General features: G+C 38.6%; 3 protein-coding genes, 4 non-coding genes and 3 pseudogenes across 11 annotated transcripts in view; 3 read left to right on the top strand and 7 right to left on the bottom strand.

Moving 5' to 3' along the window:
• Positions 1–20,093: 20,093 nt before the first annotated feature.
• LOC120234584 lies at positions 20,094–20,159 on the bottom strand. Its single transcript, XR_005529139.1, has one exon. It is a non-coding gene; the product is annotated as a small nucleolar RNA SNORD58 (small nucleolar RNA).
• An 8,412-nt stretch (positions 20,160–28,571) lies between these two features.
• Positions 28,572–144,694, top strand: DIPK1A (divergent protein kinase domain 1A). The gene is made up of 5 exons (XM_039236431.1): positions 28,572–28,682; positions 110,260–110,394; positions 136,302–136,409; positions 140,698–140,874; positions 142,696–144,694. Exons 1-5 carry the CDS (start codon positions 28,629–28,631, stop codon positions 143,506–143,508), a joined length of 1,287 nt encoding a protein of 428 aa, XP_039092362.1. The 5' UTR covers positions 28,572–28,628; the 3' UTR covers positions 143,509–144,694.
• LOC120234552 lies at positions 49,277–50,149 on the bottom strand (annotated as a pseudogene).
• LOC120234543 lies at positions 72,066–72,331 on the bottom strand (annotated as a pseudogene).
• Positions 97,868–97,952, top strand: TRNAQ-UUG. Its single transcript has one exon. It is a non-coding gene; the product is annotated as a tRNA-Gln (tRNA).
• A 252-nt stretch (positions 144,695–144,946) lies between the features above and the next one.
• RPL5 (ribosomal protein L5) lies at positions 144,947–156,209 on the bottom strand. The gene is made up of 10 exons (XM_039236467.1): positions 156,099–156,209; positions 155,456–155,540; positions 154,038–154,147; positions 153,002–153,071; positions 152,802–152,917; positions 151,496–151,630; positions 149,775–149,977; positions 148,465–148,642; positions 145,559–145,647; positions 144,947–145,111 (listed from the first exon to the last, which is right to left on the bottom strand). The coding sequence occupies exons 1-10, from the start codon at positions 156,207–156,209 to the stop codon at positions 145,012–145,014; spliced, it is 1,197 nt and encodes a 398-aa protein (XP_039092398.1). The 3' UTR covers positions 144,947–145,011.
• LOC120234580 lies at positions 145,323–145,460 on the bottom strand. The gene has a single exon (XR_005529135.1). It is a non-coding gene; the product is annotated as a small nucleolar RNA SNORA66 (small nucleolar RNA).
• LOC120234583 lies at positions 148,713–148,808 on the bottom strand. Its single transcript, XR_005529138.1, has one exon. It is a non-coding gene; the product is annotated as a small nucleolar RNA SNORD21 (small nucleolar RNA).
• Positions 156,210–179,597: 23,388 nt separating the features above from the next.
• On the bottom strand, positions 179,598–195,460 carry LOC120234555 (annotated as a pseudogene).
• EVI5 (ecotropic viral integration site 5) overlaps positions 194,865–213,370 on the top strand; it is a 233,517-nt gene continuing 215,011 nt past the window's right edge. Inside the window, exon 1 of one of the 5 annotated variants that reach the window (XM_039236435.1) lies at positions 194,865–195,140. The gene's annotated coding sequence lies outside the window, so the exon portion shown is untranslated. Of the gene's footprint in view, positions 195,141–209,960; positions 210,041–213,370 lie in introns of those variants that run through there. The other 4 variants (XM_039236438.1, XM_039236433.1, XM_039236436.1 and 1 more) reach the window with 4 other exon arrangements.

The following is a 213,370-nucleotide window of genomic DNA, read 5'->3' as shown; positions in this document are numbered from 1 at the left end:
AAAAAAAAAAAAAAAGAAATAATCTTTTCTCCAAGCAATAAAGGTGATGGCAGAAAAACAATGACTAATTAATCAGAATAAATGTGGTTGAGAAAAGCTATTTCATAAAGTAAAAGCCAGGAAGTAAAGAGAAACCCAGGCAAAGATTTAGTAATAAATAATAAAAATGATCAAGGGACTGACATTAAAGGAAATAAGTGGAGATGATAAATGAGTCCTGACTCAGGAAAAACACTCAATGATTTCAGCTGTGGAGATAATCCCATGATATATAGATAGAACTGCTGGATGATGGGCACCTGGGGACAGCAAGAAAGTATGCACTATAAAACAGGCGCCTTGACAAACTGGCGTCCCTCTAGCTTTCCCATGCAGAATCTCAGTCCAGGCACAGGACGTAGGAATCACCAGGCTAAGCTTGCTAATATCCTTGTACCCATCCGGCTTCTTCCAGAATGTCTGATATTTGGAATAACTAGACCAATATGCACCTCCTCTCTTCCACAAAAATTCCAGGGCTCTTCTTAAGCCCCTATTTCTGCTGCAGTCCTGGAAAAAAAAAAAAAAAAAAAAAAGCAAGCATCTAGCCAGCTAGATACATACAGCAGTATAAAGAAATTATGCAAAATCTGAGTGGATCTATGATTGCCTCATAGAGGGTCATGGATTTTGGTTTGCCTCAGGCTTCATGCCACCTAAACTGATTGAAATCCATGGTATACTTCTCTAGGCAGCCAGCCTAGCTTCCCAGAATCCACAGGCTAAGGAAGGAGTCAGGACTGGCCTGTTCCAGATTATGGCAGAGGTCACAGGCCCGCCCAATTAGAGCCTTTGCCCTCAGGACTGACCTAAAGCCAACTCACTAACCGAAGTATTTGCTTTTTCATGGTACTGAAGACAGAAAAGATTAGAGGATCATGTCAGTAACAATCTAAGGTTAATTTCCTGCCTATTCAGTGATCTGTTTGTTCAGTAATCTTACTTCTTTATCAGGCAATATATATTTTTTATTGTTTATTTATTTTGAGAGAGACAGAGTGTGTGTGTGTGTGTGTGTGTGTGTGTGTGTGTGCGTGCGCGCGTGCGCGCGCGCTACTGGTCCTTGCGCACAGAAGAGGAGCAGAGGTAGAGGAAGATAGAGAATTCTAAACAGGCTCTGTCAGTGTTGTCAGTGAGGAGCCTGACAAGGGGCTCAGTTTCACAACTGTGAGATCATGACCTGAGCTAAAATCAAGAGTTGGTTGCTTAACTGACTGAACCACTCAGGCACCCCTTTATCAGGCAGTATTAATGGTGAGGCCAGGAGTGGGAGTGAACAAGAGAGGAGAGTGGTAGGAAGCAGTTGAGAAGGAAGATGCTACAGCCATTAAATCTCTTGCTCCTTACCAATTTCCTCTGAATAAATGTGATCTCCATTCCTCCAGAAAAATTAAGGTCCTGTTTGCATGAGCACCCATGTTTCACAGGGTTGAATCATTCTTCTTATGGGCCCATCAAGGTTTACAAGGGCTTAGATACTCCCCAGCTGAGAGCAACCCTAAATGCTACAGTGACACTTTGATCATGAGCCTCTCAGAAGCCTTGGTGAAAAGAAACCAGATCCCCCTTCTACATTCCATCTTGCTGGATATTCTGGTTTTTCCATCCTTATATTGGCCCTGCAGGAGAGAGTTCCGCTCTGAGCTGCAGTTAACAGCCAAAGTCCTGCTTTTCTACCTCATTCCTGCTATTCCATTTCCCAGGAGCAGCCCCTTCATTAATTTGGAATAGATTCCTTGGAGGACACAACCCCAAAAACACAGCCTTACTTTTTTTTTTCCCTACTATAAAATAAGTTCTTAGATCAGAAGCAATCGTGTTTGGTATACCATGCTGGTAGATGAGACATTAACTAAGTACATGTATAATATTTCTGGAAGATATATGACGGACAGGAAAGATTATCCAGAATAAATTTCTATTACAATGAGGACAAATTACCAAATTCTTTAGTAAAAAAATAAATAGAAGGGGAGGGTAGAGAACAATGTAGTAAGTCTGCCCACCAGGTGGCAGTCTCTTCTTGCTAAGTGTAGTGCATAATGGAGTGCTCAGGGGAGGTGAAATTGAGGGCTCAAGGTCAGGCTGACATTCAGCAGAGGCAGTAGCCAGATAGGCTTTGTCGAAAGGAACCTCATATTGAGTCCACGAATAATCTTCATCACTGACAACATTAATCTATCAGTCTATACTGTGCAAGTCCAGAAGTGTTTGGGGAAAGAAGCTGAAAGTCACAGAGTGAATAATCTCGTCCGTCTGATTATTCAGATCATCCTTGATGGGCATTCAGAAGGATCACAAATATTCTCACATTCTGAGATCATTCCAAGATACTCCTTCATCTTTCCTAAACCTCCAGCTACCAATCCCCTGATGTTTTGTTCTTCCTTACAAGTGTCTAAACATCTGACCAAATCCTTAGCCACTGCCTTTGAATTAATATAGATCTATATTTCAGTCCATCTCTCTTTCTTGACAAACCAGCCATTAGATGTACTGGTCAAAGTTATGCCTACTGGGAGGATTTTCATCCCTCACTGTGTTTTTAGGACATACCTAATTTGGACTCTTCTAGCAATTTTGAGTGGTAACATCATATCGTGGAAAACTAGCTGTAATCCAGGCTTGAATTTCTTCTTTCTTTGTCAATTGATCATAGAGAATTTTCCATAGGGATATAGGTGTGGACTGAGTGTGAAAGGAGGAAGTACACTGTGAGTGAGAGATACCTGCTCATGCAACTTACCTGGGTCTCAGAAGTTACTTAAACCTGATTTTACATATGCCATTTCCCCTTGATGATGGAATGCTAGGCTTACCACATTTATGGTAACCTCCCCAAAATGAAAGACAAATGACAGCATCTTTCACTCCCACCATAAAGAAAGAAGCACAAAGCCCCAGAAGTCTCTTAGGATTCTGGAAACAATATATTGCTCCCTTAGGAATATTGCTCCTACCCATATAATGGATGACACGGAATGCTGTCATCTTTGAGGGGGCTCGGAGCAAGGAAGGGCAATCTAACATGTCCAAAATGTAGTGCAGTCAGAACTGCCACTTGGGTCATACGATCCAGCAGGCTCTATAGTGATGGAGATGTCCATGGTGGCAAAAAATATAGTAAGGGGCATATGGAGAACTCCATTGGGAGAATCGCAAGGCTGGCCCCTGAAGTTCTGGAGAAAGTTACTGCTATCCATAGCAGAAAATTATATTGAATTTGAACCGCTGAAAAACAGTTCTTGGCAAGTTACGGAGGACAAGTTACATTGGTAGAGGCAGAATGCTTGAGTAGGGAGCATCAAATGACTCATGCACACAGAACTTTCCATTATAAGCTATGTTTTGTCAATACAACCAAGTCAAAAAATTGGATGGGCCCAGTATCGATTCTCCATAGGATGGAAATGGTATATCCAGGATCTAGTTCAAGCAGGACTAGAGGGCATAAGTAAGCTGTATAACCAAATAGGTCAGAACTTCATGTCATTTATCATAGTTGCATTAACTTCCCTCCCATGGTTTGTACTATGGCCTTGCAAAGTGTCCCATATGACCAGTCAAAATGGAGAGAAAAGCCCAAGATTGGCTTATAGATGGGTCAACTCATTAAGTGCATTAAATAGATCAGCCATTTCAAAATGGATTCTGGCCATATTCAGAGGTGGTCCTAGAAGACAGTGGAGATAGTGAAGAGGGAAAATCTTTCAGAAGGACAGAACTAGGAACAGAGTGCCTCGTCATCTGCTTTGGTGGAAAGAAAAATGGCCTGAGTTAAGAAACAGATTCCTGGGGCGCCTGGGTGGCTTAGTCGGTTAAGCGTCCGACTTTCGCTTGGGTCATGATCTCGCGGTTCATGGGTTCGAGCCCCGCGTCAGGCTCTGTGCTGACAGCCAGCTCGGAGCCTGGAGCCTGGAGCCTGTTTCAGTCTGTGACTCCCTCTCTCTCTGACCCTCCCCCTGCTCACGCTGTCTCTCTCTCTCCTAGAAATAAACAAAACATTTTAAAAAAAAGAAAAAAAAAAAAAAAGAAACAGATTCCTGTCTGGTTGGAGGCCTGGAGCAAAAGGGACTGGAAGACCAGAGACAAAGGTCTACTCAGAGGAGTGTGTATAGAAATGTGGGAGTAGGCACAAAGTGTAAAGCGTTTTGCATTACATGTTTTTTTTCTTTTTTTGAGTTTTAGACTTAAGATTTTATTTTATTTTATTTTATTTTATTTTATTTATTTTTTTTTTTTGAGTTTTAGACTTAAGATTTTGCATTACATGTTAACACCCATCAGAAAGCGTCCACAAGATACTAAACAACAAAGTAGACAAAATGGCTCAGCCAATTGATATTAATCAGATCTCAGCATCACCAGTCCCAGAGCTCACATGACGGTCACGTAAGTGGAATGGCCACGTGGCCAAGATGGAGGCTACATATGTGCCCAACAGCATGGACTCATATTTAGCAAGGCCAGTCTAGTTACCTCTGTGTCTGAATCTCTAACTTCTCAACAACAGAGATCAACATTATGCCCCCAAGGTAGCATTATTTTTCAAGGAGGTCATCTGGGACATTGGAATTTTCCTATTCTGAAAGGCTAATGGTTCTTTTATGAAGATAATACCTATTCCAGATAGAAGTTTGCCTTTCCTAAGAGAGTCTCAGCCAGGAGCTTATAAAATGCTTTATTCACAGGTATGGAATCCCACACAGCATAATATCTGACCAAGAGACCTGCTTTAGAGCAAAGGTGCAGGAATGGACCTATGGACTATGGGTCTAATTGATCATATCACATATGAGATACAGGCAGGTTCCAAAACATGCCAAAATGGCAACTGAAGTACCAACTTTGTCTGCCTGCGTGTCTATATTTATTCATCAGAGTAACATACCCAAAATGCTAACAGTGATTATTTCTCTATGGTAATTTTTATCTTATTTTTACTTACCCATATTTTCTATAGTTTCTAAATGTGTTAGTGTTAAATTCAAGGGAAAAACGTGAAGAAAACTCTTTCATTGCTTCAGAAAATAGCCCTCTAACTTCTGAGCTCCAGAATCTTTGCCTTTTCTCTCTTGAACTTTCTAAAACCTTTGTGGCTCTTTTATCACCATAAAAATCTTCTGGTGCTTTCAGAACCACTTCTTACAACAGAAATCTGCATCGCGGAAACATCTGTCTCCCGCTGTCCTGGACTCTCTGAATCTGTCATTGTTCTTCTATCAGGGTTCTGAGTGCTTCTTGTAGAATCTGGCAAAGAAGTTTACTTGGTACTTTCTGAGCTCTAGAAGACTGCTAGTATTTATCTCAAATCCCAGAAACTCCTATTCCACAGTGAATCTGTTTTAGCTACTGCTGCATAACAAATTACTCCAAAATTAGCTGCTAAAGCAGTATTTATTATCTCACAGTTCCCAAAGGTCAGATCCAGGAACAGCTTAGCAGGGTGGATCTGGTAGGATCTCTTATGATGTTGCAATGTCACCTAGGGCTGCCGTTATGTCAAGTCTTGGATGATGCCAAGGATTTGTTCCAAGATGACTCACTCACATGGCTATTGGTTCAGTTCTTCATTGGCACATGGCAATTGTTTTCCCCTGAACGAGCAATCCAAGAGAGAGTAACCTAGACAGAAGCTACAATTGCAATGTCTTATAGCCTAGTCTTGGAATTAACACATCAATTATGTCATATTCAGTTTGTTAGAAGCAATTCAGTGTGTCTAGCCCATACTTAAAGGAAGGGAAGACTCTTGTAGAGGGTAGCAAAGAATTTGGGGACATATTTTAAAACCACAGAATCCAACTTAGGAAAGACTTCCAGATGTAGCAGGATCCACCCATTCTATTAGTTTCCTCTGACGCTTAAGACTGTCTCCAGGGAGACACTGTCTCCAGTGTCAAATTGCTGAGTTCAAACATAGCTGTGTAGTCAGAAACCTATACACCACATACATTTATTATCTTCCTGAGCTGTAGAAGCCATCACTTACTCCTTCTCTTGAGTACATGTGGATAACCCTGGGGTGTCATTAGATCCTTGAATTTTAAAAAAGCACCCTTAAATTACCAACCATGCTGTTATTTTCCTTAAACTCCAGAAATGTGTTGAGATTTGAGGTCACAAAATACAAAGAAAAGCCATGGAATATAAAAAGGATAGTATTTTCACTCAGGAAGAGCCACTAATTTATTCTTTGTTCAATGAATAAATGAAAAATAAAAATCAGTTTACAAAAGTATTCAGCAGTAGCATATGAAATGGGATATTTGGAATCTGTAGGCCTGAAAAGTTTGGAAGGAAAGATTTGGATTCAGTGATCAGTGAAAGTTTGATGAAGAGTTGATTACTATTAAACTAAGTCTGTTTCCAGGTATCATTGGATATAGGAACTAGGCTATTCTTCTGCCAGAAACAACAACAACAACAACAACAACAAGCAGACAAAATGCTTTTGAAACTTAAAAAATTACCTTAAGAAACTAGAAAAAGAAGAGCAAATTAAGTCCAGAATAAACAGAAGGTAAATAATGAAGATAAAACAGAAATAAAATAGAAAACGATAGAGAAAAATCAATGAAACCAAAAGTTGTTTGTTTAAGACAATCAATAACATTAATAAACTAATCATTGCTAGCCAGGTTGGTCAAGAAAAAGAAAGAGAATATGCAAATTAACAATATCAGGAATGAAATTAGTGACATCACTAAAGATTCTAGAGCTATTAAAAAGAAAATAAGGGGATATGAATAACTTTGTACTATAAATCCAACAGCTTAGACAAAATGGACAAATTCCTTGAGCACAGGGCACCTGGGTGGCTCAGTCTGTTAAGCGTCAGACTTCAGCTCAGGTCATGATCTTAGTCTGTGAGTTTGAGCCCTGCGTGGGGCGTTGAGCTGTCATAACAGCTCAGAGGCTGGAGCTTGCTTCAGATTCTGTATTTTCCTTTCTCTCTGCTCCTTCCCACTCATGGTCTGTCTCTCTCTCTCTCAAGAAATAAATAAACATTAAAAAAATTTCTTGAAGGATGCAAACTACTAAAATTTACTCAGGAAGAAAAAAGCAACAGAGCCCTATATCTTTTAAAGAATTCAATTTGTAGTTAAAAACCTTCCTACCAAGAAAACTCCACACCCAGATTGCTTCACTGGCAAATTATAGCTAACATAGAAGGAAAAAATAACACCAATTCTGTATAAACTTTCTCAGAAAATTGAAAAGTAGGGAGTTCTTCTCAACTCATTCTATAAGGCTAATATTATCCTGATACCCAAACCAAAGCCATTGTAAGAAAAGAAAACTTTAGACTAATGCCCTTTGTGAACATAGAGCAAAAATTCTAAAAATATTTTTACCAAGTAAAATCCAACAATATATAAATGGGATAACACATTATAGCCAAATAGGATTCATTCTAGGAATGCAAAGGTAGTTTAACATTTGAAAAACCAATCAATGCAATTTATCATATTAATGAACAGAAAAAGAAAAGCTATAAGATCACCTCAATATATGGAGGAAAAACATGGACCAAAATCAGCATTCATTGCCAATAAAAACTCTTAAACTAAAATTAGAAGGGAACTTCCTTAACTTGATAATGGTATATATTAAAAACCTATAGCTAACATCAAACTTGATGGTGAAAGATAGAATGCTTTCCACCTAAAATTAGAAACAAACCAATGAAATTCATTCTCACTTTCAACATTGTACTAGAGGTTCTAACCAGAGCAGTAAAATAAAGAAGAGAAATAAAACACATCCAGATCAGAACGAGTACAATTATCTTTATTCACAGATGAAAAATTATCTATGTAAAAAATCTGATAGAATCTCCAAAAGTCTACTAGAATAAATAAATGAGCTTAGCAAGGTCTCAGCACACAATATTAACCTACAAAAATCTATTGTATTTCTGTATATTTCCAACAAGTTGGAATTGAAATTTTAAAACACTATTTATAACAGTATCAAAAATATGAAATACTTAGAGATTAATCTGACATAAGATGTCAAAGGCTTGTATACTGAAAACTATAAAATGTTATTGAAAGAAACAGTAAATATATTGAAAGCCATACCTTGTACATGAATCAAAAGACTCAGTATTGTTCAGATGTCACTTCTCCCCAATTTGTTCTCTAGATTCAATGCAATTCCAATGAAAATCCCAGTCAACTTTTTCTTAGAAAATTGATAAGCTGACTCTAAAATTCATGTGGAAATGCAAACATATCTTAATAGTCAAAACAATTTTGAAAAAAGAAAAAAAAGAACAAAGTTGGAGAGTAAACACTACCTGAATTCAAGACTTCTTATAAAGTTACACTATTCAAGACTACGTGATATTGGTATAAAGATAGACAAAGAAATCAATACAATAGAGACTTTGAGAAAAAGACCCATATATTATGGACAACTGATTTTCAACAAACGTATGAAGTTAAGTTCAGTGAAAAAATGAGTCTTTTCAACAAATGGTGTTGGAATAACTGTATATCCAGATACAAACCAATGAACTTAAATCTACACCTCATACCTCCCTCTCTCTCTGCCCCTCCCACTTGCTCTCTCTCTCTCTCTCTCCAAAATAAATAAACATTTTAAAAAAAAGGGGCAGGGGGCACCTGGGTGGCCCAGTTGGTTAAGCATCCGACTCTAGCTCAGGTCATGATCTCATGGTTTGTGAGTTTAAGCCTTACTTCAGGCTCTGTGCTGACAGCTAAGAGTCTGGAGCCTGCTTGGGATTCTGTGTCTTCCTCTCTCTCTGCCCCTCCCCCTCTCGCACTCTGTCTCTGTCTCTCTCCAAAATAAATAAACATTAAAAAAAACATATCTCATGCTGTATGCAAAATTAACTCAAAATGTACCATGCCTAGATACAAACCTAAAAATATTATCCTTCTGAAAAAAACAGTATAAAATGTTTGTGATCTTTGGTTAGATAGAGATTTCTAAGATACAATACCAAAAGCATAATCCAGAAAAGAAAGTTGATAAATTGGACTTCATCAAAATTAAAAACTTCCGCTCTTCAAAAGATATTATGTAGGAAATGAAAAGGCAAGTCACTGACTAGGAGAAACTCTATAAGAAGACAAACAATCCAATAAAAAATGAGCAAAATATTTTAATATCTTCACCAAGGAAGATATATAGATGGTAAATAAGCACAGGAAAAGATGTTCAATATTATTAGTCATTAGGGAAATGCAGATTAAAATGATACATCCCACTATGCAGCCATTATAATGAAAAAATAGATAATATGAAGTATTGGCAATGATGTGGAAAAACTGAAACTTCATACTCTGCCAAAGGGAATATAAGACAATATCAACTGGTTTGGAAGTCTTGTAAGCAGTTAAATATACACTTATCACATGAACCAGCCAAACTCCTAGGTATTTGCCCAAGAGGAAAGTCAACATAAGTGTATACAAATACTTGTACATGAGTGTTCACAGCAGATTTATTTGTTATAGCCAAAAAGTTGGAAGCAACCCAGATGTTAATGGATGAATGTGTAAACAAACTGTGATGTAGCCATACAATGGTGTACTACTCAGAATAAAACACAATGAGCTATTGATACATACAAAAACAGGAATGAATCTCAAAATAGTTATGGTAAGTGAAAGAATTCTGACTAAAATAAAATAAAATAAAATAAAGTGTGTACATACTGTGTTATTAAAACTCTAGACAATGCAAAGTAATCTACAGTGATAGAAAATAGATTAGTAGTTACCTGGGTAGGGAGTACCTAGGGAGGAGGTCCAGAGGTACATGAAACTTGTATAAGTGATGCATACATTCTTTATTTTGACTGTGGTGATTGCTTCACAGGTGTCTACATACATCAAAACTTACAAATTGTACATTTCAAATATATACAGTTTACTGTATATCACTTAACACCTCAATAAAGGTATCTAAAATTTGTAAAAGTGACAAGGACTTGAAGGAAGTGAGGAAGTTAGTCTTAAGCATAGCTAATGTGAGGTTTTAAAAAAATTATTAACCAGGAACGTCTGGATGGCTCAGTCAGTTGAGTGTCAGACTCTTGCTTTCAGCTCTGGTTGTGATCAGAGGGTTGTGAGATTGAGCCCCCCGTTTGGGCTCTGCCCTGAGCATGGAACCTGCATGAGATTGTCTCTCTCTCTCCCTCTGCCCCTCTCCCCACTCATGCAAGCTCTCCTTAAAATTTAAAAGAAAAAAAATGTTTAATCACAATGAGACACAAACGAAAGGATACCAAGAGAGTTGTGAAAGAGGTTTGTTTTGTTTTGTTGCAGGTGAGGAGTATGTGTCTGTGTGTGTGCATGTGTGATATTTTGTAATTCCACCAGTCAATGCCCTGATACTAACCACACTATCTTTGCCTGTCCACCTGAAGGTGAGCTTGCTCAATGATCTACATGGGACTGGGTCCCAGAGTAAGTTCTGCTCGCTAGCCAATGAGCATCAACAGGAAGGATATCCTTTCCCTCTGCCAAACCCCTGGAAAACTAAGCAGACAAATGTTCCCAAACAGGAAGATGTTCCAAATGATTTCTAGTACTTTCCTCAGAGCAAAAGTTATGAACCCATGGTAATGGCCAATCTTGGCCTTTTACTTGAGACCTTGAGGGACTGACAGGATTCTCTTCAGTCTTTAGTAGAAACACAAAAAACAAACATTGCTTTTTATACTAAGAAGCTTAAAGCAAGGTTTTTATGGATGCTTCATAAATTTTCCTTTATTGCAGAGATGAGTCCTATCTTCTTGGAAGGACCATACAGATCTTGGTGTACCTTAAGAATAATAGACAATAGTTACAGCCTGTTCATCTTACCTCCTTTCCATGAAAAGACAGAGAGACAGACAGAGACAGACAGAGACAAAGAAAGATAATCATTATATAAGAGTATTAGGAGCATCAGGATCCTCTCTACCTCCCCCAGGCATTTTCTCAAGATTATACATGGACAAAGGTCTGGAAGTAAACACAAGAAACCATCCATGGTTACCCAGGGGCAGTTAGAATAGAGAAGATGAGGGTAGGAAAGCTTTCTGTGTCTTTTGGATTATTTCACAAATGTTTACACTCTTGGAATTAAAGCTCTTTTTAAAAAATTATTCCTGGGGCGCCTGGGTGGCTTAGTCGGTTAAGCGTCCGACTTTCACTTAGGTCATGATCTCGCGGTTCGTGGGTTCGAGCCCCGCGTTGGGCTCTGTGCTGACTGCCAGCTCAGAGCCTGGAACCTGTTTCAGTCTGTGACTCCCTCTCTCTCTGACCCTCCCCTGCTCACGCTCTCTCTCTCCTAGAAATAAATAAAACATTAAAAAAAATTTTTAAAAACTATTCCTGCTGTGAATTATTACTGTATGCCTGTTAGGTGTGTATGTTGAAATGGACCCAAAAATGTAATCCGAGGAAAAATCTTTGCCCTGCGTTTTCTAGTTCTACCTCCATGCAAAAGTTTGGTGGCTTTCTATTTTAGCATACTGGTTAGATGCTTCCCTTTCATAAAGGGTATTAATTCTATGTTGATTATGCTTAATTATACTGTAGAACTTCTATACTTTAGATTCTTTTTTTAGTATTTATTTAATTTGTGGGAGAGAGCGAGAGCGAGACAGAGAGAGAGAGAGAGGGAGAGAAAATCCCAAGCAGGTGCTATGGTGCTATGAGGTCAGTGAAGAGCACAATGTGGGGCTCGAACTCATGAACCATGAGATCATGACCTGAGCTGAAATCAAGAGTCGGACACTTAACTGACTGAGCCACCCAGGTGCCCCTAGATTCTTCTTTGAAAAAAAAAAAAAATCTGGTGTTGAATTATTAGCAAAAGTTTTGCTGTAAAAATCATGTCCAGGGAGAATGGCCAATGGGAATGGATTCCTTCTCTAGACACTTTTGTGTCAGGTTTGGAGATAGATCGTTGGAGAGAGATCTTGGGTCACATAGTCTCAACACCTGTGTCCCTTTTCTGTCCTATATTTTGTCATTCTGCCTTGGGAGTACACTGAGAAGTGTTTTAAGAAACAACCACATTACATCTATCATTGTATATATGGTAGGATTGTTATTGAGAACATTATCTAGACATCACAACAATATAGAAAAAGCTGTTTCTTCCTGAGCATCTGGTCCTCTTTTATCTTTGCTATTTACAGTGTAAATTTTGCAGTAGCTTTGTTTCCCTTGACCGCTATGCAACTCTAAGCCAAATTTGTGTGCTTCTTAGTGCCTTTACAGAAGTTCAGGGATGAATTTCAGTGCCTGGATGTTATATATTATACGCTAGTATATATTGCATTACACTAATTAAAATTTTTTTCGTTTTTATTTATTTTTGAGAGAGAAAGAAAGAGAGAGAGGGAGAGAGAAGGAATGGGGAAGGGCAGAGAGAGAGAGAGGGAGACACATAATCCAAGGCAGGCTCCAGGCTCTGAGCTGTCAGCACAGAACCTGATACAGGGCTCAAACTCACAAACTGCAAGATCATGACCTGAGCTGAAGTCAAACGCTTAACCAGCCAGGTGCCCCTATTTTTCTGTCTTTAAAAAAAAATTTTTTTTACACTTATTTATTTTTGAGAGACAGAGTAAGACAGAGTGTGAGCAGGGGAGGGGCGAAGAGAGAAGGAGACAGAATCCGAAGCAGGCTCCAGGCTCTGAGTTGTCAGCACAGAGCCTAACGTGGGGCTTGAACCCACAAACTGTGAGATCATGACGTGAGCTGAAGTTGGACGCTTAACTGACGGAGCCACTCAGGTGCCCCTTGCCTTTTTTTTTTTTTTTAATGTTTTATTTATTCTTCAGAGAGAGAGCATGCGCAAGCAGGGGAGGGACAGAGAGAAGGGATAGCGTATCAAAGTGGGCTTTCTGCTGTCAGCATAGATCTAGGGCTCAAACTCATGGCCCGTGAGATCAAGACCTGAGCTGAAGTCGGATGCTCGATCAACTGAGCCACCCAGACACCTCAGTATTTTTCTACTTTTTGACTTTCTCTTTGTCCCTTTTCCTCATTTATGTTAATACATTTTTATTGCTATATTTTACGTATTTCTATAAATGATTCCAAAGCTTCTCCCCCTCTTTTTTTTTTTTGAATAAAGAGTAGTAAGGGATCCACTTTCACTTTGGAATATGAATTTGCTAAACCTCTCATGATTCAAACTAGGATTCCAAAGTCTTCAACAAGGCTTCTGATTATACCATATTAATACTAATGTCCCCACCATTAACATCAGACCCTGTTGTCACAACTCTAGAGTGACCATGAGAGTCACAGACCCCTCTATGAAGTCAACATCGTCTAGATCAAGCTATCATGTTTTGGTTACTGGAAAAAAAAGTCATAAGACTTAAGCTCCAGACTCAGCTAATTTATTTATTTTTCAAAATATTTATTACTAGTTTACTATGTCACAGGCATGTGGTTTAGTTCTATAGATACAATGGTAAACAAAAAACAGACATGGGCTCTGCCCTCAAAGAGTTTATAATCTAAAAGTGAAGAAAAGACATTAACCATATAACCCCACAATGTATTTACAGGTCATGAACAGGCTTTGGGAACATGTGATGTGGGATCAGAACCTGTCTCCGGAGTCAGGGAAGACTTGTCTGAATTGATAACTAGTAGTTCGGGGAGAGGAGAAGAAAAGGCTAGAACCATTTGGGGAAGCGAGAACAGCATTTGCAAAAGCCATGTGGCGGGATGGAGCAGAGTGCAATGGAGGAACTGCAAGAGCCCTGTGGCTAAATGCAGATATTTGAGGGACAGTGGTGCTAGCTAAGGCTACAGGAGTGCAAGCGGAACCTACTAAACCACTGAACTGTTTCAAATAATGACTAACTGCGTGAGCTATGATAAGTGATCCAACTTTTCTAAGCCTGTTTTCCTGGCTATAGAACACTGATCTTTTGTTTTTTTTATATTTATTTAATTTGAGGAAGGGGGGGATGAGTGGGGGAGACACACACACACACACAGAGAGAGAGAGAGAGAGAGAGAGAGAGAGAGAGAGAATCCCAAGCAGACTCCATGATGTCAGCACAGAGCCACAAACTGTGAGATTATGATCTTAGCTGAGATCATGAGTCCGTCACTTAACTGACTGAGCCCCGTAGGGACCCCAAGAACACTGCTCTTTAATCACACAGTGATGCTGAGCTACCTACCAAGCTACTGTTAAAGTTACAAGGGGAGTTAAGCTAAACTTTCTCTAGAACCAGCGTACTGGCAATTTTCATTTACCCAAGGGAAAAGCCATTTACTTTATGGAAAAAAGTTAAAAAAAAAAAAGGCCCTTAAGGAGTTTTTTGTTTTGTTTTGTTTTTTGTCTTTTAATCAAATTACGCACAGTGAAAAAACAGTCTCACATGTAAATAGTCTTGTGACCATAGCCAAGAGGAAACTGTCTGCCCCACCCCTCTGGTACCAAGGCTTTTACTTAACGGTTTTGTTAATGTCCACAGAAAACTTACAACATGTAAGACACTTTCAGCTATGTTATTTTGTTTAATTCACACAGGATGCCTATGACTTAAGTATCATTTTTAATCTTTTAGAGATAAGAAAACTAGTAACCAGAGAAATTAGAGAACTTACTCAAAAATATATAGCTGGAAAATTATGGAGCTGGAATTCAAACTCAGGTAGTCTGATCCAAATCCACAAAAATATCCCTCACCACAGGGACCTCAATAAGACTGGATGTGGTCCAGAGATGCCTGTCAGACCTTGCAGTGACAATGAGGAGGGAAAGGAAAAACTGGACCCACCAGTCCTCATTCCATTCACCTGATGTAAAAGAAATCTTATCTTCTGAGGAAATGCCCTCAACTTCTGCTATCAATCCCCATCAGGTAAGGCATGACCAGAAAGTCATTTATCTGTCAAAGCAGTTCCCCTGCCCCTTATCTGCAGGGAATGTGTTCCAAGAGCCCTAGGGGATACCAGGGATAGTACCAAACCCTATATATACTATGTTTTTTCCTATACACACCCACCCATGGTAAAGTTTAATATATATTCGGTATAGTAACATATTAATGATAATAATAAAAAAGAACAATTATAACAATATACTGTCATAAAGGTTATGTGAATATGGTGTCTCTCTCTCAAAATATTTTATTATACTGTATTCATCCTGCTTCTTGTGATGTTGTAAGATGCTTAAATGTCTACGTGATGAGATGAAGTGAGGTGAATGACATAGGCATTGTGATGTAGTGTTAGGCTACTACTGACCTTGTGAGCATGTGTCAGAAAGAGGTCCATCTGCTTCTGGCTCGCGGTTGACTGTGGGTAACTGAAACTGTGGGAAGCAAAACTGCAGATGAGGGAGGACTGGTCCCCCAGCTTAAAAGAAGGAAATGAAATAGATAAACTCTTCTGCCAATAAAGATAAAAGATTCTGTTCTCCAGTCGGCCTTGACAGGGAGTGGGTTCTGTAAGACCTCTACTTTATAAAAAGAAGTTAAATGTCACCAGACGTTCATATCTGTAGAACTTGGCTAACATTCTGTAAAGAAGGAGAATATAACATGGTACCAGCTGTCAATACTTCTGTTTTAATAAGAAAACTACCTTCGAAATAAAATCAGGCCCACACTGGGATGGAATAGGATGTCCCAGACACGAGTTCTAACTTGGTGCATAATTATTAAGAAGCAAGCTCTCCAATCCTGCTGAGTCAATGGACAGGATCTATTTTCAGTTCTCAACTTGTCCTGAGATGCTGTAAGTCCCTTGCCAAGACTTGAATCAGTGCAGCATCTGTGAGAACCAATTAAGAACGCCACATCACCTAGGAAGAGAGCAACAGAGTGCTGTGAATTCTTATTTAGATAAAAGTGTCCGAAAGTGAAGAAAATTAGCCACCTCTCTAGTCATGCAGTCAAATCTTTTGTTAACAAAGGGGGAAAAAAAAAAAAGGAGGACCTGCTCTCTGGTCGGCTCAATTCCATAGTCCCTCAGCAACTAGATTTCCTCTTTCCTACTTCTCCTGACAGTGTCAAGTTGGATACCATTTGGCCTGAGAATCAAGGTTTCCTTGTAGACGTCTCTGCCTGGGTGCTTGACTCTGTCATCTCTTGCAGAGGCTGCACTCTCTCTCACCTCCCGATCACCTGTTTGCTCACTGGGTTCCTAACCATCTGCCTGTTTTTTAACATTCTTGGTCATTTAATGTATTCTTTTGGGATTTCTGGTCAATTTGGTGCCCTTGCCTGATTTCTGGAACATTCTGAATTCTGCCTGTATTTGGTTCTTGAGTACTGATTTTTCCTGTTCTTTGGATTTTGTGTACTTCTTTACTTCTGTTTTTCCATGCCTATCACCCACTGCCTAGCAGATATCCACTTCCAACTTCCCTTACCTGCTTGATTTTCTAAAAACCTGCTTTTACAAAGTGCCACCATTGTTCACAATTCTAGAATTGACATTTTTAGAGTTTTAGGTGGAGCAATCAAAAGGAAATACCCTTTTGGAAAGAGGAAATGCAAGATTGGAATACAGAGTTGCTAGCTTTCTTTAGATATGAATCTTCAGGAAAACAATAATAGGGAACATAAAGTTAAAAAAATCTGAATTCAAAGAAATATGTTTATTATTGGTAATACAGGCAATAAAATAAAAATCATCTAAGAAGAATGTAAAATATAAACCATGATAGATCATTAATTCTTAATAATATTCTATTTTTCATATCAAGAAAATGTTCCTTTGAACTAAGTGCTTTTAGTTTATTAACAGATTTTTTAATATGTGTATTTAGATATGTTTTAATGTGTAAGTATCTTAACATTTACAGACACTTATAATAGAGAGTACACTTTTAGTGTACCAAATTTGAAATGTGTTTAATTTCAAATCTAACTGAACTGTGCTATTTTCATAGGGATATACAGGCTCCTTTGGAAAAGTTTAGTTTTAGGTTGTAGGAATTTAAGAGTTAATTCTTTTTTTTTAAAAAAGCTCTTTAATGCTTATTTATTCTGAGAGAGAGAGAGAAAGCAGGGTAGGGGCAGAGAGAGAGGGAGAGAGAGATCGAATCTCAAGCAGGCTCCATACTGCCGCCATGGAGTCCAATGTGGGGCTCAAACTCCTGAACCACAAGATCATGACCTGAGCTGAAATCAAGAGTCAGATGCTTAACTAATTGAACAACCCAGGTGTCTCTAAAAGAGTTAATTCCTAAGTTACACATACAGCAAGCTATTCCATACCATCAATATATTTTTCTTTTCTTTTTTTTAACATTTAGTTATTTCTTTTAAGAGCTAGGGCACAAGTGGGAAAGGGAGAGAGAGACAGAGAGAAAGGAAGGAGAGAGAGAGAATCCTAAGCAGGCTCCACAGTGTCAGTGCAGAGCCCAGTGCTGGGCTTAACCCCACCAACTGCGAGATTACGACCCGAGGCAAAGTCAGATGCTTAACTGACTGAGCCACCCAGGTAGTCCTCAATATATATTTCTTATAAATAAATGGGCAACTCACTCCTGTCCCTTCAAAAATAATAAATTATGTGACTCTAGAATTTTATTTTACAGTTGGAATTTTCCTTAGAATCAGAAAAAACCAAATCCAGGCATTTCTATATTTTCCAGAATAGTATAACCTTTGTTTTATTTTAAAGTGAACAGAACAAAGCAGCAGAAATATGTAGGAAGTCAGACATACTGTGGTAGAATTCTGGCTGTGCACCTTCATAGAATGACCTTGGGCAAACTACCCAACCTTTCCTTACCTGAGAAAGATTTTAAACCGATTCCAGCTCCACAGTCTATGATCCAGGGCCAAGTCATCCTTGCACTGGTTTCACCTTGATAATATCCTAGACTTTAGCTCTCTTCATGTGTTCCTACCCTTATAATTAAATCTTTGCCTTGGTCTCTATTCCACAACTTATCTTCCAGTTGCCTGTCCAGCACAGCTGTCACCTCTAGGTTTGGAGCCATGCACTTTACACAGGTCGTAATTAGAGAACCTGACACTCTTTGGATAGACCTTCCAGTTACCAACTCCAGTCTGCTGGTCTGAATCCCAGAGAACTATCTCCCTCTGACCTATTTGATTTTGTGTCAATTTGACTCTGTGTCAACTTGACTGTGTGTTCAACTGCTGCCTTGGGCCACCCACTGACAACTGCTTTTATGAACTATGACCTGATACCTTGAAATATTTTGAGCACTTGTTAACATGTCAGTAACCCCGAGTTCCAATCCTATCCCAGTGGTTATGTTCAAGACTGGTTCTCTTCCCTTTTCTGGTATTAGTAGGCCAAACCTAACCTACTTCCAAGGTACCAGATATGTGATTCTATATGGTATGAACCTATAGCATCCAGAAGTTGTTAAGCTGTGTTCGTTATAAACTGTTTAACAAGACAGGGACATAGGTGACAGAGTTTAAAAAGATCCCTTTTTGGGCACATGTACCCCAATGTTCATAGCAGCATTTTCAACAACAGCCAAATCATGGAAAGAGCCTAAATGTCCATCAACTGACAAATGGATCAAGAAGATGTGGTTTATATATACAATGGAATACTACATGGCAATGAGAAAGAATGAAATCTGGCCATTTGTAGCAACGTGGATGGAACTCGAGGGTGTTACGCTAAATGAAATAAGTCAGGCAGAGAAGGACAGATACCATGTTTTCACTCATATGTGGAACAGGAGAAACTTAAAAGAGGACCATGGGGGAGGGGAAGGGGAAAAATAGTTAAGGACAGGGAGAGAGGCAAACCATAAGAGACTCTTAAATACTGAGAACAAACTGAGTGTTGATGGGGCAGGGAGAGGGGAAAGGGGGTGATGGGCATGGAGGAGGGCACTTGTTGGGATGAGCACTGGGTGTTATATGGAAACCAACTTGACAATAAACTGTAAAAGAAAAAAAATAAAAATAAAAAGATCCCTACTGATGTAACAATGGTCAAAATTTTTACAAGAGTTGGTATTTAAAGGGACTAATTTTGTTTACTAAGAAAATTAAGTTGTGTGGAAAAGTTCATTCGCCTAAAACTCAAAACTGAATTTTTACTTAAAGCTTTTTGGGAAGGTTTGTTAAAGATGTGGCTCTCTGTGAATTTGTTGAATAAGAAATTTCACAGGAATTTATCTATTTACCCAGTTATGCTTTTGAAGTAAAAAACTCCTTTTATTGATTTTTTTCACTGAGAAAAAGTGATTGCACATGGCTTTCCAGCATGGCATTTTAGACATGGATGTGTGTGGATTAACTGAGGACTTTATAACATATAGCCTCATTTAATCGTTACATGGGTTTATTAACCTACTACTAAAGATAAAACTGAGGCATGGAGATTTTAAGTAACTTGCCCAAGAAGATCACATAGCTAGAAAGTAGTGGAACCAGACAAACAGAATCTGTCTCCATTTTTAACCTGTTTTTAGCTCCTAATAACTACACGGAAATAAGAAACACTGAAAAAAAAAGAGGAAAAAAAAAAAAACCAACCCTCGGGAAAAGATAAGGAATATGCTCCACGAGAAGTCTGAACCCTTATTACATTTTCTGAATTGGTTGGTTCTGACTGGATTTTACTGGGAGTAATCAGTGAGGAAACATCTGGGTCTCCTAAGGTCTTTGCTGTCATCTGAGAGAATTGGATGTTTCCTGGATTTGGATGGTTATTCCTGTGCTCAAGAGAACTGGGAAATATTTCGGGCTGGTCTTCAGAAGGAAGACAACACTACAAATTACCCTAAAAAACAGCCCTCTGGTAGTGTGCTACCAGGTCACCTCTTGCTGCATTAAGTATGCAGTTTTCCCCTTCTGTAAAGCGCATGGCATATCTTTATTCGCAAAATAGGGAAACCAGATTGTGGAATGCACTTGAGTGTTATGACTTTGACAGTTATTCTTTAGGAGATTCTGTAGGAGACCCTGAGACCATTGCAGAGGCTGAAAAAATTCTCAATTTCAGGATAAGTGAGTGTCCTGCTGAAGACCATAACCTACCATAATAAAGCAAACTCTTCAATAACTTCCAAGAGACAAGTTTTCTTTTTCAGCAGCTGCTCAGAGAATAGTTATTTTCATGATTAATCTGAAAGTGTCCTAAGAAATGCCATCATTGCAGCCACGTGACAAGTTTTATATGATAATTTCGGACATGCTTGCTATGGTCATTATGAATTCTCAATATAAGTCTTTGACTACCATGTTTTCTTTCTTTTTTTTTTTTTAATTTTTAATGTTTTTTATTTATTTCTAGGAGAGAGAGAGAGAGATAGCGTGAGCAGGGGAGGGTCAGAGAGAGAGGGAGTCACAGACTGAAACAGGCTCCAGGCTCTGAGCTGGCAGTCAGCACAGAGCCCGACGCGGGGCTCGAGCCCACGAACCGCGAGATCATGACCTAAGTGAAAGTCAGATGCTTAACCGACTAAGCCACCCAGGCGTCCATACCATGTTTTCATTGGGGGGATTTCAATTTTCAGAATTAGAGTGTTATGCCTCAATTCAGACAAAATCCTAGCACCAAATTATTATAGGCTGTTCCTTTTCTTAAGGAACTATTCCAAAAAAAACACAAGATTTCTTCAGAGAATTTACCAATAAGAATAAGAAGTGGAATATAGACTGTTATTCACAATTCTGTTTCAGATCTTGAATGTCACTTTTAAGTTAAAACTTCTTTAAAACCTATTCTATTTATGTATTTTTTGTCCTCCTGGACAGCTAATTTATTCATTGACTCTCAGCAAAACTTTCCATATACCAGGTACTATACTAGGTATTAAGGACATAATAATGAATTAGAATTTACTGTCAAATTCTAATCATTTTTTTTTAAAGCATTCTATATTAAAAAACCAGATATACAAAATGCTGGCTCTACGTCCTATTAAATTTCTTGTGTTCTATACTCATAACTAACATTTGGGACACAATAGATTGGTAATATTTGATAGTGGTATTGATGGACAATTCGAGAATCATCATAGTTTTTAAAATCAATGTCCCATTTGCCTTTTCACAGAAGACAAATGTATGCCCTGTCTTTCATTTTAGCCTGCCTTTCTTTTCTTCCTTCCTTTCTTTCTTTTAAGTTTTTTTTAAATTTTAATGCCCTTTCTCTCATTTTAGTCTTATGTTCTCTCGACTAAATCACAACAGACTTCATTCTTCCTGGGGTGCAAATTCAGTTACCACCTTGCCTTACCTAGAATTCCAGTGCATGGTGGTGACTGAATTTGTACCCCAGGAATCAGTGTAAATAAATAAGTAATTGGTCTGTCCTGTTCTCTGGGGAATCTCACATAAAACAGGGGTTGTTTTTAATTGAATCTCTAATTCAGAGCCTAATCTGCCTTCCATTTTCTCTACTCATCCTTTTCCTGCTTCCCATTTTGAAGTTTCAAAGAAATTCCTGATTGTGTCTACTTTCCCAAATCACTCACAAAGAGGTTAACTCAGAGGTCACAAAGTCAGATGCCTACAGGGCCCAGCCTTGGAAGAGAAATAAGTGCTGGGGGCTGAAGCAGCAATATTAGGGAGTGAGGGGGAGTCTGTGGCAAACCGCAGAGCATCAGCCCAGATAAGAGGAGGGTGCTGTACTCAGCGTCAGCTCCTTGTTGACTGAATAATGAAATGCTTGGTTAGCTGATCATCCAATTTTCACAAGGGTCAGAAATCTGTATCTTTATGTAACATGTGTCAATCTGTAAATATGGGACCACTCAAACAAAACATGCCTCCCCAGGGCTGCCATTTGCAAACTTGGGTCTCACTGGTATTGAATTCAAAGAACTAAAAGCATTGTAAGTTTCTGAAATGTCCTTGAAGAATGTAAGGTGAGTTTGCAACCCAACCTCAACCTCAAGAGAAAAGGAAAAGGAAAATTTCTTAACAGGATTGTGGTTTGATATTTGTCTAATTTGTGTATTTTCATTAATCAGTACGTTGTCATTCTACAGTTTTAAAAATGTAATAAAGTAATCCATCTTTTATACAAGAAAAGGGGGGAGGGATGAGGATGAAATACATATTCAATTTAAAAGCCTATATTGAATTTTGTTTTTATTTATATGAAGGAAAACTGGCACTGGAAGAATACATTAAAAATTAATGAGTGATTATATTTGTAGGGTAGGGACAAGGAAGAAAGGCATGAATGTGGGATTAAGACTTCTCAATCTATACTTTTTATTTATGAAACAGGTGAGAGTATATTAAAAAATAAAAAATGTAAAATGAAAGTAAACGGCATTAACATGCCAACTTATTTTTTATTGCAGGGAAGTATGACAAGTTGAAAAATAAATTAGAATGCATAAAAATATATAACAGGACAGGGCCACCTGACTGGTTCAATGGGAAGAGTCTGTGACTCTTTTTTTTTTTAATTTTTGTTAATGTTTTATTTATTTATGAGAGAGAGAGAGAGAAACAGCATGAGTAGGGAAGGGTCAGAGAGAGAGGGAGACACATAATCATAAACAGACTCCAGGCTTTGAGCTAGCTATCAGCACAGAGCCTGACGCAGGGCTTGAACCCACAAACCATGAGATCATGACCTGAGCCGAAGTTGGACGCTTAACTGACTGAGCCACCCAGGTACCCCAAGAGTATGTGACTCTTAATCTCAGGGTCATGATTTTGAGCCTCATGTTGGGTCTGGATATTACTTAAATAAATAAAACATATATATATGTGTGTGTGTATATATATATATATATATATATATTACAGGACAAAATTCTATAAGGGAAATGGAATTATAAATGGGAAATAAGAAGAAAAGGGAACAATGTTACAATTAGGATAGCTAAAGAGACAATTTTTAAATTTACTCTTTAAATGGTATTAAATTGCTATGGTATTTACAGTCCTTTGAACACACTTAAAACTTGTGTGACCATCTTACTTTTAAATGTAACATTGAAATTGTTTCCTTTACAATTGTTTTACTTGATGATAAAAATTTTAGACACTGATATAAAAATAGGAAAAGGGATAGATGTATTTTTCAAAATTCTTTTGAGAGTATATAAACCAAAAGGTTAAAGACTACTGAAAGTTCAAGATTATTTTCCTATACAGCTGATCATTGAACTACATGGGGGTTTAGGGATACCAACTCCCCCACTGTGTCAAAGATCTGTGCATAACTTTTGACTTGTCAAAAACTTAATAGCCTACGACTGACCAGAAGCCTTACCAATAACATAAATACTTGATTAACACATATTTTGTGTGTTATATGTATTATATGCTATATCCTTACAGTAAACTAAGGTAAGGAAAAGAAAATATTAAGAAAATTGTAAGAAAGAGAAAGTACATTTACAGTACTACACTGCCAAAAACGTGCATATGAGGGATCAGCCAAATTCAAACCCATGTTGTTCAAAGGTCCCTTATACTTGAACTACTGGAGTCACTCCTTTGTCCATGGAAGGCCAAAGTTTGTTACATGATGAAAAATTAGCACCTCATAACACTATCATATGGATTCATTTTGGGTTAGCTAGCTTTTACTTATAAAAACAGAAAACTTTTAAGTTCCATAAGAATGAGTGCCAGGTAAACAGATAAATTTAGATATCTGTAAGATAGGTCTAACATACAAAATCAAGAATTTGTGGTGCTACTGTAATGACAGTGCAAAGGAGGGCCCAATCAAGAGGCAGTTTCCTACTCAAATTTGCCATAGGCCAACTTGCTTGAGTCCATCTAGGAACACATAGAAGTAGGCTTAAAACAAAAGTATGGAGCGCCAAGCTGGCTCAGTAGGTTAAGCGTCTGACTCTTGATTTCGACTCAGGTTATGATCTCACCATTGGGAGACTGAATTCTTCATAGGGACTCTGCTGTCAGCACAGGGCTTGCTTGGGATTCTCTCACCCTCTCTCTCTTTCTGCCTCTCCCCTGCACTCTTTCTCTCAAAATAAATAAATAAACATTTGGGAGAAAAAACTCCAAACAACCAAAAGTACAAGTCCAGTGGTATGAGAGCTCATAAACCCACTTATAATGATGTTCCCAGAGGGGACCCTGGGGAATTACTCTACCCGCGTATTTCTCTCTCAGGCTCCTAGAACATGTGATCACAAGCAAACAACCCAAGTTTGAAATGAAAATGATCTAAACTAATTTTCCCCTTTCAAATAAGAAAATATTAACCACACTTAATATTTGTTGACTCTAAATAAAACTGAGTAATCCTTTCTTCTCATTTCGTTCAACTTTTGTCCTTGCTACCCCTGTTTATATCCCTCACCAGGAAAAAATTCCAGTCTCCCAAATCACCCTTTATCTTTCAACCACTCGCCTACTCAGGCTTCTTAATACCAGCTATTTTGAACCCTTTTCCTATCATTTACCAATTTCTGAGACTCCTTCACTGTATCCTTTGGAATTTATGGTCCATCATCAGTAAAATTCTCTGTATTCTCAGTCTCCTCTCTGAATAGTTCCGTTATCTGTTCTAAAGCAAGCCTGGCTCACCCCCCTGTGGATGCAAATTTTCTCTACAACCTTTCCTAGGACCTCATATCACTGGAGTTGGAGGTAGGATAGGAATCTTCCTTGCTCTTCCTTGCTTCTTTCAGGCTGTTCTTCCTCTCTCCTTCCTAACTTCTCTCCATCCCCAGTATTTGTTTTAAGTTTATTTATTTATTCTGAGAGAGAGAGAGAGAGAGAGAGAGAGAGAGAGAGAATCCCAAGCAGATTCTGCACTGCCAGCTCAGAGCCCCACGGAGGGCTCACTCTCATGAACCAAGAGATCATGACCTGAGAGTTGGACGCCCAAGTGACTGAGCCATGCAGGTGTCCCTGTTTTGTTTTTAATTCGTGTCTTCTGATGTTGTCACTCTTCTCATTGCGGTACTCTCCTATTAACTCATATATTACTCCACCTTATGTTTCAAGGACTTTATCTTTTGGCTACTGGCATCTTCTCCAGTAATTAGCACCTTTCCTAATTCTAAGTCGTGTTGTTTTCAATATACATAGATCATCCTTATGACACTCTTTTTGACTCTTCCAATGACACTGTATTCCACACCCTTTAGGCATTTGCTGCCATTGTTGCATTCCACTCTAGACTTCATTACTTCTCCATAATCTTGTTTTCGTGCATCCCACTCTAATTCCCATGTTGCTGGGGTCACTCTGCAGAAGTAGGACGTACTCCTCCACCTCAAATTTGGTTTGGATGTCGAGACCGATGATGCCACACACCATGTACCAAGAGAGTATGAAAAGTTTTATGGTGCACAGTTGGTGGAGTGTGTGGCTCTTGGTCTCAGGCTTGTGAGTTTGAGCCCCATGTTGGGTGTAGAGGCTATTTTAAAATAAAATCTTTAAAAAAATGTTTTATTACTCACAGATAGAAGCTTTCTGTGGAGAACTGGGCAGGCTCCTAGGCTGGTACAAATATAGCCTAAGGGAGTAGAGAAAAGAGACTGTCTTAGGACTTTTGTGGTGATTGACTGGTAGGACCAGGGTGAAGGTTCTATCAAGTGGGCTGGGGCTTGTATGGTTTGAACTTTCTGCTATCATCAAATGAGCCATCTTATCAATTTTCCCCATATGTTGGCTGCAAGGAAAAGAGAGGAGGTGGGGCTTGAAAGCTGTCAGTGAATATAAAATGGAGTCTGACTCTTTATTATACATCCATCTTTCCAGATTGTTCTCTGTCATTCAGACTCCTACAGGGCCTCAAAAAACTTGCAATTCATTGATCCTACAATATTTTCTCTATCCTTAATCTCTATATATCAATTCTTCCCCCATATTAAACTCCATGGAAAATTATAATCACTCCCTTACTTATATTCTCAGATTCCTTGCTCCTCCCTTGGTAAAACCTGATTAAATAAAATTTTAACTCTACTCTGAGCCTGTGTCCTTGCAGCCAATTATTGGCTGCAAAAAAAACCAAAACCAAAACCAAACCAAACCAAACCACTATCACACTGACTTATGTCAGTTAAATTCATGACCATGATCTCAAGTGGGTCCTTGAAGGCACTCAGTAAGCATATGATTTTTCTCCCTAGTCCATTCATCTTCCCATTCTCCTAGATAACTACACACCTTCTCTTCTTTCCTCAAACCTCTGTTACTCTTCTGCACCTCCCTCTGACCTTACCTCCTTTATGTCTGAGAAAATTCAATTGATCAGAGGAGAAATCCACAGATTCCCTCCACCTCTCTTATCCACCTGCTTGCCTGTTCCCATAGAAGAACCTGTGCTCCTGTCTCCAGAAGATCCTCTCACTTGTGTGCTAGATTCCAAACTCTTTCCCTCTCAGTGACACTGCTGCAGCAACTCTCTCTTCTTGACCCTACATTAATTTTTCTTCTTCCGGATCTTTTCCAGGTAATTCTTATCAAAAATAAGTACTTTTAATTTGTTGGTCAATCTGCTTTTGACTCCACTTCCACCACCAGTTACTGCCCATTTTGGGGCTCCTGTTTGCAAAAGAACTTCTCAAAAGAATTGTATTAGATCTTTCTAATTCCTCTCTTCCCATTTTTTCTTAAACCCACACAGATCAAAGTCTCTCCCACTGCCCCACTGAATTGTTACCAATAGCCTCTATGGTACTAAATCCAAAGGTTAGTTCTCGGTCCTTACATATAAGCATTCACTCCTGCTTGATACAGTATCCTCACTTGCCTTCCAGGCACCTCTCTCTGGGTTCTCCTCTTTCACTGGCTTCTCCTTCTCAGTCTCCTTTGATAGCTTCATCCTTGGTTCTCTCCTACTTACACTCACTCTCTTGGCAACCTTGTCCAGGCTCATGGTTGTAAATATCATTTAAATGTTGATATCTCAGATATCTCTAGCTTGAGCCACTATCTTTAACCCCAGAGTCATATATACAACTGCCTACTCAAGACTTCACTTGGATTTCTAATAGATTTCAAATGTCACATGTCTGAAATTGAATGCATGACCCTTCTTCTCAAACCTATACTACCTGTAGTTCTCATCTCCATTGTTTTCTTTTTCATATTCCCATCAACTTTATTACCCTATTTGATTTTACATTTATTTATTATTATTGCCTGTTATCCCCACCCTCAAAATGTAATATTCACAAGGGTTGAGAGTTTTGTCTGTTTTGTTCAGGTTTATAACCCAATCAACTAGAACAATGTCTGGGTGCTCAATTAATATTTACTGGATGAATGAATGAATTAAACCTGTAGCGTCTATTCTTAGTTAACTCAGAATTTACTGTTTTCTTAACCCAGACTGAAAATCAATGAAAAATGGGTTTATCTGCCAGCAATAACATCCTACCCTGGTTTAAAACTCTTGTCTCTACCTGCGTTCGGGGAGGGGCAGGCACGAAGTTTTTTGTTTTATTTTCCAGAAATGCAAAGCTCCAGAACAAGGTTTAGGTAAAAACCACAGAGAGTAAAGGTTTGCTTCTGGAGAAAAAACTCGGCAGAGCAACAGGCCAGAAAGAGTTCAGCCTACCTAAACTTTATTGGCCTCACGTGAAAAGGTGGTAGGCGGGGTAAAAAGAAGCAAAAACGCATTTTCCTTCATTACAAGTCTCTCGGATCAACAGCTGTTCTCCTACTAGGGTGGCTCTTTTTTCCCTTATTTGGACTTCACTGTCAAAAGAAAGACACCACACCCTCCGTTATGTAGGCTACACTGAGTAGTAGCTGTGCCACGTCCCAGGTCTTCTATCTTCAGGACTGCATTTAATTCAGTAATATTTTTCTTTACGTTCTTTTGAGACAGGGTTCCTGGGTGGGGCCAGGAAAACTCTTAAGATGTTTGAAAACAATACAAACTTTTAAAAAGTCAGACGTTTTAGAAAGTACATTAAAAAAAAGTTTAAGGCCGTTAAGAGGCGAAATGGCTTGGGGGTAGGGAAGGACGCTCAGTTCAGTGGAAAGGGGCCCCGTCCGCGTTCGCGCCTGCGACCAGCGCAGAGCCCAGTCCTCGCGGGCTGCGCCCCTAGGCCTTACCCGCTGCAGCAGACGCCCCCTGCCCCGGCCGCACCCGCCACTGAGCGCGAGGGAGAATGAGCCCGTCCCCACGGAAGGAACCCCAAGCTTCCCTTAAATTTCCATGCAGCCCGCCCAGACACTTCTCGACTGAAGGAGCGAACTTCTGTCCTGCCAGGAGGGGTGGCGGGAGGCGCGGCGCGCACGTCGCTGCGAGCCGGGAGCCGGCTGCCCCTGGCCGGGCCCGCCCCTCCCCGCGTGGAGCGTGCGACACCCGGGCTTCCGCGGCGCCCTCTGCCTCCTCCGCACGCCTCCCCTTTAAGCGCGAGGCGCAGTTGGATTTATGTCGGCCGAGGCGAGGCGCGACTCCCCTTTATGGCGGAGTCGGCGGCAGCGGCTCTGAAGACCGCGGCGGCGGGGCGAGCAGAGCAGGAGGCAGAGCCTCCGGCCGCCGGCCGCCGTCACCGCCGCGGGGCCGGGGGGAGCGCGGCGCTCGCCGCCGCGGGGGCGGAGGAGTGGGCGGGCCCGGGCGGGCTGGGGGCGTGGAGGCCGGGGAAGGCGGGGAGCCGGGTCTCCAGCGCTCGGGTCCGCCTCTGACTGCGGCGCGGCGGGGCGATGTGTGATTACCATGGCGAGGAGTCTCTGTCCGGGGGCCTGGCTAAGGAAACCCTATTACCTCCAGGTAGGCCGGCGGCGAGCCCGCCGGGCGCCCGCCCTCGCCGCGCGGGACTCGCCCGCCTCCCTCCTCCCTCATTGGGTCGGCGCCCGCCCGAAACCCGCTGCCCCCTGCCGTCCGGCACCTGGCGGCGCGCCCTCCCCGGCCGCCCTGGCGCCGCAGCCCCCACGGCGGCGCTGCCCGCGCTCCCCACAGCTGCCCCGGCGCCTCTCGCGCCCTGGCCGCGGGGCTCCGGGGCCGCCGTCGCCCCGCCCGGACTCGCCCTGGTGCCCCTCGCATTCTGAGAGCCCCGAGACGTGACCTGGGTGCGACCCTACCCCCCTAGCAGTTGAGGATCGGCAGCCTGGGCTCGGGACGTGCCGCCGGCTTCTCCCCGGTCCCGTGCTCTCCTCCTCCTCCCGTGTGGGCCCCGCAGGTCGGCTTTTCAAGACTCTATGTCTTCGGTCTGTGGTGGGAAAGGTGGTGTGTCATTCCACCATATTTTAGAAAATTATGGCAATTTGTCACGTCACTGTTTCCCCAAATCCCCGAGAAGCGACGTGTGCCTGGTGCTGAGCCCCGTGGTTCGGTCTTTCCATCCCACCCGTGATTTAAATGGGAGGTAGGGCTCGGAAGCCCAAATGAGACGGATGGGTGTTTGCTTTCTAAAAGGAAAGGGGACAGTGCCGGGTGCCGATCTCAAATACCCCAGCAATGCAAACGTAATTCTCAGTCATGTCATGTGTACTGTTCGCGTGTTAATCTTTCATGATTTCCCGTTCCACCCTCTGTGCCGCTGCCAGTCTGTGTCTTCAAACCCTACTACTGCCTTCGTGTGCAGTTGGTCACCAGGGGGACCTAGTAGACATCGTGAGTAGCTGAGCGCAAATCCATCACCCCAGTGGAAAAACAACTACAAATCAATGCCTCGCGTGGGTCCGCAGCGTTGTCTGCATTCAGAGGACAGTATTCCTTTTACCGTTTACATTAAAAGGCTTAAGGTATTGATAAATTATTTGGGGACAGGAATTCATGCTCAGCTGGCGCTTTTACAAATTATCCTAAAAGTTGAGAAGAAACCATTGTGGAGCAAGTAAGTCTTTCATTCTCGTTTGGAAATCGCATATGTAAATCGTTACCCTGCAGTGAATGATGTACTGCGAATTGGAAGCATGATTTGACACCCCACGACTTGAAGGGTGTAGGAGTAAAACTGAACTCCCTGAGTCCTTGTAGCAGCTCCACCAGTAGTAATTATGCTTGAATAACAGTGGAGCAACCCAGTGTAGAATTCAACCTAGGCCATATTACCTCTTTGTAACCCTTTGTATGAACAAAAGAATCTTTCCGGATTCTCTCCCCAAAATAAGTTTATTGGGATTTTTAAAATGTGTTTTTTTTTTTTTTACTAAAACTATCTAGCTACTTATATTTAATTTTTGAGATTTTGCGGCAGACTTTATTTTAGACTTTAATTAGTTTGTCTCAAAATGTTCTCCATAAATATGGCTGTGACATTTTTTTGGCACCATACCTCAAGAGCTTTCAGATTGGCTGAATTAAGATTAGTTTTGCAAATAGTTATGGTTCCATTAATGGCAAACATTGGGTATTTCTGCCTTTCTGGATGTGCACAACATTATCACTAAAATAAGGTAAACTTGGATTTTAAGCATTTCAAAAGGATTTAGGGATATAGTGGTATTTTAGTAGGCTACTTCTTTTTTTAAAAATTTTTTAATAGTTTATTTATTTTTGAGACAGAGAAAGACAGAGCATGAGCGAGGGAGGTGCAGAGAAAGAGGGAGACACAGAATCTGAAACAGGCTCTAGGCCCACACCTTCCAGCACAGAATCTGATGCAGGGCTCGAACCCAAGAACCGTGAAGTCATGACCTGAGCCAAAGTCGGATGCTTAACCGACTGAGCCACGTAGGCGCCCCAAAAATTTTTAAATGTTTATTTATTCTTGAGAGAGAGGGAGAGACGGCATATAAAGGGCGGAAGGAGAGAGAGAGGGACACACAGTATACCAAGCAGGCTCCAGACTCTGAGCGGTCAGCGCAGAGCTGGATGCTGGGCTTGAACTCACAAACTGTGAGATCGTCACTTGAGCTGAAGCTGGCCACTTAACTGGCTGAGCCACCTAGGCGCCCCAGTAGGATACTTCTATATAAAAAATGATTAACAAGAAAATTATTGATTCCAGTATTGTATTTGAGATAAATAAATTTAAAACTTGGGAACCCAGGGGACTGGTGTTTTAAACAATGTCTTCGTATTAGTATTTATTGTCTTTATGAATTTTCTTGTTCGTTTTCCGTCACTATGCTCTTTCAGTTTAACCAGTTAAAAAAAAAGGCCTTCACATTACTCAAGTGTCATACTTTTTTTCTGTTCCCTGTTGTCTAAATGCTTCATCTTCTGGTTTTTAGAATTCCTTTACCACTAGGTGCTTCAACCTTGAAATTGTTTTGGGCAAAGTCAGAATATTTCCAACTGAGACTATTATACAGCTACTCAGTTTCTTAGCCCCTGAAGATTGAATTAATATATACAGTACTCCTTTTCCTTTTTTATTGTTTTATTTTTCCTGAGAATAAAATCATGTTCCTTTAGGAACAGCATGAGGCATGAGAACAGAGCTGAGCTTTGTTCATTTGTGCTTCTGGTTCATCATGACCTTGAAAAAATCTTCCTAACTTTTTAGTTCCATAGTTTCCATATCATGAAGTGGAGCTTGTGGTTAACTGAGTATATCACATAGATATAGTGAGGATGATGTAGATGAAGTTAAATATGTTTTGTGACATTTTTGCTACATTTTAAATAGAAAAGCGTGTGAATTTAAATAGTAAATACATACAGGTAGATATGTTGAATTCCTTCATCTAAAGATTCCTGGATTTCTACACCACCCTCCACTTTTATTTATTGAACATTTATTGATAATTGATCTAGGTGTATAATATGACTTATTGTATTGACTTAGTCATTTACTTAATATTTGTTGGAGGCCTGTCACATTCCCAGAAACTCTGTGAGATGGAAGCAGTTCTACTGGAGCTAAGCAAAAGTCTTTTTGGTCCTTATGGAACGTAAAGTCTAGTTAGGGAGACAAACATTAAATTAAATAATCTCAGAAATACATAATGACAATAGTAAGTGCAATGAAGGAAAAGTGAAGAAGCAAAAGACAACTCGAGAGGAAGAGAACAGATTCTTTAAAAAATTTTTTTTCATGTTTATTTATTTTTGAGAGAGAGAGAGCGAGAGAGAACGAGGTGGGGAGAGGCAGAGAGAGAGGGAGACACAGAATCTGAAGCAAGCAAGCTCCCGGCTCTGAGCTGTGAGCACAGTCAGCCGGACGCTTAACTGACTGAGCCACCTAAGTGCCCCTAGTTTCTTTCTCTTTTAAAACTATTTTACTATGGAAGTTTTTATACATACACAAAGCAGAAAAGAATAACGTACTCTCACCGACCTATCACCTGCCCTCAACTTTGATCAGTATTTTGTTTCATTTCTCTTCCCAATGTCCTCCTTCAAACTAAAATGGTTTTTTTAAAGTTATTATTAAAAAAATTTTAATTCTAGTATAGTTAACATACAGTATTATATTAGTTCCAGGCATACAATATAGTGATTCAACAATTCCATGTATTACTCTGTGCTCAGCATGGTAAGTGTACCCTTAATCCCCTTCACCGATTTCACCCATCCTCCCCGCACCCCCAACTTCCCCTCTGGTAACCATTAGTTTGTTCTCTGTAGTTTTTATAGTCTCTCTGGTTTTTGGATGGGCTCTTTTTTCCTTTGTTCATTTGTTTTGTTTCTTAAATTCCACATATGGGTCAAATCATATGGTATTTGTTTTTCTCTGACTCACCTCTTTTACTTCGCATTACACTCTTTAGCTCCATCTATGTTGTTTCAAATGTCATTCTTTATTATGGCTGAGTAATATTCTATTATATATATATTGGATTTCAGAGATGGAGGGGAGAGATGAAGGGCCAGCAAGAAGAGAGGGAAGTTGCAGAGACCAGCTTTATATAGTTGTAATTTTACGATTTGTCTTTAATTAGATGAAGTTAAAAAAAAGTTATGTTCTGAGGTGTTCAGGCCTTAGGGCTTGCAAGTTCTTTTCATCCTACAATTTACAGGGAAAATTTTTTAGGCAGTTGACTTAAGTTTTTTTATTAAAAAAATTTTTTTTAAGTTTATTTATTTTGAGAGAGAGAGAAAGAGAAAGCAGGGGAGGGGCAGGGAGGGCGGGGGAGAGAATCCCAAATAGGCTCTGCACTGCCAGCGTGGAGCCTGACTTGGGGCTCAAACCCAGTAACTGTGAGATCATGACCTGAGCTGAAATCAAGAGTCAGATGCCTACCTGACTGAGCCACTCCGGTGCTACCCACCAATGCCAACTTTTTGGTGCAGGGAGTACTTCTTCCAGAGAAGTGGTGAAGGCACACTTTGTGGGGCATCTCTGTGAGCAAGGAGGGCATGACCTGCCTGAAATAGATAGCCAATGAACATTTATCTGAGCAGCATGGCAAGGCATCATTCTCAGCGTAGTAACTTATAGGTCCATCCTTTCCAGCTATTCTGTTGAAACCTTACCTGAGAAATAGCATGTTCTGGACCGGCTAAATGTTGTGGCACATTGAACAGAGTAGAGTCGTGCATCTGAGATCGGAAACTGTGGGTGTATTAACCTGTTTAGACCATTTTTAGGCAGTGTTTTTCTTCCACACACCGTTATGATGATTCTACTTTTGGCCCACTGGATGTGGTGACCCAGAATGACACCTGCATTTGTCTGTTTTTAGCAGCGTGTTTTCTACAAATTAGAAGCTACTTTATTTAGAGTGTACTCAAGTCTGGGTGGGACTGATAACACAGCCCTATAATTCCTTGGTTTTAGTTTAGGATACCTTCTTCCTTCTCACTATCATTAAGTCCTGGAAGATAGAAAGTTAAGACAATTTAGAGCAATTTTCTATATTTAGATTATACACGTTTTCCCATTCTAGTCATTCTGTCTGCATGCCCTGTTGCATTTTAAAGGCTGCTGCAACTCTAATGGAATTTGAAGTTTGAGATATGTGGGTGCTTCTAAAGGTTTTCAAGCCCTTTAGATTTCAAAACTCTTAAATTTCTTAAAAATGACTAACAGTTCCTATATGTGTTCTGTAGGGCTGTCATGAAGGAATGGATAAATATCATGTTCTAATTAAGGTGTGGGCACTTGTTTAACATTTCTGGCACCAGGCTCTTTGGCTTATATTAGTATTATCTTTCAAAAATGACTGCTGTTGGGACGCCTGGGTGGCTTAGTCGGTTAAGCGTCCGACTTTCGCTTAGGTCATGATCTCACGGTTTGTGGGTTCGAGCCCCACGTCGGGCCCTGTGTTGACTGCCAGCTCAGAGCCTGGAGCCTGTTTCAGAGTCTGTGACTCCTTCTCTCTCTGACCCCCCCCCCCCCCCCCGCTCACACTGTCTCTCTCTCTCCTAGAAATAAATAAAACATTAAAAAAAAAATGACTGCTGTTGAGGTGTCTGGGTGGCTCAGTTGGTTGAGTGTCCAGCTTCAGATCAGGTCATGATCTCATGGTTCATGAGTTCAAACTCCTCATTGCACATACTACTGTCAGTGCAGACCTGCTTCAGATCCTCTGTGTCCTTCTCTCTCTGCCCCTTCCCCGCTCACACTCTCAAAAATAAAAATAAACATTAAAAAAAGTAACTGGTGTAGATGGTTTGGTTCTTTATAACTTAGTGTGGCTATTGTATGGTATTTAGTGCCAGATGGGGTTACTGACTAGATTAACTGGTACTAAGTGATGATATTATCAAGTATGGTACTTAGAGTAAAATGGCTTCTTGCCTGTTTTCAGCCTCCAGGATTATTATAAATCTACGGATAATTAGAGCAGGTGGTGGTTCCCTATTCCCCAAAGACTATAGGTGGTGTGGTTCTCATCAAGTTTGTTAGACCTGCTGTTCAAAGCTAAATTTTTTACTTTGCCTGAAATGAAATCCCTAAATCTCTGATTAGCTTCCTGAGACTGGTGAGTATATTGAGAGCATATGCATCCCATAATGTCTTAAATTCAAGCATGAAATTATAATGCAACCATTTGATATTACCATTAGTTGCTTTTCTAACCCTGTTACAAACGCAAAGAAATGGTGATTTCTCAGGCATATTGCATTCTTACTGTACTTTCAGGCTGTAGCATATAGTAATAGTATTTGTTTCTTCATTGCCATCTTCCCAGTGTCCCTCCATTTTCATTTTGATGGATTATAGAGTTGTTTTATATTCTCTGTAGTTTTTCCGTCCTTCCTTCCTTCCTTCCTTCCTTCCTTCCTTCTGCAGTTAGGTACTTTTAATGTTTTCATTTCTTAAAGTTGCTTCTAAAAACAATGCTGTACCGTTCTGTTAAATATCATCTTTTTATATCATTTGGTTGAAAAGCTAAATGTCTCACATTCTTAACATATTTCTATACATTCAAATATTTTCTTTTTTTAACTTTTTAAAATATTTTTATATATTTCTGAGAGAGACAGCATGAGCAGGGGAGGGAAAGAGAGAGAGGGAGATACAGAATCTGAAGCAGGCTCCAGGCTCTGAGCTGTCAGCACAGAGCCTGACATGGGGCTTGAACCCATGAACCATGAGATCATGACCTGAGCCGAAGTCGGACGCCTAACCAACTGAGACACCCAGGCCGCCCTCAAATATTTTTGATTAATTTTCCCTTAAAAATCTTAATCTACAAAGTATATGAGTTTAGAAAACCTATGATATTGTAAAGTGAACGTATTTGGGGGGAAAAAGCCCCCAAAATATTAGTGGGTGAATTTTTCTTTAGAAATAAGTAGTTTTTTTTAAGAGTTTTTTTTTTACAGTTTTAAAAATGTTTATTTATTTTTGAGAGAGAGAGAGAGAGACAGACAAAGCATGAGCGGGGAGGGGCAGAGAGAAAGGGAGACAGAATCCAAAGTAGGCTCCAGGCTCCAAACTGTTAGCACAGAGCCTAGTGTGGGGCTTGAACCCACAAACTGCAAGAGCCTGACCTGAGCCAAAATCGGACGCTCAGCTGACTGAACCAACCCGACGCACCAGAAATAAGTAGTTCTTTTTGTGGTTGGGATGAATTGATTATTTAATGAAATAATTATCTTTTTTTTAGATGTTACCATGGTACTGTGGTTATTTTCTTTCTTTTCTTTTGTTTTTTATTGTGACCCCAAACACATAACATGGAATTCACCATCTTACCATTTTTTTTAAGTTCATTTATTTTGACATAGAGAGTGAGAAAGTGAGGGAGGGGCAGAGAGAGAGGGGGAAAGAGAGAATCCCAAGCAGGCCTGGCACTGTCAGTACAGAACCTGGCGTGAGGCTTGATCTCATGAATGGTAAGATCATGACCTGAGTCAAAAATCAAGAGTCAGACGCTTAACTGACTGAGCCACCTGGGTTCCCCCACTATCTTGCCATTTTTAAGTGTATGGTACAGTAGTGTTAATATATGCACATTGTTGGCAACAGCTCTCTGGAACTTTTTTATCTTGTAAAACTGAAACTCTGTATTAAACATCTCCCCATTTCCCCTTCCCTGACAGTTTGGTAACCACATTCTAATTTTGTTTTTGTGAGTTTGACTTCTTTAGATACCCCATATAAGTAGAATCATGCAGTACTTGTTTTATGACTGGCTTATTTCACTTAGCATAATGTCCTCAAGATTCACCCACCTTGTAGCTTACGACAAGATTTCTTCTTTTTAAAGGCTGAATAATATTCTACCGCATGTGTATACCACACTTTCTTTCTCCATTCATTAGTCAGTGGACATTTAGGTTGCTCCCACATCTTGGCTATTGTGAATAATGCTGCAGTGAACATGGAAATTATAATATTTCTTTGAGATCCTGCTTGCAGTTATTTTGTATATATACCCAGAAGTGAGATTGCTAATCATAGGGTAATTCTATTTTTAATTTTTTGAGGAAACGCCATACTGATTTTTATTGTGACTATACTATTTAAATTCCCACCAACAATGCACAAGTTTTCCACATCCTCATCAGCACTGGTTATTTTCTGTTTTTCTGATAGTGGCCATCCTAACGGGTGTGAGGTAGTATCTCATTGTGGTTTTGATTTGCAATTCCCTGATGATGAGTGATGTTGAGCATCTTTTCATGTGCTTTTTGGCTATTTTTTATATCTTTTTTGGAAAAAGTTCCTTCTTGATTTGTTGTTTCAGATTGATGCTTTTTCAACAGGGTTATGGATTATTATAAACAGAGTTCCCTTTCTGTCCTAAGAACTGAGTAATCATATCTGAGGATATTCTTGCAAGAAAGACTTATAACATGCTAACAACCTTCTGAGTTAATTACTACATCCATTTCAGACATACATGGTGTCAGAGTCACAGACTGACAGATCCTAGAGCTGGGACCGTAAGTTTTACTGCCTGCCCCCAATTGCTTGTAATTAGAGCTTCTTATTTATTTTAAATTTGAAATATTCATCAATATGCCAACCTCTGTACCATTGATTGGCTCTAGGATTTTGGTGTTTTGTTTTAATTAAAAAATTTTTAATGTTTATTTACTTTTGAGGGAGAGACAGAGCGAGAGCAGGGGAGGAGTAGAGAGAGGGAGACACAGAATCTAAAGCAGTTTCCAGGCTCTGAGCTGTCAGCACAGAGCCTGACATGGGACTTGAACTTACAGACTGCAAGCTCATGACCTGAGCTGAAATCAGATGCTTAACTGACTGAGCCACCCAGGGGCCCTGTATCTAGGATTTTGAATAAAACGTGCTAAAGGATTTTTTTGAGATAATGGGGAAATTTGAAAATGGAGTATATGTTGGATGGTATTATTGTATCATTGTTATCATTGTTAAATTGTGTTACATAGGAGAGTGTCTTTATTTTTAGAAGGTATAAACTGAAGTACTTAGTGTAAAAAAATATCATAATGTTTATAATTTACTTTTAAATAGTTCAGGAAAATACGTTTGTATGTACATATATAAAGAGCAGAGTTTCTTAACCTTGGCACTATTGACATTTGGGGCTGGATACTTGTGGTGTGGGGCTTTGTTTTGTAGGATGTTTAGCAGCATCCCTGGCCTCTACCCATTAGATATCAGCAGCACCCCCCAGTAGTAACAATCAGAATGTCTCCAGACATTGCCACATGTCCTCTCAGAGGGAAAATTGTTCCTAGTTGAGGACCACTGATACAGAGAAAAAGAAAGCAGAAGTAGAGATAGTTATGTATGTTTAGAGACAATGAGAAAGGAAGCAAATTTAGAACAATGTTAGCAACTGATGAATATAGGTATAAGGGTATTTTTTGTGCTATTCTTTTAAATTTTCTATAGATTTAAGGATTTTCAAAATGAAAAGTTGGAGGAAAATAAATTAGACTGGGTTTCATAATAACTGTTATTGGTAATGTATGAACTCTGTCCAAAGTTACACAAAAGGTCAAGAAAATGGGATTGGATAGAGCACATTTGAAGTCAGCAAATTAAAGAAAGTGTGTTAGTCTTCAGTGGTCCTGGAATAAATTACCACAAATTGAGCAGCTTAATACAACACCTATTTGTTGTACCCTTATCTCATAGTTCTGTAGGTTAGAAGTCTGAGTACAGTTTGGCCCGGTTTGTTATCTGCTCCAGGTTTTAAAGGTTGACATCAAGGTGTCATTAGGGTTGACTTTCTTTCTGGAGGTCTGGGACTAAATTGACTTCTGGACTCTTTTAGGTTGTTGTTAGAATTCAATTCCATACTGTTGTAGGACTGAGGTGTTCATTTCCTTGCTGGTTGTTGGCTGGGGTTGTTTTCAACTTCTGGAGGCCACCTACATTCCTTGGTTCATGGCTTCCTTTCTCCATCTTCAAAGCCTGTGAGAGTGGTAGAGCCCACTGCATGCTTCAAATCTCTCTGATTTCCTCTCTGCCTCATTACTCTGGCTCTTCTGTTCTGTTGTTAAGGGGTCACTTGATTACATTGGCTATATCCAGATAACCAAAGGTATCTCTGCCTTAAAGTCAGCTGATTAGTAACATTAATTCCAACTGCACAGTCTCTTCATAGCAGTACCTAGATTAGTGTTTGATTCAATAGTGTTTGATTCAATCCCAAGGGGATGGGAATCTTGGGAGACATCGTTAGAATTCTGCCTACCAGAAAAACAATACAACCGAATTCTGACAATTAAAAAAAATCAGTAATTTCCTAAAATATTTTATTTATGTATTTCCCATTACTATTAAGTTTAAAGATGTTGTCATAGAATAGATTTTATAAGAGAGTTGTATTTTTTTAAGTTTATATTTTTTAGTAATCTCTACACTCAACATGGGACTTGAACTCATGACCCTGAGATCAAGAGTCACATGCTCTTCTGACTGAGCCAGCCAGGGACCCCAAGAGAATTGTATTTATTGTTCCAGCAACTATTAAGGGAGGAGTCATGGATATTTATTAAAGGAAAGAAGATACAAATACCTGCTGTGTGAAAATATTTGTTTTTACAGTAGATACTGGTCTTAAAACTTTTATACAATTATACAAACTAAAGTAGGAGCACAAAAATTTCACTTTATGAACTCTAAGAAAACTTTCTTTAAAATGTAATTTATGGGTTCCCTTGAGTTTATTCTTAAAAAAAAAAAAATGTAACTTATGGAGCACCTGGGTTTCTCAGTCAGTGAAGCGTCAGACTCTTGCTTTTGACTCTGGTCATGATCTCAGGGTCATCCAGCCCTGTGTTGTGTAGGTTCTGCACTGGGTGTGGAGCCTGCTTAAGATTCTCTTTCTCCCTCTCCCCCCACCACCCCGCGCATGCTCTCTCCCTCTCTCTCAAAAATAAAAAAGTAACTTATTTCTCTTTCTTACTAATAGTTAATTAAAGTTGTTCTTAACCCCGTAAAGCGTGTAACACTTGGTTTTGTTTTAATGTATCAGCTAACAACATTTTCAATCACACCTGATCTAGTAAAACTAAATTTGTCCCCAGTGAATGCAGAGCCTATTTATTACCCTGGTCTTATCCTTTGCCCTGAGCATATACTCAGGTTGTGCAAAATGATAGAATGTACATATTTTCCCATGTATTCCACAATATTCTGTAACCACTCTAAGATACTGTAGCCCACACTAAGTATACTCTCCTATCTCTCTTGGCATTCCTGTTCTTTACTTTCACCACCACCCTCATCTTATCGTCATAATTGAGGCCTTTGTCACACCCATGTCTTCCTGTCTATCCACCCCCTCCTTTCCCTATTCAGTCAGGATGCCAAGATATGTCATTTACCATCTGCTCATTTACCGTCTCCTTGTTGCTCTGACCTTCATTCATTTCTGGATACTCCTGCCCTTTCCTTTCACTTTCTTTGGTTCTTTGCTCCCCACTGTCCCTAAGACTCCAGCCTTCTACTTCTCATTTTGTATAGTCTCTATTGGTAATTGCAGCTCTTCACATGGATTCCACTACAACCCAAATATTAACGGGTCTCAACTGTATATCACCAGCCCAGACCTCTTGCCCAGAACTTTAGATTTGCACTTCCAGATGCTTATTTGATATCTATCTTTAGATGGCACTTAATATTTAACATGTCCTAATCTAAACTCCCCCCCCCTCAAAACTTGCTTCTTTCCCTTTCAGTTAGTGATACTTTCCAGTTACTCAAGAGCATTTACCCAATGATTAGTAATGGTGAGTACCTTTTCATGTATTTATTTGCCATCTGTCTCCTGCTGGTACCATGATTCTATCTTTCTGTCTTGTTAGGCCCATTGTAATAGCCTCTAGAATGGCCTTCCTGCCTCATTTCACCCCTTTTAGGTCCATCTTCCACATTGCTTCCAGAGTATTCTTCCCCCAAATGCAAATCTGATCTAGTCTCCCTCCCTGCTGATCAAATCCTTTAATGGCTTTCTACTGCCTTCAGGAGACTATGCAGAGTTCTGAGCATGGCCCTCCATTTCTGGTCCCTTCCTGTCTTGCCATTTCATTCCTGCCACCACCACCTTATGCACTGTTTAAGGCTCTAGCAATCCTGAAAAACTCCAGCTTACCAACACACCATGTTCATGTGTCAGCCTGTCTGCCCCCACTTTTCTGCTTTGCTCTAGGAAGCCCTTCCCCTTTCCCTGCTTTCCTCTCTACCTGGTTTATTCTTAGTTTTCTACTTGCCCTTCAGGTTTCAACGCAAAGAGGAAGTGACCTTTTAACACTCCTTCCCTAACACCCCCACACAATATTACTGTGCTTCTTCTGTGCTCCAGACTGTGTGTGCATGATATTTTGCACATACTTTGCTTATAACCTTGATGATACTGGTTTGTCATCAGTTGCTTTTGTAGCTTTCTTTGGTTCCAGACCTTGATTTCCTTGAGAGCCAAGATGTCAGTTGCCCTCCTGTATCCTCTGTGCCTAGCCAAGACTAGATGCTCAGTAAATATTTGTTGGATGAATCAGCATAAACACTAGCAGAGATAGTTTTATGGGGCTGATTACATGAATTTTTTGTATAAAAGAAAACGTAAAATAACATAGATGTAAAATAATAAAGATAATATAGATGAGCTTATGATGCAAATTATCATTCTCCCCTTCTACTTCTTATCCCCAGCTTTACTCCTAAAAGGTAGCCTCTTTGAACCACTTACCTTTTTGGATTCCTGGTGGATATACCTCTAACTTCTAGAGCTCTATATCTGAAAGGAACTATACACATCCTAGGAGGTTCTTTATTCTCACATAACTTTTTTGTATCTTAAGATATTTATTTTTGTCAGAATAGCTAGTGATGTTCTGTTTCTGTTTTATTACTACAGTAGGCATTCCCATCCATAAAAAAAGTCTATTCACAATTATTCAGATATACTTTTAACATCTTTTTGTGTAAGTCATAATAGGTATGTAACAGATTAATATAGTCATAAATTTATATAGAACATTTGTAAGTAGATATGTAAGTGTTAGGGATTTGTGTCCTAAGATATTTTCCTGTATAAATATAATACAATCAAAAAGATTATTTCCTCTGTGTAACAGACTTTTATCTGTTTTTTAATCAACTTTAGATAATACCTATTGATTTTCCATTTTAAAAAATGAGTGTTCAGCTTTCTTACACTATAGTCCTCCCATTCTCTCTTCTAGTGCTTGATACAGCAGTAGTGTTATTAATTTTACTTCCTCTGCTGTCTAACTTAGTGACTTTACACACTGGCTGATTTCTCATTTCATCCACTTTTGACAGTCTTTGTTGACTCCCCCATTTGCAAAAGGGGGCATTAGAACACATGCTTCTTTTTCCATTTGTTTTTCTCACTTCCTGTTAGCGACATTTCCATATTGTCAAAGTTGATAACTTTTATATTTTGTCCTATTACCAAGGACAACCAAGTATTCATATAAGTTGAATCTAAAAGATGAAAACTATAAATAGTATCATACTGTTATGACCTGTTAATTATTCCCATAAAGGAAAATCTCCCTTATGAACCTGAGACCCATTGACTGCAGCATGAAGTTACTTTCTCCTTGTCAGAAAAGCAGTAGGATTAACAGTCAAAGACAAATCCTTCTTGTTATTAAGCAAATTACTGCAAGGATTTGCCCTTTTCCAAAATCTAAACTGTATTTCTGCCAGTGGGGAAGAGAACATGTGATGTTTGCACATTCCCTATAAAGACTTTCTTTTTGCTTAGAAATCATACTTGCTTGCTTTTTTAAAGTTTATTTATTTATTTATTTTTGAGAGAGAGAAAGAGATTGCGAGCATGCAAGTGATAGAGGAACAGAGAGAGAGGGAGAGAAAGAATCCCAAGAAGGCTCTGTGCTGATAGAACTATGAACCACGAGATCATGACCAGAATCAAAAGTTGAATGCTTAACTGACTGAGCCACCCAGGTGCCCCTTGCTTGCTTTTTAATTTTCCTGTTAAAGAATAATTCAAAAGCCTAGCCTTTGAGGTCTGTATTAAAGTAATAGAGTTATGATTTGTGATTACTATGGGCCACAGTTTCTTCCCTAAATAGTTAATATACCTTATTTTTCTGGATAACTATCTGCTCAGCTGTGGGGAGCAGATATTTCTTCTAATATCTGCCCTCAAATCCAAGGGAACTGAGCTAGTTCTGGAGTGCCGGACCATTTGAATAATGAACAACTGTCACCTTTAGGGAGGGTCAGAGAGAGCGGGAGGTACAGAATCTGAAACAGGCTCCAGGTTCTGAGCTGACTGTCAGCACAGAGCCCGACGCAGGGCTCAAACCCATGAACTGTGAGAGCATGACCTAAGCTGAAGTCAGACGCTTAACCGACTGAGCCACCCAGGCGCCCCACCTTTAGGGAGAATATTAAAGATAAAAATTGCTTATCATTTGGTGCCATGTATATAGAAAATAAGAGCAAAACACTTTTGACCAGTATTTCTTTTAGGGTCCTGAAATTTATGTCTTGAGACCAAATGTATCAAAGTTAGTTCTGACCTAAGATGAAGGGCATCTCTATTTTTAGTATCCCCTAAAATATGATTCTATAAATATTTAGCATAGAGCCAATTTGCATGCTAGGATTACATTTTCTTCTCTCAAAGCCCAGAGTAATGAGCTCTGGACTCTCAAGTTTCTATGATCAATAACAACCAGACCCTTTTCTCTTGTACTCGATTAATTCCTTATTAAGCTTGCTTCTTATTTGAAATGTAGCTTTTTTTCCCAGAGAGTTTCTAGTTGTATTTCTTCTTCAAATTATTTTTGTTTTTGGTCTAATAATATGCCTTTTCATGACCTCTCTTCTTATATACAGTCAGTTATATTTTCTATTCTGTGGCATCCCCCTTTGTAACCAAATGCTTTTCTAGGCTACTGGACAGCTGTGTTAAAAGAATCTACCTCTACTCTTCTCCTCAGTTGGAATCACTGTTTTCAGGATCCTGTCTTCTACAGGATCCCCTTTTACTGTCCTGATTTTGCCATCATTTTACTGGAGTGTATCCTGAAATAAGTTCTTTAGAAAGGATGTGGGAAAAAAAATCTTCTGAGTCATGTCTAAAACTATCTATATTGTACCTTAGAACTTGTTTGTAGTTGGGTTCGGTGTAGAATTCAGGGCTGAAAATAATTTCCTTTAGAAAAATGTAAAGGCATGATTCCATTGTTTTCTAACATCCTCTGTTGCTGACAAGAAGCCAGGTTTTTTTTGTCAGTCCTTTCTGTGTGACCTTTGTTCCTTGTTCAGGGTCTCTTTTTTATACTTGTTTTGAAATTCCATGAGGAAATGTATAGATGTAGGTCTTTTATCAGTTAGTTGTATTGAGCACTCACTGAGCCTTTCCAGTCTTAAGACTTGGGTCTTTCTTCAGCTCTGAGGAGTTCTCTTATTTGTTTAATGTTTTCCCCTCTCTTTTTTCTGTTCCCTCTTTCTAGGGCTCTTATTAGTCAAATGTTGTACCTGTTGGATTGGCTCTTTATGTCTTATAGTTTCTTCATTATTTCCATATTTTTATCCATACGCTCTCGTTCTCTGTTTCTCAATTTTGTTTTCTAGATCATCTCTTGATTTGTTTTCATTTTCTTTTTTTTTAAATATTTTTATTTATTTCTAGGAGAGAGAGAGAGAGAGAGAGAGAGAGAGAGAGAGAGCGTGAGCAGGGGAGGGTCAGAGACAGAGGGAGATTGAGACTCTGAAATAGGCTCCAGGCTCTGAGCTGGCAGTCAGCACAGGGCCCGACGCGGGGCTCGAACCCACTAACCGCGAGATCATGACCCAAGTGAAAGTCAGACGCTTAACCGACTAAGCCACCCAGGCGCCCCTGTTTTCATTTTCTAATCACTCTTTAAATACTAAGAATTTTAGGGATGTTTGGGTGGCTCAGTCAGTTGAGCGTCTGACTTCAGCTCAGTTTGGGAACTTGTGGTTCCTGAGTTCAGGCCCTACGTCGGGGTCTCTGCTGTCAGTCTGTCAGTGTGGAGCCTGCTTTGGATTCTCTGTCTCCGTCTCCTTCTGCCCCTTCCCTGCTCTCTCTCTCTCTCTCTCAAAAATAAATAAACATTAAAAAATTAAAAAATACATTCTAAGAATTTTAAATTTAATTTAAAAGAGTTCTGCCAAGTTCTTTGTTCCTTTCTTGTGGTTTCCAATTCTTCATATGTTTTTCTTAGTTCTTTCTGATGTTGCTGAATTTCCTCATATACCTGGTAATCCTTGGTTGTCTGTTCATATTTTAAGAAAGAAGGGCTGAGGAACCGGTATGGATTTTCTATGCCATTTTATTATTAATTTTTTAATGTTTATTTTTGAGAGAGGGAGAGAGAGGGAGAGAGAGAGAGAGAGAGAGAGAGAAACAGAGCACAAGCGGGGGAGGGACAGAGAGAGAGACAGCAATACAGAATCTGAAGCAGGCTCCAGAATCAGAGTTGTCAGCACGGAGCCAAATACTGGGCTTGAAATCACAAACCGTGAGAATATGACCTGAACCGAAGTCAGATGCTTAACCAACTGAGCCACCCAGGCACCCCATTTTCTGTGCCATTTTATTTTTTAGTTTTTTATTAAAATTTTTTTTAACATTTATTTATTTTTGAGAGACAGAGAGAGACAGAGTGTGAGCAGGGGAAGGGCAGAGAGTGAAGGAGACACAGAATCTGAAGCAGGCTCCAGGCTCTGACCTGACAGCACAGAGCCTGATATGGGGCCCAAACCCACAAACTGTGAGATCATGACTTGAGTCGAAGTCAGACGCTCAACCAACCGAGCCACCCAGGTGCCCCTTTTATGCTATTTTAAACGTTGATTTCTTTTCCTCCTAGACCTATGTATTACCTATGTGCATGGCTGACTGAGTCCTCTGTGGACGGCAAGATGCCTTGACTGGCCTGCTTGCTCTAGGCCTGTGCTTGTGCTAGAGGAGTGCTCTACTGTGGGCAGACTGTACCCCCCTAGATGCCTTTAGTTTCCTCAGGTCATTTGTTCTTTCAGCTATCTGGCTTTTCGACCAAGGATTAATGCCAGGCTGCCTGTGATCTGTGTGGGGGTGGGGGCAGCAGATATGGATGCCAACCAGCACAGTTCCAAGTACAGACCTTCAATTACTCCCACTGTCTTCAGCCCCGTGTCTCCCTTCTCTCCTCCCTTGTACCTGCTGGCCTGGAGCCCAGAGCCATCAGGTGTTCCAGGGTAGATTGGCTTTCTAGATTCCTCCTAGCATTCCAACAAGCATTTTGGCTTCCAGCTCCTCTTAGGTTGCCTTGTGGCTGTGGCTTTTGCTGGCTGTCTCATCCATCAACACAATTCCATCTGCTTTTTGAATTCTAGAAATTTTGTCGTATCTTTCATCCACTGGTGAGCCCCTTAACTCCTCTTTCCTTTTGCGTTTATAGGTGTATTGCTTCTTTTGTCCCCCTTATTTGAGTGTGGTTTTGTAAGCTGTAAGTAGTAAACACACATCCTCAATCTACCATCTTGAACTAAAAGTCCTGATGCGAATTTTAAACTACTTTTCTTATGAATATTTACCTAACCTGTTTGTCTTAATGGCTGTAATTCTATTTAAGCATTACATAATTTATAAATTATTTCAATAAAGACAAGAGAATAAAAGTAAATAACTTCAGAAGAATAAAGATATAATGGCACAGTTTTTTCAGAAAATCTTGTATAATAGCAACAGCCTATTTAGTAAAAAAGAGAAAAAAAACGACTCAAAGATTAGAGTCTTAAAATTATCATCAATTTTGTGCCTGATTTCTATAAGCTGTAATTAACAAGGATATTACGTGCTCTGTATCAGGTAAGCACTGAACTTGTAGCAGTGACATGATAGATCTCTGTTCTCATAAAATTCACATGTTGCTTCTAGAATTTTTGGGAGTTGTTTTGGCACTGATGAATAAAGAATAAATGAATTTTTAAAAATAAACAAGCAACACTGGGTGTTATATGGAAACCAACTTGACAATAAACTATTTAAGAAAAAAAATTAAAAATAAACAAGCAACAAAACCATTGGGCAGGTTTGTGCACAATGCAATAATTATAATAGGTTATGTGATAATGAGGATCAGGACATCTATTTGACCAGCTGGTTGGAGAACCTTCTTGTGGAGGGGATGGTTATCTGCGATCTGACTAAAGAGCAGGAGAGAGGCAGGCAAAATCTGTGATCTTGGCATTACTGTCAGAGAGCATATCCTTTCCTCTTAATCAGTGTTACCTACCCTTTGGTTTTGATCGTACCTCTGTCCTATAAAGATTTTTATATTAATGTAATGAATTGCTTAAACATTTCATCAGCTTTTAAATAGCACTTTGGTGAAATAAAAGACTCCTGAGATAATTTATTCCCTTAGGCAGAGAAGGGATAAATAAGCCTTTTTATTCTGTGATAGCAGAATGGTTTGGTAATTTTAAAGGCTTTAATTATTATGCTTTAAGCAACAACTTAATTTGCTTCAGTCTGATTCTTAGCTTTTAAGTGGGGTTCTTCCTTTGCTATATCGTGTTGCTATTTTTGGTGCTTATCATTTTGCTCTTACAGTTTCTCTCTTCAAAAAGCATTTACTGCTCACTTCCATGGAGTCCCTGTGCTGGTGCTGATACTGTGGGCTGCAGATGCACATTCACTTTTATCTTTAAATTGCGTACACTTTTCAAGGAGTATGGGGCTTAGTTTAAGGGAGCCAATCTGTAGGTCTTTACATTCTCCACGTACTTTTCCTAACATTGTTCTTCCCGAGAATGTGCTTCTGATGGAGGTGCAGGGACTGCTCTCCCCCTTCTCTTTCACTGTTGCCCTTCTCACACAATTACAAAAGAAAGGCATATTCTCTAGCTCATATCTCAGAAAGGTCCCCAGATGTAAAAACACCGGGCACCAAAGGGCAATGGAAAATACTGGTATCTGTGTGAAGATAGTGTATGAGTAAGTAACACTGTCTCAAGTAATGATGGATAACAGTTCCTTTTGCAATTCAAATAATTTCCAATATTTTGCTCTTACAGAACTGAGAGAAAGCCTGATTGATTTGTTTGCTAGTTAACTAATGGGCCATTAAGTATATTTTTGATGGTAGGTTACTGTTATTTTTTTTTACGTTGTTAAAAAATTTTTGAAGCATTGAGAAATGATTGCTCAAATAAGACATCCATTCCTCTCCCCTCATTTATGTGAAACAGGTTTCTCACCATTTAACGTTATGAAAATTAAAAGTAGGGATAGAATTTTTGTTGAGCCCTATTTTATCCTGACAATAAATAATACTCACTACATGGAAACATGAGCTAATTGAAGAAGATAAATCTTACCCATCTCTTTTTTTATTTTTTATTTTATTCACTTATTTTTTATGAGTTCAGGATTATATATATTATGATTTGCCTTGTTATAATACATTTATGGCTTTATGGTAAAAATAACTCAGGGACATATGGAATTCAAGCTAATTTGTGTAACTGCCACAAGAAAAAAAAAGCATTAAATGCGTTTCTGAAATAAGTATTTTCTTTTTAAAAAAATTTTAAAGTTTATTTATTTTGAGACAGAGAGAGCGAGTTCAGGGGAGAGACAAAGAGAGAAGGAGAGAGAGAATCTCAAGCAGGCTCCATGCTGTCAGCACAGAGCCTGATGCGGGACTTGAACACATGAACCGTGAGATCATGACCTGAGCCAAAACCAGGAGTCCGATGTTTAACCGAGTGAGCCACCCAGGCCCCTATGAAGTAAGTATTCTCATTTAATTTCAGAATCTCAAGAACTCATTAGACATTGGTCTTGTTTAAAAACAGTTTACTTATGGGCACCTGGGTGGCTCAGTTGGTTAAGCGTCTGACTCTTGGTATTGGCTCAGGTTGTGATCTCAAAATGTGTGGGATCAAGCGCTGCATCTGTGGGACCCTGTGCTGACAACAGGGAGCCTGCTTGGATTCTCCATCTCCCTTTCTTTCTGCCCCTCCACAATTCATGCACGTGCACTCTCTCAAAATAAATAAACTTAAAAAACAAAACTTAAACACTGAGCTAAGTAAATAACTTTCTTGAAAGGTTCAAACACAATTGATATAGAAAATGCTCTTCCTCAGAAAAAAAAAGAAAAGAAAATGCTTTCCCTCTAATCTCAATCTTACATGAATGGATGAGGTGAAAGGGAAAAGGTAGATAATTTCTTTAGCAGCCTATATGGTTAAATCCATCAACCACATTAAACTAGAATCCCATATTGACCCCATTAAAAAGAACTGGGCAAATATCAAAAGTTATTCATTTCATGAACCAGAAGACAATTTTAGGGTTATGATAAGTAAAATATTTTTGAAACACTTCAAGTAATCTAGAGGAATCATTTCTTAATTGTAAGAAATATAACAGAAAGTAAAAGACTAAACTGATGTTCAATCCTCTTTGAACAAAAGAAATGAAAAATAATGGTTGATTAGTTAAGCTTTGTGCTCTAACTAAACTAATTACAGTGATTTTAAATGGCAACAGCCTATTTGGGTGGCTTGACCGTTCTGAATACTTTTGCAATGATTTTTTCAAAACTCAAAGACACTAAAGTTAGACCGTCATGCAATGTTCATTATATGCATCCTGCATGTTTTTGCTAATCCTGTAGCTAAAGACCTTGTTCCCATCAGTCTCAGTGCATGTAACTGGCAGCTGACTATGTAAATTTTGAAACTACTGTCTGGTAATTCTCACTGATGGCGGTCTGGTATTCATTTTCTGCAACTTCTACAATCTTTTTCAATTCTTTTGCTATTTGCACCTCATTAGACACTGTTAGGGAATCTTGTATATCTTTATGACTCGCTAACTGAACATTAACATCTTCGTAATAATGAAACTGAATTTCAAGATGCCAACCACTTAAGTGGTTGAAGGAATGATGGTAAATTTCCAGTCTGACCTCTGATACCATTCCAAAGTTTTTTGCTTGAAATTGATGGCTTTCTATACGTGCAATAATGATTTACTGTCCATCTTTTTTTTTTTTTTCCATATATAGTGCAGACCCCATTTGGATAATGTTCTTTTACGTAAACTCAAAGAGTAGTTTCTACTGAAGTTCTCTGTGACTCAACTGCATTTTCTGCTTCATGTAGTCTTAGATCAGTTGTTTCCTTTCTTAAAGTGATCAAATTTGAAAAAGATTTTGGTTTTGGGATCCAAAAACTTTGCATTTCCCAAGTTGCCATGTTGTTATCAATTCCTGATCTTTATAATCAGTTTTTATTGGAGTAAACTGGTCCAAGTTATATACAGTGCAAATGCGTGAGCTGTTCCTTCCCTGAGAAAATCATCATTGTTAAGCAGTAACTGAGCATCATTAAACACCTCATTAAATTCTCCAGGAGGGGCATGAATAATGAATTTTGCTGCTGAACATACCTTCTCCTCATTAGACAACTACTTCTCCAGATCTGCCATTTTCCTTCTGGTGACATACTGTGGTGGGTGCGGTGGCAACAACCACCTGACTTCCCCTCACACCCATCTCTTTAATAAAGTGTTACTATGTTTAAGAATCTTTAGGGGCGCCTGGGTGGCTCAGTCGGTTAAGCATCTGACTTTGGCTCAGGTCATGATCTCACATTCGTGGGTTTGAGCCCCATGTCGGGCTCTGCTGACAGCTCAGAGCCTGGAGCCTGCTTTGGATTCTGAATGTCTCTGACTCTCTGCCCCTACTCCCCTCATGCTCTGTCTCTCTCTGTCTCAAAAATAAATAAAACATTAAAAAAATTTTTTTAAAAAGAATCTTTAAAATAAAAATTTGCAGTATATTTATATTTTAATTAATTGGTTAGTAATAATAATTGTAAAGAAAATTCAAACCAGAAGAAATTGTTTTAACACTTGAAGTCTTTTATTACAAAAAATAAAGAGAAATTTATTTTCAATTCATGGGTAGATTTTTGTTGAGGAAAAATAATAACTATGTCCAGTAAAAAACTTTCAAACATAAAATATATTACATTAGAAATAATTTGTGTGAGGGGCAGTTGGGTGGCTCAGTTGGTTAACTGCACAACTCTTAATTTCAGCTCAAGTCATTATTTCACGTTTTCATATTAGCCCCATATTGGGCTCTGTGCTAATAACCCAGAACCTGCTTAGGATTCTCTCTCTTGTTCTCTTCTCCCCACCCTCAAAAATAAATAAATAAACTTAAAAGAAATCAATATTTACAATATGTTAGAAGTTACTCCTTTGCAACTGCTTAAACTTATGGTGAAAGATTTTAAGTGTCAAGTTAAGAATGTGCCTAGGGATGTATAGTTTTCAAAATTTTCTTGGGGGTCTGCAAATAAAAAAGCAAGATTTCAATTACCCCCATTGATGAAGGGTCTTCATTCCAAAAGTGTATTTTTTAATTAATCAATCTATCTATATGTCTATTTATTTATTATTTTATTATTTTAAGTGGGTTCTACACCCAGTGCAGAGCCCAGTATAGGACTTGAACTCACAACCTCAAGATCAAGACCTGAGCTGAGATCAAGAGTTGGACACTTAACTGACCAAGCCACTCAGGTGCCCCACAAAAATTTATTTTCAAAGAAATCAAATTCTTAATTGCCAGAGGTAGTTGAATATTAAAGAACCTGGGAGCTGTCAGTTAAGGGTAGGATTAAAAAGGAAGAAGTATTGTACTGTATTTAGATGCTGTCATTGGGCTTTAATGCCTGTTGTTTTAATCAGTATAAATGTGTTCACCTGCTGTGTTCTAAACAGGCAAGCAAAGAAAAGGGAAGGGAGGTAGAGAAGGGTTAGATTTTTAGCAGTCTGTGTTAGGGAGGGCAGAGTGACAAAGGATAGTCCCCTCCAATTACCCTAATAGGTCTACATTAGGTTTACCTTTAGATAATACATGATTTCAGACTTCCTTTTCCTACCCCCCAAAAGGAAAATCTTTATGCTTGATGATCTCCCAGTTTTAAGTAGGGGGTTAAGCCTTTCGCTGTTAGCTGACTTAACTAATATATACCAGTACTTTGGGATTAGTCAACATTATAGTGTAAATTAAATTCAGTCATTTGATATAGGTAAATTACATCTGATCATTTTTCTAGTTGATAGAAAAGTGGACTGTGAAGGAAAAGCATATCATGGAGTACAAAGAGGGAGTTTGAGAAGGTGGGGAAGCAGAGAATTTTGCTTTGAAAGCTACACATAGAAGCAGAAAGTGAGGTATTTTGGTCTTGCTAATGCATTGCTTGACATGATTTATGAATGTTTTCGTTAATATTTAAAAATACTTCTGACTGCTTTATTAAGGAATTTGTGTCTCTGAGGATTAGTTAACCTAAAATAGATCCCATTAAGTCAGATTAATATAAAAGTGGCCCATAGCTAAATCTACCAAATAAATTTAAAAGTCATTATGTTGTGTAGATTTACCTCCCCAAAGGGATAGAAATTAACCATCTAAAATGATAGTTTTGGGTTATAAATGTCTTATATAGCAAGCATTTTTGTTGAAGTGGTTTTGAACTTAAAGAAAAGTAGAAAGAATTCTAATGTTATGTTAAGAGGAGTAATACGCTTTAGAAAGAGATTTCAGGCATGTGATTTTCCTTGTATCAAGCTCCTTTGTCTTTCTTAGCCTTACTTTCTTCATTTACTGGTGAGATGATAATGATCGTTGATAGGAGAATTTTTTCTTGCCTCTCTTCTAACAGTATTTTTAGTAGTAAATGAGGAATTCTTTAGCTTCCTCATAAAATGTGATAATATCCCAAAATTAGAAACTTTTTAAAACATATTATGGCCATTTATGTCATATGCTTGCCTACTTCAGAGCTTTTTGAAGTCAGACTAGTGATGTGGTCAGTTTGTCCTTTCAAACTGTATTTCTCATGGCATATGTTCATGACCGTCTTGGAGAAATCAATGTATTTTTTCTCATTGAGACCTGTTAACATATCTATTACATAAAGATTTCTCAAAATTCATATACCAGTAATTTTAAAATTTTGTCATATTGAATATAGAAAATGTCATTATTTTGTGTGACGATAAACAAATGCTTTAACAAACTACAAAGTCACACAAATTTCTTTTCACTTTCAATTTTAAAAATGACATACTTATGTTACCTAATGTAAAAATATTCCCCTAATATTTTTATAGAACTTTGAATAAGAAAACAATTTACATTTTTACTTGAGGAAAGAGCCTAGAAATAGGAGATATAAATCCAATACTATCTATATTTACTAAGGAGAGCTGCATGTGATTTTTGTCTTCCTTTATCTATAAACACTTTCAAGAGGCAAGTAGTACATGTATGTCTAGGGACATGAAGGGATGCCCTTCAGGTAAAGGAGTGGGTAAGCTTAGATTCACATGTTGGGTCACCTACAGAGAGAAATGGTGAGGATTATAGCATCATCAGGAGGCTGCTTCACTTCTAGGTGTTGGGAGAGGTTAAAGTGGGGAGTAGCCATAGTTCATGATTTAAGATTATGACTTAACGTGGGGGTGCCAGGGTGGCTCAGTCGGTGGGTGGCTACTTCACCTCAGGTCATGATCTCACAGTCCATGAGCTGAAGCCTCGCATCGGGCTCTGTGCTAATAGCTCAGAGCCTGGAGCCTGCTTCGGATTCTGTGTCTCCCTGTCTCTCTCTGCCCTTCCCCTGCTCACATTCTGTCTCTCTCTCTTAAAAATAAATAACCATTTAAAAAAAAGATTATGACTCCGTATGAAAAACTCTAATATAGTCGTTAAGTATACAGTTCTATAATACTGGCAAGTATGTTTTTACTTCTATTATAAAGAATGGCATTTAAGTTTTAAATAATCTTTATATTGAATTGTTTGAAAGTAGACTTTGAAATTCCTTATAAATGAAGGATGATGGAACTACTCCCAGGTCAAGGTGTGATTTTTAACCCTGAAATGAAACTTTGACACAAACTGACAGTTATTTTAAAGTTTAGGGTTTTACAAAGAAGAATGAGTAAAAGTGCTTATTTCCTCTTAGGTACCATATCTGTAACTTGGAAAGGCATCTGCTAAGTAATACTTTTCTGAACAGAGAACTATCTGATTCAAAGATCAGAAGCTAAGCTAAAGATCAGTAGTCTTGTCAATCATGTTTATTCTGCCAACCTAAACTTTATTAAAGTTTTACTAGCATCCATATTAAATAATCAATACTTGTCAGCATAATTTAAAATAATAACATTCTCTAGAAGAAGATTTAGAGAAAAGCATACACCTATAAACAATCAAGAACCTTTTAACTAATCTTCATTTTTGGTGAAATTGCTTAGTCTTTCCCTGCTTCTTTCATTATGGCCTAAGTAGGAATACTCACTGTGACTTGTCTCATTTGAGACCAGTCTGCTGAGACTTCTGTTGAGTTTCCCATTTAGTCAGTTGTTAAAAGCTTTCAAACAATAGACAATCCTAAAATTTGTATAGAATCACTAAAGACCCTGAATAGCCAAAGCAGTCTTGAAAAAGAAAAGCGAAGCATCAAAATCCTGGACTTCAAGTTATATTGCAAAACTGTAGTGATGAAAACAGTATGGTACTGGTACAAAAACAGACATTTATATCAATGGAGCAGAATAGAAAATCCAGATATAAACCCACACTTATAAGGTCAATTAATCTTTGACACACAGGGAAGAATATGCAGTAGGAAAAATAGTCTCTTCAATAAATGGTGCTGGGAAAACTGGACAGCAACATGCAAAAGAATGAAACTGGACCACTTTTTTAAAACCAATACAAAAAAATAAATTCAAAATGGGTGGAAGACCTAAATGTGAGACCTGAAGCCATAAAAATCCTAGAAGAGGCCACAGGCAGTAATTTCTCTGATTTTGGCCATAGCAACTTTTTTCTAGATTGGTCCCCTGAGGAAAGAAAACAAAAGCAAAATTGAACTACTGGGACTACTTCAAAGTACAAAGCTTCTGCATGGTGTAGGAAACAATTGACAAAGCCAAAAGGTAAACTACGAATGGAAGAACATATTTGCAAATGACATACCCAATGAAGGGTTAGTATCCAAAATATATAAAGAATGTATACAACTCAACACCAAAACAATAATTCAATTTAAAATGGGCAGAAGATGCGAACAGACATTTCTACAAAGAAGACAGAGATGGCCCACAGACACGTGCAAAGATGCTCTTTATCACTTACCAGAGAAATGCAAATCAAAACTACAATGAAGTATCACCCCACACCTGTTAGTACAGCCAAAATAAGAAACACAAGCAACGGGTATTGGTAAGGGTGTGGAGAAAAAGGAGCTCTTTTGCACTGTTGGTAGGAATACACCAGCCCAGCTGCTGTAGAAAACAGTATGGAGGTTCCCAAAAAAGTTAAAAATAGAGCTATCCTATGATCCAGCAATTTCACTACTGGGCATTTACCCAAAAAATAAAAAAACCCCACTAATTCAAAGGGATATATGCATCTGATGTTTATAGCAGCATTATCAACAATAGCCAAACTATGGAAAGAGCCCAAATACCCAGAGTATAATGCTAAACAAAATAAGAGAAAGACAAATGCCCTATGATTTTACTCATATATGGAATTTAAGAAACAAAACAAATGAGCAAAGGAACAAAAGAGAGAGAGAGAGAAATAAACCAAGAAAGAGACTCTTAACTATAGAAAACAAACTGATGGTTGCCAGTGGGGAGGTAGGTAGGAAGATGATGGGGACTGAGGAGTGCACTTGTGATGAGCATTGGACGGTGTATGGAAATGCTGAATCACTATATTGTACACCTGAAACTAATATAACCTTATATGTTAACTTAGGAATTAAAATTAAAAAATCTTTTTTAAAAATCTGTCAAACCTTTTTATTGTACATCTTCTGGTGGCATGGAGTTTCTATCTTAACACACAACTTTTACTTCCTCTATGAGTTTTTATTTAAAGACTCAGTCCAGTCCCTCTATGAGTCTTCATTTTAAAAATGGAGAAAGGGGTGGCATGGGGTTGGAGCATGGTCTGTTCGTATATAGCCTTCTAAAGTGATTAGGCAGAAGACAAAGAAGATTAACATCACCCCATGCTGTAAAGCCCCAGGTATGACAACGAAGCAGGGATAAAATGGTGGTTAAGAGCATCAGCTTGAGAGTTAGACATGCCAAGATTCAGGATTCTATCATGTTTGTGCTATTTCCCTTTGGACAACATACTTAGCCTAATTTTCCTTAACTGTACAATTATGAAGATGATACAATTATTTCATAGAATTAGGAGAATGAGATGAAATAATGTATGTAGTGCACTTTGTTCTGTGCATATATTTCATAATAATGATAAGGAGAAGGTTAAGAAAATCTTTTTTTTCTTTATTTTAATTTTTATTTATATTGAGTGAGTGAGAGTGCACACAGGGGAGCGGGGGGGGGGGGGGGGGAGAGAGAGAGAGAGAGAATGAGAATCCTAAGCAGCCTTCATGCTATCAGTGCAGAACATGGGGCTCTGTCTCACAAACCGTGAGATCACGACTTCAGCTGAAATCAAGAATCAAACACTTAATCAACTGAGCCTCCCAGTACCCCCAGAAAATCATTGTTTTCTATCACCTTTTTAATTTTTTCACGTCGGAAAAGGGCAAATTCCCTAACCTAGACTGTTACTAGATCTCTAATTCTGTGAAGCTCTGAGTTTGCTAAAAGTTAATCTGCAATTAGCTTAAAATCAGTTCAGCTCTTAGCCCTTACAGTGTATTTTGGCATTTATTCAAGAGCAGTGGATTTTTTTATGAGAAAAGTCAGAACCTCAGTACAAAATAGCAAGAAAAAGTACTGCTTAATAGCTTTTTATTGAAGTATAAATAGGTAAGGAGAAGTGCATATTTGATCAAGAAATAGAACCTTGCCAGCACTCTAAAAGCCCCCTGTATGTTCTTTCTGTCACCTCTACCCCCTGCAATGGTAACCACTATCCTGATTTCTAATATTTATTTATTTTTAAGAGAGAGAGAGAGAGAAGGAGGAAGAGGAGGGGCAGAAAGAGGGAGACATAGAATCTGAAGCAGGCTCCAGGCTCCGAGCTGTTAGCACAGATCCGGACATGGGGCCTGAAATCACAAACTGTGAGATCATGACCTGAGCTGAAATTGGCCACTTATCTGAGCCACCCAGGCACCCCACACTATCCTGACTTCTAATGGAAGAGATTAGTTTTGTCTGTTACTGTTTTGTTTTTAAATATATAAATACTGGCTTCTTTTGCTTAGCACGATATTTGTGACATTCATCCATATTGTCACAGGTAATTCACTCTCATTGCTGTGTAGTAGTCTTTGTGTGAACATACTCCAAATTATTTATTTATCCACTCTGTTGTTAATGGATGTTTGGTTTGTTTCCAGTTTTTAGCTATTACAAATCTGGAAGCTGTGGACATTTTAGTACCTGTCTTTTGGTGAACATATGTAAGCATTTCTGTTGAACTGGAATTGTTGGGTCATAGATATGCCTACATTCAGTTTTAACAAATAATCAGTTTTCCAAAATATTGTAGCACCAACAGTGTATCAGTGTTCCACACATTGCTATGTGCATATCCTCATTAATACATGGTATTGTACATCTTCTTCACTTTAGATGTTCTGATGTGTGTAGAATCATACAATTTGCATTTTCCTGATGACTAGTGAAGTTGGACATCTTTTCACATTTATTGCCATTTGGATAGCCTCTTTTGTAAAGTCATACATGTTCAAGTCTTTCGTTCACGTTTCTGTTGTGTGGTCTATATTTTTCTTAGTGATTCACAAAAATTCTCTATGTAAAATCTTTATGAGTCATTTTTCAGGTATATTATTATTATATCTTCTTCCCCTTTTGTGGGTTGTCATTTTGTTCTCTTGATGTCTCTTGAGGAACATAAATTCTTACTGTAATAAAATTTATCAGTTTTTTCTTTTGTGGTTAGAGTTTTTTATGTCCTATGAGGATTCAAATACTTCAAATACTCTAAAGTCACAAAGATATTTTATGTTTTTCTCTGAGCTTTATTGTCTTATCTTTCACACTTAAAATTGTAGCCCATTAGGAATCAATCTTTGCAAATGGTGTAATGAAAGGTTAAGACATTTCCTTCCTAACTGGATAGTCAGATGACCTTTGGTGAGATATTTCAGAAAGCAGCATGAATATTTTGGTGATGGTTGGGTCATTCACTGCTAGAATGAGTTCCAATCCTAGCCTAAAAGGAGACTGAAGGAGCATTTTAAGATCTATTTTTCTTTCCTGATTTGGTGTTTGGTCTCTAGCACAGTAAAGCAGGTATGGATTTTTATTGAAATTCTCATAGGCTGAAAGTCATGTCTGATAGAGTTAGGTAGAGGTATAGTATGCTGTTAACTGTGAAGTAATACTTGCAAATTATTTACCATTGGTTAGTCACCAGTTAATGTACTGTAAGGAAGTTGGAGTGATTGGAGAAAAGATGTTGATCTGATAATATCTAGCTTTGGATTTTATATGAAAGATTTAAAAAAAGAAACTCAGTAATAATATTGCCTTACATTTATAGAACAGTTTATAGATACTTTCATTTACACTATTTCATTTTGATCCTTATGGTAACTAGCCTTGCAAAGTTTTCAAGTTGGATATATTGTTCCAGTTAAGCGGAGGGGAAAGCCCAGAAATTCAGATCAGTTAATTTAGCCTGGTAAATAATTTGATAAAACTTGTAACTCCGTAGTCTTATTGTTCTGATCCAACCTTTTTTACAACACCGCTCTAGGCAAATTGAACCAGAGATACAGACAGCCTAAGATATGATTTATTCTCTCAAAGAGATATAAAGCTTCAGTGTTTAATCAAAACAAAAGTATTTTAGGTTTGACAAATGAGCTGGACCTTGGAAGGGTTTCAGCTCAAAGAGTTTAATAATCTCACATTTTCCTCTTCTTTTTACAACCATCAGTTGGATTAACTCTTTATGATGCCTTAATCCCTTTTTCTGGCACCTTATAAATGAACTTTGTGTTTGATGTCTGTTAGCAAATAGACAAATAGGACCTAAATGCAATTAAACTGGATATAAAAAAAAACTGGTTAGAACTTAATTTTACAAGTATAATTCAGGGGCACCTGGGTGGTTTAGTTGCTTAAGCTTCGACTCTTGACTTCACCTCTTACAGTTCAAGGCGCAATCGGGGTCCAGATAACAGCATGGAACCTGCTTGGTATTCTTTCCCTCTTCCTCTGCCCCTTCCCTGCATGCTCTCTCTCTCTCAAAATAAATAAACTTTAAAAAAATGTATAACTCAAAGGTTAGGAAATTTTGCATGATCTACTCAATTGTAAACTCCTGGAAGCTGGTGGTTGCAGGGACTATGTTTATACTTTGCAGTTTTCCCTAGGGTAGCTAACAGTAAATTGCATATAATGAACTTTTGTAGTCTGTATCAACTAACAATTGTCTCAAGTGGAAAAATGAAGGTAAAAGTTGTTTCTATTAATTGCAGATTGAAGGGAAAAAAAAAAGGTCTAAATGACCTGTTCATCAAAATGCTTAAACATAAATCATCCATAATGTTAAACATAAACATGTAGAACAGCATTCAGTAAAGATCAGGGTTCTTCATATCTGATACAGGTACATGGTACTTGCTATGGGGTTCTGGCAAGAATAAACAGCGCCCTGAGCTTCTTTTAGGTTCTTCTTTGTTCCCTTTCAGAAAGACTAGACCTAGGTTTTAAAAACTTTCTACTTGGTGAAATGAATGCAGAAAGATGTGATCTAAATCACCATAAATTCAGCCGTCTACTACAGTTTTCTCCAGATAGTGTCCTTCTCTCTGACTCAATGCAGAGCCAAATCTACTGCTTTATAATAGTAGAGATACTCTGTTTTTTAACTTGTTAACCAAGAATGGATTGATGGGTTTATTTCTTTGCTCTGTTATTTGAATGTTATAATATAATAAGGATTAGATAAAGGTCTTATCCTCAAGTCACCTGGAATTGTATTTTAAATGATGGAATAAATTAATTCCTAAATATAGCAATCCTGATCCAACTTGCTTGTTTTATAGCTAAGGAAGAAACAAGGCTTAAGTCACATACCCAGTCAGTAGCAAAGCTAAGATTTAATTCCTAGACTTAAGGGATCTTTCCAAGTTTAAAGATACAGAATTTCTTAGATGTGTTTTAATAGTTTGTAATTCAGTTCTAACCCCATTTTACCTTGGTGACCCTGGAACTTAAAATACACAGTCCTTTTAAAAACTGTTATGTACAGGATCACAAAATGAAAGTATATTGTCATTTGTACCAAAATATTGATTCAGAAAGAGTCTGTGACATTCAAGTGTTTGAAATTAAATAAAAAGAGTTTAAGATACAAGCAACATGGTATTTTAAATATTATTTAGAAAGGTGGTATGGCCAGGACACATGGGTGGCTCAGATGGTTAAGCGTCCTACTTCAGCTCAGGTCATGATCTCATGGTTCATGAGTTCGAGCCCCACATCAGGATTGCGCTGACAGCTCAGAGCCTGGAGCCTACTTCCAATTCTGTGTCTCCCTCTCTCTCTGCCCCTCCCCTGCCCGCAGTCTGTGTCTCTCTCTCAAAAATAAATAAAAATTTAAAAAATTTTAAAAAGAAAGAAAGAAAGGTTGTATGGCATAATAGAAAGTTTGAAAGATTATTGAACTGGGAGTCTCAAGACCTGGATTTTGTAATGTCACCAACTAGCTGTGTGATTTTGGATGACTTTTCCCTAGTCTTCTGTTTGCTTGTCCATACAATAAGGAATGAGGGCTAGAATTGTAACTGTCTGAAATAACTTTCATTATTGCAGAATGTGAGAAGTTAGGCAGAGCAAGTTTGTTGTCAGAAGTCTTTGGACATGAAAATGATCTGTGCATAATATTCTTTATCTTGACACTAGTAAGTAACCACAGACCAGCCAACCAGCAATCAATCTCCATCTGTAGAGCAGCCACTGTTGTCCATGTATAGAAGTCTGGAGAAGAGCCAAATTTTATTTTTGCCAGAAACACTCTTGGCAAGTCTGTGTCCCTAGAGATGTCTGTTTTAATTTTGTGGTGCAGTGCATGGTTTAGTGAAAAAGAAAGAGTGCTGGGCTATTTCATTCTAACTACTCTCAGAGACAGCTTATGTTCATTTGTTTCCATACTATCTATGTTTCAAGATGTTTTGAGGGTGGAGGTGAGCCAAAATGATGAAATGAGGAAGGTGAGAAACCTTCCACAGTATATGCTGACACTGGAAGTAATTACCTCTATAGTGATGTGTGTGTTTACATATACTGAAAACTTATGATATATGGATATAGTATTAAATGTCTTGCAAATTTGTCATTTGACTTTCTCATGCTAATTTTTTAAATTGTTTTAAATTTAAATTGTTTTTTTAAACTTTTATTTGTGGCATATTCCACGGATATTTCAAAACTATCCCATTATCTTGCCTTCTGGAAATAGAGATAAAAGTATTTGAATTTGAATACATTTGTCACTGATTTTTATTCATTTATAAAGATCCCACTTAACAACTGGATTTAAAATTTATTTGCTTGAGAAAGTTTGTGACCGAAATTTATTTATTTATTTATTTTTGTATTTAAAAATAAACCCTTTTATTTATTTATTTTTTTACAAATAGTTTATTGTCAAATTAGTTTCCACGTAACACTCAGTGCTCATCCCCAAAGTGCCCTCCTCCATGCCCATCCCCCCCCCCCCACTGTGACCGAAATTTAAATGCTGAAAATTAAATATCAATTTCTTAGGCTATGGGAATAAATCTAGTCGAAGTTGCATTTATAGATCTTACTCGCCTTAACAACAGGGCTACATCCTGATCAACCCATAGTAAGTTGACAGTGCATTTAACACACCTAACTTCATAGCTTACCATGGCCTACCTTAAACATGCTCAGAACACGTACATTAGCCTACGGTTGGACAAAATCATCTGCCATAAAGCCTGTTTTATAATACAGTATTGAATAGCTCATGTAATTTACTGAATACTGTACTAAAAGTGAAAAACATTGGTTTTATGGGTACAGAATGGATGTCAGTATCAGTTGTTTACCCTTGTGTTTGGGTGGCTAATTGGGAGCTGAGGCTGCCACTGTCCAGCATCACAAGAGCGAATAGTAGCCTGGGATATTACTAGCCTTGGAAGAGCTCAACATTCACAATTTGGATTGCAGTTTCTACTGAATGTATGTCACTTTCACACCATTGTAAAGTCGAACCATCGACATCGGAGACCATCTGTAGTTAAAATGTCATTGTATGGCACCAATGATCTTCATTCTTCGTTTTCTGAATTTTTTCAGTCTTTCAGATACCTTTTATATGTACATATATTTTACTATTTATTTATTTTTGAGAGAGAAAGAGACAGACAAAGTGTGAGCAGGGGAGGGGCAGAGAGAAAGGGAGATACAGAATCGGAAGGAAGCTCCAGACCCCTAGCTGTTGGCACAGAGCCCAAAGTGGGGATGGAACTCGTGAACCACAAGATCATGACCTGGGCTGAAGTTCGACACTTAGCCGACTGAGCCACCCAAACACCCCAGTCTTTCAGAGACCTTTAACACCCTTCTCCTAACTTCCATATCCACTTATTAACAAATCCTAATAATTTCATTTTTCTAATGTCTCTGAGATTTCACTGTTCATCTGACTGCATTTCACCTGTCCTGCATTGCTGCAACAATGTCCTAAGTAAGTTCCCTGCCCTCCGTATTCCCTCTCATGTTAGTAAACTCAAATCCAGAACAGTCTTTAAACATCAGCTTTACTAGGCTCTGTTTAGAAATCTCAAGACTTCTTAGTTTAGTTCTCTATGGTCAAGCATTTAAAGCCCCTCTACATATAATACTTTCTCTTCCAAATGAATTAATTCAGCAAATAATTTTTTGAGCATCTATGTGGGAGACACTGTGCAAAGGTAAAAAAAGAAAAAGCTTCTTGCAGATGTATGAAATCAGTGTTAATGTTAACATCTCCAGGATTTTTTTTTTCCCATTTAGAAACTAGTTCTACTTCATTCCATTCTACTTAAGCTGTTCTTGGCTAAGGTAATCTGTGATCTCCTTATTGCCAGAGTCATCAGGCAGTTTTCCATTATAATTGTTTACTTTTTTATGCCATTGGGTACTGTTGACCAAGCCTGCTTTCTTGATACTTTTTCCTTCCTCAGTTTCTAGGTGTAGAAACTATTCACATTTTCTAGTTCTTCTTGAAACTTTTATTTTAAATTAAAAGATTTACGGGGAGGGGGAGCGGGCATGGGTAGCTCAGTCATTTAAGTGTCCAACTCTTGATTTTAGTTAAGGTCATGATCTCACAGTTCATGAGGTTGAGCCTTGTGTTCCACTCTGCTGTGAGCATGGCATCCACTTGGGATTCTCTCTGTCCCTCTCTCTGTGCCCCTCCTCCATTTGTGCATATGCATGCTCTCTCTATCAAAATAAATAAGTAAACATTAAAAAAAATTTTTTTTAACTAATCTCTACTCCCAATGTGGAGCTTGAACTCACAACCCCGAGATCAAGAGTCACAGGCACTTGTGACTGAGCCAGCCAGGTGCCCCAGAACTTTTTTTTTTTTAAGGAACAAAGTTTCATTTTGTTAATCTTTACTTTAGGCTATTTTCTATTTTAATATTTTCTGTATTCTTCCTTTCCTTCTATGAAGTTCTTGTTTTTCTAAATGTTTTTTGTTTTGTTGTTGTTTTTCTGTTTTTATTTCTAACTTCTTGAGATCTATGTTTGGCTATTTTTTAAAAAAAATAGACTTCATTTTTATAGCAGTTTTAGATCCATAGTGAAATTGATTGAAAAGTAGAGGTCTTTTATAAACCCCACACACGTACAGTCTCCTCCACTACTAATGCTCCCCACCAGAGTAATGCATTTGTTAAATTGATGATCCTACACTGATACTTCATTATTGCCCAAAGTCTTTAGTTTGTGTTAGCGTTCATTCTTGGTGTTGTACATTGTATGGGTTTGGACAAATGTGTAATGATATATATTCACTATTATGGTATCATATAGAATAGTTTCACTGCCTTGAAAATCCTCTGTGCTCCACCCATTCATTCCTCCCACCCCATAGCCTGGGGTTACCAGTGTTCTTTTTACTACTGTCTCCATAGTTTTGCCTTTTCCCAGAATGTCATACAGGTGAAATTAATCAGAGTGGTTTCTTTCATTTAATGAGATGCATTTAAGGTCCCTCCATGGCTCTCAATAGCTCTATAGCTATTTTCTTTTTAAAACTGAATAATATTATTTTATTTATCCACTCATGAAATGAAGGATGTCTTGATTGCCTCCAAATTTTGGCAGCTCTGAGTAAAGCTGCTATATAAACATAATATACAGGGTTTTGTGTGGACATAAGTTTTCAGTTAATTTGGACAAATACCAAGGAGCATTACTGCTGGATTATATAGTTAGAGTAAGTTTCATTTTGTAAGAAACTGCTGAAATGTTTTTCAGAGTGTGCCATTTTGCATTCCCATCAACAATATGAGAGTTCTGATTGATATGCATCCTCACCTGTTTTTGGTATTGTCAGTGTTTTGAATTTTAGCCATTCTAATAAATGCATAGTCGTGTCTCATTGTTCTAATTTGCAATTTCCTAATAGTGTATGACGTGGAACATCTTTTCACATATTTATTTGCCATTTGTATATCTTCTTTGGTGAGGTGTCTTCAGATCTTTTGACTCTGATTTCAAAATTCTTTTCTGACATGTGCCTTTAAGGCTATAGATTCTCTGTTGTTGCTTATTTGTATGATTTGAACCCTTTGCATTTTGTTGAGACAAAATTTATACCTTAGCACTAAAAAAAGTTCCATGTGTGCTGAAAATAATAATGTATGTGGCAGTGTTGGGTGAAATGTTCTATATTAGGTCAAGTTTCCTGCTCATGTTGTCATATTGTTCAAATCTTTTCCAGTCTTACTAATTTTCTTTGTTTACATATATTCCCAATTTTTGAGAGAGGTATTCAAATCTCACTGTCATTGTGAATTTTCCAGTTTCCCCTTATAGTTCTGTAATTTTTGTTTTATGTGTCTTGAGATTGTACAATTGGAACCTGATAATCTAAAAGTGCTATATTTCAGAGCGCTGGGGTGGTTCAGTTGGTTAAGCAGCTGACTTCGGCCCAGGTCATGATCTCATGGTTCGTGGATTTGAGCACCAACGTCTGGCTATGTGCTGACTGTTCAGAGCCTTGAGCCTGCTTCAGATTCTGTGTTTCCCTCTTTCTCTGCCCCCTCTCCCCTCGCTCACTCTCTCTCAAAATTAAACATTAAAAAAGGGGTGCCTGGGTATCTCAGTCTGTTAAGTGTCTGACTTCGGCTCAGGTCATGATCTCACAGTCTGTGGGTTCAAGCCCTGTGTCGGGCTCTGTGCTGACAGCTCAGAACCTGGAGCCTGCTTCAGATTCTGTATCTCCCTCTCTCTCTGCCCCTCTCCCACTTCCTCTCTGTCTCTGTCTTTCAAAATAAAATAAAGACATAAAAAATTTTTAAAAATATAAAATAAACATTAAAAAAATTAAATATGCTATATTTCATGATGATTTCTCATTTTACCATTAGGATGTATCCCTTGAAGTCTGTTTTGGCTGGTAGTAGTATAGTTATATTATTACCTATAGTACCAGCTTTCAGTTTGTATTTGATCAGTGTTAACTTTTTCCATTCTTTTACTTTCAGCATTTTTGTATTCTTTTTTTTTTTTGAGATAAATGAAATCATTTTAATAATATAATAAACATTAGATAGTCAACTATTTTGTGTATAATACATTGTTGTAATCCCTATTGAGCAGATAATATTCTTTTAAATTTGTGGATTTTCCATGGCAAATATTTTCATAGTTTTGAGGGTTTTTTGGTGCAGGGAATGACATGGCTGGTGAAACATATTATACATGTTTTAGGACTACCTACAAAGACCAAATCTAGACAAACACTATTTGACAGGCTGGGGACACAGTAACTTTCCAATTTTGTACAGAAAACAATGGGTTGCAATAGATTATGCATGGGAAAACATCTACATTATAAAGCATCCTATATTCTGTTATACACTTTTTACTTAGAGTGAATAATGCATCAAATTCCTTTTGACACCATCAATTTTTAAAATATCCAAAAACTATACCATACTTCTTGTTAGTAATGAAATGTAGGAGCCCTTTGAAAAACTTTTACGCCACATAAATTTGAAGGCTTTGCCAAATATTTTCAGTGAGAAAATAAAGATGATACCATCATGCCGCTAAAACTTCAATTAGCAGCTGTGTGCAGTGCTTTTGTAGACACTTTGATTATTTTAATAGTCATACACAATTTAGATCACAAGCCAAAAGTATACTTTTGAAAATACCAAGTTGAATTTTTTATGCATTGAAAAAATTTTTTTATGTTTCTTTTTATTATTGAGACAGAGAGAAACAGAGCATGAGCAGTGGAGGGGCAGAGGAGAGAGAGGGAGAGAGAATCTGAAACAGGCTCCAGGCTCTAAGCTGTCAGCACAGAGCCTGATGCGGGGCTCAAACCTGTGAGATCATGACCTGAGCTGAAGTAGGATGCTTAACCGACTGAGCCACCCCGGCGCCCCGATACATTTTTTTTTTTTTAAGATACATAGAGGGAGAGAGAGAGAAGAGAGAGAGAGATTGTATTCTTAAATTAGATGTGAGTCTTATGAATAGCACATCATTAGATTATGTTTTGTTTTTATCTGTGAGAATCTTTGTTTTGTTTTTTTTTTTTTACAAATAGTTTATTGTCAAATTAGTTTCCACATAACACTCAGTGCTCATCCCCAAAGTGCCCTCCTCCATGCCCATCCCCCCCTCCCCCCCACATCCATCAGTCCTCAGTTTTTGTCAGTATTCAAGAGTCTCTCATGGTTTGCCTCTCTCCCTTTCCCCCACCATTTCCGCCCTTCTTCTCCCCCTTGTTCCTCCGTCAAGTTCCTCCTAATCCTCCTATACGTGCAAACATATGATATTTGACCTTCTCTGCCTGACTTATTTCGCTCAGCATAACACCCTCAAGGTCCATCCATGTTGCTACACATGGCCAGATTTCATTGTTTCTCATTGCCATGTAGTATTCCATGGTATAGATAAACCACATCTTCTTGATCCATTCATCTGTTGATGGACACTTAGGCTCTTTCCATGTTTTAGCTATTGTGGAGAGTGCTGCTATGAACATTGGGGTACATGTGCTCCTATGCCTCAGCATTTCTGTATCCCTTGGGTAAATTCCTAGCAGTGCTATTGCTGGGTCATAAGGGAGTTCTATTGTTAGTTTCCTGAGGAACCTCCACACTGTTTTCCAGAGGGGCTGTACCAGTTTACATTCCCACCAACAGTGTAGGAGGGTGCCCGTTTCTCCACATCCTCGCCAGCATCTAGAGTTCTCTGATTTGCTCATTTTAGCCACTCTGACTGGCGTGAGGTGGTATCTCAGTGTGGTTTTGATTTGTATTTCCCTGATGAGGAGGGATGCTGAGCATCGTTTCATGTGTCTGTTGGCCATCTGGATGTCCTCTTTGGAGAAGTGTCTGTTCATGTCTTCTGCCCATTTCTTCACTGGGTTGTTTGTTTTTCGGGCGTGTAGTTTGGTGAGTTCCTTATAGATTCTGGATATTAACCCTTTGTCTGATATGTCATTTGCAACTATCTTTTCCCATTCCGTTGGTTGCCTATTAATTTTCTGGGTTGTTTCCTTGGCTGTGCAGAAGCTTTTAATCTTTATGAGGTCCCAACAGTTTATTTTTGCTCTTGAGAATCTTTGTTTTTTTAACAGCATTTTGTTCATTCATATTTTATGTTGATCTATTTGAGTTTGAATCTACTATCTTGTTTTGCCTCCCTTAATTTATGTAATGCTGGCTGGTTCCCTTCACACATTTCTGAATATTTATTTGGGTGTGGGGTGGTGCTGTTTTCACTACTTAAATGCTCATGGTCTCCAGGATTTTATTATTTGCCTTATATTTATCTTTATTTACTTGCCCTCTCTGACTTTATTCATACTCATAATTTCAACTACAATTTATTTGCTGAGCTCTAAACTTCAATATTCAAATGCCTCCTGGACTTCACCACTTGGAAATCCTGTCACCACCCCAGATTCATCATATCCAAAACCATATTTACCTTCTTTTACTCTAAAACTGATTCACTTTTATATTTCCCGGATTGGTAAATATCACTACCTTTTCTCTTTCAGTATATCCTTATCTCTGCTCTTTGCATATTCAGTCTCCAGATCTTAGAGCCATCTCCTTTCTGTTCCCAAAGCCACTGCCTTATTTTAGGTCTTTATCATAATTTGCCTAGTTCATTACAATAGTCATCTTAATGGCCCCTGCTGCATTTATTCTTACGTCACTACATTTTACTTTCCGTTGCTTTCAGAATGAACTTGAAGCATTTAAACAGAAGAATGACATTAGATTTACATCTTAGATATATATGTCTGAAAAATTTCTGGTGAATATGGTAGACAGTTATTTAAGAAATCTAATGTCTTTTCATCTCTAGTAGATTCTCTAGAGCAATGACTTTTTAAAAAATGCTTATTTAGGGGCGCCTGGGTGGCTCAGTTGGTTAAGCGTCTGACTTCGGCTCAGGTCATGATCTCACGGTTTGTGGGTTTGAGCCCTGCATTGGGCTTTGTGCTCACAGCTAGCTCAGAGCCCAGAGGCTGTTTCAGATTCTGTGTCTTCCTCTCTCTCTCTGACCCTCCCCTGCTCATGCTGTCTCTCTCTCTCTCTCTCAGAAATAAACAAAACATTAAAAAATAAAATGCTTATTTATTCTGAGAGAGAAAGATTGTGAGCAGGGGAGGGGCTGAGAGAGAGGGAGAGAGAATCCCAAGTGGAATTTGCACTGTCAGCACAGAGCCCAGTATGGGGCTCAGTCCCATGAACTGTGAGATCATGACCTGCACTGAAACCAAGAGTCAAATGCTTATCTGACTGGTCCACCCAGGTGCCCCCTGAATGATTCTTTTAATATACTGTTGAATTTGATTTGCTATTATATTGTTGAGAATATTTGCATATATGTTCCTCAGGGATATTGGCCTCTAATTCTCTTTATAATTGAGACAATGACTCTCAGGAGTCTTTGTCTGGTTTGGGAATCAAAGCATTGCTGGCCTCATAGAATGAGTTTGGAAGTTTTCCATTTCTTTTTTGGAACAGTAGGAGAATAGGTATTAATTCCTGCTTAAATGTTTGGTAGAATTCTCCTGGGAAGCCATCACCTGTACTTTTGTTTGTTGGGAGATTTTTGACTACTGATTGAAATTTTTTTGCTGGTTATTAAGTCTGTTCAAGTTTTCTATTTCTTTCTGTTTCAGTTTTGGTAGTTTATATGTTTCTAGGAATTTATCCATTTCTTCCAGATTGCTCAATTTATTGGCATATAATTTTTCATAATATTCTCTTATAATTGTATTTCTGTGGTGCTGGTTGTGATCTCTCCTTGTCATTCATGATTTTATTTTATTTGGGTGCTTTCTCTTTTCTTTTTGAAAAGTCTGGCTAAGGGGTTTATCAGTTTCGTTAATTATTTCAAAGAACCAGCTCCTGGTTCCATTGATCTGTACTGGTGTTTTTGTTTCTATTTCACTTATTTCTGCTCTAATCTTTGTTATTTCCTTTCTTCTGCTGGCCTTAAGCTTTATTTGTTGTTCTTTGTCTAGCTCCTTTAGGTGTAAGGTTAGAATGTGTATTTGAGATTTCTCTTGCTTCATGAGGTAATTCTGTGTTGCTGTATACTTCTCTCTTATGGCTGATTTTGCTGCATCCCAAAGGTTTTGGACCACTGTATTTTTATTTTCAGTTTTTTCCATGTATTTTTAAATTTCTTTTTAAATTTCCTGGTTGACCCATGCATTCTTTAGTATGAATTCTTCAGCCTCCATTTTGTGGTCTTCCAAAATTTTTTCTTGTGGTTGACTTCAAGTTTCATAGTTTTGTAGTCAGAAAATAAGCATGGTATGATCTCAGTCTTTCTGTACTTGTTGAGGCCTGATTTGTGACCTTGTATGTGATTTTTTCTTGGGAATACCCTATGTGCACTGGAAAAGAATATACATTCCACTGCTTTAGGATGAAATGTTTTGAATGTATCTGTTAAGTCCATCTGGTCCAGTCTGTCATTCAAAGTTGTTGTTTTCTTACTGGTTATCTGCTTAGGTGATCAGTCCATTGCTGTAAGTGGGGTGTTAAAGTCCCCTACTATTATTGTAGTACTATCAATGAGTTCCTTTATGTTTGTTATTGTTGTATATATTTGGGTGCTCCCAGCTAAGGACATAAATATTTATTTTTTTAAAAATATTTTATTTATTTCTGAGAGAGAGACATCATGAACAAGGGAGGGTCAGAGAGAGAGGTAGATACAGAATCTGAAAAAGGCTCCAAGCTCTGAGCTAGCTTTCAGCACAGAGCCCAACGGGGGGCTCGAACCCATGAACTGTGAGATCATGACCTGAGCCAAAGTGAGACGCTCAACTGACTGAGCCACTCAGGTGCCCCAGGGGCATAAATATTTAAAATTGTTAGATCTTCTTGTTGGGTAGACCCCTTTATTATGATATAGTACCCTTCTTCCTATTTTGTTACAGTGTTTGGTTTAAAATCTATTTTTTCTGATGTAAGTATTGCTACTCCAGCTTTCTTTTAATATCCATTTGCATGATAAATGGTTTTCATCCCCTCACTTTTTTTAATGTTTTTTTATTAATTAAAAAAAAATTTTTTTTTTTCTAGGAGAGAGAGAGGGAGAGACAGCGTGAGCAGGGGAGGGTCAGAGAGAGAGGGAGTCACAGACTCTGAAAGAGGCTCCAGGCTCTGAGCTGGCAGTCAGCACAGAGCCCGACGCGGGGCTCAAACCCACGAACCGCGAGATCATGACCTAAGCGAAAGTCAGACGCTTAACCGACTAAGCCACCCAGGCGCCCTGTTGTTTTATTTATTTTTGAGAGTCAGAGAGAGAGACAGCATGAGCAGGGGAGGGTCAGAGAGAGAGGGAGTCACAGACTGAAACAGGCTCCAGGCTCTGAGCTGGCAGTCAGCACAGAGCCCGACGCGGGGCTCAAACCCACGAACCGCGAGATCATGACCTAAGCGAAAGTCAGACGCTTAACCGACTAAGCCACCCAGGCGCCCTGTTGTTTTATTTATTTTTGAGAGTCAGAGAGAGAGACAGCATGAGCAGGGGAGGGTCAGAGAGAGAGAGAGAGAGAGACAGAATCCGAAGACAGGCTCTAGGCTCTGAGCTAGCTGTCAGCACAGAGCCTGATGTGGGGCTTGAACCCACGAACTGTGAGATCATGACCTGAGCTGAAGTCAGACGTTTAACTGACTGAGCCACCCAGGCTTCCCTCCATCCCCTCATTTTTAATCTGCAGGTGTCTTTATGTCTAAAACAAGTCTCTTGTAGGCAGCTTATAGAATGGTCTTGTTTTATTATTTTTTTTAAACTATATCTAGCTTTATTAAAGATACTTTTCACAAATAATCCTGGTATTTCAGGCAGGACATAGGCAGATAATCATTAACAGTATACAACAACTTTCAAATTCCCTTCTTCAGTGGACTACCAAAATCTGAAAGCTACTATAAAACCCAGTGAAGTCTTTATTGGCTGCCCTGAATACAGAAAGTTTAGAGTAAGGATTGACATTCACATTTAGCATGTTGCTTAACAACTTTTCATAAGCCATCCCTGACTTTCAGGAAATGAAATGAAAATGGCAGAGTTATCAGTCTAAAGATCCAATAGCTAACTAAAAAGGGAACCCTTTTGAGGGATGCATTATCAATGGTGACACTATAAAGTCCAAGTTGCCTGACATACTGGGAACCATTTCTTGGGGTCGGGTTCTAACAGGTCTCTGGGTTTAAGGGAGTCAAGTCTATGTTGAAGGCAGAAAGGGAGAAGAGGACATAAAATATGAATTTTAGTTTTTCCATACCACAAGGTGATTGTGTCAAGGTGGCTAATGTGTGTCAACATCAAGGAATCCCTCCGCCTGGGAACCACAAGGAAGTTTCTCAAAACTAGAATGGGAAGGTGTTTTTCCCTTTGTATCAGTCTAGCTTTGGAGATACTCTATTAGTGAGACGGATACCCTTCCCTCAAAACAACAATGAAGTGTACTGGATGCTAACAATACAGCTTTAAAAAAAGTAAAACAAAATTCTGCATTTTTATACAATTTGATAAAAAATAGTATTTCATACTCTACAGTCACCAGAAATACACAGTTATCAAAAGTGCACACACTTCACTTGGCGTCTCCAGCACCTTCAACTTTCTGTGTCTGCTCTGGCATCTCCATTTTCTCAGGGTTATTCACATCCTTGCCAACATCAGCTTTCTTCTTTTTCCCTTTGGGTACCTTCCCTCTCTTCTTTGCAGGGGTCATTTTAGGCTTGGGCTCTGGCTTTGAGGAGCAGGTTTAGCAGATAACCATGCAGATCTTCTCTGTAGCTCATCCTTCACCTTGGTTTTATCTCCTTTAGCATCTCCTTCAGCCTTTCTCTTGGGCATGGTGGTGACAGTGGCAGGATGTGGGCACTAGGCGTGGGGATGCAGAGGCACACAGGCTTTGGCCGGTCTGTTTGTTGTTCTCGCCTCTTCTGCTTCCTAGATTAGTCTTGTTTTCTTATCCATTCTGACACCCTGTGTCTTTTGATTGGAGCATTTAGTCCATTTACATTCAGACTAATTATTTATAGATATGAATTCAGTGCCATTTTATTAGTCATTTTGTTGTTGTTTCTGGAGATTTCCTCTGTTTTCTAGTCTTTGTTGCTTTTGGTCTTTCTTTACCACTCACAGAATCCCTTTTAATATTTCTTGCAGGGCTGGGTTAGTGGTCATGAGCTCCTTTAGTTTTGTTTGGGAAACTCTTTGTCTCTCCTATTCTTGCTGCATATTTTTCCCATTCAGCACATTGAGTATATCATGCCACTCCCATCTTGCCTGCCAAATTTCTATGGAGAGATCTGGTGCTAACCCTATTTTTTTTTAATGTTTTTTTATTTATTTCTAGGAGAGAGAGAGAGAGACAGCATGAGCAGGGGAGGGTCAGAGAGAGAGGGAGTCACAGACTGAAACAGGCTCCAGGCTCTGAGCTGGCAGTCAGCACAGAGCCCGACGCGGGGCTCGAACCCACGAACCGTGAGATCATGACCTAAGCGAAAGTCGGACGCTTAACCGACTAAGCCACCCAGGCACTCCTGGTGCTAACCTTATTTGTCTTCCCTTGTAAGTTAGGGACTTCTTTTGTCTTGTTGCTTTTAGGATTTTTCTTTATGATATGTCTTGGTATTGGCCTGCTTTTGTTGATTTTGATGGGAATTCTCTGTACCTCCTGGATTTGGATGTCTGTTTCTTTCCCCAGATTAGGGACATTTTCAGCTATAATTTCCTCAAATGAACTTTATGCCCCCTTTTCCCTCTCTTCTTCTTATAGGACTCCTATGATATGAATGTTACTATGCTTTATGAGTTCCTTAAGTCTACATTGATTATCTAATATTTTTCTTTCCTTCTTCTTCTAGGCTTCATTATTTTCCATAATTTTATCTTCTATATCACATATCAGTTCCTCTCTTCTTCTATCTTGTGGTCATTACATCTAGTTGGTTTTCAATACTAGTTATTGCATTTTTCATTTTGGCCTGACTAGTTTTTAGGTCTTTTATCTCTGTAGTAAGGGATTCCTGGGTGTCTTCCATACTTTTGTCAAGCCTATCCTTATGATTGGCACTTTAAATTCTGGATCAGGCATATTATTTATATCTGCTTCGATTAGATCTTTGGTCATGATCTTTTCTTGTTCTTTCTTTGGGGATTAATTCTTCCATCTTGCATTTTGTCTAGATCTCTGTTTTCTTCTCTGTTTTTGGAAAGCCTGTTTCCTCTCCTGATAGTAATGGCTTTATGAAGAAGAGGTTGTATTCTGTCCAGGGCCTGGCACTTCAGGAAGTGTCTCTGGTGTATGTTGTATGTACTCTGCTGCTATGTTTTGGCTGCTCTTTCCCTCAGGTCAGTTTTCTGCAGAGTTTCTCCTTGCCTTCAGTGGGGAGTGTTTGGACCTTGGTTAGAGTGTGGCAAGTTCTAACCAGGTGTGCTCTAGTCTGCTTATTAAATGAGTTCTGGTGCTATTTCCACTAGAATTAAAGCTTTGCAGAAGGCTGTGGTTAGTAGACATGGTGTGTGCAGGATGTTTGTGCTGCTCTTCTGGGGAAGAGGTCCACTGTGCTGGTTCTTAGGCACACTGGCCTGAAAGAAGCAGCACCTGCAAAGTGCAGGGGGGTGAAGCTTGGTATATATAAGCTGTTTATGGCCACTTGGTACTGTGCTTCTTATTGAAGGTAGTTTTTGCTGAGGGGTAGGGGAGAGAAATGGCACCATCCCCCTTCCTCATCCCCTGAGAGGGGAGTTCGTGCTCCCTACTGTCCAAGAAGCCCTCCCAAGAGAATGAACTGTCTCCTCTCATGGGTGCCGGGTGTCCCTCAGATCCCTGCCTTCATCCTGTCTGTACTGGCTGTCTGCCTGCCTGGCAGCACAGCACATCTTGGGCTCTATCCCAGTCAGGCTGGCTGAGTTTTAAAACTCCAAACTTTAGGGACTTCATGTGGTGGGGACCCTCACTGGTCTCTGGAGAAGGATCTTACCAACCTGGAACTGATATCCCAGAAGGACAGTCGCACCAAAACACAGGGGCATGGTGTTTGGAGTAAAGCACAGCCAAGAACCAGTGTCCAGGTTAGCTGCCCTCAGCAGGGGTCTCTGAACCTATGCTGAGGAGCAGGAGAGAGAAATGGTGACCGCTGTCTCTTTTGGCTCTTTTTTCTCCAGGGGGAAAAGCAATACCATCTCTCCCAGATGTGTTCCAAGAAGGGGGAATGATCTCTCTCATTGTGTCCCAGGGGATCCTCAGCCATCTGCCCTGGAGCTATCTGCCCTCCTCCACAGAAACACTGCAGTGCCTTCCAGGCTCCACACCAGCCATGACTCTAAAGTTCCAGTCTTTGAGCTGTGTTGGTTGTAAAAACTCACGAAAATCAGCCCTCTTATTTTCCCACTCGATAGCTTTGCAAAAAGTGTTTCCCTGTGGGCTCCCCTTTCTATTTCTCGCTCTCTCCTCTCTGCTCTCTGTGTGACCAGGGCTCCCTCTTCTTCACAGCACCCACCATCCATTTCTCCCCCAATCCATGCTTTAGCACCTTCTACCTTCCATGATGTGACCTCTTCTCTCCCTCTAGTTTTGCAGTTTGTTCCCTTAGTCCTCAGATCAACTTCTTGGGTATTCAGGATGATTTGATATTTATCTAGTTGTGGCTGAGGGAGGGGGCAAGCTGAAGGTCCTCTTACTGCTCCATCATCTTAGCTCCACCTCCTAGGATTTAGAACACTTTCAGAACAAATGAAGGGGAACATCATTATGAAAATTAAAGGATGAACAACTTTGAAAAGCATTTAGTATAAGATCTATAAGAAATTTTAAAACATATCTGTTATCCTTTGTTGATGCAGGAAGACCTGGCCTGTATTGAATTGAAGCATAAAAGCACAAGAAATGAGAGGGCTGAGATGAAAAGGGGGCAGTAAGGATGGCTAGGTATAGGTACACTGAACATACAGTAGCAGAATTAAAATACAAATTGGAGGGGCGCCTGGGTGGCTTAGTCGGTTAAGCGTCCGACTTTCGCTTAGGTCATGATCTCGCAGTTCATGGGTTCGAGCCCCGCGTCGGGCTCTGTGCTGACTGCCAGCTCAGAGCCTGGAGCCTGTTTCAGTCTGTGACTCCCTCTCTCTCTGACCCTCCCCTGCTCACGCTGTCTCTCTGTCTCTCTCCTAGAGATAAATAAAACATTAAAAAAAAATTAAAAAAATAATAACATAAAATACAAATTGGAGACAGTAAAAGGTAGAATTCACACTGAAGTCTGCTGAAGCAATGATGTAGAAAACACATTTGAGAAATGTTCTGGGAACATAGGGAAGAATAAAAGATGAAAACTGTGGAAGAGATGGTAGCTATGGATGATATCAGAAGTCAGAAGGTGAGCCAGTGTTCAGGAGAGAAGACCGACTACAGTGTGGTGCCTAGCTGCATGTTGTTTCATTCACGAAGGTGACAGACATTCCTGTATGCCAGGCAGGGTTCAAAACTATGCCGACATTTCACATAACCTCTTGAAGAAAAAAAAAATTTAGTTGATTGAAAAACAAATAAAAATGAAGAACTTAAGAACAGAATATATGCTATGAAAGGCCTGGCAGAGTTCCTAAAGGACTGCCAGGAAACAGAGTCCACACAGGTTCTTAGTACAAGCCTCATCCTAGCAAACCACACAGATGGAATGGAGCACACTGATGAATCTGAAAGAATGTGTATCTTGTGGAATCTGGATCAAACTTAAAAGCAAACAGTTTCCTCATGAGTTGTTATTCCCACTGGACAAAATTGTATAATTGGGCACAAACAATTCATCTGGAAAATCCTCTCCCTCAGGCACTGTTTACTACACGACCAAAAGTTCGAATAAGCAATATTACAGTACAGTAATTAAAGAAAAAGTAGGCTTCTCAGAAAAAAAGACCGAAAGGAATTACTTCAAAGTGTTAAATGATTACTACAAAACTATGATTTTTTAATCTTCTGCTTTTTTTATTTTTCAGCTTTTGAAATGAGCATGTATTATTTTCAGTGAAAAAAAAAAAAAACCTAAATAAAACTTGATGAAATGCTATTACTAAGCAAGGAAAAAAAAGGGCACAAAATAGTGGAAAAAGAGAGAGCCAAACACCAGATTTCATTAAACAGTTAAATGAGAGAATATAAATATTATCCAAAATACAGTGTTAGCTAAAACAACATAAAAAGAGACATTTAAAATATTAACCTTTTTCAGTCTTCAAACTTCTTTAATTTTAAAAGTAGACCATAAGACAAATGCGACATCTTAATACCCTTGTGCAATGGCTTCCAACCTGAGGTGAACAATAAGAGGGCATTCTGATTACCTTTAGGTGTGATGGATTTCCAGGTAATAGGAGAGTCAAGAGGTTGAGATCCAAATTCCTGGTCTTGCCTTCTACCTTTTGTAAATGACTTCCTTGTGCTTCTTAGCAACTACCCTGATTTGACACTTGAAAATGGAGGCAGGATGAAACCATTAGCCACACTCACACCTAATAGACACCATCTCTACCTAGTAGTAGCCTACCAGGTCACCCCTGCTTCTAAGATATCTGAAGATACAAGCAGGAGCCTAGTATCTTGCTGGCTCTGGACAGCTCCACATATTCATTCCCTGCCTTCCAACACTGGGCCACACAAGGTAATTAACGCCAAGCATTTTTGTTGGGAGTCTTTTCTGCTCCAGGAGGAATCGTTAACAGCTCACCTCTTGCCTGAAGACTCCTCGGAGAGTTCTCTGTATATGCTACTTCTGACTTGGGAAATCTTTCCAGACACCTCCCCTAACCTCAGCTGCCAGAATCTTGTAGGCCTTTCACTTTGGATCCAGTTCTTGCCCACCGCCCAGCCCTAAGGAATTATCTTGCTCCAGACTGTTCTTACTCCTGAGACCACCTGCCTGAGACTTTACACAACAGCCACTGTCCTGCCTGAGTCTGGTTCCTGGGTTGCCACTCTCCTGCTATCCTCAAGGGCATTTAGAATGTAGCACATTGTCTTATTATCATTTTTTTTAACTCTCTTCCACCAAACTCTCCTACTTAGTAAGCCTGTATATGCCACCTTATTTTACTTCAGATATTTTAACAAGTACATTTTCTGTAAATATCCTCTGGATGTGGTCTGATATATTCATCTTTGCTTTCTACTTTCATTCCCTCCTTTTCTGGGAAATCTTTCATGATTTTTCTATCTTCAGTGTGTTTCTATAGCACTTGAAATGAAAACAATTGCTTTCTCAACACAGTGCAAACTCTTTGTGGGCTGGGATGGTGGCTCATACTTTTCTCATGCAATATAGGACAAAGCAACCTGGGATTTAAAATAATAATAATAAAGTGTCTGTAACAGCAGCAAGTAAATATTTCTCTGACTTTACATTAGCCTCTCAACTGTGGAAACTCTGGTTTCCTCCAAACTCTTTCCCAGCTAGGTCAGAGTCACCAGGGATACCTCAAATCTGCCTTGGAATACAGTTTTCTGGGATACTTCGTGGGTAGCCATTTCCTCCAGTCTGGATCCCTGAATGTTTTTCTTTCTACGACCACATCCCACACCTCTTTCCTTCCTCTTACACTCTGGCTACTTTGGTAAAATCTTCTGCCACCCACAGGCTCTGATGTACAATGTCCTTTGAGATCCAGTTCTCTTTCGTTCTTCCTCTGATCCAGTTGAAGACACAGTATTGCCTGCCTTTCCAACACCAACTCACTGTCCTTACCATAGCTTATGTTCTAGGATTCAGTTCCCCTTAGAATGAGTGATTTCCCAGGAGAATACTTGATCCATAGAGCAACTAGTCCCCTTCATGGACACCCATCAACCAAACATATTAAGGCATGCCTTGATCATCTAAGAGCCCAGGGACCCTTTTCTTTAGGAAGTTTTTCCCAAATACCCCCTCTCCCCACCACCATCACCTCTAGCTAGATAATGTACATCTCTTCCTTATACCCTTGTATTCTGAACATGTCCTGGATATAGGTGTTATCATGCTACATGGTGATTATCTTTTTATGAACCTAATTTCCCATCTCAGCTATGAGCCCTTTCAGAGAGAGAATCATGTCTCATGCATATTTATTTAAGTTTATTTATTTATTTCTCTGAGAGAAAGAATGCAGGTGGGGAAGAGGCAGAAAGAAAGAGAGAATCCGAAGCTGGCTCCGTACAGCAGAGCTTGACAGGAGGCTCGAACTCCCAAAACTGTGAGATCACGATCTGAGCCAAGTCAGACACTTAACCAACTGAGCCACCCAAGGTAGGCCATCCAAGTGCCTACCTTAGTTCTTAGCACTAAGATTCCATAGAATCTCAAGCTGGGCTCCCAGTGTGCTTGTGTGCACCACAATTGATCTCGCTGAAACAATACCTTGTTTTTATTAATGGCAGTTTTTCCTTTAAGAATTTCATGCCAAGTGGTTTATTTTTTCTTTTTAAGATTTATGTCAAAAATTTCTCAAGCATTTGGTGAGTACTGTATGTCCTAAGACATGCCCTACTCCCTGGAGATATAGAGATAAGTGAGACATGGTTCCTGCTCAGAGGAGGTCACAGAAACTTCCTTGGGTTTCCTGGCCTCCATTTCTCCACTCTTTCCTCCCATCCTGCCTTACCTAGATAAATTTTTACCAAGCCTGGAATTGTGTCTAATGGAATAAATACAGGTAGTAGGTTAATTACAATACAGTACACTCAATGCAAAAGTAGAAGTTTTGTTCCAGGTATAGATATAGAACAGGAGAAAGTGTCATGCAGGTTTTACGGTAGACATGGAGAATCCTAGAGGAAATGGCTTCTGAGTGGGCTATAAAGGATGGACAGATAATCCAGATGCTTGGTACGTGAAGGGTACGCCTGAGAGAAGAAAACATGTGAAAGCCCTAGAGATGTGAAATAGCACCTGTGTGTTTCAGAAACATTATACTCTGGTATCTCTGCAGCTGAAGTTCAGTAGAGTAGAGATGGATGGACTGTGCCGGGAGATGAAGCAAGGCTAATAGGCAATGTTTTCTGGGCTGTGATCTTTAATGTTTAAGCAACTGTTTAGTTAAGAGAATGGTAGAATCCAGGATAGCTGGTGGTATTAATAATCCAAGTGTAAAGCCATATACTGCTATTCTCCATCCTCTTCTCTCAGAATTAATAAGTAAGGTTTTGTGATCACCTAGCTTCATTTTAGTGGTCATTGTATTGGTAGATAAAAGTGAAAAGAAGACATTCCCTGGAGTTTACAGTCTTGTGGACACAAAACATTCTCAGACAAACAGTTTAGAGCACTTACCAAGCAATGTACAGAACAGTGCAAACTAAATTTGTAAGCACAATAGGTCAGCACAATCTTGACATTGGGTTATAGGAATGATTAGGAAAGTGTGGAGTTATAAAGAGGCAGCCTGATTTTTGATGTAAGAAAAACAGTTTCCATCAGAGCTAGCTGCAAAATTGAGGAATGGACTTGTAAATTAGAAACTATTTAAGGTTCTATAGTCTGTAGTCAAGAACTGGCCTTCTAAGTTAGACCAACAAACATTCATCTTTGAGCTTTATTGTGTAAGCAGGAGACAAATGTATTTTTTCTGTATATTTTCCATTAATTTTATTTTTATGTACTTCTACATACTCAGTTTGCTTAAGAGATTGCTTATTGCTTATTTGAAGGGGATCCCTGTGTTTCTGCCAAGCCCCTCAGTCTAGACTGCACTGAGATATTCTTACGCTCTTTTCAATTTCTTTATTCTCAAAAATATACCACTTCTGCTTTTTTCCTTGTGGGATGTATTTTAAAATTTTTTAAAATGTATTATTTATTTATTTCAGAGAGAGAGAGGACGGACAACGTGAGCAGGGGTGGGTCAGAGAGAGACGGAGATACAGAATCTGAAATAGGCTCCAGGCTGTCAGCACAGAGCCCTACACAGGGCTTAAACCCATGAACTGTGAGATCATGACCTGAGCCGAAGTCTGATGCTTAACCGACTGAGACACCCAGGCGCCCCTTTTGTGGGATGTATAAACCCCACCTCCTTTCCTTGTCCCACTGGTCCTCACCTCCTACAGCCCTCTCCTTGGAAATTCTTTCCTTCCATGGAGGTAGTATGGACTTCTGTCAGGCCGTAGGGGTTCCATGTGGGCCATCTTAGAGCCTCTGATCATTAAATCACATTTCACACTTATGTAAACTCAAATTCAGGAGGTGACATGTTTTATCATCAATCCTCCAGGGAACCTTTCCCTTTCTATTTGTATCTTTTATAAATTATTTGACAATGAGCATTTACTATTTTTATAACTAAAAAGTAAAAGTGATTCCATTGTGAAAATGAAATTTAGGGGCGCCTGGGTGGCTCAGTCAGTTAAGCGTCCGACTTCAGCTCAGGTCATGATCTCACGGTTCATGGGTTCACGCCCTGTGTCAGGCTCTGTGAGGACAGCTAGCTCAGAGCCTGAAGCCTGTTTCAGATTCTGTGTCTCCGTCTCTCTCTGACCCTCCCCTCTGACCCTCATGCTCGCTCGCTCTCTCTCTCTCAGAAATAAATAAACATTAAAAAAGAAAATGAAATTTAATAGTAGAAGTACCATTTCATGTTTGTTAAATTAACGTTTCTGTCTATATCTACAAACACACATACACAGTGCAAAATAGTGTTGAAAAACTGATGTTAGTTTAGGGCCTCCTGGGTGGCTCAACTGGTTAAGCGTCTAACTTCAGCTCAGGTCATGATCTCATAGCTTGTGAGTTTGAGCCCCATGTCAGGCTCTGTGCTGACAGCTCAGAGCCTGGAGCCTGCTTCAGATCCTGTGTCCCGCCCTCTCTGCCCCTCCCCTGCTTGTACTCTCTTTCTCTCTCTGTCTCTCTGTCTCTCCTTCAAAAATAAATATTAAAAAAAATTTTTTTAAAAGAGGGGAAAAATTCAAACTAGTTTAGAAAGCAAGAGCTATAAAAATGTTCATACTGTATGACCCAGAATCTCTACTGCTAAGGAAAAACTTAAAGAAATAATTCAAAAGAAGGGAAATATAAAAGTCTATATACAGCTTGTCTACATACAGAAAAATTGAGGAAAGACTATTTTAAAGTTGATATAAGGAGAAGAGTTAGGAAAATAATGATGCATCAACTGGATAAAATATTATTACAACACTGAAAATGATTATTATAAAAAATCATGTTAACAACATGGCATGTTTACAGTATAATGAGGAAGGGAATGCAAAATTATATACACACTGATTATATCTGTGTATAAAATGAATTACATGTGGATGACTAGAAGGAAAACAGAATACTGAAAACAGCTGTTGTTCCAGTGTGGTATGATGGGTGAATGTTAAAATTTTATTGACTGTCTCTTCAAATTTTCCCATTTTTATTTATTGAAAAGTTTAAGATTGTCGACTAGTGCAGATTATTGTTGTTCTGGGACTTCTGCAGGAAAAAGAAGGAAGGATCCTGGAATTTGAGCCCCTTTCCTCTTTCTTTCTTGGCCAGAGTTTTATTCCCTAGGAAAGAAGGAAACCTCTACTTCCCTAGAAATTATAAAAAGGGACATTTTTATGGGGCACCTGACTGGTTCAGTTGGTAGAGCATGTGACTTTTGATCTCATTTCAAGCCCCATGTTGGGTGTAGGATTACTTAAAAATAAAATAAAATCTTTAAAATAAAGGAACATTCTCAGGACATCTATTGGAAAGCCTCCCAGGGAAGATCATAGGCTTCATATTTACAAATCTTTAAGAAAAATTAGAAAATCGTTATGGTTGATTCATATTCATATTACTAAAGATGTATCAAATACAATCATTTTTTTCCAAAGCTGATAATTTCTAATAGCTACTTTGTTGGGATAAAAGTCATAACACTATAAAACTCACCCTTTTTAAACACATAACCAGTGTTGGCTGGTATAATTACAGATTTGTACAATCATCACTATTTTTTAAAGATTTTATTTTAATTCCAGTTAGTTAACATACAGTGGCCCAGTTTCATTTCAAGTGTACACTATAGTGATTCAACAACTCCATACATCACCCAGTGCTCATCATGACAAGTGCACTCCTTAATAATGCCATCACCTGTTTAACTCATCCCCGTCACCCATCTCCCCTCTAGTAACCATCAGTTCTCTATAATAAGAGTCAGTTTCTTAGTTTCTCTCTCTCTTTCTCCCTCTCTCTCCCTCCCTCCCCCCTTCTCCTCTCTCCCTCTCCCCCCACTTTTTCCCCTTTGTTTGTTATATTTTTTAAAATTCCACATATCAGTGAAATTAAGGTGTATTTGTCTTTCTCTGTCTGACTTATTTCACTTAGCATTATACTTTCTAGCTCCATCCATGTCATTGCAAATGGCAAGATTTCATTCTTTTTATGATTATATATTTATATTAATATTACATTTATATATATATATATTTTTTTCCATCCCCTTGTCTTCCTTATCCATTCATCAATCAATGGCTGGACACTTGGGTTGCTTCCATACTCTGGCTATTGTAAATAATGCTGTTTGAAATATAAGGGTGCATGTATTCCTTTGAAATAGTGTTTTTGTATGGGGGGCCGTAAATAACCAGTAGTAGGATTGCTGAATTGTAGGCTAGTTCTATTTTAACCTTTTTGAGGAACCTTCATACTGTTTTCCAGAGTGGCTGCACCAGTTTGCATTTCCCCCAACAGTGCAGAAGTATTCGTTTTTCTCCACATCCTTGCCAACACCTGTTGTTTCTTGTGTTTTTTTTATTTTAGCCATTCTGGCAGGTGTGAGGTGATACCTCATTGTAGTTTTCATTTGCATTTCCCTGGTGGTAAGTGATGATGAACATCTTTTCATGTGTCTGTTGGCTGTCTGGAGGTCTTCTTTGGAAAAGTGTTTATTCATGTTTTCTGCCCACTTATTAATTGGATTATTTGGGGTTTGTGTGTGTGTTTATTTTTTGGTGTTGAGTTATATAATTTTTGTTTCTCTCTCTTTCTCTCTCTCTCTCTCCCCCCCTCTCTCCTTCCTTCCTTGCTCCTCCCTTCCTCCCTCCATCCTTCCCTCCCTCACATCCATCCTTCCTTCCTTCCTTCCTTCCTTCCTTCCTTCCTTCCTTCCTTCCTTCCTTCCTTCCTTCCTTCCAAGTAAGCTCCATTCCCATTGTGGAGCTAGAACTCATCACCTTGAGAGCAAGAGTCACATGCTGCACCTACTAAGCCAGCCAGGCTGTGCCCAGAGTTATATAAGTTCTTTATATATTTTGTATAGTAACCCTTTATTTGATATGTCATTTGCAGGTATCTTCTCCCATTCTGTAGGCTGCCTTTTGGTTTTGTTGATTGTTTCCTTTGCTGTGCATAAGCTTTTTATTTTGGTGTATTCCCAATAGTTCATTTTTACTTTTGTTTCCCTTGCCTCGGGAGACATACCTAGAAAAAAGTTGCTACAGCCAATGTCAGAGAGTTACTGCCTATGATCTTTTCTAGGATTTTTATAGTTTCAGATCTCATATTTAGGACTTTCATCCATTTTGAATTTATTTTTGTGTATGGTGTAAGAAAGTGGTCCAGTTTCATTCTTTTACATGTTGCTGTCTAGTTTTCCTGCACCATTTATTTAAGAAACTGTCTTTTTCCCATTGGATATTCTTTCCTGCTTTGTTGAAGATTAATTGACCATATAGCTTTGGGTTCATTCCTGGGCTTTATATTCTGTTCTGTTGATCTGTGTGTCTGTTTTTGTGCCATTACCATACTGTTTTTCATCACTACAACTTTGTCATATAACTTGAAGTCCAGGATTGTGATCCTTCTAGCTTTGCTTTTCTTTTTAAGGACTGCTTTGGCTATTCAGGGTCTCTTGTGGTTGCATACAAATTTCAGAATTGTTTGTTCTAGTTCTGTGAAAAATGCTTTTGCATTAAATGTATAGATTGTTTTGGATAGTATAGACATTTGAACAATATTTGCTCTTCCAATCCATGAGCATGGAATGTCTTTTCATTTCTTTCTGATGTCTTTAATTACTTTCATCATTGTTTTATAATTTTTGGAGTATAGGTCTTTCACCTTTTTGGTTAAGTTTGTTTCTAGGCATCTTACAGGTTTTGGTGCAATTGTAAATGGGATTGCTTTTTGTTGCTGTTGTTGGTAACTTTTTTTAATGTTTATTTATTTTGAGAGAGAGAGAGACAGACAGAGTGTCAGTAGGGGAGGAGCAGAGAGAGATGGAGACACAGAATCCAAAGCAGGCTCCAGGCTCTGAGCTGTCAGCACAGAGCCCAACATGGGGCTTGAACTCACGAACCACGAAATCATGACCTGAGCTGAAGTTGACCGCTCAAACAACTGAGCCACCCAGGCACCCTGGGATTGCTTTCTTAATTTCTCTTTCTGCTGCTTCATTATTGGTGTATAGAAATACAACAGATTTCTGTACATTGATTTTGTATCCTGTGACTTTACTGATTTCTTTTATCCGTTCCAGCAGTTTTTGCTGGAATTGTCTCAGGTTTTCTATGTGTAGTATCATGTCATCTGCAAATAGTGAAAGTTTTGCTTCTTCCTTACAGTTTGGATGTCTTGTATTTCTTGATGTTGTCCAATTGCTGTGGCCAGGACTTCCAGTACTATGTTGAATAAAAGCAACTGTCACTATTATCTATTTTTAACCTATTTTTTAGGAGTACCTATTAGCAGCCACACCCCATTCTTCCCTCCTGCCAGCCCCTGGCAACCACTAATTATTCCTTTTTTAAAAATTGTATTTATTTATTGTGAGAGAGAGAGAGAGAGAGAATGCTCACATGCGTAGGAATGGGGTAGAGGCAGAGAGCAAGAGGGAGAGAGAGACTCCCAAGCATACTCCGTGCTGTCAGCACAGATTATTTGGTTAGCTTTGTCTATAACTGTTTCCCCCTAAATTTAATATGAATCATCTGGGAGCTTTTAAAATGCATATTCTCAGGCTTGTTCACTAAGGATTCTGATTCATTAGGTCTGGGGGTAGATCTTGGTAACCAGCATTTTAAAAATTATATCAGGGGTGGGGCGCCTGGGTGGCTCAGTCAGTTGAGCGTCCACTTCGGCTTAGGTCATGATCTCACAGTTCGTGGGTTCGAGCCCCGTGTCGGGCTCTGTGCTGACAGCTTAGAGCCTGGAGCCTGTTTCAGATTCTGTGTCCCTCTCTCACTCTGCTCCTTCCCTGCTCATTCTCTGTCGCTCTCACTCTCTCAAGGATAAATAAACATTAAAAAATTAAAAAAAAAATTACATCAGGGGTACATGGGTGGCTCAGTCAGTTGAGTGTCCAACTTTGGTTCAGGTCTTGATCTCACTGTTTGTGAGTTCAAACCCTACATTGCATTCACTGCTGTCAGCGCAGAGTCCACTTCAGATCTTGTGTCCTGCCTCTCTCTCTCTGCCCCTTCCCTACTCACGCTCTTTCTCAAAAGTAAATAAACATTTTTTGCACGTATAGGTGGATTAGGGGGAACTTAAAGGAGGACCATGGGGGAGAAGAAGGGGAAAATAGTTGGGGAGAGGGAGGGAGGCAAACCATGAGAGACTCTTGAATGCTGAGAACAAACTGAGGGCTGATGGGGATAGGGGAGAGAGGAAGAGGGGTGATGGGCGTGGAAGAGGGCACTTGTGGGGATGAGCACTGGGTGTTATATGAAACCAACTTGACAATAAACTATTAAAAAGAGTAAATAAACATTTTTAAAAAACTAAAGAATAAAAATTACGTCAGCTGATTCTGATTCAAGAGATCAGTGGGCTGCACTTTGAGAAAGACTGAATTCTAGTTTTATGGTAAATAAATAGGAGCACTTTAAATTCTTTTGTGGCATAGAGAATTTGTGGTTAGGTGAGAATTTTAAGGGCAAATTACTGATAAAATTTTTCAAATACACACATGTCAAAAATAGAATGTTGAACCAGACTGAGTTATATACTTTCTCTAAATCAATAAGAACTTTGAAAAGAAAGGAGCCTGTCCTTGATTCTTATTCATATTGAGGAAGTCCTGCCTGACCATTTAAAAAAAAAAATATTTATTTATTTTGAGAGGGAGAGAATCTGCACCGAAAGCACAGAACCCAAAACTGGGCTTGATCCCACAAACCGTGAGATGGGGCATTGATTCCACAAACTGTAAGATCATGACCTGAGCCGAAATAAAAGAGTCAGATGCTTTTTGTTTTAAAATTTTTTAATGTTTATTTATTGGAGGGAGGGGCAGTAAGAGAGGGAGACACAGACTCCAAAGCAGGCTCCAGGCTCCGAGCTGTCAGCACAGAGCCCGACACGGGGCCCAAACTCATGAACCATGAGATCATGACCTGGGCCAAAGTTGGACACTTAACTAACTGAGCCACCCAGGTGCCCCAAGAGTCAGATGCTTTTTTTTTTTTTTAATTTTTTTTTTTTTTTTTTTTGAGAGAGAGAGACAGCGTGAGCAGGGGAGGGTCAGAGAGAGAGGGAGTCACAGACTGAAACAGGCTCCAGGCTCTGAGCTGGCAGTCAGCACAGAGCCCGATGCGGGGCTCGAACCCACGAATCGCGAGATCATGACCTAAGCGAAAGTCGGAGCTTAACCGACTAAGCCACCCAGGCACCCCCCAAGAGTCAGATGCTTAACTGACTAAGTCACTGAGGAGCCCCTTCCTGACCACTTGTAATTTGTTTTTGCAAAGAGGACAAAGACTTCTGTTTAAGTTACAAAGACTGCACAAAGGAAATGCTTTTCCAGGTTGAGGAATGTTTGAACTCACAACCCCCAAATCAAAAGCTGCATGCCCTTAGCAAGTGAGATGCCCCTAGATCCTTAGTTTTTGTAAATAAAGATTTTTACCCCTAATCCTAGTATAGGCATACCTCAGAGACATTGTGGGTTTGATTCTAGGCCAGTGCAATAAAGTGAATGTCATAATAACGTGAGTCAAATGAAGTTTTTGGTTTCCTAGTGCATATAAAAGTTATGTTTACACTATACCATACTCTATTAACTGTCAGTGGCAGTATGTATAAAAAAAAAACAATGCACATACCTAAACCAATGCACCTGGGAGGTTCAGTCAGTTAAGCGTCTGACTCTTGATTTTGGCTCAGGTCATGATCCCAGGGTTGTGGGATGAGCTCCGCACTGAGCATGGAGACTGCTTGAGTTCTCTCCCTCCCTGTACCTCTGTCCCTCCCTGCTTTGTGCACGTGCTCTTTCTCTCTCTCTCAAAAATAAGTAAATAAATAAATGAAGAAATGAATGAATGAATGAATGAGAAAGAAAGAAAGAAAGAAAGAAAGAAAGAAAGAAAGAAAGAAAGAAAAGAAAGAAAGAAAGAGAAAGAAAGAAAGAATGTCATTGCTGAAAAATACTAACCATCACCTGAACTTTCGACAACTCATAATCTTTTGCTGGTGGAAGGTCTTTCCTTGATGTTGATGGCTGCTGAGTTATCAGGTCAGTGGTTGCTGAAGGTTGGGATGGCTGTGGCAATTTCTTAAAATAACACAGCAAAGAAGTTTACTGCACCAACGGACTTTCCCTTTCACAATTTCTTTGTAGCATGTGGTGCTGTTTGCTAGCATTTTACCCACAGTAGAGCTTCTTTCACAATCAGAGTCAGTCCTCTCAAATCCTGCCACTGCTTTATCAACTAAATTGATGTAATATTTAAGTCCTCTGTTGTCATTTCAACAGTCTTCACAGCATCTTCACCAGAAGTAGATTCCATCTCAAGAAACCAGTTTCTTTGCTCATCCATAAGAAGCAACTCTTTACTTGTGAACATGAGATTGCAGCCATGCAGTCACATCTTTGGGCTCCACTTCTAATTCTAGTTCTTTGCTATCTCTGTCATATTTGCAGTTACTTCTTCCACTGAAGTCCGAAACCCCTCCAAATCATCCATGAGGGCTGGCTAGAATCAGCTTCCTCCAAACTCCTGTCCATGTTAATATTTTGACCTCTTCCTATGAATAATGAATGTTCTTAACAGCATCTAGAATGGTGAATCCTTTCCAGAAGGTTTTCAGTTGACATTGCCCAGATCCATCAGAGGTATCACTATCTATGGCAACTATAGCCTTATGAAACGTATTTCTTATATAAGACTTGAAAGTTGACATCACTTCTTGACCCATGGGCTGTAAAATGGATGTTGTGTTAGTAGTCATGAGAACAACATTAATTGCATTGTACGTCTCCATCAGAGCTGGGTGACCAAGTGCATTGCCAATGAGCAGTAATATTTTGAAAGGAAACTTTTTTTCTGAGCAATAGTTTTCAATAGTAGGCTTAAAATATTTAGTAAGCCATGTTGTACATAGATGTTTTGTTGTTCCATTTATAGAGCACAGTCCGTGTAGATTTAGGAATAATTCTTAAAGTTGCTAGGATTTTCGAAATGGTAAATGAGTATTGGCTTCAACTTCAAGTCATAAGCTCAATTAACTCCTAATAAGAGAATCAGCCTGTCCTTTGAAACTTTGAAGCCAAGTATTGACTTTTCTTCTCTAGCTATGAAAGTCCTAGATACCATCTTTCTGCTAAGTCTATATTAAAAATCTGTTGAATATAGCTACCTTCATGAATTATCTTAACTAGATCTTCTGGATACCTTGCAGCAGTTGATGGATACCTTGCAGCAGTTGAATGTTCAGAAAGTAAATGCTTTACCTTGCATTTTTCTGTTATAAAGACAGCTTCTTACTTAAACCTTATGAACAAATCTTTGCTGGCTTCCACCTTTTCTCCTGCAGCATCCTCACTTCTCTCAGCCTTCACAGACTCGAAGAGAGTTAGGCCTTGCTCCGGATTAGGTTTTGACTTAAAGGAATGTTGTGGCTGGTTTGATCTTCCATCCAGACCACTAAAACTTTCTCCATACCAAAAATAAGGCTGTTTTGCTTTCTTATCATCTGTGTGTTCACTGGAGTAGCACTTTTAATTTCCTTCAAGAACTTTTCCTTGGCATTCATAACATGGTTAATTCAGATTAATCATTTCTAGCTTTTGATTTAAAGTGAGAGATGTGCAACTCTTCCCTTCACTTGAATACTTAGAGCCCCTTGTAAGTTATTAATTGGCCTAATTTCAATACCATTGTGTCACAGGGAACAAGGAGGTCCTGGGAGAGAGTGAAAGGGGAATGGCTGCTCTGTGGAGGAGTCAGAACACACAACATTTATTGATTAAGTTTACCATTTTATGTGGGAGCAGTTTATGGTTCCCTAGAACAATTACAAAGATCATTGATCATAGATCACCATAACAGATGTAATAATAATACTAAAGTATAAAATATTGTGAGAATTACCAAAATGTGACACCAAAGCACAAAGTGAGCAAATTCTGTTGGAAAGTGGTACCTACAGGGGCACCTGGGTGGCTCAGTCGGTTAATGTCTGACTCTTGATTTCTGCTCAAGTCACCATCCCAGGGTGATGGAGCGAGCCCTATGTCGGCCTCTGTACTGAGCATGGAGCCTGCTTGAGATTCTCTCTGTCTCTCCCTCAGCCCCTTTCCCCTGCTTCCACATACTCTCACTCTCTGTCTCTAAAATTTAAAAAAAAAAATTTTTTTAATGCAGCCAATAGACTTGTTCCACACAAGGTTGCCACAAACCTTCCATTTGTAACAAACACAGTATCTGCCAAGTACAATAAAGTGAAGCATGATGAAATGAAATATGCCTGAAGTCAAGTCATTTAAAAAGATGTTGTTATTGAAAAACAGATGCAAAGGAATTGTCCTCTTCTGCCTTTTGGGATGTGTAGGTGGCACCTTATTAAAATCTAAGTGACCTCTGTACCACCTTAAGCAGATAATCAGGGCACCTTTACTTGGAGATTCTTTAGACCTATGTTGTTCTCATGCCTACTAACACAACATCTGTTCTACAGCCCATGGATCAAGAAGTAATGTCAACTTTCGAGTCTTCTTATATAAGAAATACATTTCATAAGGCTATATTTGCCATAGGTAGTGATACCTCTGATGGATCTGAGCAACACCAACTGAAAACCTTCTGGAAAGGATCCACCATTCTGGGTGTATGCTTTGAGGTAGTGACTTGTCCTGTGGAAGCCTGTAGGCAGGAGTAAAAGAAGGTCACCCTGTCCCTTTCTCTCAAGTGTATGCAAAGTAGAACAGTATATCCCTGCAGAGAAACCTCTGCATATCCACCCTCCTTTTGACCCTGGATCTGACTCTGGTGCAGGGGTGGAGTCAGAGAGCCAGCCCTGGACCTTGTGGCTTTTAATGTGTGTACTTTTGTGGGCATGTCACTGGTCTGTATCTTTGTACCTTACAGCACAAAGCACATGGATAGCACTGTATGTTTTATGTACTTTATTTAGTAAAAACAAGAAAATAGATATGGTAATGGAAGACACTGATTTCCAGATGATGGTTTCCTCTGAAGATGAAGGGAAAGATGGAGAATGTAAGGGGAGGGTTTAGGTCTCATTGTAACATGTTCTTTCTTCTTGGAAGGGAGTTTTAAGTTAGTATGGCAAACTGTTGACCTCTGTTTACACTTAGTGGCAGATATAGAGCTGCCTCTATATTATTTTCTCTAACTTTCTATATAGACATCTTTTTCCATATGTGCCAAATGTTTTATAATTTCAGAGAAATTAGAAATCATCTAATAGGCAGATCTTTTTTCCCACAGGTCCTATCTCCATGCTTTAATAAAACCACCTATTTGCACTGAAAAGAAAGAAAGAAAGAAAGAAAGAAAGAAAGAAAGAAAGAAAGAAAGAAAGAAAGAAATCATCTGAGAAAATAGAGAAAGAGAAGACAGAGAAAACAGAAATCATCTGATAAAACTATTCCAACTCCCTACCCTCAGATACACACATGTGCACCCATCCTTTCCTTCTTCCCTCTGGGTAAAGGGGAGCCGGTGTTGCTTCATCTCTACTCTATATCCCCTCCCTTATAACCGTCTCAGGAACCTTGTGCTGTTTATCTGTCAGTACCTTACTCTCTTTAGCCAGTCCCTTTCTACTGACTTCCTTTCAATATTTACATATGTGCTGGTTTCTCTTAGCTTTAAAAAACTTCTGCCTCAAGCCCAACTAATGTCCATGTCTATATCCTCTGGATAATCAAACTTCTCTCTCTCTCTTTTTTTTTTTTTTGCTTTATATTTGCTTTTTTTCTTAAATAGTTTATTGTTAAGTTGGTTTCCATATAATACCTAGTGCTCATCCCCACAAGTGCCCTCCCCCATGCCCATCACCCCCCTTCTCCCCCCACCCCTCATCAGCCCTCAGTTTGTTCTCAGCATTCAAGAGTCTCTCATGGTTTGTCTCCCTCCCTCTCCCCAACTATTTGTTCCCCTTCTCCTCCCCCATGGTCCTCCTTTAAGTTCCTCCTAATCCACCTGTATGTGCAAACATATGGTAGCTGTCCTTCTCTGCCTGACTTATTTCACTTAGCATAACACCCTCGAGTTCCATCCATGGTGCTACACATGGCCCGATTTCATTCTTTCTCATTGCCATGTAGTATTCCATTGTATAGATAAACCACATCTTCTTGATCCATTCGTCAGTTGATGGACACTTAGGCTCTTTCCATGTTTTGGTTATTGTGGAGAGTGCTGCTATGAACATTGGGGTACATGTGCCCCTATACTCAGTGCTCCTGTATCCCTTGGGTAAATTCCTAGCAGTGCTATTGCTGGGTCATAGGGGAGTGTTAATTTTTTGAGGAACCTCCACACTGTTTTCCAGAGGGGCTGCACCAGTTTACATTCCCACCAACAGTGTAGGAGGGTGCCTGTTTCTCCACATCCTCACCAGCATCTATAGTCTCCTGATTTTAGCCACTCTGACTGGCGTGAGGTGGTATCTCAGTGTGGTTTTGATTTCTATTTCCCTGATGATGAGAGACACTGAGCATTGTTTCGTGTGTCTGTTGGCCATCTGGATGTCCTCTTTGGAGAAGTGATGGAATGGAAAAAGATAGTTGCAAATGACATATCAGATAAAGGGCTAGTGCCCAAAATCTATAAGGAACTCACCAAACTCCACACTGGAAAAACAAATAATCCAGTGAAGAAATGAGCAGAAGACATGATCAAACTTCTCTTAAGAGCTATCTACATGGTTGTTTTTAATTTTCACACTTCCTGTGCTTCACCTCACTCCAGTCTGGCCCCTCTCCCATGAAGTTGCTTTTGTCAAGGTCAACACTGGCCTCTGTGTCACTAAGTCCAATGAATACTTTACAGTGCCCAGCTTTCTTGCCTCTCAACCACATTTGCCACCGTTGACTGCTCTCTGCATATTGAAATCCTCTTTCCATGATTTCCACATTACAATATTCTTCTGGTTTTCTTCCAATCAATCTGCTCCTGCATGTTCACTGTTATAGCTTGTCCTTTTTCACCCAGAGATTAACTAGTGAAGATTCTCTGGGCTCAGTCCTAAACTCTTTTCTCACTCTGAGTTTTTTCTCTAAGTGATAGCAGCTTGCCCTGGTTTTTATAACTTTTTCCCTGTGTCTCTCCTGAGCCTTCCCCGTGACTCCAGACCCCTGCCTATAGCTCTGACCTATGTTTTCTCAGCCATAGATCTCTATCTCCAGCTGCCTCCTAAATGTCACTTGCATGACTCATAGGCATTTTAGTCTCAACATTTGCAAAACCTAACTTCTTAGTTTATCCTTCCCCTAATATTTTTGTCCTCCATTATTCCCAGCTTTAGGAAATGGCACCACAACCTATCTAGGTGCTCAAGCCACAAACCTGGGAGTTCTTGATTTCTGCCTCACCATCACTCCCACATTCATTTAAACATGAAATCCTGTTAATTCTTTTTCCTATCTTTCAGACCCTTCTCTTTTCCTATTTTTCATGGCCACAACTCCATTGTAGTTGCCTTCTGATTTCTTTCTTGACTCTATAAGAGATAGACATTTTTCAGTATTTTAGAACTTGATATATTTATCTTTAAAATTTTCTTATTTAAGTATAATTTACATATGACAGAATCCTCAGATGTTAAGTTGTACAGTTTGATCAGCTTTGGCAAGTGCATTTACCTAATGTAACCTCCATCCCTGTTAAAATACAGAGCATTTCTATCTCCCTAGAAATTTCCCTGGTGACCCTTCCCAATCAGTCACCCATCAAAGCAGCCACTGATCTGATTTAATTTTTAAAAATACTTTAGGGGCACCTAGGTGGCTCAGTCCAACTTCGGTTCAGGTCATGATCTCACGGTTCATGGGTTCAAGCCCTGCGTCAGGCTCTGTGCTGACAACTAGCTCAGAGCCTGGAGGCTGTTTCTCCCTCTCTCTCTCTTCTGTGTCTCCCTCTCTCTCTGACCCTCCCCTGCTCACACTGTCTCTATCTCTCAGAAATAAATAAAACATTAACACTTTTTGATTAAAAATTTTTTAATTGTATTTTTAAAATTTGTAAACATTTTTAAAAATTTTTAAATGTTTATTTATTCTTGATAGCGACAGAGCATGAGTGGGGGAGGGGCAGAGAGAGAGGGAGACACAGAATCCAAAGTAGGCTTAAAGCACTGAGCTGTTAGCACAGAGCCCAATGCTGGGCTTGAAGTCATGAACCATGATATCATGACCTGAACAAAGTCAGATGCTTAACCGACTGAGCCACCCAGATGCCTCTAAGTGTATTTTTTTAAAGTTTATTTATATTGAGAGAGAGAGAGAGAGAGAGCCAGTGAGCACAAGAGGGGGAGGGACAGAGAGAAGGAGAGACCAAGTCAGAATCCCAAGCAGGTCCCACACTGTCAGTGCAGAGACTAAAGCAGTGCTTGAACTCACGAACCGTGAGATCATAACCTGAGCTGAGATCAAAAGTCAGATGCTTAACCGACTGAGCCACATAACACCAGGTGCCCCTAAGTGTATCTTTTTTTAAAGACAAATACCCCAGAATAAACACAAAAAGATGCTCTAAACCTTAAAAATAATTTATTGGTAGTCTTGACGTGGAGCTATTCTAATATACAGAACCTGTGGCAGGTGGTGATTAATTTTAGCTATCCTGTTTTGTAAGCTATAAAAGTTTTACTATTACGTTCAATATAAATGGGTAGGAAAATAATGGCCAATTTTCTATCTAAACTACCCATTTAGTATGATTAGAAATATTCTAAACTAACCTTTTAACTTAATAATTTCAATAATATTCTAATTATGCACACACACATATATGTGTAAATACACTAACACACATGCACATAACACACACTTTACATTTTTTGTTGTTTTTGTTTTTTAATGTTTTATTTATTTTTGAGAGAGAGACAGTGTGAGCAGGGGAGGGTCAGAGAGAGACAGAGATATGGAATCTGAAACACGCTCCAGGCTCTGAGCTAGCTGTCAGCCCAGAGCCCAACGCGGGGCTCGAACCCACGAACTGTGAGATCATGACCTGAGCTGAAGTCAGATGCTTAACCGACTGAGCCACCCAGGCACCCCAACACTTTTGAAATATTTAGAGCTCTAAGGAGATGGGGAAAGTGAGTCCAGAAAAAATTTAAATTATATCAATATCAATTGAGAATCCTTTATGCATGCGTGTATATAAAGCAATACAAATAATGGTTATTTTTATTTATCTCACAAAGAATTCTACATTTTTTACTGAGACAAGATCTCCAGAGAGTTCCAAATCTCCCAAAAATGTAAAAAAAACTTGTAGCATTTATAGGCTATACAACATCTTTTTATTTCTCTTATTTTATTTTCCCAGTTAATTTGTTTAAATCATACTAGCAAACTAAAAATAGAGATAAGAACATTTAAATTCCTTTGTCATTTACTTGCATATTAAACATTTAAAGAAGCTAGCAGAGCCAGGAAACTGGCCTCTTTTGTTTAGTCACAGAGTAGGTACACTGGAGGCAGCCATAATGTGAGCTTGCCTATACAGGTCCATCACGGGACACATTTCTAATTCAGAGGGACCATCTTTAAAAGTAAGAGGTAGCTTAAGCTCCTCCATACAGACAACTCAGCCCTTTTTCTTTCATAGTTAGACTGGTTTGGGGTCATTAGATTCTGGATGGAGACCTATGGCATAGTGAGAAGAGCAAGAGTGCTCGATCTGACACTTACTTGGGTGAAATGAACACTACCAGGTCCCAGGGATGGTGCCTTTTTTCACTAGTCCCCACAGTTAACATTGTGCGTTTCTATTGGGAATTTTTTTGAGCATATGTCCCTGATATATGTGTCACTGTATTAATATTACTTATATTAGTATACTTCCATGAATAGGAAGTTTTAAGTATATTTTTTTCATCCATGAGTTTAATTTTCACATCTGCATTTTATAGATGAAGACACTAAAGCTCAGGGAAGTTTAACTTGCCCAAGGACACATAATTTACTGAGTGGTATTTGGCAAATCCCAAACCATTTGGGGCCTCAGTTATAAAATTACAGATTCCAGCTATGTGATCTGCAAGGCTTCTTCTAGCTCTGAACAACCTGTGCTTCTGTGCTGACACTAACACTCACCCAACTGAGACATAATCTCAGTTTAATATTTCTAAGCAGATAAGGCCTTATTATGGTCCATATATTAATAACCAAGAATTTTAGGAATTAGTGGGTTGTGGAAGAGAAACTGAATATCTAAAATAGTGTCAAGTTAGCTTGATCTTTGGTATAATTTTAAAAATCCACTGGCATTTTTGTGTTTAGAGGATATGTTGCATATTTTAGAGATTGGTAGCACTAGTCACTACAAACATAATTTATAAGATACCCATTATCTTAAGCACCATTGGTAATTCTATCACTGTATATTCATGAGGATTTTCTGGTAATTACTTTTCAACATTTACCCCTCCAGCAAAGTAAAGCCTATTATTTCTCTAAGTACTTGTGTGAGCTACCAGTGTGGTAGGTGCCTCACTTAACACAATGCCAGCAAAAACATTCTCACATAGAAGCTGTTTCAGTGCATTTTCTTTTTAAGTCAGCTCCTTTTCTTGTACAGAAATTGCTATGATCAAAATCACTGTCATTTGCCTTTGAAGCATTTTCTATAGGTTTCACTTCGGTTTTTTTTAGCTTTCTCTGCAATTGAAGAGAGAAATAGGAAGACAATTTTAGATTAGCACCTGTCTGAGAAATTCCAAACTTAGAGATGGCCATCTGGTTTGCATGATTCGTAATATTTTATAAATAGAATCTTACCATTCCAAACAGACTTTTAGCTTACTCTAAAATAATACTTAATTTAAAAACTGCTTCAACTGTCAACATTTTACTATCAAAACTGAAAACGGGATAGCTAGATGTTGGTGATGTTCACACCAAGAAGGAATGCTTCTGTAACCACTTTGTCCTCTGATACAGACAGTGGAAGGTCATATTCCTCATTCATTGGACTCATATAACCTGAAGGCCCATCTTATATTCCTCTGTGCTTCTAATTATTCTTTAGAATAATTTACTTAAGTCAAAGCATTTAACCACATTAGCTACCCCAGTAGCTCTTAAGATATCTGAATTTAACTGAGGTCATCCTTAACTTGGGGTACTTAATTTTTAAAAAATTTTTTGTTTATTGTTTAATATATTTTTGATGTTTATTATTATTGAGAGACAGAGAGGGACAGAGCATAAGCATAGAAGGCTCAGAGAGATGGGGAGACAGAATCTGAAGCGGGCTCCGAGCTTGTCAGCACAGCTTGACAGCACATCGAGCTTGAGCCCAATGCAGGGCTCAAACCCACAAACTGTGAGATCATGACCTGAGCCGAAATCAGACACTTAACCAACTGACCCACCTAGGCACCCCTGTTTATTTGTTTTTGAGAGTGAGAGACAGAGTGCGAGCAGAAGAAGGGCAGAGAGAGAGGGAGACAGAATCTGAAGCAGGCTCCAGGCTCTGAGCTGTCAGCACAGAGCCTGATGCTGGGCTCAAACTGATGAACTGCGAGATCATAACTGGAGCCAAAGTTGGACGCTTAATCAACTGAGCCACCCAGGCGCCCCAATTTGGGGTACTTTAAAATTAGACTAGTTTTTGCCACAACTAATGCTAAAGATTCAGAGAGTATGGAAAAAGTATCAAGGCCATTGTCAAAGAAATGAAATTAAAACTGTAATTTGCATATAAAATTGGATATGAGGGGGAAGGTAAAATAAGTGCATTTGAAAAAAAAACAGTGAATGTTAATTGTTGTAAGCCCTTTGGAAAGCATTGTAACAGTATGTACCATAAACCTTTTAAAACTACATCCCCTTTGAAATTCTACTAACTGAAATCTCTCTTGAAGAAACAGTCAAATACCCTGGCAAGTATTTGCATATTTAATACAATATGCAATAGAGTAAAGTGAGGACAGACTCTAAAACCAGGTTGCCTCATGGAGTGCCTGGGTGGCTCAGTCGGTTAAGCATCTGACTTTGGCTCAGGTCATAATTTCATGATTCGTGGGTTCGAGTCCCACTTCAGGCTCTGTGCTGACAGCTAGCTCAGAGCCTGGAGCCTGTCTTTGGATTCTGTATCTCCCTCTCTCTCTGACCCTTCCCTGCTTGCGCTATCTCTCTCTGACTCTCAAAAATAAATAAAAAACATTAAAATTAAAAAAAAAAAACAGGTTGCCTCAAGTCAAATCCTGGTTGTCCTACTTACTACTATTACAGTCTTGCTTTAACCTCTATTTTCCTCAGTTTCTCTGTCCGTAAAAAGAATAGTCCTCCACTCATAAGAGTTTTTGTACGGAGAGAATAATAATTCCCTCCAGTATTGATTAGCTACCACAACAGTGCTAATAACAAATTACCCCAAAACTTAGTGACATCTAGTGAGCATGTAATGAGTATCAGTAACATCTAATGAGTCATACATCTGCAGGTCAGCTGGTGTTCAGCTTTTCTGGGCTGCCCTTCATTCCAGGCCATGAGATTGCTTCAGGTTGCCTGCAATGTGACTTAATCTCCTGGGATCAGTGGACTACCAGGGACCTATTTTTCTCCTGATAGTGTCTAAAATATAAGAATGCAAGTCCAATTATGTCCAATTATTTGCATCATATCTACTAACAAACATTGGCCAAAGTAAGTCACATGGCCAAGCCCAACATCAGTAAGGCAGGGAAAGTGGGGCAGGGGGAGGGAATGAATATTTACAATTCAAAGGTTGACATACTATTTCTATAAAGAGCCAGATAGTAAATATTTCTGGCTTTGCTGGCCATACAGCCTCTGTTACAACCACTCAACTGTGCTATTATGGCATGAAAGCAGCCTTAGACAGTAAATCAATGAGTGGAGTGGCTGTGTTCCAATAAAACTGTATTTACAAAAACAGGTGGCAGAGTGGATTTGGCTCATGGGTCATAGTTTTCTGATCCCTAACCAATTTATCACATCAGATCTTAGAGTTTTTATAAAGACTAAGGAAATTAATATATTGAAAGTGCTTGTAACAGTTCCTGGTAGAGTATCACTAATAAATATTGGCTCTCATTAATAGTGTTATTATTATTATAGCACAATATTTAAAATAATAAAAAATGTCCAACAATAGATACAGGGTTAAATAAATTAGGGCACACCCATATTATTAAAGGTTATACATTCATTTACATATCATATTTTATAAATATCAAGACTAATGACTTAGGGGCATGTTTGTAATATATTAAATGAAAAAAAAAGAGACAACTGATATTTAACATATAACCCCAATTTTTGGGGCGCCTGGGTGGCTCAGTCAGTTAAGTGTCTGACTTCAGCTCAGGTCATGATCTCACGGTTTGTGGGTTTGAGCCCCACGTCGGGCTCTGTGTTGACAGCTAGCTCAGAGCCTGGAGCCTGTTTCAGAGTCTGTGTCTCCCTCTCTCTCTGACCCTCCTCTGCTCACGCTGTCTCTCTCTCTCTCTCTCTCTCTCTCTCTCTTTCTCTCACTTTCTCTCTCTCTCAGAAATGAATAAAACATTAAAAAAATTTTTTTTAAATCCCAATTTTATTTTTCTTAAAAGATATGTATTTTTTATACATACATGGAAAACAATTAGGAAAGGAATATACCAAATTGGATCATTTATTTTTCTTTTTTGTTATTTTTATCAAGATATAATTGATCTATAACATGGTATTAGTTTTAAGTGTACAACATAATGATTTGATATATGTATATATTGCAAAATTATCACCACAGTGTGTTTACTTAACATCTACCACCACACAGTTATAATTTTTTTCTTGTGATAAGAACTTTTAATTAATTTTAAAATTTTATTTTAAATTCCAGTAAAATTAACATACAGTGCTGTATTAGTTTCAGGTGTACAATACAGTGATTCAACAATTCCGTATATCACCTACAGCTTGAAACAAGTGCATTCTTTAATCCCCATCATGTGATAAGGACTTTTATGTCTATTCTCAGCAACTTTCAGATATACAATACGGTGTTACTGACTACATTCTCCAGGCTGTACATTACATCCCTATGACTTACTTATCTTATAACTGAAATTATATAATTCTGTATTGTCCATTTTTTCCCTCTGCTGGGCATGTACTGTTTCCTGGTATTAAAATTCTTTTATGACAAAAAAAATAGAATCTGGGTCCACTGAGGACTCTTCTTACTCTGATGTAGTTACTGGTTTTTTTAATGTTTATTTTTATTTTTGAGAGAGCACAAGTGGGAGAGGGGCAGAGAGAGAAAGACAGAGGAACTGAAGCAGACTCTGCCCTGACAAGCTGACAGCAGCAAGCCCCATGTGGGGCCCAAACTCACAAACCACAAGATCATGACGTGAGCTGAAGTTGGATGATCAGCCAGCTGAGCCACTCAGGTGCCCTTGATGTAGTTACTATGTCGGCTACTTTTTTTTAATGTTTTAAATGTTTTTTTTATTTAGTTTTTTTTTAATATTTTTATTTATTTCTAGGAGAGAGAGAGAGAGACAGTGTGAGCAGGGGAGGGTCAGAGAGAGAGGGAGTCACAGACTGAAACAGGCTCCAGGCTCTAAGCTGGCAGTCAGCACAGAGCCCGACGCGGGGCTCGAACCCATGAACCGCGAGAGCATGACCTAAGCGAAAGTCGGACGCTTAACTGACTAAGCCACCCAGGCGCCCCTTTTTTATTTAGTTTTGACAGAGAGAGACAGAGCGTAAGCAGGGGAGGGCTAGAGAGAGACATGGAAGCACAGAATCTGAAGCAGGCTCCAGGCTCTGAGTTGTCAGCACAGATCACAGCTTGGGGCTCAAACTCGTGAACCGCAATGTTATGAGCTGAGCCAAAGTTGGCCGCTTAACCGACCGAGCCACTCAGGTGCCCCATGTCAGTTACATTTTAATTGCTTAGCAAATTAAGAGTTTACCCTCAGAGATGTCTGATTAGAATGGATTGTGTGGGGACACCTGGGTGGCTCAGTCGGTTGAGCATCTGACTTCAGCTCAGGTCATGGTCTTGTGGTTTGTGGGTTTGAGCCCTACACCAGGCTTTGTGCTGACACTGTAGAGTCTGCTTCAGATTCTCTGTCTCCCTCTCTCTTTCTCTCTGCCCCTCCCCCACTTATTCTCTCTCTCAATAATAAAAAACAAAACACTTAAAAAAAAAAAAGAATTGACTATGTGGACACTTTCAACCTCTTGTATTTTTAACTTAAAGAAAAGTTATTCTGCTCTAGGGCTACTAGAAAATGATGACAGGGTACCAACCAATGGGAAGAGAATCCTGACATAGCCCCTCAGGTCATAGGAACAGTAGTTCCTTTCAGACCACATTCCCTGAGCAGCCACGGTCCTTTCAGTGATTAAAGGCAGAATACTGTTGTACAGAGGTGGACAACAGCATCCCTGCTCTGGCCACCCCAGTGTTTGGACATACATAAATGCTTTTCTTATGTATCAAAGGGAGGTTATTTCAATATTTAATTGCCACTGCGCCGAGAAGTCCCATAAATAAATACAGGGAAAGGAAGCTAGAGAACTCAGTAGCCTCTTTCATCAATATCATAGAATATTAATTAAAATTAATCTTTTTAAGAATCCTTTACAACAATCAAGTTTCACCTAAATTATAATTAGTTAGCCTCTAGATACTCCCAAGATTTAAACTGGGTTGAAAATTGGGTTGTACAACCTTAGGAAGAACTATCCTAGATAAAATTTGCCCTAGAATGTGCTTTAGAATCTGAACTGTAAAGAGACTGTGCTTTTTTTAATCTTCAAGTTTCAGTAGAACCTAGCTAACCTTTATTTTAAGTGAATTGTTCGTGAATTTAAGTGCCAAGTAGGATTCCCATGTAAGATTTGCTTGTGACCACTGTATGCTTCAGTAAGCTTGAGACCCAATATGGTGCCTTAGACCTACTAAAAGAGAAAAATGGACACCTAATTTTCCCATTCTAGGTGCCAGAATCTTAACTGAAATAATAAAGTAATGGGAATCTTATATTGAAACTTAACCTATAACCATATCTCAAGTAGTTCTTTAACTGGGGACTTTGTATATATAAGATAAAGGCTTATTAATAATTTTTGAGCTCATGATATGGAATGAAAACTGTATTCATTCAGTCAATTTAAACAATTAAATATATACAACTACACACACTATTAATGGATTTATTAACTCTAACATCCAGTTCTTCCCCACTAAGGAAGAAAGAAGAACCCTTAATCAGAATGGCCAAAAGAATTGTCTCTCTTCTGGCCAGGACCCCCACATTGCTTTTCTCCTTACCCCTAGACCCTTGTTTGTTGTTCCAGCCATTTCAACTAAGGAGTTGGACACGTCTAACCCTGTCTGGCCTCTTTCACATGCTTTCATCCCTGATCACAAATGCATGAAAAACTTGAGGGGCACTGACCAGCTGATTCAGTCAACCCTCAGAACCATGAGAGATGTAAATTACTGTTGTAAGCCATTAAGTTTTGGAATAGTTTGTTACATAGCAACAGAAAATTAGAACACTTAGCTTTCTTAACCCCTGTCTTTCTGCAGGGGTTTGTTGAAGAACCCCATGACTGAGTTCATTTGCTGTTGCAAATGCTAATATTTCTCTTATGTAGAGTGCTAATGGAGGCTACACTTCCTTCCCATATGCTCTGTAAAATGCTGACTGCCTACTTGTTCATAAAAAACAGTCAAGAGACTTCTAGATCCTAGAGATATACTTTTGCTGATTAAAAAAGTAATATATTCATTATAGAAAATCTGCATAATAGAGAAAAAAATAAAAATCACTCATGATTCCACTGTTGTGAAACCAGGCTGGATTGCTGCCGGAAAAACCAAGTGGCACTTGGAGATCTTGGTGGATCAGAGTTTTATTTTATACAGTGGGCTCAGAGGAGATCCTTCTCCAGAGTTCTGAGACCCAAGCACAAGCATGAGGGACAATTTATCATCTGTTACTTCCTCATTCCGCATTAGTAGTAATTTGGGGCCCACAGCAAGCAGGGCAGGAAGAAGAATCTGGAAGAAGAGTCTCTAAGCTAGCGACTAGAGCTTATGTTAGTCCTGTTGGCCATCTTATGGTGCATAACTTTACTTATGTTCCCAACACCACTACTCTTGACATTTTGAGATAACTACTCTTGACGTTCTGGTTTATTTCCTTGCAGTTTAGACAGTCTATTGGCGGATTTTTCTCTCTCTCTTTTTGAAATTTTTAAATGTTTGTTTATTTTTGAGAAAGAGAGAGACAGAGCACAAGCTGGAGGGTGGAGAGAGAGGGAGACACAGAATCCAAAGCAGGCTCTAGGCTCTGAGCTGTCAGCATGGAGCCCGATGCCGGGCTCAAACTCACGAGCTGTGAGATCATGGCCTGAGCCAAAGTCAGATGCTTAACCGACTGAGCCACCCAGGCGTGCCTCTCTCTCTCCCTCTCTCTCTCTCCCTCTCTCCCTCTCCCCCCTCTCTCTCTCTCTCTCTCTCTCTCCCTCTCTCTCCCTCTCTCTCTCTCCCTCTCTCTCTCTCCCTCTCTCTCTCTCCCTCTCTCTCTTTTTAAAGCAGAATTGGGAACATACATTTTGTTTTGAAAACTGATTTTTTCTATTTACTGTGTCATGAGCATTTTCCCTTACTTTGACACTTCTTTGAAATTTCATCAAAACTAGTCACAGACTTAAGGATCACTCCATGTAATTAATTCACCAGGTGTTCTGCATTTTTGATGCTGTCAGCCTGTAAGCATAAAAAATAGGGACCAGCATTCAGAGAAAAATGTGAAAATTATCTGTTCCTTTTTGTAATTTTATTTATACAAAAAAAAAATCAAAACAGAGAATATGCTCAGGCAAATAAAACTCTTAGAATTGAGATCAGAGAAGACCTAGGATTCTTCCTTTAGATATGAAAATTCACCTCTTAAAAGATGAAGAATGCTAAAAAAAAAACTCTGACCACTAGACTAATACTGCTGTTTGACAAGGAATTCTCTAAAGTTTTGTCCTAAAAAGCATTTTCATGCTCGAGACAAGCTGGAAAGCATGGACATTTTTAGAACCTTTCTTTTCACTATTTTTAACTTCTAAAAACTCAAGGTTTTCCTTGTTTGGAGTGACATAAAACATTTTTTTAATGTTTCTTTGAGAATCATAGCTGTTTTTGACATTTGTAAGAGCACTAGGATAGTTTACATTTGGTACATTTAGACCTTAGTGGTTTTCCAGTGGCCCTGCAGCTAGTAGTGAGACACCCATTTAATAAAGGTATAGGAGCAATTCCAAATAAAGTTAGCCTGCATGTGTTGTGGTGTATAGTTAACTATTTACCCTATTAAATTGTTTCTTCATATTTCTGTTCTTTTGGTAGCTAGCCTATTTTTCAAAAGTGTTTTTAATATGAATAGAATATATTTGAAGAAAGGATAAAAGTTATGACTGGGGATACTTATCCATAATTTTTAACCCTAGTTTTTTCAGCCAAATTAGTACTAAATACACAGTAAAAGTTAGTCAGCTATAAAGTTATCAATATAACAAGAAGGAAGAAAATCTTTTGGAAGATTATTTCAGGGTAACTGGTAATTGAAAAACTTGAATAAAAAGACAAACACACATCTCTCGGCTTTTTCTTTGAAATGGTGAATGATAAAATGATTGTTATTTGAGTTTGTGCAAGTCATAACCTTATCAATTTGTTATGTTTTCTGAGTGTTCAAGTCCACTAAATATGTTAACTAAATATTTGTGGGTAAAAGTAAATATATATTATTTTCCCCTGCTTTTCAAAATTAAGAACATCTGTGTAGGGACTATTCAGGGGTAAAGCTTTATATAGTTATATATTTACAAAAGACATTAAGTATGAAAAAAATAAGTAATGGAAGTAGTCTTAAATTTTAATGTGTTTCCCACTTCATGCCTATTTTTAAGACATTGTAAAACTATTTAAACAAGATCAGAGGAGCACCTGGGTGGCTCAGTGGGTTAAATGTCTAACTCTTGATTTCCTCTCAGGTCATGATCTTGCAATAATGGATGGATCCCCGTGTCAGGCCCTGCACTGACAGCACAGGAGCCTGCTTGGGATTCTCTCTGCCTCTTTCTCTGCCCCTCTGCTCCTCATGCTCTCTCTCTCAAAACAAACAAACAAACAAACAAACTTTTCTAAAAAATAATAAAGACTTGGCTTTGAAATTATAAAAAAAACTCAAAGATTTTCAGATTTCTTTTGAAATAAAAAGTTATCACAATGAAATAAAACAATATAGAAAAGAAGAAAAAGCGTCACTATTCTTTAGAGTGGAATTGGTAAGGAAAGTTTGTTTCATTATTTATAGATTTGCCATCTCCAGTGATTTTTCTCTCATACACTACTAATAATTTAGTCATAAAGAACTTCTTTTATTTCCACAAAGATGCTATATTTTTCTAACTAGTAGTAGTTGTAGTTGATGTCTTAAAGACTATTTGAATATAAAATGACAGTGTAATCCAAATTTGATTCTTTCCGTTTTTGTTCTCATTTTATAATATAGCCGTAATGCAAGGTTTCTCAACCTTAGCACTATTGACATTTGGGGTCATATAATTCCTTGTTGTAGGAGGCTCTTCTGTGCACTGTAGGATGGTTAGCAGCATCTCTGGCCTTTTACCTGCATGATTCTAGTAATACTCCCCAGCCTGGAAACAAACAGTGTTACCAGGCATTGCCAGGTGCCCCCAGGGAGCAAAAGTGACTCCATTTGAGAACCACTGCCATAGTGTATTTACTAAAATTCTTATCATGCTTTCCAGGAGCATAATTTGGAATAAAGCAGTGTACCATTAGTAGCTAGACACAAAATCAGAACAGAAAACTACTATTTTGGATAGCATAAATAAAAAGATCAGAAACAATAAGTACATTTCTTAATCAAAGATTGGATTGTCTGGGTAATTGGTACAGAACAGACTACTGGAAACATTTTAGTGATTACCACACAGGGAAATAAAATTAGTTAAAAGCTAGAGAAGTCTTTTATGGCTGTTTCTCTTCAATCATTATTTTACAATGTGAAGCAGCAGGATCTGCAGATATTAAAGGACACATGAAGGTCTTTGTAACTATTTTGTGTTACCCCCACATCACAGTGATTTTCCATGGTGTGCTGGAATAAAACTGTCTCACTCCTTTTGTCATTATGTCTACAACAGGTGATGCCCAGTGCCCTGCTGGGAACGTCATTAATCTAACTTCCTCTCCAGAATCTTTGGCATTCGCTATCATGACAAGGACTCAGCAGGCAAGGCAGTTCACAGGGTGTTTTTCAGTTTAAACATATGCCAGAGAAAAATTTTAAAATCTAGCTATTTGAGAGATATAGAAAAACAAAATGATTTCACATTTTACTAAATTGAATATGCAAGAGGGAGAGGTATACAAACGCCTTAGTTGCCTACATATATTAAGTTTACTATGCATTTGAAAGCATCTTACATTAGCTTTACTGAACATTTGTACAAAACTTGAATAAATTATTGTTAAGGGCAGTTAACATCACTAGACTCCTTGAGATGGGGTCAAGAAGAAGGTAAGACAGGACCAAAGCCTGAGTGCTGGGAAAGACCCTACTCACTAGGTCTGTGTTCTTTTCCTTTACTCTCTGACTTACACCCACTGCAGGGCAAGGCAAGGAGAGGAAAAAGGAAATAGTACATCTTAATCTTATTTTAAAATCCTGCTTCAGGGCAGAGCAGCGGGGTAGCTCAGTCAGATGAATATCTGACTCTTCATTTCAGCCCAGGTCATAATCCCAGGGTCATAGGATGAAGCCCCGAGTTGAGCTCAGCTCTGAGCATAGAGCTCGCTTGAGATTCATTCTCTCTCTCTCACTCTGTCCCTCTGTCCTGCCCCCCTGTTCGTGTGCATGCTCTCTCTCTAAAAAAACTTAAGTAAATAAATAAATAAATCCTGCCTCAAAAAAAAAAAAAAAATCCTGTGAAATGTTAATATTAGATTGGACTTCCAAAAGTAAAATCATGCCATGCTGTGGCACTTCAGGTGACCCTCTGAACTATTTATAGGGGTGCTTGGATGGTAATTTATTAAAAATTTTTTTCCTTAAATAGTTTATTGTCAAGTTGGTTTACATATAACACCCAGTGCTCATCCCCACAAGTGCTCTCCTCCATGCCCATCACCCCCCTTCCCCTCTTCCCCATACCCCCTCAGCCCTCAGTTTGTTCTCAGCATTCAAATGTTTCTTATGGTTTGCCTCCCTCCTTCTCCCCAACTATTTTTCCCCTTCTTCTCCTGCTTCATCTTCCATTAAGTTCCTCCTAATCCTCCTATACGTGCAAACATATGGTATTTGTCCTTCTCTGCCTGACGTATTTTGCTCAGCATAACACCCTCTAGTTCCATCCATGTTGCTACAAATGACCAGATTTCATTCTTTCTCATTGTCATGTAGTATTCCATTGTATAAATATACCACCTCATGCCAGTACAGCCCTTCTGGAAAACGGTATGGAGGTTCCTCAAAAAAGTAACAATAGAACTCCCCTAGGACCCAGCAGTAGCACTACTAGGAATTTACCCAAGGGATACAGGAGTGCTGATGCATAGGGGCACATGTACCCCAATGTTCATAGCAGCACTCTCGACAATAGCCAAAACATGGAAAGAACCTAAGTGTCCATTAACTGATAAATGGATTTAAAAAAATTTTTAACGTTCATTTATTTTTGAGAGGAAGACAGAGACAGAGTGCAAGCAGGGAGGGCAAGGAGCAGAGAGAGAGAGGGAAACGCAGAACCTGAAGCAGGCTCCAGGCTCTGAGCTGTCAGCACAGAGCCTGACAGGGGGCTGAAACCCATGAACCATGAGATCATGACCTGATCTGAAGTTGGATAGGGAACCCACTGAGCCACCCAGCCGCCCCTATAGGGTAGATCTATAATTTGTTCTTATAACTGGAGATGTTCTTAAAATGCCTAACACAATAACAATAATAGACATAATAGATAACCAGTAAATAGTGGCTGGCTGGATGAATATATGGAAAGGAAGCTTGGTGTAGAAGTATGCCTTATTGTATAGTATAAAACATTTTTACATCAGTAGAAAAAGACATACACAGAAGAAGGCATGCATCCATCACCCAGCTTGAAAATTATCAACTCATGGCCAGTCTTGTTTCAAATATATTGCACCTACTTTTTCCTTCTCTATTGTTTTCAAGCAAATTCCGAATATATCATTTCATTCATAAATATTTCGATGTTTGTCTCTAAAAGATTAGGGCTCTTTTAAAATTACATTATCATGCCTGAAAAATTAAAACAATTTCTTAATAGCATCCTGTCAGTTTTGAGGTATCCTTTAAGTCTTCAAATTTTCAAGTGTCTCATAAATGCCTTTTTTTACAGATGTTTGGTTGAATCAGGACTCAAAAAAGATCCATAGACTGTGATTATTTGATATATTTCTTAAATGTTTTTTAATATTCAGATTTCCCCATCTTCTTCATATTTTCTCCCTGGTAATTTATTTTTTGAAGTACTGGGTTGTTTGTACTGCAGCGTTTTCCATAGCCTGAAGTTTGGTGATTGTATCCTAATAGTGTCATTTACTGAGTCTCCCCTATATTCTTCTGTCTCCTGTATTTTCTGTAAACTGGTAGTTGGAGCTAAAGACTTAATCAGATTCAGATTAATTTTTTTTTTTGTTTGTTTTTGCAAGTCCAAAAAGAAGATGGTGGCCAAATCAGAGAACATTCTTGACTTTTTGCTCAGTGCTTTGCAAAATGATTTAGCTAACGTTTGTCAAGTGTTTTCTATGTGCCTAACAATGTGCTTATGTTCTATAGACATTGTCATTTAATTGTATTTAAGCTTAATAAGACTAGGGCATATCCATTTCTGTCTAATGACTAGATTTCTTTAAGAGGGCTAAGGAATCTTAAATGCCTTTCGAACAAACCCCTCAGTGTATACCCAATTGTCATTTATGTGATTTAATTTAGAATTCTGTCTGAAATTTCTTTTTACTGGATTCATTTAGAGCTATACAAAAATAGCTTGCTTTAAAGGCATTTTTTATATTTTAATAATAAAGCTTGAAGACCTGTCACTTCACTGTGAATTTGTTGTGCTCAAGCTTTTTGGTACTGGAATTCACCATCTGTTAATCTCACAGAAAAGATAGATATCTAAACCACAAATAAGGCCAACAGAATTCAGTATTTCCTGAATCTCTTTTTCTTTTGCACTCATTGTCTTCTGCAGGTGCACTTAGGTCTCTTTCATCTTTCTCTGCTTTCTTTGCACTGCTCACAGTGCTCACAGTATCCTACTGTTACCCAGGGTGAGAAATTGGCTGGTGATTGCAAAAAGAAAAGTAGCTTTTCATTGTTTGTTTACAGATCTTTAGTTTATTCTGCTCGGTTATCTCCATACTTCCCAAATTTACCATTTATAAAACCAGACTATTGGAGAGCCAAACTCAATAAGTCATTGTCAAAGTATCTTGACCAACTGACACTTTTGAAGATTAAACTGTCTGATATGTGGTTGATGGAAAAAAGGCCGTAACTGGCCTGAGTTGCAATTAGATAGCAGAGAACTAGAAACAAAACAATGCAAAGAGGGTCCCATTGTGCAGCTTTACAAGCTGACATGCAAAGAGTGATTTATTCTTTATATATTTTAACCCTCCTTCTCCAGTCATTTCTCCTTTAAGAGTTGTAACAATATTCTCCTCAAGTTTCCATAATATCTATTAGGTGAAGCATTTGATTGGTTGAATGGAAAGAACATAAAGTCTTGGTAAATATGAGAGAAATAGGAGTGAATGAAAAGGAAGTTTAATTTCTTATTTTGGTTGCACTTCGCTATGACGCATTAGACATATAGCCAAATTCTCTGTCTTTATTTCTTTAAAACAAAATTATTTTTATACTGATTATTCATAAAGAACCTTAAGATTCCTATTTGAAATAGTCTCCTGTGAGCTCATAGTGTATATAGGAATTGTGTCTCTCTACCTGATCTTACAGGGTGCCCAGGGTAGCATAGTGCACGTGCTCCTGCTTCCTAAGTGGCTTTCGATGCTGGTGGTATTTGAAAGGTTATACATTTTAAAGGGTATTTTGTTCCCTTTTTCCTTGGCAGGACCAAGGAACTTCCTTTTCTGAGACCAGTGCTGTTTGTACTCAGTGAAAGTACACTTTGTTCTAGGAGAATTGCCATGTGAAAGCCTAGAATATATATTGAGTTCTTCCAAGAAAGGGGGGAAAAATCATGTTCTAGGACAGTGAATGCTGACTTGGTACTGAATGAATGATTGTTATATGCTCTTTTACTCACAGGCTCGCTTTTCATATGTGCGGATGAAATACCTTTTCTTTTCCTGGTTGGTGGTTTTTGTTGGAAGCTGGATTATATATGTGCAATACTCTACCTATACAGAGCTATGCAGAGGAAAGGACTGTAAGAAAATAATAGTAAGTATTTTTAAATTTCCTACTATTTAGAAAAACCATAATAGGTTATATTAATAATATATTTAATACATACTTACTAATAATTATTTTCAAAAGGTAAAAGTTAATCTGGCCTTAGAGTTGTGTTGAACCTTAGTTTTTTGATGTGGCCAAGTAAGTAGGAGTGTTCTGCACCTTGAAAAATCTAAAATTCAGAAAGTTAAATGTATAATACAGATTAGTGTGAGAGCATCCTCATTACAGAAGAGGATTCTTTTTAAAATATACTATAAGTTTAGTTTAATCAGGTAAGTTTTTAAATGTTTATAGAGTATAAAAGTATTATTTACCTTTGTGGAACACATCTTTTGAATAAATGGAGTCATTCTCAAATACTGAAAATGTATCTGAAAAGCATATAGTTTATTTAGTATTCAGTTTCTGTCCTAATGATTGGATAGGTCTTAGGAAAATTGCTCTACCAGTCTAAGGTGTCTAGTGGCAATTATTGACTACATGTTTGAGGATAAGTTAATTTTAGCCCTTGTTTTCTGCTAGTATCTTCTGATATAAATAATATTAAACCACTGCATCTGAGAATTATATTTTTAATAATAATGATTGTTAGGATCCCAATTATTATAACTTATTAATGATTCTATAGTTATTGAGTGGTTACTCCTTACCCAGGCCCATGGTGCTAGGTATATGCATATAGCAGGGAACAAGCTATCATGACCTTAAGAACCTTAGTCTAGCAGGGAAGATGCTGAATATAGTCAGAGAGGATAATTATTACAGTTGTAAGTGTTATAGGACCATAAGACAGGGAGGCCTGAAGCTTTCCAAAGTTCTAAGGAAATGAAATCAGTTTAACTCTAGGCTTTCTCAATCAAGATAAACAAAAAAATGTATATATATATTTCCCAGGAGTATTACAGCCTCTTAAATAGGCAAGGGAGGAATCACTAATATAATATGCAGAGAAATGAATTAGTAAAGATGGTGTCCCAAGTCAAGTTCAAAGATGTCCATCTTATAGTCCATTTGAATTGGCCATTCCAGATCCTTGAGGAATTTTAAGATCAGAGGAACCTCTGGGCCGGGCAATGTACTGCATACTGGTCAGTAATACTTAAAATAATACCATGAAAGCCTCCCAAAGCTCATTTTACAAATAAATATGTACACCTGAAACTAACATAGCATTGTATGTCAACTATACTTTAATTATGTGTGTGTGTGTGTGTGTGTGTGTGTGTGTGTGTGTATGAATAAGAGAGAGAAGCATTTGCTTGTGATGTGGAGCCAGAATTTGGTCCTAATTCTGCCTTTATATTAAGTTCAGACTCTTGGTGCTACCTTATGTTAGAAAAGACTGACAAAATTATAGCTAAATAAAGCTAAGGGGGAAAAAATCCCATAAACCTACCTATTCACCTTCCAATGAAGAAGAAAGAAGCAGGAGTTATATAATCAGATTATAATAACATAAAATACCAAAACTAGGGGCACCTAGGTGGCTCAGTTGGTTGAGCATCCAGCTCTTGATCTTGGCTCAGGTCATGGTCTCGTGGGTTCATGGGATTGAGCCCCAAGTCAGGCTCTGCACTGATAGCGTGGAACCTGCTTGGAATTCTTTCTCTCCCTCTCTCTGTTTCTGCCCCCACCCCCAATTGCATGCACTCATTTGCTCTCTCTCTCAAAATAAATAAAGAAACTTAAAAAAATAACCAAAACTATTTGAAAGTTTATTTTCCCTTTTTCTCGGGCACTTTTCTCAAACTAGGTACCTTGGGGCACATTAAAAGATATCCCATGAATAAAAACTTTTTGCTGTCAGATATATTTGAAAACAGTGGGTTAAACAAAAATAAATAGCTGACTTTACTGAGGACTTCTCAAAATGTTAAATATACTAATATGCACTGTGTGTCCACAGAAAAAGCAAATATACTTGATTAGGAAAAAATCCATCCCACCACAACCCTCCCAGGAAGACCTATTAACTTCATCTGGTGGTGTTGGAAATACTGTATTAAGAGATTAAAACAAAATGAAATAGATATGGCTTTATTGTCTATTAATACAATAACATCCAAACTATAAGACATATGCTGATGCATATTATGTTATGAGTGAATTATAGTTGTATTTTTAATTATTTTATTTATGATTTTTAATATTTTATTATTGAAGTTTTTTATGATTTTTCCTTTAATTTTAGAAGAATTCTAGCATAATTTAATAATTCTAATATAGTAATAATTCTAGCATAATTTAATGGTTATCTTATTAAAATTTGAATAAGATAAAACATAATAATGAAAACATTTTCTGAGCCTAAAACATATCTTTTCCCTAAAGCTAGCTTAAAAAATTGTAGTTTCTCTGCACAATTTGGGAATTATGTCCTTAAAACATACCAAAACTGGTAGTATTAAGATCAGTAATACTAAAATAGTACTAATATTTTAATTGAATAAGAATTATTCAATTGTATGAATTGAATAAGATATTGTATGATTAAATAATAAAAATTTATTTAATAAGAACTGTATGATTAAAACCAAAAAGCAAGCAGAAAAAATATTTTTTAAGTATACATTAAAGCTTCAAATAGCTAACAAGATAGTGAGGAGTTACTTGGTCAAGATCTGGGAAAGGATGGTGAACCTAGATTTTACTTTATTTGCCTGGGGTATATAACCTTAAATACAGTTTGTGGGGACTAGGAAGATACAAATCTAGTTCAGATCCTACCAAGGATGGGACCGTGGTATACCATGGTGTGGGCTGATACCCCAAACAGCTGAAGCACAGCAGTAAAGATGAACTAAAAGAACCTAGAGATGTGAGCTGACTTTTGTAGCCTCTTTTTCCCTTGGGGGTGTTGCTGATACTAGGCATGAGCAGGGGACTGAGAAACAGGACTGTATACTGGGAGAGAGCTGCTTCTGGGGACAAGAAACTAGCAAGCTTTTGTAGAAAACTAAGAGCCTCAAGCATACAGCCAGTTATCCTGTTGGGATATTTGCCAAATCCTAGGGTTTTACAGAATGGGAGGCTAAACATCTCATTGGAAAGCCTTTGAAAAGCAGAGCAGACATTTTGGCAGTCACACAAGATACTGTCTAGAGTTATGAACCTACCCTTGGGGGGAAACCCCAGTGAATTCCCAGGCTCTCTGTTAAAAACCCCAGAGGGCTGTGATACGTTCTTGGAATGGAGATCAGCCAAAAATAGCTTGAGCTTTACTAGAGCTGCAGCCTAGCCTCCATTCAGCACAGTCCCTGATTGGGTTAAGATGATCAGCTATCATTATATCTTTCTATCTAAGGGAAGGGAAACCCTCTCTGAAAGCATTATGTAAAGAATTACAAGACACGGTAAAAGACAATGTGACATAATAAAAAACCAAGAGATGTACATGAACAATAGAATCAGATCCATAGATGATCCAGATATTGGAATCATCAAAAAAGGATTTTAAAATAACTGTGTTATTTTTTTATTTTATTTTTTTTTATAACTGTGTTATTTTAACACGCCAGTGTTCATAGCAGCATTATTCATAACAGACAAAAGATGGAAACCACTCTGATATCCATTAATAGATGAATATATAAACAAAATACATGGAATATTATCCAACCTTTAAAAAGAATACTACATGGGTAAACCTCAGAAACATTATGCTAAGTGATATAAGACAGACACAAAAGGGCAAATATTATATTAATTCCACTTGTATGAGGTACCTAGAATAACAATTTTATATAAATTGGGAGAATGGTAAAAAGAGTTAAAATGTTTAAGATTCTTATCATATGGCAGAGTAGGGTAAAAGTGTCAATTAGTCTATTAATATCAATTAATTAATAAAATATCACTCAGTTAACTTTAGACTTTGTTGGGGTATCTGGGTGGATCGGTTGTTTAAGCATTGGACTTTGGCTCAGGTCATGATCTCACAGTTTGTGAGTTCGAGCCTTACATCAGGCTCCCTGCTGTCAGCACAGAGCCCGCTTTAGATCCTCTGTCCCCCTGTCTCTGTCACTCCCCAACTCATGCCCACTCTCTTTCAACAATAAGTAAACCTTAAAAAAAAAACAAAAAACAAAAAACAACTTTAGGGGCGTCTAGATGGCTCAGTCGGTTAAGCATTTGACTCTTGATTTTGGCTCAGGTCATGATCTGATGATTTGTGAGTTCGAGCCCCACATTGAGCTCTGTGCTAATAATGATTCTCTCTCTCTCTCTCTTTCTCTCTCTGCCCCTCCCCTTCTCTCTCTCTCTTTCTCTAAAAATAAGTAAACTAAAAATTTTTTAAAACTTTAGACTTTGTTGATTGAAATATGCATATTGTTATTTCTAGGATAATAGCCTCTGGAATTGAAAAAGAGTGTCATTTCCAAACTAATAAGGAAAAGTGGAATAATAAAAGAATACTCAATTCTAAAGAAAGCATGAAAGTAAAGAAGATGAAACATATAGACAGTAGAAGTACAAAATACATAACAAGATGATAGATGTCACAAATTGAATTCCCTGGGAAACAGATTCAGAGACTGAGATTTGCCTAAAGGGTATTTATTGGGATGGGCTCTTGAGATTAACATCTGTGGGGGAGGGAGGAAACAGGATAGACCAGAGAAATTAAACTGCAGTACAATGGTAACAAAGACCTCAGTGGATTCTACAGGGTCCAGGCATTTATACCCTATCACTGACCATTCATTGGATACAGTTTTCTACCCTCTTCCACCCTCCCTTAAGGGAGGGGACATGACCTTGCATAAGGCTGTATTCTAAGGCTGAGGACAAGTCCCAAAGAAAGATTCAGCTGAGAGCTGTTGACTACTTATATGCCTAACAGCTAAGGGAATGAGTGCTCTAGTTCTGGACAAGATATCAGTGGCTTACCATAGCATTGGCTGTAGTATATTTAAACCCAAATATATTGGTAATTACATTAAATGTCAGTAGACCAAATGCTTCATTTAAAAGGTAAAGATTGTCACACTCTACTAAAATTTAAAAAACAGGCGTGCTTGAGTGGCTCAGTCAGTTGAGTGTCTGACTTTTGATTTTGGCTCAGGTCATGATCCCAGGGTCATGGGATTGAACCCCACACTGGGCTCCACACTGCTTAATATTCTCTCTCTCTCTGCCCCTCCCCCTCACTCATACACTGTCTCTCAAAAACAAACTGTTATGCCCAGATCGCGATCTCCCCAAAATCCCAAGACCACCAAGGAGTCCAAGTCACGTATGCAAAAGCAAAGGGCTTTATTACGGTCTTAAGCTCCGACTCCCAGACTTCACCAGTGTATGGATCTGTGCTGAGAGCCCCGAACAAGGGCAGAATAGGGTTTTTATGGGGTTTGAGACGGGGGAGTTACAGAAGTTGTGACCTGGGAACAGTGATCCAATCATAATTATTCAACATCATTGACAGCGGGTTTGACCATACACATTGTCTAGAGTATTCGTTACTTTTGGCGGGATCCAATTACAACATTTAGAGTACCTTTAAATTCAACCAATCACAGAGCGAGCCTAGGATCTTGTTCTGAGACTAACAGGTTAACTTTAACATTAGGTAACAGTGTCCTCTCTATAGTTTCTATCTACAGGCCTCTCCCTTAACAATGTGGAGGGTGGTCACTGGCCTTTCTGGATCGGGTGTTGCAAGGGTGGTTACTCCTGCCTTGGGCAATGTGTAACTACCTGGTAGTTTCGGAAAAGCCGAAACTCAGGCCTTCTAGTTTAGAGGGGAAACTTAAAGCCTGTCATGGAGTGTTTGGTTTAGACGTTTAGACTTGTGGCCTTACAAAACAACCATATTTACAAGAGAAACATCTAAAATATAAAGATGCAGATGGAGTGAAAGAAAAAGAATAGGAAAAACATTCATGCAAATATGCAAATTATAAAAAGGGGGGATGTTTAGGGGCGCCTGGGTGGCTTAGTCGGTTAAGCGTCCGGCCTTCGCTTAGGTCATGATCTTGTGGTTCGTGGGTTCGAGCCCCGCGTCGGGCTCTGTGCTGACTGCCAGCTCGGAGCCTGGAGCCTGTTTCAGTCTGTGACTCCCTCTCTCTCTCTGACCCTCCCCTGCTCACGCTGTCTCTCTCGTAGAAATAAATAAAACATTAAAAAAAAAAAGTGGGGGATGTTTAAAGGAAAAACCATAGCTATATATATTTACATAAATTTCATATAATACCTCTTTTTTAGAGTCTAAATTAGCCCTTACTGGCTTAAAATGTAATACTTTTTAAATTTGTTTCTTCTGTGTTTTAGTTTTACAATATCTGCATACATAATTGTCTGGCCTTTTCACAACCTTTGGCAATATCCACACATACTTTTTTTGGTCCTGGTAATTCCTGTTTTGAAATGTAGAGTCTAAACTGATTGTCTCTCTCCCTCTGTATTATTGCATAGACTGTTCTATTTAAATGGACTGAACTGACCTAGAGTATAAGAGGCTGATTTTCAATTTGAATATAAAAATACAAGACTGCATTATCTCGAAACCACATTTAGCAAAAACATGCTTTCCAAAAGATTTGTAGTATATAAACTCTGAACAGATTTTACTCCAAAATCTTCAATTTCATCTTTGTGAACTAAGGAAGATTATAAAGAAATAGAGAGTGCTCTCGTTCTGGACAGAAGGTCCCAAAGACGTCCTACAAATATTACTTGCTGAAGTTTAACCATGTGGGTTCTTTCCTTCTTTTTGTAATTTGACAGTTTGACTTTTAACTTTTTTCTAGTTATTTTTTCCTGTTTTTAATCATTTAATACTTATATTCAAGGTAATTATTATCACATAGCAATAATATAAAAAGTACAATCCAATTTAGAAGAAGTTATCAGTTACAAATATTTTTTGAACACCTGCTATATGTCAGTCATTATTTTAGGTGTGGTGATATAGGGTAGGCAAGATATAGAGTTCAGGTCTTAAGGAGCTTCCATTCTTATTATGGAATATGTATAATAAAAGCAAAAATGCACAATGACTTTAGGGACTAAGAAGTGTAATAACAAAGGATATATTAGCAATATTTTTTAGAGAATGGGTAGGGCATGCTACCTTAACCAGGGTATCTGGGAAAGTCTTCCCTGAGAAGATGGCATTTTGATTAGAACTTGATGAGAAGGAAGCAGTTATATGAATACCTGGGCACAACACATTTAAGGAGAAAGGACTATAAGTGCAAATGCCCAGGAGGGAGCAAGCTTGGGAAATATGGTTGATTTCATGAGTATTTATGAAAAGTCTGCCTTATTACTTTAGTCATTTCATGTACATTTTATTTACTTTTTATTTGTTTTTTAATATTTATTTTTGGGGAGAGCACAAGTAGGGGAGGGGCAGAGAGAGGAGGATCTGAAGTGGGCTCTCTGTCGACAAGCTGACAGCAGTGGGCCCAATGTGGGGCTCAAACTCACAAAACTGAGATCATGACCTGAGTTGAAGTCAGATGCTCAGCCAGCTGGGCCATTCAGGTGCCCCTAATCATTTCATGTACATTTAAAAATATTGGATATTGATGGTACAGTTCTTCAAGTATGGGAAACTTCTTGATTATAAGTAGCTCAACCATATCATGTTAGTCTCTTGGAGAAAATACTAGGCTGGGGTCAAAGCACCAGACTTCACCTTTGTTGTGGTGTACTGTATGACTTCGAGTAAGTGACTTCATTTCATTAACTTGCTATTAAATTCATTCATTTTACAGATGGGAAAACTACCCCTGCCTTGCCCTACCCACATCACAGATTTTATGGACATAAAGTAGAATTGAACCAGTTATGATGGCTTTCTATTTCTGAATGATACTGTAACATGTCTGTTGAGTATAGAGAAGGTTCCCAAGTCTTTGCCTTGATTCCATTTGACGTGGGGCAAATACCTTAATATTTGATATTGCTGTAACTATAACATTGTAATTCAGAAGCTTCTCCAGAAGATTGCTTTGGCTATCCCATTCAGAGCATTGCCTCCAGGCTGAGATCACTGTTTAGGAGTTAGATATCATAGGTGATCAATAGAGTGTGATAAGAAGTTTACTTATGTTTAAAAATCATGGTCTATCTTGTCCTGCATAGCTTTCTTCTTCTCTGTATATCTCTTTTTCCCTGTCTCTCTCCATTTGTGTGTGAGAGGTCATACCTATTGTAGTGGTTAACAGCATGAGCATCGGAATAAATAAATGAGCTTCAGGCTTGAGTTCTAGCTTTGCCATTTCCTAGCTAGATAGCTTTGTCTTAACCTCATAAAGTGGGGATTAATGATCCTATTGTCTCATCAGGTGGTTTTGAGGATAAAATGAGTTTATGTATTGAAAGGCTTAACACTGTGCCTGGTACTCAGTAAATCATCATTATTGTTTTCTCCAGTTTATGCCTTTGAATCTGGGAAGATAAGACACACACACACACACACACACACACACACACACACACTATATGATCAGTTATGTCAATCAAGGTTCAAACAGAGAAGCAGAACCCATAAGAAATATATGTTAAGGGGCACCTGGGTGGCTCAGTCAGTTGAGTGTCTGTCTCCTGATTTTAGCTCAGGTCCTGATCCCAGGGTCATGGGATCCAGCCCTGTGTGGGGCTCCATGCTGAATGTGGAGCCTGCTTAAGATTTTCTGTATCTCTCTCTCTCTCTGTAAAAGAAAAAAAAAATTTTTGAAGGTTTAGGGGTGGCTGGGTGGCTCCATTGGTTAAGCCTCGGACTTCAGCTCAGGTCGTGATCTCACAGTTCCTAGGTTTGAGTCCCACATTAGGCTCTCTGAAACTCTGTCCTTATCTCTCTCTGCTCCTGCTCCACTCTTTCTCTCTTGCTCTCTCCCTCTCAAAATAAATAAATAAACTTTTAAAAAAGTTATCACAAGAACAAGAATGTTTAACTGTGTTTGGTAATGGATGGTAACTAGAATCACTGTGGTGGCTATTTCACAGTATATGCAAATCCCAAATCATTATGTTGTACACATTAAACTAAGATAATGTTATATGTCAGTTATATCTCGATTTTTTTAAAAAAGAGATTTATTACAAGGAATGGGCTTACCCAGTTGTGGGAGCTGGTTAGACGAGGCCAACATCCACAGGGTAGACTGTCAGAACATCTTGGGCATGGACTGAAGTTGCTGTCCACTGACAGCATTTCTTCCTCATCAGGGAAGCCTCAGTAATTCTCTAAAGGCCTTTCAGTTAATTGAATCAGGCCCACCCAGATTACCTGGTATAACCTCTTTTAAAAGCAATTGATCACAGGCTTCAATTATGTTCACAAAACTACCTTCACAGCAACACCTGGATTATTGTTTACTTCATTAACTGGGGACTATAGCCTAGCCACGTTGATACATCCAAAGACCATCAGACTGGATTAAAATGATTTAGTTCGGAGGCCCCTGGCTGGCTCAGTTGGTGGAGTGTGTGACTCTTGATCCCATTGTCATGAGTTCAAGCCCCACACTGGGTGTAGACGTTACTTAAATAATTAAATATTTTAAGAAAAAAAATTAAAAAATAAAATTATTTAGTTTGTATCAGAAATAGTTGCACTACACAGATTTAAAGAAAGAGGCTTAAGTGAACACAGATCACTAGGTAGAATAGTAGAAAAAGGCTTCATAGAGGATGTAGAAACTTCTGTAGGCCTTCTAGAATAGAAAGAATTGGGTAGGTTCTTGAGGAATGTCTTTCTCTTTTTAATTACAAATGAGGTTTGCTTTAGCACTTTTATCCCAGAGCAACTTGCTGATTAACATTAGATCTGAGAATTCCCAAAACCATGCATTAGTAGCCACTGAACCACAGCCTTGGTTGTTGAGCCATTTGGCTGCCCATAAATTAATGTATCTTCCTCTTTTGTCTTTTTATAGTAAATTTAAAAACTGAACCTAGAATGTGGAACAAATCAGATATGTATTTCATATAAATTATATACTATGTATGAATTAGTCTAATTTAGTAATCAAGTATATTTCTCATAATTTCAGCATTGGAAATCACTATAGAACTTTAGTATTATTTATCTGAGATGTTTTCTCTAATCAATGGATAATTTTGATTAAAAGGTGTTATAAAGTTAATGGGATTCTTATCTATCTAAGCTTCCAGGAAGCTAGGAGCTAAAACTGGAATTAATTTCCCATATCATATATTGATTCGCAATTTGATTTAAGGTTTCTTGTGTTCCAGTTTTTAATAACAGTATGATACTATCCATTGTCACATCCATTATTTAGAACTTGATTCCAGTGAAAAGCATAACAGGCCTTTAAATAATAGGCTTTTAAAACTTTGAGAAGGAAATTCAGTGGGGGAGGGAGGGGCTACTGGGGGAAGCCAAGGTTAAGTTGTGGATGTTGTAAGCACTGGGAACTGTGTTCTGCTCTTCTTTGTTTAAAGGCAGCTCTCTCTGAAACTGAGGGCAACCACTAACTAACCCTAATTAGATGCTCTTGGAAGGATCTATTTTTTCCAGTTGTCTTTTCTTCTTTTATCCACCAAGCTAATTAGAATATGTTGTATAGTTTATTGTACATTTCTCTGATTATAGAAATCACTAATTCACTCATTATATCAGCAAGTTCTATTTGGTGCCCAATCATAAAGGAATTTTGCACTGTTTTTGTAGTTTCTGGGTTCTTTAAAAAAGAAAAAAAAGACTGGGGCGCCTGGGTCGCTTAGTCGGTTAAGCGTCCAGCTTTCGCTTAGGTCATGATCTCGCGGTTCGTGGGTTCGAGCCCCGCGTCGGGCTCTATGCTGACTGCCAGCTCAGAGCCTGGAGCCTGTTTCCCTCTCTCTCTGACCCTCCCCTGCTCACGCTGTCTCTCTCTCTCTCTCCTAGAAATAAATAAAACATTAAAAAAAATTTTTTTTAATAAAAAAGAAAGAAAAGAGTAGGGAGAGGGAGAGAAATTTTCCTTCTATACAATTTTCAGGACAACACTGTTTAATATTGGTATTTCTGGCGTATTCCTCAATGGTTGAGAGTGTTTATTTTGAGGTTCTATCTGGATAATGAGGAATCACTCACTGACATTCTGGTGAACTTTTGTGAGTATTACATGAATACATGCTTTAAAGTGGAAGCAATAAAAGATGAAAGAGCCCCTAAATTTTATTATAGTCTCTTTAAAGACCTAATATCCTGAGATAATGATTTGTTGCTTAAAACTACCTTAACATATATGAAAGGATATTTAGAACCATGTTTTTAATTAGATAGTAATACATACCGATTTCGTTTAGCTTTGCATTTGCTTAGGATCAATTATTATATGACTCTAGGGGTTCATCCTCTGTTTTTAAAATATATGGAGTGTGGGGCGCCTGGGTGGCTTAGTCGGTTAAGCGTCCGGCTTTCGCTTAGGTCATGATCTCGCGGTTCGTGGGTTTGAGCCCCGCGTCTGGCTCTGTGCTGGCTGCCAGCTAGGAGCCTGGAGCCTATTTCAGAGTCTGTGTCTCCCTCTCTCTCTGACCCTCCCCTGCTCACGCTGTCTCTCTCTGTCTCCTAGAAATAAATAAAAATATTTAAAAAATAAAATAAAATAAAATAAAATAAAATAAAATAAAATAAAATAAATGGAATGAATCCACTTGGAACATACTGTTTTCAGAGTACAAGTGTAATTTTTTTCCTTTTAAGAAAAGTAGAATTTTCTTTTATGCCAACTTGAATTAGATTACCAATCTCTTCCTGGTAAATTTACAGAAAAATATTTGCTAAACAAGTGTATTTCAAATCTTAACAAACATAAGCCCTATTCTAAGGATAATGTTACTGGTTAGATTAGCATTTCTGGTGACCTTCATGTGTTATTCTGCACTGTCTTATATCATGTGATGGTCACTGTAATCCTGAAACAGGTGGTATTGTTACCATTAGCATGATTCCTAAGAAGCAATCAAGAGAAAGGGTTAAAGCCAGTTTAGAGGAAACAAGCCAGTAGGGCATCTGGCTGGCTCAGTTGGTAGAGCAAGCTACTCTTGATCTCAGGGTTGTGAGTTCAATACCCATGTTGGGTGTAGAGATTACTTAAAAATAAAAAACTTCTAGAAGAAACAAACCAGCAATAAACACCATGTTATTTTAGTTACATGCTTACCAATACTTGATAGAACTGGGAGATACAGAGATAAGACATGTCCCCTCCCTTAAGATGCTTACAGACTACTAGAGGATATGGAAAAATAAACAAGAAGCACATAATTGAGACTGGGAGTCGAGTTGCTAAATTTAGCAAAGCAGACAAACATAAAAACAGGACACCCAGTTACATTTGAATTTAAGTTAAAAATGAGTTTCTTTTTTGAATATAAGTATATCCCAACTATTGCCAATAAGCAACTAATATTTTTTCAATATAAGTAAGTCCCATGTGATATTGTACTGGGCAGTCAGAGAACATCCCAGAAGACTCTCTGGAAGAGGTTGTATCTTAGCTGAATTTTGAAGAATCAAGCTTTTCAAGAAGGAGAAGGCATGTGCACGGCTACCTTCAGATAGGAAACAGTGCTACATTCCAGGAACCACCTGGCTACTAGAGCAGAGACTATGGGGAGCAATTTGTAGAGGTCACAACAGCAGAGTCAAAATCATAAAAGACCATTTACGTCCTGTTAAGGAGTTTGCCTTCCATCCTCAGGGCAGTACAAAGTCAGCAGAAGTTTTTAAGCAGGGAAGTAAGTGGTCAGATTTATGTTTCAGAAAAATTTCACCAATTGTGGTAGAGAGGGTGGATTGGATAGGAGATGTCACAGGAAGGGAGACCAGTTTTATGGTTGTTATAGTAATCCAGGTACAAGGCAGTCAGGACTTAAACCATGGCAGTAGTGGTAGAAATGGAGGGGGAAAATCATTTCACAAAAGATATTAAAGAAATAATTTGATTGCTAGCACTTGATGATCAATTGAGTGTGCAGGGGATGAGGAAAAAGGAGAAGTTTAGGGCAACTCACTGTTTCTTCCTTCAGATGCATGGGTGATGGCTCTCTTCAGTGAGGTGGGGAATAAAGAAAGCTTAGGTTTGGAGAAGAGGAAATAAGTGTTGACAACAAGTACAGACTACTGTTTCTACAAACGGTGCTGGGAAATCAGTCAGTTTTGGTTTAAATTTTTTAAAATTGTGGTGAAGTATACAGAACATAACATTTGCCATATTTTTAAATGTGTATTTATTTATTTTGAGGGGGGGAGGGGCAGAGAGAGGGACAGAGAAAACCCTAAGCAGAGCCCAACTCCAGGCTCCATCTCACAAACTGTGAGATCATGACCTGAGCTGAAATTGAGAGTCGGACGTTTAACTGAGCCACCCAGGTGCCCCTAACATTTACCATCTTAGTCTCTGGGTTTTTTTTTCCAGTTTATTATTACCTTTTTTCAGCTTTATTGATGTATAATTGACAAAATTATAAGATTTTTAAGGGTACAGTGTAATGATTTGATATATATACCTTCAGAAAGCATACCCTCGAGTCAATTAACACCTCCATTATTTCACATATTTACCTTTTCTGAGGGGATGAAAACATTTAAGTCCTACTCTCAACAAATTTCATTTATACAACACAGCATTATCAACTACAGCCACCATGTTATACATTAGATCCTCAGACCTTATTCATCTTCTAACTGAACATTTGTACCCTTTTACCAACCTCTCCTTATTTCCCACACCCTCCAGCCCATGGTAACCACTTTTCTACTCTGTTTCTATGATCTTGACTTTTTAAAAAAATGTTTATTTTGAGAGAGAGGCTGAGTAGGGGAGGGGCAAAAATAGAGGGAGAGAGAATCCCAAGCAGACCCCTTGCTGTCAGCACAGAGCCCGACCCAGGGCTGGATATCACAAACTGTAAGATCATGACCTGAGCTGAAATCAAGAGTTGGATGCTCAACTGACTAAGCCACTCAGGTACTCTGACTCTTTTTTAAATTCCACATACAAAGGATACCATACAGTATTTGTCTTTCTCTGTCTGGCTTTTTTATTTCACTTAGCATAATGCCCTCCAAATTCATCCATGTTGTCACAATGGACAGAATTTCCATATTTTTTAAAGGCTGAATAATATTTCATTTTGTGTGTGTGTCTGTGTATATGAATAAAGAAAATGTGGTATGTGTGTATATATATATATATATATACACACATATATGTGTGTATACCTGTGTGTATATCATACACCACACACACACACATTTTCTTTAAATATCCATCATTGGACACTTAGGGGTTTCATTTTTTTAAGTAAGATCTACACCCAACGTGGTGCTTGAACTTATGATGCTGAGATCAAGAGTCATGTGCTCTACAGACTGAGCCAGCCAGGGGCCCCACTTAGGTTGTTTCTGTACTCTGGCTGTTGTGAATAGTGCTGCAATGAACATGAGCAGATATCTCTTTGAGACGATGATTTCATTTCCTTTGTATATATACCCAGAAGTCAGATTGCTGGATCATAATGGTAGTTCTATTTTTAATTTCTTACAAAGCCTCCATACTGATTTTCACAGTGCACTGTAACCATCTTTAAGTGTCCAGTTCAGTAGTGTCAAGTGTCAAGTATAGTCATGGTTGTGCAACCAGTGTCCGTAAACATTTCCATCTTGCAGAGCTAAAACTCTATATTTTAAACAAGAACTTCCCATTTTCCCTCCTCCCCAACCCCTGGCAACCACCATTATACTCACCATTTCCAGGAGTGTGTCTACTTTAGACACCTCATAAAAGTGGAATCACACAGTACTTGTCTTTTTCTGCCTGGCTTATTTTACTTCGTATAATATCCTTAGTATTCATTCATCTGTAGCATGTTTCAGAGTTTCCTTACTTTTTAAGGTTGAATAATATTCTGTTGTACGTATATACAATGATTTATTTATCCATTCATCCATCAGTGGGCCCTCAGTTTGCTTCTACCTTTTGGTTGAGGAATTGTTTTAAATTGGCCTTATTCAGTTTGGTTATGCACACTCCTTAGATTCTGTTTTGAAAGATAAGGGTAGCTACTGAAAATGTTGGCTGCAGGTGAGTATTAACTATTCCTGCACAACCATATTAATAGATTATAATGAAATGATTTCTGCTACACATATAGGCATTTATTCAGCACATTTTTATTGGTAAGCAGTCACAAAACCTTTCATATAATCAGTCTGTAAATTTATTAAAGTTTAATTCTGCCCTTTTCAGTGTTATGTCAATTTGCATGAAAGATTTACTCAAGGCAGAAGCAATGATGCTCCAGACAAGCTTCTGTTACCCTTATAATTAGCATCAGGCAACTAGAAATTCTGAGCTGGTGGTTCTTAAAATGTGGTCTCTTTGACCAGCAGCATTAGTATTACTTGAAAACTTGCTGCAAATGCAGATTTTCAGCTTCACCTAAAACCAAATGAGTCAGACAGAAACTGACACTGAGGTCCATTTTTCTGTGTCTTAATATGACCTTCAGGAAATCTGAAGCTCCCTAAAGTTGGAGAATCTCTTGTAAAAACTGTTAACTCCAAGTACCTCCCCAAAGATAAAGGTTATAGCTTCAACTGGTTCTTCTACCCCCATTATGAAAAGATAAGGAATATTTCATATTTTAGCCAATCCACATATTTTAAATGCCTTCAATTTCACTGACGATAGTCCATTTCTAACATCCACTGTAATATATAACAAGCTAAAAATTTCACCCATATGACTCTAATTTGCTAATTAACGAAATCCCAGAAATGGATCAATCTTACTCAACATGTGGACAATAGAAGCATGTGTTGCCTTGGAGTATGTGCTTCCTAATTACCTGATTGGGATTGTTGTGGAACCCCTGTACCTTCCTGGACTAAAAGCACAAAAATATCATACTGTGTATGCTGATGAATTTTAAAGTACATAACAGACATTGTAACGGAAAGGAAAGAAAGAGCAGAGAGGGTTCTTGTGTGTGTGTGTGTGCATGTGTGTGTACATGTAGGGAGAGGAAAAGTGTGTGATGTGCACAATTAGTGGCTGAGAGAAAGAATTCAGGAAGAAGGAAAAGGAGAGAGGCTGGAGATACAGCAAGAGTACAGAGAATGGTGAAGGTTAAGAACAGCTGATGTAGAGAATTGGAGAGCGCGCTGAAATTTTCTCTTAACCAGGCACTGTTAACAACCAGAGCCCAACTCTGCTGTTTTGTCCTAAGGAGAAATTGTAAGATTGTCTAAAATACATTTTAGAACATGGATCTTAGAAAATGATTTAAGACCTAGTAATTATACATCTATTTATTATCACCCCTTGAGGTACAGTTTCCACATTTCATGAAATTATTCCTTCAGCACCAATGGGTTTTATAAAATTTAGCTGAAGAGTGCCATCTTCTGGTACTACCAGGTATGTGCAAGCAAAGGCAGAGTGTGTGAGAGAATCATCGTAGTAATAAAATCTTAGGACTGAAAAAACCTTTAATGTTTTGTGCTGAGTATCCTGTTGTGAAGTTGACCTCCTTTATAATCTATGTCTTTTTAGTTAGGAGATCAGATTGCTGACAGTGATTATAGGTTATGTGTATGGCCATGCCTGAAAAACAAACAAAACAGTATGTGGCCAACCATCCTTTTCATACAAGCATGTGGGAAATTTGCTTTTGGTTTGTGATAGAAGCCACAAGTTGAAGAGCCTGTTCTCTGTGACTACCTCTTTGATGAAGGGTTGGCTTGAGGCCTTTGCTCAAAACAAGAATCTAATTCTTGTAGCTGAATGTCAGACTTGTTTTCACTGCTTAACAGTTTACCAATAAGATAACTTACTCTTTTTTAAAAATGTTGAATGGATTATAGAAAAGTATTAATTTTATCTTCAGCGAAGTTTTGATATCAAAACCATTATTTTTTTTTTATCATGGTTATATATACACATATATTTATATTTGAGAGAGAGACAGTACAAGCCGAGGAGGGACAGAAGAGAGATGGAAACAGAATCTGAAGCAGGTTCCAGGCTCTGAGCTGTCAGCACAGAGACCAATGCAGAGCTTGAACCCACAAACTATGAGATCATGACCTGAGCAAAGTCTGACGCTTAACTAATTGAGCTACCCAGGTGCCCCTTATCATGGTTATTTAGTAAACATTTACTGAACATTTAAAATACTAAACTCTGGGGGCGCCTGAGTAGCTCAGTTGGTTAAGTGTCAACTTTGGCTCAGGTCATGATCTCACAGTTTGTGGGTTCGAGCCCCGCATTGGGCTCTGTGCTGACAGCTCAGAGCTGGAGCCTGCTTCGGATTCTATATCTCCCTGTCTCTCTGCCCCTCCCCTGCTCACACTCTGTTTCTCTCTGTCTCTCAAAAATAAAAAAATGTTAAAAATAATTTTTTTAAATAGTGAACTCCGTTCTGTATGCTAGAGAGAAAGGGGAGGTTCAAAGATTAATATGACTTTGTCTCTGCCTTTGAATCATCTTACTTTCCATTAGGGAGACTATCATGAGCATAAATGATGCCAGATCTGGAAATATAAAGAAAGAAGGGAGGAAGAATATAGTATCAGGAAGGAAATATACAGTCTTAAGATTATTCATTGTCAGATGGGTTTTATGGAAAGGGTCACATTGAAGTGTTGACCTGGAACAGGTTATGAATAGAGTGTTCTTTAAGATTCCGGAGCCAAAGATCAGGACATTTGATCTTTTAAGTCCTTTAAGTTCTGTTCCAGAAGCCCTTCATAACAGAATGTGCTATTTCTGCATAAAAACCCAGAACATAGTTCATTTATTCATTCATTCAGCAAGTGCTTTTTATACACATGTGATTATGTGTCAGGTATTGTGCAAAGTCATAAGGAAACAAAGATGGAAGTTCTCGCCCTACTTTGAGTTACTTGTGCAGAGGGAATGAATGTGACCATAGCCCTTTGGCAGGAACGCCGTGGATGGGCATCTGACCCAGCCATTATTATATCTGCTCTATGTGTTCCTCTCCAAGATTAAGTCATTCTGGTTCTTTTACCTCAATGGCTAATTAAAAGCACAGACTCTGGAGGCAGACTACCTAGCTTCAGATTCTAGCACCACCACTAACCTGCTCCGCAAATTCCTTATCCTCTGTTACCTTCTTTCTTTATCAATAAAATGTAGATAAATGATGGTAACATCTATTTTATAGGGAGGTTGTGAAGATTGAAGTTATACACGGAAAGCTGTTAGAATAATGCTGGCATATAGGAAACAATATGCAAAAACCCATGGAGCTACCATCTACCTAAAAAACCTTTTGCCATATTTGCTTCATTTTTAAAAGGAAAAAGTATCACAGGTACAATTGAAACTCTTTATCCTTCCTAATATTTTCCTTCTTCCTCCCTATGGGTAATCACCATCTTGAATTTACTTTGAGTCCTTACCGTCATGTTCCATACTTTCACTATATGTGTATGGGGACATAAACAATAGATAGTATTGCTTTGCATGTTTCTAAACTCTTTTAAGAGAGTGAGAGAAAGCATGAGTGAGGGAGAAAGGCAGAGGGAGAGAGAGACAGACAGAGAGAGACAGAGAGACAGAGACAGAGAATCTTAAGCAGGCTCATGCTCAGCGCAGAGCCCAATGCAGGGCTCGATTCCACGACCCTGGGATCATGACCTGAGCCAAAATTAAGAGTTGGATGCTCCACCAACTGAGCCACTCAGGTGCCCTGAATGTTTCCAAACTTTAATTAATGATACTGAACTGCACATATCATTTTGTAACTTTTTTCACTTGACGTTATGTTTTCAACATTTTTCCATGTTGATCTATATATCCCAAGTTCTTTCATTTTAATTACTATATAGTATTTCATTTATGAATACACCTCATTTTATTCAGCCATTCTCCTCTTGATGGACATTTGTGTTGTTACCCATTTTCCACTTAGAAATAGTACTACATCCTAAATGGCACCTTGAGGTCCTCCTAGACTATACTTTGAGCTGAGACTTTTGCAGGGAAAGATTTTTCATTATGGATTCAATTTTTTAATGTTTACCAATCTTATTCAGATATTCTGTTTCTTCTTGCATCTTTTCCATTATTTCTATTTTTCTAGAAAAACTGTTCATTTCAAATGTATTGCCATAGTATTATTTATATTGTTCACTATCCTTACCCTTTTCTTTCCTTATAATCTTTATTTGTGCCTCCTCTTTTTTCATAATCAGTCTTAAAGGTTTATTTCCTTTGCTAAAGTTTCAGAGAACTAGTTTTTGCTATTATTGATTTTTTATTTTTTATTAACTTTTGCTTTTTTTCCTTCTACTTCTTTTAGAGGTTTAGTCTGTTATTGTTGGGGTCTTTTTAAGCCTCCTTAGTTGAATGCTTCCTATTTATATTCAGTTTCTTGTTTTCTTCATCATTGCATTAAAGCTGTAAATTTCCCTCTAAGAACTGCTTTAGCTGCATCGTACAAGTTTTAGTATGTATACTTTTGTTGTTGTTCATTCTAAATATTCTGTATTTCCACTGGGATTTCTTTCTTTAATCCATAAAATAGTTACAAATGTGCTTTTTAGTTTCCAAACGTGTCTGTTTATGTTTACATTATTTTTGTTGTTGATTTCTTATATCTTTGTGCAGAGGATGTGGTCTATGTGATTTAAATTAATTAAAAACTCTAACCTGTACCCAGAGGAGGTTTTGCTGCAGCTCCTGAATAAGTCCTCAGAACTCCCACCACCTTTGCCTCAGTGAAGACACATGTCAGTGAAATTGCTGGCCATCTGCTACAAGAAGAGATAGCAGACAGATGGTTCTGCATTCCCTAAAAATCCCCAGAGGTTGACTCGGGGAAGGAAGTATTGAGCATCTCCCATGTGATCCTCCCCAAACATGGGTCTAGGAACTAGATTGCTCTGCTCCTCCTGTGAAAGGAAAACTTCATCTTCTTGGTTACAGCCAGGTCTGCAGGAGAAAGCAGGCATGATGGAGGCTTATCCAGGAGCTTCTCTGGTAGTGACAGCCGAGGGGCAGTAGCCCCCAGGTGTTGGCACTTAACTCTATACATGGGCAGGGCGCTCCATCTCTGGCAGGGCTTGTCCTTATCCTCTCAGCAAACCGTAGAAAGTGTTGGTTGGGGGTACCGGGGGCAAGGCTGAGGAACCTTTGCTGGCCTCTTCAAAAGTTGAGTACTTACCGGATTCAACTGTGCTTTGGCTATTTCCTTGGGATCAATGAAAACTTTAAGTCCCCAAAATGAAAGATTCGAGAAATTATCCTCAGTCCCTATCCCACACAAGACAAGCCCAGGGTTGGCCCTCTAATAGGTTGCATGATCCCAAGAATCAGAGCTGGACAAGATTGATCTGTGAGCAGCATCATGTCATCAGACTGAGGGAACCAGACAGACAAGGAGAATTCTGAGAATGAACTGTCAAAACATAATTGCAGAAACCAGAAAAGAACAAGAGATCTAAACCAGAGATTGGGAAATGAAGGTCAGAGGAATACTTGCAACTATAGGAATATACCATAGCCTTTTATTGTTATTTTATAGTGGTTAATTCCTTCTTTCTGCTTTCTTTGGATTAATTTTTTCTAATTTCTAGAATTTTTAATTCATTTGTTTTGTTCTTTGCTATTTCTTAGCGTAATTAACACTTTGCCTTCTACTCCAAATGGTTCTTTTGTTTTTTTTAAATAATTTTTAAATGTTTATTTATTTTTGGGAGACAGAGTGTGAGTAGGGGAGGGGCAGAGAGAGAGGAAGACACAGAATCTGAAGCAGGCTCCAGGCTCTGAGCTGTCAGCACAGATCCCAACGCAGGGCTCGAACTCATGAACCGTGAGATCATGACCTGAACCAAAGTTGGCACTTAACCAACTGAGCCACTTAGGCGCCCCTCCAAATGGTTCTTTGATTTTCTCATTCATTTTATTTTTAGTTTCTGATTTAAAAAAAAATATTATTGTTAATTTCAAGACACTTAAAATATCAATTTGAACTTTCTCTTTGATTCTCAAGAGAGAATTAAAAGAACATTTAGGGGCACATGGGTAGCTCAGGTGGTTAGCATCTGACTCTTGGTTTCAGCTCATTCTGTTTCTCCCATTTCTCTGCCCCTTCCCACGCCCCTCTCTCTTTCTTAAAATAAATAAAAAAATTTTTAAAATAAAATAAGGAACATTTAGTTATGTGTGGATAGATGTTTTATTAACTTCAAGTTTTATCATACTGTGATTGGAGAATACTGTTTCTGCCATTTCTACTATGTGGAATGTATTAAGGTTTTCATCTAATTTTGTTTTTTTAACTATTTATTATTTATTTTGAGAAAGAGAGAGCGTGAGCAGGGTAGAGACAGAGATAGAGAAGCAGAGGGAGAAAGAATCCCAAGGAAGCTCCACACTGTTAGCAGACCCCAACTCAGGGCTCAATCTCACCAACCATGAGATCATGACCTGAGTGGAAACCAAGAGTCGGGCCCTTAACCAACTAAGCCACCCAGGCACCCCTTGATCTAATTTTGTAAATGTTCCATGAGCATTTGAAAAGTCTGTTCTCAAAGCAATTAGATCTACTTTGTTAGTCAGGCTTTCTAGTTCTTCCTTATCCTTTTTTCATAAACCTGTCATGGACTAAGAAAAGTCAGTTAGGCTCCCCTAATGTCTTTCTGTTTATTTCTTTTTCTATTTCTTACAGATTTTGCATAATGAATTTTAATACTTTATTTGCCTTCTATAAACTAATGACTGTAACATCTTCATTGTGGATTGTATGTTTGATCACTATAAAAGAGACCCCTTTTATTGGCCTTATTGAATTCTTTCTTAACCTCTAACTTCTACCTTGTCTGGTATAAGATTGTGGTTTAATTATGTTTTCCTTGCATTTTCCTGTATGCTTGTATTATCTTTTATTTTCAACTTTTTTGACACTGGTTTCTTAAGACATTTTTATTTCAGTAGATGAGATTGTCCTGTTGACATTTATAGATATGATTTAGTTTTGTATCACATTTTATGACCTACTTCTGTTTTTAGGGATTCATTTGGTTTGTATCTTTCTCTAGATGGTGGTGTATATTTCTTTGTTTCATGCATGTTCTTTCTGATAATTTAGAAAGGTTTGTGTTCTGTTTTTAAGTCTTCTAGAGTTCAGCATTATGTTATAACTTTTAAAAACATACTTTAGCCTCTATTTTTTTTTTAAGTTTATTTGAGAGAGAGAGAGAGTGCACACACATAGGTGCATGTGAACAGCAGAGAGGCAGAGAGAGGGAGAGAGAGAACCCCAAGCAGGCTCCATGCTGTCAGTGCCAACCCCAGTGCAGGGCTTGATCCCATAAACTGTGAGATCATGACCTGAGCCAAAATCGAGAGTTGGACGCTTAACTGACTAAGCCACTGAAGAGCCCCTATCCTCTATTACTTTAGACCAGATCTACTTCTTACAAGCAGTGACATAATTTCATTCATCTCACCTCCTTTACTCCACCTAATTTTAATCAATACATTATTGTTATTAGTTCTTCTAGTGATCATTGGTATACTTTTGAATATACTTCTGACTCTGTTATTTGATTTATAAGTTGTAAATGTTATCTTTGACCTTGAATATTAAAGGTAAAGAAATCAACATTCTTTTGCCACTTTCTATCTTCCTACATCTTCCCTTCTTGGTTTTTCTTAATTTTATTACTTTTACTGGTATACTTTGTAATATTAACATTCTGAATAACATATAATAGTTATTAAGGGAATGAACTCTGGAACCAGACTGCTTAGATTGGAATCTTAGCTTTATCATTTTTAGGTGTATGACCTTGAGCAGGTTGCTTAACAGATACTTATTTCTGTTTCCTTGTTTTTACAATGGATGTAACAGTAGATTCAACCTCACTTTCATGATAATGAATGAAAGTATAGCACTAAAACAGTGCCTCACACATAACGAGCATCTAGTAATTATCAGATATTATATTATTATGAAGTAGATTCCCAGTGTTGTTTTCATCCCAGTCCTATATTTCAAATGGCTTCCATCTTCAGGTTCTCTGTTCATCTCTTGGTTGCATAAAATTCATTCTCTAGTAGTTAAGAGACACAAATGGCAGGGGCACCTGGGTGGCCTATTTGGTTAGGTGTCCAACTCTTGATTTCGGCTCAGGTCATGATCTTGTGGTTCATAGGTTCAAGCCCTGCATTGGGCTCCCATGGAACCTGCTTTGGATTTTCTCTCTCCCTCTCTCTCTGCCCCTCCTCTACTCTCTCTTTCTTTCTCTCTCTCTGAAAATAAATAAATAAACCTTAAAAAAAGAGAGACACTAATGGGAGTTATACTTTCTAAACCCTTATGTTCAAAAACATTTGATGCCTTTTACTTGAAGTTTAGCTATGTAAAATAATAGTACCTACTACTGAGCACTTATTAAAACCACAAGTAATCTGCATTTATTATTATATCATTTTACCTCATAATAATGCTATAATTTTTTTAAATTTTTATTTTTTTAAGTAAGCTCTATGCCCATTGTGGGGCTTGAAAGCACAACCATGAGATCAAAAGTTGCATGCTCTACAGACTGAGCCAGCCAGGTACTCCGTAAGTCAAGTATTACTTATATTATTCATATCCCCTTTCACAAATGAAAAATTGGGATCCAGGCAAGTCACACTTCCTTTCTCAGACTTTGCTGGCCTTGAACCATTATCTAACATTGATGTCGCTGTGGAGAAATCTGAGGCCAATCTCACTTATTTCCCTTTAAAGATGCCTTGATCTTTTTGCCTGAATGCTCAAAGGATTATTTATTTTTGAAGTCTAGTAAAATTCAGTGGGATATGTCACAAGGGTCATTCTGTGTCAGCTTTCTTGGGACATTGTGTGTACTTTCAATCTGTGAAGTGTGCTTTCTCTTATATTAAGTTGCCTTGAATTCTACTTTGAATATTTTTTCTTTTCCACCTGTTCCGTTCTCCCTCAGGTGGACATGCTGGATATCCTTTATCTTCCTGTGTCTGTAATCTTGCCTCAAATTCTTTTTAGTTCTTTTTAAATTTCCACTTCCTTTTTCTCACTTTTCTTAACCTAGCCCTCGTTTAAGTCTGTGTTGTTATCCTTGTCTGCCGTCTTCTTCCACTCCCATTTATAATATGGCTTTAATTTCTAGGATCTTTTCCTTTTCTTCCTTCCTAAGTTCTGCTAACTTATTTCACATTTCCTTCTGTTGTCTCATCATCATTTCTGCTTTGAGGTCTTTTTCTTTTTTTAACTTTCATTAAGCCCTTTGAATTCTTAGCATTATGCTTGGTCTGTTTCATGGCAACATTTTTCTAGAAAATTTATTTTTATAATATTTCTTTTTCTTTCTCTTCCTCCTTTTCTTGTAAGAGATTTGCTGTATAGATCTTGGTTTCCTTGGTTATTGCTAATTACTAAATGAAAAGAGTTCTTCTTCAACCAGTTATTTACAAGAAGCAACTGGAGCACTGAACTGTGTTAGTTGTGAGGCTGCTATGGCCCAATGTGTGTGTGTGTGTGTGTGTGTGTGTGTGTGTGTGTGAAAGAGAGAGAAAAGGAGAAACATAGAGACAAAAATATTCACATAGATTGGTTTAGCTAGTGGTATCTCCCCAGCAGATGCTCATAATATAGTCTTCCTCAACCCATTTCATTAATAGATTGCTTCCAACATAGATAACATTTTAAGGAATTTATCATTCAGCACTGCCTTGTCCTACTATTTCATGACGGCAAATAGAGTCCTTGAAAGTTCCCACGGGGGCGCCTGAATGGCTTAGTCGGTTAAGCGTCCGACTTTTGCTTAGGTCATGATCTCGTGGTTCTTGGGTTCGAGCCCTGCGTCGGGCTCTTTGCTGACTGCCAGCTCAGAGCCTGGAGCCTTTTTCAGAGTCTGTATCTCCCTCTCTCTCTGACCCTCCCCTGCTCATGCTGTCTCTCTCTCTCTCTCTCTCTCCTAGAAATTAAAAATTAAAAAATATTAAAAAAAAAAGTTCCCATGGCTTGTGCTCCCTTAAACCTTCATTGTAAATCAGGGTGATGGTTCTGCCCCTCAGGTGTACCATCTGTTTGGTTTATGCCAACTATGAGAAGTAAAATCATAGCAGGTACTTAATCTCAACATACTCTGGACTCTGGTGTAATTTTCACTGACTTTGGTAGGCCATCTTTATTAATTGTGCCTGAGGGTTACCTTGGTACCTTATCTTATCAAATATGGAGTTTGTGTTTATTTTCCTAATTTTTTTCGGGGGGGGGTGATCTCAAGGAGGACAAGATGACATCATGAGCTGATTTTATTTTCTTATTGTAAAATATTTTGGCATTTTATCTTATTTTTAAATACTTATGTATTTTGAGGAGTGGGGAGGGGCAGGGGGACAGAGAGAGAAAGAGAGAGAAGGAGAGAGGAAGAGAGAGAGAGAGAGAGAGAGAGAGAGAGAATGCCAAGCAGGCTCCATGCTGCCAACACACAGCCCAATGCAGGGCTCAAACTCACAAACTATGACCTGAGCCAAAGTCAAGAGTTGGATGCTTAACTGACTGAGCCACCCAGGTGCCCCATAAGATATTTTGGTATTTTAATTTTTTATTTGAAAGTTAAAGCCATTTTTTAAGAGTGCCTCTAATCTTAGAGCATGTACCATACCACCTCAGAGCCGGTTAAGTGAGAAAAATAGCTTCCAATTTTTTGCACAACATAGTCCCAACAAGATCTCTCATCATCATATAGCTAGTAAGAACAGAGCTTGGATTCAAATCCATATTTGTCCAAATCCAGAGCCTGAGTTCTTTTCATCATAGAATTTCATCTTAAAAAATATAGATATCTCTTTACAGTGTCTTTACTATGTTTTTTCTTATAAACATTTTTCTATTAACTACTCTTTTTGTTTCCTGATTTTTAGTGTGACAAGTACAAGACTGGAGTCATTGATGGGCCTGCATGTAATAGCCTTTGTGTTACAGAGACTCTTTACTTTGGGAAATGCTTATCCACCAAGCCCAACAATCAGGTATGGACATTATGAATAAACATTCCAGAATGATAGTGTACTCTACTTTTACCTTAAACTAAAGTATTATAAGGAATTCTTGAACCAAAGCTTTAGGAAATTTTATAGACTTTAACTTTGTATGCTTTGAGTCACTCATCTAACAGATATTTATTAGTCCTTTATTCCCAGTATATTCCAGACACTGTTTAGTTGTTAGGAATACAGTGGTAATTGAGATAGATAAGATTACTTCCCTTATGGATTTTATATTAATTAATAGCAACTGATTCTGGGATATGGGATTAGGGAAATGGAAACAGAGGAGTTTGCCTTTTATCTTTTTTGTGTAGTATGACTTGAAAAAATGTACTTCTAGCTATAAATGCTTACATTAAGAAATCAGAAATATCTCAAATCAACAATTTAACTTTACAACTTAAGTTACTTGACAAAGAACGAACTAAGCCCAAAGCCAGCAGAAAAAAATAAATAATACAGATTACAGGACAGATAAATGAAATGGAGAATAGAAAAACAATAGAGAAAAATCAATGAAACCAAAAGTTACTTCTTGGAAAATATCAACAAAACTGACAAACCTTTAGCCAGATGGCCTAAGAGAAGGCTCAGATTACTAATATCAAGAATGAAGTGGGGATATTACTACTGACTCTATAGAAATAAAAAGGATTAAATGAGTACTATAAATAATTGTACACCAACAAGTTAGATAACCTAGATGAAATGGACAAATTCCTAGGAATAAAAAACCTACCAAGAAATAGAAAATCTGAATAGACCTATAACTAGGAAGGAGATTGAATTAGTAATCAAAAGTCTCCCAACAAGAAAAGCCCTGACCCTGTTGCCCTCACTGGTGAATTCTACCAAACATTTGAATCTTTCCCGGCCTTTTCCAAAAAATTGAAAAGGAGGAAATACTCCTTAACTCATTCTGTGCGGCCAGCATTACGCTGATACCAAAGACAGATTAAGACACTACAGAAAATCTGCAGACCTTGTGATTATTAATGGAAAATCTGCAACAAAATACTACCCAACAAAACGAATGTGTTAAAAAGACCATACACTGTGACCAAATGGGATTTATTCCTGGAATGCAAGGGTGGTTCAACATCTAAATTCAATCAATTTAATGCACTAGATTAACGGAATGAAGGGAAAAAACCACAGGATCATCTCAGTTGATACAGGAAAAAAGTATTTGACGAAATTCAGTACCCTTTCATGATAAAAACACTCAACAAAGCAGGAATTAGAAGACAACTACAATATAATAAAATCTGTCTATGAAAAACCCACAACTAATTTCATATCAATGGTGAAAGTCTGAAAGCTTTTCCTTTAAATTGAGGAACAAGGCAAGTATGCCCACTGTTAGAACTTGTATTCAAAATAGTACTAGAAGTTCTAGCCAAATCAATTAGAATGGGAAGAGAAATTTTAAAAGGCATCCAAATTAGAATAGAAAAAGTAAAATTATCTTTGTATGCAGATGACATGACCTTTCATATAAAAATAACTTTGGAGGAGGGGGCACCTGTGTGGCTCATTTGGTTAAGCAGTCAACTTCGGCTCAGGTCATGATCTCGCAGTTCGTGAGTTGGAGCCCCATGTCAGGCTCTGGGCTCAGAGCCTGGAGCCTGCTTCAGATTCTGTATCTCCCTCTCTCTCTGCCCTCCCCTGCTCATGCTCTGTCTCTTTGTCTCTCAAAAATAAATAAATGTTAAAAAATTAAAAAAAAAAAACTTTTTTGCAAAAAAAACTTTTATATAGAAAAAAATTGCTAAGCTAATGAATGAACTCAGCAACGTAGCAAGAAACAAAGTCAACACGTAAAAACTAATTGTATTTCTTCTATACACGAACAGTGAACAATCTGCAAAGGAAATTAAGAAAACCATTCCATTTACAATAGCATCAAAAAGAATAAAGCACCAAAAAAAAAAAAAAAAAAGAATAAAGCACCTAAGAAGTAACTTAACCAAAGAGGTAAAGGACTTGTACAATGAAAACTTCAAAGCATTGCTGAAAAAATTAAAGACATAAACAAATGGAAACATATCCCATGTTCATGAATTGAAAGACTTAGTATTGTTAATCTCTGTCAAAATCCTGATGACATTTTTTGCAGAAATAGAAAAACCCAAAAAATTAAAAAGGAATCTCAAAGAACCCCAAATAGCAAAACAATCTTGAAAAAGGAACTACAGAGCTGGAAGACTCATACTTCCTGATTTCAAAACTTACTATATAAAGAGGTGCCTGGGTGGCTCAGTTGGTTAAGTGTCCAGCTTTGGCTCAGGGCATGATCTCAGAGTTCATGAGTTTCAAGCCCTGTGTCAGGCTCTCTGCTGTCTGCACAGAGCCTGCTTCAAGTCCTCTCTCTGTCCCTTCCCACTCACTCACTCACTCACTCACTCTCAAAAAATTAAAAAACATTAAAAAAAAAACCTTACTACATAGCTACAGTAATCAATACAGTGTTTACTGGAATAAAGATAGGCAATCAGTAGAGTAGAGAGCCCAGAAATAAGCCCAACATATTTGATCAAGTGATTTTTGAGAGGAGTGCTATGACCATTCAATAGAGAAAGGAGTCTTTTCAACAAATGGTGCTGGGAAAACTGGATATCCACATGCAAAAGAATGAAGTTGGACCCTTACCTAATGCCATATGCAAAAATTAAGTCAAAACAGATTAAAGACTAAAATGTAAGAACTGAAACAATAAAACTCTTAGGAAAAAATATAGGGCAGGTGTGCCTGGGTAACTCAGTCTATTAAGTGTCCAACCCTTGATTTCACGTCGTCATGATCTCGTAATTCTTGAGTTTGGCCCTGTGTTGGGCTCTGCACTGACAGCACAGAGCCTGCTTGGGATTCTCTCTTCCTCTCTCTCCATCCTCCCCCCTACTCAAAAGTGGATAAATAAACATTAAAAAAAATTTAAATATAGACCAAAAGCTTCATGACATTGAATTTGGCAATGATTTCTTGGCTCTGACACGAAAGGCACAGACAACAAAACAAAAAGAGACAAATTGTACTTCATGAAAACTTAATTTTTTTGTGCATCAAAAGAATATCAATTGAGTAAAAAGCAAATTCAAAGAATGAGAGAAAATATTTGAAAATCATATATCTGATAAGGGGTTAATATCCAGAATATATAGAGAACTTCTAAAACTCAACAACAAATACAACCATATTTAAAATGTACAAAGGACTTGAATAGGCACTTCTCAAAACAAAAACAAAAACAAAAACAAAAAGAAGATATACAAATGGCCAGTAAGTACATGAAACAATGCTCAACACCGCTTGATCTTAGGGAAATGCAAATCAAAATCACAATGAGATATCACTTCACACCCATTAGTATGGCTACTCCCCCAAAAATGGAAATTAACAAGTTTTGGCAAAGATGGAGAGAAATTGGAGCACTTGTGCACTATTGGTGGGAATGTGAGATGGTACAGCCATTACAGAAAGCAATATAGCAGTTCCTCAAAATAGTAAACATAAGAATGATTTTATGATCCAGTCGTTTTACTTCTGGGTATATTCCTTAAAAAATTGAAAGCAGAGTCTAAAAGACATCCATGCTCATATCAGCATTATTCACAATAGCTAAAATGGGGAAGCACCAAAGTGTCTATCAGCAGGTGAATAGAAATGCAAAATGTAGTATATACATACAGTGGGCTGTTAGCTTTAAAAAGGAAGAAATTCTGACACATGCTAATGTACGGATGAATCTTGAGGACATTATGCGAAGTGAAATAAGCCAGTCACAAAAAGATAAGTTTTGTATTGTTCCATTTGTATGAGATACTTAGATTGTTAAAACTATAAAGACAGAAAATAGAATGTTGTTGCCAGGGGCTGGGGTGGGGAGGGGGAACCGGGAGTTATTATTTAATAAGTATAGAGTTTCACTTTTACGAGATGAAGAGTTCTGCAGATGGACGGTGGTGATGGCTGCACAACATTGTGAATGTAATACCACTCAACTGTACACTAAAAATGGTTACGATGGTAAATTTTAAGTTTTTAATAATTTGTCACAACTTAAAAACTGGAAAAAATAAAATTGATCACGGTCAAAAATATATGTATTTCAGCATGCATAGCTTTTATAATCTAAAAAAGTTATGGAGAAAAGCTCAGTCCTAATGTTTTGTTGCTTGTATGTTTTTATAAGAGAAAAAGGACACTAAAAATATAGTGGTTAATTTTCTATTTAGCCTAAAGAGTAATTTGTCATTCTTTTTTCATATAGATGTATTTAGGGATTTGGGGTAATCTACCAGGTGTTGTGAAATGTCAAATGGAACAAGCACTTCATCTTGATTTTGGGACTGAATTGGAACCAAGGAAAGAAATAGTGCTATTTGATAAGCCAACTAGGGGAACAACTGTACAGAAATTCAAAGAAATGGTCTACAGTCTCTTTAAAGTAAGTAGTATATCTATTCACATGTTATTAGCGTGAAGCAGTATATTCTTGAAGAGTTGGTAAGACCTTATTCTAAACCATAAAAATGTTGCTATTCTTTAACCTATATCAAGGACCCCCCCATCTTGAGGAAATAATTCAAAAAAGATGTGTGGAAGATGGTTACATTAATATTATTTATGATAGCTAAAAATGTCCAGATATGAAAGGGGAGTTCATTAAATTGATGAGCTCCTCTATAGTTTGCCACTGTAACTGACACTTTTAAAAGGTGGAGGAGGGGATAAAATTAGTATATATACCTTGATTGCAAATTATTTTTTAAAATTTAAAGAAATATTTATACAAAGATTAAATGTATTAAAAGATAAAAATTGTTACAATTTTGGAAAGAATCTCTTTTTATTGCTGTCAGATTTCACTAAAAATCTTTCGTTTCTGGGACATCTGGGTGTTTCAGTCAGTTAAACGTCTGACTTGTGGTTTCAGCCGGCTCAGGTCATGATTGGTTCATGGGTCCGAGCCCCACATCAGGCTCTGCACGGACAGTGTGGAGCCTGCCTGGGATTCTGTCTCGTTCTCTGTCTCTTCCCCTCCCCACTCATACTTTCTCTCTCAAAATAAATTTTTAAAAATTCTTTTTCTTTGAACAGTTTACATTTTCAGACTATTTATACCAAGAACCTTCACAGGGAAATACTTTTTTTTTTAAGTTTTTATTTAATGAACACCCATCCTGGGGTTTGAATTCACAACCCCGAGATCAAGAGCTGCACACCCCTCTGACTGAGCCAGCCAGGAGCCCCAACACTTTTTAACCTTCATCATTAGAACAATAGAATTGAACAAAATAGTTCTGTTAATGTGGTGACTACAGAATAGGAGAAAATCGGGGCACCTGAGTGGCTCAGTCAGTTAGGCATCTGACTTCAGCTCAGGTCATGATCTAACAGTTCGTGAGTTCGAGCCCTGCATCAGGCTCTGTGCTGACAGCTCAGAGCCTGGAGCCTGTTTCTAATTCTGTGTCTCCCTCTCTCTCTGCCCCTCCCCCACTCACACTCTGTCTCTGTCTCTCTCTCTCTCCTTCAAAAATAAAATAAACATTAAAATTTTTTTAAAAATAAGAGAAAATAATTTTCAGTTGACCCTTATTATAACTTTGGATATGAGCACATTACACTATTCTTGCAAGTAAATGTGTAAGAATTATTACTTAGTGTCTTGGATAACTGTATTTATCTACAGGGCCCAAGGGGCTAATGGAAGCTAGGATGGCCATTTTTTTTTTTTTTTTTAGTTTCGTTTTTGTTTTTTTTTTTTTTTACAAATAGTTTATTGTCAAATTATTTTCCACATAACACTCAGCGCTCATCCCCAAAGTGCCCTCCTCCATGCCCATCCCCCCTCCCCCCCCACATCCATCAGTCCTCAGTTTTTGTCAGCATTCAAGAGTCTCTCATGGTTTGCCTCTCTCCCTTTCCCCCACCATTTCCGCCCTTCTTCTCCCCCTTGTTCCTCCGTCAAGTTCCTCCTAATCCTCCTATACGTGCAAACATATGATATTTGTCCTTCTCTGCCTGACTTATTTCGCTCAGCATAACACCCTCAAGGTTAGGATGGCCATTTCTTAAAAAAATATAATGGAGTGGGTTTTACTATAATTATATAAAATATACTGATTCACTTAGTAAGCATTATATTTGGAGATATATTAAGTTCCTTTATGGGATTTTGGTAACAAGATCATTACTTAGCATAGTAATCACATAAAGTTAGTATGTGTATTATATGTGAGGTATTTTTCATTCCTTATATAAATAGGCAAAGTTGGGTGACCAAGGAAATCTCTCTGAACTGGTTAATCTCATCTTGACGGTGGCTGATGGAGACAAAGATGGCCAGGTTTCCTTGGGAGAAGCAAAGTCAGCATGGGCCCTTCTTCAACTAAATGAATTTCTTCTTATGGTGATACTTCAAGATAAGGAACATACCCCCAAATTAATGGGATTCTGTGGTGACCTCTACGTGATGGAAAGTGTTGAATATACCTCTCTTTATGGAATAAGCCTTCCATGGGTCATTGAACTTTTTATTCCGTCTGGGTTTAGAAGAAGCATGGATCAGTTGTTCACACCATCATGGCCTAGAAAGGCTAAAATAGCCATAGGACTTCTAGAATTTGTGGAAGATGTTTTCCATGGCCCGTATGGAAACTTCCTCATGTGTGATATTAGTGCCAAAAACCTAGGTTATAATGATAAGTATGATTTGAAAATGGTGGACATGAGAAAAATTGTGCCAGAGACAAACCTGAAAGAACTGATAAAGGATCGCCACTGTGAATCTGATTTGGACTGTGTTTATGGCACAGACTGTCGAACTACCTGTGATCAGAGTACAATGAAGTGTACTTCAGAAGTGATACAACCAAACTTGGCAAAAGCCTGTCAGTTACTCAAAGACTACCTACTGCGTGGTGCTCCAACTGAAATTCGTGAAGAATTGGAAAAGCAACTTTATTCTTGTATTGCTCTCAAAGTCACAGCAAATCAAATGGAAATGGAACATTCTTTGATACTAAATAACCTAAAAACATTACTGTGGAAGAAAATTTCCTACACAAATGACTCTTAGTTCATTTGGACGGTGTGACCGTTCTAGGAAACTTAACAATTCTAAGGAAAATTTTTGAGCATTAAAAAAATGGCTTCTGATTCAAATTCCTGCCAATTATACAAAACCCCTTTAACCTAGTTTTAAGAAGCCATCATCTTGAGATACATATTGAAGTAATGGCAGGAGGTATAGGATGAACTGGTCCAAAGATTTCATTCCTGCTATTATAAGCCCTGGTACATTCACTGTGTTTAACTATTTTGACTAATGACCTAAAATAATGCTGTGAAAAGCCTCATTCCATAAACAGTGAGAATATTTCTTAGATTTACGTTAGCCAAAATACCATTGCTGGAAACATTGTTTGCATCGAAGCTGCTGTTAAAAAAAACAAAAAACAAAAAACTATACCGTACATTTACTTAAGTCTTAGCATGGTAAAGTTTGCACATTAACAGAAATTAAGACTGCAAAGCAAGTAGTTACTCCTTTATAAACAGATGTTGGGTTAATAGCATGGTTTGTTGTACTTGTAGACTTAAAAAACATTTGTTATATGGCTTCAGAAAGTTTTGAGTGGCTCTTAATAGCTTAAAAATAAAAATCCATCATAAAGTGTTCTATTTGGCAACAATTGTCAAGTTTAGAGGTTGAAATTGGATGAGCTTTCATCATCCTAGATTTGATGGGTCTTTCATAGTGTCAATGAGTGGAGTCCTTCAAAACTGACTTAACATCAACTCAATCCAAATTTACAAGTCTGAATTTGAGCTATGGGGAAGTGGGACATTTAAGAGCCAGACTCTGAAATCATGGGACTTTTTAATAATTTTCCATTTTGAACAGTATTTCCTGTTGGCCAAAGGGCTATTTCTTAAGAGGCATGTAAATTTATTTTTCCATGTGAACTTGATATGCAAGTTAATATTTGTTCTTTTCATGTTATTTTAACGTTAAGATCTGGCATGTACCTTCCAACATCTCCATAAAATGGAACACCTCTTTTGAAGGAAGACCCAGTGTTTTCTGCTCAAATGTTTAACCTGATTAAAGTGAAATGTTATGTGAACTTCATTGGACAGCCTTCTCTCAAAAATTAAAGCCATTGATGAGCACATGTTTTGCTTATTTTAAAATGGTGTATTTTGAAGGTATCTTTTCTTCCCACTAATCATCTGGTTACAATAAATGAATGGAAGAAGTATTTCCTAGTTGGATGGCTGGTCTGTTGCTTACCAGACTTTTTTAGGGAGAGCTGTATTCCACACAATTAGAAGGATTAACTCCTGTCATGGAAAACAGAAGCTCAAGAAGCAGGTGTGAACTTTGAATCAATATAGAAAGTTACACTTTTTTCTTGAAGCAAAACCAAACCAAAATACCCTTGTCAACTCTTCTGCTTTTGTATTTCGTGTTATTTCTAACAGTTTCATTAACAAGAGCTCAACACAGAAGCTGCTTGGTGAATAAGTTTATTATTGTCTTTATCTGAAAAATCTTCATAGAAAATTGTTTGGTTTATTAGCTCTCAGCAGCCCGCTCCTGAGCTCTAAGAAAGCTTGCCTTCTTCTGAGCCACCCGATCTTTCTTCTGGGCAAGAGACATTTTAGGACGGTTCCACCTACAAAACAAAGTAAAATTAAGAGAAAAATGTGATTTTTAAAAACCACAGCTATAAAGGACAGAAAATATTTAACCTTGAAAAAAAGAAGACTTTATTATCAGGTCAAACAATCCAAATTCCCATATACCTATTTATGCTCTTAGGCTAACTTTCCCACATCCATTATTAAATACATACAGTATTTAAAAATGCAGTTATTGGATAGTTATACTGTACTGGGACAGAATGGGTCAGCTCAGTTAAGTAGCTTCTGAGGCTAATACATTTCTATCACCACAATTACTTTAGCAAACCTGGTTCCCCTCACTTCTGCAACATCATGCAGAGTTAGTGATCGAGTTTGCACAACTTCAACAAGACTTTGGGTAAGATGAAACAAAGCAATAACTCCTCCCAACCTCTCCCAACCTCTCTCTCTTAAAAAGACAACAGGAGGATGCATACCTCTTCTTTTTAACTTCTTTCTTAGGCTTCTTCTCATAGACTGGATTCTCTCGTATAGCAGCGTGAGCTTTCTTATACATCTCCTCCATCTGAAAGAAAGCAAAGCAAACAGTACTTGGTTTCATTTCACATGCCCTAAACAGTCACGTAACACTACATTCTACTATTGGCTCTATTTTGTCCTTCTAACCCAGACTGTCAAAAGGAACTAAACTAAGTCAATGCTGCTATCTCCTTATATTTCTTTAAAATACTGTCTCACCTCTGTCCCCCACTTATGCGTTTTCAAAATAAATAAACTTTAAAAAGAAAAAAATAAAGAGTGCCTGAGTGACTTGGTCATTTAGATGTCCCCAACTCTTAACCTCGGCTCAGGTCATGATCTCTAGAACCCTACATCAGGCTCTGTGCTGACAGTGTGGAGCCTGCCTGGAATTCTCATTCTCTGCCACTCCCCCTTCTCGTGCTCTCTCAAAATAAATACATTTAAAACATAAAATACTGTCTGACCTATATTCTTTTATTTTGAGCGTGCACACATGACACTTAACCAACTGAACCACCCAGGTGGTCCTGACCTCAATTCTTTTATTCAAGTGAGGATACATGCCAAAACCAAATATTTAAGATGTTAAGATGAAGAGTATATGGGGCCAACAATCAATTGCTTACTTTATTTGCGTTCTCCCACATTCCCACGATTTATATTTTCCTTTAGGACCTGAGAGGCTTTTCAATGCTATACCCAGAACTGCATACCAAGAACCTCTTCTATCTGTTACTACTTAGGAATCACTAGTATTTGGCAACAGTATTATGCCTCTGTGGAAACATTGGTTTGAATTTCCCAAAAAACCCTGAAACACCATCCAATTAGATCTTAATGAGGATTCTGTTCTAAAATTCATAAAAAAGTGTTGTAACTCTCTGAATTGTTTCAATTCCCACCTCCAAATAAGTGACTATTGGTTCTATGGAAGACCAAGTCATGAAACAGCTATAAATTGCCTGAATGATTACTATCACAATCTAGTAACAATTATAGCCCCCTAAAGAATGAGCCAAAGTAATCCAAGTCTCTAAAATTACTCACTGAATATGGAGAAAATGTGATTACTACATGCATTTGTATACAACTTATCAAATGAAAATAATGCCAACACTTTCACTGCATTAGATCTCAACTCCCTAAATCCATCCTCAAAGTTAATTTCTCTACCTCTTTTATTTTAAGCACTATGACAGCTCTCCTCTGTAACTAACAAACCCACTTGATGACTTCAGATGTAGTCATTTAATAAATATAATCAACTTGGTCCACTCCTTCAAAAAGACAGAGAAAATACAACCACGTATATAGATAATACCATGAGTTTAGGTGAAGACCACTTCCTCCTGGAGACAAGTAAGATGTCTGCAGAGGATTTCAGCAGCCATGCAGAAAAGAGACTTCCATAGATCAAATTAATGAGCTAGCCAGGAAAAGTACATTAGCCTAAGAGTGGTCCAGCTGAAGTATATACCACATACGTTAGAAAGCATTAAGAAATGGGTATCTGAAAGCAACTTATGAATTTGAAAAGTTTTGAACAAGTGTGACAGGACCACAGTAAGAACTGGCTTAGGAAGAAAAATTATGCAGGCCAATTAGAATCATCACAATTAAAAGACCTATTTACCACAGTGAATGAGGACAATGTCAATAGTAATCAAGAAGTATAGATTTCTGAAAATTATTTATTTGCGACACTAACAAATAGTACCCTTTTCTTAGCTCAAAAAATCAAGTGATGTGTTTATTCAGCCCTAGACTGTGTACTAAGCATACAAATAACATTGATTTTCCCAATTACAACTCTAAAGATTTTCATAACCAAAACTGTGTCAAAATAGAAACTATGCACTAACGGAAAAGAACATTTAATATATAACCACCAACTTATATACAACTCCAGAGCTATATAATTGTTTTATAATAATCAGTGTGACTTTTGTGTACTGTCCTATTATCTTCCATTACTACACTGAATAGAGAACTTTGGAGATATAACATTAGGGCTGATAAATTGTCCTTTTTTAAATGTTTAGGCTCGAAGCTCTGAGCGGTCAGCAGAGCCTGATGTAGGAATTGAATTCACACACCATGAGATCATGACCTGAGCTTATGCTTAACTGACTGAGGCTGATAAATCCTCCAACATTAAACTCACATCTGCAACATCATGCAGAACCAGTGATTGAATCAGTACAACTATGTGTGCATGCCTGACATTCAGAAAATCCAGAACATAGAATTTATTTGCTATAGAGAACCTTTCTTCGACATGGTTTCAAAATGAAGTTTAGTAACCAGCATCTCGTCAGACAGGATAGATTGTAACTATGACCACAGGAATGAAGTCTACAAATATAGAACAGCGAAATGAACAAAAGCCGCCACAGGCTTTAGATTTAGAGGCTTCAAGCTTGCCACCTTTTAAGATCTAAAAAGTCCCTAAAAGCTTGGAAGTCTAGCTCTTTATACTACCTTGTCTGACTTTCTGAAGCAGGCTCCAGGCTCTGAGCTGTCACACAGAGCCTGACATGGGGCTCGAGCTCACAAACCATGAGATCATGACCTGACCTGAAGCTGGACGCTTAACCAACTGAGCCATCCCTGCAGGTGCCTCTACCTTGTTTGTCTTTTAACTTACCCTCACCCAGTATCCCAGTTTCAGGACATTCCATTTTAAGCTAACTTGAGTTAATGGACAGCTCACTTAAGTCTATTTATACCTATTAACATACTCATATTCAACTTTAACTGTTAACCAGAAATAACAACTATTAATTTTCCCACCAAAGCCAACTAGTAAAGCTGACTCTACAAATTAACCAATACAGGCATTTTTAGTTAAAATTTTTACCATGTCTGGAGTAACGTTGTTCTTTATGTATTGAGAGAACTGTTTCTTGTAAGCATCTTCATCTTCTTCCATTAAGTAACGCATATAATCTGCAACATTTTGACCCATGATGTGCTTCCGATGTACTTCTGCATTGAATTCCTTGCTTTCCGAATCATAACCAGGGAATCGTTTGGTACTAAAATAAAGTTTTTCATATTAGTATGTAATGACTGATATCAGTTCACTAGCAGGAATTCATTTCAGTAGCTGCCATCAGTCCCGTCTTGAAACAATTAATTGCATCATATGCAATCAAAGGACCAACTACTGACTGCTCAGTTACTGGGGTATCATCATTCAGCAGCTGATGTGAATTCCAGGATGAAAGAGAAAATCATACCACAAACACCTTTATTAAGTCTTGAAATGAACCAAGTTTGCACCACTATCAAGTTAGTTCTCCTTATTAGTACAGGAAATGGTTTCAAAACTGCTCCCCCCAAATGCTAGAATTTCTCAGTGGTGCCTCAGGGTACATGGGAATAGGTGATGTTCAACCACATCTAATAGATGCTTTGCAAGAGACCTGCAGGTCCTTAAAAATATTATGCCCCACCATTATAAAAGTTGCAGTTAGGTTACATTTTATAAGGCTAACCTCCCCAACCCCAAAACCTATAGCCAGAAAAAATTTTGATTAAGTCACCAACTACTAAAATATCCCTAAGAGGCTAAACATAAATCACTTCTTAAAGATGCATCTACTCAACAATAACAAAAATTAACTTAAAACCAAAGGAACTACCAAATTAAAATCACCTACTTAGCCTCTAATGATCTACAATCTTTTTTTTTTTTTTCTAATGATCTACAATCTTATTTCCAGTTGAAAGTATGGGAGTTTTATCTTAAGCTTTTTATCAAAATCTTTTTCTGGAGTTGATAGTTTTCCATAACCGAATAAAGCAATTTTCTTTCTGAATGAAAATAAAATGCACCGACTGGGAGGGGAGTGGAGTGGACTTGAGTCGCTCGTTTCTAACCAAAACTAAGCCACAACCCAAAAACTAGTGGTTTCAACCCTGGCTTTTCTACTACTGGCTCTAAAACCTTGACGAAATCATTTACCTCTGAACCTCAGTCTCATTTATGAAATGCGGTACTACAAGTCCTTCCTGCCCTGACACGTTCCTTTTGCATAGTATTAAGCATACAGCAGATACACAATGATAGTCTCCTATTACTTTGATTCAGTAATCTCCACAGTCCAACCAGTTAGAAATAGAAATACTGGTGTCTAAACAATAAAAACTTGAGTGCTATATTACCTGTGAGGAATAGACAAGCCTCCATCCACAGCTCCCTTGAGGGCCCCAAAAACTTTATTTCCAGTAGTAGTTCTGGCAAGCCCTGCATCCAAATAGCAGGTGAAGGCACCAGGCTGACCATCGATGCTTTCCACATTGTATTCATCTCCAGTCACTTCTACTTGGCCTTCATAGATCTTATCCATGCCAAACCTATTGAGAAGCTATTAACAAAAAAGCCAGTCTAAATATATTCAAACAATTCTAACATCTAGTCACAACATTAATGACCTGACATCCGGAAAAAATTTCCTTCCAATTCTCTTACCCTCTGAACCAACTTACTTTTAAATATTAAGATGCTACAAAAAGACACTGTAGACATTCAACTTTATAACTTTGTCTTGTAGCTTCTGAATCTCTGCTATATGTCCATACTTGATTTTTGTAGCAATCAATTAATTTTATTTAGAGTTTATTTTTGAGACAGAGCATGAGCAGAAGAGGAGCAGAGAGAGAGGGAGACACAGAATACGAAAGAGGCTCCAGGCTCTGAACTGTCAGCACAGAGCCTGATGCAGGTTTTTAACTCATGAACTATGAGACCATGACCTGAGCTGAAGTCAGACGCTTAACCGACTGGGCCACCCAGGTGCCCCTGTAGCAATCAATTAAGATGTAACCGTACTATCAATTCAAAGGAGATATTCTCCACGTTTCTTCAGTCATATTTGGCTACAATAAAATTCAACCATTTATGTTATCACACATGTAGTTTTGATTAATTTCATTAAAATCTTAGGAAGAGGATCCTTGGCAGAAGAGAACATCTTTTATGGCTCTATTCTCCAAAGACATTACATCAATAAGGGTGATTCCTCTGCTAGTGTATCTAGCTATGAACTTCACCACAAGCAGTGTGACTTTGTACCACACTATTCTCGTATTTAAGGACAATGCTCCCCACCCCTACTCAAGCATATTTATGACCAATAAAAATTTGAGTCCCTAACAACAATGCATGCTTAACAATTCCAATGCAAGACTGGTAACTGAGAAAACAAAACAAAACTAAGGCAAAAACCCCATCTACAACTACTTTCTCATATTATAGGAAATGCTGCCACCCAAAGGCAAAGATGACTAAAACAAAACTGAATCCTAGGCCTGCTGGCCCTCCCCAAAGAAAACATTGTTTCTCAAAATTAACAGGTATATATATAAATAACCTGGACATCCAAGTAAAATATAGATTCCAAGGGCGTGGAGTGCAGCCTGAATTTTAAATGTGCACTGACTGATGGTCAGAAGATCTATACCTCTGAATAGCAGAGGTCTGCACTGTCCAACAAGGCAGTAACTAGTCTACAAATGGCTATTTAGAATCGTCTAAATTCAGTTCCTCAATAGCACCAGCCACATTTCATGTGCTCAACACCCATATGTGGCTAGTGGCTATCATTCTTTGAATTAGACTCCAGTGATCTAGATCTACCTCTCAGGGCAAAAAACAGAAAAACTATCTCCCCAGAGAACTAGAAAATTCTGTGCAGTCTCAAACTCTGTATTTATAAAATTGTCTTCCCTGATGATGACCATGTAAGCAACAGCACAACAGCAGGCACTCCCCAGAACCCATAGCTGAGGGTATCTTATTCATGTATGAACATCTATCTTGCAGACAACTCTAAACAGTGAGCTAGAGTTCTAAAGTTTGTCAATTAAAGTTATCTTCTACATACCCTGCGGGCCAGCAGCAGGCCAGTACAATAGGCTGCAGCATAATTTGTCAGGCCAACCTTCACACCGTACTTTGGGAGTTCATGAGCATAAGCTGCACAAACTATCATGTCTCCTTCTATACGGGCATAAGCAATCTGTAAGAAAAAACCAGATTAGTAATCTGTATTTTCAACTTTTTGATTACTTGTCCTAGGGGTCTTCTTTGTTAAAGGACTTAAAAAAAAAAAAAAAGCCAAACAAAAATTTACAATACTTAGAATCTGTCTTTGTTAACCTCAATCACCAAAAGAATGGTTTAGTCAACTATAGCAGATCGGTTTTATCTAAATGTCCCAATAGTATCACAAACTGAACTAAAATTACCATACCACATAGACACTGACCACTGAAATGCCTTTGGAGTAAGTTAGACTACTGTTCCTTCCAAATACTGAAAAGACTCTTAGCTGCATTAGCCAATGAACTAAAGACATCGTGAAAAGTCAATAGGAACCTATGATTATTTCGAATACCTTTTGAACTAAGCATGTCTAAGTCCAACGATGCTTCTAATACCTAATGTTTAGTTATCTGAACTTAGGCATGAAGGAACACATTGTCTTCACAATGAACAAGTTAGTCTGCCCATTAAACAGGTATGCCTGCCCTCTGCAAAAGCTCAGCCATCTTGACTGTAACAACGTTCCCTAATTGTAAAAGCCCAAAAAACTGGCTTCTAGGAGCAAACTACCATCTTCTGGATGTCTCTTGTGTGAAAGAAACCTTCATACAGAATTATCAAAGCCTATTTCAAACAATAAGCAGAAATAAAAATCTTAAGAGCCTAATTTAACCTCCACAACTATCTCTTCAAAAAGCAGTGGTATTGTGGCATATAAGGCCACACAGCACAAGTCAGTATTTAGTCCATGACAAATTCTATTATTCTCTGGGAACTGGAATGTGCTAGAACCTACTTGGCTTCACATTTATCCTCCTACCCCTACAAGATAGCATATACCTTAGATTTCTCTAATCCTCTCCTCCCACCATTAGAAAATGGGATTAAACCAGTTTGGTCAGGATTGACCAACCAAGGCCAATTTTTCAGTTGAGTATTTTATCATGCCAATCCCTCCCATGCTCCAACTTCAGGCCTACTAAAAAAAAAAAAAAAACACACACTACTCAATGTTTTTAGAATGCCAGGCACTAGAGAGCTTCTAACCCATACATGTGTTTTGCTCCCCAGGTACAACTTCTCCAGCATTCAGTTAAAGGGAGTGAGGGTTACCATCCATTGCTTGAGTTTTGAATACAACTTACCTGACAAATGATATCTCTGTTGGTTACACGAACTATCATCCTGTATTTAGGTGTGTTGTACTTATTTTTATCCTGAATTACCAAGCGTTTCCGGGCATAGTAATCAGTTTTACCCTCTGGAAAAAAAAAAAAGAAATTTAATAAAGTCTGCTTCACTGCAGATTCTTCTAATATCGTGAATATGAATTAAATGACCATACCTCGTCTTCTTCTAAATTTCACTTGGTATCTCTTGAAATAAGCCTTATTCTTGACAACTTTAACAAACCCCTTTAAGAATAAAAGAATGTTATTAAAACTTTGAAAATGGTTTAGGATATTTTTGACATGTGAGTTAACTCTGTAACAAAACTTCAAAAGTGAATCCACACAACTGTCACTTTTGTAGAGTCCAGTTTCTCAAACCACAGAGGGTCAAGAATCACTTTTTCTACTTCCCATCAGTCACTTTTCCAAAGCATTGCTCTAGACAGCAACTTTGCCTAACGTCAGTTTGTTCCAAACGCCGTACGTCTCATTTTGAGAACCTAACCTCTTATTTCCTGCACTGTCCACGCACGTTTTCCAAAAGCTTCAGTTACTTGCCACAAAACTCATCTGGTCAAGGGCGTTATTTAGCAATTACTCCCGATTAAAAGAGCACTGTCCCCCTAGCACCAAAGCAATGCCACATCCCCAAAATAATAAAAAACTAGTGCCAGCAACAGTCTAGACAGAGGAAGGCACATACCAACTAAACGAGCTTCTTTCGGGGCCCAGAGAAACCACAGTCTCCGAGCTGTTAAGTTTCAAAGCCACTTCTGGAAGACCCACCGACCCGAGATTCTCCCGAAAAAACAATGAAGCAGTCAGCGCTGGATGGGCCCGAGGAGCCGCAGCCCATCTCCACTTAGGCATCCCCAGCTAGTCTTCAAACAGATTGCATGCAATCTTCCCCGCCTGCTGGTGCCCCCTCGGAGGAGCCGGCACTATCCCCGCAGCTTGTCTACTAAACTCATCCCGCTCCTTAATCCGACACCCTGGCTCCCGATTTTCTCCGTCAACCCCTCCCCCCAAGCTTGCGCGCCGGGCGGCAGCCATTAAGGCCACGCTGGGAGCGGCAGCCCTACCTCAGCAGAGCTCACTATCGAACGCCATCCAACTCCGGCGCCGCGCGAAACGGATCCTAGGCTGGCGTCTGACCAAGGACAGGGAACCCCCGTGCATCCGGAGCCCCTATTCCAGATACCCACTCACCATCCTGCGGAACAGAGACCGGCGTCCCCGGCTCGCCACAGACCAGCAGGCCCAGGAGCGCTCCGCGGGGGGAAAAGGCCGCAGCCCGTGCGCAGGCGCAGTATGTAGCACTGAAGATCACGCGAGCGACGTATGGAAGAGAGAGCGCGCCGGCACTAGGCGTGCCGGTACTGCCCCCATGTGGCGGGAGGACCGACGCCGGACTTCGCTAGTGAATAACAATCCCTCAAAGCCACCAAGGGACCAAGCTCTGGCTGGTAATCCGGTTGGAATAGGTAAGCAGTAGCAGGGAGGATTATAGGAAATTTTCAGTTTCATATGCTAAGATGTTTCGTAAGGAACATATATAACTTTGTAAATAGGAAAAAAGTTTAAAATTAAATAGAATGTATTTGTTGTGGAGTTCTTTTGCCCTCTATCCTCCTGGACCTGGAGATGCAGATATGGTCCAGATCATAGAGGAGCTCTTCTGGAAACCTTGTCCCAGTACTTCATTAAAAAAAAATTTTTTTTAATGTCTTTATTTATTTCTGAGAGAGCAGGGTCAGAGACAGAGGGACACTCAGAATCTGAAGCAGGCTCTAGGCCCTGAGCTAGCAGTCTGCACAGTGCCGGTGAGATCATGACCTGAGACAAAGTCGGACACTTAACCGTCTGAGCCACCCAGGCGCCCATCTCAGTATTTCAACCCTGAGTGAGGAGCCTCTCTCTTCCCACAGCACCTTCAAACCTGCTTCACCCCACCCTCCCCTGTAAACTCCCTGAAGGTGGGCCCTGTTGTCCCAGTTCACCCTTGAATTTCCAAGCACAATGCTGGCATTCAGTGCTCTTCGTTAAATGGTAAAAGAACTACTTACTGCATCCCTTTACCTCCAACGTGTCCCCTGATCCCTGACATTCCTTTTCCCTCCATCACTCTGAGCTAGTCAGCTTAATTTTTCTCTGTAAGTCCTTTTTTATTTTCATTCTTTCAAAACTAATTGAAATTAGGGAATAAACTGTTTCCTTTCCATTTTCTACACATGCAGACTGAGGAGAACTAACCAACAAGCAAGCAACCAAACAAAAAAGCACCTCAAGAGAAAGTATTCCCTTACCTAACAGCATGTCAAAGGTGGTCTTTGGGCTATTGCATGGGACTCATTTGGGCACTCATTAAAAGTCAGATATCTGAATATTCCGCCTCCTCTCCTGAATCAAACTTGCTGATTTGGGGACCAGGAATCTGCATATTTTAATTTGGCCTCAATCTTAAAATCAACAAAGCAAAAAACAAATCCGATTTTGTCCAGTAATGGAATTTACTGACTCTACCAGGAAAAGAAAGCAAATTACTTACCAGCATAGCTGTTTAAAATATTCCCATCTTCAGAATGAGTGTTAACTCTGTACCCTCATCGTCCAAAATTTAAACTTACTCTTGGGAAGTGAATATGCATGTGATAAATCTAGCAGGAAAAAATCAGTGTGCAAACTGCTCAATATCAGAGCAAGGAGAAGGGTCTGTCAAACAGAATGACAAGGTTAAGTGGCTCCAAAAACCTGCCACTAGAATAAACTAAAATAATAATACTAATCTCCTTTGGTTTCATTTGTAACTTCTTATATAACAGGAAAAATACACATCGAATCCACTCTGGCCAATGTCAACAAAGCTTTCAAGGAGAAATGTTAAAATATTATTTACGGACAAGTGTGGTCTTTGCCAAGTGGCTTTTGGAAGTATAAGGAAAGAAGTATGTAATTTATATTTATAGAAAATAATTAAAGATCTTCATTTTGGTGCTTCATTAATTTATTAGCCTCTGAAAGGTGCCACATGTCTTTATCAGGCCCTGCTAACCCTGGAGTGTGGAACTATCAGAAGGGAACTCTACCTGGAAATAGGCCCAGCCCTAACTTTTACATGTTTTAGGGCAAGAGTATGTATGAAGGCCCACATACCATGCATCTGAATATTTAGAAGTTATGAAGCAACCTAACACATTGTTGAATTAAACACTGTTTTAATCCTTCTTACCTTCTTTGTCTTTATAACAACACAATTAAAAATACATATACCTGTTGCCTTTGGCTGCAGCTGGGGTTCTGTACCACGTACTGGCTGGCCCAGCCAGTACAGATGGTGACACCAGGAACCAGGGGGACCTGTCTAGCACCTCTAACTAACATAATCCAGCTCAAGTGATAAAAGTTAAAAATCACCAGTAATGGGACAAGTCAGCTTTCTGTGCCTCCTGATATGATGAACTGAGAAGAACACAGAAGTTACTTGCTACCAAATTTATGTAATTTAATCTAATTATACAATTTAACTATTCTGATATGTGATGAACTGCAAACAAACTCAAATTGAGGGATATTCTACAAAGTAACTAATCTGTATTCCTCAAAAATGACAAAATAATAATGGATAAGGAAGAACTAAAGAACAATTCCAGATTGAAAGAGACCAAAGTGATTTAACAGCTGAATGAAGTGTGTGATCCTAGAACACATCCTGGATAAAAAGGAAGATAAAAAGGAAGACTTTAATTTCTTTTGTACATAGAACATTCTCAGAACAATCAATGAAATTTGGAATTTGTGGATTAGATGGGTTAGATGGTAGTAATAGATAAATGTTAATTTCATTTTTATAAGTACACTATGGTTATGTATAGGTGTTCCTGGTTTTTAGGAACTCTACTCTGAACTATTTTGAAATAATGGGCATTATTTCTGCAACTTCCACTCAATGAATGGCTCAGGAAAAAAAACATATGTGTGTGAATACACATACACAATATTTTTGTAAAGAGAAAAAATAATAAAGCAAATGTGTTAAAATATTAACTATAGGGAATCTGGGAAAAGGATATATGGAAATTCTTTGTACTATTCTTACAAAAACCAATTTGTGATTTTGAATTTATTTCAAAATAAAATATAAAACAACAATTCCTGCTGGAGTGGGAAATATTTTTTATGATTTGAAATGAGAGTGAACTCCATTTTATGAAATAGGTCAAACATATATTACACATAGAAAATCAGAAATTTTATTTATTGTAGTGATGGTTTCATACCAAAATATGAAAAGATTTCTATGGTGTTATTCATATATTATGATTTTGAGATAACTACTTACTGCCCTAATCAGCTTGTTCTGTACTGTTACCAACTTTGATAATTATAATAAAAAACATCTTAAGTTATTTCAAAATTTTTTTTTCTTTGCAATTGGCTTTTGCTTTATTTGAACTTATGGTTATACACTGAAGGATAGCAAATAGTATGAGCTACTTTATGGTTGGATACCCTTAACTGATATTAGCCCATTAGAAATGTTTTAAACATTCTAAACCTGTACTTTTATGCAGTAAAAAATAATTATCCTCCCTCAATAAAAGAGTAAACTTTCTTTTTACAATAAAGTATAAATCTGTGGTTTTTATGGAGCTGAAAGTCCGTAAAATATCAAAGGCAACCAAACATAATTATGATCACCACGTAAATATGTCTGCGTGTTCTGTTGATAAGCTATTGATGTTTGAAAAACTAATAAGATAAAGGAATACAAAATTAATCAATTATATTTATTCCATAAAAGCTTTTTCATATCTTCATATCAGCAAAATTTCTATATTGTGATCACTAAGTTGCCATACCATTTGTATTCTACAGATAGTAACGCCAAGTTGGACAATTTTTCTTGGGTCATTGATGTGCTTACATGATTTTTATTAATTACAACTAGGAGAAATTTTGTTATGCCGGAGCAACAGAAATTGGAATTCTAAATAAAATCTATAAAGCAATACAATTTAGATTTGGAAATGAACCGTGATTTTACATATCACATTCCAACAATGTAATGATGTCATATAAGGTAAATTATTATTTTCAATAGAATACAATAGAAACTATTACTAGATTAAAATTTTTTAAATATTTATTTTGAGAGAGAAAAGAGTGTGCACATGTGCACACATGCAAGCAAGTTGGGGAGGGGCAGAGAGAGAGAATCCCAAGCAGGCTCCACACTGTCAGTGCGGAGCCCAACGCAGGGCTCCATCTCCCCATGAACTGTGAGATCATGACCTGAGCCAATATCAAGAGTTGGACACTTAACCAACTGAGGTACCCAGGTGCACCTAGATATTTTGATATTATCAAATAACTCGCTTTAATTGTGATTTTTACTGTCTCTTACAGTAGTATCCATACCCACACAGGTTTTGTTATTCTTCCAATGTTTCAATGCTACGATATGATAAAGAACAACAAAAATATTATGTTGCTCAGTTTGTTCAAATGTTTTTTCAATCAGATTGTACACTGATCTATCAAGGTCAGGAAATAAACTCCATAGAAATTAGTTTCAGGTTTATTTGTACATGAGTTTTCTTTTTCACAGTCATGGAAACTTATCTTGTTTTCTTGTTCTAATTTCTTTATATTTAATTAGAATGTCACATTTATTGAATATTTCTCATGCAGTTATATTTAAATTAGAAAAAAATTGTCTAGGGGTACCTGGGTGGCTCAGTTGGTTAAGTGTTCAACTTCAGGTCAGGTCATGATCTCATGGTTCATGGGTCCAAACCCTGTGTCAGGCTCCGTGCTAACAGTGTGGATGGCACCTGCTTGGGTTCTTCTCTCTCCCTCTCTCTCTTCCCCTCCCCAACTCATACTTTTTCTCTCTCAAAATAATAAACTTAAAAAAAAGAAAAAAATATCTAAAATTTTAATCCTTTTAAGAATTAGATCTGGGGGCGCCTGGGTGGCTCAGTCGGTTAAGCGTCCGACTTCAGCTCAGGTCGTGATCTCACAGTTCGTGGGTTCGAGCCCCATGTCGGGTTCTGTGCTAATAGCTCAGAGTCTGGAACCTGTTTCGTTTTCTGTGTCTCCCTCTCTCTCTGCTCCTCGCCTACTTGTGCTCTGTCTCAAAAATAAATAAAACAAAAAAAAATTAAAAAGAAAGAATTAGATCTGTTTGAGTTTTTTTTTCTTTTCTTTCTTTCTTTTTTTTTTTACAAATAGTTTATTGTCAAATTAGTTTCCACATAACACTCAGTGCTCATCCCCAAAGTGCCCTCCTCCATGCCCATCCCCCCCTCCCCGCCACATCCATCAGTCCTCAGTTTTTTCAGCATTCAAGAGTCTCTCATGGTTTGCCTCTCTCCCTTTCCCCCACCATTTCCGCCCTTCTTCTCCCCCTTGTTCCTCCGTCAAGTTCCTCCACATCCTCCTATACGTGCAAACATATGATATTTGACCTTCTCTGCCTGACTTATTTCGCTCAGCATAACACCCTCAAGGTCCATCCATGTTGCTACACATGGCCAGATTTCATTGTTTCTCAATGCCATGTAGTATTCCATGGTATAGATAAACCACATCTTCTTGATCCATTCATCTGTTGATGGACACTTAGGCTCTTTCCATGTTTTAGCTATTGTGGAGAGTGCTGCTATGAACATTGGGGTACACGTGCTCCTATGCCTCAGCATTTCTGTATCCCTTGGGTAAATTCCTAGCAGTGCTATTGCTGGGTCATAGGGGAGTTCTATTGTTAGTTTCCTGAGGAACCTCCACACTGTTTTCCAGAGGGGCTGTACCAGTTTACATTCCCACCAACAGTGTAGGAGGGTGCCCGTTTCTCCACATCCTCGCCAGCATCTAGAGTTCTCTGATTTGCTCATTTTAGCCACTCTGACTGGCGTGAGGTGGTATCTCAGTGTGGTTTTGATTTGTATTTCCCTGATGAGGAGGGATGCTGAGCATCGTTTCATGTGTCTGTTGGCCATCTGGATGTCCTCTTTGGAGAAGTGTCTGTTCATGTCTTCTGCCCATTTCTTCACTGGGTTGTTTGTTTTTCGGGCGTGTAGTTTGGTGAGTTCCTTATAGATTCTGGATATTAACCCTTTATCTGATATGTCATTTGCAACTATCTTTTCCCATTCCGTTGGTTGCCTATTAATTTTCTGGGTTGTTTCCTTGGCTGTGCAGAAGCTTTTAATCTTGATGAGGTCCCAACAGTTTATTTTTGCTCTTGATTCCCTTGCTTTTGGGGATGTGTCAAGTAAGAAGTTGCTGCGGTGGAGGTCAAGGAGGTTGTTTCCTGCTTTCTCCTCTAGGGTGTTGATAGTTTCCTGTCTCACGTTCAGGTCCTTTATCCATTTTGAGTTGATTTTTGTGCATGGTGTGAGAAAATGATCTAGTTTCATTCTTCTGCATGTTGCTGTCCAGTTCTCCCAACACCATCTGTTAAAAAGGCTGTCTTTTTTCCATTGGATATTCTTTCCTGCTTTGTCAAAGATCAGTTGGCTGTATACTTTTGGGTCCACTTCTGAGTTCTCAATTCTGTTCCATTGGTCTATGTGTCTGTTTTTGTGCCAATACCATACTGTCTTGAGGATGACAGCTTTGTAGTAGAGGCTGAAGTCTGGGATGGTGATACCTCCCGTTTTGGTTTTATTTTTCAGTATTACTTTGGCTATTCGGGGTCTTTTGTGGTTCCATACAAATTTTTGGATAGTTTGTTCTAGTTTTGAGAAGTATGCTGGTGCAATTTTGATTGGAATTGCATTGAATGTGTAGAGTGCTTTAGGTAGTAATGACATCTTAACTATATTTATTCTTCCTATCCATGAGCATGGAATGTTTTTCCATTTCTTTGTGTCTTCTTCAATTTCCTTCATAAGTTTTCTATAGTTTTCATCATACAGATCTCTTGTATCCTTGGTTAGGTTTATTCCGAGGTATTTTATGGTTTTTTGTGCAATTGTGAATGGGATCAGTTTCTTGATTTCTCTTTCTGTTGCTTCATTATTGGTGTATAAAAATGCAACCGATTTCTGTACGTTGATTTTGTACCCTGCAACTTGGCTGAATTCTTGGATCAGTTCTAGTAGGCTTCTGGTGGAGTCTGTCGGGTTTTCTATGTAGAGTATCATGTCATCTGCGAAGAGTGAAAGTTTGACTTCCTCTTTGCCAATTCTGATGCCTTTGATTTCCTTTTGTTGTCTGATGGCTGATGCTAGGACTTCCAGCACTATGTTAAACAACAGTGGTGAGAGTGGACATCCCTGTCGTGTTCCTGATCTCAGGGGGAAAGCTCTCAGTTTTTCCCCGTTGAGGATGATGTTAGCTGAAGGCTTCTCATAGATGGCTTTGATGATGTTTAAGTAGGTTCCTTCTATCCCAACTTTCTCGAGAGTCTTTATTAAGAAGGGATGCTGTATTTTGTCAAATGCTTTTTCTGCATCTATTGACAGGATCATATGGTTTTTATCTTTTCTTTTATTGATATGATGGATCACATTGATTGATTTGCGAATGTTGAACCAGCCCTGTAACCCAGGAATGAATCCCACTTGATCTTGGTGGATGATTCTTTTGATATGCTGCTGGATTCGATTTGCAAGGATCTTGTTGAGAATTTTTGCATCCGTATTCATCAAGGATATTGGCCTATAGTTCTCTTTTTTTGTTGGATCTCTGTCTGGCTTGGGAATCAGAGTGATGCTGGCTTCATAAAATGAGTCCGGGAGTTTTCCTTCGACTTCTATTTTTTGGAATAGCTTGAGAAGAATTGGGATTAATTCTGTTTTAAATGTCTGGTAGAATTCCCCAGGGAAACCATCAGGTCCAGGGCTCTTATTTGTTGGGAGATTTTTGATCACTGATTCGATTTCTTCACTCGTTATGGGTCTGTTCAGGTTTTCTATTTCTTCCCGTGTGAATTTTGGTAGTGAGTGTGTGTTTAGGAATTTGTCCATTTCTTCTAAGTTGTCCAATTTGTTGGCATATAATTTTTCATAGTATTCCCTGATAATTGCTTGTATTTCTGAGGGGTTGGTTGTAATAAGTCCATTTTCATTCATAATTTTGTCTATTTGGGTGCTCTCTCTTTTCTTTTTGATAAGCCTGGCTAGAGGTTTGTCAATTTTGTTTACTTTTTCAAAAAACCAACTCTTGGTTTCATTGATCTGTTCAATTGTTTCTTTGGTCTCTATGTTGTTTATTTCTGCTCTAATTTTTACTATTTCTCTTCTTCTACTGGGTTTAGGGCGTTCTTGTTGCTCTGCCTCTAGCTCCTTTAGGTGAGCTGTTAGATTTTGGACTTGTGCTTTTTCTAATCTCTTGAAATAGGCCTGGAGAGCAATGTACTTTCCTCTTAGGACTGCCTTGGCCGCATCCCATAGATTTTGAATTGTTGTGTTTTCATTTTCATTTGTTTCCATATATTTTTTAATTTCCTCTCTAATTGCCTGATTGGCCCATTCATTCTTTAGAAGGGTGTTCTTTAACCTCCATGTTTTTGGCGGTTTTCCAGACTTCTTCCTGTAATTGATTTCAAGTTTCAAAGCATTGTGATCTGACAGTGTGCATGGTATGATCTCTATTCTTTTATATTTATTGAGGGCTGCTTTATGTCCCAGTATGTGATCTATCTTGGAGAATGTGCCATGCGCACTTGAGAAGAAAGTAAATTCCCTGGCCTCAGGATGTAAAGTTCTAAATATATCCGTCAGATCCATCTGGTCCAATGTGTCTTTCAAGTCCATTATTTCTTTAGTGATTTTCTGTCTGGTTGACCTATCCATTGCTGTAAGCGGAGTATTAAAGTCCCCTGCTATTAGCACATTCTTATCTATAAGCTTGTTTCTGTTTGTGGTTAATTGTTGTAAATATTTAGGTGCTCCCATATTCGGTGTGTAGACATTTATGATTGTTAGTTCTTCCTGATGGATGGACCCTGTAATTATTATGTAGTGCCCTTCTTCATCTCTTGTGATTGTCTTTAATTTAAAGTCCAGTTTGTCCTGTTTGAGTTTTTAATATCTATATTATTACTAAAAGCAAGCAATACTGTATATCATATAAATAGCACAAATTCAAAATTCATTTTTCTTCCAAAGACTCTGATTTGCCTTTTATTTGAACACTTGCTATTCTTTCACTTTACTTTTTTTTTTAATTTTTGTTTTTGTTTTTATTTATTTCTAAGAGAGAGAGAGACAGTGTGAGCAGGGGAGGGTCAGAGAGAGAGGGAGACACAGAATCTGAAGCGGGCTCCAGGCTCTGAGCTGGCAGCACAGAGCCCGACATAGGGCTCGAACCCACGAACCGTGAGATCATGACCTGAGCCGAAGCTGGACGTTTAATTGACTGAGCCACCCAGATGCCCCTTACTTTACTCTTCTATAGCATCTCATGTCTTGTCTAAATTAAATCTACTGCTTTAACATAATGAATACTTCTGGAACCAGGAACTGGAACAAAAAGGTAAACAAGAAAATGGAATTTGGGCTCTATTCAGACATAAAACTTTGTTATACCAGAATATACCAGAATCTGAGGGGGGGAGGGGTCACGTAATCACAGAATGGATTTGACAAATTAATTTGTTTTCTTCCTCTTTCCTAAAAAAGTTTCCATTACTCAAATCCTCCTGCACTCCAAAGAGTGTCTGTTTCAAATGTCAACAGCAGCCCAAACCCAAAACTTCCATTACATTCAGATACAGTTGCCTTTTGTTTCAAGCACACAGCACAAGAAGAGTGGAAAAGCATTTCCCTGGGGCCTGGAAGGTGTTGATTACCAAGGCATAAAACTTAGGGTTTCTGGTCAGAACTGCATGTCAAATCCTACGTGACAGAGGCAGCCATACCCATGCATTCTTTAGTAAGTTTACTTTTCTATGTGTTTTGTGATCTACAGGGTATTATAAAGGGCAGAGCTGTGGCAAGAACCCAGGTAAGGGGCCCTCTTGCTGAGTCAAAGGGAGGTACTTACGGAAACTTCATACGCACCAAAGATCACAGGACGTGAAGTGTCTGAGCCCCTCTTGTTGGACTGCTCTGCTGGAATCATCTCAATGACTCAGTCTTGCCTAGGATATTAGTGAGTGGGGATAAAAGAGGGGGCTGTAGGATTTCTATGTAATAGAAATAGCAAGCATCTATTGAGAACCTACAGTGTGTCAAAGCCTATGCTGAGTGTTTATTACAGTATCTCATTTAATCTCAAAAGTGCTCTAGTAGACAGTATTACTACCCTCATTTTACAAAAGAAGAAATGGATGCCACAGCCAATCATAGCAGAACACAGGTGGCTATCATCAGTAATTTTCGGATATGAGCCTGCCTTAAAACCATGCTAAAAGGGACACCTGGGTGGCTCACTTAGTTAAATGCCAGACTCTTGATTTGGACTCAGGTTATGATCTCACAGTTCATGGGATTGAGCCCTCTGTCAGTCTTTGTGCTGATAGTATGGAGCCTCCTTGGGATTCTCTTTCTTCCTTTCTCTCTCTGCCCTTCCCCCATTTGCATGCTCATTCTCTTTCTAAATAAATAAATAAATAAATTCTAAAAGATTGTGCTGAAAAAGGGACTCTAAATATTCATAAGCTTGTATACTTGACTTTGGAACATATTCTATAATGTCTTTTTGTTTGACTAACATGTAAACATTCTTTGGCTTAGACTAACTACAATTAATTTTGTTTAAAAATAAAGGTGAAACTGCAGCCCATAAAGTGTTTATCATCTTCTGAACCTGGAGCATCACAAAATTCCAAAAGAAGAGGACTTACAAAACTCTGGTCCGTATTAACTAAGAGACATAATCTTGTTCACCAGATGAAGCCCGTAGTTTTAGAATTAGGAGGGAAGCTCTTGGTGCCTGAAGAAGGCAGTCTCAGGAGAAATCTGGGAAGTCCAGTACTGCTTTATTAGATGGTTAGTTAACACATGAAAGGCAAGATATTTAAATGATTCAGTAATATTTAGATGATTTTCTGAAGACTGGGTTTATTATATGTCATTAAGAAAAAGTTAGAAACGTCTAGGAATTGCTAAACTTTAGAAGTGCTGCTTTAAGGGCAGTTATCATCTGTCCTGCTTGCCTAAAAAATCAATTATTGCTACAAGATTGAGGGAAGTATGAAATAAAGGCAAAGAGGCATCTGGCTAGGAGTGTGGTAGGTGGTAAGAAAGCTACCTGGGCATTAAAAGTATATGTCTACATCACAAAAACTGAGGACTGATGGATGTGGGGGGGAGGGGGGATGGGCATGGAGGAGGACACTTGTGGGGATGAGCACTGAGTGTTATGTGGAAACTAATTTGACAATAAACTATTTGTAAAAATAAATAAATTAATTAATAAATGCATGAAACATGGAAAAAAAAAAGTATATGTCTATATCATTCCTGGAATCATCAAAAGTGATAGTCTTATTTTGCCTGTTCTTCAAGGCTAAAAATAGATGGTTAATGGCTAGCTCCATAAATCCTTTTCAGATTCCACTTGTTAAATGACACTAATAATATTTGTTTCCTCCTTCAGTTATTTTGGGCGTATAAGGAGGACCCAATGAAAGCTGACCAAGTACTTTGGGAGAAACATTATAAATTATTGTGGCTGATTCTCCCCATAGCACATGACAGTAAAGCCAGTTTCTGGATTCTTCCTGTTTCTCAGGTCAACTTCTTCAAGGAAATATTACAAACAAAAAAGGTGTAATTATATCTGTTACAGACAACTTCAAAGTGATGGTCATAACGCTCTGAGTCATTCCTACATTTTTGTGTGCGGTCAGCATCTCAAGAGAGCTGTGCTTAAAGGCACAGTGTCTTGAAGGGCACTTGAAGGGCACATCATAGCCATTAGAAGAGTTTATGAATACATAGAACTACTCTAGGAGCTCTGATGGAGGAAATAAGACAAGAGTATAAGATGAACTTGCTATAGAGCAAATAACACCAAAAACCTTAGAGTCATACTTGATGCCACTCTTCTACTCAAGTTCCACATCCATAAAGTACCTGGCTGTACTTTAAATATATGTATGCAAAATATACAACTACTTCTCATGTCCTGGTCCAAGCTACCATTATCTATTACATGGAATATTGTATTAACCTCTTAATAGGTTTCTCTGCTTTGAACTTTGTATTCCTACAATCTATTCTGCAGACTGATTTTTTAAAAAATATAAGTCAGGGTGCGCCTGGCTGGCTTAATCGACTAAGCATACAACTCTTGGTTTGAGTTTAGGTCATGATCTCACAGTTCATAAGATTGAGCCCCACTTAAGGCAATGACAGCACAGAGCATGCTTGGAATTCATTGTCTCCTTCTCTCCGCCCCTCCGCTTCTCTCGCTAGTGCACACACTCTTTCTCAAAATAAATAAACTTAAAAAAATAATAATATGTATGCATGTCAGAATATGTTGCCAACAGGCACATGAAAAGATGCTCAACATCACTCATCATCAGGGAAATGCAAACCAAAACTACAATGAGATATCACCTCACACCTGTCAGAATGGGTAAAATGAAAAATACAAGAAACAAGTGTTGGTGAGGATGTAGAGAAAAAGAACCCTCATGCACTGTTGGTAGGAATGCGAATTGGTACAGCCACTGTGAAAAACAGTATGGAAGTTCCTCAAAAAATTAAAAATAGAGCTACTCTGTGATCCAGGAATCACACTACTGGGTATTTACCCAAAAAAGGCAAAAACATTAATTCGAAGGGATACATGCACTTTGTGTTTATTGCGGCATTATTCACAATAGCCAAATTATGGAAGCAGCCCAAGTGTCTATCGATAGATAAATGGATAAAGAAGAGGTGATATATATAAAAATATATATATATGTATATACACACAATGCACAATGGAAAACTATTCAGCCATAAATAAAGAATGAAATCTTGCCAATTTGCAATGAGATGAGTACAGTTAGAGAATATAATGCTAAGTGAAATAAGTCAGTCAGAGAATGACAGATACCATATGACTTCAATCATGTGGAATTTAAGAAAGAAAACAAACAAGTAAATGGAAAAAAAGAGAGAGAGAGACAAACCAAGAAATGGACTCTTAACTATAGAGAACAAACTGATGGCTACTAGATGGGAGGTCAGTGGGAAGATGGTAGAAATAGGAGATGGGGATTAAAGGTGTATTTATTGTGATTTAAGAGAGAGAGAGAGAGAGAGAGAGAAAGAAAGAAAGAAAGAAAGAAAGAAAGAAAGAAAGAAAGAAAGAAAGAAGAGATGAAAAAGGACTATGTCACTTTTGTCCTCAAACTCTTTCAATGGCCAAAGTCCTGACTACAGTATATGCAGCACTATATGCTCTGCCCACCACCCCCACCCCATGTTTCTATGACTTCTTCTCAGCTCCTTCCATCCCTTTCTTATTCTACAACAATTTGCCAGCCTCTAAGCCACTCCCATCTTAGCTTGGCACTAACTATTCCCTCTGCCTTGATTGTGCATCCCCTAGAAGTTCCTTTGGTATGCTGCATTACTTCTTTCAGCTTTCTATTCAATTGTCTTTTTTGTTTTTTTTACAGAAAGGCATTTCCTAACCACTCCATCTAAATTAAAACACTCCAGGGGCGCCTGGGTGGCTTAGTCGGTTAAGCGTCCGACTTTCGCTTAGGTCATGATCTCGCGGTTTGTGGGTTCGAGCCCCGCGTCGGGCTCTGTGCTGACTGCCAGCTCAGAGCCTGGAGCCTGTTTCAGTCTGTGACTCCCTCTCTCTCTCACCCTCCCCTGCTCACGCTGTCTCTCTCTCTCTCTCTCCTAGAAAAAAAAAAACTTAAAAAAAAAATAAAACACTCCATCACTCTTTATTCCTCATATCCTGCATCATCACCATAGCATCTATTACCTCCTAGCAGTTATAAATTTGTTTACTTGCTTATAGTCTGTCTGCCCTTTCTACCACAAACATTTCATGAAGGCAGAAAAGGGACATGTTGAGGATACAGCACGAAGAGCAGAACTTGGTATGAAATAAATTGAGTAAATGAAATAAATATGATATTATGATAGGCACACTGTAATCTCTGATCATTTATTCTACCCATTCCATTTATCAACTGGCCTATAATTATCTACCTCAAAACATAGAGGCTTAAAAAAATAGAAATCATTTATTTTGCTCATGAATTTGCAATTTGGGCAAAACTCAGTTCAGAAGGCTTATTTCTGCTCCATTTGGCAACAGCTAAAGTAGCTCAACTGGGGCTGGAAGGATCCATTCAAGATGGCTCATTCACATGATTGGTAAGTTGAAGCTTGGTGTTGGCTAGGAGCTTGGTCCATCTCCATGTGAGCTGTCTGTGACTTCTTGGGCCTCTTGACACAGACTGATGGCTAAGTTCCAAGACTGAGAGCCCCAAGAGAACAAGGTGTGGTTTATACAGTACTTCACTAGTCAAGGCAGTCACAAAAGCCTACCCAAAAGGAAAAGAGACATAGATTTCACCTCCTAACGGGGGACTGGTATGGTTCTAGAAGTACATGCAGACTGGACGATATTGTTGTAGTCATCTTTTAAAAATATAATCTCTGTGATTAAACCAATCTTTGAGACACTAAAATAATTATAGCGACCAAAACATTGGGGTGTATGGAACTGTCCTATATAATAGCTACACTACTCATGTTAAACACTACACATGTTAAAAAGTTATGCTTAGAGGATCTCAGAAAAAAAATTCAATTTCTCTCTGGACTTCACTTCTTTTTTTTTTTTTAATTTATTTTTTTAGGAGAGAGACAGCATGAGCAGGGGAGGGTCAGAGAGAGAAGGAGTCACAGACTGAAACAGGCTCCAGGCTCTGAACTGGCAGTCAGCACAGAGCCCGACATGGGGCTCGAACCCACGAACTGTGAGATCATGACCCAAGTGAAAGTCGGACGCTTAACCAACTAAGCCACCCAGGCGCCCCTCTCTGGACTTTACTTCTGATGCTGCCTCCTGTGGCTCTTCTCTGGCTTCCATAAACACCTCTTCAAATGGGACTTCAACCAGGACTGAATTCTTGCTCTTTTTTTCACCTCCACTATTAAACAATTATATTAAATAATATTTAAAATACCAATAAAAAAGTCAGTAAATGTATTCTGACCACATAGCTTAAATGTTCTAATTCTTAACCGACATCTTTTTCAAATATTCCTCCTTCTGTGCAATTGAATAGACATGGGTTAAAATCCTGGCTTTTGCAAATACTATCTGTACAACCTCTGTGAACTACTTGTTTGCAATCTTTGTCAATTTTTTTATTGGCTTGTTAGTGTCTTCCCATATCAATTCATAAGTGACGTACGGAGAACATTAACTCTTTTCCCCCTAAGTTGTGGTTAACCTTTCAATTTTATGTGAAATATTTTTTGACAAATATAAATTGACAGTTGATTATGGGTAATTTGGTATTGTCTGCAGTGCCTCTGTGTACCAGAAGGAGGAGTGCAATCAGAAGGCTGCCAGAACATAAAATTGTATTTCAAGAAGCAAAAAGCAAATAGGGAAATGAACAAATGATCAGCTTCTCTACATCCAATTGTACCTTAAGAAAAGTGCAACCACTGGCTACTGTCCCAAAACTGTGAGACAGAGGAGGAAGATATAGGTGAAAGCTGGTGAGAAGCTTGTCAGGATTGTTTTATTTCCAATAACAGAGGGGCTAGAACAGGTCAGTTTGAATGTGTGTGTGTGTGTGCGTGTATGTGCATGTGTTTCTGAGGATGGATGAATGCCTCAGGAAGAGAAGGTGGTTCATAACAGACTCAGTAGGTGTCAGTAAATGACTCTACAATTCTAAGTGTTGTTACCTTACAGCCAAGAGGAAATAAGAACAAGACTTTATGGACATTATACAGATCATGTTCATGTACACTTGTGAGTTTGGCCCTAAAATAGGAGACAACATCCATGTGTGCCACAACTGTCCTTTGTTATAACACACAAATGGTCACACTTCCTTTAGCATGGAATTGATTATATTTCCTGTCCCTAGTGTCTTCTAATTTTTGCCCCTCTCTTTAATGCATTAATACCTGCTGCCAGTCTTTTGTTGAGGCAAAGACCAGCTCAGGGTGAGATGCCTTTTCAAGAATATCTGAGGCTCAGTAGTAGTGAATTGTATATTTTAAGGACCTTATGGGACTGAATCAATTTTGAGATGGCTTCAAGTTTCAAACCAACAAACTGGACCATTTTGGGCTCCAGAGCCAGGGTAGCCTTGAAAAAGGAAAAGAGCCATCATGTCCATGCAATCTTCATTAACACCATAGTGATTGATATTGACAATTAGTATTTTCTCAGTTTCTTGAAAGTGCTATGTAAATGCAGCTCTAAGATCTGTTCCCTTACCCTACCTTCCCACCTAGGAAGCTGTCTGCCCCATCCCCCTGCTATGTAGAAATCCTAAAGCCATTGCTAGTTTGTTATCTGCAGTGACCCACAACATTTGGCTTCCTGTCTTGGCTGGATGGTTACAGTCTTATCTTTAGTTTTTGAGTACATGCAATTGAGAGCCTTTGAACTTTGCCCAACTTCAAGTCTCACACAACCTGTGTAGTTGCAATGTTTACATTGGAATAACAGGTTCTGATCAGCATCAGTATGGGTACAAGTAGGTGTAGTTTTAACTTCTCTACTAAACTGGAATGTTGGCCTCTATTTTACTGTGTGTACTTTCTTTGGTTGTTTAATTATGGAAGTGATCACTGAAACATTAAATCATAGGTAAAGTAAAGGTCTAGACAAAAAATTTCCAAAATGGCTCTTTGCTTTAAAACCAACTAACTTAGAATAACTTTCTGTTCACCAAGAGTGTAAATTTAACATGACTTTCTAGATGACAGATTTTTACATTTTGCTGTTACCATTACTTGACACATTTGTTAAAGAATCATAAAATAAATTATTTTCCTCATAGCAAAGTAACTTTCTTTTTCTATAATAGACTATATACTTCTCTCTCTCTCTCTCTCTCTCTCTCTCTCTGTCCTAGAATTCCTCTAAGGGAGAGCACAATATTTACTGGAGGAAATACTTGGTAAAGATGCTGGTATAAAGGGTGAGACCTTAAGGACATGTTATGCAGCAAGTTTGCTAAATTACTATGCAGAAAGCCAGGTGAAGAATGTTTTTCTTCTGAGAGGGACTAGGATGGATAAGAAAGAGGGGAGGGGCACCTGGGTGGCTTAGTTGGTTAAGCGGCCGACTTTCGCTTAGGTCATGATCTCGCGGTTCGTGGGTTCGAGCCCCGCGTCGGGCTCTGTGCTGACTGCCAGCTCAGAGCCTGGCGCCTGCTTCAGTCTGTGACTCCCTCTCTCTCTGACCCTCCCCTGCTCACGCTGTCTCTCTCTCTCTCCTAGAAATAAATAAAAAAAACATTAAAAAAAAAAAAAGAGGGGAAAGGAAGCAGAGGAGAGCAAAGCCATTGTAGTGGCTTTCTATGAGTTGATCCCTCTACATGACCCCACCCACACATCTTCAGTGAAGTCTACTAAAATTCACAGAAAGTTGTGGAAGCAAATTTCATCAAGGGCTGAGTACTGGGAAGGTATTAATGAAAGAGGAACAAAAACAGCAAGCCTCAAAATATGAGCCAAAAACAGAGATCACCATGAAGTCAAAGACACAGGGAATTAACACAAATCCTGATTAGACATTGGATTTTATAGGTCTCAGAAATGGAGGGATTGAGCTCTCTGAGGAGCAAAGGAATTCCCCAGATGACTCTGAAATAATCCTCAACTTCCTTTTGACATTCAAGTTGAAAGGAAAGATAATGAGGGGCTTGGGTGGCTCAGTTTGTTAAGCCTCCGACTTCAGCTCAGGTCACAATCTCCCAGTTCATGGGTTCGAGCCCCGTGTCGGCTCTGTGCTGACAGCTCAGAGCCTGAAGCCTGCTTTGGATTCTGTGTCTCCCTCTCTCTCTGACCCTCCCCTGCTCATGCTCTGTCTCTGTCTCTCAAAAAATAAATAAACATTAAAGAAAATTTTTAAAAAAGGGAAAGATAACTACTGCCTAACTATAATTTGTGAATTTAAAATCCATATAATAAGGTTTAGTTTTTTTGTATTACCTTAAAGAATCTATTGGTTTACTGGTCCTATTTTTTAAAACTCCTCCCATCCCTCCAAATTTGCAGAAATATCTTATGTTATTTTATTTTATTAATTTTTTAATGCTTATTTATTTTTGAGAGAGAGAGAGGGCATGAGCAGGGTAGGGTCAGAGAGAGAGGGAGACCCAGAATCTGAAGCAGGTTCCAGGCTCTGAGCTGTCAGCGCAGAGCCCGACGCGGGACTTGAACTCGTGAACCACGAGATCATAACCTGAGTGAAGTCATCAGTTAACTGACTGAGGCACCCAGGTGCCCCAAAATATATCTTATTTAAAGTATTGGGGCACCTGGATGGCTCAGACAGTTAAGCATCTGACTTTGGCTCAGGCCATGATCTCACAGTTCGTAGGTTGGAGCCCCATGTCGGGCTCTGCACTGACAGCTAGCTCAGAGCCTGGAGCCTGTCTTTGGATTCTGTGTCTCCCTCTCTCTCTGACATGCTGTCTCTATCTCTCTCTCTCTCAAAAATAAATAAAACATTAAAATAAATAAATAAATAAATAAAGTAGGTAACCAGGAGTACTTGGGTGGCTCAGTTGGTAGGGAGTGTGACTCTTGATCTTGGGGTTGTGAGTCTGAGCCCCATGGTGGGTGTAGAGATTATTGAAAGAAAGTAAACCCTTTTTTAAATAAAAATAAATAAATAAATCAGGTGAATATTAGAAAATGGGATGTAAGACTGGAATTTTGATGTACCTAAGAATTGACTTTGATAAATCTCTCTAGAGTTCATTTATGTTGCTTTCATGCTCTATTCTTTTACATCCTGTTTCTTTGGAATGGATATTTAGCTGAAGTTGTTAAGTCCTGGGTTTTGGGGTGAGCAGTTTCTCCTTTTCACCATGGCTCTACCACTCACTACCTCTCTGACCCTTAAATTCTTTTTCTGGAAAATGACAATAATAATAGTACCTATCTTCAGGAGTTACTGTGAGGATTACAGAAATACTCACTGTTCTTTCTTACTTGTTTTATTGATGGAAATACACATAGTCTAAATTTTACATTGATATTTCATCATCCTCTCAGTGTTCAGGTTTATCTTTTGAAACAGATACGGGAAAGTGTTAGGGCCTAAACACAAAGAGAGTTTCTGTTGAATAGGGCTAGACATAAACAAAGCAGATACACGATAAAGGATTCTTCAGAAGGACAACTGGAAGTCTCCATAGCTATTAAATCCCCTCAACTGTTGGCTAATAGTCCATGATCAGAAATGTAGCTATTTAGATAAAGATTTTGCTCAAATATAAACACTACTAGGAAAGATAACTTTGGAGTGAATAATTCTTAAATATTCTTTTCCTAAGAAGAGGGATTTTGAATGAGCTTATGATGAAGGAGAAAATATGAGGGCAATAAGCTTCAGATAATCATGAAAAGACAAAACAATTAGAAAATTGAGAAGAGGATTCCGAAGACAAATGAACGATTTAGTGATTCAAATGTTAGAGTCAAGAGAGTCCATCTGCAAAATCCCGATGTTGTAGCAGATTATGAATCAGGGAAATGTTAGACAAGCCAACACAGAGAGTGGAAACTTCAGTCTGTGGGTGTTGTCTTGGAAGGCAGAGTGAGTGGTTAGGCTTCTTACCTGCCTCTCTTGGATTGCTTAACCACACTGTTGGAATTTATCTGGCTAATTTCTCTGGAAATTCATGCAGTCTTGGAAATAGAAGGTTAGAAATGAGGTTCACAGTGAGTGTGGTGGCCCCACTCAAAACCGTGGTTCTCAGCTTTGATGTAGTTGCCATGATTTCACTAGAGAATTGGGGACTGAATGAACACAGGAAATCTATTCAAGACCAAAGGATTTCCGAAATCATGGACTTGTCAGAAGTTAGGCTTAGGTTTGTGTCCTGACTCAATGGCTTATTGTCTAAGTGCTCTAAACCTCAGTTTTTTTCACCTGTGAAATAAAGATTAATAATACCTCATGGGGCTGTTGTGAGCATTAAATGATATAGTTCACAGAACAAATGAACAAAGAAACAAAGAGACAAACAAACAAACAAACAAACAAACAAAGCCAGACTCTTAAAATACAGAGAACAAACTGGTGGTTGCCAGAGGGAAGATGGGGGGGTGTGTGTGTGTGAAAGAGATAAAGGGGATAAAGAAGTACAAACTTCCGGGGCGCCAGGGTGGCTTAGTCGGTTAAGCGTTCGACTTTCGCTTAGGTCATGATCTCGCGGTTTGCGGGTTCGAGCCCCGCGTCGGGCTCTGTGCTGACTGCCAGCTCAGAGCCTGGAGCCTGCTTCAGTCTGTGACTCCCTCTCTCTCTGACCCTCCCCTGCTCATGCTGTCTCTCTCTCTCTCCTAGAAATAAATAAAACATAAAAAAAAAATTAAAAAAAAAAAGAAGTACAAACTTCCATTTATAAAATAAATTAGTCACAGAGAGGAAAAGTCTAGCATAGGGAATATAGTCAACAGTATTATAACAACATTGCTTGGTGACAGATGGTGACCACACTTATTGTGGTGAGCAGTGAGTAATGATAGAATTGTCAAATCATTATGTTGTACACCTAAAACTAACATAATGCTGTATGTTAATTATATATATAGTTCATCTGAAGTGCCTAGCATTATACTTGGCACATAATAGATACAGTTTTATCAATCACAATACGTTATAATACATTAAACAAAACTAATGTAGGCGTTGCTGTGAAGGGATTTTGTAGATGTGGTTAACATGTAAAATTGGTTGGCTCTAAGTAAAGGAGATTACCCTTGATAATGTGAGTAGGCCTCATCCAGTCAGTTGAAGACCTCATGATCATATACTGACTTCCTGGAGAAAAAATTATGCCTCAAGTATGTAGCCTAAAATCCTGCTTGAGTTTTTAGTCCTCCAGCCTGCCCTACAAATTTTGGACTGAATTTTACAGCATCAACTCCTGCCTGAGTTTTTAGCCTACCTGTCTGCCCTACAGATTTCAGACTAGCCATTCCCCCAAATCACATAAGCCAAGTCCTTAAAATAAAGGAAGTGTATGTGTGTGTGTGTGTGTGTGTGTGTATCCTATTGGTTTTGTTTCTCTGGAGAATGCTGACAGGTACCTGGGGTACAGTTTGGCCATAGATCAATATAAGAATTTTAGAAAATCCAATAGAGACAATGGAAGAAGGAGAGAAGGCAAGAAAAATTTAAGAAAAATAGGATCCTGGGGGCGCCTGGGTGACTCAGTCGATTAAGCGTCCGACTTCGGCTCAGGTCATGATCTCATGGTTCGTGGGTTCGAGCCCTGCATTAGGCTCTGCACTGACAGATAGTTCAGAGCCTGGAGCCTGTTTCAGATTCTGTATCTCCCTCTTTCTCTGACCCTTCCCTGCTCACACTGTCTCCCTCTCTCTTTCTCGGAAATAAATAAAACATTAAAAAAAATTAAAAAAGAAAAATAGGATCCTCCCTAGTTAAAATTTCCACAGGAAGTGGGAGTCCCTCAACTAGTGTATAACCCAAAGTGTCGACACAAAGCTGGGCCTGGTCCCTCCAGAGAACTTTCAAACTTTCACTTCACTATTACTGAGGATCTTCTTCCTCTATGAGTTGTTTGCTCTACCACGCCTCTTTCATTGGGGCCTTCTGGGATTCACTGGGAGGAACTATCAGACTTGCCACTTTTTTTCATGGCTGAGGTACTTCAGAGTTAGACTGAAGACTGAATGATGCTATTTGAGAATCACTGCAGGAAACCTGGCCCTCCCAGACTCCTATTCCTTAGTGGCTCTGGACAAAAGGTAAATGGCCACAAAATGTGTAGACATAAAATCCTCCAACTCCTAAAGATTCCAAGGATGGACTCTTCCCTGGTTTTATGTTATGTACCAGCTGTTATGTTTCCAAAACAAATACAGATACAACATAGTGATTGGGGTCAGAGTTGGAATTTGCTGTTTTAGGGTCCCAAAGAGCACCCAGCTGTTAATTAAAACTCAGATAAACGGGCTCAGTTGGTTAAGCATCTGACTTCAGCTCAGGTCATGATCTCCCAGTCTGTAAGCTCAAGCCCCGCATTGGGCTCTGTGCTGATAGCTGGGAGCCTGGAGCCTGCTTTGGATCTGTGTCTCCCTCTCTCTTTCTCTCTGCCCCTCCCTTACTTTCAGGATAGGAAAAAAGGGTCTGTGGACAATTTTTAGCAGGTAAGGTGTGATCCATAGGGTACCCTAGAATTTACCAAGCCATAAAGCCAAAAAGGAGGTGATAAGAAAGGAAAAATGTGGCAATGGTTGAAAACCGTTGGTAAAAGTTTGGAGGACTGACTCAGGAATCATAATGAGGGATGAGGATGAATTGGGTAGACAATGAAGTTGATAACCACGAAACAAAGACTAGACTGAGGAGGCAAATACTGGTCAGATACTGGTAAAATTTTGCATTGGTAGATATTAGAAGTTGGGGAAGGAATGGTAAAATGTCCTCCAAACTGGGAAGGCACTCTTGTGACTGTAAAGCCAAGCAAGCCACTCCAAACTATTTACAGTTTATTTCCAGTAACTTGCTGAGAGGAGGGGGTTGTGGTAGAAGGGACCAGGCAGACAACGATCCAGGCGCTGGGGAGATACTCTCCTCAAAGTCCGGAACTTAATCCACAGATTTTATAGAGTGAGGGGAAATGCAGAAGTCATTGTGGTGAGGTCAAGAGTTTAACATTTAACAGACCACGTGTACCATCCATGAAGCAGAGGGGAGGGAGGGGAAGAAACTATGTTATCTCTACTAGTTATCTAAACAACTTTAGGGAACGTCAGAACAAGCCTTCCTTCATTCCATCAGGGCATACATCAACCTCCAAGGGGCCTGGAACACGTAGCCCTGAGGGAGGCCATTGCATGGACATAAACAAGATGGACGGCCAAAGATTTGCCAAAGATAGCATTGTTGGCACTCCCAGGCTACAACTATGTTTCTTCCTATTTTCCATAAAAAAAATAATTTGAGAAATAATGTAGCTGTAAAATTGTAGAAAAATTATTGTGCATGTGACCACAATCTGGGTTTTGATCTCATATCTCTGCCTACTCTGTATCTACATCCAAGCAATTCAGTGTGCCTGGGGTAAAACAAGTAACGATGCCAAATGCTCTCATTTTAAATTCATGACTGTGAACTTCAAGTAGGTCATTGATGATACCTGGCAATTATACTACATTTCTCTAGTGAATTTATTTTTTCACTCTCCTAGACAACTATTTTGTACCTTTTCTTGGCTCCTTAAACTGCCAATATTTTTTCCACTTTCACTCTCGGATGATGACATTTCTTTTTATTTCACCAAGAAATAAACACAACCAGAAAAGAATGTCCACAAATTCCCAGCATAACCTCCCATCTACATGCCTTCTGTTTTGTAACAAGAAGAGAGTGGTGAATTGTTCATGATTCCATTTGGGGCTAACTCCTCTCCTCTGGCACTAGACCCCATCCCTTCTTACCTATGTCGTGATGCTCCAGTAATTCTCCATCTTCTCTACTGCATCCTCAATTTTCCCTCTCTGATAAATCTTTCCCATTAGCATTCAAACATATTGTCTTGGGGCGCCTGGGTGGCTCAGTCGGTTAAGTAGCCGACTTCATTCGGGTCATGATCTTGCAGTTTGTGAGTTCGAGCCCCACATCAGGCTCTGTGCTGACGGCTCAGAGTCTGGAGCCTGCTTCAGATTCTGTGTCTCCTTCTCTCTCTGTCCTTCACCTACTCATGCTCTGTCTCTCTTTCTCTCAAAAATAAATAAACATTTAAAAAATAAGAAAAAAACATGTTGTCTTGCTTTAATAACAAACAAAAACCACTTTCTTCAACTACTCCATTTTTTCACCTTTCTTTTATAGCCAAACCCTTTCAAATATTTGTCTGTTTCTCTGATTCTACTTTCTTCCTCTTATTTTTTCTTAGACCCACTTTAGTCAAGCTTTTGCCTACAATGTTCATGGAAACAGCTCATGGTCACCAATGAGTTCTGTTGCTAACTCTGATCATTTCTCTTGACCCATCAATGGCAATGGACTCAGTATTCCTGAAATACTCTCTTTTTCTCTGGCTTCTGAGACACTATGCTCACCTGATTCCCTTTCCATTTCACTGGCTACCCTTTCTCAGTCTCTCTCATTAGTTCTTCTCACTATATTTGGTGATGAGATTACAAGTGATTTTAATCTCTGTGCTTTTCTGTAATCACATTTTAAACAGTTAATGTGTAATTTTCTGTAATCAGGTTTGGAAAAAAAAGAATTAATGGCTGGAGGGAAACAGAGAGACTTATCCAATGAACTTTAAAACAGTCTTTTCACACCCAAAGCATCAGAACACTTTGAAAGTAATGAGAGGCATGCAGATTTGAAGCAATCTTTTAGGGGTGGAAGAGATGAAGTCTCAGACAACAAAAACTATTCCAACTTACTTGCATTGTCCAGGAGAGGACATATTTATATGTACTAGGTGCTCAATGACTCAGAGTCAGGGACATTCTCCTGGTAAGAGGGACAATGGGAAGGTCTGAAGGCTCAAGGATCTCATCCTCTCAAGAACCTCAGGCTCTGGGATTTCTTAGAAGTAGAATGAAAATTCACTGAGTATTTTTGTTTCCTAAAATTGGAATTTAAATAGTATTCCTTCTTGTTTACAAAATCAGATGGTTCAGTCTACTTCGCTCAGATCGTGATCTCAGGATCTGTGGGTTTGAGCCTCATGTCGGGCTCCATGCTGACAGCTCAGAGCCTGCTTCAGATTCTGTGTCTCCCTTTCTCTTTCTCTTTCTTTCTCTCTCTGCCCCTCCCTTGCTTGAGCTCTGTCACTCAAAAATAAATAAAATGTTAAAAAATAAAGAAAATGAGCTCCTGGCCACAGCTGCTGGCCTGGCCAGTCCAAGTGAGGTTTCTTCTTTGCAGGCCTCCCTCCTGTGGGAGCTACTACCACACCCACCTGGCGAGTCACCAGGTCACCAGTCAGTTTCAGAAACTGTAAGGACAAGAGACAACATGTGTCCCAAGCCCTCACAAGCAGGAAAGAATAAATAAGTGTGAGGATGAACCATAAATACTCGCGCCTCAGAGCTTAGAGTGTGCACACCCCCTATTCCACCCTGAGGAAGACAAAACCGAAGAAAGAACGTTCTAAGCAAAACAGGACTCTCCTCTACTGAGACAATTAGAGCAAAAGAGACCAAATAGTGGGAAACACAAAGCGCGTGGGTTTCTTCAAGTGAAGGAATAATCCAGTCCAACTGTGAAGTGGTGTAATTGGTTTTAGATGCCCTGTTACCACATCCCCAGACATCTGCCCTTGGCATCAGCTGATTTTCCACTACCCCCAGGGCCTACAGGGCCTTCCCAAAGTCAGGGCCCGGGAAAGTCTACTGAGCTGCATCCAAGGCCGTAGAAGCTGCTGGAATGAAACGTTCTATTTCAGAAATGCATTTAAGTTGCCGCTGTACAGGTTAAGCAAAATAATAAGGATAAAGGAAAAGATAAGGTCAAAATCATGCACTTGAAAACAAGTTAAAACAAAACAAGTTAGACGTAAGCACTGCCAATACGGTTGTGCTGTGGCTGCAGTGAGTCCTGAGTGTCGTCTGCTGGGGGCAGCCCCACCTGCAGGGCCCTCACTTCTCACTGCCGTTTGCACTGGGAAGGCTGGCTGGGCTCCTTCTTGGGGTTAATTTTGGCATTGTCCTCAACTTCTTCCTCCTCGTCAACTTCTTCTTCCTCGTCACCTTCTAATTCTTCCTCTTCTACTTCCTCACCCTTGTGAAAGTTGTCATTTCCCTCTACAGCCTCCTCCAAAGTAGAGCACCGTCTGCGGGATCATCCACTCATGAAAGAAGTGTCCGATTTCAAAAGTTGGAAGCTAACATGAATTCCGAGTCTTCATCCAGTGATTCTCCATCCCCACACAAGTTAAGTAGGCTAAACGTGAAAAATGAGTTGTTGGTGACTTGTTCTCACTGTGCTTGGGCCTTTCTATATGTTTCTACTTTTTCTTGATTGTTTTTGACTGTTCATTTTTTCCTTTCTGCCAGTCAATAACACACTCGTCACAGCCAACTATTTCAGGACCTTCAAAAGAAAAGAGATCAGGCCTTACCTGGCTCTGATTTCATCTTTCACTTTTTCATCAGGACTGAATTGGTAAATAGTCACTGGGTTCAAAGTGGAACTCTGATACAAAGACATAGGCTGCCAGGGTCTGAAAACTTTACTATCCTGCAGGCCCTTCAAGATCGGCTTATCATACTCCTGGATTAATTCACTTAGCATATCTCATTTCTAAAGATGGTAAACATGAACCTTGGAATTCCTTTGGGGTTTGGCTCCTCTGCTGTTGCTGCTTCTTTTTTTTGTTACGACTACTTTATTTTTCATGTCTTCAGCCAATTTATCTTTCTATTCGTTTTCACTGTACAGTTCTGATTCTGCATCTGCCAGCTCAACATCACCAGTGATTAATTCCCTTCTCTTGTCAAAGAGAGGCTGGTACAGTCACCACACTTTCTCTCCAGGTCATGGACCTCCTCGTAGAACTTGGCCTTTATGTGAGCACATTTCAACTGCATCTGCTTCAACATGTACATTCTTTTCACTGCTCTAAGGTAAAGTGTCAATGTAACTTGAACGAGTGTGGGAGACATTGTCAAACCATTTCTATAAAGCTTCCAAAACTTGAGGGTTCTGCATCACCTGAGGGTGAGCTTTTCTGTATTACTTGCATTTTTAGCAGCCTCTAAGGCATATGAAGGAACACCACTTGAAAAACTTATCTGCCATATGAATGCTTTGATCTCCAAATGGAAAGTTATGGGAAATCTCAGAAGTGAAGAGCAGAAGTTCAGATGTGGGTACCTCGCTGGGATTCCAGGGGTTGTAGTTCCTCAGTGGCTGGCTCCTTCAGATCGCTCTTCTTGTTTTCTTCTTCTCCTCCTTCTCCTCCTCTTCTTCCCTCCCCCTCCCCCTCCCCCTCCCTCCTCCTCCTCCTCCTCCTCCTCCTCCTCCTTCTTCTTCTTCTTCTTCTTCTTCTTCTTCTTCTTCTTCTTCTTCTTCTTCAATGTTTATCTATTTTTGAGAGAGAGAGGTGGGAGGAGAAGCAGAGAGAGGAGACACAGAATCTAAAGCAGGCTCCAGGCTCTGAGCTGTCAGCACAGCTGACATGTGGGGCTCAAGATCATGCCCTGAGCCGAAGTCGGACGCTTAACTGACTGAGCCATCCAGGTGCCCCAGATCCCACTTCTGACATCATCTAATGTCAATCAGGCTGGGCGCCCTGACTTGGCTCCTCACGTCTCCTGTGATTGTGGAAGTGGCAGTGGTGGTGGCTAGGTCATTTCAGGGTCTGCACCACCAGCAGGAGAGATATTTAATTTTATTGTTAATTTTTTTAATGTTTATTTATTTTTGAAGGAGAGAGAGACAGAGCATGAGCTGAGAAGGGCAGAGAGAGGGAGACACAGAATCCAAGGCAGGCTCCAGGCTCCAAGCTGTCAGCACAGAGCCCGATGTGGGCCTTGAACTCATGGACAGCAAGATCATGGTCTCAGCTGAAGTCAGATGCCCAACTAACAAGCCACTGAGGCCCCCAGCAGAAGAGAGATTTTAAACAAGATTGCCAAAATGGGTGACGGTACTTAGAAGTTCATTATATCATACCAGGGGTTTTCAAAGTGTGGTCTCCAATCAGCAGCACCAACACTATCTGAGAACTTCTGAGAAATGCAAATTCTTGGGTCCCACTTTTAACCTACTGAATCAGAAACTTTAGACCTACTGAATTAACAAACTCCAGGTGATTGTGATATGCACTAAAGTTTAAGACTTTTACCACAGTCATCTGTTAGTTGATATTTGCCTGATTTATCCTTTTCTAGTTGAAAATTCTAATTGAAATTTCTGGTTGAAATTTTACGAGATGATTGCATATGTAATTTTAGGGAATAATGCAGGGAAATCTTATCTACATGTGGCCCAGTTTCTCATAATAATAACATTTTGCAATACTATAGTATGTCACAACCAGGTTACTAACATTGATGATTTGCCTTTTCCTCTATCACTTTACTCTAAACCTTTCCATATTCTTATGTTTCAGGAATGTCACTTATAAATAGTTTATCTTGGATTTTATTTCTGTTTTTTAACCCAATCTATAACAGGCTTCTTCAACCCATTTACATTTACTAAATTTGTAACGTTTCTACTTGTTTCCAGTTTCTAATTTTTCTTTTTTTTCTGTGCTGTTTTCCTTCTTTGTTACATTTTGTTTTTTGCATTAAGGTTTTAAAATCGTTGTTAACTTGAATATTAGCATATTCCATTTTCTCCCCTCTACTAATTTGGAAATAGCATGGTCTATTTCTGTTTTTTCAGTGATCACCCTCGAAGCATTCTTAACAATATCCAAAGTTAATATCTTCCCTCCAAAACAATATAAGGAACTTTGAAAAAAAATTGTTTTGAACACTGAACACGTTAACTCTGGTCATCCTAAGTGATTATTTCCAGTTTTTTAGTTTTATCCTTTGCTTAATTTTCCAAATTAGCATATTAAAGGTATTTGTTTAAATCTAATTACACATTTACCTATATCTTGGCTCATTAGTTCATCTCCCACATCCCAGCAAAGGATAATTTTTCTTCTCTCTCTTCCTGCCCCTGATCTGAGATCAGCAGCATTGGCATCACCTAGGCAATTATAAGGAATGCAGACTCTTAGGATCCCTGTTTAGATTTATTCAATCTACATTATCTGTATTTTATTTATTTACTTAAAAAATTTTTTTAATCTTTATTTTTGAGAGTGAGACAGACAGAGAGAGACAGAATGTGAGCAGGGTAGAGGCAGACACAGAATCTGAATCAGGCTCCAGTTTCCGAGCTGTCAGCATAGAGCCTGATGCAGGGCTTGAACCCACGACCATGAGATCATGCATGACCTGAGCCGAAGTTGGACGCTTAACTGACTGAGCCACCCAGGTGCCCCCATCTGCATTTTATTTAAAATTCCTAGGTGATTTGTAGATACATTGAAGTTTGAGAAGCACTGCCCCAAAGTATTCCCTTTAGAAATTAATGGAATTTTTATTCACTACAATCTGCCTCAAATATCGCTTCCTTCGTGAAAACTTCCTTGACCACCCTGGTACTAGTCAGGACTCTTGATTGCATATGATAGAAATCCAGCTCCAACTACTTCCCTACCACCTCTCCCTCTGCCTTCTCTGTCATAGTAAACGGCAACTCAAACTTTCTGTTTGCCTGGCCCCCAAATCTCAGAGTCATCTTTGATTTCTCACTATCACACAGTCAATCTGAAGAGGAATCATGTTGGCTGAAAATACATCCACATTTGTTCACCTTTCACCCTCTTGCACTTCCACTCCAGTCCAGGCAGTCATCATCTCTCAGTAGCTTCTGTCTGCTCATCCCCATTCTACCCTGCCCTAGAGTCAATTCACTGCATGGGAGCTGGATGCTGCTTTTTATTTTTAAAATTTATTTTATTTCTTTTTTAAAGTTTGTTTATTTTGAAAGAGAGAATGCATGTGCATGAGTGGGAGAGGAGCAGAGAGAGGGAGAGAGAGACAATCCCAAGAAGACTCCGCACTCAGTAGGTAGCAAGACATGGGGCTCAATCCCATGAACCCCAAGATCATAACCTCAGCTGAAATCAAGAGTCAGATGCTCAACTGACTGAACCATCCAGGTGCCCCCAGATGATGCTTTTAAACAGAAAACATTGGGCAACTGGGTGGCTCAGTCAGTTGAGTGACCAACTCTTTATTTTGGTTCGGGTCATGATCCTGGGGTCATCGAATCAGGCCCTGTGTCAGGTTCCACACTAAGCGTGGAGCCTGCTTAAGATTCTCTCTCTTGGGGTGCTTGTGTGACTCAGTTTGTTAAGCGTCCAACTTTGGTTCAGGTCATAATCTCACAGCTCGTGAGTTTGAGCACCATGTCAGGCTCTGTGCTGACAGCTAGGAGCCTAGAGCCTGCTTCAGATTCTGTGTCTCCCTGTCTCTTGTCCTTTCTCTGCTCATTCTCTCTCTCTCTCAAAAATAAATAAACATTAAAAAAGATTCTCTCTCTCCTCTCTCTCTCTACCTCTGCCCCACTCCCCTGCTCACACACCCTCTGTCCAAGATTTAAAAAACAAAAACAAAAACAGAAAACATGAATCAGAGCATGTCACTACGCTTACTTGTCCCACTTAGCATAATAGCCAAATACTTGAAGATGGCTGGTACAGCCCCTTATGTTGTTTCATTCTGCTTTCTCCCTGATTTCATATCTTAGAATTTTCTAGCTTGCTCATGCCATTCTAACCACACCACTAGCCTCCTTGCTATTCCTTGGGTATACCTGGCACATTCCTGCCTCAAAGCTTTTGTACTTGGCTTTTCTCTCTGCCTGGAATGTTCTTTGTCAAATGGCTTGCTCTCTCAGCACTTCTTTGTCTGGTCTTCCCTAACTATCCTCTTTAACATGGAATAATCCTTCTCCACATTCCCTTTTCCCTTCCATTCAGTTTTCTCCATATAGTTACACCATCTCATGTACTATACATATATTTTTTTTGTTATTTTTATGTTCAACTTATTTCAACTAAGTCAAATCAAGACTCTTCCTCATTCTCTCTTCTTCTCTTCTAAGATAATCTAAATTCCTAGGAAGATTTCTTTCTTTTTTTTTTTTTAATAACATGAAGTTTACCATTTTAACCATTTTTAGGTATATAATTTAGTAGCATTAAGTACATTCACAATATTGTATAACACTCATAATTATCTAGTTCCCAAACCCATTCATCACCCTAACCAGAAATTTTGTGGCCATTTAGCAATAACTTCTCATTTGCCCCTCCCTTGTACTCTAGTAACTCAATCTACCTTCTATCTCTTTCAATATGACTATTCTAGCTACCTTAAACAAGAGGAATCATATAATAGTTGTTCTTTTATGTTTGGCTTACTTCTTCTAGCATAATATTTTCAAGGTTTATCTATGTTCTGGCATTATTCCCTTTTATGGCTGAATAATAATTCAGTTCTATGGATATACCATATTTGGTTTGGACTCTTGGGTTGTTTTACCTTTTGACTATAGTAGAAAGTACTGCTGCGAATACTGGTGTATTTGTCTGAGTTCCTGTTTTGAATTCTTTTAAGCAGCTTGGAGTAGAATTGCAGGGTCATATGGTAATTTTAGGTATAATTTTTGAGGAACTGCCCACTGTTTTCCACAGTGGGTGCATTGATTTATATTCCTACCAACAATGACAAAGTTTCAAAATTTTGTCACATCCTTGCCAACATTTGTAATCTTTTTCATAATAGCAATATTAGTGGGTATAAAGTGATATTTCATTATAGTCTTGATTTGTATTTATCTGATGACTAATAAAATTGTACATCCTTTCATGTGCTTTGTGTTAGAGAAAGGTCTATTTAAGTCCTTTGCCTGTGTTTAATTGGCTTACTTTCTAGCTATTGATTTGTAGCAGTTCTTTTTATAATCTAGATATTAAACCCTTATCAGAAATATGATTTGAAAATAGTTCTCCTATTTTATGGGTTATTCTTTAACTCTTTTAACAGTGATTTTTGATGTATAGGCATTTTAAATTTTAATTAAGTCCGATTTATGTATGTTTCCTTTTGTTGCTTATGTTTTCAGTGTCATATTTTAAAATCATTTCCAAAAAAATAAAAATAAAAATCATTGCCAAATTCAATGTCATAAAGATTTTTCTCTATTTAAAAAATTTTTTTAAATGTTTTTATTGACTTGAGAGAGAGAGAGAGAGAGCATAAACAGGGGGAGGGGCAGAGAGAGACACACACAGAGTCTGAAGCAGGCTCCAGATTCTGAGCTATCAGCACAGAGCCTGACATGGGGCTCGAATCCACCAACCATGAGATTGTGACCTGAGCTGAAGTCAGACACTTAACCAACTGAGCCACCCAGGCGCCCCTGTTTTTGTTTTTGTTTTTATAAGACTTTTACGGTTTCAGTTCTTAAGTTTAAGTCTTTAATTTATTTTGAATTAATTTTTCTATGTGGCACAAGGTGAAGATCCTATTTTATTTATTTTTTTGCCTGTGGGTATTCAGTTTTCCTACTATATTTTTTTACTTATAGAACATATTTGTTTACTGTCTGTTTATTCCCACTATAACTTAAGGTGTATCAGGCAGGTATTTTGCCTGTTTTTGTCACTGATATGTTAATTAAATATTCCTTTTCTCTTTATTGCTATTTGAGGTAAAAAAAATCACCCCAAAATTTAGTGCCATAAGACAATAGTAAACATTTATTATCTCTTACAGTTTCTATGTATCAGGGATTTGGGAATAGCTTTCTGACTGGTCCTGACTTGGGGTTTCACATGAGATTCAGACAGATATCATTTGAGAAAGTTCCCAAGGGCTGAAGGATCCACTTCCACGGTGGCTCAAAGAGTGGCTATCAGGTTTGTCCTGGGTGATGATGGGAGATTTTTCTTCATTAAGCTCCTCACACGTGGTGACCAGCTTCCTCCAAAGCAAGCAATGTAGGAGAACAAAGCAAAAACTTCAGTGTCCTGACAACTTAGCCTCAGAGGTTATACTCTGTCTCTTTTGCTGTATTTTATTGGTTACACAGACCTGCCCTCCACATTCAATGTGTGAGGGTCTGTACAAGCTCATGAAGAACAGGCAGTTAAGATCACTTGGCCGTATTAGACATATTAGAGGATGGCTACTATATGTATCTAGAAAAGTGTCTAGTTTAGTAACCAGCTTTAATAAGCATAACGTATATAAAGCTCAGGGAAAGCAGGATTGACTGGAACCAGGGATTCTAATATCTTCAGGATGTTCTCCATCTCATTTTTGTTTCTCTGAGTATATTCATGAATTCTGGGTTCATATCTTTAGAGCTTCATAATAAGAAGGCAAATCAGCTCTGGTTTGAAAAATCTCAGGGCATGACTGTCCCAGGCCTCCCTACCTCCTAATCCAGTCAGTGTGGTCATGGGGTAAAGTGATTGGTTTAGCTTGAGTCAGGCACCTATACCTGTTAATAGAAGGTGGAAGGGGATGTGGGCAGATAAAAATAGTACAACTCCCTCAGCCAGGTTAGGTACTCCCCATTCTGTATGTTTCCGCCAGAATATATATATTCCACCATATGAAAGAATGTATTGTTATTGTCCATTTATTTGTTCATATGTCTGTCTTTTATACCAGACTATATGTTTTTACACTAGAGGCTGAATACAAGTACTACATTTTTGTTAACTTCAAACAACGTAGGGTTTGTAGTGAAGAGAGCCTGGTGCTTGCATTTTTGCTTTTCCTTTTACTGTCATTGTAGCTTTTGACCAGCCTTAGTTTTCTCATCTTGTAATGATGATGGCTGCCTCATGTAGAAGCACATAATATTACTGCTGACATGTGGTAGGAGCTGAACTGTTAGTTATTGTCCTTAGGAAACTGCCTGACACAATTGTATATACTTAATATGTTTGTGTGTGAATGACTGAATGAATGAGTGAATAAATGAAGCATTCTTAATGACTTGCTCAAGGTTCACTTGTAAATGAGGATCATAATAGGATTACAGCAAAGATTAAGATAGATGAAAAGTGCTTCCATAGCCCAACTCATGGTAAGACTTCTAAAATAATAAGCTATCATTATCAGTGAGGCAGTTTTCAAAAACCAACATATTGTAGGGGATCTCTTTCAAGAGAATGGGAGAATAATGTAGAATATTTCTTATTTACGTATCTCTCACAAAGCTTCTGTATTTCACAGTAAACTCTCATTTAATAGCCCTAAGTGACATAAATGCAATATCCATTGATAGAATACAATGGTCTGCAGTATTTCAAAAGCTAAAGAGTAAAAAAAACCCACAAAGGTAAGTCCTACCAGATTAATAATTTTGTCTAGTGTCCAATTCTAAGAGCTGAAATCACCTAACATTTAGAAGCTTCTAGCCCACGCCTCAGAGTCAGCACCCCAAACACAACAGTTCATGTTCCGTTGTCATTCTGAGACATGTCAAGCCATTTAAGGAAGGAAGGAAAAAGGAAGAAAGGAAGGAGGTGGGGGAAGGGATGGAAGGAGGGAAGTAGAGAGGAAGGAAAGGTGGAAGAAAAACAAAATCAATTAGTTTTTCATAAGACCAAAAACTTTGGTTACTGCATTTCTAGTTCTCCACATTTCCCAGCTTCCCCTGAAGGTCCTACTTACAAATGTATAGGGTGGAACTGAAAGGGTGTTAAATGGGTGGATCTGTGGCAATGTCATTGTAAACACTCCCTATGAGTCAGCTATAAATTCAATTCAAATCCCTAGTCTCCCAGTCTTCTCTGCTTATCATGGTTACCACCAAAATGACTGCTGCCTTTAAAAATGCTAATGGGAAACAGGTAAGTGTCTACAATGTTTGATTTTATATTAGAATTTTTAAAAATGTAAGCACTGCAGGAGGGAATATTTTGTCATTGAGTTAGAGTTTATATACGTTGCTTAGTCTTTGAAATACAGAACAGCTTGGTAACACTTCTTCAGTTTTATTTAAGAATGCTATTGTAATTTGGCTATTTGAGGGATTAACAAGAATTTATGGAGCGTTAGGTTTAATTTTGCACCTGTAGGAAAGGTATTTTAGTCATTGACTTTTTGTAATTCAATAGTTTCTGTCCTTGCTGTAATTAGCTACTGGTTATCTTTTTTGAATGTACATTCTCAGAGGAGAACTGATGAGTCCATAAGGGCTTCAAATTTCTCATGTGGAGAAAAAGAATAGCTGAGGAAAAAATGACTGGTTACCATAGCATTCATTCATAAGTTCCTGGTGACAATGTTGAACGTTGTGTGGTCTTTCAGTGATGAGTTCAGCAGTGGTTGCTTCCCTGTTGTTTAGGAGTGTAGTTTGTAATAAAAGCTAAATTAATTTCACTGTAAAGTAATGCCGTCTTAATGTAGTTTCCTCATCCTTTTGTGGAGGTGAGGGCAGAGCGTTAACTAACATTGGCTAAAGTTTGTATTTTACTGTTAGACCATTTTCATGTGCAATAACACATCTCACAATACATCAGTCTTTGGCAACTCTTATTTGCCTGATGAAGACATGGAAGCTTACAGAGGTTAAAGGCCCATTAGCAGGTGGTATTTTTCTAATTCAGTCTTTCAAAAAAATCTTTAATCCTCCCTCTCTCTCTGACCCTCCCCTGCTCATGCTGTCTCTCTCTCTCTCTCTCCTAGAAATAAATAAAACATTAAAAAAAAAAGGGGGGGGGCGCCTGGGTGGCTTAGTCGGTTAGGCGTCCGACTTTCTCTTAGGTCATGATCTCACGGTTCGTGGGTTCGAGCCCCGCATCGGGCTCTGTGCTGACTGCCGGCTCAGAGCCTGGAGCCTGTTTCAGTCTGTGACTCCTTCTCTCTCTGACCCTCCCCTGCTCACGCTGTCTCTCTCTCTCCTAGAAATAAATAAAACATTTAAAAAAAATCTTTAATCGTTTTAATTTTGCATCTTGGTGCTTTGTGGCTTTGGATAATAGCAATTACAATAGCTACCATTTGTTGAATGCTTCTAACGCACCTTGCATATATTATTTTATTTGTCACTTCAATGCTTAGGTAGATGTGATTACTATTATTTCCAGTTTATAGATGAGAAGATTGGATCTCAGAGAAGCTAAAGCATACTTTTGACAAGCACATTTGAAATTTTAGGTCACAATCTAGTCACTTGCATTAATGTAGAGGTTACTAGTTCCCAGATAATTGGATAGTTTACATGGAATTACTATTCTAGTTGCACCAAACTTTATCTTGCTTCAAAACAGTTATCTCAGAAACTCAAGTAAAGAACAGACTTCTTTTGCTGGGTGGGATGAAAATTGGCACTCTGTTGATGTCTCATTTTGGTCGTTCAATTTTAGAAGCTGCTGTTGGATTGATCGTGTGAATGTCTAATATCACATATAAAAATGATGCCCAAACTCTAGAGTCAGAGAGCTGAGTCTTTGCCACAACTGTGGCAGACCTAGTCTCTCTATATGTGCACAAAGCGCCAAGAGATGGCAATAGATTTATGTGCCTCTTAAAAATGTTCTTTTCTAAGATAATGTGTCTTGCAAACAATAAAATGTGGTAGAAGTAAAGTGGTAAGGTTAAAGCCATCCTCATTTTCTGGAGAGGTCACAACTTTTATGCTTAACTTAAATTTGGACTCATATTGTGGAAAGCAGTGAACCAAGTGAAATAGGCTTCCACTATTTCATCATGAGCCTTTTCATTTTTCCAGAGCAAAATATTTTGAACATTAGCTGGGAGTTGCAATGGAGTGTTGTTTCTCCTTTTTAATTAATTAATTGATCAATTTGTAATGTTTTTATTTATTTTTGAGAGAGAGAGAGACAGAGTGCAAGCTGGGGAGGTACAAAGAAAGAGAGGGGGACACAGAATTCAGAGCAGGCTCCAGGCTCTGAGCTGTCGGCACAGCCCGAGGTGGGGCTTGAACCCACAAACCATGAGATCATGACCTGAACCGAAGTCAGAAGCTTAACTGACTGAGCCATCCAGGTGCCCCTCTTTTTTTTTTTTTTTAAGCTTTTTTCATTTTGACAGAGAGAGAGAGGCGCAATGAGCTTGAGTTGGGGAGGAGCAGAGAGAGAGAGGCAGAGAGAGAGAATCACAAGCTGACAGTGCAGAGCCTGATGTGGGGCTCAAACTCACAAACCATGAGGTCATAACCTGAGCCAAAGCTCGACTTTTAACTGACTGAGCCACCCAGGCGCCCCTCTCCTTTTGTCTAGAAGAGCGCTGCCAAGAATACTTTCTGATGGATGGAAATGTTCTATATCTGCTGTCCAAGATAGTAGCCAGTAGTCACATGTGGCTATTTATTGAGCACTTGAAATGTGTGAGTGTGAGTGGGAAATTCAAATTTTAATTTAAGTTTAAATGTAAACCAATCATATGTGGCTAGTGGCTCCTGTATTGAACAGTGCAGTTGGAGAATGTAACTGAGATGCCCTGGCTCTTTAAGGAAGCTGCAAATGCCAGCAGCCCAGGGTGAGTATGAGGTGTTGTTCACAAATGGGTTTGACTACACTGGTGAGTTCCTCTTCCATACACTGGGCAGTTTTTGCCTCTCAGGGGAATGCCTCCTTTGCTTTTCCTTTCTGTGAGCAATGACTCACATGCCTGACTTACAAAACACCTTTGGCAGTTGAGAGCATGGTGTTCTGAGATTTAACCCTTGCCAGGTTTAGAGGGAATAGAGCTCAGACCCTCTCCTATACAGTGACAAAAGTCAATGCCAAGGGTTTGCAACATTAGAACATAGAAAACTTTGAATTGCTAATTGAATTGACCTCAAATTAGTCTCCAAGATGGGTGCCACTGCCCACTGCACCCATGCTTCCTCTATTTTGAAGTTCCAGAGTGTGAACAGCAAAGTGGCAGAAAGCTAGAGCAGAGGTGGTGTTGATGTGGAATTCACACGGTGGAATTTCGCTTACGCAAGTGCTCAAGCACTTGTGAGAAATCAGAATTAGCTATTTCTCTGGTTAGATTGAGCTATTTCAGTGACAAGTTAAAGTGTAAGCTCTTTCATCAAAAAAGTTGAGTGAGTGAAGGAAAAGCATAGACCAGGGAGAATGCTAGAGGGTCAGAGCTAAAGGAATAAACTCCTCTCCTCAGGCCAATAACTTCATTTAAGACAAAATATCTCAGACATTAAGCACAGCAGTGCTGATTATTTAGATTATTTGGAATATATGAATATATGTGTGTGTATATATGTTACATATATATGTACGTGTATAGTGCCAATTAAAAATATAATTTTGGGCCGCCTGTGTGGCTCAGTAGATTGGGCACCTGACTTTGGCTCAGGTCATGATCTCATGGTTTGTGAGTTCGATCTCTGAGTCGGGCTCTGTCTTGACAGCTCGGAGCCTGGAGCCTGCTTCAGATTCTATGTCTCCCCCTCTCTCTGCCCTTCCTCTGCTCACTCTCTGTCTCTCTTAAAAATGAATAAACATTAAAAATATATATATATATAATTTCTACCAATAAAATCAACACGAAGCTTATTCTTTATCATTCATTCAAAATGCATTGAACAGCAAGTATGCAAAAAGTACTTGGAATACTGAGAAGCCTCAGACAGAATATGATTCTAATCATTGCAAAGCTCTTGATCTAGTGGACAATATGCATAAACCACTTATGGCATTAGACTGACTGGGTCCCAAGCTCTGCCTCACCATTTTTCAATTTGTATAAATAGGGGCAAGTTACTTGGTATTTACTAAGTCTCAGTTTTCTCATATGCAAGGGGGTGATAGATTAAAAGAAATAACATATGTACAGATGTATAGCCCTTGACAATACTCATACACAGGGAGTGATCAACTGTGAGTTAGCTTATTTTCAAAATAGTATGCGGCATTTCTCTTTTTATATAGTTTTTTTTTTTTTAGGTAAAATTCACATTAATTGAAATGTTAACCATACTTTTTTTTTTTTTTTTGACAAAATGAACACACTTGTGTAACTCACATCCTTTCAAGATTTAGACCATTTTTATCACCCGGAAATCTCTCTCATGTGTCTTCCCAGTAAATTCCCAGCCCGGGGCAACCAGTTCTGTTTTTTTCACCACAGACTAGTTTTGCTTTTTCTGGAACTTCAGGTAAATAAAATCATACAGTAAGCACTCTTTCGTGTCATTTATTTTTTAATAGGTAATATATTCACATGGTTAGAAACTGAAAAGGTACAAAAGGGCAGGCAGTCAAGAGTTTCCTATCCACTCCTGTCTACCAGTCACCCAATTTTCCTCTCTTGAAGCAACAAGTGGTATTAGCTCCATGTGAGGCCATCCTGTAGCTATTATTAATACAAGGGTTTATGCAAGGTGCTTTGAGAACTCTGTTTTAAAGTTTGCCCAAAGAATCTTGTGACAGCCCACTTAAAACAATACAAAATCAATTTTACAAATAACAAGTTATTTTTAGATTCTGATTCCAAATGTCAAATTGTGACTTTTTACACATGACAGGTAATCTTTAAACCACATCTAGTTCAAGTTCTAACAGTCTATGATTTTCATTCATTGATTAAACAAATATATATATTGAACAAATATATATATTGAACAAATATGGAAATAACAACCATGAACCAAAGAAAACCAAGCTCTTGGACTTAGATAATCTAGTTGAGGGGGGGAATAAAATTCAACAAAATAATCATACAATTACAGGTTCAGTGCAGTGTGATAGGAAGGGACCAAGGTGAGGAAGTCTGAGGGTGCTCCTGAGAGATACAGACAAGAGCCAACTGAGGTAAGAAGGATGAGGGTTGGGAAAGCTTTCTAGGCACTGAGCAAAGCATACGCAAAAGCTCTGTCAAGAGAGGAAGATTTGAAAGATTGGAAAAGGCCAGTGTGGCTGGAACAGAGACAGCAGGATGGATGGAAGAGACGGCGGTAGTCTGAGCAGTGAGGAGAGAAGAGGTGGGCCAGACATCTGACCATACAGGACTTGGTTAGTTGAGGGATTTTGTCTAAGAGAATGGAAAGCTATTAAAGTGGTTTACCTGGGAAGTAACCGGGTCACATAGTCTTTCCTGTGGAGAAGAGATGAGAGAGGAACTAAGGGCACGTGGGTAAGCCATTTAGAAGGCTAGGTCAGGCACCCCTCCACTCCGATACAGGTAGCTTGGACTAGGCTGGTGATGGAGGAGATAGAAGAGAACAGGATCAAGAAAAATTTCAGAGGTAAAATCAATAGGATTTGCTGATAGATGTAATATAGGAGGGAAAGGTAGATTTTTCAAGATATCTCTTAGCTTTCTTATACAAAATGGATTCAGTTGCAATAAAATTGTTAGTTGAAATTAACTTTAAATAATGGCATGACCTAAAAATTATGAAAAATTTTGCGTCAAATAAAATTTCAAGGTTTCAAAGGTTTTAGCTTTGAATGGATGGAGGGCATGGCTCTACTTCCTATTTTTCAGTATGTCCTAAGCCTGTTTTTTAAAAAAAGTGAATTTTTCTTTTTCTGAAATGCTTTCTACAGTGAAACGCTTTCTGGAGACCGTAAATCTGTATCAGAAAATAACCAGGGGCCATCTAATTTCTAGGCAAACAACTGGACTTTTTTGGTGCTTATAATTACTCCCATTTTGTAACTTCTAAATGTATAACGAAGGCAATTTGTAATAGCTTTATTATTTTTCTTGTCCGTTTTTCCTGGGGTTAGATCAGAATTAGTAGATAGCTCCTGTCCCAAACTAAGTACGCACTTCTAAGAATTTCTTCGTTGATATTGGATGGTTGCCCGGGTGGACTGCATGTATTTGTGCCCATGTTCTGCCCCCTGCCGTACTTTTGCATAAACCCAGTGTGTCGAGACGACTGATGGTAGAGGGATTTGTAATCCTAAACGCTATTTGCACACTGATTATTGTTTTTGAGAGTGACCTAGGTCACCTCTCGAGGAGCTGGGACGGCTTCTCGAAACCTGCGCGTCTGCGTCGCGTGCCCGCGGCCTAGGAGGCGCGTGGGCGATGCGGTAGCGCAAAGCCTGCAGCTCCAAGCTAGGGGTCGCCTCGGGCCCCCGAGGGGGTGTGTCCTGTGCAGTTCTTACAGGCGAGGGGCGGTTCAGGAGACTGGGGAAGTCTGCAATTTGTAAGGCCGAGGGCTGGCGCTTTGAAAGAGAGGCGGAGGAGGGAGAGGGATTTCCCCGCCCCCGTTCCCCTCGGCCCAATCCCTTCGGCTTCTCCTTTCCTCGCCCGGCCGCCCGGCCCCTAACCTGCTCGAACCCATTATGCGGTAGAGGCGGCCGGTCTCTTTAAGGCCTGCCGCGCCTGCGCTTTGGGCTTTCCTGACGCGGTCGGCCAGACCCTGGAGTAGCCGGCGGGTGGGCAGGATAAGGGTCGGGTAGTAGTTAAAGCAGTGGCGGCGCCCGGAGGGGTGGGTGAGGGTCGGAGGGTCTCTGAGCTAGTCAGTGAGCTCGGCGCTTGAGAACGGACGGGGAAGGCGGCCCGCGGAGCCGAAGCCCGGGCCGAGGCGCTGAGACGCGGCGGCGAGGCTGCCGGCTGGATGGGAAGTTAATGTTTACGGCGGAGTCCACCCAACGTTTCCAAGGTGAGGGGCGCCGCGCCAGGCCGGGCGGGCCGGGAGGCCGGACGGGCCGCGAGCGAGCCCGGGTTCCGCGGGGCGCACGGCGGGGCCGAGGCGTGGCGAGTAGGGGCAGCCACCAAACTTGGGGCGCGAGCGGGGCGGGCGCGCCCGGCTCCGCCAGGGCCTAAGTTCCCTGAGGCCGCGGCGGTCCGGGACCGTCCTCCTGTGGGCTCTGAGGAGAAAACTCGCCAGCCGGTCTCCCAGTGGAGTCCCGGGGAGGTGAAGGGGCCGGGCAGCTTCGGGGGCGCTTCCTCATAAATCCCGTGTGGGATATTGAGTTTCATGTCCTCCCTCGAGGCCAGAAGTCCGTTCTCTCCGGGTGTCCTGATGGAGTGAGACCACCTGCGCCCTTACTTGCAAAGTTGGCGTTTTCCTTTGGCCTCCGGGAGTCTGCGCAAGGCAGATTCCCCCCGGCAGGTGATGGGCAAGCCAGGTGTGCTAGGGGGCTCCCTAGGATGCACCTGGAGAGCGTTAGTGCCCATCACCGAATCACCTTATGACTAGCGGGGCAAGCCTCAAATTAACCGCAGAATTTCCGGTAGGTTTAATTGTGGTGTTCGTGTTTGTTTTAGAATTGCCATGATTTCTTTGCGTCTGTTTTTTGGACGTTTTAGGTTAAGTCATTTGTTATCCTTTCACCGACGAGTTAACCAAAACTTTTGGAATGGTTCCTTTACTTTCCTCCTATCCGTTGCTGTTAGAGGTGATTTGAAAAGCAGTATTTCTTTTGCAAAGTTATCTTTTCTTTGGGTTACAGTGTAGGATAATAAACCTCTTTCTTTCCTGAAAGAAAGAAATCCGGTGTTTCTTGAAGATCAAGGAAAACTATCTGTTGTTGGTTTTTTACCTTTGTTCTGGGCTGATAATGTGTTAATAGCTTTTTTTTTTATTAATAAACTCTTGAATTTACCTGAAAGCTCCTTTTCTATTAAAAAATGCTAGCCTTTAAGGTCTCTGAGAACTTTGTGTCAAGGAAACTTAGAAAACTTATTGAAGTATGTAATATACGGAAAAAGCGTACAATCCTAAGTATGCCGGTAAAGGATTTTTACGAAGTATACCATCACAGATCAAGAAACAGAACATTACTAAGTTGGGGATTTTACCTAGGAGTGGAATTGCTGGTTTGTGAGGTATGTGAATGATAAACCCAAGTATTAGATACCGTTGAACATTTTCCCAAAGTGGTTGTGCTAATTAGCAGAGAATTTTAATCCAGTTATGCTGCATCCTTGTTGATGCTTGTCAGTTTGAAACATTTGTGCTTTTCTGGTAGAGGTGCAGTAATATGTTTGTCTGGTTTTATTTTGCATTTTCCTGATAGTTGTGGTTTTATCTTTTATTGGCCATTTATATGCCTTTTGTGAAATGCCCGAGTGTTTTTTTTTTTTTTTTAATTTATAATATTTTGGGTATGAGTCCTTTCTGGGAGGTACACTCATACCCCTATCTATAAACTATACATCATTTATCTTATTCTACTCTGTCTTTTCACTCTTTTAATGGTGGTTTTTTTTTTTTTTGATGGATGGGCATTCTTAATTTTATAGAAATATATTTACTATTTTCCTTTATGATTACTGCTTTCTGTCTCCTATTTAAGAAATCTTGCTTAGCCTAAGAGTATGAAGATGTTTTCCTGGTTACCTTACAGAAATTTTATTTTGTTTTACTTTTCACATTTAAAGTGTACAATTTACAATAAGTTTCCCATGGATTATAGGGAGTCAAGATTCACTTTTTACCAGGTGGATATTTTTTTGACCCAGCACCGTTTATTGAAAATAACCATATTTGTCCCTCCGCACTGGTTGGCACATTCTCACAAATCAGGTGATTGTTTAAGTGTGGATCTGTTTCTGGATATTCTGTTTTATTGGTCTATTATCCTTGCGCCAATATCACTGTATTAATGTAATTGAATGTGTGGTAGTATAAGGCCTCCAATATTGTTCTTTAATAATGGACAGTTTTGGCTCTTTGCATTTCCATAAATTTCAGAATCTTCTTGTCAATTTCAACAAATTTTGGAAATTGGAATTGAATCTATAGATCGGTTTGGAAGTATCGACGTCTTAATATTGAATTTTCTAATTTACGAACATGGTATATACCTCTAAGTAGGTCTTTTAAAATTTCAGTAATGTTTTATAGTTTTCTTTGTAAAAGTCTTGCACATCTTTTTTTATTTAATGTTAGTTATTTTAAATTTTTTACATTGTAAGTGATATTTTAAAATATTTGTGGCCAGTATATAGAAATACAGCTAATATGGGACACCTGGGTGGCTCAGTTGGTTGAGCGTCCAACTTCGGCTCAGGTCATGCATGATCTCACGGTTTGTGTGTTCCAGCCCTGCGCAGGGCTCTGCGCTCACAGCTCAGAGCCTAGAGTCTGCTTCAGATTCTATGTCTCCCTCTCTCTCTTCTCTCTCTGCCCCTCCCCTGCTTGTGCTCTCTCTCCCAAAAATAAATAAATCTAGAAAAAAAAAAGTACAGCTGATTTAAGTCTTTAATCTTCATTCAGGACCTAATGTAAATTACACCTTGTATGTTCTAGTTTTCCAAGGTGGTTTGTTTGTTACTTTTTTCTTTCTTTCTTTCTTTTTTTTGGTGTGGTATCTAGGACCAATTAAAGAGTTACAGAGTGTTGAGTATATTCACAATCACTGTGTTAGGACTTCGGGGATACAAAGCTGATTAAGATGCTTCCCCTGCCCGTAAGCAGTTTAGAGTCTAGGAGGGTAAGTAGAAATTCAAGGAGAGACCTTTATCATCCACTATAAATGCTGTTATGAAAATTGATTTGGCAGCATGCAAAAAGGACGTTTAAATTCAACTGGGCAGGGGCGAGAGTTGGGGAAGTAATATGCCTGGCTCGCAGTGTTCTGAGCACAAAGGAATTGGGCTGTGGGTAGGTAGGGGCTGCTATTCACAATACATGCTTTTCTGCTTAATCCCTTGGCTTTCAGCCTTTGCTTCACTCCAGTCTTTTGAGTCTGGAGTCTCTCCAAGTCACTGTTTCTAGGGAATAAATTTATGAGATTATATAAATGAAGGGAAACTAAAGGGTCTCTATATTGCAGACCTTAAATTACTAACCTCTTCAGCCCTATACCTCTCCCATACACTGACCATATATAGAAGGACTTGGAGACTCCAAGTCCTGAACCTTCCTGGGATTCTGTGAGTGAGACAAATAAGTATTTTTTTTTAAGTTTATTTATTTATTTTGAGGGAGAGTGAGCTGGCACACATGTGAGTGGGGGAGGGGAAGAGACAGAGGGAGAGAGAAGCCCAAGCAGGCTCCATGCTGAGATCATGACTTGAGCCAAAATCCAGAGTCAGACCCTTAACTGACTAAGCTACCCAGGTGCCCTGCAGAATAGCTTCTTGACCATATTCCCTTATGCAGGCCTGTAGGTTTGGCTTCCTGTCCTTTACTCCATTATACATTCCTCCATCTCTTTCTTGTTCCGTGGTTGCGGTATCTTCTTTTATCTGTCTGAGAATGTTAAAGATAGTCTCTTTAAGGTTTCTTTTCTTTGCGTAGTTTGTTTCCTCCAAGTTACTTTTTTTCTATAATAGAGGCCCTCAGAGTTTTGATAATCCTTGGTGGTTTCTTCATGATGGAGAGTGGAGACTAAAAGCTGATTGGAAGCCCTGAGCTTGTAGGTGGGGCTTATTGACTTCCAGTTTTACTCTATAGTCTCCTGCATAGAACAGTGGTTCTCAATTTTGGTTGCACTTTAGAATCATATGGAGAGCTTAAAAAAGATATACACACCCTGCTAGACCAAATGCAACAGAATCTCTGAGGATAGGACTCAGGTAGCAATATTTTTTAAACAGTTATGATTGCATACAGTAAAACACACATTTTAAGTTTATAGTTCGATTTTGCCATGTATACACTCACGTAACTAATAGGATACGGAGCATTGTGAAAACCCTGTGTATCTCTTTGTTCTCTCTTCCCTACTCCCTGGCCAAAGGCAACGGCTATTCTGATTTCTATCCCTACAGATTAACATCGGTATTTTCTAAAGTCGTCCAGGTGATTCCCGTATGTGGTCAAGAGTGAAACCATTGGTTTAGGTGGACTGTTTGAAGCTACCCCAGTGTTTCTGTCTTTCCTTGTGGTCTGGCCATATTGCCCAAAAAGTATCTTCCAGTTTTGTGCTTGGAGGGTTGAGGTTTGGTTGCTGGTGATTTGGGAATTCAAGAAAGATGGCTGGATAATGAATGAGTCATAGAATGTTCAGGATATAAGGTCACATAATTTGCTTTTTTTTGTTGTTGGGATACTTATGTCTTCTACCCATTATGGTTTGCCCTCTTGAGAGAATAAATCTCCAGGCAACTGCTGCACTGAAGATGGGCCACTCAGCAGCTTGGAGGAGGAATGGGTCTAGGTTTCTAACTCTTGACAGCTTTCACCTGATCCTTTCTTACTTCGGTCTCCCCTGCCCCTCTTTGTTCTGGCAGTTCCTAAGCCTTTTGAGGATTGTGTAGTATAAATTGGGTTGGTTCTAAATTGACAGCACTGCTGGCTTGTAATTTGGCTGTCTTTGACAAAGTCAGTTACCACTCATCCATCTTCTTTCCAGCTTCCAAAATTTTATTGCTGTTGTCTCTTTTTCCATTCTCCCTGTCCTTATGGTTTATGAGCTAAAAACAGAATACAACATCATCTTCTTTATCCTTGTTTTAGTAGAGTTTTGGGAGGGAGGAAAATTAGATGTGTGTGTTCTATCTGCCAACTTACCCTGGAATTCCATCATGTACTTTCATTATAAAAATGTTGTCATCCGCCCTTCACTACTGTCTGCTTCTTGAAAGATTATAGCTTTTAAATTTCTTTACTGTTATCTGAATAGAATGTCAGGAGGGAGAGTACCAAAGTATTGGATCAAACCATTGTTTCTCTAGAAGTCCCCAAATTATTTTGAGAAGTACTTGTTGTTCCAGAGTCATACACTCTCAGGATTGGGAATGGTTTTAAAGGTAAGCCAAATAGTGATCTATCTGATGCTTTCTAAAAGTGGGAAGGAAACTCATGGTAAAGAGGGTGTTAGTGATTAGAGAAACAGATTGGCCTATGGCTCTCTGCAACGGGTCTGAAAAATCCATATAGACCTTAAACATTTAATAGTGAATGAATAAATAATCTTGCATATTTGTAACATAAAAGTTATCAAAAAGTCATGGTTGTTTTGTCATTTCAGTCCATAATAGGTAAAACCAACTGTGGTCATGGGGGAAGAATTTTTTATTTTGAAGAAAGATTTTATACCAGAAAAAATTGGAATCTATTACTAAAGATAAAGTTGTAGAGATCTTAATTTATAGTTAAAATAAACTGATAAATTAAAACCACCCATTAAAAGTTTTATGTTAAGCTTCTCTAATAGCTTTGTGATTCTTTGCACTCTTTATTTAAAAGATATTTTTATTTTTTTAAATTTATTTTTGAGAGAGAGAAACAGTGTGAGCAAGTGAGGAGCAGAGAGAGAGGGAAAGACAGAATCCAAAGCAGGCTCCAGGCTCTGAGCTGTCAGCAGAGTCTGATGCAGGGCTCGAACTCACAGACCACAAGATCATGACCTGAGCCGAAGTCGGGCAACCAGCTGAGCCACCCACATGCCCCTCTTTATTTTCTTTAAAACGCTAAATCAGTAGGTTTCCAAATGGTCTTTAAGACAGACTTTTTAACAAAAAGTTCACAATGAAATCATTTGTTTTCTCTTAGACTAAGTTTATACAATTCAAAGTATTTACCTTTAAATTATGTCCATTTTTTTTAACCTGTGCTAAAATGTCCTTTTGGAAATATGTAGGTTAATTAGTATTTTGTGGATAGAAACTGTTGCCTATTGCTCATTATTTCCGATGGCTTGGGCTTGGTATGTTTATTTGTTCCCATTTCCAGCTATTTTTTTTTTTTTTTTAATTGTATCTGTACTTAAAGAGAGCTTTCCCTGCCTGTGCTGTTTGCAGTTTATCCTTTAAGTGGCCAATGATAGTGTGGGTTTAGTGCTTGTTAATTGTTCTTTGTACTAATCCAGCCCTCACAATTGCACTCTGAAAAGTGTTCCATAAAGCTGGTCAGACTGACTATTATCTGGGTCTTCATTGTTGGTTTTGCTATTCAGTGTCTTGTGAGTTCATGATTAGGGCTCTCTCTCTGAGGAACTGCTGCTTCCTGTGTTCTTGGAAGGACCTTGATGAGAGATGGGAACAGAACTGGCTGTATTATCAATGATTGTTTGTGTTTTTCATAGGAAAGTGCAAGCATTGATATAAAAGTGAAGAGGGGATTTTTGTCTTGTCTTTGAGTTGATGCCCAAATGATTAATAGCTGTCTTCTTTTTTGGCCTGATACAGATCTTTTGCCATGGCAAAAATGAACTTGCGCATTTTCATAAATTGGGCTAGTAAATTTGTTAGATCAATGTTAACAGATACTGGAAAAAGTGTTGCTCTAATGAACAATTGTACAATATTCCTAAATAAGATATTTGAGAGAAGGAAAAATTAATATCTTCAGGTATACCAGAAACCAGGATAGTTGAGAAGACTTGATGGTGAGAAAATAGAGCTTGAAGTAAATTGAAAATGAATGTTTTTGGGGCACCTGGATGGCTCAGTTGGTTAAGGCTCTGACTTTGGCTCAAATCATGATCTCATGGTTCATGGGTTTGAGCCCAGTGTCGCGCTTAGTGCTGACAGCCTGGAGCCTGCTTCGGATTCTGTGTCTCCCTCTTTCTGTGTCCCTCTCCCACTCCTCTCTCTCAAAAAAAATTAAAAATTAAAAAATTTAAAAAAAAGAATGAATTTTAGGGAATAAGCCCGTGAAACTTCTAATGTCTTTGAGTATTCATTTGAAATAGACGTAAGAGATGATGAGCACAAAGTTAAAGACTCAACCTGACTGCCTTTTTGAAAATGTGGAGAAGCTTTTCTGTTGTCAGATGAGAAAGGTTTATTTTATTTACTTATTATTTATTGAAGTGTTTTTATTTATTTTTGAGAGGGGGAGGGGCAGAGAGAGAGAGAGAGAGAGAGAGAATGTCTGAAGCAGGCTCCAGGCTTTAAGCTATCAGCACAGAGCCCAACACAGAGTGCAAACTCACAAGCTGTGAGATCATGACCTGAGCCCAAGTTGGACTCTCAACAGACTGAGCCAGGTGCCCCAGATGAGCAAGGTTTATGAAGGTTGTCAAGCACGATGGTTCATTTATATGTAACATACAAGATCAGAAAAGTGAATCAATAAGTGGTCTAGAAATTTAAAGAAGTTATACAGTTGTCAGTAGATCATTAAGAACCACCAAAGATAACACACATCTCCTGTGTGTCAAACATAATGATACTTATTGGGAAGATAATGGTGGTCTATTCTACATAGACAAAACCCTTGCTCTCACAAAATTTGCAAACTATAGGGGAAGGCACTGTTGATATATTCTAGTTTCTGAGTGAGATGATTTTAAAAAAGGTAATTGAGTGATTAATTTGTCTTAAATCTTGATGCTTTTTGTAACTAGTAAGGGAAAATGCTTGGTGAAGTAAGTTTTAAATCTTAATGTCTGCTTTAAAAGTGTGTGAAGTAAATTTATATGTAGTGAAACACATAGAGCTTAACTATGCAATTGAGTTTTGATAAACGGTATATGTGTTTGTGAATCTCTTTACCTCTCCCCCCAATAATCCCTCATGGTTTCTTTAGTCAGACCCTGTTGTTGTCTTTTACCACCAATTGGTTTTTGTTGTTCTTGAACTTCTCATAAAAATAGAATAATTCAGTGCATTGGTGGCTTCTTTTGTTCAACATGTTTTTGAAATTCAACCAGGTTGTTGTTCACATCAATAGTTATTTTTGACTGGTGTGCAGTAATCCATTGTAGAGCTATAATACAGTTTCGCCATTTTCCCCATTTGGTTGTCATGAATAAAGCTGTTGTGAACACTGGATTATTCATCTCTTTATAGACATAGATTTTCATTTCTGTTGGATAAATAACTAGAGGTGGAATTACTGGGTCATGGGGTAGATGCATATTTAACTTTAGAAGACAGTTACAAACAATTTTCCCAGATGGTTATACCATTCTGCATTTCCACCAGCAATCTGTGAAGGGTCTGATTAAATCAGAACCAAGTTTCAGAAAGTGTATTCTGGTAGGGAAAACACACAGTAAAAGAGTTGAAAATTGATGTATTCCTGTTCCAAGGAATTGATAGGGAGGGAGAGAATCTTAGGGATTCTAGAGGTATGGTATGTGGGGTAGGATAAGGGAGGGCTCAGATAACCCCCATGTATCTGTCATAGACTGCTGGATATTGGTGTGGTAGTAATTAGTAGAGGGAGCTGAAGAGTAGATTTTGTAGGGAAAAGAAGGTGATAATTCTGTTTTGTTTGTAAATAGTAATTGGGGGTAAAAGGAAGTAAATGAGATAGTTCTGAAAGTGAGTGTAGTGAGGAGAGAACCTCTGTTGGAATTGGAACTTTGGGGGCCATTGACATTTCGGAAATTAATTGAAGAGGAGCCTGCAAAAGAATAGAAAGATTTGCCACTACAGAAGGAAAACCTGGAAGCTGACTTAATAGAAATAGAGAACTTTGAAGGAGAGAAGGGTTTGAACATTGTTACTGTGAATAAAAACTAGTTATAGCTTTTTTGGAGGTTATTTATATACATTTATATATCTGTTAAATATATATATTTATATATTTTAAGTGTATGTATTGTGTATATTTTATATATGATGTATATCTGTTAAAACAAAATATCAGATTTATTTTGTTTTTTATTTTATTAAAATATTTTTTCACATTTATTTATTTTTGAGAGACAGAACAGAACACAAGTGGGGGAGGGGCAGAAAGAGGAGACTCAGTATCTGAAGCAGGCTCCAGTCTCTGAGCTGTCAGCACGGAGCCCAATACTGGGTTCGAACTCACAAGCCACAAGATCATGACCTGAGCCAAAGTCAGATGCTTAACCAACTGAGCCACCCAGATGCCCCAGGTTTTATTTATTTTTTAAGTAATCTTTACAACCACTGTGGGGCTCGAACTTATAACCCTGATTTCAAGAGCTGAATGAGCCAGCCAGGTGCCCTGAAATTTCACATTTCTTGATGCAGTAGTTATACTTTTGGAAATAACTCCTAGAGAACCATACAAATGTGGAAAGATGTGTTTAGAGCTATTTTTGGCACCTGGTATAAAATAAAAAATTGAAAACAACTCAAGTAGGGGTACCTGGGTGGCTGGGTTGGTTAAGCATCCAATTCTTAGTCTGGGCTCAGGTCATGATCTTGCCATTTGTGAGTTCAAGCCCAGCCCTGGGCTCCATGCTGACAGTGTGGAGCCTGCTTGAGATTCTCTTTCTGTCTCTGTCTCTCTCAAAAATAAATAAACTTAATAAAAGAAACAACAACAACCCAAGTAGTCATCAGTAAAGGATTGCTAACTAAAATATGGTACATTCTTGGGGTGCCTGAATGGCTCAGTTGTTGAGGCGTCTGACTTCGGCTCAGGTCATGATCTTACGGTTCGTAGGTTCGAGCCCCATGTCAGGCTCTGTGCTGACAGCCACCTCAGAGCCTGGAGCCTGTTTCAAATTCTGTGTCTCCCTCTCTCTCTGACCCTCCCATGCTCATGCTGTCTGTCTCAGAAATAAATAAAAACATTAAAAAAATATGGTACAGTCTTATGATAGAATGATATAAAGCTAAGGTAATATGGTGTGTGCATATACTGTATTTCCTATTGCTATTATAATAAATTAAGACTTAGCTTAAGAAAAATTCAGTCTCTTACAGTTAGGGGGGGCCAGAGGTCTGAAATGTTTCACTGGGCTAAAGTCAAGGTATTGGCTGGGTTGTTTCCAAGGGTAGAATATGTTTTCTTGCCTTTTCCAGCTGTTAGAGTTGGATTCCTTATATACTCTGCATTGTGTTCTTTGGCCCCTTCTTCCATCTTGTTTAAAAATTTTTTTTCAATGTTTTATTTATTTCTGAGAGAGAGAGAGAGCGCGCGCGCGTGAGCGAGCAAGAGAGGGCAGGGGAGTGTCAGAGAGAGAGGGAAAGACAGAATCTGAAACAGGCTTCAGGCTCTGAGCTGGCTGTCAGCATAGAGCCCGATGCAGGGCTTGAACCCTCAAACCATGAGATCATGACCTGAGCCAAAGTTGGATGCTTAATCAACTGAGCCACCCAGGCACCCCTCTTCTTCTATCTTCTAAGACAGCTGTTTAGCATCTTCAGATGGGCCCAACCCAGATAATCTGGATAACCTCCTTATGGCCAAATCCTTAACTTAATCTGCCAAGCCTCTTTTGCCATTTAAAGTAACATTCATAGCGTCTGGATATTATGATGAGGAGCTCTTTAGGAGGCCATTAATCAAGTGTTAATAATACTAACAAGGACACGAAATCAAGGTACATTAAAAAATTCTTAAAAAATATGTATAGTATGATCTCATTTTTGTTAAGCTAAAAAAATACATATATACTCCTATGTTGGTATATATATAGAAAAGAATTTAAAAAAATTTTTTTAATGTTTATTTCTGAGAGAGTGAGAGACAGAGCATGAACAGGGGAGGGGCAGAGAGAGAGACACAGAATCCGAAGCCGGCTCCAGGCTCCAAGCTGTCAGCACAGAGCCTGACGTGGCTCGAACCCACAGACTGTGAGATCATGTCCTGAGCTGAAGTCAGACAGTCAACCAGCTGAGCCACCTAGGTGCCCCTAGAAAAGAAATCTTGATGGAGATAGGCCATACTGCTAACAGAGGCTCTTTGAGGGTAGGATTTCAGAGTATTTAAACTTCCCATTTTTCTCTGTGATATTTCAATTCTTTATTAACATATATTTTCTAATCAGACAAATCACAATACGTAAAAGGATAGAGTATAAAATTGGGTTGTATTGGGGCGCCTGGGTGGCTTAGTCGGTTAAGCGTACGACTTTCGCTTAGGTCATGATCTCGCGGTTCGCGGGTTCGGGCCCCGCGTTGGGCTCTGTGCTGGCTGCCAGCTCAGAGCCTGGAGCCTGTTTCAGTCTGTGACTCCCTCTCTCTCTGACCCTCCCCTGCTCACGCTGTCTCTCTCTCTCTCTCTCTCTCTCTCTCTCTCTCTCCTAGAAATAAATAAAACATTTAAAAAAAAAAATTGGGTTGTATGTTGTGGAGAGATCAATAAACAGGCTTTTGGTGAGCGACCTGTGTGGTTTCACTAAAATGGTAGGGTAGAAGCCAGATTGCAGTGAGAAAGTGGAAGGTTAGGAAGGAAAGAATGACAAGCTAAACATCTTTCCAGTTTCTTAGCTATGAGAGGTGGCAGGATGCTATGAGACCAGGGCTACTCAGAGGGATAAATAAAATTCAGTGAGATTTTTTTCATATGGCAGAGCAGCATGTTTGAAAGTTGAGAGCACAAACTGGGAGGAAGAGAGAGATAACCCGAGTTACAGGATAATTCAAAGAGCATGAGGCCTGAGGTCTTCTGACTTGATTAGACAGAATACTCACTTGCCTGTGGTGTGTGAGACCTAGAGAGGTGTGGATACGCCTACTAGTTTATAATATTTTAGTTTTCTTCATTATTACCGGATGAAAAAAAATCTCTTGCAATCATAAATGCTTCTCTGGCATCTTCTGAAAATCTAAGGTTATTGTCTAACTATGTAAATTTAGTCTTGCTAATGTATGTACTCAACGTTTTCTTGATTTGTCCCCCAAACTTTGGATTGTTTCTGTAGTCTAGCATATAAGTTTTAGGGAATAAGACCTTAGTTTTCTAGGTGCAACATTTTGCACCTAGATCTTTTTTTTTTTTTTAATTGAATCTAATTATTGCATAAGAAAATCTTTATATAAGATTGGATCAGTTTTCTTTTGACTCTAGAATGTTACACAGGAAAGCATTGGAGGTAACATTGACTTCAACCTTTTTTCAAGTTCCTGACAAGGAAAAAGAGCTTAAATAACTTCTGAGGAGGCCACATGTATCTTGTTACTAGAACATGGTACTTTTACCTTGCTGAGATGCTGAGGGCCTTTTAAAAAATTATTTCATTGATATTTAGTATATTTGTGCCAGGATTTCCTGATTTTTCATATGTATCCTTTTATCCAGTTTTGATAACATATATTTCCCCTCATAATTTGATCACTTTTCCTTTTTTAAATTATTTTTTAATGTTTGTTTATTTTTGAGAGAGAGAGTGTGTGAGCAGGAAGGGAGGAAAATACGGAATCCCAAGCAGACTCCAGGCTCTGAGCTGTCAGCACAGAGCCCAATGGAAGGCTTGAACTTACAAACTATGAGATCATGACCTGAGCCAAAGTTGGACACTCAACTGACTGAGCCACCCAGGTGCCCCTCCTTTTTTTTTTTTTTTTTTTTTTTTTTAAAGCTTATTTATTTTGAGAGAGAGCATGAACAGGGGAGGGGCAGCAGAGAGAGGGAGGGAGAGAGAGAATGCCAAGCAGGCTCTGTGCCATTAGCTTGGAGCCAGATGGAGGGCTCGAACTCACAGATGGTGATATCATGACCTGAACCTAAACCAAGAGTCTAATGCTTAATTGACTGATCTACCCAGGTGCCCCACTTTTCCTCTGTTAGTATTGTTGCAATTAAATTAATGAACATGACTGTGCTTAAAGTAGAAGTTTTAGGACTTTGCTATGATCTGTGCACTATTTACCCATTTGGAGAATTATGTTGAAGATTCTAATTGCCATTTTATAATTTTTCAGAACAGTGGTAATCATTTTTATTTCATATTGGGTATGGAGTGACAGTGTTTAACACACTTCTTGACACAGTGATATATTGTGTATACTAAATAAAATATTCATGTTATATATGATATATATGATATATTTTAAGAGATACTTATGAATTTGTGCTTTTTCAGACTTTTTAGGTTGAGACATGGGGAAGCCAGTGTTTTGGTGCATACTCTTGGTGCTACCAGGAAAAAATTGTGTATGTGGATATATCCTTTTCTTTTTTTTTTTTTTTTTTTTTTTAAACAGTTTTGTGTTTTTATCAATGGAGGTTGAGGTCAGGGAACAGACTTATTAGTTCCTTACCCATGAAATTCAGCACCTCAGCTATAGCAATGTTACATGTAGCTCAAAGGATCAAATTTTAGTTAGCTAGTACTCTTGGTTTTTTCTTTCTTTCTTTCATTCTTTCGTTCTCTCTCTCTCTCTCTCTTTAGATAGCATTCTCTCCTTCCAGTTTTAATACAAAAGTATTTGTGGGGAAATTACATCAGTCATGTGGTAATACAATAAAATAATTTACAGTATAATACCTTACCCTTCTATAAAGGAAAATAACCTTAGTTTTTATTGAGAATCTAGTAAAATTCTTTATTACAAATAATTTGATTATAAGAATTGATGGCTGGAAAAAATGTGCCATTATGTAGTAGAAAGAACAAGCATTTTGCTTTGTCATTTTCCTTGTTATTGAACCTTTCTTAGTATGTTTCTTTACCAGAAAATGTGTGTTTTCATATTTACTGTGCGAAGATGGTCATGAGGAATGGAAATAATAAATGTTAAGTACCTGGAGCAGTAGCTGGTATGGGTTTTAATGCTCAATATAAATAGCAGCTGTTATAATTCTGTAATTATGATGTTACTAAAGGAAGACTAAAGCAGAAAGGACAAGCAGAATTTATATGGAAGGTAATATATAAGCAAGATGTGTCTGATAACAAGATTGCTTTCAGTTTTTTATTCAGTTTTCAATTATCAAAATGGCTAAGTGAATTACCAAAACTATAAGATCCTTTTCTCATATGTTAATGAATGTGATAAATGATAATAATATTTACCTCATAACTGTTTGGTGTATTGTATATGCTTAGAAATATTGATTGTCTTACCCTTTGGATGGTTTAGGTTTGTATATTTTTATAGATTCTTCACTGAAGTGTACAGTATTAAATAAGACTTGGATTTTTTTTAGAATAAACAAATATTATTACTAAAAATTTAAAAAAATATTTATTTATTTTTGAAAGCGAGACAGAATGCAAACAGGGATGGAGCAGAGAGAGAGAGAGAGAGAGGGAAACACAGAATCCAAAGCAGGGTGAGCTGTCAGAGCCCAGTCAGGATGTTTTTGTTTTGAGGCCAAAATGTTTAGTATCCTAACTCCATTGTTTATTAGCTAATGTATCTCGGACAAGTTGTTTAACCTCTACAAACATCAGTAAAACCCTATATTGGGTTTGTGAGGATTGAGTAAGGTAATTGATGTAAATCTTGTCGCAGTGCCTCGTATATAGTAAAGTATATAGTAGATGATGGTGGCTGCAGCAGCAGTAAGTAGTATATAATTGTATATAAATTGTGCTTTTTAAAAATTTAGCTCTAGAGGTATGAGAGGTCAGAGAGAGATGGAAATATGCTATATGCCTACAGAAAATAAATTAACTTGGAAATTTATCATGTACACCTTTAAAGGAAGGAGTCTTGTCAGCAGTGTTGCTCTTATTTCCTGTTTTTTTCCCCTTTCACTGTAATATCTATTTTTTGATTCCTGTTGAAGCCAGTGCTCTGTATCTTCTCTTCCTGCATCTCTTTGACAGCTGTTAGCTTACATAAATGAAAGACATAGTTTGAAATTCTTTGTGGATATTTATAGGATATGTTTTAAAATCTGTGTCCTACATTTATTGATAATACTCCAAACGTACAAGACATTGCTATTTATAATCTTTATTTCCATGTTTACAGAGTTGGAACAATACTTTCTTAAAACCTGCTTAAAAGATTGAAGATGTGTATTACAGTTGCACCAGCCTTAAATCCTACTGGAACAAGGTTGAGTATAAAGAATTTTTTTTTTTTTCACACATTTATTCAGTAGTATATCAAGTTTTTCCTGGGCTCAGAATTTCCAGCACTTTGAAGAATGAAGACAAGTATCAATGTGTATAGGTATAAATTAATGTTTTTTTAAAAATTTACATTGATATAGCCCATTTTGAAATTTAAAATCTTTTTTTTTTTTACTGTTTTATTTATTTCTAGGAGAGAGAGAGAGAGACAGCGTGAGCAGGGGAGGGTCAGAGAGAGAGGGAGATACAGACTGAAACAGGCTCCAGGCTCTGAGCTGGCAGTCAGCACAGAGCCCGACGCGGGGCTCGAACCCATGAACCGCGAGATCATGACCTAAGCGAAAGTCGGATGCTTAACCGACTAAGCCACCCAGGCGCCCCCCATTTTGAAATTTAAGCAAACATTTCAGAAGCTACTTCTAAGCTTAATACATTGTTTATTTTGGAAGCAAATAAGAAAATACCTCTCTGGATCCATTTGGCATTATAAAAAACACACAAATACCCACTATAAAAAGGTATGGTGCTATAAGTTGGTGAGCTCTGGGGTTTGTGATCCTGTGTAAGCACAGTTGTAGTTTAAGTAATGATCCAAGAAATATAATAAATATCCTGTCATTGATCTACCTGCCAGTTTCCTTCTGAATTTATGGATTCCTATGAAACTTAACGGTGAAACTTTTGAGATGCTTGTAATAATCAATTTCAGACTAATTGTGTAAATAATTAAAAAAAGTAAGATATAAGTAGAAGAGCTTGGATATCTATAGATTTGTCTATGTATTTATTTTTTAGGTCAACTTTTGTTGTTGGTTGTCTACTATATAGTTGGTATGTACTAGACATTGTGGAGGGCAGAGTAGTACCTTCTTTTTGGTCAGAACAGAATAAAAAGATGCTGTCCAGTTCCAACTCCTCTCTCTCTTTAGTAGTACTCCTATTAAACTGCAATCCTGACCTCAGTATCGATCTATTAATAGCTTGCTTCAGTATTGTGTTGCTTTCTCCACTTTATTTCCTTATTGTATGTTATTTTTCAGATTAGAATGTATATATCCGGCCATGACAGAGGACTCTAAAAAAATGATTTCCCTTCATTTATGCAAATAACACATATTAGTTCAAGAAAGTTTGTAAAAAATCAACAGTATAAATACTAAAACCATAAAGTTAGCATTTATGTGTTATAGAACATATTTATATATTAATATAGACTATAATAGAATGTAGTATACCTATCTTTCAACCTTAAATATATCAGGTTTTTTTATGGTCTCAGTTCCTAACACTTTGAAGAATGAGAGAAGCATACATATAATGAAATATTATTTAGCCACAAAATGGAATGAAGCTCTGATACATAACACAGCATGGATGAACCTTGAAAATGTTGTTGAATGAAATCAGCCAGACACAGAAGGACAAATGTTTTATTTGTGATTCTACCTATGGATCTAGAATAGGTAAATTCATAGAGTCAGAAGGAGATGAGAGATTATGTGAAGCTGGAGGGAAGGAAGAACGGATACAGAGCTCCTGTTTGGGGTGATGAAAAGTCGGTAATAATGGCTGTCCAAATTGTGAATATAATTATTTCCAATGAATTATACACTTAAAAAATGGTTTCAGTGGCAGATTTTATATGTGTTTATCATAATTAGGAAAAGAAATCAGTTTGGAATACTTATGAGCTTGTGGCTAGTTCACAGTTTTACTTTTTTAAAAAAAAATTTTTTTTTAGTGTTTTATTTATTTCTGAGAGAGAGACAGCATGAGCAGGGGAGGGTCAGAGAGAGAGGGAGATATAGAATCTGAAACAGACTCCAGGCTATGAGCTGGCTGTCAGCACAGAGTCCCAACGCAGGGCTTTAACCCATGAACTGTGAGATCATGACCTGAGCCGAAGTCAGACTGTCAACCAGCTGAGCCACCCAGGCACCGCTATAGTTTTACTTCTAAGTGAGGTGATGATCTTGCTCATTCATGTTCCATTGTACTACCCTAGTTCCTGCTCCATTTTTTTTTTTTCGCTAAAGGCTAGCACTGATTGAGTGGTATTTTATGGATAATTAATTTTTCTTCTTGATTTAAGAAATGTTTTTTGCCACAAATGTGTATCACTTATAATGGAAAAAATCTGTAAGAATTATTTTTATTAAAAATTGTTTTGATGTTTGTTTATTTTTGAGAGAGAGAGAGAGAGAGCGCGCGCGAGCGAGTTGAAGGGGTGGGGGCAGAGAGAAATGGAGACACAGAATCTGAAGGAGGCTCCAGGCTCTGACCTGTCAGCACAGGGCCCAAATATGGGGCTTGATCTCACAGAGAGTAACATCATGACCTGAACCAAAATCAGATACTCAACCAATTGAGCCACCTAGGTGCCCCAAAGAGTTATTTTAAAAAACAAAGTGAAATCAGATATATTTCTCTTCTTTAGCCTCCTCTTTACTTTCTTTCTCATATCCTTTATCTCTTCCTGATTAATTTTCACTTTTTTCATGTATTTACCTCATTCTTTATTTTTTTAAATTTTTTTATATATTTTTTATTTATTTCTAGGAGAGAGAGACAGCGTGAGCCAGGGGAGGGTCAGAGAGAGAGGGAGATACAGACTCTGAAATTGGCTCCAGGCTCTGAGCTGGCAGTCAGCACAGAGCCTGACGCGGGGCTTGAACCCACGAACCGTGAGATCATGACCTAAGCGAAAGTCGGACGCTTAACCGACTAAGCCACCCAGGCGCCCCCTCATTCTTATATGAATTTTATATAACCAAATTGAAGATAATTGGAAGAAGAAAGAAGAAAAAGCATTTCCTTATCCTCAAATTCTAACATAACCCTGTTTTTTTAAGTTTGATGTATTTTCTTTTCCCCCATATGTTACCACCACCTTAACAAAAGCCTATTTACAATAGTGCTTTTTACCTAGTACATCATATTCAACTATTAAGAAAAATTACAAGAAATACTAAAAGACAAAAAGCACAGAGCAAGCATCAGAACTGGAGTTGGCGAGGGTAGGGATATTGGAATTACCACACCAAGAAAGAAGAGTTAAGAACAACTGTGATGAGGGACGTCTGGGTGGCTTAGTTGGTTAAGCGTCCGACTTTCGCTTAGGTCATGATCTCGCGGTTCGTGGGTTCGAGCCCCGCGTCGGGCTCTGTGCTGCCTGCCAGCTCAGAGCCTGGAGCCTGTTTCAGTCTGTGACTCCCTCTCTCTTGACCCTCCCCTGCTCACGCTGTCTCTCTCTCTCTCTCCTAGAAATAAATAAAACATTTAAAAAAAAAAAAAAAAAAAAAACACCAAACTA

The sequence above is a fragment of the Hyaena hyaena genome, unplaced genomic scaffold (assembly GCF_003009895.1).
Source record: "Hyaena hyaena isolate Hyena2069 unplaced genomic scaffold, ASM300989v1 scaffold_111, whole genome shotgun sequence".
Taxonomy (NCBI): Eukaryota; Metazoa; Chordata; class Mammalia; order Carnivora; family Hyaenidae; genus Hyaena; species Hyaena hyaena.
The sequence above is the reverse complement of the archived record's forward strand: the minus strand, read 5'-3'. Positions and strand labels throughout refer to the sequence as shown.

Bases quoted from the DNA above. Each gene is read 5' to 3' on its own strand.
- DIPK1A (XM_039236431.1), top strand. From the start codon at position 28,629: ATGGCGAGGAGTCTCTGTCCGGGGGCCTGGCTAAGGAAACCCTATTAC. The intron at 28,683-110,259 runs GTAGGCCGGCGG...TTTTACTCACAG, and splicing joins GGAAACCCTATTACCTCCAG to GCTCGCTTTTCATATGTGCG. The intron at 110,395-136,301 runs GTAAGTATTTTT...CCTGATTTTTAG, and splicing joins AGGACTGTAAGAAAATAATA to TGTGACAAGTACAAGACTGG.
- RPL5 (XM_039236467.1), bottom strand. From the start codon at position 156,209: ATGTTAGTTAGAGGTGCTAGACAGGTCCCCCTGGTTCCTGGTGTCACC. The intron at 151,631-152,801 runs GTAAGTTGTATT...TTTTTCTTACAG, and splicing joins ACAGAGATATCATTTGTCAG to ATTGCTTATGCCCGTATAGA. The intron at 149,978-151,495 runs GTATGTAGAAGA...TTTTGTTAATAG, and splicing joins GCCTGCTGCTGGCCCGCAGG to CTTCTCAATAGGTTTGGCAT.